The 260322-nt window shown below is 41.8% G+C and overlaps 3 protein-coding genes, 4 long non-coding RNA genes and 2 pseudogenes across 41 annotated transcripts, besides 16 other annotated features; 5 read left to right on the forward strand and 4 right to left on the reverse strand.

The window, feature by feature from the left end:
- Positions 1 to 6733: 6733 nt before the first annotated feature.
- On the reverse strand, positions 6734 to 8113 carry LOC105372902 (uncharacterized). The gene is made up of 2 exons (XR_922552.3): positions 7657 to 8113; positions 6734 to 7496 (listed from the first exon to the last, which is right to left on the reverse strand). It is a non-coding gene; the product is annotated as an uncharacterized LOC105372902 (long non-coding RNA).
- Positions 7106 to 7225: an enhancer, noted in NCBI's record as "active region_2482". NCBI's record gives its function as "activates an Ori minimal core promoter by ATAC-STARR-seq in GM12878 lymphoblastoid cells {active_cell/tissue: GM12878}" and the evidence as "EXISTENCE:reporter gene assay evidence [ECO:0000049][PMID:35858748]".
- Positions 7500 to 8001: an enhancer, noted in NCBI's record as "NANOG-H3K27ac-H3K4me1 hESC enhancer chr1:211431921-211432422 (GRCh37/hg19 assembly coordinates)". NCBI's record gives its function as "activates a minimal SCP1, AML or CMV promoter by ChIP-STARR-seq in naive H9 embryonic stem cells {active_cell/tissue: H9 hESC(naive)}" and the evidence as "EXISTENCE:reporter gene assay evidence [ECO:0000049][PMID:30033119]".
- Positions 7500 to 8495: a biological region, named in NCBI's record as "NANOG-H3K27ac-H3K4me1 hESC enhancer GRCh37_chr1:211431921-211432422".
- Positions 7706 to 8495: a silencer, noted in NCBI's record as "silent region_1782". NCBI's record gives its function as "represses an Ori minimal core promoter by ATAC-STARR-seq in GM12878 lymphoblastoid cells {active_cell/tissue: GM12878}" and the evidence as "EXISTENCE:reporter gene assay evidence [ECO:0000049][PMID:35858748]".
- On the forward strand, positions 8287 to 65306 carry RCOR3 (REST corepressor 3). Of its 26 annotated transcripts, none has more exons than NR_146432.2 (13): positions 8287 to 8650; positions 9029 to 9085; positions 20153 to 20230; positions 23131 to 23183; positions 25178 to 25339; positions 27038 to 27162; positions 28159 to 28237; positions 38099 to 38317; positions 44597 to 44674; positions 53004 to 53061; positions 61276 to 61408; positions 61641 to 61882; positions 62345 to 65306. NR_146432.2 is itself a non-coding variant. In NM_001350069.2 (13 exons), the coding sequence occupies exons 1-13, from the start codon at positions 8482 to 8484 to the stop codon at positions 62687 to 62689; spliced, it is 1758 nt and encodes a 585-aa protein (NP_001336998.1). In that variant the 5' UTR covers positions 8287 to 8481; the 3' UTR covers positions 62690 to 65306. The 26 variants fall into 26 exon arrangements, 19 of the variants coding, with proteins under 19 accessions (NP_001336998.1, NP_001336999.1, XP_047281002.1 ...); NR_146433.2 differs by having other exon boundaries at positions 8287 to 8647; XR_007061956.1 differs by lacking the exon at positions 62345 to 65306 and adding an exon at positions 46731 to 46764 and having other exon boundaries at positions 61641 to 62219.
- Positions 8504 to 9003: an enhancer, noted in NCBI's record as "H3K27ac hESC enhancer chr1:211432925-211433424 (GRCh37/hg19 assembly coordinates)". NCBI's record gives its function as "activates a minimal SCP1, AML or CMV promoter by ChIP-STARR-seq in primed H9 embryonic stem cells {active_cell/tissue: H9 hESC(primed)}" and the evidence as "EXISTENCE:reporter gene assay evidence [ECO:0000049][PMID:30033119]".
- Positions 8566 to 8865: a silencer, noted in NCBI's record as "silent region_1783". NCBI's record gives its function as "represses an Ori minimal core promoter by ATAC-STARR-seq in GM12878 lymphoblastoid cells {active_cell/tissue: GM12878}" and the evidence as "EXISTENCE:reporter gene assay evidence [ECO:0000049][PMID:35858748]".
- Positions 74458 to 74959: an enhancer, noted in NCBI's record as "H3K4me1 hESC enhancer chr1:211498879-211499380 (GRCh37/hg19 assembly coordinates)". NCBI's record gives its function as "activates a minimal SCP1, AML or CMV promoter by ChIP-STARR-seq in naive H9 embryonic stem cells {active_cell/tissue: H9 hESC(naive)}" and the evidence as "EXISTENCE:reporter gene assay evidence [ECO:0000049][PMID:30033119]".
- Positions 75229 to 75618: an enhancer, noted in NCBI's record as "active region_2483". NCBI's record gives its function as "activates an Ori minimal core promoter by ATAC-STARR-seq in GM12878 lymphoblastoid cells {active_cell/tissue: GM12878}" and the evidence as "EXISTENCE:reporter gene assay evidence [ECO:0000049][PMID:35858748]".
- On the forward strand, positions 75556 to 123867 carry TRAF5 (TNF receptor associated factor 5). Of its 9 annotated transcripts, none has more exons than NM_004619.4 (11): positions 75556 to 75594; positions 102160 to 102378; positions 103331 to 103388; positions 105288 to 105389; positions 108833 to 108997; positions 109623 to 109700; positions 110009 to 110083; positions 114297 to 114389; positions 118373 to 118513; positions 120223 to 120391; positions 121049 to 123867. In NM_004619.4, exons 2-11 carry the CDS (start codon positions 102161 to 102163, stop codon positions 121621 to 121623), a joined length of 1674 nt encoding a protein of 557 aa, NP_004610.1. In that variant the 5' UTR covers positions 75556 to 75594; position 102160; the 3' UTR covers positions 121624 to 123867. The 9 variants fall into 9 exon arrangements, with proteins under 9 accessions (NP_004610.1, XP_011508262.1, NP_001306136.1 ...); XM_011509960.4 differs by having other exon boundaries at positions 108800 to 108997; positions 121049 to 122816; NM_001319207.2 differs by lacking the exon at positions 75556 to 75594 and adding an exon at positions 75754 to 75810 and having other exon boundaries at positions 108800 to 108997.
- Positions 75679 to 76048: a silencer, noted in NCBI's record as "silent region_1784". NCBI's record gives its function as "represses an Ori minimal core promoter by ATAC-STARR-seq in GM12878 lymphoblastoid cells {active_cell/tissue: GM12878}" and the evidence as "EXISTENCE:reporter gene assay evidence [ECO:0000049][PMID:35858748]".
- Positions 79182 to 79241: an enhancer, noted in NCBI's record as "active region_2484". NCBI's record gives its function as "activates an Ori minimal core promoter by ATAC-STARR-seq in GM12878 lymphoblastoid cells {active_cell/tissue: GM12878}" and the evidence as "EXISTENCE:reporter gene assay evidence [ECO:0000049][PMID:35858748]".
- Positions 102301 to 102430: a silencer, noted in NCBI's record as "silent region_1785". NCBI's record gives its function as "represses an Ori minimal core promoter by ATAC-STARR-seq in GM12878 lymphoblastoid cells {active_cell/tissue: GM12878}" and the evidence as "EXISTENCE:reporter gene assay evidence [ECO:0000049][PMID:35858748]".
- A 1855-nt stretch (positions 123868 to 125722) lies between the features above and the next one.
- LOC124904504 (uncharacterized) lies at positions 125723 to 131665 on the reverse strand. Its single transcript, XR_007066868.1, has 2 exons — positions 131514 to 131665; positions 125723 to 131319 (listed from the first exon to the last, which is right to left on the reverse strand). It is a non-coding gene; the product is annotated as an uncharacterized LOC124904504 (long non-coding RNA).
- Positions 126371 to 127147: an enhancer, noted in NCBI's record as "NANOG-H3K4me1 hESC enhancer chr1:211550792-211551568 (GRCh37/hg19 assembly coordinates)". NCBI's record gives its function as "activates a minimal SCP1, AML or CMV promoter by ChIP-STARR-seq in primed H9 embryonic stem cells {active_cell/tissue: H9 hESC(primed)}" and the evidence as "EXISTENCE:reporter gene assay evidence [ECO:0000049][PMID:30033119]".
- Positions 131666 to 131675: 10 nt separating the features above from the next.
- LINC00467 (long intergenic non-protein coding RNA 467) lies at positions 131676 to 181456 on the forward strand. Its single transcript, NR_026761.2, has 6 exons — positions 131676 to 131846; positions 140537 to 140618; positions 140748 to 140897; positions 145688 to 145752; positions 175132 to 175204; positions 181240 to 181456. It is a non-coding gene; the product is annotated as a long intergenic non-protein coding RNA 467 (long non-coding RNA).
- On the reverse strand, positions 131747 to 133205 carry LOC107985259 (uncharacterized). The gene is made up of 2 exons (XR_001738447.1): positions 132192 to 133205; positions 131747 to 131875 (listed from the first exon to the last, which is right to left on the reverse strand). It is a non-coding gene; the product is annotated as an uncharacterized LOC107985259 (long non-coding RNA).
- Positions 131789 to 131858: an enhancer, noted in NCBI's record as "active region_2485". NCBI's record gives its function as "activates an Ori minimal core promoter by ATAC-STARR-seq in GM12878 lymphoblastoid cells {active_cell/tissue: GM12878}" and the evidence as "EXISTENCE:reporter gene assay evidence [ECO:0000049][PMID:35858748]".
- Positions 147186 to 147929: an enhancer, noted in NCBI's record as "OCT4-NANOG-H3K27ac hESC enhancer chr1:211571607-211572350 (GRCh37/hg19 assembly coordinates)". NCBI's record gives its function as "activates a minimal SCP1, AML or CMV promoter by ChIP-STARR-seq in naive and primed H9 embryonic stem cells {active_cell/tissue: H9 hESC(naive and primed)}" and the evidence as "EXISTENCE:reporter gene assay evidence [ECO:0000049][PMID:30033119]".
- Positions 149415 to 150156: an enhancer, noted in NCBI's record as "NANOG-H3K27ac hESC enhancer chr1:211573836-211574577 (GRCh37/hg19 assembly coordinates)". NCBI's record gives its function as "activates a minimal SCP1, AML or CMV promoter by ChIP-STARR-seq in naive H9 embryonic stem cells {active_cell/tissue: H9 hESC(naive)}" and the evidence as "EXISTENCE:reporter gene assay evidence [ECO:0000049][PMID:30033119]".
- On the forward strand, positions 165882 to 166855 carry SNX25P1 (sorting nexin 25 pseudogene 1; annotated as a pseudogene).
- Positions 188466 to 188689: a silencer, noted in NCBI's record as "fragment chr1:211612887-211613110 (GRCh37/hg19 assembly coordinates)". NCBI's record gives its function as "represses an EF-1alpha promoter that drives an FKBP-Casp9 reporter gene in an ReSE screen in K562 erythroleukemia cells {active_cell/tissue: K562}" and the evidence as "EXISTENCE:reporter gene assay evidence [ECO:0000049][PMID:32094911]".
- ARPC3P2 (actin related protein 2/3 complex subunit 3 pseudogene 2) lies at positions 191175 to 191924 on the forward strand (annotated as a pseudogene).
- RD3 (RD3 regulator of GUCY2D) lies at positions 225443 to 241083 on the reverse strand. 2 transcript variants are annotated; one of them, NM_001164688.2, is made up of 3 exons: positions 240689 to 241083; positions 230041 to 230347; positions 225443 to 228248 (listed from the first exon to the last, which is right to left on the reverse strand). In NM_001164688.2, exons 2-3 carry the CDS (start codon positions 230334 to 230336, stop codon positions 227957 to 227959), a joined length of 588 nt encoding a protein of 195 aa, NP_001158160.1. In that variant the 5' UTR covers positions 230337 to 230347; positions 240689 to 241083; the 3' UTR covers positions 225443 to 227956. The 2 variants fall into 2 exon arrangements, with proteins under 2 accessions (NP_001158160.1, NP_898882.1); NM_183059.3 differs by having other exon boundaries at positions 230041 to 230350.

Raw genomic sequence — 260322 nt, forward strand, 5'->3', positions numbered from 1 at the left:
GATCAGTCTGGCCAACATGGTGAAACCCCTGTCTCTACTAAAAAAATACAGAAATTAGCCGGGCATGCCAGCTACTCAGAAGGCTGACGCAGCAGAATCACTTGAACCCAGGAGGTGAAGGTTGCAGTGAGCTGAGATTTTATCACTGCACTCCAGACTGGGCAATAAGACTGAAACTCTGTGCAGGCCCCAATTACTTACTCTTTACTCTTTTTTTTTTTTAACATAAAGTTGCAGCTTTAAACATCCATCTGATAACGGGGGGAAACGATAATAGTGGAGAAATAGCATTTGTACTTCAACTTTAAAATGTTAGATATATATGCTGGGCGTGGTGGCTCACACCTTTACACTTTGGGAGGCCAAGGCGAGTGGATCACCTGAGGTCAGGAGTTCGAGACCAGCCTGAACTATGTGGTGAAACCCCATCTCTACTAAAAATACAAAAATTGGCCAGGTGTGGTTGTGTGCTCCTGTAGTCCCAGCTACTTCAGGAGGCTGAGATGGGAGAATTGCTTGAACCTGGGAGGTGGAGGTTGCAGTGAGCCAAGATCGAACCACTGCACTCAGCCTGGGCAACGGAGCAAGATTCCGTCTCAATAAATAAATAAATAAATAAATAAATAAATAAATAAAATGTTAGATATATACATCTTGTTGGCTGTATCTCTATAGTCACTTTGCTTCAAGACACTACGTGTTGTCACGTGCGTGTGTGTGTGTGTGTGTGTGTGTTCCTTTCCTTATCCATATGAGTACTTTTCTGGAGTAGGCTCACATTTTTTGTTCCTATTTCCTTCCTCCACTTCTCAATCCACTGCAGCTTGGCTTTTCAGCCCATTAATCCCAGTAAAATTGCTTTTACCAGAATCATTCATGACCTCTTACTTGCATAAGCATTTAAGTCTTATCTCTCTTGGCCTGGTGACCCTGTTTCTCTTTGCATCTCTCTATACCCCTGGTTTCAGTAAAGCACAGTCTCCTAGTTCTCTTCCTATTTCTCAATTCCTTTTCACTCTCTTTCATGGATTTTTTTTTTTCTTCTTTTACACTCTTTAATATTGGTGTTCCCTTGCTTTTCATTCTCAGCTCATTATACTTTTCATCTTGTATGCTCTTCTTGTGTGACTTAGTTAGGTCTTTCTATGGTCTGAATGTATGTGTTCCCCCAAAATTCATATGTTGGAACTTAGTACCCACTGTGATTGTATTAAGAGGTGGGGCCTTTTGGGAAACTATTAAGGCATGAGTGGGGTTAGTGCCCTTATAAAAGATGTTGAAGGGAACTGCCTTGCCTCTTCTGCCTTGTGAGGACACAGCAACAAGGCAACATCTATGAAGCAGAGAATGCTCCCCAGACACCAAATCTGCTGATTCCCTGATCTTGGACTTGCCAGCCTCCAGAACTGTGAGAAATAAGTTTCTATTGTTTGTAAATGACCCAGTCTAAGGTATTTTGTTATGCAGCCTGAATGGACTAAGACAGGTCTTACAACCTTGGTTAGCTACAACCAATCACTAGCAACTCCTCTCTCTCCAGTGCTGATATTAATTTTATATCCAACTGCATATTGGATATCTCACTATGGAGTACCCAATATATCCAGAAATAAATTCATTCTTTTTTTTTTTTTTTTTGAGACAGAGTTTAGCTCTTGTTACCCAGGCTAGAGTGCAATGGCACCATCTTGGCTCACCGCAACCTCTGCCTCCTGGGTTCAAGTGATTCTCCTGCCTCAGCATCCCAAGTAGCTGGCATTACAGGCATGCACCACCATGCCCAGCTAATTTTGTTTAGTAGAGATGGGGTTTCTCCATGTTGGTCAGGCTGGTCTCGAACTCCCAACCTCAGGTGATCTGTCTGCCTTGGCCTCCCAAAGTGCTGGGATTACAGGCGTGAGCCACTGCACCCGGCGACTCATCCTTCTTGTCCCATAAAATGGCAAGTCTTCAGTATTCATCATCTCAGTTGTTGACACAATCATCTATCCAGACACCCAAGCCAAAATCCTTGTATCAGATTAAATTCATCCCTTCCTTTTGTCTTTCTATATTCAGTTCGTCCCCAGATTTTGCTAATTTTAGCTACTAAATATTTTTATCTGTCCCTGCCTCTAGCCTTGCTACCACTGCTGTAATTTAAGCCTCATCATTTCTTGATTACTTCAATAGTGTCCTTTTTTTTGAGGGTGGGGGTACAAATTCTATTCCATCTAAAATACCAATTGGACCCAATCTCCTGCTTAGATCTCTCTGATCCTGTTTCATTATCTGTAAATTGCCTAACCCTTTCGAATGCTATAAAAGACTTAATGTGATTCAGAACTTGCCTAACTCTGAGTTCACTTCATATTCTAGGAATACAAAACCGTTTTTAGTTGTCTGACATAACATCTTAATTCAATATTCTTTGCCTTTCCCATACTATTTTCTGTATCTGGAATGCTCATATTTTCCTTTATAAATAGTGCTTTTTTTTTGAGATGGAGTCTTGCTCTGTCACCCAGGCTGGAGTGCAGTGGCATGGTCTCAGCTCACTGCAACCTCCACCTCCTGGGTTTAAGTGATTCTCCTGCCTCAGCCTCCTGAGGAGCTGGGACTACAGGTGCGTGCCACCATACCCAGCTAATTTTTGTATTTTTAGTAAAGACAGGGTTTCACCATGTTGGCCAGGATGGTCTGAATCTCCTGACCTCGTGATCCCGCCCGCCTCGGCCTCCCAAAGTGCTGGGATTACTGGTGTGAGCAACCACGACCGGCATAAACAGTGCTTTCTCTATCCTGTTTAAGAAATGTTTGACTACCTGAAATTATAAAAGTGTTATTGTTTTACCTTTTACATTGAGGTCCACAACGTATTTTGATTTTTTTTTTCAGTATGAGTAGGCATCAAGGTTACTTTCTTTCCACATGATATGCATTGCCCCAGCATTACTTATTGACATGTCAAGTTTTCTCCACATTACTACAGTGTCACCTTTACATAAATAAAATGTTCACATAAGCATCTGTTTGGGAACTCTATTCGATCCATTTTTCTATTTTCTATCCTTACGCCAGTACCACAATAATTTTTATAGATGCTTTAGCAGTAATATCTGGGGGTATAAATCCTCCAACTTTGTTCTTTTTCTAGATTGTCTTGGTTGTTCTTGACCTTCCCAATTTCCATATAAATTTTGGAATCAGCTTGCAATTTAATACACACACACACACACACACACACACACACACACACTCACACCCTGCTGGTATTCTAGTAGAGATTAGCCTAAATCTACTAAATCAATTTGGGTAGAGCAGTATCTTTAGGATATCTAGTCTTCCAGGCCGGGCGCCGTGGCTCATGCCTGTAATCCCAGCACTTTGGGAGGCCGAAGCGGGTGGATCATAAGGTCAGGAGTTCGAGACCAGCCTGACCAACATGGTGAAATCCCATCTCTAGGCCGGGTATGACGGCACATGCCTGTAATCCCAGCACTTTGGGAGGCCGAGGCGGGTGGATTACTTGAGGTCAGGAGTTCGACACCAGCCTGGCCAACATGGTGAAACCCTGTCTCTACTAAAAATACAAAAATCAGTCGGGCATGATGGCAGGCACCTGTAATCCCAGCTACTTGGGAGGCTGAGGCAGGAGACTCACTTGAACCCAGGAGGCGGAGGTTACAGTGAGCCAAGATTGTGCCACTGCACTCCAGCCTCGGTGACAGAGCAACACTCTGTCCCAAAAAAAAAAAAAAAAAAAAAAAAAAAAACCATCTCTACTAAAAGTACAAAAATTAGCCGGGCGTGGTGGTGCATGCCTGTAATCCCAGCTACTCAGGAGGCTGAGGCAGGAGAATTGCTTGAACCCAGGAGGCAGAGGTTGCAGTGAGCTGAGATCATGCCACTGCACTCTAGCCTGGGTGACAGAGCAAGACTCAGTCTCAAAAAAAAGAAAAAAAAAAAAAGAGTATCTCGTCTTCCAATCCATGAGTACAGCCATTCATTTGGGTCTTTAATTTTTCTCAATAATATAATTTTCAGTATAGAGTTCTTACACATCTTTCATAAGATTTATTCCTAAGAGTAGTGGGCTGAATCACATCCCCAAAGACATGAGGTGTTAATCCTTGGAACCTATAAGTGTTACCTTATTTGAAAAAAGGGTCTTTGCAGATGTGATTAGGGTAAGGATCTTGAGACAAGGAGATGATCTTGGATTATCCAGGTGGGCCCTAAATATCATCACATTGTCCTTATATAAAAGAGGTAGAGGCTGGAGTGATGTGGCTTCAAGCCAAGAAATGTCAGCAGACATCAGAAACTGGAAAAAGCAAGGAATAGATTCTTACTCAGAGCCTCTGGAGGGAGCACATCTCTGTTGACACCCTGACTTCAGACTTCTGGTCTCCAGAACTGAAAGAATACGTTGTTTTTTTTTTTTTTTTTTTTTTTTTTTTTTGAGACGGAGTCTCGCTCTGTCACCCAGGCTGGAGTGCAGTGGGGCCATCTCAGCTCATTGAAACCTCTGCCTACCAGGTTCAAAGGATTCTCCTGCCTCAGCCTCCTGAGTAGCTGCGACTAGAGACACATGCCACCACGCCTAGCTAATTTTTGTATTTTCAGTAGAGACAGGGTTTCACCATGTTAGCCAGGATGGTCTCCATCTCCTGACCTGGTGATCCGCCCGCCTCAGCCTCCCAAAGTGCTGGGATTACAGGTGTGAGCCACCGCACCTGGCCATAAGTTTGTTTTAAATCACAGAGTTTGTGGTAATTTGTTACAATGGCCATAGGAAACTCAAACACTAGATATTTGAAATTGTTGATGCATTTGTATACCATTTTTAAAAAATTCATTTTCTTTTTTTTTTTTTGAGATGGAGTCTTACTCTGTTTCCCAGGCTGGAGTGCAGTGGCGTGATCTCGGCTCACTGTGAACTCCGCCTCCCAGGTTCAAGCGATTCTCCTGCCTCAGCCTCCCAAGTAACTGGGATTATAGGCGTGCACCACCATGCCTGGCTAATTTTATTTATTTATTTAGAGACAGAGTTTCACTCTTGTTGCCCAGGCTGGAATGCAACAGCATAATCTCAGTTCACTGCAACCTCTGCCTCTCAGGTTCAAGTGATTCTCCTGCCTCAGCCTCCTAAGTAGCTAGGATTACAGGCACCCACCACCACACCTGGATAATTTTTGTATTTTTAGTAGAGACAGGGTTTTACCATGTAGGCCAGGCTGGTCTCGAACTTCTGACCTCAGGTGATACGCCTGCCTCAGCCTCCCAAAGTGGTGGGATTACAGGCATGAGCCACCACGCCTGGCCAAAAACTCATTTTCTAATTGTTTAATGCTAGCACATAAAAATTTAATTGATTTTTATAGCTAACTGTACCCAGCAACTTGCTTAAAATCACTTAATACTAAGTGTGTAGATTATTGTAATTTTATGCATAAAATGATAGACTATCATGCTTTCTCTAGATAACAGGTTTATGTATTTCTTTCCAATCCTTATACATTTTTCCTTGCCTTTATGCATTGCTGGAATCTGTAGTACAATACTGAAGTACATCCTATCTTTTGACTTTATAACTATGAGAAAGTATTCTGTTCCAAATTTAAAATATGCACCTAGTAAAACTTTCAAAAATACAGTAAAAACACCAGCCAAAAAAATAACAGCCTTCTAGTTAAATCCAAAGGCCTTTTCTTAAGCCCTTCTCATGATTCTGCATCAGTGGACACTGTTTATTAACCCTTTTTTTTTTTTTAGTTTTTTTGAGACAGTCTCGCTGTCGCCAGGCTGGAGTGCAGTGGCATGATCTTGGCTCACTGCAATCTCCGCCTCCCGGGTTCAAGCGATTCTCCTGCCTCAGCCTTCTGAGTAGCTGGGATTACAGGAGCCTGCCACCATATCCAGCTAATTATTGTATTTTTAGTAGAGACGGGGTTTCACCATGTCGGCCAGGATGGTCTCGATCTCCTGACCTCATGATCCGCCTACCTCGGCCTCCCAAAGTGCCAGGATTACAGGCGTGGGCCACCGCGCCTGGCCTATCAAGCCATTCTAAAGCATTCTTTCCATGTCCAGCTTCTTCTTTTCCTCTTCTAACCCATTACAGTCAGGCATTTCCAAGATTTCGCCTTAGACCTTTTCTCTTTGTATATTAGTCCTTGTTAGCTATTGGGAAACATTTTAAGGTCCATTATTATTCAGAACCAGGCCAGCTTCAGGTGCTTTCCTTTTCTTCAGGAACAAAACAGAAACCTATTATACTTTCCTGTTTAAAAAATGCCATACTCTCCCCTCGCCCAGGTTCTTCTCCTAACTGTGGAATGCAGTCTTCTCTGCGTCTGCCCTTTTGTGCTGTGCTCGAATGGAATCTTCTCACTTTACTGGTTTTACTAATAAACAGAAGTTACAAAGGTCCCTAAATCTTTCCAACGTTTTGGTTCCTGATCTATATGCAGATTCCCTTCTGCAGGAAACTGCATGGAGTGCCACAACATTGGGTGTTAGAAAGCTGGCTGGCTCAGAGGCCTCAGAGTGAGGAGCATTTGACAGGGTCTAGCTTTTGTGTTACAGGACCAAAGAAGCTGAATCATGTTCATTAGAAACTGCTGCATAAAGACCAACATACCAGTGTATTAATTTGTAATGAAAAATAACGACTGTCAAGGAAAATGGCTATTCATTTCATTTGGCCAGGGCATTCTCTCCTTGTAGGAAAACTATACGGGAATTAAAATAATATTCAGAACTGCATTTATTGAGAAAAGGAACAGAATAAAAGGTCCAGTTTTATGATTCAAATATTTAATGGAATCACATTAAGCTTTAATAGAGAGATGAGACTATCTCTACTACTAGAACCAGATAGTTTTGTACACACACAGGAGACTTTTCACTTCAGAAATATTTACTTCCCAGGGTTTTCTTGGCTCAATTCCTGAGTTAGATATATTATTTCTCTCAGTAAGGTTTGCTCTGGCCAGAGACGTTCATTTCTGGTTTGATCCACTCTGGATTGACCCATAATAGAATTATTACAAGACAGTATTTTCAAGTGTTTGGAGAGTATCTGCTGAACCCCAATACCGCTCAGCATACATCTGCATACTAGAGGCTCACAGTTAAATCCTCACTTATTTCTACTTATTCGTCAGTGGGGGGGAAGAAATCAGAAAAAGAGGAAAAGAAAATCATAAACAGCCCCCAATGCCAGGCAGCCTGGCACGCAGCAGATGCCCTCAAATCTGGTGAAGGAATAAACGCAGTTTCCTACTCCTTTCGCCGAATGCAATTCAGAAAAGCATTACAGAGCACAACTCCTTCCAGGCTGGAAACGCTGCCAGAAAGCAGCTCTCGCTTCACCTCTGCCGGGGGACTCCGCCCTCTCCCCCAGCGCTCCAAGCGGAGACCGCAGGTCAGCAAGAACTGAAAACGCGTCTACTGGGCCAGGTCTCATGTTTATCTTATTTCCCCCTCACTCCACAGCACTCACTCCCCAGCTATTAAAACAGAGAAGAAAAAAAAGGAAAGAAAGATGGTAAGAATAAGACAGTAGGGTTAGGATCGGGGAGAGGGGCTTCAGCAAAAAACAGTTGCATCGCTCAGCCCCGGAAACTCATCCCGTCATCCCCAGACTCTCTCTCGGGAACTGGGCCCTACTTCAGAGATCCAGAAACAAAAATTGTAGCGTCGAGATGGTTAGGGCCGAGTCTACTTCTTTCGCCGGTTGGGCCTCAGAGCCCCAAGGCCGCCCTGCTATACTGCGCGACTGCACCGCGGGCCAGAGCGCGCCCCTAGCTCGAGGCTGCCAGCGGACACCGGGAAACTGAGCGGCCTGCGGGTCCAGACATCTGAGGAACGCCGCGCTCAGGCCCGTGCCTGCAGCCCGGTCCGCAGAGGGGGGGGGCCGCTCCCCCCGGTCGCCCAGTCGGGTCGCGCCGGTCCTTTCTCAGGGTGACCGCGTTCCTTCCGCCCAGAGAGGGCAAAGAGTCCCGCTCCCTCGTGTGCATCTCCCGCCCGCGCTCCGGAGCGCCCCCTAGGAAGAAAGCCCGAGCGGCGGCCACGCCTCGGTGGCGATTTTATTAGCGCTTGGTTGGGGTGGCCCGGCTGCCTGCGAGCGGGGTTTCCCCGCCCCTCCCCCCTTCCCCTCCCCCCAGGCGGCCGGAACCTCCCTGCGGAGCGGAGTGATACCGGCGGCGGCGTAGAGCGCGGTGCGGCCGAGGGGCGCCCGGGACTGCGCGGGGCGGGCGGCGGCGGAGGGAGGAGGGGAGAGAGGCGGGGCCGGGGCGGGTTGTTGTGAGGCGACTGCGCTACTGCCGGAGCGGGGCGGTTATGGCGGCTCCATATTAACAGCCTCCTCCTCCTCCGCCGCCGCCGCCGTCTCCTCCTCCTCCTCCTTTCCCTCCCGCCCGCGCTCTAAGCCATCTCCGCCTTCACCCTGACGCCTGCCTCTTCCCCTCACCTTTCCCCCTCCCCTGTTCTACCATGCCCGGCATGATGGAGAAAGGGCCCGAGTTACTGGGGAAGAACCGATCGGCCAACGGCAGCGCCAAGAGCCCGGCAGGCGGCGGCGGCAGCGGCGCCTCGTCCACCAACGGCGGGCTGCACTACTCAGAGCCCGAGAGCGGCTGCAGCAGCGACGACGAGCACGGTGGTAGCCTCGAACTCCTCCCCGCCAGCCCGCCTGCCCCCCTCCCTCTTCCCCTCCCCCAGCCCCCTCCCCTCGCCGCTCTCCCGCCCTCCCTCCCCTCAGAGCCTGGGCGCTGCGGTAGCCTCGAACTCCCGGTGCAGTGCAGCAGCACCCCCGCGACCCCCCGTCCCTCCGCCCTCGACCAATCCTCCGCCTTTGCCCCCCCCCGCTCCCCGCCCCCAATCCGCTGCCATCTCCCGGAGTGCCCCGAGTTGATATCTTCCCATCCACCCGCCGCTTCTTTCCTCCATCTAGCGATTTTTATTTTTTAAGTGTCTCTTCCTTTTTCTTTCTTTTCTTCTTTTTTATTTTTTATATATATTTTTTGGCATTGCTTTGCAGATGTTGGGATGAGAGTCGGAGCCGAATACCAAGCTCGGATCCCTGAATTTGATCCAGGTAGATATATTTGCTTAAGCAAAATCTCATATCCCCTTTCCTGGGCTTGGTTTGGGGTGGACGGGCTAGGAGTCCGGGCATGGGGCCGGGAGGGGATGCGGGGTTGGGCTGGGCAGGCATCCGTGGCGGGGAGGCTGTCAGGCTTGGCCGGGCTGTGACACTGGGCGTGTGGGCAGATGTGTGCACTGCAAGGTTAACATGGTTCCCTTCGGAGGCCACTTGCCCGCTGGGGGCATCGCCTTCCTAGCCCTTGAGCCTGGGGCAGGGTCGGGGTGAGCAGAGGGAGACGGCCCTTGGCGGAGTCCAGGGTCCGAGGCCGCGGGCTGGAGGAGCAGGCGTGCGGACTGTATGGACGAACCGTGCAAATGTCAATTGCCACCTCGCTCGCCCCGGCGCCGAGGGCCGCGCTCTGTCGGGCGGGTGGCAGAGGCCAGGGCGGCTGTCACCGGCCGGGGAAGCCAAGGGCGAGCCCTGCCGACCTGTGCGCAGCCGGGATTGTCTCTTTTCTTTCTTTTTGGCTAGGTGGTGTAGCTTTGGTCGCGGCAGCTCTGCGGAGTGCAGGAGCCGCGGAGAGAAAGGGGTGGGGGAAGGGGGTGGGGAGACGCCAGCGGCAGGCACACCTCGCTCGCCAGCCAGCTCTGGGAAGTTAGACCACAGGACAGTGGCTGCAGCTGCCAAGGAGACATTTTCTCCCCGACCAGCCAGGTTCCAGCGTCCTCTGCCAACCCAGCTTGCGGGCTCCCTGTCTACTTTTCTCCAAACAGGCTCCCCGGCGGTCACGAGATTTCAGCCTGTGCAGGGATTGGGCGAGAGTTCCGCATATGGAGGCGCCCTTGCTGGAGCCTCTCGGAGTGGAGCGCGTTTCCTTCTCCCCACCCTGCCTGAGACCCTTCTCAGTTAAGGCTTTGGACAGACTTTGAAAGGGACCCACCTTTTTTTTTCCTCCTTACAGTTTGTCAATTTTTGCCCAGTGCCCATAATATTGCGTTTGTGTCAGACATTGGATTTCTATGTTAGATATTAAAGAGCTTACTTGTATTTTCTTGGAGAGAAACAATGTTTAATTATTAGGATACAGAGGCGTGTTTTTTTGTTCCTCCTCTCCCCATTAAGACAATGCAAAATGATATTTACCAACCATTTGGATTTCAGATAGCAGCTCTTCCTCCTGTCCCAAGTGAGGAGGATGAAAAGTAATGAGTCGGGACAGTCTCATTTTTAATAGGTGAAAACAGTGATGCAAGAGTGTTCACTAGATTTGGGTTGCCTTCTAAATGACTGGCTGGGAATACATTTTATTCAAAGACTATCAGTGTGTATACTGATGGGCTTCAAATAATTTTAAATGTTTTATGAAACTAATTTTCTTTATTGATGTTGCTAGTAGGTGAATGGCACTTTCACACCACTCTGCTCCCTTTGGGTTTACTTGACATTTGGAAAGAGCACATTTTGGCTTTAAGAGACTGAATTCACGCCAGGCGCGGTGGCTCACGCCTGTAATCCCAGCACTTTGGGAGGCTGAGGCGGGTGGATCACGAGGTCGGGAGATCAAGACCATCCTGGCTAACACGGTGAAACCCCGTCTCTACTAAAAATACAAAAAATTAGCCGATCGTGGTGGCACGCACCTGTAAACCCAGCTACTCGGGAGGCTGAGGCAGGAGAATCATTGCTTGAACCCGGGAGGCGGAGGTTGCAGTGAGCCGAGATCACGCCATTGCACTCCAGCCTGGGCAACAGAGTGAGACTCCATCTCAAAAAAAAAAAAAAAAAACTGAATTCAATTCCTAACTCCCAACTCTTCTTTTTGTGGTCTGAGCAAGCCACAGGCTTTCCCTGAGCCTCAGTATTCCTAGCTATAAAAACTTTTTTTTTTTTTTTTTTTTTTGAGGTGAAGTCTTACTCTGTCGCCCAGGCTGGAGTGCAGTGGCGTAATCTCGGCTCACTGCAACCTCTGCCTCCCGGGTTCAAGCGATTGTCCTGCCTCAGCCTCCTGAGTAGCTGGGACTACAGGCACACGCCACCATGCCTGGCTAATTTTTGTATTTTTAGTAGAGATGGGGTTTCACTGTGTTGGCCAGGCTGCTCTCGAACTCCTGACCTCGTGATCTGCTGCCTCGACCTCCCAAAGTGTTGGGATTACAGGTATGAGCCATCGCGCCCAGCCTATAAAAACTAATGGAATTCTTGCCAGGATTAAATGATGGGCATATGGCAATTATTCTATAAACATTAAAATTTGTAATTATGAAGAATTATTCTGGATATATTCACACCTTTCTGATTTGGAGCTTTCATTGGGAGTCTGTGTGGTTTTTTTTGGTAGTGATAGTTATTTCCAAATTATACCTCAGCAGCTACAATTATTTTTTAAGTTAATAAACATACCTATATTTTTGCCCCAGTGGGTAGATTTCTGAGTCAATATTTATTTCATAGACAACTATATACAGTTCGATTAGGGGTCTTGTGTTTAAGAGCCAGACTTAATGCTGGAACAAACTTGTACATGCCATAGCATTACATTGGAAAGCATTGATCTGATCATTGGAAAGCATCTTTTTTGTTTCAGGATAAACACTGGAACAAATTTCAAAATTTTGAGAATAATCACTTAAACAGAATAATATTAATGTGATTTTGCATGGCCACTGGTTTTTTTTTTTTTGAAGAAGCTATTTTTATCTTTATTTTTTAAACAACTTTTTTTTTTTATTATTATACTTTAAGTTTTAGGGTATATGTGCACAATGTGCAGGTTAGTTACATATGTATACATGTGCCATGCTGGTGTGCTGCACCCATTAACTCGTCATTTAGCATTAGGTATATCTCCTAATGTTATCCCTCCCCCCTGCCCCCACCCCACAACAGTCCCCAGAGTGTGATGTTCCCCTTCCTGTGTCCGTGTGTTCTCATTGTTCAGTTCCCATCTATGAGTGAGAACATGCGGTGTTTGGTTTTTTGTCCTTGCGATAGTTTACTGAGAATGATGATTTCCAATTTCATCCACGTCCCTACAAAGGACATGAACTCATCATTTTTTATGGCTGCATAGTATTCCATGGTGTATATGTGCCACATTTTCTTAATCCAGTCTATCATTGTTGGACATTTGGGTTGGTTCCAAGTCTTAGCTATTGTTAACCAACTTAATTGACGATAATATTTTGCCTATTTTGAAACCTAAATAGAATATTTGAGGAGGAAAAAAATCACTGAAATGTTACTTTTTTTAAAGTCATTGAAGTCATATTTTCAATTTATTTACTCAGACTAATTGAATTTTATTATTAGAATAAGGATAAACATCACTTTCTGTAAGTTCACTTACTCATTTTCTGCTTAATAGTCTTCTACAGAAGCATGCTAAACCTAAGGACACAATTAAAACTAGCTACCATTTAAACTTAGGAGGGCTTTTCTTATCTGGTAAAAGCTAATCTTATCAATCAAATGTAGATTATTAGTTATTGGGCATTTTTTACAGGGAAATACTGGGCCTCTGTCATTCAACATTATACTGCTGATCTATTTTATTCTTATTTATAAGTGTTGTGCTGTTGTGTGAAGTTTTTCACATCAGTATAATTAGGTGAGAATATAAACATTACCTTGGGAAAAATAATAGATGAAAAGTTTTTTTTGTTTTGTTTTTTTTTTGTTTTTTTTAGGCAGAGTCTTGCTCTGTCCCCCAGGCTGGAGTGCAGTGGTGCGATCTTGGCTCACTGCAACCTCCACCTCCTGGGTTCAAGCAATTCTGCCTCAGCCTCCCAAGTAGCTGGGACTACAGGCACATGCCACCATACCCGGCTAATTTTGTTTTTTGTATTTTTGTAGAGAAAAGGTTTCACCATGTTGGCCGGGCTAGTCTTGAACTCCTGGTCTCAGGTCATCCGCGTGCCTTGGCCTCCCAAAGTGTTGGGATTACACGGTTGAGCCACCACACCCTGCCAAAAAGATATTTATTAATTATGGAAATTGAGAAATGGTTAGCTCCTCTCTCTTCTCTTTCTCATTATCTTTGTTTCCTAAGCCACTCAATCCATCTTTATGGAGATTGTTGACCCATAGCTCTAGAAGTCATTTGGAAGAAAAATTCCTTGGGTGCTGAGACTGTAAAATCTGCTATGTAGAATGTAGAAAAATTGAGAGGATTTTTTACAGAGACTAATTTTATTGGAAAAGGTGATACTGATGATGATAAGAGTTAAGCAGGTAAAGAATGAATTGGCCAGGGGTCATAGCTCATGAGTATAATCCCAGCTCTTTGGGAGGCTGAGGTGAGAGGATCGCTTGAGCCCAGGAGTTTGAGACCAGCCTGGGCAACATAGTGGGACCCTGTCTCCACAAAAAATTCAAAAATTAGCCAAGTGTTGTGGCATACCACATCTGTACTTCCAGCTACTTAGAAGACTGAGGTGGGAGATCACTTGAGTCCAGGAAGTTGAGGCTGCAGTAAGCTATGATGGCGCCACTGTACTATACCCTGGGTGACAAAATAAGACTTGGTCTCAAAAAAAGAAAGAATTATTAAAGTGATTATTTTAGGAAATATGAGAAGAATTGAGATTTATATTGGAATTACTGAAGTTAAGAGATTAGGAACAGTTTACCTTAATTATGGAACCATTGATAATAATGTCTTTACTAACTAGATTTCTGATTATTTTCTTTCCGTTGTTCACTAGATCTTCCCAACGTTTATTTAGTGCCTACTAACTGTACTTACATCATGAGGAACAATTTTTGTGTGTAGAGGCTAATTTTTTATCATATGCCTTTAATCTAATATGGCATAATAACCTTGGATGAACTACCTGACTTCTCTAGGCCTTAGTTTTCTCGTTTGTAAAAGGTTGATGATGTTAAGTATATCACAAGATTAAGTGAAAATTAATGTGTGTAAAGTAGTGGTTTTCAAAATACTTTACTTACATATCCATGAAATAATTTTGAAAAAAGATTCACGTATTTTTAGTCGACATCTGTTATTTGTCACTGAGTTTAAATAGTTGAAAAATATAATCTGTAGTGTATTGAAAATATTAAGTTTGATAATAAAGTCTTTATCTGTATTTTAAATGTATCCAATTAAATATAAATACTACAGTGATGTGATAGTACTAGTTTGTAAAATATGTAGACAAGCTTCTAACATTCTCAAAGTTTACATTGTTCCTTTTTGTCTTTGAAGTCATTTCCATGCATTTTCTCCACAGAATTTTATCATATATAATTTTTTTTGTGCTTTGAAGTGCTTTATTGGGCCCGGCGCGGTGGCTCACGCCTGTAATCCTGGCACTTTGGGAAGCCAAGGCAGGTGGATCCCTTGAGGTCAGGAGTTCAAGACCAGCCTGGCCAACATGGCAAAACCCCATCTCTACTAAAAATACAAAAAATCAGCTGGGCGTGGTAGTGGGCACCTGTAATCCCAGCTACTTGGGAGGCTGAGGCAGGAGAATTGCTTGAACCTGGGAGGCGGAGGTTGGAGTGAGCCGAGATTGCACCATTGCACTCCAGCCTGGCGACAGAGCGAGACTCTGTCTCAAATAAATAAATAAAATAAAATAAAAGTGCTTTATTGATCACCTGTGAGTAAGGTTCTGAGTGTTAAATCTCTTCTGGCTTGAGTTATTACAATTAGTGCATAATTGATTAAAACTCTAGTAGTTATGGTGCCTTGAGTAAAGGAGGGTTTTCCTGACACCCTGTTTGAAACCCTGGAGGGTTTAAAATTTTGGGCCATGTACTCTTGTAAGATTTGGAATACATGAGAGATGGTGCCCTTTTATTTTTTTTAAGTGAGAGAAGGGTATTTGTGAAGAGAGATGATGGAAGTAGAATGAATCTAACCTCTTATCATTTGACCGCAGGTGAGTTTTCAGGCAGATTGTCTTGGGAAAGAGAAAATAGGGAAGTTAAAGTTGTGAAAATTGATTCTCTTAAAATTTTCTCATGCTCATGTACCCTGGGAAAGTCTTTGTTTACCCAAGTTTGAAGTTAGTACATATTAAGTATATAATTTAGAACCTAGTATATATAAATAGTAAAATGTTAAAATATGTTTAGTACAGCTTAATATTCTCAATATTTAAGTTCTTTATATAGTATATTTGTTCCATGATCTTCGTCAAAGTCCTTATTTTTAATGTCTAGATTTTTATTTTTATTGATGTAGAAATCCTAGTTTATCGAATTATATTTTCCTTTCCTAGTTGTTGGTTTTCTCCAGTAGTCTTATAAATGCAAGACTCCAGTTAAAAGATCTAATAATTTCAAAGGGATTAACCTTTAAATGTTTTTACTTAAAACTGAAGACAACTGATTGTTCAACAATTTCATTTTCAGAACTGATAACGCTACTATAGTCTTTTAAAATTATGGTAGCTTGCTATCTAGGTTTTGGTTTGTTTTTTAATCTATTCAGAAGATAAGGTACTTCTAAGGCATGGTTGTTTTGTTGGTGAGTCAGGTTTGAGTCTCAGTACTGTTTCTAAATATCAGATAGTTTTGAGGTATAATCTTAAATATTGTTACTGTTAAAGACAAAATAAACATGGGGTTAATGTCTGTTCAATGTTTTAGTTCATTCTGACTTTTACAATGAAAAAGGTAAAACTTATTGGACACAAAGTGTCCCAAGAGGTAGATAAGTTATTTTTAATAGCACATGTTACTTTCTCCTGTTTTATAGGAAAGGAATCACGTCTGAATTGTGAGAAAAACATAATGGGTCATTTACAGCTATTCAATTTCATTTTCAAGGGGTTGGTGAGAGAGGACATCAGCCGTTTTTGAGATACAGCCCCTTGAGGATTTATTCATTTATTTTGTAGTTGATAAGGTGAGAAGAAGCCTTTTTAGGATAAAGAAGGAAGGAACTTAAGAAAGAACTGTCTTCAATAAGCATATACTAGTAATAATTAAGTCTTAGGTAATGCTTACCATATGCCACGTACTTACATTAATTCATTTAATTTTTGAGCAACTCTGTCAGGTAGGTACTTTCATCATCCATATTTTTAGAGAGAAGGAAAACTGAGGCACAGACAGATTAAATAGATTTATCCAAGGTGACACAGCTACCAAGTAGCAGAGCTGGTATTCAGACTCTGGGAGTTGGGCTTCGTAGTTCATATTCTTAACCATTGCACTGAAATATCCCTTACTTCCTGTATCAGTCATCTCTTGGGCCTAGTTGACACATATATAATTGAAAATAGTAGAGTCCAGTTCAGAGTTAGGGAAGGAAAATTGCGAAATGCTTAATTAGGCATTCTCTGCTATCAGGATTGCTCTATGTATGCTGCTCCTCTATCTACCTGCTCACCGATATTGGAAGAGCTGTTAGTTCCCACAACTTGGATACCAGTTTCTGTCAGATGGGGCCCTTAATTACAATGCTAATAATGTTTTTGAAACTTATTTATTTATTTATTGAGACAGGGTCTTGCTCTGTTGCCCAGGCTGGAGTGCAGTAGTGTGGTCATGGCTCACTGCAGCCTTGAACTCCTGGGCTCAGGCGATCCTCCCACCTCAGCCTCTTGAGTAGTTGGGACTACAGGTGCACACGATCACATCCAGCTAATTTTTTGTGTTTTTAGTAGAGACAAGGTCTTGCTATGTTTCCCAGGCTGGTCTCAAACTCCGGGGCTCAAGCCATCCGCCCTCCTTGGCCTCCCAAAGTGCTGGGATTATAGGTAAGAGCCACTGCACCCAGCCTGTAGCTGTTACCTTTTATGGGGAAAAATTTAAAAAAAGTTTAATATCTCTTTGAGAAGGGACATTTAATGAAGATATTTTAATTCAGACTTTCTGTAAGGCAAGAATGAGATGCAGGGAAATTATGTTTAAATATTTAGCATGATATGCCGTTAAGACTTGGGACTTAATGGAAAACTTTCTTTGTTGCATTTCGTGTTCTATTAAGTAGGATTTAAATGATCTTATTGTCATGACCATTGTGCAGAATAATCAGTTCCATGTTAAAGGATTGAAGTTTAGGATATTCACTTTATATAACATTAGATTTTATGAATTAAGTAAAGGCTTCTGACCAACTTAAATAGGATTTTTGTTTTATTACCATTGAGTGGGTTGGCTATTTTGTGTTTATATTTTTATTTTACAGGGTTAAAACTTAAATATGTATCTTAATATTGAAGTTTTAAAAAGATATATCAAAGTTTCTTTTCTTTCTTTTTTTTTTTTTTTTTTTTTTTTTTTGAGATGGAGTTTCGCTCTTGTTGCCCAGGCTGGAGTGCAATGGTGTGATCTCGGCTCACCGCAACCTCCGCCTCCCAGGTTCAAGTGATTATCCTGCCTCAGCCTCTTGAGTAGCTGGGATTACAGGCATGCGCCACCACACCCGGCTAATTGTATTTTTAATAGAGATGAGGTTTCTCCATGTTGGTCATGCTGGTCTCGAACTCCCGACCTCAGGTGATCCGTCCACCTCGGCCTCTCAAAGTGCTGGGATTATAGACTTGAGCCACAGGGCCTGGCCAGTTTATTTTCATTGAATATAAATTTTTTCATAATGAACCTTAATTTGGCATTTTCCTAAATTCTCAGCTCATGCTTTTGTGTCCTTTTTTATTAAAGATATGACAAAATACAAAAGGCTTTCGAATACTTTGGTAGTGTTTCTTCTTTCAGTTCTCTTTTCTTCTTAATTTTCCTTATAACATACATAGAATTTTAAGATAAATTTATATTTTATAGCAATGTATGATTTTTTAACTAAAATTTGTTGATCAGTAATGATATATGATGCTTCTCTAAAAATAAAAATATTTAATGATATTATATTATTGCCTGATAGATAACTTCTCTAGCTGGAGATTATAGTAGTAGTTCTCTGACCCCTAGAAATGAATGTTCTTCATTCCAAGTATCTTATAACTTTATAAAGGATTACAGTTTAACCTCGGAATTATTTTAATATGTCAGTAATTTTGGAATTCTGGCTATTAATGGTAATTATCGGTACCACATAAAAGTCATTTATGAGCCGGGTGCAGTGGCTAACACCTGTCATCCCAGCACTTTGGGAGGCTGAGGCGGGTGGATCATCTGAGGTTGGGAGTTCGAGACTAGCCTGACCAACATGGAGAAACCTTGTCTCTACTAAAAATACAAAGTTAGCCAAGCATGGTGGCGTGTTCCTGTAATCCCAGCACTTTGGGAGGCTGAGGCAGGCGGATCACGAGGTCAGGAGTTCAAGACCAGCCTGGCCAACATGATGAAACCCTGTCTCTACTAAAAATAACAAAAATTAGCTGGGTGTGGTTGTGCATGCCTGTAATCCCAGCTACTTAGGAGGCTGAGGCAGGAGAATCGCTTGAACCTGAGAGGCAGAGGTTGCAGTGAGCTGAGGTCACGCCATTGCACTCCAGCCTGGGCAACAAGAGTGAAACTTCATCTCAAAAAAAAAAGTGGCAGCAATGCTTCATTTGTTGGTAGTTTTAATGAATTAAATGCAACTAAGAATTAGGTAGACCAGAAAAATATCACTGAATGATTAAAATAATAGAATCTACAGGCACGTAACTTGGCTCTGGCATAGCTATCTCAGGCCTTCATTCATGCTATTGTTTCTTAATTTATATGAAGTTTTAATAGGGCTTGATTTTTCTGACTTTCTAGGCTATAAAATATTAGAAATAAATTAGAGGCTAGGTGTGGTGGCATGCAGCTGTGATCCCAACTACTTGGGAGGCTGAGGCAGTAGGATTGCTCGAGGCCAGTAGTTCAAGACCAGCCTAGGCAGCATAGCAAGACTTCACATGTTTAAAAAGAAAGAAAGAAATTAGAAAATGTTACTATTCTTCCAGGTTAGAAGTAGACTTTCAGATTATATTAAGAAGAAGTTGCGTTAACTTTTTTATCTTGACTTTTTTTTTTTTTTGAGATGGAGCCTGGCTCTGTTACCCAGGCTGGAGTGCAGCTGTGTGACCTCGGCTCACTGGCAACCTCTGCCTCCTGGGTTCAAGCAGTTCTCCTGCGTCAGCCTCCCAAGTAGCTGGATTACAGGTGCGCGCCACCACACCTGGCTAATTTTTGTATTTTTAGTAGAGACGGGATTTCACTATGTAGGCCAGGCTAGTCTTGAACTCGTGACCTCAGGTGATCCGCCTGCCTTAGCCTCCCAAAGTGCTGGGATTACAGGCATGAGCCACCACACCCAGACTTTTATCTTTTTATCTTGACTTTTCTTCTAATGTAGATCACAAACTTTTATAAATATAAGATGTAATAAATGAACTTAATTTAAAAGTGAATAGCTGGCAGACCCTTAGCAAGAAATAAAATTAAATAAAAAGCAGACAAAAGTGTTTAAAAATTACAGCAATCTTGGCCCATTTAGACATGGGGCAAAAAAAAAAAATACCTGAGGCATTCTCTCTCGTTTAAAAGTCTTGAATTTTTAATGATGATCTCTAAGTAATGTATGGAAGTTTAAATCAGATTTATTACCTTCTGTCAAGTAGAGATATGTAATGTACTGAAGAAAGTCTTTTTTAGTTTAAAAGGGATAAACCGGCATTTGCAAAATTTCCTTAGTTTTTATAAGCAAAATATTTACTATATGTAATGTAAATCTGTTTTCCTTCTGTTTTCCTATATTTTCTTTACTTGTCCTCCTTTGCTGCAGGTACTGTACTAAAACAGAAATAAAGCTTACTTTTTTTTTTTTTTTTGAGACGGAGTCTCGCTCTTTCACCCAGGCTGGAGTGCAGTGGCGCATCTCAGCTCACTGCAAGCTCCGCCTCCCGGGTTCACGCCATTCTCTTGCCTCAGCCTCCCTGGTAGCTGGGACTACAGGTGCCTGCCACCAGCCTGGCTAATTTTGTTTTTGTATTTTTAGTAGAGACGGGGTTTCACCATGTTAGCCAGGATGGTCTCGATCTCCTGACCTTGTGATCCGCCTGCCTCGGCCTCCCAAAGTACTGGGATTACAGGCATGAGCCACCGTGCCTGGGCAGCTTACTTTGTTTCTACTTATTTTCAGTGTAAATAAAATCCATCATATTCAAAGTAATTATCTTTTTCCCCCAGGTGCTACAAAGTACACAGATAAAGACAATGGAGGGATGCTTGTATGGTCTCCATATCACAGTATCCCAGATGCCAAATGTAAGTTTTCTGAAGTTGAATGTTAATGTCAGCAGGAGTTTATCAGCCAATTCAAAATATGACTTACGTTTGTTTTTGGGTCTTATAGATTCTCATAAGAAAACAGTTTTGTCTTTGTTTTATTTTTTATTTTTTTATTTTTTTTTTAATGGAGGTTGTTATATTAGAATGTTTTTCCTTTTGGAAGATAGTGGGTTGATCATTCCAATTTGTGTCAGGCCCATGAAGAATGAAAAAACCTAGGATCTGATGGCATTGCTGCTTAAATCCTCAAGCAGGGGAGGGAGTTACTATGTAGACATCTGCCCAGGCTTTTCCTCAGTATATGGAGCGGTAAAGACATGCCTTCAAACTTCAAAGAGCCCACTATCATTACCATTTTAAAGAGGAAAGGGGAAAGAACTGACTTCAGCAGCCATCAGGTCATCTTTGTGCTCTCCATTTCTGGACGGAGACCTTCTGGATCATTGACCATGCACTTCTTGAATCATGGTGTGGCTTTAGACTTCAATGTGATGTAGCGGACCTGATCCTTTGCGGCACATCAGATATAGGAAACGTGCAGGTAACAACACTAAGATACCCACCCCTCCATTCAGTTATCATTTAGTTTATTAAATAACATCAACAACAACAACGACACTGAACAGTTAATTCTAGCAGCTGTAAGATAAACTTGTCTTTTTAGAATATTTACTAACATCTTAAAGGTGTCTGATTTATTTAGTACCATGAAAATTAATGATATCCTATCATGAATAGTAAGTTGAATCATGCTTATTGATGCAATAGAGCTAAAAATTGAAAACTGAGTATGTTTCTGCTTACCTGATAAATCTTTCTATTTAAGAGCTATAAAACACCAGCTAAAGGTCTAGCTGGTAATCTAGAAATTGTGTGCCCTTGAAGCATTCCTAACAGAAAACATGAAATTATTCATCTGGCCTGAGACTGTTTAATGAGAACCTGAAAGAGACTATTGGTTTCCCAGGTTCAATCCTCATTACAGACAAAGGTTTTCATTCACAAACTGAGCATCAGGGTATCATTGAATTTTGCTGGCTTAGTTCTGTTTTACACAATGGTTCATTTCTTAGCAAAGTGGAAAACAAAATTCAGCCAGAGTGTGCTGGTAGTGTAGTGTTCATGCGGAATATTTAAATGAAGGTGTAGTGCAATGGTTTTCAACCCTGGGTGTGCATTGGAATCACTTGGGGAATTTTTTTTTTTAAGTACTTATGTCTAGTCTCTTTCTCAGACCAATTAAGTTAGAGGCTTCAAGGGTGGATCCTGGATGTCTTACTTTTTTTTTTTTTTTTTTTTTTTTTTTGAGACGGAGTCTCGCTCTGTCGCCCAGGCTGGAGTGCAGTGGCGGGATCTCGGCTCACTGCAAGCTCCGCCTCCCGGGTTCACGCCATTCTCCTGCCTCAGCCTCCCAAGTAGCTGGGACTACAGGCGCCCGCCACTACGCCCGGCTAATTTTTTGTATTTTTAGTAGAGACGGGGTTTCACCGTTTTAGCCAGGATGGTCTCGATCTCCTGACCTCGTGATCCGCCCGCCTCGGCCTCCCAAAGTGCTGGGATTACAGGCGTGAGCCACCGCGCCCGGCCTGGATGTCTTACTTTTTAAAAGCTCCCACACTGATTGTAATGCATAGCCAGGTTTGGAAACCACAGGTCAGTTGGTATTGTTCAGCATATATTTAGACCTGTCATGTATTTAAGTGCTTTGGGCTGTAAACAAAATATAATATTTGGGTTTTCTACACAAAAAGCTTACCCTTTGGGGGGAGATTTGATAGCATACATTTAACAATTTTATTCTAATAGCATTATTATAAGAGTGTATTCATATATGAAGACTATACTGACTAATAATCACAGCAAATACTTAAAAAATTCTTAAAATGGACCAGGTGCTGTTCTGGGCATTTTCCATTTATTAACTCATTTAATCATAGGAGGAAGGTACTGTTTTTAACAACTATTTAGAGTGAGGAAACTAAGGTACAGAAAGGTCAAAAGTTACTTGGCCAAAGTCAAAAAAATAGCAATAAGCCGATAATCAAACCCAGGTAGACTAGCTGTTCCAGAATCAGGATTCTTAACCACTGCTTCTCAAAAATATTTCCAAAAAAGTTAATTTATACATACATACACATATATAAATTAATTAGAATCAAGGCAGAGTGATTGATTATATGGAGTTCACATAAAACTGAGTTCTGGTGAATGTGTCAGACTTCTCAGCAATGAGGCCTTGAAATAATAGCCAGTTTATCATCATTGAAACTGCTTATCTAAATAATTCTGTTGGCTTAATTACGTATGGAAGATAAATGAAAGTGGAATACTCAAACATGCTTTGTGTAACAAGCAGGAAGAGCTGAAGAAAATTTAGAGTACTGAAGCATACATAAATGTGTCGTTATTATGTATAGCTGGCAAAACTATAAACTATCCTTTATACATCAATCAAAAATGGAATGGTAAAGGCTTTGGATCAACTCGAAATATGTGAAAGTGTCTTAAACAGCTAAGTCTCCAAATAAAGACTATTAAAAAAGGAATTATCTTAATATTTTATACAACAATTAGATCTATTGGCTACCCATAGATTGGTCTTTTTCTGCATACAAAAATACAGTAATGTCATTGAATTTAGTAAGTATAATGTGTAGTCGTAGAGATAAGTTATACTAAATAAAATTTTAAACCAGGTGAGCATCTGATCTTGCTATGATAAGTCTCTTTTTGTAACATTTCATGGGAGGTGCCTTTGGCTTTTTTTTTTACCCTGGAATATAAATTGTTTTAATTTGCTATGTTAAGAACAAAAGTAGACCTAGGTAAATGAAGTAAATGAGAATAATTAATTATATAACATTATTTCATTGCAGTGGATGAATACATTGCAATTGCAAAGGAAAAGCATGGCTACAATGTGGAACAGGTATGTAGAGAAACACTTCAGTAGTAAGGCTTGTCCCAATATTTACCAAATCTAGATTATCTCATGATAGTTTCTGTCCTAACAGCGTGCATAAGCTTGACCAGCTATTTTATAGATACCACAAAAGTCCTAGCAAAGAGTGACCTTTCAATATTAAGGAGTTTGCTTTTATAAACATTATTCATCTCAAGGGCTTAAATGTTTTTCTTTCAATATATCTGTTTCTTATTCTACTTTGAGTTCTGAAAGTTTCTGGAAGCCTTCAGTATTCCTCTGGCAAATGCTTACCAAAATGAAAAGTTAAGGTTTTGGTGTAATTTGGAGTAAGTGTACATAGATAGAACTTTAAAACAAATCTTTTCTTTATAAAAAATTTTAATGATACAGGTAATTCTCTTTTGACTTTTTGTTCTACAGGATCTAAAAGTTAAACTTTACATTTAAAGGAATATTTAAGACTTTTAAATTTTGAATGAAATCACAAAAGGCTTTTTTTGTTAGGTAACTTCAAAAGGATATATCTATATATAATATATGTCTGTATGTAGAGTTAAGTCTCTTCAAATAAAAATTGTAACAAAATCAAGAAATTATCTCAATATTTTACACTATAATTAGATCTATTGGCTACCCACAGATTGGTCTTTCTCTGCATACAAAATATAGTAATGTCATTGAATTTAGTAAGTATAACATACATAGTTATGGAGATAAGTTATATTAAATAGACTATAATGTATTTATATGATGTTTATTATGTAATACACTCTATTATATATAATATACTATATATAGAGAGACAAATATATGGTACATTACCCTTAGTAATGAGGGAATGGAAATTACAGAATAATGAAATGAAAGAGATCTTAAATCTCATTTCAACTAAGTATTATTTCAACCTTTATCAGAATTAATAGTAAAATAGGTAGATTTGTTTTAAGATAAGTAAGAAAGGTAAATTATCTGTAACCTGGGTTATCAAGAGCTAACTTTATAGTCCAGTTACATGGTAAAGGAATGTTTTTGTGAAATTGAGATGTTTATTTTATATCTATCTAAAGGTAGTTAACTTTTTTGTGGATTTTGAAGCCTTTGATTGCCTATTTTGTTTTTAAGCCTTGTCTTTCTGTTTAATGTTTGAGAAAGTTAATCCTTTAAAATAGGACTATACCTTAATATGTTTGTTTTCCTGTGTATTTTAAAGGACTGTTATCAGAGTACAGAAATTAACAAACTCACTATTTATAAAGTTCCTATATCTCTTGGAAAATAAAAGTTTGTGCCCTAAATGATGCTTAATACCTTATAATAAAGAGAAAGGCCTACTAAAAATAGAAGGGGAAGTTATGGAATTTTTGGAAATTGTCCATTTCAGTCTTTGTTATGATTTGGTAATCAAGTCATTGAAGTTATTTATATGCCTCCTAATAATTCTATTTATATGTTCTGATAATAAGTAAATGTGGTTTAAAAAATTGTTAAAGTTGCAGTGGAGGTACTTTTACTTCTTGGACATGGTTAGCCTGTGATACACTTGTAAAAGATTAAAACTTAAATGTCTCTCTACTAAACCCCAACTGAGCATTTCTGGCTTTGTGGCATCTGATCATTTCATTCAAGTATGGATTTATTGGAAATTTTCCTTTTAGCAAATTTTTTCCTACATATTGACAAATTTTAAAATGTGGGTTAAACTCTTGGTGTGAACCTACAAATCTGCTTTGTAGTCACTCTCCTCAGCTCACTGTTTTTCCTAGATTCTGCAGCAAATATGGTATGTAAGAACATTCACTGTTCTGAGGCCCTGATTTAAAAGAAATAAATAAATGAGGTCTGCTACCTGAGCGCCCCTGATTTAAAGTCCCAAACTGTGAGTCTATCTTCAGTCGAAGTCATAGGCTTAAGATTTTAATCTAATTTGTGTTTAACTTTCTTAAGTGTGATGGAACATAAGTCCATTAAAACCAAAGGGGAATGATTTCTCTTCAAAGGCACTTGGCATGTTGTTCTGGCATAAACATAACATTGAGAAGTCCCTTGCTGATCTCCCTAATTTCACTCCCTTTCCGGATGAGTGGACAGTGGAAGATAAAGTCCTATTTGAACAAGCCTTTAGTTTTCATGGAAAGAGCTTTCACAGGATTCAGCAAATGGTATGGTAATTTTAATCTTACTGTGGTTCATATGTGAATGATATCTTAAGCTACTATTAAACACTTCCTAATTATTAAATACAAAAACATTCTTCAATTTAATTTTAAAAACTATTTGTAAGTAGGTATATTTATATACAATCCTGTTTTCTGCAACCACTCTTACATGACAGTTATGTGCTATTGCATTATAGTAAATTAGCTTTTATTTTGACTTAAATAACATGTAATAATATACATGTAATAAGAGTTATTTCGTATGTTTATTGTTCCAGGAAAAAAAATAATTTCAACTTTATTTTTAAATGTTTCACTCTTTGACACGAGGATTTTTTCCAATTTATATATTTTTGGATATGGAAGCCCTTTTTAAAAAATCCCATATTAGGCCGGGCGCGGTGGCTCACGCCTGTAATCCAGCACTTTGGGAGGCCGAGGCGGGCAGATCATGAGGTCAGGAGATCGAGACCATCCTGGCTAACACAGTGAAACCCCGTCTCTACTAAAAATACAAAAAATTAGCTGGGTGTGGTGGCATGCGCCTGTAGCCCCAGCTACTTGGGAGGCTGAGGCAGAAGAATAGCTTGAACCCGGGAGGCAGAGGTTGCAGTGAACCGAGATTGCACTACTGCATTCCAGCCTGGGCAACAGCGCGAGACTCTGTCTCAAAAAAAAAAACAAAAAAAACAAAAAAACAAAAAAAATATTATTTCAATATTGTCCAGATGGTGCTGCTTTTTTTCTTTCTTTCTTTTTTTTTTAATGGAGAGAAACTGCTCTGTATTTCTAGTTCCTACATTTTTAGTATTGTGTCAAAATAATGTAAATCTGAGAAGTTCCTGCATTAAACGATTTTAACCTGAGTAGATGAAAATTAGATAATATTTGCAAATATATCTAGGTGTCTTCCATAATGGAAGAGAACATTTTTGGTGGGGAAGTTGCATCCTTGTTTGTTACTCTGACAGATCAGTGCATGATCATTAGTCATTTTAATACTCAGAGACTTCATTTGATGGCCAAAGCCTGTTTGCATTATTTACCATTTTAAGACCTGGATTTAAAACAAAGTTATTCAGAAAAATTTGTTAAGAATTGAATAGCTTTTCTTTAAAACATCTTGCTAATTGAAAGAAGCAAGACACAAAAGGTCACATATTGTATGATTCCCTTTATGTAAAATGTCCAGAATAGGCAAATCCATAGAGACAGAAAGTAGATTAGTGGTTGCCAGGGACTGGTGGAAGGGGAGAATAGGGAATGATTGCTAATGGGTACCGGATTTCTTTTTGAGATTATGAAAATGTTCTGGAATTAGATAGAGGTGGTGATTGTACAAGTTAGTGAATTCACCAAAACCACTAATATGTACACTTAAAATAGAGAATTTTATTTTATGTGAATTACATATATTGAATACTAACATGGCTGCGCTGGGAACTTCTGGGGACATTCTCACCAGATTAGTTTGTGACCTCTTCCCCTCCTCTCCCAGAACAAATAGGAATATTCATTCAGAAATGTCAGTGAAATTGATATGGGATACTGACTGTAGTAGTACTTTTTAGCTCTATAATTCATAAAGGTACCCATGAAATATTTTTTTATTATGCCTTTACTAAATAGTAAAGATATCATCAAAATTATTCATTTTGTTTATGAATTAAACTTGCTGATATTAACATGATTTTTTTTAAGCTTCCAGATAAGACAATTGCAAGCCTTGTAAAATATTACTATTCTTGGAAAAAAACTCGCTCTAGGACAAGTTTGATGGATCGCCAGGCTCGTAAACTAGCTAATAGACATAATCAGGGTGACAGGTAGGTTGGTTACCTTCATATAGTTACATTGTTAGGGACACTGCATTGTATTGCTTACATTTCCTAAGGCAGAAAAGTTATCACAACACATTGTAAATATTCCTTATTCTTACATTTATGTTTCTACTCTGACAAGAAGAGCCAAGTGGTTAGAAGTTTTAATATTAAGAGCTCTTTCACCTCTTTTAATTTTAATCACAAATGCTTCCTTTTAGTATTGATATATTTAATACACATATTTAGAATATATTAAAGAATATGTTCTATGAAAAAGGTCTTTTTATAATTACCTGAGTAACTGAAACCCTTATTATTGAGGCTAAATCTTTTGATAGTATAAAATCATTTTGTTTCATTTTTGTCTGTCTTTATTCTCCAATGAAATTTAAGTATTATGTCAATTTGTATGTGTTCCCATTTCCCAAATGATATTTCTTTTTAAATCCCTTTCCCACTGGGTCTCTGTTTTTGAGCTAGAAGTGTTTGCTAAAAGAATTCTGTATACCCAATGAGATAAATGTTTCTGAACACTACAGAAATCTGAATTAAAAGCTCATCTTCCCAAGTACAACTCTTATTCTGTTAAATAATATTTAGTAAAATTATTTAGATATATATATTACAGTTTGATAAGAGCACTAGAATACAATAAAAAGAAGGGAATTGGTTGGGCACAGTGGCTCATGCCTGTAATCCCAGCACTTTGGGAGGCTGAGGCGGGCAGATCACTTGAAGTCAGGTTTAAGACCAGCCTGGCCAACATGGTGAAACCCCGTCTCTACTAAAAATATAAAAATTAGCCAGGCGTGGTGCTGGGCACCTGTAATCCCAGCTACTTGGGAGACTGAGGTGAGAGAATCGCTTGAACCCAGGAGGCAGAGGTTGCAGTGAGCCAAGATCATGCCATTGCACTCCAGCCTGGGCAATAAGAGTGAAACGCTGTCTTAAAAAAAAAAAAAAAGGGAATTAAGTGTACTAATTTTTGTTTCTTCTCAGTGATGATGATGTAGAAGAAACACATCCAATGGATGGGAATGATAGTGATTATGATCCCAAAAAAGAAGCCAAAAAAGAGGTAATGATGATCACTAGAAGTACTTGTGATTGTTCTACAAATCTGCTGAAAAAGAATGAACAGTACTTCGTATTAAGAAAAACTTTTTAATGTAATGCTTTATGAGATAGTAAATTTCAGTGTTAATTAGCAATACAGTCATACCTAGAACCCCAGTTAACCAAGTTGTTGAAAGTTGAAAATACCATTGAAACTGGAAAAAGATCTGAGTTTGTTTAAACTTAGCATTTGCTAGTTATGTGACCTCATTCAGTTTAGTGACTCTCATTCTTCTGAAGAAACCCAATGCCATGGGCCATTCATCACCTTAAGCTCTTTCATCAATGTTATTTAAAAAATTCTCTTCTACTGTAATTTTGTGTTTTACTGATTTTCTTTCTACTGCTAAATATTCTCAAATTCCTTAATTCCTTCATTTTCTCCCCCAAGTCTGCCTTACCTTTGTTTCCCAGAAACGTGGTCCCAATGATCAACTATTCGAATCTCCTTCTTTCCCATTTCCCCATTCCTTTAACTCCCCACTTCCCTTATCCTTCTGCTATACCATCCCTAACCCTGTAACCTCATGATGCTGGATTCGTTGCTATTCACGGTCTAAGAGATGCAGCAGGAGAAAATGATACAATTATGTAAATTGTTGCTACTATGAAAAACAGTTTCCAGTCTCACTGTAGTCCTTAAGTGCCTCAGTTTTTAATCTCTAAGTTCCAGGTTTTTTTCTTAGTAAAATGAAAATAATAGGATTGTTTTGAGAATCAAAGAGGTAATATGTATAAAAGCACTTTTTATAGTACCCAGGACATAGAAATCTTGGATACAAGTTGCTGTTGTTTTATCTGGGCAGCTGTTTTGAACATTCTTCCCTTCCTACACATTGCCTAATACCCCTCCACCCCTAAAAACACTTGGCAGATAACTTCATCCATGTCACAGAGAAAGTGTCAGACAGAAGCTCCCTTAAATTCCAGCCCTTCCTCTAACCTCTGTGCTACCATACTGGCCTTTCCACCGTGGTATATTAGTACTTAGAACATATTACAGTTACTGTATTTTGCCCACTAAGCTGCTAACTCTTTGAAGTCAGGGACTGAGTTATTCATTTGTATCCCCTAACACTTTGCACAGTACCTGGTATATGGCAAATATTCAATAAATGTTGATTCAATAAATCATTGTTGAATGAACAGTCTTGGGCCTTAATATCCCTCTCTCACAGTAAGAAGGATCTTCTTTCTTTTCCTATACAATTTCATTGCTTGTGTGATCCTATCCATCCCTTCGTATCTACTCTTTCTCCACCAGTTATCCTTTGTCTTTCGCATATTTTCAACCTTTCAGTGCAGCCAAAAAGTATGTTCAAGTCTTCCATTTAAAAGCGTTTCTCTGGCCGGGCTCAGTGGCTCACGCCTGTAATCCTGGCACTTCGGGAGGCCAAGGCAGGCAGATCACCTGAGGTCAGGAGTTCAAGACCAGCCTGACCAACATGGAGAAACCCCGTCTCTACTAAAAATACAAAATTAGCCGGGGCGTGGTGGCACATGCCTGTAATCCCAGCTACTCGGGAGGTCGAGGCAGGAGAATTGCTTGAACCCAGGAGGCGGAGGTTGCAGTGAGCTGAGATTCCAACATTGCACTCCAGCCTGGGTAACAAGAGCGAAACTCCATCTCAAAAAAAAAAAAAAAAAGGCATATGTCTTAACCACTCTAGAAAACAAATCATCCTTCTTAGCACTACGTCACTTTTGAGTTTGCTTTAGTCAGGCAGCTTCTGTCCCACCACTTCACTGAAACTGCTGACAGGTTACCAGTAATTTCCTAAATGCCACATCCAGTGATCAGTTGTATTCTGCTTGTGCTTTCTGTATCAAATTACTGACTGCTCCCTTCCTGAAAAGCTGTCTTTGACTTTCGTAATGCCATTCTGATTCCCATCTACCTTTTTAACCATTGTGTCTCAATTTTAGTGGCATCTTTTTCTTACTCTATTCCTTTTATCATTATTCTTTTTAATTCTGTCTCTCAAAAAACTGTGAGATTTGATCTCTCTGTTCTTCTCTGTGTGACTGCCTTCTTCTTAGGTTCTCGTCTCCTCTGAATTATCCTAACAGTTTTCTCTCCGATTATCTCCGTGCCTCCCTTTCCAGGTTCTCCACACCACCCTTTCCAGTCCATTGACTGCCCTGTTGCCAAAGCAATCCTTTGTAAAGTTGCTGATTCACTGCTTGCAATCCTTACATGGTGTCGTCTGTAGGATAAAACACAAACTCTCCAGTTAGGCATTCCTTACCCTTCCCCATTTATTTCAGATTACTAACAGTGTTTTAGATATGTCGTTTAGTTCCCTGGCTTTTGTCCTATGATTATGTTGGTCCCTTTTTTTCTGGAATTCCTTTCTTCCCAAATCTGCCTAGGAAATTCCTCACAACTCTACAAGATGTAGCTTCTCTATGAAATCTTGTGCCTTATCTTGAATTGACAACCTCCTTATTTCTCCTTAAATCTGTTGCAGTACTAATTCTACTGAGTGGTACTTGTTTACTCATAGTTTCCCCTCCCTGCCTTCCTGCGTGGTGAGCTCTTTAAGAGCAAGAATATATTTTAACTATTTTCCACTCCCAGGGACTGATGCATAGTAAGCATTTAGTAAAATTTTAATGAATGAGAATACATGCTATATGCTCTTAATTGTGATATAAACCTGAAAACTTAAGAATTTGCTACCTAGAAAATATATGTATGTATATATGTATGTGTATATATGTATGTATATATATGGAATATATAGTTTTGCCCAACTATGCAAGATGATGCATACTCATTTGGTCTTTTGTTTGCTTATGATCTCATCTTACCAGAAAATAATATGAGGGGAGTATAAGTTAAAAAGTTTTAAGAGGATACTGCAGAGGTGTGGTCCAAGACTAGCACTATGTGTCAGCAGCTTCATTCATTTCTCTGCTCATTCCAAACAATAAGGATACCAGGCAGGGAAAGAAACTACATTATTGCTTTTAATATAGATCTTTGTAGCTGCTTCTGCATGTTGTTAACATATTACATAGAAAGTTTTAATTTTAACTTTTAAAAGTTGTGAACTATTTAAAGAAAAATAATAGATACCAGTGTATCTACCACTGAGCTGAAGAAACAGAAGTCCTGTTTGTGTTTCCTCAATTGGATATTCTTGTTTTTTTTTTTTTTTTGAGAGGGAGTCTCACTCTGTCGCCCAGGCTGGAGTGCAGTGGCACGATCTCGGCTCACTGCAACCTCCACCTGGGCTCAAGCAATTCTCCTGCCTCAGCCTCCCGAGTAGCTGGGACTACAGGCATGCGTCACCATGCCTGGCTAATTTTTGTATTTTTAGTAGAAATGGGGTTTCGCCATGTTGGCTAGGCTGGTCTAGAACTCCTGACCTCAGGTGATCCACCTGCCTCAGCTTCCCAGAGTGCTGGGATTACAGGCGTGAGCCACCGTGCCCGGCCTCAATTGCATAGTCTCACCTTCTCTCTAGAGGGAACCACTATAATGAAATTTCTAAATTATTCACTTCTTTCTTTATAGTTTTATCACATATATATAATCACATATGATGATATGATTATCATTTAGTTTCATTTATTTCATACTTTATTTAATTGGAATCATATTGTATGTATTCTTCAGTACTTGCCTTTTGTTATTATTTTTGCGATTCATTTTTATTGCTATATTATAGTGTTCCATTGTATACATATACTGCAACTTATTCACTCTCCAATTAATAAACTTAATTTCCAGCTTTTTATTACGGACACTGCTGATATGAACATGTTCTGGATACACATGTCTGAGAGTTCCTTTGGTACAATAGTTCTCAGCTAGGTTTAGCACTGACCCCATAGGGGACATTTAGAAATTATGGAGGTGTTTTCATTGTTAACAGTGATTGTGGGGCATTTCAGTTGTCGAGTGGGCAGGAGAAAGGGGTGACAACTATACTGAAGTGCAAAGCACAGATTGTTTCACCAAAATGCCAACAGTGATTTACTGAGTAACAGGGTCCCAGGATTCTTTGGAATGGAGTCACTCTATTTTAGGGAATAGCCACATTAAACTTTCCTAGGTAATGGCATAATTGTTTTCTATAGCTGATATACCTCCACTAGACTGTGAGAATACCCATTGTATACTTCCTTGCCAATGCTTGATCAGACTTTTAAAATGTTCCAAATCTGGCAATATGAGAAGGCATTTCATTGTGTCCTCAGTTTCATTCATCAGGTAACTACTGAGGCTGAATGTTTTTCTATCTGTTTATTAGCTGTTGTTATATGTTTCGTTCGTGGAGGTTTTTGTTTTGTTTTTTTAGAGACAGAATCTTGCTTATTGCCCAAGCTAGTGTGCAGTTGTGTGATCATAGCCACTGCAGCCTCAAACTTCTGGGCTCAAATGATCCGCCTGCTTCATGCTCCCAAGTAGCTGGGATTGCAGACGTGAGCCAGCATGCCTGGCTTGTATTTTTTTTTTTTTTCACCCATTTTTCCACTGCGTATTTGTCTTTTTCTTAAAGACTGAATATAAAAAGTTTTTTCTTATTGAATTCTTTGTATATTCTGGATACGAGTCCTTTGGTTAACAGCAAATATCTTTTGCCAGTTTGTGGTTTGTGTTTTTACTCTCTACAGGGAAGTAAACAGCTATTTCATCAAAAGCATATAAATTTTAAATTTATTATTTATTTATTTTATTTTATTTTATTTATTTATTTATTTTTTTGAGATGGAGTCTCGCTCTGTCGCCCAGGCTGGAGTGCAGTGGCGGGATCTCGGCTCGCTGCAAGCCCTACCTGCCGTGTTCACGCCATTCTCCTACCTCAGCCTCCTGAGTAACTGGGACTACAAGCGCCTGCCACCACGCCTGGCTAATTGTTTTTTTGTTTGTTTGTTTGTTTGTTTTTTGTATTTTTAGTAGAGACGGTGTTTCACTGTGTTAGTCAGGATGGTCTCGATCTCCTGACCTTGTGATGCATCCGCCTCAGCCTCCCAAAGTGCTGGGATTACAGGCGTGAGCCACTGTGCCCGGCCAATTTTAAATTTAAATTCCAGTATTCTTTTACATTTTCTTTTGAAAATTTTAAACTTTTTCTCTTTTTACATTGAAGTCCTTGCTGTAGCAGTAAATAAGTTCATGTTGTGAGGTAGAGATCCTTTATTTATTTATTTATTTATTTATGTATTTATTTAACAGTTGGGGGTCTTGTTTTGTCACCCAGGCTAGTGTGCCAGTGACACAATCATAGCTCACTTCTGGCACAAATTCCTGGGCTCAAGCCATCCTCTTGCCTCCTAAGTAGCTGGGACTACAGGCATGCACCACCACACCCAGCTAATTTTTTAAAAAACTTTTTGTAGAGATGGGGTCTTGCTACATTGTCCAGACTGGTCTTGAGCTTCTGGGCTCAAGTGATCCTCCCACCTTGGCCTCCCAAAGTGCTGGGATAACAGGTGTGAGCCCTACCATGCCTGGCTATTTATTTTTTAATACGGAATTGAATATCTTTTTCAACTGGTCTGCAATACCAGCTTTATTTTATATGAGGCTTACGCATATGCCTGGCTCTCTATTCTGCTTCTGTTGTCAGTTAAATATTCCTTGCTAATCCCACATTTTTTCAATTACTTATAATAAGCCTCATAAGTCTTGATAGTTGCTAGGGTAAGTTCTGCTATTTGGTGGTTCTTCTTAAGGAGTGTGTACCTTGGTTATTCTTGGACCTTTGCTCTTCATAACTTATTTGTATTACTTTTGATTTCCTATATAGTGATTTATATTACCTGAAAATAATAGCTATTTTGTTTCTTTTTAGTCCTTGTATCTTATTTCTTCTCTTGCTGAACTGGTTAGTATCACCAATATAATTTGAATAGAAGATATGATAGGGAACATTTTTCTGATCGTAAAGAGAATCGTTTTTGTTTCAACATCAAGTAGGTTGTTATTAAAGGTTTTTGACTCATTCACATTGCTGGTAGTTGATGCTAGCTGTAGGTTGGAGCAATTCCATTTGGCCTCTCCAATTTGGTGGTCTCTGAGTAATCTAACTTCTTGCCATAATGGCTGGTTTCCTCCAACGTAATCAATCCCGGAAGCACTAAGTGGAAACTACTCAGCTGTTTCTGGCCTAGCCTTGAAAGTTACTCAGAGTCACTTCTCTTGCATTCAGTGGTTATAAGTGAGTTACTAAAGTTGGTTCAGAATCAAGGGGAAGGAATATAGACCCCTGCTTCCCCATGGCAGGAATGTTGAGGAATTTGTTGACATGTTTTAAACCTCCAAGCCCAGAGTATGGAATTTTCATAAATGTTTTCCCATGTGTGCTTAGGGATATTATCTTGGTAACAAGGTTTTATATATGTCCATTAATTTAGGTTTGTCAGTTCTGTAGTTGAAATCCATATTCTTACTGCTTGCCTACTTGATAGCTTGGTTTTTGTTGTCTGCTTATGTGATCAATTATTCTGATCACTCAATTACTGAGAAGTAGTTTTTTATATGTTGAAGTTAGTGTTATTAGGTGCATACAAATTGTTTTATCTTGCTGCTGAATTGAGCCTTTTATCAATATGTAGGGTCTCTTTTATTGGCTTCTGCCTTGAAGATTATTTTATCTGTTATGTTGATAGCTCCACCATTTTTCTTCTGTTAAGTATTTGCCTGGTTTATCTTTATCATTTTACTTTCAACATTTCTGTGTCCTCACATGTTAAGTATGTGTCTTATAAGGAGCATACAGCTGGGCGTATGTATTAATATTTTATCTGAAGAGTTAAGCCCATTTATATTGATCACATTTAGCTGATGTATTTTTGTTCTTTCTTATTTTTACCTTCTATTCAACTTGCTTTTCCTAGTCTTCTTTCCCTTCATTCGTGTCCTATTTTTGGGGATTAAGAATCCATCTCTTACTCAATTTTCTTTCCCTCTGTGTTTGTTTGGGATGTTTCTATATTTCTTTTCTTTTTTTTTTTTTTTGAGACAGTCTCGCTTTGTCACCCAGGCTGGAGTGCAGTGGCGTGATCTCGGCTCACTGCAACCTCCGCTTCCCAGGTTCAAGTGATTCTCCTGCCTCAGCCTCCTGAGTAGCTGGGACTACAGGCGCATGCCACCATGCTCAGCTTATTTTTCGTATTTTTAATAGAGATGGGGTTTCACCGGGTTAGCCAGTATGGTCTCGATCTCCTGACCTCGTGATCCGCCCCCCTCGGCCTCCCAAAATGCTGGGATTACAGGCGTGAGCCACTGTGCCCAGCCGGGATGTTTCTATATTTCTATTCTTATTGTATACTCTGAAAATTTTATCCTGCATATTTAACTTAAAATCTAATATTGATGTCTTTATTGACTTTCTGATTAATAGAAGGCCCTTAGAATGCTTTGACTGCATCCACTACCATCCTGATTTATATACTAGTTTTGTGCACGGTTTGTTACATCTTGGTTTTTTAAATCTCACAAATCAAACATATAGTCCGTTTTGTTTAGATTTACCCACATTTTTAACTTCTATTTTGCCCACCCTTCTTTCCTGAATCTAAGGGCTTTCTTTGAAAATAATTTCCTTTTTCCTGCAGTATATCCTTTAGAAGCCCATTTAGTGAAGACCTGTTGGTCATAAACAGATTTTTTGAGACCTGGGTTTAAAGTGCATTGTTCTAGAGAGGATTTGCATTTGCTTCTGTTATTTGTCTCTAGGCACTACCAATCTAAGACACTTTAAAATCTTGATTTGGGGTTTTTCAGGCAAACAGATCATATAAATTTAGGCCCTAAACCTGCCTGAATGGAGGACTGTGGTTGGGGCACTCTTGGGAGACTTTTTTTTGGTTTCTTTCCACCCAGCCAAGAGTGAGATGGACATGGCTCCCATTAATCACCCCCTCCCTCTGCAGAGCAGGAGTGTTTTTTTCCTACTTCACAAAGTGATGGAGTTCCCCTTTTAGCATTTTGGCTTGTCTCCTGTGCCCTGCACCTGTTGTCCATTGAAGCCTGGCTTTAGGCAAATGACAACTACTGCATACTTGATTCTCCCTCTGGATTCTTGCTTTCTCATCATTTCTGGCCTCGGAAGAATTTCCTCACTTCCCTGCCAGCTCAGAAGTGAATGTTAAAAGACTTTAAAAAATGTTTGATCAGCAATTTTAGTAGTGCCCTACTGGGAGGAGTTTCTCTGAACATCAGATCCGCCATGTGTTGCTTGGAGGTAGCTTCGAGCAATTAAGTGGATTATGCTTCATAATAAATTTTTAGTGGGTGCAGTGGCTTACACTTGTAATCCCAGCACTTTAGGTAGCCGAGGCAGTGGATCACCTGATGTCAGGAGTTGAAGACCAGCCTGCCTATCATGGTGAAACCCCATCTCTACTAAAAATACAAAAATTAGCTGGGCATGGTGGCGGGTGCCTGTAATCCCAGCTACTCCAGAGGCTGAGGCAGGAGAATTGCTTGAGCCCAGGTGGAGATTACAGTGAGCCGAGATCGTGCCACTGCACTCCAGCCTGGGGGACCAAAAAAAAAATTTTTTTTTGTTAACGAATTTTACTAAGAGTTCCTTTTCTAAGAAATTGGAGTATTAGGCCGGGCGTGTTGGCTCATGCCTATAATCCTAGCACTTTGAGAGCCCAAGGTAGGCAGATCACTTGAGTCTAGGAGTTTGAGACCAGCCTGGGCAACATGGTGAGACTCCCGTCTCTACAAAAAAAGAAAAATTAGCCAGGCATAATGGCACACAACTGTAGTCCTGGCTACTCAGGAGGCTGAGGTGGGAGGATCATTTGAGCCCAGGAGGTCAAAAGGCTACAGTAAGCAGTGCTCATGCCACTGCACTTAGCCTGGGTGACAGAGTGAGACCCTGTCTCAAAAAAAAAAAAAATTGGATTATTAAATATATTCATTGAAATAATCTTCAACCTAAAATATATAGTTTCTAGATTATTCTTTCAGAATAACGTGTTTTTATATCATACTTTAAGAACAACTTATAATGAAATAATGCCTAAAACTTCACAGTCATCATTGTTATACTTTTAACTCTTCCGAGACATAAATTTACTTTTATCATATATATTATTTTTTATTTTATTTATATTTTTATTATATTTATTTTATTACATTTTATTTATAAATAAATTTATAAATATTTATAAATTATTTTATAAATATATTTATAATAAATTTATAAATTATAAAATTATTTATAAATATTTTATTTATATTTTATTATATTTATTTTATTTATTATATTTATTATTTATTTTATTTAATCATAGATTTGGAAGTTAGAAATATTTTCAGGGTTAAGATAATTGTGTCCCTTTTAACCTTTAGAGGCGTAGTTTTCTTTCAGCAACTGTAAAGTAAAAATGAAATGTTATCTCTCTTTAACCAGCTGTCTAATCTGCTATTGTCATAATTTCTAAATTGCCCCCTTTTTTCTTTCTAATTTTTATTTTTAGAGGAACTTTGCATTTAATAAGGTGGCTTTTCCCCCCCTTTATTGCTGAGGGAAAATATATCACATCTTGAAGTACATAGGAAAGTTTAGAGTCTTAACTTATTTTTTCACTTATTCCTAGTCCTCTGGGCCTAAAAATCAAACATTTGATTGAGTGGATTAAGCAAGGATATATTATGTTGTATGCTTTTCCTCCCAGTTGGTGAGTGTTATGTGTGTGTGTGTATGGACTTGTACATAATATATAATTGGTTAGAAGTGTTTTTTTATGTGTACTTATTGCAGCAGATACTTCTAATATTAATAGACTGTTTTCACTTTATACATTTGTGAAAACCAAGTGACCTGTTATTCTGCTTTTATTCTCTTAGGGTAATACTGAACAACCTGTCCAAACTAGCAAGATTGGACTTGGAAGAAGAGAGTATCAGAGTTTACAACATCGCCATCATTCTCAGCGTTCTAAGTGCCGTCCACCTAAGGGCATGTATTTAACCCAGGAAGATGTGGTAGCAGTTTCCTGTAGTCCCAATGCAGCCAACACCATCCTGAGGCAACTGGACATGGAGTTGATCTCTCTAAAACGTCAGGTATTTTATAAAAATAATATTTTTAATGATTCTGTGCATTTTGGCTATCCGCTTTTACCTTTTACCTAGGTTGAGCTCAGTTGTTTGCAGATTTTTCTCAGCCATCCACTTATGCAGGTTTCATTTTTTAAAGTTTATCTTAAGTCCAACTTAGAAGATACCTCTGCCTGTTCTAGATTTGAATCCCAGCATTGCTGCCTGTTAGCTCTGTGGTCTTGGGCAAATTAACCTCTGTAAGCTTCAATGTTCTATCTATAAAATCGGGGATAATAATCATTCTTCTCTTGCAGGTTATTGGGAATTATTTGCAGTGATACATGTAGATTGTTTAGTAGTGCTTGGCACATTTTGAGTGCTCAGTGAGTGATGGTTGTTGTCTTCATCATCATCATCATCATTATCAGTAGTAGTACTAGTAGTATTGTAAGGGCAGCATCATCATAATCAGATAGTAGTTAAAAATCAGCATCTAGAGTCAGTGAACCTGTTAAGTTCTAACCCTGGCTATACCATCTCTTCCTGTGTAACCTTAGAGGAGCTCTTTAACTTCTTTCAGCCTCAGTTTTCTCATCTGGAAATGTGGATAATAGTATAGTGGTTGAGAGGAATTAAACAAGATAATATATGGTAAGTGCTTAAAACAGTGCCTGGCGCATATTAAGCTCAGTTATTCGTTGCTATTAGATCTCTGGCCTTTCTTAGTTGTCTTTTCCTATTTTTTGTCTGTTTTGTTATTTTTTTCTTATCCCTTAAATCTAGATATTCTTCTAAATCTGTACTTTCTTGGTCTATATCAACCAACCCTATACCTATGCCAGTGACTTCTGAATCTTATTTCTCAAGCTGTGGCTTTTCTCAAGCTCCTTAGCTATAGTTCCAGCTGCCTGCTAGGTCTTCCCCAAAAGATTTTTTTCTCTGTTTCCTGTCTGTTGAAACATCAGAATCATCTTTTATTCATCCCCTGCTGTTATCCCTTTCCCAACACATGTAAACCAAAGTGGTAACCAAGTTATGTGAGTTTTGTCTCTGAAATTTCCTTTAAATCAATTCCCTCTTTTTTATCTCATCACTACTGCCCATTTAGGCTCTTGCTATCGCTTGCCTGACAATAACTATCTTGTGGATTCTTTTTTTCTCCTCATTTTTTTTATTTTAATTTTTTGTAGAGAAACGTTCTTGCTATGTTACCCAGGCTTGTCTCAAACTCCTGGGCTCAAGCAATCTTCCTGCCTGCCCCTCAAAGTGCTGGGATTATAGGCATGAGCCACCACGCTCGGCCTCTTGTTGATTCTTTCTATTACTTCTCTTTAGCTGGAGGTTACACATTGTTGCCAGTGTTATCTTTTTAAAGCACTGGTCTGATCACTGTCACTCATCTTAAAGCTCTTTGTTAGTTTCTACTTGCCTTTAGCAGGTTACAGTAGAGGTAGACAGGGATTTATAAGAAAATCATGTTAAGAAATTTGAAATTCATCCTGAGTTAGGAAACTGCTGAAGGACTTTAAGGAAAGGTGGACCATGGTCATATTTACATTTTCCAGCTATATCTTTTGCATTTTCTTGTTTGTTTGTTTGGTTTTTTTTTTGCTTTTATAGTTGCTTTAGTGATTACAATATTCATCCTTAGCTTATCACTGCATATTTAGTTAATATTACAGTAGTCCTCCCTTAATCCGTAGTTTCACTTTCCATGGTTTCAGTTACTTGCAGTACAGTACAATAAGATATTTTGAGAAACAGACTATATTCACATAGCTTTTATTACAGTATATTGTTATAATTTTTCTATTTTTAATTAGCTATTGTTATTCTCTATTGTGCCTAATTTATAAACTAAACTTTATCACAGGTATGTATATATAGGGAAAAACAGTACAGGTTGAGCATCCCTAATCTGAAAATCTGAAATGCTCCAAAATTTGAAACTTTTTGAGCACTGACATAATGCTCAAAGGAAATGGTCATTGGAGCATTTTGGATTTTGGGTTTTCGGATTAGGGATGTACAACTGGTATATATTATGCAAATATCCCAAAATCCCCTGAAATTTGAAACACTTCTGGTTCCAAGCATTTTGGATAAGGGAATACTCAACCTGGATATGTTTTGATTTGGTACTATCCACAGTTTCAGGCATCCACTGGGAGTTTTGGACTGTATCCCCTGCGGATATGGGAGGACTACTATATTCTGCTTACAAAATGTAAGAACCTTGCAACAGTATAGTGTGGGATCAAGATTCTCTATCTTAAACATGTTCAGATTTTTCTATTCCTTGGTCCTGGTTATTCACCCAAACTGCTTTTCTGGTTCTCTAACATAGGCCACATTTGCTTCCTCTGCTTTCTTACCAAAACTTATTCTCCAACCCTTTCTAATCTAGCTTCTGCCCCGTATGGTATTCCAGTTCTACTGAAACACCTCTCCGAAGATCATTTATGGGCTGACATGGTGGCTCATGCCTGTAATCCCAACACTTTGGGAGGCCAAGACAGGAACATCACTTGAGGCCAGGAGTTTGACACCAGCCTGAGCAACATAGTGAGACTTCATCTCTATAAAAAAAATTTTAAAAATAGCCAAACGTGGTTGTGTGTATCTGTAGTGTAGTCCTAGCAACACAAGAGAGTCTGAGGAGAGAGGATCGCCTGAGCCTAGGAGTTCAAGGTTTACAGTAGAAAAAAAAAATCACTTATGAACAAGTGGCCAACATCTAATGCTGCCTTCCTGGTTTTTAGCTCCTTTGACTACTCAGTAATGTTTGACACTGTCAGCCATGTCTTTCTTTTTGGAATTTCTTTCACTTGACTTTGTGACTCTCTGGAGTATGTGTGTTTATAGTACATATTTAGAAGGCAGCTATCCTCACCACTATACCACCAACGCATCTCATATTTGGTTAAATGCTTAGCCTTTAGTCAAACTATGAATGCAAGATGCCTAACTTCCAAACCACAGCAATCCTCTTTAGAAAACTTCTAAATCATTTGCTGTAATACTTTAAATGCACTAAAAACATAAAGGAATAAAGTGTACTCAGTCACCTGTATTCATACTTCATTCTCAGTACTACTACTCCTACACTTAGGGACTATTTTTATTGATTTTTTTAGAAGGCACTTTAAGCTTTAACTTCCTAACTTGGTTATTCATTTGATGTGTGACACAGTAAAGGTTTGCACTCATGGGTTTACAAATCCTGTTAACCACTGCTACTTTTATGTCACAAACATCTCATATGCAGTGTTCAAACTGAGTTCTTCCACACTCACCATAGTTATCTGTTCCACGTTTTGTATTTTCTGTCTCAGTGAGTAGTGCCACATACTCTCAATTACTGAAGCCAGTGACCAGTTAGCCTCAATTCCCCCTAATTCTCCACAATCAGGTATTTACAAAGATGTCTTGGCCGGGTGCAGTGGCTCATGCCTGTAATCCCAGCACTTTGGAAGGCCGAGGCAGGTGAATCGCGAGGTTAGGAGTTGAAGACCAGCCTGGCCAACATGGTGAAACCCCGTCTCTACTAAAACTACAAAAATTAGCCAGGCATGGTGGCAGGCTCCTGTAATCCCAGCTACTCAGGAGGCTGAGGCAGGAGAATAGCTTGAATCCGGGCTGCAGAGGTTGCAGTGAGCCGAGATCGCGCCACTGCACTCTAGCCTGGGCGACAGAGTGAGACTCTGTCTCCAAAAATAAATAAATAAATAAATAAATAAATAAATAAGTCTTAATTTTGTTTCCAAGGTATTTCTTTAATCTCTGCATACCACTACCATCCTTCCTTCATTCCTACAGTTTTAATGAAAGTTTTCTTAATTATTTATTATTTCTCACCTGGATTGTTAAATTAATTTCCATCCTCTTTACCCTATTTTCTTCTTCACATTACTACCAGAAGTGTCTTTCTAAAAGGCATATATGGTCATTTTGTTCCCTTGCTTAAAAATCCTTTAGGTTTCCTTCAATCTTTAGGCAAAATTAAAATTCCTCGGTCTGGCCCCAGTCTAACTTCTTGCCTTTTCACCTTAGGGCTTTTCTGTCTTCCTAAGCGTTATTCTGCCTGGAATGCAGTCCCTCCTCCCAAGCTTGTCTGCCAGTTTAATTCTTTAAAACTCAGTTTAGCTGTCCTTTTCTTTGGAACACTTTCCCTAATCTTCCCCACCACCTGTTCATCAACATATATAGAAGCACATTTACTCTCTCATTCTCTCTCTTTCTCTCTCCAAGTCTATGTTAGGTGTTTTAGCGTTTATCATAGGTTTATGTTTACTTATCTCCCCACTAGTCTATGAAATCCTCGAGAATTCAGACTTTACATTTTATCTCTGTATGTCTATCTAACATGGCCAGCTGACTACCCTTGAACCATCCTAGATTTTATGCATTTTAGCTGTGGTTTTAAGATCTCTAGTGAAAATAGTTCATAAATTATAAGTATTTCGTTGTCCACACTAGGGGGGAAAAACAGAGGAAAAAAGTAAACAATCCTAACCCTTAACAGTCTAAATGGAGACTAATAATATTGCTAGTAGAGTAAAAGTTAAAAACTTGGTATAGTTTAAATTCAGGTTGTATCTCCTAGCCTTAGGAAGGTTTCTTAACTTCTCTGTGCCTTATATTCCTCATCTGTAAAACTGTTATAATATAAGTAGAGTCTGTTCTGCTATAACTTTTTTTGAAAATGTGGATTTGTCCTAATGCAGTTAATATACTCTGGAAAAATTTGAGCATAACATGAATTTTTTGTTTGTTTATGTATGATTTTTGTCAGCAAAACAAAATGTACCCAGCTGAACTGAGCGCACACACATCTCAAACATGTAGCAGCTACCTCAATTCACTGTATGTTATGAACCATACATATATGGTGTTAAAACTTTTCATCTGATTTCAAGTAACCCTCCTACCACTTGCATAATAATTCACAAACTACAACCATTTTGACTCCCACTTCCATAAGCAACCTTCAGGTTTTTTTTCAAGGTAAAGTACTGTCTTTGTTGTAGCATTTATGGATTAAAAACAAATCATTTAGATTGTGTAAAACTGTGTTGCCATTTTTATTAGGTTCCTGTCTTATGTGTCATTGAAGTTTTTTAATGTTGTGTCCCAACCTCTTTTACCCTACAAGCCCTGTGGTTTTTATTATGAATTTTGCATAGCACACACTGACTTTTCTTTCTTTCTTTCTTTTTTTTTTTTTTTTTTTTTGAGACGGAGTCTCGCTGTGTCGCCCAGGCTGGAGTGCAGCGGCGCGATCTCAGCTCACTGCAAGCTCCACCTCCTGGGTTCACGCCATTCTGCTGCCTCAGCCTCCTGAGTAGCTGGGACTACAGGCGTCCGCCACCACGCCCGGCTAATTTTTTGTATTTTTAGTAGAGACGGGGTTTCACCATGTTAGCCAGGATGGTCTTGATCTCCTGACCTCGTGATCCGCCTGCCTTGGCCTCCGAAAGTGCTGGGATTACAGGCGTGAGCCACCGCACCCAGCCTTTTTTTAAGACAGGGTCTTGCTTTGTCGCCTAGGCTAGAGTGCATTGGCATAATCACAGCTCACTGTAACCTTGAACTCCTGGGCTTGAGCAATCCTCCCACCTCAGCCTCCTGAATAACTAGGACTACAGGTTCATGCCACCATGACCAGCTAATTTTTTTTTTTTTTTTTTTTTTTCATAGAGACAGGTTCTCACTATATTACCAGGGTGGTCTCAGACTCCTGGCCTCCAAAAACACTAGGATTTTAGGCATGAGCTACTGTACCTGGCTAGTTCAGTGACTTTTAATGTATTTATCATGTTATAGCAGAACTGATTGTACTTACCTCACAGAGTGGTTTTGAGAATTAAGTGATTTATTACATATAAAGGACTGAGAATGATGTTTTATATATAATAAATATCTAATAAATGTTAGCTACCATCATCATTACTATTGGAAAAATTCTTATTTAGTCAAAACACTATGGTAATGAGAAAAATTGGTGGAATTTAATTCCTATGTATGCCAGTTGTCTTTGGTTATAAAAGTTGTTGCTAAAAGATATTCAAAACCATGATATTCAAAGATATTCAGAGTGTTTTAGTCTGTTAGATGTTTAATTAGTTCATACATGTATAAGTTGAATTAGTGGCATGTCATACCCCAAGTGTGATTAGTATGACTATTCTCCTAAAATAAAATTTAAGAGGGGTTTGGAATATATTCTTTTCACTTAATTGAGTACTCACAAATTTACCTAAGTACGCGATCTGATTCACATTTGGGGTTATTTTGTTGAAGGTTCAGAATGCTAAGCAAGTAAACAGTGCACTTAAACAGAAAATGGAAGGTGGAATTGAAGAATTCAAACCTCCTGAGGTATGTTATTGAAGGATACATGTGATTAAGTATAGTGAAAACTTGTTTTTTCAGTTATCTAGTGCCCAAGTACTATTTTGGTCACATGCATCATTAATACTTTGAAGGTTTCATAATATGGATAATTTATTATGTCTCTTTTTATTTAGATGATCTTATGAGGCTTGGTTAATCATTTTGTATTTAAGTTAAATTATTTATTTCCTGCCCTTAGAAATTCATAGCAAGCCAACAATTAGGGAAAATAGTAGTAGGAACAGTGTATGTGAAACTAGAAGCTCATTGACGAGCAAGCTAGTGTATTTCTGGGTCTACAGCAATGTTTGCTGAAAGCCCTTTCCTGCTTGTGTGAATTGGTAACACGGCAAGAAAAATATCATGAAAACAAGCTAGATTATTTTAACGAATTTTTATTTTAATTTAAGATAATTGTCTTTGGCTCAGCTTCCACTTATGATTTTAGTATGTGGACTTACATTCTTGTACTTACAAAAACAAGGTATAGATTGACCATTTTCTCAAGTCTTCTATTTCAGTTGAAACCTAAATATGTTTTTGATACCTGTGGTAATTATAGGGGTACTTAACATTCCCTTAAGGTCCAATCAGGTCTTTTTCTAGGAGCTTCTATTATATCTTTTTTCTCTCTTTAACATTTCCTTATTATGCTTCATATCCTGGATTTGCCTTTCTGTGTTTGTGATAATCAAATAATCTTATTTGTTCTTATTGGGACTTTTTTTCCCCAGAAGGGGAAAAGAACTTGGTTGACTGAAACATCTACAGATGAAATTTATGTGAGGGGCTATGGGGAGGCAGAACAGTAGTACTTCAGAAATTATGTACCATATGCCATCTTAGTCATCAGTGTCTTTCAGAAAGGAAGACTTATGAAAAAAGTTGTTTTTCACTGTTTTGAATAATCTCTTTCAAGAAGGTTAGGTTATGGAAAAGAGTGAAAAATAATACAAAGACTGATATCTCATTCCTTGACCACAGGTAGACTGACAAACATTCTAGTAACAATTATTTAAGGATAATATAATACCAAAAATTACTATTTTATTTTGTTATATTATTGCAACAAAAATTATTTTAATTTTGTATTATGCACTAAAATGCATGAAAGCAAACAATTTTAACTGTCTATAATTTTGTAATCTAAAATGTAAATAAAATACCGCAGATATTAAAAACATTATGGGAATAGCAGGAAGAACTTGATACTAGTAAGTGTGAAAAATAAAACATTGAAATTCCTAGGAAAATGTGTCTTATCAAAATTGCCTGAAAAAGAAAGAAAAGCTGAATAATTAGTAATCATTAAATAAAACGAAAGAATAATTAACATTTTTCTCTCACAAGAAAACTCCAGGCCCAGACAGTTTTACAGAAAACATTTACTAAGTTTTCAAGAAAAGGATAATTCTAATCTCATATTTTCCATAAAATTATAGGACAGTCTCACTCATTAACTTTATATAAAGAAAGATGTTAAAGTCCAGTAGCATTTTATAGCTTCCCTATGTGCTATCTCATTTGATTTTTATGTAAATCCATACAGATAGGTGAACCAGATACTATTATTTTACATGAGGAAACTGGAAATCAGGGAGGTTAACCAACTTGTTCAAGGTGACAGAACTAGTAAATAATGAAACTCTGGCTATAGCTCATCTTTTCAGAGTCCTGATTGGACTTCTATATTAGTATATGTCATGTTGCCTCTTACATTTGGAAGTTTTTATGTAATAGCAAAATTGTATATTACATTTCCACATTTTAATGCAGCTATTGGGTGAGAAGTTATCAGATATTTATTGTAATTTTTGATTTATTATAAAAATAATGATCAAAATAAAATAACCAAAATGTTAACACTCCACCATCCATATACTGAAGTTTGGATATTACTTTGGGTTGATTTATTGAACTTATATGATATGAAAAATGTATATATGTTGTATCATCTAGAGAGTCCTCAGGATATACTTATATTTGTCATATTGTTCTTACTGCTTTGGAGAGGAAGGCAACTTGAATAGATGTGTTTCAGATTAACAAGTACAGTAAAGAACTTGAAGAATCAGGTAATCTATCTCCTTACCTTTAGTTTAAACCATATCTAATCAAAGAATGTTAATAAGCTTTGGAATAATTACAATAAGCCATCAAGTGAAGTAACTCTACTAAAAGTAAGCTGTTAGTAAAGTGCTTTACTTATTAATTTGGTTGTATTTCTTATTTTCATTTAGGGAAAAATGGGTTGAAGAAAGTCCATTCACTTCCACAAGTATTTATTGATTAACTGTTTCATATGAGGCACTGTGTTAGGCCCGGTGAGAAGTGTGTGGGAAGGGGGAACACAAAGATGTGGACAAGATGATGTGATTTTTCCACCTGCTTTTTAAAAAAAAAGAACTTGCAGTCTAGATGTTATAAGACAAACTGATCAAAGTTGTATGATAGATTTATAAGCAAAGTATACAGGGAAACAAGTGGGCATTATTCATTCTGGCAAGGACAGTTAGAGAAGACTTCTTAGAGGGGGAATACTGCAGCTGAGGTTTGAAGGATAAGAGGGATTTTTTTGCACATACAGAAAGGACCATAGAGGTCATTCCAGGCAGAGGGAATAATAGCAATGGTTTAGTGTTGAACAGTACATTCAAAAATATAAATCTAGTAGGGGAAAATTAAAAGCACTTTTAAAAATGAGTCAACAGGTATTCCCTGAGCACTTATTATGTGCTCATTATTGTGCTAATTAATAGCTATTGAGGATTCCATGGAAATGTAAAACAGTCTTTTCTCAAAAAGCATATTGTCTACTTAGGAAGGCAAACTTGGATGCAGAGAAGGAATGAACATGGTATATGAGAGATGTTAGCAGGGTTGAGTAGGGGCATCTTTGTGATAGACATCAGTGGGCAGGGTCAGAGTATAAAGTCCTTGTGAAAGCCAGAAAGAGGGCCAGGCGTGGTGGCTCATGCCTGTAATCCCAGTATTTTGGGAGGCCGAGGCGGGCGGATCACGAGGTCAGGAGATCGAGACCATCCTGGCTAACACAGTGAAACCCTGTCTCTACTAAAAATACAAAAAAATTAGCCAGGCGTGGTGGCGGGCACCTGTAGTCCCAGCTACTCGGGAGGCTGAGGCAGGAGAGTGGCGTGAACCCGGGAAGTGGAGCTTGCAGTGAGCTGAGATCGCGCCACTGCACTCCAGCCTGGGTGACAGAGTGAGACTCCGTCTCAAAAAAAAAAAGAAAAGAAAGCCAGAAAGAGAAGTTTGTCTTTTAAATTAAGTCAAATGGAAAGACCCTTTAGTTTCTTTAGTACAGAAGGATGTAAAGAAAATTTTTAATTTTAGAAAAGTTATGACATTATTATACAGGATAAATTAGAACAGGGAAACTTGATAGCTGCTAAAATATTAAGCATGTAAGTCGTCAATGATAAAGGGGTATCAGTAGGGTTGGGTATTAGTTATAGGAATGGAAGCAAGTAGTAAACCCAAAGAACATTGCAAGGTAGAAAATTAATATGTCTCCTTGAAAGTATGTGAGAGTGTTGAGGGTGTCGCTGGCATGTCTTCTGCTTTGATTTGTTTTGGATGGAGGTAAATGGGTAGGTGGAGGAAAGATTGATGAATCCAGAAGGAAGAATAAGTGTAACTGAAAAAAGAGTGCTTTTTGAAGCTGTAAATTCCCCATCTATAGTTGTTTTCCTGCAAAGGTAGACGACATCCTTTCATTATGGATGTTGGGTGGAATTTTCAGCATCGAGTAGAAGATTTAATTTGGTGACATTTTCCATCTCTTTCAACTCAGAGATAGTATGAATCTACCACTCACGAAAATGGGAAAGATGTGAAAACAATTTAGCGGGGAAAGGATGGAGTGAAAATGCCGAATTCACTAAGCGTGTCATAGATCGTTCTAGAAGGCTTTTTGGTACCTTTCATATTATTATATATTAGATTGTCTTATTTTATATTATTATGTTATTTTTAAATCAACAGCATTTCAGATAGGTGTTTTTGTAGAAGAATATACTCTGTGATACCATGTAGCTAACTACAGCTACCACGCAGTTTTAGATTCCTAGATATATTCTAGTTCTTTCTTTAATCTTTACCAAAGTTTCTCAGGTTTAAAAGACAATATTAAAATCAATAACTTATGTGAGTCCTGTATATTTAAAATTTTTGACCCTATTTTTTCTTCACTCTTCCCCCTCTTCTGCTTCCACTTGTCACACACTGTTTAATCCTATACAGTTTCAACCGTCCCCTCTGCATTTTTCTTTTTCTTTCTTTCTTTTTTTTTTTTTTTTTTGAGACACTCTCACTCCCATCACCCATGCTGGAGTGCAGTGGCATGATCTCGGCTCTCTGCAACCTCCATCTCCTGGGCTCAGGTGACTCTCCCACCTCAGCCTCCTGAGTAGCTGGGACCACAGGCACACCACCACACCTGGCAAATTTTTTGTAATTTTAGTAGAGACGGGATCTTGCTATGTTGCCCAGGCTGGTCTCAAACTCCTGGGCTCAAGTGATCCACCTGCCTCGGCCTCCCAAAGTGCTAGGATTACAGGTGTGAGCCACCACGTTCAGCCCCTTCTGCATTTTTCCACGGAGCTGCCTCTTATAAAGGTTAGCATTGGCACTGATGACCACATTCCACAACTTTTAACTTCTGATTCCCCTTGCCTTTTTCTGAACCCTTGATATAGATGACTACCCTTCTTTTTCTTCCTTTAACTTTTGAGAGGTTATGTTCTCTTTTATAACTCTTCTTCTGTTCCCTGGTTTGTCTTCTATACATGTAGGCATTCTCCAAGTTGTTCTCAAAATTCATTTCCCCTGTCTTGGATGCACAATCTCATTATTTTACTGTGTTAAAGTCATATCATATGTTCATTTAAATTACACAAATTTATCCAGACATTCAGTCAAATAAAAGAGAGAAAGAATATTTAGCAATAGCAAGTGCAGTAGTGCTGGCAATTCTGCTTACACTCCGTTTATTGAATGTATGCCCCACAATGAGCAGTAGTGAGCTGAGAATTGAGAATCCACTATTTCTTTAGTCAGTCTTAGTTTCTGCATGCCTTCTGTGTGTCTCTTTGAACTGAGGGAGACTCTAGTGTGTATGCGTGCGTGCGTGTGTGTGTGTGTAAAACACTACCCTAAATTCAAGCCAACAGCTTCATCTGTGGTTTAACCGAAAAACTAGTGGTCCACTCCAATGCTGGAGGAATACCTGGCTGTGTGGGTGTGTTGACAGACTGTGTGCCTGTCTCTGGCTACCTTTTTAAAGACATTTCAAGAGTAATCTTGAAAAAAAAATTTAAAAAATAATTATAGGCCAATTTTAGACCTGAGTAAGATATGACTCCATTGTTTTTTCTTATAAAAATTTTCCAGAGTCTTCAAAATTGTGTTTAAATAAATGAATCTGATTTTAGCCTCAAGTGGAACCTGAACTCCACCTGAATGTCGAATACCTCATTCTCATTGTATCCCAAATTAAATTAAATCTTAACCTCACCTTCCCACATCTCCCACATCAGCATTTCTTGATTTCTCAGGTTCTTAACAGCATTGTCCCTCTCCCAGCTTTCCAGGATTAAAGTCTTATTTTAGTTATGATCACACCTCTGACCCCTTGCCCCCCAAAACAAAACACAACTATTGCTTATTAAATTTTGTGTGAACTTATCAACCTTGATTTTTACTACCCTTCCAAAAGTGGATGGCCCTTATCGTATTTTAATTTAGTTAAATATCACCAACTTTCCAGGCTATCACTTCTTACTGACACAAATCCCGTTTTCCCTTACATGTGGATTGCCTTCCCATTATTTGCCTTTCAGAAGCTTTTCCTATTCTAAAACCATCTCAGTCTCCAACCTTTCCTTGTTCTGTTTCCCCACTTAAATCATTGTGACTTTTTCTCCCGTCTTGAAATTCCCCTGTATACTCTGTACTTTTTAACTTTAAAGTTATTTGTATTCATTCATCTTCTGATTTGTAAGCTTTCTGAAGTTTAGATGAAAAAAAATTTTCATAATGCATGTTTTCTTTCATTTTGTTACCTTTTCATTAATGATACCTTTCCCTCCAGTTTCTTTCAGATTTAATAAACATGAATTGATCAACTTTTATTTGCTTAGGCAGTGTGCCAGATGCCTTTTTAGATATAGTCTAAATATATCCTCATATTTAGTTATATTTAATCCTTAGAGCAACCTACAACATAGTTACTGCAAGTTGTGTGTACAGAAGATCCTCGATATCCAACTGGTCATTAATCCATGTAATGCATGGAGAAGCAAAAATTGCCAAACAAGAACACTGACTAATAAACCAATCATTTATAAAATTAGGCTCTACTCACCAACTCTTCCTAATTAGCTGTAGCTGTTATCTGTCCCATTCACTACATCATTATCCTTCTCTGTCACTCTCTTGCTAATACAATGCAAATACAACACAAACCAAAATGAAATTGCGTACTTTGCAAAAGATGAGAAACTTCATGAAGTCTGTTAAACTGCAAGAGAATGACATTAGTCACCTACAGAATTGACAGATGAGTATCCAGCAGAATTAACCATTAAAGAAAAAAGTGATCACTCACAGGCAAGCACTTCACAAAAGAATAATTTGAGAACAAAGTATTAAGAGAGGCCCTTGAGAAAATTATTTCAATAAGCCTTTAAAACAAAAAATGACCCATTTTATGATCATGTAAATTTCAAAGCCAAAGGATGTTGCACCATTGTATAGTCAGAAAAGATACGCCAAAAAATAAAGTGTATTAAACACGTCATTAACTATTTTTAAAAAAACTAATTTCTACAGGTTTTAGTTTCACATTTCAGATTGAACTGCAATCAACCTTTTATTTTCTTACCATTTACTATAAAATATTTTGACCTGTTTTAAATTGATTTCAGTACCAGTTATCCTTGGGTACCAAGGGCCTTTTTTATCCACCTTCCACAGCCAAGGTAGCATCAGATTGCCTGTGCATGAACTCAGTGTGAACTTCCTTAGTGTAAAGTTAGGGTCTCAATTAACAATATATATCCCTTCTGAATAGAGTTCCTCCTCCATTCTTGTTACTTCCCTTTTGGGGGAACATATGTTTACCTAATTTTTCCTATCTCCTTTTTCTTTTTTAACTTTTTTAGATTTGTTGTGCTCTTTTATTACTGTTTCTTTATGTCTCTCATAGTTTTTGTCCTATTCTCCCCTTTCTCTTTTCCTTTTTACTGTTTTTCCTTTGCCTTATCACCAGGTTCCTAACCTTGAGGCGTATCCACTGTCTACTACCTTGCCTGCCCTGCTGTCCCTTTTTAATCTCCTCATCTGGAATACAGTGGTTCGTTTTAGGTTTTTCTCTCCTTAATTCTAACTCCGTTTTTTTACTTTTTCATTTCTCCTCTAACAAATTTTTTTTAACTTTGGGTTTTTGTTTCATTCTTCATTCTGAGTACTTGCACCTCCTTACTTTTGGTGAGAAAGCTGGTGTTACCTAGAACCTCTGTGTGCTATAGAAACTCTTATTGCTAAGACCATAAGTGAGGTAAGACCTAAACGCCCCTTCTCAAAGGAAGCCCTCTTTCTGTTTTGCCCAACATGCCTCGGTATTACACCAAGCCACTTTATCTTGGCAGTTCCTTCTGCAAACCCCTGCATGCTGGTGTAGTTATTTCTGTCCATCTACTGTCAAAGGTCCTTGATTTACCACTCAGTGGGTATACACTAATGAAGTCTGATTAGATATTTGCTGTTGTAATATTACCATACTGAAAATCCTAAATTTAGGATTTTTGTGGGGAGAAATATTGGGGGTGTCTGGAGAAAAAAATATTCTTACCAGGATCACTTTCTGCTTCAGAAATTTTAAGAAATATTTTGGCTGGGCGCGGTGGCTCACGCCTGTAATCCCAGCACTTTGGGAGGCCGAGACAGGCAGATCACAAGGTCAGGAGATGGAGACCATCCTGGCTAACACAGTGAAACCCCGTTGGGAAATGGGAAACTAATAGACTTTCTCATGTTTTGATATCTCTAATTAGAGCATAAATGCGAATGTTGTTCCTTCTTGCAAATTGGTACATTTCCCTTTCATTATCTTTCTGCATGGGTAAAAGGTAACTCAGAATATATATTTTTAATCTTTCTAAAAATGGAATCTTCATGAATCAGAGTTGTAGTAATCTCATGTCTGTGATTTGATGAAAATTTAAAAAAATAAGCGCTTTGGAAAATGTCTGTCTTCATATCCTCATTAGGAAACTTCTCTTTAATTTTGTAGTCAAATCAGAAAATTAATGCCCGTTGGACCACAGAGGAGCAGCTTCTAGCAGTGCAAGGTATATTAAAGATAAGCAGTTATTGTTGTTAATAATTATTTAATTTGTCATGAAAGGTGACTACTCTAGTTCTTCCCTTCCTTTAGAAATTGATCAAGAAAGGGCTCTTGTGTTTATCACAAAGTCCTGGTGACCAGGAATTCTGTGTTGTATTTGTGGATGTGACATACTCAAGTCTATGTGCATTTTGAGTCCTGAACAGCACGTAATGCATTCTCAGCACTAAATAATTGATGGTGATAATTAAGCATGAAAAAGTCACATGGGCTCTCTGTGCTTCTCCTTTGGTATTCCTGCAGTTGGGTTCGTTCTTACTATATATCATTCATTAATAACTCATAGTTAAAAGCATCAATAAACTATAGATGTTTCTGATTTCTCTACTCTGCAAAATAGTGTTTATCTGATAAATGTCAGGATTGAAAATATTAACTATATGTTTAACTTTCAGTGTTTCATACTTCCCTTAAGAGATGTACCACTGAATGCTTAGAAACCTGATTTTAAATAGGTATATTTTTTAAAGGAGACTTAAGAGCGATATCAAAAAATCACATTCAGCATTTTCAATGCACTATTTCTAAGAATGTTTTGTTGAATTATATGGTAGAAGACTTTTTGTATTATGAATACCCATGGGCAAATTGGAAGCATAAACTTGGATTTTCTCATGTTTAAATGACTTAAAGACAAGTTGTATATTTTTATTCATTGTTACAGATTTGTTTCCTCTTCATGATAAATTTATGTGCAGGTCTGATTGTACAGTTTAAAGTTTGGTCTACATTTTGTTTCTTCCTGGCTGAGCACCTCTGTGTTGAGTGCTAATAGCTTTTTTTTTTAATCTAGGTTAACTACTGTGAGATAGTGGGGCCCCAATGAAACATATAAGCATACCTTTTAAAATGTTGCCAAATAGTCTTCAGAGAACATACTTAATACAAAAATGCTGTGCAGACATCATTCCGATTGATCGACTGATGGATGACTCCGCAGTTTGGATTAGAGAGAGTAAGAATTAGCCAGCCAGCATGATTTGAAAATGTCACAGGAGGGTGCCAGCAGGATGATGTCAGCCCTTGCTTTGGCCTATGCAGCATAGCACAGTCATTTCATAAAGAATTGATACTATGACACAGGGTGCTGGATGTGCATTGGGCACATCTGTAATTATAGAACTGAGTTTCTGAATGAGTCAAAACAAGGTTTAGTTAGTTCATAATGTTCAAAAATAGCTGTTTTTAAATTAGACTCTGCTAATTTAAATTATTGTTTAAAAAATTAGCATTTTCAGTGGCTGCTTTATATTCCTTTAGAGCAATGGCCTACATGTTTAATATAGTCATTTTGAATAGGCATTGCTTTTTATTCATGTAAAGTCTGTATTTCCCTCTATCTTAGTAGCCTGGTAAAAACTGAACCCTGATTTCCAGTATTCAGTTGTTTAAAGATTAGTATATTAACTCTGTATTTTTAAGAAATTTTCCCAGTGAAAGAATTTTCTGAAAAGAATGTCATAGGAAAATCTAGGCTAATACTTCTCTACACAGCACTCAGTATTTGTTATTGCTCTACAGAGTAATTTAAGTTATAGAGTCCATTGAATCTTGTGGCTGGGTTGGATATTACCCAAAGCTGCATTCAAAGGAAGAGCAGTGGTAATATCTAAATATATAGTTTGAACTATATATGTGGACATAACTTACAAATATTAAAATAAAAGGAGTAGTCATATATATAACCAAACATTTCCTCTGTACTGAGGTATATTCAGTATTATACTATGTACATTTAAAAAGTAACCCTGTAAGTTACACTAATGCAGGAGTTTGTATGGAAGTATTGCATGTTCGCAGGATTTCAGAGGCACTTTCTTAATAATGTGTTAATGGTGTTAATGTCTGTTTTATTTATTCTTTGGATTTTTTTGTTTTCATTTTTGGGTTTTTGTTGTTGTTACATAAAATAAAACTATATAAGGCTATTTGTGCCCTATATAAAATAGCTATTTTAAAGAGAATTTTAAAGTGTCATATTGTCTTATGTGCCCATGCATTTATATAGTGGTCAGAAGTGTGTCTTATAAATAGTATAATCATGTAGTAACGTCCCCTGTACCTGAGTTTCAGTGCAGTTAAGGGGCGTAATTGCAGGGTCTTTTAATACACAGTTTACTATCTACAAGTACTTACCTTAGCAGGCAATTGTTTTTGTTTTTTCTTTTTTTAAAAAAAAAAGTATGGTAAACCTTCATACTTTAGTTTTACAAAGTAATAATAAACTGTTTTGATATTAACATGTTTTAATTTGTATAGCACTTTATATTCAAGACATTTTACACATATATTTCTGATTTGACACTTATTTGTTAAATGCTTTATTTTATCTGGCTCATAGTAGAAGACTATTACAGTGACCTGCAGAAAAAAATATTGACTCTGGGCAACTAGTGAGATTTACAACTTTACTATTAAATAAGCTTTTTTATTACAACTCTTTTGAAACCAAACATATTGAGATCATTTCCTTTCGTAGGGCTTAAATATGTATTTCCCACCTTATTTTCCTGTTCCATCTACTCATATTGTTGTTAACTAAATGTTAACCATTTAAATAAGTTTCCCTTCTTTCTCTCTTAATCAGAAGAGAGGGGAACCATGCTCAGATCAAATAGGAATGTCTGTTTACACTTTTGTAATCAGTCACTTTATTATGTTAATTCTAGTTCTACCTATGTTGTAATTTTAATAGAATTCTTCAAGACTCTCCAGGTAGGGTATCATTAATACTGCTAATTTAATCCTCTTAAAATATTTGCCAGGAAAGGTATTTCTACAGTTTTTATCATGTGTTCCAACCCTAAGTATCTAAATTTTTATTATGACCAAATTTTATTATGACCAATAATGATCTTTCCATATTTGTGTTAATGATAAAATATTCCTGTTTGTAGCTTATACATATATACATATTTTTTCTAACCTATAATGCTTTTAGAAGTTATCCTAAAATCCAACTTGATATTCATATGATAAACAGAATTCAGAAATTAAGAATTTTTAAAGGGGCTGGGTGTGGTGGCTCACGCCTGTAATCCTAGCACTTTGGGAGGCTGAGGTAGGTGGATCACTTGAGGCCAGGAGTTCAAGACCAGCCTGGCAACATGGTGAAACCCCATCTTCACTGAAAATACAAAAAATTAGCCAGGTATGGTGGTGCACACGTGTAGTCCCAGCTGCTTGGGAGGCTGAGGCAGGAGAATTGCTTGAACCTGGGAGGTGGAGGTTGCAGTGAGCCAAGATGGCACTCCAGCCTGGGCAGCAGAGCGAGACTCTGACTCAAAAAAAAAAGAATTTAAAAGAATTTAAAAAGGAATTTAAAAGAATTTAAAAAGGAATTAGATTATTCTAGGTGTATCTTTTTTCCTTGTAAAATGGAATGATGGTTAGCTGTTTTCAAAAAACAAGACATTTAAATTATAGTACAAAACACCTTTTTAAAGTGTGTAGAGGCTAGAAGCATGGTATACAGTATTTGCATTTTAATTATAAGCCACCTCTTAAATATATTCATTTCCTAGTCATTACTGCTTAAAAAAAAATGCTTCCCAACTAAAATTTATGCTACTTTAGGATAAACAAAATTTTTTCCGATTGTATAAAGATGTCAACTTTAGTTATTTTTTATATAATTATTTTTTATATTTAGTTATTTTTTATAATTACTACCTTTTAATATAAAACAGAAAATGACAGAACTATGTTCAGGTGGCTTATGCTTATAGTAAAAGTTACCTTTTCTTGTAGTTCATTCACCTTTTTAAGATAAATGAAGTTGCAAGTCTAGAAATTGTCTTCTCTCTTGTACTAACAAAAAGATAGAAGGGTTTGTAAAGGAGAAAAAGTAGATTTGGCAGTTGATTAAAAATAAAAGGATGGTAACATAGTACATGAATGATCAAAAGGAAGTGGAACAAGGAGATGCATATCTTTTCATCTGAAAAGCACCCTTTTGCTTTAGGGATTATTTTTCTATTATAACAGACACCATAAGAACGGAGGTTCAAAAGTATAATTGTCAGCCCTCTGATACACTTACATTAAATAATTAATGATTCAAAATTTCCAGCATTTTTGTAATGGAATGTAACTTATAATGTGATTTTGACTTTTAGCCCCTTCCATGTATACATCAGTCACTGTTCTGCTGCTATTGCTACCTTTTCTACCTCTTAATATGGAATTCTTGAAGAGATTTACAGGAAGTGGAAAGAAATACACGCTCCCAAATGGCTTGAGTTTAAAACATATGTCTTAATGATAGAAAAGAATCATATCCCTGGAGTTTCTAGATGTTATTGTATTCCTATTATTTCAAAAATATATTTTTGAAAAATTAATGTTTCCCAGTTAAACTAAGTACATGTTCACTTTAAGAAATTTTGCTGTGAAAGCCAGAAAAAAAATCCTCTGAAATTTCACTACCCATAAGCAGCTTACCATGTTTCGTCTTTTGGATGTGTTTTTTTTTTTGTTTTTTTTTTGTTTTTTTTTTTTTTTGTGTAGTCCAAAATCAATTTTTTTTTTTTTGAGACAGAGTCTCACTTTGTCACCAAGGCTGGAGCACAGTGTCAGTATCTCGGCTCACTGCAACCTCCACCTCCTGGGTTTAAGTGATTCTTGTGCCTCATCCTCCTGAATAGCTGGGACTACAGGCATTCACCACCACACCCAGCTAATTTTTGTATTTTTAGTAGAAACTGGGTTTTACCATTTTGGCCAGGCTGGTCTCGAACTCCTGACTTCAAGTGGTCTGTCTGCCTTGGCCTTCTAAAGTGTTGGGATTACAGGCATGAGCCACCATGCCTGGCCCCAAAATCAAATTTTAAAAAATTGTTTTAAACATACCAAAGGTAGCTATCCATGCTATCCTTTCTAGCTAAACATAAAAAAAAAAAAAAAAAAAAGATTCAGATTCCATTTTCACAGTTGGGAAATACCACATAAATTCTCCTGAAGTTACCACAATCTTACTAGCCAAAGATTAAAACAAAAAAATTGTATGGACAGACTCCACTAATTCAGAATGTCTGATAATTCAGATAATGGCTATGCTAAAGTCTCTACTGCTAATAAAAATATCTTTAGCAAGTTAAAAGTGTTAACAAGAAATGTTTAAAAAAGATGTTTTTGTGTTGGGTAATATAGATTCCTGGTTGGAATATGTGGGCTTTCATAAAATGTAATGATAACAGAATATCCTAATGACTTATATTTTTATGTTAATTCCCAAATAAAACTTTACATATTAAAGATTATAAGATATCATCTGCCAGCATAGAAAGCCAAGTTGTTTCATTGTAACTTTCAAATGAAATTTAGAAATTTGACTGAAAACAATTTTTTTCTTCCTGGGAAACTTACTATTTGCCTGTTTATTCCACCAACCTTTGAAAACGACCTCTTTTCCTAGAAGTGAGACTTTAACAACTATGGTTCAAGCATACCTTTTACATCTTCAGGAAGAGAGATTGACTTAATCATATTTAACTCCCTTCCTGAGAAAGTAATCAGATTTTATCAACTATGAAAAAATAATGGAGTGCCCTTCCCCCAGGGACAGACTGAAACTCGGGTAGCTCTGATGCCGTAAGTTGTTAAAGTTAGTTGCTGCTTATCACTACCACCTGCTAGTTGTTTCAGACGCCTCACTGGAGATTCTTTTAAAGGAGCAGTCTCATTGAGTCAGTTGGGGTTTCACTAGAGTTTGCTTAGATGCTAGCAACAGTATAGAGCTTAAGAGTTCCATCTTCTAACCAAAGTGCTCTTGAGCCATGCTGTTCTGAGTGTGAAGGTGATGAAGAATTCAGCCATATATATCTAATACCTCCTGTGGTTTAGGGAAGAACAATAGAATGAGGCTTTATAGGGAAGAAAAATCATATTTCCTTATTTCCTAAGCACTTCCTGTGTACTCAGCATTGTAGTAATGCTAGTGCTGCTTTGTATTTTCTAGGACAGTACTTTCCAACCTTTTTCACATCATGGTACACAGAGAAAATTATGAAATTTGTCACAACACACTAGGGCAAGCAGATGAAGCTGCTCTTGTCCAAATGAGACTGCCAAGGAGCTCTAGCTATTCCAGACCCTGTCCAGCCATCCTTCAGGATGAGGGGATTAGAACAAATGTGGATGAGAACAGGATGAGAACAAATGTGCCTAGATATTTGTTGGAATATCTAGGTTGGAATATCTGAGGTTGGAATCCTCAGCCAAACTACAGAAGTCTACAGTGTGGTCTGAGCTTTAAGAGTTTAGACTGGCATACATGAGTTAATTATAAGCATATTATAGTTAATTATAAGCATACCTGGGTGAGTTAGAAAAAGTTGTTGACATTGAACATCTCTAGAAACACTAAAGCTCTTACAGGAAGTAGTTTTGAGTTTAAGGTGTATAATTTTACAAATGTAACAATATTGATGACAAGGTAAAGTCCATTGAACAAGGGAAAATTAAGAAGTGGAAGATCAAAAGGAGTATAGTCAGAAGAAGGGGCACTTATTTAATGGAATCAGACTTGGGGACAACTTAGAGTTTTGGAATATATTTTGCAAAATAAGTGTTCTGAGGTTTATAATATCTTTAGACTTGGAGTCAGAGTTAGTTTTAATGTGACTTCTTCCTAGGAATACAGTCTAATCCTAGACTTATTTAAGGTTTTCACTTCTAAACTCGTGTATTCAGTAGGTTTGGCCATTGCTAGAATGTAAATTAAGCGTCCCTTATGAAAATTAGTAACTGATAGAACACTATATTTGGTTTCTAATTAGTAGTTATTCTTCACTGCAGCAAACTCAAATTTAGAATTTAGAAATGGCACAGAGACTCACCCTTATAAGAGTTGCTATTTTCTAAAATGTAAAAGTAGTAGAGAAGTACTTGAATATATAACAGTAACTCCTGTGAAATAACCTTGGATTTTTATTACCAAATAAACTCTCAGTGGAATCTAGTCACTATTAGAATTTATACTTAACTGTGAAGTTCAAACTGGAAATCAACCTCATGGGTTTAAAGGGAGTATAAATTCATTTATGCTGATAAAACATTATAAACGATGTCTATCATTGTTACTTTATTGTCATGTACATGTATTTTCCTTTGAGAACACAGCAAATGAGCATAGCTTACAAACCCAAAACTCTACCTTAAAAATGGGATATAATTAGAGGATAATAATGTCAGACCTCCTGTCCAGAATGCTCTTAAAGGAATTCCCCTTAGAGTCAAGCCCAGCTAGTTTAATGTAGTCAGAAATGCTTATTTCCAAATTCTCAATTTAAAATAAAGCAGAATTTAAAAGTGGGATTGTTACATCATGATAGTGCTTTAGGGTAATTGAGTATTTCATATTAATTGGTATTGGTAAGAATAGCATTTCTGCTGGGTATTAACATATCCATATATTATTCTCTCATCTGTGATCATATACATGTTATTAATTTAAGCCCCCATATTTTTGTCTCCTTTCTCATCTCTTTCATTAGTGAGTTACTGTTTTCTGGTATTTTTAAAAGCAGTTATCAAATTATAAAAATTTTCAGCAACTTTTCTATTTTGAGCTAAGTGCATCTCCTTCTAGAATGAGTCTGTGAACTTCTTTTAGAATTCCCTTAAGAGGAAATTATTATCTATTTAAAATTCTATAGTATAGTTAACAGTCTCAACTTCTTAAATCAATTATTACCCTTTATTATAATGAAACTTCCTTAGTGTAAAGTTAGGTTCTCAATTAACAATAAATATCTCTTCTTAAGTTTAAGGTAGTGATGATGAGCACAAGTGCTCTTCAGGTAGTCATTACTGTTACCTTATTCTTTAAGCTATCATCTTTCATCCATTCAGTCTTTAAAACTACTAGATGAGTTAAAATCCAACTGACTCTGAAAAAAAATCTTCTCTTTTTTCAAAATCCACCAACTTGTGATGATTCTCCTGCTTTTCATGTTTAAGTTCTTATCTAATTTCAATTTGTTGGTACCCTGGTGCTATAGGCAAGTATTCATGTTGAAGTTAGTATTAAGACCAAAATTATAATGCTTTTCTTAATGGGGGAACCCTAAGGCTACTCACTCAGTCCATTGAGGGGATAAGAGAGATGGCTCATTCCCATCCAGTTTTGTTTACAAACGATGTTGCTCAAATTTAGGTGACTGGCTACTAGGGAAATAAATGAATGTGGAATTGAGGATGGAACAAAGAATTCAATGCTTTACAATAAATGGACTGTATTTGAGAGTTCAAGAGAGGATTGGAGAAAATAACTGAGTATGTAAAAAATGGTAAGTTTCTGATTGTTCAGTTGAAGGCAAGTGGCTGGCTCGATGAAATGACATAACTGATAGTTTTCATCTGTGACCCTGATATCTTAGCCTCTATCTCAGAATTGAGAAATGAGCAGAGTTTATCAGAAAGGAATTTCATTGCTGGTATCTTTTGTGTGTGCATGATGTATAGTACACACAGCTCTCCTTATTGATCCTTCACAGGTGTATTATTTACTTTGCCTTCCAGGTGTCCGCAAATATGGTAAAGATTTTCAAGCTATTGCAGATGTAATTGGCAACAAGACTGTTGGCCAAGTGAAGAACTTCTTTGTAAACTACAGGCGTCGGTTTAACTTAGAGGAGGTATTGCAGGAGTGGGAAGCAGAACAAGGAACCCAGGCTTCTAATGGTGATGCTTCTACTTTAGGGGAGGAGACAAAAAGTGCTTCTAATGTGCCATCAGGGAAGAGCACTGATGAAGAAGAGGAGGTGTGTTTGTGTATGGAATTTGAGCTAATATGAGTTGAGGAATCACCATTTTGTGTGGTATTCTGTAAGGTTAATTTGTCAAGAGGACTAGCTAAATTGAGCATGAAAGGTTGACAATACACTTCTTCAGTGGTGCATCTCTCGTGACTCTTAAGTCATAATGACATGCTAAGTTCTGATTCTAGAAGAATGGAGAGTGTATTGTTCTTTCATAGTCTTATTTTTATTTTCAGTGTTAAGCTGTTTACAAATAAAGATGCCTGTTTGGTAGCCTCATTGGTTTTTGGTTTTTGGTTTTGTTTTGTTTAAAATAAAAGAAGCTTGTGCTTCCAATAAACACTGGTGTTATGTTTTTGTTTTGTTTTGATTTGTTTTGTTTTTCCTGTGACAGCCCAAACTATATTGTATTAAGTTCATTAGGACTTACATCTCATACGTGTATTTTTGTTTCCTCACCTCTAGGCACAGACCCCACAGGCTCCTCGGACACTGGGTCCATCACCTCCTGCCCCATCATCCACTCCAACACCAACAGCCCCTATTGCCACTCTGAACCAGCCTCCACCACTTCTTCGTCCAACACTGCCTGCTGCCCCGGCTCTTCACCGGCAGCCTCCTCCACTCCAGCAGCAGGCTCGGTTCATCCAGCCCCGGCCAACTTTAAATCAGCCTCCACCACCTCTTATTCGCCCTGCTAATTCCATGCCACCCCGTCTAAACCCAAGACCGGTGTTGTCCACGGTTGGTGGTCAACAGCCACCATCACTTATTGGAATTCAGACAGATTCACAGTCCTCACTGCACTAAAAATTAAATTGGACACAGCTGCAGTAACTTTTCACCCCATCATTATACCAGTGCTCATCTGACTGATGAAAAAGAGGAAAGAATAATCATTTCTAGATACTGAGGCTGCGAACTAGTTCTGTGGCAGTGGACTAGCATAAGTGGATGTCTAAGAAATTTTTCAGTTCACTAGACTAAAATGTTTTACAACAAAAAGCCTCCAGTTAGCCTCCTTTCTAGAGTATATGTTCAGCAATGTTGATCTCATAAAAGGAAAAACAAAAGATTTAAGTATTCTATATACCAAGTTTTTGTTTTGTTTTTACTGTATTTATTTTATTGAGGTTCTTTATATTCCTGCCTCTTCATAGTCAAGGCTCTTAGTACAGGAATATTGACTTAGGAATTGTGAAAACTCCTTAAGTTTCTTAAGTTAAGGATGTTTGGCTTTTTTCTTTAATTTTTTAAAAACCATTTTCCTATGTTAGGAGTGCAAGAATAGCCAGCATTTCCGATTTTGACATATGTTCATTTTATGCATATTTAAGAAATTATAGCTGCATATCCCTTCTTTCAAAAAATGTTGCTTTTTTTTTTAAAGGAATTTTAATATATTCCTTTAAAAGAAAGCAATTTAATCAATTGCAAAGCAATTATATAAAACCACAAAGAATGTACTGAACCTACTAACCCTTTAACATACAGTTTAGGGTCCTAGCGCAGAGTCCTTGTTTAAAGGTCATTGACTCATCATCTGTCAGTAATGAGAGGATTGGAAGAATAATTTTGCATACAAATGAGGACTTAATTTGTTGAAATATAATCTCTTTAAGTTCCTTGAAAATGGAGTTGGTTTTTTTTGTTTCTAAATGCTATCTGCTTTTAACTAGTAGTTGCCTACATCTGGGGACTTCAGAGAAGAATTATATTTTGTTAGTTAAGTAGACACAGTGGTTATGGAAGCATTTCTTTACAGTACCCTTTACATGTTTGGTTTCTGAACTTAAAATTGCCCTCATACTTAATAATATGGTCTGCATTTAATATGAAAGGTGTTTTATTGATAAATCTATTGTACTATTTGGATACATTTGTGTATTCCTTGCAGCCAACCTGTATTCGTGGGATTGGTGTAGGGTTAAATCATCAACATTATTTCATAAAATAAGAATTTGTTCTGTGTTATCTAAAGATGTATCAGTATATTGTCACAGTTGTGCTGTTAACTAAAAATGCTGAGACCCCTTTTTATAGAAAAACAAAAAGACATCAAGTCTTCTTAATTCAACCCATAATCATTAAGTACTTAACAAAGAATATTTTACAAGTGATAGTATTTCAACAATGTGTAATTAATATTTTTGATACAGTGATTTCATATTGGAATCATTATTTGTGCAAAGGGACAGACAGATCACTTAGATTGCTATACTAGTGGACATAGGCTACATGTTTGCACATTCACATTCTTATCACGTGTAGAATACTTCACAAAATAGTCAACATCTAAGGCCCTAATTTATGTTTTGAAAGATCATGTGTTCCCAAAGTATTCCCTATTGTTGGCTCCACAGCCTTAAAGTGCTATAGATTTAAATTCATTGATTAGTTTTAATTTTTAATTTTAGACTGTGTATTTCCATAAATACCCTACGTACTGGCATATTTGAAACTCTTTTTCCAGGTTAGGTCCTTTTCTTTCTCATTGAATCATCTTAAATAGTTCTTGGCCCTGAATTTAGCTGATTTAAAATTCTTAATATTCAAGAATTTATACTTATTTTTTCCTTAAAAGCCACAGGGGACAGTTAAATATCTTAAAATATCTAAAACATTTTTTAAAGCACTTAGATTGTCTTACGTATGTGCATACTATACCTTTACAGCGTTTATTGTCTTGTCTCTTGTCAGTAGACCTTCAGTACACAGTATGTGGGATATGTCAGTCAAGTTGGTCAGCACCAGCATCTGTCCAGCTGTTCAGTATATTGTGATTCATTAAAAAATCTCTTCTATCCCAGACATGGGCCAAGGTGCTGTATCTGAGGGATGTGCTGTAATTTGATTTACATGCATTAGAGCACACAGTAGAAAAACTTTAGCTTCATTAGTAATATGACACATGTATATAGTGAGATGTCTTTATTGTGTGCTTTGCATATTTTGTAAATATTTTGCACGTCATTATTTTTCTTTTTTGTTTAAGCAGTGTTTGGCCTGGAAGAGTGATATGCTTGCTGCTTAATCAAAGGATTAAAGATTTAAAGATGTCTATGTCTTCTATTTTTATATAATTTCATGTTCTATGAGGAATTTAGTACCTCTTCACTGTGAAATTCGAAATAATGATTTTTATAAAAGCAAAACTAGAAATCTTTTAATGACAATTTTCATTAATTTCAGGGTTATCATTTTTGAGAAATCTACACCAAAGTGGTTTTTTAAAATTACATAACTAAAAATAAACCACACTGTGGATACATCTTATAAAACTAATGGAAACAATGTTTTTCTATATGATTTAATTCTAGTGTAATATGGATGAGGTAAGAGTAAGTTATGATCAAACTTTTTATGTTCTTAATAAGCTTGCAATTGAGTAAAATAGAATATAAAATAAAGGTGAAATAATATAAAATTTTGTCTTAATGTAGGCCTACATTCTTTTTAGGAATAGATGTAGAGAGCAAGCCAAGAACGTGACTATCATTTTTAAGAATATTAAAAATTGCAAGTACAGTCATGCCCTTAACAACGGGGATATGGTCTGAGAAAGGTGCTGTTAGGTGATTCTTTTGTGCTGTGAATCAGATTGTACTTGTACCAACATTGGTGGCAAAGTCTACTACACACCTAGGCTATATGGTATAGCCTTTGCTCCTAGGCAACAGTCCTATGCTGTACAGTAATATACTGTACTGAATATCATAGGCAGTTATAACACAGTGGTAATATCTGTGTATCTAAACATAGAAAAGGTATAGTAAAAATACAATATTTTATATATTTATTTTTTGAGACAGGTTCTCACTCTGTCGCACAGGCTGGAGTGCAGTGGCGGGATCTTGGCTCAGCAACCTTTGCCTCCCAGGCTCAAGCAGTTCTCCTGTCTCAGCCTCCTGAGTGTCTGGGATTACAGGCGCCCGCCACCACACCTGGCTAAGTTTTGTATTTTTTAGTAGAGATGGGGTTCCACCGTGTTGGTCGGGCTGATCTTGAAGTCCTGGTCTCAGGTGATCCACCTGTCTTGGCCTCCCAAAGTGCTGGGATTACAGGTATGAGCCACTGCTTCCTGCTGATGTTATAATTTTAAAGAACATCAGTGTATTTGCAGTCACTGACCGAAATATTGTGTGGTGCATGACTGTACTTGGGTTAAAGTACCTAGTTTAGTTATTAAGTATGTTGTATTAATTTTATGTTCCCTCCTGTTATCAAAAGGTTATTTATGAACATTAATAACTGCTAACTAGTTAACACTGGGGTGTCAGGATCTCCTCAAAAAGAATAGTAATCTGACTTCGAACTCTAAGAAGAATCTATCTTTCTCTTTGTGCATGCCCAAAATAAATGACAAATACATTCTTATTAGAGGACACACAAGAAAAAAAGTGTTTTTAAATTTAGCCATTCATTATAGATTACATCGTTTATAAGAAAATAACAGAATAAATGAATACGGAAAGAACCCAAGAATCAAGTTTGAGAAACCATTCCATATTAGAAAATGCCTACAAGAAACTTTTGACATCTGATTTATGGTAGTACCTGAACTGTTTTCACCTAGGAAAGAGTAGGTCATGTGTAACTCCCCACAACTTCTTTATCATAACTGCCTTAGGGAAGGAATGTTCTGCAGCAGTATATTAGTGACAATGGAGTTTGAGAATTAAACATGACAAGGAATGCTCCTAGATGTGTGAGTTTGTGTCTAAAGGGCCATGTGGCTTTATCTGCCCTTTTTTGCTCTCCTAAGTCTATATAGCTAAGGGAGAAACAGTGAAGATCAGAAGTTAATATTGGGTTGAGATGTTTGCCAATTGTCATTACTTGGTTTAAAGTAGACAATTGTTTATTAATAAACGGAACAGTCTTTACAATGCAGTAATCTAAACTTTAGAATCCTAAAGCAGGAATCTGGGTGAGCAGGGTCTCTAAGGAAAAAATGCTGGTGATGTGAAGTGGAGAGATCTAAGAACAGTCTTCACAATGTAAATGAGGTCAAAGTTGATGTCACAGAATGCTTCATATGTTTCCTTCCCTTGGACTATTTTAAGAAAGGTGAAATTTTTATTCTGTACAATTTAATCTTATTTGTAAGGTACAGTTACCAATAACTAAGAAGATGCTGAATAATACCACAACACAAGGTATCTCTTGAGGGATCTGTCTAGTTTACTACCTGGAACAGCTTTCTTATTTGACAGGATTTGGCTTGAAGAGGCCTTTAATCCAAAGACCATTTTGTTGATATCCTGCCTCTTCATCTTTTCCAAAAGAGTTTGAAAATAATCAGAATCATTGAGGGCTTGTGGCCTATATTTGCAAAATAATTGCCCACCAACCTTTAACACAATGAGTTTTCCAACTCCACTAAGCAAGTTACTTAATCTCTGTGAGCCTCATTTTCCTCATTTGGGGAGGAATATATAAACTGGGGCATATAGTACCTGCCCAATGTATGTTAGAGGTTTTTACATGTCTACTTATACCATACCCTTCTTAATAAGGGAAATGTATTGTGACTTTTTTTTTTTTTTTTGGACAGAGTCTCGTTCTGTCACCCAGGCTGGAGTGCAATGGCGCAATCTCAGCTCATTTTTTTAAAAAAATTAAAGTGCAGTGCAAAAATGAGAGATTAATTTCAGTTCAAGATGACAGACTGGACATAGTCTTTTACTTTTCTTACCCATAATCTCCCCCTGCCAGTCTTACTGAAATGACAAGAAATAGAAAAACCAAAATAACCCTTAGCAGTGCTAGGAAGCCAGAGGAGGAGCTACCAGCAGATGGGGATACATTTATGACAAAAGCCAGCAGAATTAAGGAACCTCTAATGTGACAAAGAGCTGAAGCCAGCCTTTTGCTAACAGCCAGCAAAGAACTCAGGCCTTCAGTTCAACAACCTGCCAGGAACTGAATCCTGCCAACATCCATGTGCACTTGAAAATGGATCCTTCCCCAGTTGGGTCTTGAGATGACCAGAACCCAGCTAACAGCTTGATTGCAGCCTATGACTTGAATAACACACCTTTACCTAGTTGAAATGTGGGATCATTCTACCCAACAGCAGAATAAACATTGTTTCCATGTGCACATGAAATATTGCTCAATATCAGCACTACTGACATTTTAGGTTAGATAATTCTTTTTTGTGCATTTAGAATGTTGAACAGCATCCTCAGCCTCTACCCACCAGATACCAGTAGAACCCCCTTCCCCAGTTTGAGAATCAAAAATGTCTCCAGACATGGTCAAATGTCCCATAAGGAGCAAAATCACCTCCAGTTGAGAATCATTGCAATATATCATATTAATAAAATAAAGGAAAAAAGCCATATGATTATGTTGATAGACACAGAAAAGATATTTGACAAAATCCAACACCTATTCATGATTAAAACTTAGAAAACTAGGAATGCTTCCCCTCAGGATGGAAATCAAGGCAAGGATGTCTGCACTCACAACTCTATTCAGTGGTTTACTGAAGGTTATAGCCAGTGCAATAGGCAAGAAAAAAGTATAGAGATTGGAAAGGAAAAACTAAAATTGTTTTTATGTGCAGATGACATGAAATTGTATGTAAAAAATCCCAAGAAACCTGCAAAAACTAGAATAGTAAGCAAGCTTAAGAAAATCAGAGGATACAAGATCAATGTACAATCAATTGTATTTTCATATAATGGCAACAAGTGATCTGAGAATGGAATTAAGAAAATTTTATTCATGATAGTATCAAAAAATAGGAATAAACAAAAATGTGCAAGACTTGTCCATGAAAAACTATATTGCTGAGAGAAATAAGACCTAAATAACTAACTGTTCATGGATTGGAAGATTGATATTGTTAAAATGGCATTTCTCCTCAAACTGATTTATAGATTCAATCTAATTCTTATAAAAATCCTAGCAGGCTTATTTTGCACAGACTGGCAAACTGATTTTGAAATTTATATGGTAATGCAAAGGACCTAGAACAGGGGCCAGTAAACTTTTTCTATAAATAGCCAAATAGTAAATATATTAGGCTTTGTGGTCCACAAACTGTTGCAACTCCTGGCCTCTACCATTTTAGTTCAAAAACAGCCAGAGAAAATACATAAATGGACAGATATAGCTATGTGTCAATAAAACTTTATTTACAAAAACAGGCAGCAACTCCTAACTTAAAATAGACAAAACAATTTTGAAGAAGAACAAAATTGGGTGATTGGCACTAACTGATTTCCATATTTGTTATAAAGATGCAATAATCAAGATTGTAATATTGGTGTAATGATGGACATATAGATCAATGGAACAAAATAGAGTCCAGAAATAGACTCATCCATATGTGATCAACTAATTTTCAATGAAAGTGTCAGTGTAATTCAATGGCAGAAGTGATAGAATATCTGCATGCAAAAAAAAAAACCTCCAATAAACCTTGATCCTTCCCTCACATCATGCATAAAAATAAACATGAGATGGAACACAGACCTAAATATAAGAACAAAAATGGCCGAGCATGGCGGCTCACACCTGTAATCCCAGCACTTTGGAAGCCCGAGGTGGGCGGATCACCTCAGGTTGGAAGTTTGAGACCAGCCTGGCCAATATGGTGAAACCCTGTCTCTACTAAAAATACAAAAATTAGCCGGGTGTGTGGGGCACGCCTGTAATCCCAGGTACTCGGGAGGCTGACGCAGGAGAATTACTTGAACCCAGGAGGTGGAGGTTGCAGTGAGCCAAGATCGCGCCACTGTACTCCAGCATGGGTGGGACAGGGTGAGACTCTGTCTCCAAAAAAAAAAAAAAAACCAAAACAAACAAACAAAAAAGAACAAAAATATAACTTTCTAGAAAAAAAAAACGAGAAAATATATCACTGAAGCATGATCCATAATAGAAAAAATTGATAAATTATATTTCATCAAAATTAAAAATGTTCCTTTTCAAAAGACACAAGAAAATGAAAAGGTTAGCCATCGGTCAGGAGAAAATATTTGCCAAACATATGTCTGATCAAAGATTTGTATCCAGAATATATAACAAACTCTTCCAATTCAAATATAAGCGCTCTTTCAAATCAATAATAGAACAAAAAGAGCGGGGTGGTGGAAGATTTGGATAGACATTTGCCGAAGAAGATATGCAAATGGAAAAAAAGATGATCACATCATTAGTCATAAAGGAAATGCAAAGTAAAACCACAATGAGCTACCTGTAACACCCACTAGAATAGCTAATATTAAAAAGACTGACAATACCAAGTGTTGTCAGGGATGTGAAGAAACCGGAACCCTCTTACATGGATGGTAGAAATGTAATATGACACAACTACTTTGGAAACCTATTTGGCAACATCTAAAAGACTAAATGTACACTTACAATACAACCCATTAATTTTACTCCTAGGCATCTACCTAAAGAGAAATGAAAATGTATGTGCACACAAAAACTTCTATTCAAATGTTCACAGCAGCATTATTTATAATTGTAAAAACTAGAAATAATCCAAATGTCTATCAGCTGGGGAATAAACAAAATGGTCTATCAATACAATTTTTCTATTATGGATCATGCTTTGGTGATATATTTTCAGGTGTATTTTTCTAGAAATTTATAGTTTTGTTCTTATATTTAGATCTTATGCTCCATCTGGTTAATTTTTATGCATGGTATGAGGTAGTCAACAATAAGAAAGAAAACACTAATGACTTATGCACCAACATGGATCAATGACAAAAGTATTTTCCTACTTGACACAAACTGCTACGTATTTATTCATATTAATTTTCTTTTTTTTTTTTTTTAGATGGAGTTTTGCTCTTATTGCCTAGGCTGGAGTGCAATGGTGTCATCTCGGCTCACCACAACCTCCACCTCCTGCGTTCAAGCGATAATCCTGCCTCAGCCACCAGAGTAGCTGAGATTACGGGTGCCTGCCACCACACCCAGCTACTTTTTTGTATTTTTAGTAGAGACAGGGTTTCACCATGTTGGCCAGGCTGGTCTTGAACTCCTGACCTTGTGATCCACCTGCCTCAACCTCCCAAAGTGCTGGAATTACAGGCGTGAGCCACAGCGCCTGGCCTTATTCATATTAATTTTCAAAAAATGCAAAGTTATAGCGACAAAGGAGATCTCTTGCCTGAGGCCAGGGCTGGGGGTGTGGATTGACTGCAAATGGACACGGGGAGATGGATTTGTTCTAAAATTTCATTGTGGTTATGGCTGCACATCTGTATACATTTACTAAAATTCATCAATTGGGTGAATCTTATGTTATTAAAAGTACATCAGTAAAGTTGTTTAAACAAGGAAGAAGAAGTATGGAACTGGAAGGGCTGTACAAAACCTGTATCACAATGAGAGGCCCTCATTTGTGCCAACAGAAAGTAGCATGGGATTTCAGAGGATAGAAGTGGCAAGGTCATGGAATACTGAGGTGTGATTAGAGTCAAAGACCCTTGAACTTTGTGTTTTTTCCTAGGATGGGCCCTTCCTGAGCTTATGCCTTTCTTTCTAATGCTTCTGTCCTGTTTTCTGTGAAATGGAAGATGTGACTAACCAGGGTTCCAAGATCATTGCTTGAAATCTCAGCATATAGAGTAAGCACCATTCTCAAAAATAAATACCAAATAAATGGTCTTCCTTGTTACCAACCTATTAAAAAATCCAAGACCAAACTGTGCCAATCAAACCTATTATCTTACTTCATGATTCCTAAGGCTAAACAATAACTTTTAAATCTATATTGTAATGGCTTCTGGTGATTATGCAGAATTAATATGTTAAAATGTTTTCCTAGCAGTGATAGGAATTGCATGTGTGAATCTTATTAAAGAAACTGTCAAAGAGGACAGAATTCATACTTAGCCAGGTGTACAATGAAGACAGGAGGTCTAATGTAAAAACAATAAAAATCTCATTTCTCCAGCCAAGGCTGACCATCAGACAATTAAACCATGAACAGGAATAAAGAAGGGTGTGTTTATGTATCAAGCAGGGGATCCCCTGGAATAAATACATAATATATGGCCATAGGAACAGTACAGGTCTGCTTTTTTCAACTGGTGCTGACCCTATAACACAGTAAATAACAATAGAGTAAAACAAGGTAGAACAAAAGAAACATGGTTTTTTCTTAAGCTCCTAAGTTAAAGGTGCAGCTGCTGAATGCACATACACAGGTTCTTTTGCAAAGGGAGGCTTAAAAAAATTTACATCGGTCCCTGCCCCATCCCAGTACTCCCCGCCTCTCTTCTTGTGGTGGTCAGCACACTGACAGGCAGAGCTGAGCTAAAGGTTATTTGATGGAAGCAGAGGGATCAGTCATTCATATATTGTCTCAATACAACACCTACTTAGTGAGCAAGCTGAGTATTCTCTGTGCACAAGACCCTGAGATCTGCATTTTGCCTGGAAGTGGTTTGCTGCTACAGTATATCACATTTTCCATGTGTGGTTCTGTTTACAGACAAAGACTTTCCATTGTAACTTGCAATGGAGTCAAAGTCGCAATCTATGGCCCAAGGAGAGGATTTTCCCTCCTTATCTGATCTCACTGATCTCTAGGTGATGGGAAGTATGAACTTTTGCCCTGCAAGCTAACTCACTACATTGATCAGTCTCGTCACAGAGGAGCAGCCTGAGGAAGATAATGCATCCATCTACTATTCCAGTAGGCGGCGTCCTCACCTCTCCATCAGCACCATCTTTACATTGGCAGCCAGGGCTGCAGTCTCTCACCCTAATTTATACAGCAAATTAAACAGCTGAAATCCATGTCTTCGGGCGTCTGGGGCAATCTTACGGTGTCTAGAAGCAACAGATAAAAGGGTTAGTGCTTTTCTTCTGCATAAAACTGTAGTGTATAGTTCAGCCCTGGTCTTATTTTGTAGCTGAATTTAGTTTGAAGGTTGGATTCTCTTCAATGTTAGATATAATGTTGAACTTAATGCTGAATATTTTCAAAACACTAAAAGTACTAAAATTTGTCTTTAAGTTGTTTTGTTTGAATTCACATCAGTCATTTATTTGAGGGGTAGGGTATAGTGGCTAGGAGTACCAGAACCAGACTTCCCAGAATTCAAATTCTGCCTCTCTCAAACTAAGAATTTTGTGATTCTGGGCAAATTGCTCAATAGATAAGATTTTCCATCTATAAAATGGAGTTGATTATTAAATGAGTTAATATAAAAAACACTGAGCACAGTACCTGGTATATAAAACGTAATAGGCCGGGCACAGAGGCTCATGCCTATAATCCCAGCACTTTGGTAGGCCGAGGTGGGTGGATCACTTGGGATCAGGAATCTGAGACCAGCCTGGCCAACATGGCGAAATTCCATCTCTACTAAAAATACAAAAATTAGCTAGGTGTGGTGGTGCACGCCTATAGTCCCAGCTACTCGGGAGGCTGAGGTGGGAGAATTGTTTAAACCCAGGACGTGGAGGTTGCAGTGAGCCAAGATCACGCCACTGCACTCTATCCTGGGTGACAGAGCGAGATTCCATCTAAAAAAAAAAAAAAGAAACCTTAATAAACGTTAGTTATCACTTGAAGGTATTTAATGTTTTTTTATATGTGCATTTATGTACATACAGGATTCAAATTCCGCTTTATGATCAACAGGGAATTGGGACTATGTTACTGACTTCTGACTAATACCCGTCTAAAATTCCTTTACCCTTTCCACTTAGACGCAGCCCTCGAGTTATGCGGCCCCCATTTCCCACCACAATAAAGATCCACCTCTCTATCCCAGGTTTTATTCCATCATATTTAAGGCTTGGATGTAATTTTTGGAACAATTGACTGCTTTATTTAGTTGGTGGGGAGAGGAGTAGGAGAGAGAAGCAAATTACAGTCAATGACAGGACCAGGGATTCTGAGCATACCTGCATGTATGCATACTAGACACTGATGTTCCAGCCAGTGAAAGGAGATATAACTTCTAAAAAACAGTATCAACTTTATTATGCTTGGAAGTAATGAGAAGAGAGGCAAGAAGCAGGCAATGGTAAGAGAAAGCGGGTGGGACGTAGTGGCTTGCACATTTAATCCCAGCACTTTGGGAGGTCGAGGTGGGAGGATCGCTTAAACCCAGGAGTTTGAGACCAGCCTGGGCAACATAGTAAGTCTCCATCTCTTCAAAAAAAAAAAAAAAAAAAAAGGAGCTGGGGGAGGTGGGCGTAGTGGTGTGTGCCTGTAGTCCCAGCTACTCTGGGGGCTGAAGCGGCAGAATTACTTGAGCCCAGGAGATCCAGCCTGCAGTGAGCTGTGATCATGCCCCTGCACTCCAGCCTGGGTGACAGAGTGAGAACCTCTCTCAAAAAATACACACCCACAAAAAGAGAGGGAAAGTATAGTGTATGGCAGAACAGGAAGGAGAACTTGGGTTCACTAAGCACCTACTCTGTGTTAGGCGTACAGGAGTGCCATCTCATTTAATTCTCATGAGAAGATTATGAGACAGATCTACAGTCCCAAAGCAACACCCACCAGTGCCTCTCCCCCACGGAGCGGTTCATCTAACTCACCAACCAAAAAAGGTTTGGATCTGGATTTCTGGCTCTTTGGAGAAATAAGAGATCAGGTAACAATAGGCTGGCACTGGGTGGTGGCTGCTCCACTAGATCCTCCACCTGCTCTTTAGTGCACCAGCGCCTCCCTCCTTTCTCCATGACCACAACCTCTGCCTCCCTCCTGTATGTTTCCTGCCGAGCTCCTGTGCACATCTGAGTTTTTGACTCCCAAGGTGTGTATTATTCTCCCCTTTTATTGACGAGGACGGTAACTGAAACTCAGAGCAGTTAAGTACTTTTCCCACGGTGGCCTAACTGAAAGTAAAGGATCTAGATAGAATTGGAATTTTGGTCCATTTCATTTATATAGAATGTATTGCCCTTGGAGAGAATATATTGTAAGAAAGAGCCCGTATCTAAGAGTGCGCAGGCCAAGCGCGGTGGCTCACGCCTGTTGGGAGGGCAAGGCAGGCGGATCACAAGGTCAAGAGATGAGACCAGCCTGACCAACATGGTGAAACCCCGTCTCTACTAAAAGTACAAAAATTAGCCCGGCGTGGTGGCACATGCTTGTAATCCCAGCTACTCGGGAGGCTGAGGCAGGAGAATTGCTTGAACCTGGGAGGCCAGGGTTGCAGTGAGCCGAGATCGCGTCACCGCACTCCAGCCTGGCGTGAGAGCGAGACTCCGTCTCAAAAAATAAAATAAAATAAAAAATACGTATAGAGAGAGAGAGAGGGAGAGAGACAGGCAGACAGCAGACCTGGATTCAAGTTCCAGCTGCAGAGCTTGCTGAGCGTGTCTAACCTTGGGTACGTCACTCCACGTTGCTGCTCTGGCCCTCAGACAGCTCATCTGTAAAATGGGGATGACCAGGCCTACTTCACCAGCTTGTTTTGAGGACCACAGGAGATGTTTGGGAAGCCAACCGGGGAGCTCTACAACTCTCAGAGATTGCTGGTGTTAGGCCAACAGCAAGAGGAGGGCTGGCAAATTTGTGCTACCCTGAAGGAAAGTCCAGGAAGGACTGATTTGAGCCAGATCTCAAGCAAGGCCTTGAGCAAATGGGTCAACACAGGAGAGGACGGGCTGAGCCTTGTTGTGCCTGACGGAAGAGCAAGACGGCCACAATTCAGACGCACGTGAGGGAAATCAGATGACTGGACTTGTAGATACTAACGGTTCTGAAGCGGGTAGGTTAGCTTTCCAACCGCCTGGATGACGGTCTCAGCCTCCTCCCGACCCCTTCCTGCGCGTCCGCTCTTCCCCTGCGCCCGCCCGCGCCCCTCCGCCCGCGCCCCGGCCCCGCCCCAGGCCTCGCCTCCGCTTCGCCGCCGCCGCCGGCCGCAGCCAGGAGCAGCAGCCGCGCCTGCAGACCGGCCTCGCGGAGCCCGCGCGCCGAGCCCCACGTGAGTCCGGCGGGTCGCCGCCCTGGGCACCCTCGCGACGGAAGGGCCGGGGTGGGGACACCGACGAGCGCTTTTCATCTCGTCCCAGTTACTTTGAAACCGAAAGCGCCTGCTGGCGTCCGGCCGGTCCCCGACCGGCGGGGAGGGCGCGAGGCGGCGGCTGGGCCGGGGGAGGCGGAGGGGCCCGGGCTTGCGGGAGACCGGCGGGGCAGGTGACCGCCGACGGCCCGGGGACAGCGGGAGCGGTGCGGAGCGGGTTTCTTAGCCGGGGAGAGGTGTGGCGAGGGCGGAGACTGGGGGTCCAAAGCTGGGGAGCTGGTCCAGAGGGCGGCTGTGGACCGGAGGGGCCAGGTTCCGTCGGGGTGCACTGGCGGGGAGGACTTTCAGGCACGTCCCGCACATCCGCACTGCAAACCAGGCCCTGGCCCCCTTCCGCACCCGAAGGCACCCTCTCCACCTTTGCAGGGCTTTCCAATCAAAGCAACTCCAGAATGAAACTTCAGGATTGCAAGGAATGGAAGCCTCTACCAGCTGTTCGTTTGCGCGTCTTCCTTTAGAAAGCAGCTACCCCCCTCCCCCAGAAGGCGAGCTCTAAGGAACCTTGACGCAAACCAAAGCTCCGAGAGGTGGAAGGAGTTGCCCAGAGGCACCCAGAGAATTCGCAGATTCTGAGTTCTCCGTACCAGATGGTCTCCACTTTGTTCCTGTTCTGCAGGGTCTTGGTGGTTCTGAGAATTTTCGGGGCCACGCTCTTGCTGCGGGTCCCACTGGGCCACTCTGGCTGGCCGACTTTCTCTGCTCATTCGGCCTCCTTCTGCTAAGTTTCCATATTTGGGTATTTCAGATTTACTTTCATGAGAACTCAGTTATCTCGCTGTGGCAGGCAGAGCTGCCTCAGGCGAGCATTGAGGTTGGTGAAACCAGGCGAGGCTCCCTGCCAGGGCTGCCCCTGCAGCCCCCACCCTCCATAGCCTTGGGCTCTGACCCACCTCCTGTGAGGATAGGCATCTGGTAACCAGTTTAATTCTGTAAATATTTATTGGGCAGGTGCTGTGTGAGAACTGGGCTGGGGCCAGTGGAATATGGTTATTTCCTCCAGAGATACTTGCATTTTAAAAGGGCTCTGGAAGACCTGAGATGCAAAGAAATTAGTTGAACCATTTCTGGAAATAGAACAGTTTTGGGTGTGTGCGAGATAATTTTAGGCAGCAAAAGGCTGGGCTAGGAACTCTCAAATCCCAGTGCAGCTGCTCTGCCTTATGTACTCACAAAGCTGAAAACAGGGGTGTTAATGTAATTGATGGTTTGGGTGGAAACACTTCCATCCCTAACTCTAATTTGAACTAGAAAGACAGAAATTGCTGCAGGAACGATGGATGTAAGATGGAAGTGGAAAACGCCTAGCTTCTGTAAAGGTTTTTGATTTTGTTACAGTTACTGTTTTTGTTGTAACTCTATGGAATGGATCACCTCTCAGATCCCTGGCTCCTGGACAGAGGCAGGAGAAAGTGTCTGAGCCAGCATCTGGAACATGGGAAGTGATGGAGAAGGCGACTTCTCCCACGGCCTCTGGGCTGAGAGGCCTGTTGTGACGGGCAGGGTAGGATGGTGGTATTTCCCTCTGTCAGCAGCAAGCCCGCTGGACTTGGGTAGTAGGGCGATGGAAAGAGTGTGGAAAAGAGCTGCCGTCCACTGAACGTCCTGACGATAGGGACTGGGATGTTTCAGTGGGGATGATTTGCACAGTCGGGGAGCTAGATGCCTCAGAGTCAGTCTTGTTAGGCTTGCAGTGGGAAAGGCACCTCAGTACTTAGACAAACCTCCTCTGATTAGCTCAGCTTTACTGGGGAGGACCTTGAAGGAAAAATAATTATTTGTTTGTAAAGCTCGTTCCTTTGCAAAGCATTTTCTCTTTGTTCTTGTCGTTTTGTTCTCATTTCGTCCTCCATGACGCCCTCATGAGTTAGAGCAGGCTTATTCTCTACATCTCTCAGATTGTGAGGGTGAAGCACTGAGGCGGTAAATAGCTCCCTGAGCTCCACTGCTGGACCAGGATCAGAGCATTGAGGTGTCTTGTTCCCCTGCTCCAGGCCCCTCACCCTGGCTTCTCAGAGAGCCATATCTGCCCACCTCTTCCTCCGTCTGAGGGGTCAGCAAGGGGACCCAGATTCTGATAATGCCTCTGTGGTCTGTCCCCAGCAACATGGAGCAAGTTCTGCTGGAGACTCTGGCCTAACCACCACAAGAACAGACATCCACTCTGTTAGCTCTGCCTAGCCAGGCAAACTCCGGGCAAGACCCTTGTCTGTTTTCATGTGTGTCTTGGAACCTGGCATAGAGTAGGCCTAAACAGATGTTTGCTGAATCGAATTGAATTCATTCAGGGTACGTCTCCCTTGGGGTCTGAGCTGCCAGGAACAAGTGCTGGGTAGGCTTGGCAGAGAGAGGTTGAGCTCCCAGCAGGACTTGCTTAAATCCAGAAATTAGAATAACACTGTACAGCTTACGAGAAGCCCATCTCATCTGATTAACTTCTCACTACCTCCTCAGGAGAAGGGAGAGGCACATGCTATTCCTTCCACTTTACCTGGTTGCAAGCTGAGGCTCAGAAGTGATTTGAAAGACCTCACAGCATGTAGGGATGGGGCAGGACCTAATCCCAAGTCTTCTTTCTCCAATTCCTGTGTTTTTCCCATAGTATCTTAATTAAAGGAAGCCAGGATTCTGGGCAGGAGGAGGATGAGAGAACCAGCGAGACAGTCATCAAAAGCTGCCTGACACCTTTGTCACTGATCAGGGGTCAGTGTCTGACTCAGTCTCTGAAGAGCTTTTTTCTGCCCAGGTTGTGGCTTTTTCTGGGATTCTGGATAGGAGTTCTAGCTCCAGCAGAGGTGTAGCAAGTGAGTATCTGTGTGTGTTGGGGCAGAGGAGAACACGCTGCAGGGCAGAGGGAGTCCTCAGAGCTGGCAGGCCTCTGCTGCTGCTGCCGCTGCCACCACCCAGGAGTGGGCCAGCATGAATTTGTTGCCTTGCCCAGAGGAAAGCTTTATTTGAAGGATCACTCAGCAGCCTTGACCCATATGGCCTCCAGCAAGTCCTATCTTGTGAGAAAGTGGCTTGGAGGACCAGGCAGGAGATAAAAGTGAAAGTACTCATTAGTCCTGACAGAGGAACTCAGTCTGTTTACAGTGACAGTGGTGAGCACATTTTGCATATTTGTACCTGGAGGCAGGTGGTGGTGCATGCTTGGATCGTGCTGTAGCAAAAGCAGTATACATGCAAATGGTCTGTACACTGTGCAGTATCCGTGTGATGTGCAGGTCTTAGAGACCCAGTATTAAGTGACAGAGCCCAGTGAGTGCCCTCCCAGGATATCTCACTTACTTTCAGCAGAGCCCCATGTCTCATTTCTTGACACCACAGGCTCCATCAACTTCCCTCCTTACCAATTCAGAACATTCCTGAATTTTTTTCCATGGCTTTTTTTTTTTTTCTCTCAAGGAGAAAGTGCTCTCCTCCAGAACAAGGCGAGAGTACCTTTTCCACGTACACTCCCAAGTCAGCTCTCTCCTCCTCCCTCTGAGGCAGGTTCCCTCCCTGCCTCCCTCCCACAGACTTCTTCCCTCCCCCACAAGCTGAGTTTTCTGTTAGTAAGAAGACTCCATGTTTCCCCAGTCCCTCTTCTCTTTCTTTCACTGACAAGCTTCTGTAAAGAGTGGACAGCTCTTGCACTCGCTCCTCACTCGGCACCGTGCACCTGCTGCGCTGCTCTGATTGTCCTGTGTAGGTTTCCAGGACCTGGTACTCCTCAGTCACCAGCCCATACCAGCCCACGCTGCAGCTATTACTTATCTCCTTGGAGGTTGCTACACCGTCCCCACCAGCATTCCCTTCCTTGACCTCCAGCTTCTTATCCTCCTCTGTCCTGCAAGTGCAGGTATGGGGCCAAGGCTGGGTCCTCAGGTTGGATTTCAATTCTCTGTGCTTCTCTCCTTGAGCCCTTGGCCATTCCCAAGACTTAAACCAACACTTTTAAGGAAAGGCTGATCAAATTTCCATCCCTCACCCAGTTATCTTCTTGGCCACTATGATTTGCAATATTCAGAATCTTCACCATGATGTTTCAGAAGCACCTTAGACATTTGTCCGAGGCCGCCTCTTTCTCTCTGTTCTCTCTGTTGCAGAAATCGCTGCTGTTCCTCAGTCACCTTTATCCTGTCCCCCTCAGCCAGTCCTGATCTGTCTATTCCCAGTTCAGGGCCACAGGGACTCTTTCCTGGGCAACCTTAATTAAGCATTGACTCATTTTCCTGCCCCAGGTCCATCTGTATTCAATTTTCCTTTTCATGCTGCTGCAGAGGGGCCTCTTTAATACATAGCCTAGTCAAAACCTTCTACTTTCAATGATGGTGTAGTAGAAACAGTGTGGACTTCAGAATCTGGTGGGCCTGGGTTCATATCTGGGTTTATGATTTGCTGGTTGTAGTTATATAATCTGAGCAAGTTGCCCAACTTCCATAGTGTCTGTATTCCCACTGGTAAATAGAAATAGTAATGTGTGCCACTTGGGGTTGCTGGAAAGATTAAATGAGTCAATATATACACAGAGCCTGGAGTCTGGCAGATATTCAGTAAAACTGGTTTTCTCCTTCCATGTGGTTAATAGCCATAGAGCATTGTGGGGTTTCTGGGGAGCTGGAAACTGCATGCCTAGCCTAAAGGCATTCAAATTTAAATTAAAAACCAGCAGAAGAATTGCTGTGTGTCAGAGCAGGCCATCTTTTTTTTTTTTTGAGATGGAGTTTCACTCTTGTTGCCCAGGCTGTAGTGCAGTGGCACAGTCTCAGCTCACTGCAACCTCTGCCTCGCGGGTTCAAGTAATTCTCCTGCCTCAGCCTCCCAAGTAGCTGGGATTACAGGCATCCGCCACCACGGCCGGCTAATTTTTTGTATTTTTAGTAGAGATGGGGTTTCACCATGTTGGGCAGGCTGGTCTCAAACTCCTGACCTCAGGTGATCTGCCTGCCTTGGCCTCCCAAAGTGCTGGGATTACAGGTGTGAGCCACTGCACCTGGGCGAGTAGACCATCATTGAAACTAGCCTATTGCTGCCACTTTGCCATCTCTGGACCAGGTAGACCTCAGGGGCCAGGGTAGGGAAGCTGGGCTGGGACAGGGTATGGTGGGATAAGCTGGGATGAGTTCTTGGCAGGCAGAGGGGCCAGGCAGCCTCAGAGGCTGGGGCCCCATGGACCAGGTTTCAAGGGCAGGAGTCTAGTTTTCAGGACTTGTGGGCAGAGCAGGCGGCAGCTTTGGAGGAAGAATAGTGCTTGGCAGAGAGCCAACACAGGAAAAAATAAAACAGATTTGGAAAACAAAAATACAAGCTCTGGCTTGATAGCCAGGAGCAGACCAGTTACTTTAGCCAGATCCAATGTGAAGGCACAGCAGGATAAGGTTGACCTGATGCAAAGCCACCACCCAGAGCCCTTTCTGTTCTCCTGTACTAAGGCGTATGGCTTAGAACAGCCAGGCTGTGTTCTAAGGCTTCTGTTAGGGAGACCCTTGACCCTGGAGGATGGAGGGAGGTGGGTGGGGCTAAGCTAAGCGGCAGCCATGAAGGTCCCTCTTCTGTCTTCATGATTTTAGGATTTCTGAGGTAGAGGCTGGGTTGATATCTATGATGCAACCTAGGAAAACTTACCATGCCTCCCTGTTAAAGGCAGAATAATTTAATATAAAGCAAAGGCTTACATGCTCAGCAGATGCAGAATGAAAGAAGTGATTAAAACATTGGGTGGAGTTATTCCAGGAATAACCCACTAGGGAGTGAGGGGGTAGATAGGAGAAATGGAGGGGGAATATTGGACTTGAGCAAAGATGTTTTAAAAAGATGAAGAACATTTTAGTCACCCTTAATGAATGGGAAGTAGATTATTTGGGAGCAGACTGATTTCCTTATGTTAAGGTGTTTTATTTCAAAAGTCAGTACTTTGGGATGTTGCCTCAAATTATCTGTATCATTCCCACAGACCTCCCTTAGAGATATTTATTGCCATGTATTAGCTGTGGACAGCCAGAGGCTAAGTTCTTTCCCCACCTCTTTGATACTAACAGTTCCCATAGGGCCTATGTATGACTAAGTGGTTCACTTTCACTTCACTTACACTGGATCTTCCTAACAAGTGGACCTCTCTAGCCCTCATCTCTTCTACCTCGTAACAGAAGTGCTAGATTTTCTCATTAATTCTGTTCAAGCCTTGTTAAATAGCTCTAGGCCCTTCTTTTTTTTGTTTTGTTTTGTTTTGTTTTATTTTTGAGACGGAGTCTTGCTCTGTTGCCCAGGCTGGAGGGCAGTGGCGCCAACTCGGCTCACTGCAACCTCCGCCTCCCGGGTTCAAGCGATTCTCCTGCCTCAGCTTCTGGAGTAGCTAGGATTACAGGCGCCTGCCACCATGCCTGGCTATGTTTTGTATTTTTAGTAGAAACGGGATTTCACCATGCTGGCCAGGCTGGTCTTGAACTCCCAACCTCAGGCGATCCACTCCCCCCCCACTCCCCACTAGGCCTCCCAAAGTGCTGGGATTACAGGCGTGAGCCACGGTGCCCAGTCTTGTTTTGTTTTTTGAGATAGGGCCTTGCTCTGTCGTTCAGGCTGGAGTGCAGTGGTGCAATCTCGGGTCACTGCAACCTCCGCCTCCTGGGTTCAAGCGAGTCTGTCACCTCAGCCCCCCGAGTAGCTGAGATTACAGGCACCCACCAGCAGGCCTGGCTAATTTTTGTATTTTTAGTAGAGATGGGGTTTCACCACGTTAGCCAGGCTGGTCTCAACTCCTGGCTTCAAGTGATCTGCCCGTCTTGGCCTCCCAAAGTGCTAGGATTACAGGTATAAGCCACCGTACCCGGCCTAAGGAAAGGTGTAGGTCTTTCTACACCTGACTTGCCTATGCCTACCTTTTCTTACATCATTTCTCCTGCCTAGAATGCCTCCTGTTCAAAACCATTAATCCATACCCCTGCCACTCTTTTCAAAACAAATTCAAAATTCATCTCTTGTTAGGCTTCTTTGTTGGGGGTCCCCAAGACCATTCCCAGGTTCAGTGATTTGCTAGGAGAACTTACAGGATTCAGCATCCAGCAGATGGTCATACTCACAGCTATGATTCATTTCAGCAAAAGAATACAAAGCAAAATGAACAAAGGGAAAAGGCTTATGGGGCAAAGTCCAGGGGAGACCAGGTGCAAGCCTCCAAGAGTCTTGGAAAAGACTCTGCAAAGGACTGCCGAGGGGGAATCACACAGGATGTGCTGAATTTCTCCAGCAGTGCATTGTGACAGCAGGTGTGAAGCACTGTCTACCAGGGAAGCCCATTAGAGACTCAGTGCCCAAGGTTTTTACTAAGGGCTGGTCATGTAGATACCTTCATCTAGCACATGTCAGAATTCCAGCCTCCAGAAGAAAAACAGGTGTTCCACATAAAACACATTGGCTGGGCGCGGTGGCTCATGCCTGTAATCCCAGCACTTTGGGAGACCGAGGCGGGCTGATCACAAGGTCAGGAGATTGAGACCATCCTGGCTAACACGGTGAAACTCCGTCTTTACTAAAAATACAAAAAATTAGCCGGGCTTGGTGGCACGCACCTGTAGTCCCAGCTACTTGGGAGGCTGAGGCAGGAGAATCACTTGAACCCAGGAGGCGGAGGTTGCAGTGAGCCGAGATCGCACCACTGCACTCCAGCCTGGGGGACAGAGTGAGACCCCGTCTCAAAACAAAACAAACAAACAAAACAAAACACATTGTTTACCTAGATGGTTTAAGCACAGTGAGCCGCTCTTAGCAGTTCAGGTGGTGGGAGCCTTACTGAAATCCATGTTCCAGACACCAGCCAGGGGCCATCCTTGCGAGGAGAACTTTCTAGAGATAGCAGTATTAGGCTTGCTGTGTTAACTTGTTTCTGCATAGCTTTCCTTCATAATCTCATCTGTCCTGTCCTCCCAGTGCCTAACTATAGTTATGTTGTAGAGAAAATTGCCCTAGACAAAGAACCAGAAGACCTGGGTTTCAGCCCAGCATGGCCTCCTACTGCTGTGTGGCCCTTTGAACCCCTCAAACTCCATTTTCCTCATTGGGAAAAGAGGAATTGTAATTCTTGCTTGTAGGTCTCAATGGTGACTAAAGACCAAAGGAAATGATATAGTTGGTCATTCCTTCCATCCCCCATAATCGAGCACCTCCTTTATCTAAGGCAGTGAGTGAGCTGTGGTGAGTAAGACGTGAGTGTGACATGGTGGCTTTGACAGCAGACAAGCCTGAATCCCTACCCAGAGTTACCAGCTGTGGTACCTCAAACACCTTGTGTCATCCCCTCAGCTTTGGGTTCCCGATCTGTAAAATATGAAGATGAATAATACAATGAGGGTCTGCAAACGTGGGCTGCTGTGTGAATTAAGTGGGACAACCTATGTACATCTCCTGCAGTATCTAGAACATTATGGCACCCCAAGTGGCAACTGTTAATTGACTCAGATATTTGAGTGCTTGCTCTGCGTCTGCACCTTGAAAAATATAAGACACAATTCCAGCACTGCTTTCTTCGTGCTGGGGAAGACTATTATTGAACAGATAATTAATTACATAAACAATTATTTACATTCCCGGCAAGTGCTGTTAAGGAGAAGTACAGGTGGTTAAAGGGCATGTCATAAGTGGGGGGGACCCTAACTTGATGGAGGAGGCACACAGAGGCATGGCTGCATATGTGAGGCTTCATCTGGGCTTGTATGTGTTTAGCTCAGCAAGAGGTGGGGAGAGAGGAAAAGATGTTTCCGGAAGAGACAACAGCTTGAGGAAAGGGAGACCCAGCCTTAGGGTGAAGGCTGTAAGGGGGAAAGGTTCTCTGTTCATATGAGGAGTGGCAAAAAGACCAGGAATCCAGGAGAGGTGGAGGACAGGTGGGGAGATTGGCCTAATTCAGAGGTCACCTCTGCCGCCACCCTGGCAGGGAAGGGGCAGAGCAGGGGCCCCATGCAGGGAGATTTGCAGGTGTGGTGGCAGGAAGTAGAGGTGGTCTGGTCTGATGATCTCTGTTTTTTTTTGCTGTGCAGTAAGGAAGTAGAGTTTCCTGGTGAGACTGGAGGGAGTGGTCAAGGTTTGTGGAGGAGAGAAAGGTTTAAAATCAACATTGAACAGAGTGAGCTGAGAAGGAACAGCTGGCTTTGTGCTATGTTATTGTGTTGGCATGATGAAGTCTCTGGAAAAGGACTCTGGCAAATGGGATTTTAGATCTCTAGCACCTTGTACAATGCCTGGCACCTAAATGAGGGCCCCATAAATGTTGATTGCATTGAATTATTGGCTGGCTACCTATATACATTTTTCTCAGCATTTCCCCTTTCTCAGGTGCCTGCTACCCTTGGGCTAAAGCTTCCCACTTGGCACCTCACCCAGAGGCTAGCTCACATTAGTGTGTCAGAGGGAGCGCTGCTCAGGCTTTACTCTTCCGGTCCTAGTTGGCTACACTGTCCCCTCACCCCTTACAGTGACTCCCCAACTCCTACCCCAGGTCAGCCATCATGAGCCAGCCTTGCACTCTCCAGCTGGGACTGGTAGAATTTCAGGACTTACAAACAGGTGAAATGAAAAGGTTTAGGCAGTGAGAAGCGTGCTTAGCAGGAGAGAGGCTGCTCTGCTTGCTGGAGAATAGCTGTTACAGTCATTCTGTAAGTATTTACTAAGCACCTGTCATGTGCACTGTTTTGTTTGTCTGTTTGTTTTTGTTCTGTTTTGAGACGGAGTCTTGCTCTGTCATCCAGGCTGGAGTGCAGTGGTGTGATCTTGGCTCACTGTAACCTCCACCTCCCTGGTTCAAGTGATTCTTATGCCTCAGCCTCCTGAGTAGCTGAGATTACAGGCGTATGCCACCATGCCCAGCTAATTTTTGTCTTTTTGGTAGAGACGGGTTTCACCATGTCGGCCAGGCTGGTGTCAAACTCCAGACCTCAACTGATCCGCTCACCTCGGCCTTCCAAAGTGCCGGGATTAAAGGCGTGAGCCGCTGCACCTGGCCAGACCTCAACTGATCCGCTCGCCTCGGCCTTCCAAAGTGCCGGGATTAAAGGCGTGAGCCGCTGCACCTGGCCACGTGCACTGTTTTATGTGTTGGGACTTCAGTACCCAAAGAAACAATCCTTGCTGTGCTGGAGCTTATATTCTATTCTGATAGGGGAAGACAGAGAGCAAAGACATGAACAAGTAATATGTTAGGCAGTAATAAGTGCATTGGAGAAAAATGCAGTAGAAGGTGGGTCTGCCAGGGATGTTGCATTTTCCATGTAGGGTGGTCAGCAAAGGCCTCCCTTGTGAGATAACATTTGAGCAGGTTCCTAAGGTGAAGGAACAAGCCCTTCAGATATCAGGGTGAAGAGTATTCCAGGCAGGGGAAAAGCAAGCAGAAGCCTCTTCTGCTGTTCAAGAAGACGCAAGGCAGTGTTGCCAGAGTGAGTAGACAAGGGGGAAGGCACTAGGAAGTAAGGACACAGAGAATGGAGAGGCAGAGAAACGAAGGGCCCTGACCTCTAAGGACACTGGCTTCTACCCCGAGTGCAATGGGGCCATTGGAGCAGAGGAGCAGCAGAGACAGCTTCTGTTTTTAAAAGCATCACTCTGGCTGCTGGGTTGTGAATGGGCTGTAAAGGAGCAAGGCAGAGCAAGAGACCAGCTAGGAGACTGATGCAATAACCACTGGGGAGATGATGGCAGCTTAGGCCAGAGTGATTATGCTGACAGTGGCGAGGAGGAGAGGGGGGATATGTTGGGAAGGAAGATCCCATGGGCTTTGGTGTTGTGAGATGGAGAGTAAGAGAGGAGCCAAGGATCACTCCAAAGTTTTTGGTCCAAGTGACGCTGTGATTGGTGGTACCATTTCACTGAGATGGAGGAAGGCTATGGGAGGAGCAGGTTGGGTGGGGATTTGATGTGTTAAGTTTGTGATGCCTATTAAATGTGGAGGCATAGACTAAACAGTGGAGTGTGTCTGGGGCTCAGGGGAGAGGTCCAGATTGCAGATAGAAATCAGGGCATTGTCAGTCATAGCTGGTAAGGCCAGGAGCTGGGACGTGCTCACCCAGAGAATGAGTGCAGATAGAAGAGAGCAGGTCCAGCACCAGCCCGAAGCTCCAAGAGATAAGAGAAGGTGACCTGGAAGCTGCCACGATGATCTGACTGGTGCTCCTCACACTGTCATGAGCTGTAGAATCTAGCCTGGGAATTTGCTAGAAAATCAGATTCTAGTTGCTACTGAGAGATCATGATACTGAAGTGTATTAATCAGGGAAGGCTAAACTATTATAACAAATGGGTCCCCCTTCCTCTGGGGTAAGGTGTCCAAGCTAGCATTTTCATCATGTTCTAGAACAGATTCTTAGCAGAGCATCTGGGGCCCTGACTGCTCAGAGAGCTGCTGCTATAGTTTTGTGCATATGCATACGCATATCCCTACCTTGACTGAAAACTTCCTGGGGACAGGAGCTGTCTGGTAACCCACTCTCCTCCACTCCCATAATACAATAGGGCGCAGACTTTGCATGTGACCGGCACTGAATAAAGCTGGCTAGGAGGGCAGGGTGGAAATGCATGGTGATTAAGTGCTTATTTATGTGCCAGGAATTGTGTGATAATAATTTACGTGGATTAATTCATTTAATCTTAACTCCAAGCCTTTGTAGCAGGTACTATTATTGTCTTTTTTTTTGAGACAAGAGTCTCACTCTGTTGTCCAGGCTGGAGTGCAGTGGTGCAGTCTTGGCTCACTGCAGCCCCCACCTCCTGGGTTCAAGCGATTCTCCTGCCTCAGCCTCCCAGGTAGCTGGGATTACAGATGTGTGCCACCATGCCCAGGTAATTTTTATATTTTTAGTAGAGACAGGGTTTCACCATGTTGCCCAGGTTGGTCTCGAACTCCTGAGCTCAGACAATCCGCCTGCCTTGGCCTCCCATATTGTCCCATATTCTAGATGAGGAAGGGGTGACACAGGTAAGTGAATGGCAGAAGGGTTTGAACCCCAGCAGTCTGGCCCCAGAGCTGGTCTCTAACCAGTAAGCGGTACTGCCTGCCATCAAGCCCTCCTGTTTGGTGTTGGCTGCAATGGGGTACATTTTCTCCCAGCTGTGACAGAGTGTAGAGCACTGGCTTCGGAGTCAGAAAGTCTATATTCAAATCCCTGTGCCCACGCACTAGCTGTGTGATTTGGGGAAAGTTGTTTAACAACTTGAGGCCTCGGACTGTTCATTGGGAATATGATGATGATAGCAGTATTGCCACAGGGTTAGTGTGGAACTGTGTATGGTATTATATGTAAAAGTGCAGGCTGGAAATTACTAGTACATGTCAGGTTTTAGTTTTATTGGTATCATCATTATCTTGAGAAACCAAACTGTGGATCTCCTAGGACTAACCAGAAGAGCTGCCAGAGGCCTGCGGATTGCAGCAAATCCAACAGGCCCTGCTTCAACCAGAACAGGTATTCTGTATACTCTTACTTACTGATGTTTCTGCATGAAACTCGGTTTGGTAAGTTTCACTGTGAAACAGTGAAACCCTTGGGTAGCTGATCCCTTAAGTCCTTCCAGAGCTGACAGGCTCAGTTGTGGGGTGGGGGAATCCACTCCCCCAGTTCTACCTACTTCTCTTGGACCTCCTCTCTGGGCTCCCTACCTGCTCTCCCTCTTCTGTTGCCCTGATCAGGCCCTTGAGTCCCAACAGCCTGAGGGCTGCATTTTTTAAACCAGACTCTAGGATGCCTGCCTGTATGTGGGCAGGGCACCTGGGGTGTGCCTGGGGTGTGTCTGGGGTAGCCCTCCGCCAGGAAGCGTCTCTCGTCTGCTTCCTCTGTGGACTGGGCCAGAGCTGGCCTTGCTGTCAGGCGGGAGGGAATTGCCCTGTGTGCCTCTCACAACATGTACCCCAGCCACAGTCCTCCCAGCTCTGGGTAGTAGGCAGCTGGCAGTATGTCACACATCTGAGGTCAGCTTTGGAAATATAAACTTACACAAAGTCAGCTGTGGATGAGCATTTGTGGGAAGGTGGGGCACCGCTAGAATGATGTTGACCTTTGGTAGCTAAAAGTCACCAAAAGGTCATGCCACGGTTTCTAAATACTCATTGGCATTTCTGTTCTGTAGCCCGTCTAGGGTGGTCTCAGGTTTCTCCCCTTTCTTCAGAGTACCCTGAGGCCATGGAGGGTGGGGCTGGGCAAAGCCTGGGCTCAGTCCTCATTTGAAAATATTCCTGAATTCCAAGCTAAATCTAAACAGTTGTCTGTTGGCTGTGCATCCAAGCTCGAGGGGCCCCTGGAGCCTCATTCACTTTACGAGTGTTTGTGCTCTTTGTACTTGTTTTTGTTTTTGTTTTTTGAGATGGAGTCTTGCTCTGTCACCCAGGCTGGAGTGCAGTGGCACAATCCCGGCTCACTGCAACTTCCGCCTCTTGGGTTCAAGTGATTCTCCTGCCTCAGCCTCCCGAGTAGCTGGGATTACAGGTGTGCACCACCACGCCCAGCTTTTTGTATTTTTAGTAGAGATGGGGTTTCGCCATGTTGGCCAGGCTGCTCTTGAACTCCTGACCTCAGGTGATCCACCCACCTCGGCCTCCCAAAGTGCAGGAATTATAGGTGTGAGCTGTTGGGAAAAAGCTGAGTGTTGGGAGGGAAACTGAGGCAGGGCTTGCATAATGTCTTCGGGAATATGTCTAGACTTTCTGGCTCCTTGCTTCTAGCCCTCCTAGGCTCCTATTCCCATTATCTCAAGTAGCAGAACATGTTCCATATAAATGCTAAACCATCACAGCTGTAAATCATGTGCTTAATGCAACGTGTCCTTTTGACCTCCACATTCTTACCACCTGTTTCTCTGTTGGATTACCAATAAGTAGCGTGGGCTCCCAGAGCTGGCGGTCTTCGCAGCCTCCACAATCGCGATGGCCCTCTGGTGTCCCACCTTTATCTCTCAAACTGTCTTTTTCTCAGTCCTTTGACTCTGCTGGACTTTGTCACCCCCACGACCTGGTGCTGGGTCTGATCACCCCAACAGTGAGCCACCGCGCCTGGCCTCTTTGTACCTTCTTTGTAAGCAAGGAGGATGGTCAGGAAGGGGGAAGGGGGAGAGAAGTGTGAGTCTGAGATGACAGCCCCATAGCTCCATGCAGTGGGCACACCCACCCCCATTTGGGAATGTAGTTGAGGTGGCAGTAGGTAGCCTTTCCAATGAGGAGAAGCCTTTCCAATGAGGAGAAGTTCTTGAGCTGAGTCAAGAACAAAGGGCAGAAGGCTGACCTAGCTTTGGGGAACCCTGCAGGAGTGGAATGCTGACAAGGAGCCACCAAGAGGTGTGGTTCAGAGCTGGGAGGAGAACCAACAAACACAGAACCCTAGGGCCAAGGGATCAGGGAGTTTCAAGAAGGAAGTGCCAAATGTCACATAAAGGGCAGGAGGGCAGTGATTTAGGAGAGACTAGTCAGCAAATGTGATGATGTGATTACAGTTTAGATCATCAAACTAACATAATATGCTTTCCCAGGCTGTATATGGCCTCATATACCACATGCCCAGATGATTTGGGCCTGCCGACTTATTCCAGGTAGAGTACAGATAAGCTTGGGAGGGCCAGGGAGGCTTCAGAGAGGCACTGATGGGATCTGATAAAGGACACAGGTCTGTGGGTGCCACCTGGAAGGTGTGTTTCCATCGGGCATTGCTCTGGAGCTGGGAATGGGAAGGAGAGAGGGGAGAAAGAGGTTGATGGGGCATTGCCGGGCTGAGGATGGAGAATGGGCCAGAGCTCCAGGGGGTGGGGAATTTGGGCCCATGTGCTGCATTTTTGTTTCCTCATCAGTGTCTGCCTATGGTAGGTTCCCAGCAAAGAAATGATTTACAAAAAGTGACTGAATCAATAAATGTTTAGCGCGAGATAGTCCAGTGTAACCATGAATTCAAAATTGGGTGAAATGAGAAGGCAAATAGCATGTCAGGCAGTCAGGTTATCTCAGAGTGGGGGACATTGATGGAGAGACTCAGGGGCAAGTGCTTATTAATAATAGCCCTTATGACACCTCTGTGTACTACCACTATAAGTTCTTCATGCATAGAGGGGTCAGCAAACTTCTTCTGTAAAGAACCAGGTAGTAACTGTGTATTTGAGGCCTTGTGGGCCATATGGTCTGTGGGGCAACTGCTCAGCTCCTCTGTGGTAGCACATAAACAACCATAGACAATATGTAAATGAATGAACATGGCTGTGTTCTAATAAAACTTTATTTACAAAACATGTGATGGGCCAACCCCTGATGTATATAGTATTGACGTATTTAATCTTAAGAAGTTCTATGTGGTAACTACTGTTATTATCACCATTTTATTTTGTTTTTTGATATATTTTTCTTTTTTTTGAATTGTGATAAGTCCTACTTTTTTATTTTTATGGGTGTGTATTAGGTGTATATTGGCTACATGAGATATTTTGATATGGGCATACAATGCATAATAATCACATCAGGGTAAATGGGGTATCCATTATCTCAAGCATGTATCATTTCTTTGTGTTACAATCATCCCAATTCTTTTAGTTATTTTTAAATGTACAATAAATTATTGTTGACTATAGTCACCCTGTTATCAAATACTAGATTGTATTCTATACGATTATTCTGACTATATTTTTGTACTCATTAATCATCCCCACTTCCTCTACCCAACACTTCCCCCACCCCACAACTACCCTTCCCAGCCTCTAGTAACCATCCTTCTACTCTCTGTCTCCATAAGTTCAATTGTTTTAATTTTTAGCTCCCACAAACAAGAACATGTGAAGCTTGTCTTTCTGTGCCTGGCTTATTTCACTTAACATAATGTCCTCTAGTTCCATCTATGTTGTTGCAAGTGATAGGATCTTGTTCTTTTCTATGACTGAATATTGTGTATAGGTACCACATGTTCTGTATCCATTCATCTGTTGATAGATGCTTAGGTTGCTTCCAGATCTTGGTTCTTCAGTGTTGCAGTAAACATGAGAGGGCAGATGTGTCTTCAATATTCTGATTTCCTTTCTTTTGAATATATACCTAGCAGTGGGATTGCTGGATCATATGTAGTTCTGTGTTTAGTTTTCTGAGGAACCTCCATACCGTTCTTCATAGTGGCTGTACTAATTTACATTCCTACCAACAGTGTATGAGGGTTCCCTTTACTCCATGTCCTGTCCAGCATTTCATTATCATCGTTTTACAGATGAGGAAACGGAGAAACATAGCGACTAAGTAATTTGCCTGAGGTCACGTGGCTATGAAGGGGTATGGGCAGGATATGAATCCAGGCAAGTCTACTCCAGAGTTCATGCTGGTAATTGTCATGCCATGCTGACTCTTGGAACCTTGGAGGGGCAGGGAGGAACCCCAGCTCTTCATCCCCTGAGGGCCTCCACCACTACCTGGCAGTAGGAGCTCACTAGGCCTCCATTTCCTCATTTTAAAAAAAGGGGAATAATGATAATATATATATCATATCATATATCACCCTGTCTCCTACGCTGGAGTGCAGTTGTGCCATCATAGCTCACTGTAGCCTTGACCTCCTGGGCTCAAGCAATCCTCCCACCTCAGCCTCCGGAATGGCTGGGATTACAGGTTTGAGCCACCACACCTGGCTGAGGGGTTAAAATGAGCTAATGCATATAATTAGCTGTCTCTGTGCTTGGACATAGCCTCAGTACTTGTAATCCTAACCCATATCTGACTCCAGCCTTAGGCTCCATTCACTTCTTTTAATACCCTTCTCTTGCCCTCTGCCTCAATCGGAACTCTCCTAGATTGTCTTCACGGCCCTTTCTCACTGTGGCCTCACAGTGACTCGGAGTTTCCACACTGATTATTGAGTCATCTGAGTTATTGGGTACTCTGGCCTGGGGACTAATGGGAGCTCGAGGAACTGTCCCTAGGTAGCAGTGGGGACTGTTACAGAGCTGGAGCCAAGGATGGGGGCTTCCTAGTGGAGAACAAGGCTTCCTAGTGGAGAAAGCTGCTGTGTGGGAAGATCAGTAGAGCTTTCTTTGTTATTTTTTCCTCTTGGTCTGGTTTCTGAGAGCAAATCTAAAGGTCTCCTGGATACCTTAAAAGTACCACCTGGAGTCAGGTAGACTCTACATGGTTCTGAGGAGAAGAGTTCCACTAAAGGCATCTCTGTAAGTGGGACTGACTTGAGGCAGCAGCAGCTTTCGTCAGGCCAGCATGGGTGTGCAGCCTGGAGGGTTGGGGGAAGAGGGATGCCCTTCAGCCTTTGCACTCCCATCTACTCACTGTCAGTGCTTGCTGTACCGCCAGGAGAATGGGGAACCAGAGGTTTCCTGACAACTTGGAGAGAAGTCACAGTTCTCTTTAAAGTAATTAAAATTATACTCACATCATTGTTTGTCCTGTTCCCAAGACAACTTCCTTCTGTGAAGACATAAGGAAAAGCAAAGAAAACATACCCTTATCTCTGCCTCTAAGACATCAAAGCCAGTCATCCTGGGGCAAGAACAGTGCGTCGGTGGACTGTGGTCACATGTTGTCTGGTTGTCGTGGTGTCACCTGGTCTCTGCATGAGCTCCCAGCCACATTAGGTGTAATGGAAAATGGCCTTATTGGTTCTCCCTTTCTCCAAGGCCTTCGTCTTTGACCTGCCTGGTTAAAGGGGTTTCTTCTTCAGTTTTTGAGGGAAGGCCTCTTTAGGCCATCACAGACAGAAGCTTTGGAAAAACTGTGAGACCATTTCAGTTCTCCTTTGTGCCAGGAGGATAGCCTAACAGATAAAGTGCTTTCTCCTCCTTCGTTTTCCTTTCCTTTTTTAAGTTAAGGTCTTTCTCTGTCGCCCAGGGTGGAGTGCAGTGGCGTGAACAATGAACACGGCTCACTGCAGCCTCGACCTCCCAGGCCCAAGCGATCCTCCTGCCACAGCCCCCCAAGTCGCTGGGACTACAGGCGTGCACCACCACACCCTGCTAATTTTATTTATTTATTTATTTAGAGACATAATTTTGCTCTTGTTGCCCAGTCTGGAGTGCAATGGTACAATCTCGGCTCACCGCAGCCTCCTGGGTTCAAACGATTCTCCTGCCTTAGCCTCCCAAGTAGCTGGGATTACAGGCATGCGCCACCATGCCCAGCTAATTTGTATTCTTAGTAGAGACAGGATTTCTCCATGTTGGTCAGGCTGGTCTTGAACTCCCGACCTCAGGTGATCTACCCACCTCGGCCTCCCAGAGTGCTGGGATTACAAGCATGAGCCACTGCACCTGGCCAACTAATTTTTGTATTTTTTGTAGAGATGGGGTTTTGCCATGTTGCCCAGGCTGGTCTCATACTCCTGAGCTCAAGCAATCTTCCTGCCTCGGCCTCTCAAAGTGTTGGGATTACAGGCTTGAGCCACTGTGCCAGCCCTGCGCTCCCCCCCCCTCCTTTTTTTTTGCTTCCTGGTAGTAACTGTTCTTCCTGGAAGAGCAGAATCACAGGATTCAACGCCAGCCATGACCTTGAGAGAGAACTGCCGATCCTAGCAGGAGAGCATCTGGAACCCACCGAGGGCATGGATTCCAGAGACCCGTTGGGTCACTGCATCTTGGGATTGAACATTTTAACTTTTCTTTATCACCAGCCACAGTCTCTCCTCTTTAAGCCCAGGACCCATTGGTGGGCCTTGGGTGGGTTTGGGGAATAACATATTTGTATCCTTCCCATGCTGCTCAAGTGGGTATTAGGCAGTTGACCAACACTGCCAGCAAGACCTGAGCAGAGCTGAGAAATGGACAGTTTGCCTTCTGGCAGCCTGTCCACAGAGAGAGGGGCCATCTGGTGTCATTAGAGCCATGGAGGAGCACCAGTCACTGTTGAGATGCTGCCCAGCACCCAGGGATCGGGGAGAGATCCCCTGGCTTGCCCCTCTTCCCACTCTTCCCATCCCAGTGCCTCTCATTGGCTGAACCTAACCAGAAGCCAGGGAGCCTGGAAAACAGTTTGCGGCATCAAATTTCACCCTACCTCATGCTGCAGAGCTAAGCAGAGCAAGAGTAGGGGGTGGATCTGGGCAAACAGGCAAATGACTGGCATGTTCCCTTAATTCCACTTCAGCTACAGTTAATTGCTAACCATTCTAGAACTTTTGTGATAGCAGGAAATTCTTTAACCTCCTTCATCTAGAAAATGCCTCCTCTTTCTTCAAGACCAGCTGAGATGATTTCTTCTCTGTGAAATCAGCACAGACACCTCAGAAATTGTTAGCTACCCCTCACCTAGGCTGTACCAGTTCTTTGTCGAAATCTCTGTTTGTGGTACTTGCCAGTGGGATATTGTAATTGATCATTTTTGTGCCTTATTTCTTCTGTCCTTGGAGGGACTCAAGGGCAGATGCAACGTCACAGCCTCTGCATTCTCAGGACCTAACCCAGGATCAGTGCAGGGATGTGCAGATGAGTGGGCTGTGGGGTGTCCTGCTCACGGTTTCATGGATGGTGAGTGGCAGAGCAGAGACAGAGGTCTCTGGTCCTGTGCCCTTTTCACTCTGGGATTTTATCTGTAGTAATCAGTAATTCCCCAAGAATCAGAACTTGAAAACCCTGAAGACAAATTTTGTGGACTTATGTCTTATGCACTATAACATAATATATTTAAAAATTCCCCAGTTTTTCAAATCTTCATTAATCCAAACTGGATGTTGGCAGGGGTATGGAGGTGGTATGGATAGACAGAGCAGGATCTACCTTTCTTTGTTAAACCTTAAACTCTGCAAAATACATATCTTTTTTGTTATAACTGAAGGCTAAGCTCACGTTGCTTCAGAATGTGAGAATATTTGTCATATGTTCTCCAGAAATGAATCCGTAGAGATACGTAAGTAAAGAATGTAAATGGTGGCATCCACAGCTTTCCTTTGGAATTCCTAAAAAATTCTCATGGAAAAGATGCATCAATTTATGAAACAAGAAGATGGCATTTCAAAGAAACTCAACAAGAGTTCTTAGGGAATAGATGGGATGTGACTTTCTTTTGTCTCTTTTGGCTTGAGTTAACAACTCTTCAGTAGGAGTACCACACTGTACATCCCATTGATGGCAAGAATACGAATGCCATTGACTGCAGAAAGGTGATATATAAGCTCTATTTTTAGCAGTTTTGATATGTTTTTTTTTTCCTGACTTGCAAGAACTGAGCTGCTTTGTTGTTCCTGTTACGTAAGCTGTTATACACAGAGGGGAAAGATTTTAATAAAATGGAGTGCTTACTCATTTCCACTAAATAGCTGCCTGGGAATGACAGAATACCAGCTGAAAGTATCTAATTAATTAGATAAATATATTTGTTAGGTAAAGAAGCATAGCCTTTCTAGTTCTGCTGTTGGGCTCTCTCATGTCAGTGAACAAAGTGGGTCCAGGCTTGAGGAAGCTTCAGAAGGAGACGGATCCTGCCCTGGGAGGCATCACAGCTCTGTTTATATACTAGAACCTCACCCAGAAAGACACCTCAAGTCCACATCTCATGGCCGAACATAAATGCTTATTTTTCTACAATGTGTTATGAGATTAAAAACCCAATTTCATAAAAACAAATAGTGGACAAGACAATAACCGATTAGAGAGTGAACAAGGTCAGTGAATGACTTAGGCCTGTTGAATAGGTCTGGGAAATACACACATGGATGGGGAGAGGAAGGATGGGGCATTCAGTCCTCTGCTGGCTGTTCAGCAGGAGCAAGGAGACTGTGAGAGTCACATGTGCTGTGTCTGCCAGGACAAAGCTGACAAGACATGGGCCCACACAGCCATCTAATAGAGCAGTGGTTTCCAAAGTGTGCTTCAAGGGCCCCTGGGGTGCTGGAGCAGCTCTTACTAGGAAGTCACTTAATGGACTCTTACTTCAGGTGAGTTCAGGTAAGAGCCAATTGTGTGCATCTCTTTCCCAGTTCCAGTTCAGTGACCTTTTTCATTGTTACCTTGAAATTAGCCATAGTGGAAGTGTTTAACCACAGAAATCGGCAAATGCTACAAGCTGGAGCTTTCCCCCAGTTGAGCAGATTATTAAATGTTTACTAGCACAGCACTGCTTGGGGCTCCCTGACACACTTTCAGGGGATCTGCATGGTCAAAACTATTTTCATAATAGTACTGACATCGTTTGCCATTTGTACTCTCCTTTTACAAATGCACAGAGATGTTTCCCTGAAGCTAAATGATATATGATATGCAACAGACTGAATGTAGGAGCAGACATGAGAATCCAGCTATCTTCTATTAAGCAACACATTAAAGAGATGTGCAAACATGTAAAATGGTGGCACTCTTCTCACTAATTCTTTTGTTTTGGAAAATGGTTATTTTTCATAAAAATATTTGTATTAACATATAATTGGCTTATTATCTTGAAGTAAATACTTTTAAAATTCCTCAATTTGACTCTCAAGTATGGTAAATATGAATAGATATAATTTGCGTAAACAAAAACTCTTAGGGGTCCTCCATTAAAAAAAGACAAGATTTTCTTTTAGAGCAGTTTTAGGTTCACAGCAAAATTGAATGGAAGTCTGTTTATCCATTCTTTCTTTCACGGATTGTGCCCTTGGTGTTGTACCTAAAAAGTCATTGTCAAACTCAAGATCCTCTAGATTTTATCCTGTGTTATCTAGTAGGAGTTTTATAGTTTTGCATTTTACATTCATGTCTGTGATCCATTCTGAGTTAATTTTTGTGAAGGGTGTCAGGTCTGTGTCTAGCTTCATTTTCTGTTGTAGATGTCCAGTTGTCCCAGCACCATTTGTTGAAAAGATTATCTTTGCATCATTGTTTTGCCTTTGGCCTTTTGCCAAGGGTCAGTTGACTATATTTATGTGGATCTATTTCTGGGCTCTTTATTCTCTATATTCTTTATAATCAAGTATAATAAGTTTTGAAGTTGGGTAGTGTCCATCCTATGGATCTTTGGCTCCTCAAGTTTTAAGAGTGTTATCTTAGACCAGGTGCTGTGGCTCATACCTATAGTAATCCCATTGCTTTGGGAGGCTGAGCTGAAAGGATTGCTTGTGGCCAGGAGTTCAAGACCAGGCTGGGCAACATAGTGAGACTCTGTCTCTAAAAAAAAAAAAAAAAAAAAAAAATTAGCCAGGCGTGGTGGCACGCACCTGTAGTCCTAACTACTGGGGAGGTTTAGGTGGAAGGATCACTTGAGCCCAGGAGTTGGAGGTTACAGTGAGCCATGGTTACACCACTGCACTCCAGCCTGGGCTACAGAGTGAGACCCTGTCTCTGAAAAGAAAGAAAAAACAAGAGTGTTATCTTAGTCTGTTTGTGTTGCCATCACAAAATACCTCAGACTGGGTAATTTATAAAGAACAAAAATGTATTTCTCACAGTTCTGAAGGCTGAGAAGTCCACAATCAAGACACCAGCAGATTCCGTGTCTGGTGAGGGCTCACTTTCTGCTCCCAAGATGGCAGCTTATTGCTGCATCCTCCAGAGATGAACACTGTCCTTACATGGGGAAAGTTGGAAGGGCAAAATAACCTAGCTAGTTCCTTTGAGCCCATTTTAAGGTCACTGGTCCCATCCGTGGATACAAAGCCCTCATGACTTAATCACCTCCTAAAGGTCCCACCTCTTAATACTATCACACTGGACCTTAGGTTTCAATATACGAATTTTGGGGGGGACACATACATTCAAATCATAGGGGGTCCAGAGACCGAAAAGTTGGAGAACTACTGTTGTAGCAAAAGATGGACATACACACAGATGAGTGCCATAGATTCTTGTGTTAGGGAGAGTGCAGAGTGTAGTGGAGGGAACCTGAACTGAGTTTTGTACATCCTACTGCCTTATTCTGGGGACTGAATGAGCCTGTTGCTTTAGGATACATCTCTGAGAGTCCAAATTTAGATACTGTGTGACAGACTTGGGCCTGGCCTCAGAAGAGAATCTCAGAAGGACATAGAATATGACATCAGGGCACAGGATGCGAAGTGCCAACCTCCGCAGGAATGAGGGAACACAAGGCAGAGCAGGGCAGTTTGAAAGTGGTTCTTCCAGTTCTCTGAGAGAAAGGTGGGGCTTGGTTATTAGGGCTGTGCATGTAAATAAAATGTTTTGCCTCTTCATCTTCAGAATTAAAACTTTTGTTAAATCCCAAGAGTCAACCATGTTACAGGAGGGAACATTTGTATCTTATACTGCTTACCTACCACCCTTGAAGTTTTGCAGGAAACACTAGGGAAAAGGTGGAGCTTTGGTCTCAAACCCCAGGCTTTTTTTTTTTTCTTTCTTTTTTTTTTTTGAGACAGGGTCTCTCGCCCTGTCACCCGGGCTGGAGTGCAGTGGCATAATCATGACTCGCTGTGGCCTCCACCTCCCAGGCTCAAGTGATCCCCCCCTGCCTCAGCCTCCCAGGTAGCTTGTGCGAAGGCCCTGTGGCATAGAGTGTGGTGTATTAGAAGAACAAAAACAAAAACAAAAACAAAAACAAAAACCCTGTGTGGCTGGAGTACGGAAAGCCAGGAAAGAGAGGTCCAGGATGGTGCTGTACTGGGGAGGATACAGTCTTGAGCCTGCTTAGCATTGTGGACTTTCTCTCAGAACCTGGGAAGCCACTAAAAGATGAAGGGAGATAACCTAACATTGTACTTGACATTTTGAAAGTCTCATCCTGGCTATAGTATGGAGAGTAGATTGGAGAAGAAAGCAATTAATGAACTCATATTTAGTTCAGGTGAGAAATGATGTGGCTTGGTACTTGTCTTAGCTTGGGCTGCTATAAGAAAGCACCATAGACTAGGTAGCTTATAAACAACAGAGGTTTCTGACAGTTCTGGAAGCTGAAAGCCCAATATCAGCGTGCCAGTGTGGTTGGGTTCTGATGAGGTCCCTCTTCCGGGCTGCAGACTTAACTGCTGTATCATCACATGGCAGCAAGAGGGCCAGGGACCTCTCTGGCCTCTTTAGAGAGGAGGTCTCGCCATGTTGCCTGGGCTAGACTCGAACTCCTAGGTTCAAGCCATCTTCCCACCTCAGCCTCCTGAGTAGCTGGGACTACAGGTGTGCACCACCATTCCCTGCTCTCTCTGTCTCTGGCCTCTTCTTTTTTTTTTTTTTTTTTTGAGACGGAGTCTTGCTCTGACACTGGAGTGCAGTGGCGCCATCTCAGCTCACTGCAATCTCTGCCTCCTGGGTTCACGCCATTCTCCTGCCTCAGCCTCCCAAGTAGCTGGGACTACAGGCACCTGCCACCACGCCTGGCTAATTTTTTGTATTTTTAGTAGAGACGGGGTTTCACCGCGTTAGCCAGGATGGTCTCTATCTCCTGACCTCATGATCCGCCTGCCTCAGCCTCCTAAAGTGCTGGGATTATAGGCATGAGCCACTGCGTCCAGCCTTCTCTGGCCTCTTCTTATAAGGGCACTAATCCCATTCATGAGGGCTCCACTCTCATGACTTCATTACCTGCCAAATGCCCACCTCCTAATACTGTCACATGGGGGGTTAGAATTTCCACATATAAATTTTGGGAGGAATACAAACATTCGATCTACCGCAATGGCAGTGATAGATACTGTGAGTAATATATTTGTGTGCAAGGAGTCATTGCCAAACTCAAGATCATCTAGATTTTATCCTATGTTATCTAGTAGGAGTTTTATAGCTTTGCATTTTATGTTTATGTCTGTGATCCATTCTGAGTTCATTTTTGTGAAGGGTGTCAGGTCTGTGTCTAGCTTCGTTTTCTGATGTGATGTCCAGTTGTCCCAGCACCATTTGTTGAAAAGACTTATCTTTGCATAATTGTTTTGCCCTTTCTCCTTTGTCAAAGGTCAGTTGACTGTATTTATGTGGGTCTATTTCTGGGTTGTCTATTCTGTTCCCTGGATCTATTTGTCTGTTCTTTTGATAGTACTACACTGTCTTGATTACTGTAGCTTTATAATAAGTTTTGAAGTTGAGTAGTGTTAGTCCTCCAGCTTTGTTCTTCTCCTTCAATATTGTGTTGCTGTGTTGGGTCCTTGGCTCCACAGGTTTTAACAGTGTTATCTTAGGCCAGGTGTGGTGGCTTACCCAGTACTTTGGGAGGCTGAGCCACAAAGATCACTTGTGTCCAGGAGTTCAAGACCAGGCTGGGCAGCATAGTGAGACCCTGTCTGTGGTAGTCCGTTTTCATGCTGCTGATAAAGACATACCCAAGACTGGGCAATTTATAAAAAAGAGAGGTTTAATGGACTTACAGTTCCATGTGGCTGCAGACGCCTCACAATCATGGCAGAAGGCAAGGAGGAGCAAGTCACGTCTTACATGGATGGCAGTAGGCAAAATGAGAGAGAGCTTGTGCAGGGAAACTCCACCTTATAAAGCCATCAGATCTCATGAGACTTATTCACATGAGAACAGCACAGGAAAGACCATGATTATATTACCTCCCACTGGGTCCCTCCCACAATATGTGGGAATTCAAGAGGAGACTTGGGTGGGGACACAGCCAAACCATGTCACTGTCTCTAAAAAAAAAAAAAAAAAAAAGTTTTTTTTTTTTTTTAATTGGCCTGGTGTGGTGGTGTGTGCCTGTAGTGCCTGTAGTCCCAGCTACTGGGGAGGGATCAGTTGAGCCCAGGAATTGGAGATTACAGTGAGCCATGATCACACCACTGGCCTCCAGCCTGGGCTACAGAGTGAGACCTTGTCTCTGAAAAAAAGAAAAAAAGTATTAGTCTGTTTGTGCTGACGTAACAAAATACCTCAGACTGGGTAGTTTATAAAGAACAGAAATTTATTTCTCATAGTTCTGGAGGCTGGGAAGTCCAAGTTCAAGACACCAGCATGTTCAATGTCTGGTAAACGCTTGCTCTGTGCTTCCAAGATGGTGAGAAATATATTTGTCTGCTTCTAAAAATTTTAACAAAACCTGTGTTTCCATTCTCTCATTGAGTGGAAGAAAAATTCCTAACAGTTTACTTATAATGTAATTAACACACCTGGCTATATTTTGTCCAAGCATATGGCCAAACTGACAGGGTAATTTAGCACCCTGTAAAAGACTGATGGACAAAGAACTGAATCTCGTAGAATCTTGCTAGAAGTCATCTGGTCCAGCCTCTAACCTGAGCACCCCAAAGACATTGCACCTTTGCCGGAGCCCCCTAGTGGCAGGAGGTTGTCACTGTTGTTTCAGAGTCACAACAGAATGACCATGTGAATGATGTACACTAATTATGAGACAAATAACCAAAGCATCTGATGGCTGTGGTTGTTTCAGTGTTTGCACACTTAATTTTCCCTCTCCTCCCCTGACCTCTGCAGAATGGCTTATTCAGAAGAGCATAAAGGTATGCCCTGTGGTTTCATCCGCCAGAATTCCGGCAACTCCATTTCCTTGGACTTTGAGCCCAGTATAGAGTACCAGTTTGTGGAGCGGTTGGAAGAGCGCTACAAATGTGCCTTCTGCCACTCGGTGCTTCACAACCCCCACCAGACAGGATGTGGGCACCGCTTCTGCCAGCACTGCATCCTGTCCCTGAGGTGAGTGGGCAGGGCCTGCAACTCTGGCCATGGCAGTCCTAGCATCCAGGTGGCAACTGTGGCCACTCAACTGTTTTCATGGGTTTTGGAGTTGTTTTACTTGGCCACAGAACCATGACTGTAAGGAAGGACTCTCCCAGATCCCCTCTGTGAGGGCCTGAAGAATAATCATTTTTTGGTCACTAATTTACAGATATTTACCTTTTCTTAAAATTCAGACTGTACCTGCTTTGCATGGGACAGCAGACCTAGACACACACTCCATCATGGGAGCTGGCTGTGGAGAAGGGCTTGAATCTCACAATGTCTGTGTTGTAGTCACCCCAATCTTCCCTTGCCTTGAGGCAGAGGTGCTGTGGCACCTAGAAGGGACCTTGCTGCCATGGATGCTGTCCACTCCTGGGCAGCTGTAAGACCTGGGTCATACTGTGTTGAGGGAGGATACCAGGAGAGATGTGGAAGCAGGTACACTTTGGGGGGTTATATAGGAAGCAAGGCAGTCATTTTACCCTGCCAAGCTTTGAAAGGGGGTTATTACAGCACATCCTCATTCCCTCATGTGTTTGTGCCTTCAGCACCTGTGTGTTCTGTGCTGTCATGCTGAAGAGCTACAATGTGGAACAGGACCCCATGTCTGCCCTCTAGAATGTCCCAGTCTAGAGGAGACAAATGTGGCACAGCGTGATAAACAAAGGACAGGGGGCATTCAGCTCTGTCCAGGGACTCACTGACTGCATCCCAGAGGTTGCATGAAGTTTTTCAGGCAAACTGAAAGAACAGGAAGGTGCTGAAGGAGGGGTACAGGAGGCCCCTTCTGGGTAGAGGGAACAGCATGTGCAGACAGGGACCAGCCTGCCCAGGGCTAGAGCATGGCTGGAGCCCTGGGGCTGGTCTTGGAAATGCTGTTGAGGTAAACAACTAACTCTGGCTCCATTTTAATTTTTTTCTCCAGAGAATTAAACACAGTGCCAATCTGCCCTGTAGATAAAGAGGTCATCAAATCTCAGGAGGTAAGAAAGTCACTGCTTTTGTCTAGCAGCTCTCAGGGTGATGGAGAAGAAGTCAGTGAATTGGACATTGAGATAGGAGCAGGAGAGTGGTCGAGGGAGACCTTCCTTGGAGTCCATATTCTTCTGCTGTGGGGTCACATCAGACCCTACTCGTAGCCCTGTTTGAGAGGCTTGTTTGGGTCTTTATTGACCACACCCCTCCTCCACCCCAAGTCTCCTCTCCTGCTTCTTCCTCATCCCCTTCCTACACTGGCTCCAGCTAATATATTTCATTATGGTTTTGATTTGCATTTTCCTGTTGGCTAATGAAGTTGAGCATTTTTTCATGTGCTTATTGGCTATTTGTACATCTTCTTTGTTAAAAATGCCTATTTAGTTCCTTTGCTCATTTTAAAAAATTGAGTTATTTACCTTTTATTGTTGAATTATAAGAGTTATTTATAGCCTGTAATCCTAGCACTTTGGGAGGCTGAGGCAGGCAGATCACATGAGGCCAGGAGTTTGAGACCAGCTTGACCAACATGGCGAAACCCTGTCTCTACTAAAAATACAGAAATTAGCTAGGTGTGGTGGTGCATGTCTGTAATCCCAGCTACTTGGGAGGCCGAGGCACAAGAATCGCTTGAACCTGGGAGGTGGGGGTTGCAGTGAGCTGAGATCATGCCACTGCACTCCAGCCTGGGTGACAGAGCAAGACTCTGTCTCAAAAAAAAAAAAAGTTCTTTATATATTCTGGATATAAATCTCTTAGCAGACATTTGGCTGCTAAGATTTGCAAATATTTTTCTTCCATTCTGTGGGTTGTCTTTTCCCTTTCTTGATCGTGTGTTTGAAGCACAAAAAATTTTCATTTTGATGAACTCTAATTCATCTATTTCTTTTTTCTTTTTTTGGTTGCTTGTTCTTTTTTGGTGTTGTATCTAAGAAACGATTGTCTGTTCCATTGTCATGAAGACTTTCTCCCTTAAAACTCCTCTTTAAGTTCAGTTTTCTTCCTTTAAGATTCTGTTGCAGGATGTTCAAGCAGAAGCTTTCCTTGAGCCTCTAGTCTGCTGTACACGCATCTTCTCTATACTCCTTATGAGGTGTTTTGCAAATACCTACAACACGGCTGTGCTGCATTTAGTGTCTGTCTGACCTACTATCCAGGGGTTGGCATACTACAGTCTTGGGACAAATCCAGCCTGCTACCTGTTTTTGTATGGCCTGTAAGCTAAGAAATTCTTTTTATGTAATGGTGGGTGCATAGAAACCCTCATATTTTTGCAACTTCTTGTGAGTCTTAAACTACTTCAAAATAAAAATTCATTTTAAATAATCCAAAGAAGAAAGTTTGGTGACATGTGAAATTCAAATTTCAGTGTTCATAAATAGTGTTTTATTGGAATGTAGCTGTGCCCATTCATTTAAGTATTGTGTATGGAAAAGTTGAAATGTGGCAACAGAGATGATCGTGATGTGGACTATCTGACCCCTTACAGAGAATGTTTGCCGACTCCTGGTTTGCGCTAAAATAGCAAGCCAGCACAGCCTCAGTGACACTGTCTGATAAGTAATACATTTACCCTGGGACAGGAAGCTGAAAGCATCACCCTTGGCCAAGCTTCACCTCCTGACCTTTAAGAATGTGGGGTCAGGTTCACCATGAGTTTCACCTAGTTGCAGCCTGGTGCGCAGGGCATTGTTACCTGGCTTGTATGTTTAATGGTTTGTCAAAAGCATGTATCTGAGACAGCCTTTTCTTTCAGTGTGGTGTAAGTGTGATATTTCCATTCCAGCTGATGTCTGGAAGTTTCCACCTGCCTTCTGAGATACACTCGAAGACCAAATTAGTAATAGCTTAATTCACATTGCTGTAAAACTTTGAAGTGTGTGAGACCTATTATGTTTATCTTTTAGGTTTTTAAAGACAATTGTTGCAAAAGAGAAGTCCTCAACTTATATGTATATTGCAGCAATGCTCCTGGATGTAATGCCAAGGTTATTCTGGGCCGGTACCAGGTTGGTATTACTCATGAACGATATCTGCTTTTGCCATTTTTCCAGGAATGTGTGTTGAACCCCTTTATGTGACAGTTACTGAGCTAAGCATGGTACAGGGATTCAGTGAATTGCCCTCAAGGATTCCCAGTCTAGCAATACAGGTGGCTACAGTGCTGTAGCCCACCTACGGCTGAGGTGTGAGTGAAGAGGTTCGTCCTGTATGGAGCGCATGGAGGACATCTTGTATCCACTAGACCTTAATTGTGTGGTAGGGATCATTGAGCCAAAAGAGAGGGCGTGGGACATGCTGGACAAAACAAACACTCAAGAATATGCCATTTTGGGGGAACTGTGTGGGACCCAGGGCATGACTACAGAAAGACACAATTGTGAGGTCCTTCCCCAAAAGCATTTGCTCTCTCACTTGGTGCTGTCGTAGGTGTTTCCCAGCAACTGTGGGACCTGGCCTCATGGGGTTTATGATCTAACGGAGATCACTCAGACCAGGACAGAGACAGGCTGTGGGTTAAAGGTGAAGCATTGATAGGAGAGACAAACCAACAAGGTGTAGGGGAAATGTGAGTGAAGGGGAATTGATGCCTTTCAAATGAAGTGACCCCAGCTGCTCTTCCTTCCAGCTAGGGAAGGTGGTTAAAGGGGAAGCTGGAAGTGTGGCGCTGCCTGGCAGGCCCATGTCAAGTTTGATCACACTGCAAGTGAACATGACTCAGGCTTCTCTAACTTCTAGGGAATTGCTGAGAGGCTGCTGAAATTTCTCCCGCACACCCACACATTTTGGAACACATATTTCAGATGATTCAGTCTTTTCTCTATCACACCTCCAAATCCCTCAGGGACTGAGCTTATAAATGTGTAAATGATTTCCTTGTTAATCCAGGAATTTATTTGGAGGTTCATAGAACTTTTGTTATGTTTTCATGTGTCTTTTGCCCCTTGTTTTGAATAGTCGAGTCCTAGAGCAAGGCCTTTTTTCCAACTTTGTTGTCACTAAGCCTAAAAAGTAAGTGAGGCTCAAATGGACCATTGAACAGCTTTAGTGACCAAAACTGGCTTATGGAGAGCAGGGCCTGGGTTCTCTCCACCTGTTTCTTTTATATTTCCCCTCATTCCTTGTTTCCCACCCACCCACTTCTATGGTAAGGTGTAGAATCTTACAGGTAGCAGAGTTTTGATGAATGTTGACTGTTTGGGTGAGAGTTGAGGAGTAATATCAACCAATTTTGGAGAAGAGATGGATTCCAACTGTGATCACCATATGATTCTTACTACCAGAGGTGAAGGAGAATAGCTGCATTTGTTTATCTCACTGTCAAAAAACTGTTTGCTTTTTCTTCTGAGAAGGGATCAGCAAACTCTCTTAAGAGTCAAACAATAATAATAATAATCATCATCATAATCATAAAAGAGCCAGATAGTAACTATTTTAGGCTTTGCAGGCCATACAGTCTCTGTCACAATTACTCAGCTCTCCCATTTTAGAGGCAAAGCAGCTATAGACAATATGTGAAGGAATAGGTGTGGCTCCTCTCCAATAAAACTTTAATTATAAAAACAAGTAGCAGGCCAGATTTGGCCTGTGAGTCTTAGCTTGCCAATTTTGTCTTAAAGGACCCTCAGGGGGACAAGTTCTCTAACATTTTGTTAACTTGCCAGCATCACAATAACTGCAGTGATTCAAAGGTTTTCACTGAGATATGCCTGCTTTTAAACCTCTAGAATGTTGGCCAGGCGTGGTGGTTCATGCCTGTAATACCAGCACTTTGGGAGGCCGAGGTGGGCAGATTACTGGAGATCAGGAGTTTGAGACCAGCCTGGCCAATGTGGCAAAACCCTGTCTTTACTAATAATACAAAAATTAGCCGGGCATGGTAGCTGGTGTCTGTAATCCCAGCTACTTGGGAGGCTGAGGCAGGAGAATCGCTTGAAACCTGGGAGGCGGAGGTTGCAGTGAGCCAAGATTGCGCCACTGCACTTCAGCCTGGGTGACGGTGCGAGACTCTGTCTAAAAAAAAAAAAAAACAAAAAAAAACCTAGAATGTCCAGCCTGGCCAACATGGTGAAACCCTGTCTCTACTAAAAATACAAAAATTAGCTGGGTGTGGTGCACACCTGTAATCCCAGCTAATCTGGAGGCTGAGGCACAAGAAGCTCTTCAACCCAGGAGGTGGAGGTTGCAGTGAACGGAGATTGCGCCACTTCACTCCAGCTTGGGTGACAGAGAGAGACCCTGACTCAAAAATAAAATTAAAAAAAATAAAATAGAATGTGAAGAACCCTGGAATGAACACTGTCCATGTAATCATTCTCTAATATTAAATAATATTAAATAGTATATATAGTTATATATTACATATAATATATTAAATACTATAATATATTGTTTATAATAAATACATTATTGACATGTAAATAAATGTTTATTTTTAATAATAAATAACAGAATATTTAAAATAACTTTTAAAATAAAATTAGAGAATATTTAAAATAAAATTTAAATAACTTATTATTTGTGTTACCTAGGCTGGAGCGCAGTGGCACAATCATAGCTCACTGCAGCCTCAAACTTCTGGACTCAACTGATCCTCCCACCTCAGCCTCCTGTGTAGTTGGGACCATAGGTGTACACCGCAACACTTGGCTAATTAAAAAAAAAAAATTGTGGAGACAAGGTATTGGGGTCTCACTGTGTTGCCCAGGCTGGACTTGAGTCCTGGCCTTAAGTGATCCTCCCATCTCAGCCTCCCAAATTTCTGGGATTACAAGCATGAGCCACCACACGTGGCCAATAAAGTATTATTAATGGTTAAAAATATTTCCTGACTTTACCAGTCTGACCATTCCTAGCTTCTCTTGGGCTTGCACACCTATATTTCCTCTGCCTCCTTTTCTTTATCATTTCTGGAATAGCTTACTGTCCCTTCTTTTCATCTTCTTAATCCTTTCCCTTTCTTCCTTGAGTTAGGATATGCCCTTCTCTCCTTTTTTCCTTTTCCTGTGTCCTTTTACCATCTGCTATGCAGAGACCCATACCTGATGCTGGAGGTTGGGATGAAGAGTCCACAAAAGAAATAAAAATGTCCTTGAAGAACTGGTAAATTAAGGAAAATATCCAAGAACTAACCTGAGAATATGAGCACATTATTAGATCATCTAAAACAAACTTGGTGTACTTCCCTCTTCACCTATCTTCCCCTGTCCTCTGAATTTCCCCCAGCCAAGACTGGCTTTCCCATCTCTGGTACAAGCAGCCCTCCCCATGCCCTCTCCTCAGCAGAGACAGTGGGCAGCATCCCCTGAGAGCCTACCCTCTGCCTTGCCCTGTGCAAGCCTTTCTGCCCAGCTGCCCACCCTGTTCTCTCTCCCTCCCTAGGCCTTCCAGCTGACTTCTTTCCTACCACCCTGGTCAGCAGGTCCCACTGGCCTGTTGTTATCTGTTGCAGGATCACCTTCAGCAGTGCTTATTTCAACCTGTGCAGTGTTCTAATGAGAAGTGCCGGGAGCCAGTCCTACGGAAAGACCTGAAAGAGCATTTGAGTGCATCCTGTCAGTTTCGAAAGGAAAAATGCCTTTATTGCAAAAAGGATGTGGTAGTCATCAATCTACAGGTGAAAAACAACACATACAACAGTCATCTTTATGGAGCTAAATTATGCCTGAGTGGTCACAGTGAATCAGGTGGAATGCCAGAAGAACATTCCTGCATTTATTTTTGTACAGAATTAGGTCTAAAGAATTTGCTTTTTGGAGAGAAGTTCTGTGAAAAGCTTAAAACCTTCTTGTTGGTAGCACTCCATTTATTATTGGCAAAAATATTATTTGAACACATGCTGTGTATGTGTAATGAATGCTGGGTGCTGAGTCACAAGGAGGTGACAATAATGTCTACTCTCTGAATTCTGCAGTGTAGCTGGGGAGGCAGGATGCAGGCATAAAAAGAAAGCATGGGTACCTTTTACATGTCCCGAAGGAGCTATGCTGGCAGTTCCCCAATCTACCTTCTTTGAATCCTGTGTTCTATGACTTTCTTTTGGAATAATTGGAAAATTTAATATTTTAATTAAGTTCATTTACACCTAGAAAGTGGACATCTTTAATCCTTTTTTGGAATTAGGCAATAACTTCCTGTAGAGAGTAAGCCACGTGACATATAATCCCCAAAGAGACACAGGTGTAATCACTGTGAGGCCATGAAAGACAACCCTTTGTTTTATTGCACTTTCTCTATTTCAGAATCATGAGGAAAACTTGTGTCCTGAATACCCAGTATTTTGTCCCAACAATTGTGCGAAGATTATTCTAAAAACTGAGGTAACTGCAAATAATCCTCTCTGTAGATTTTATGGAAGATAACGTTTTAGTAATCATTGTGGTCTGTGTTTGATACAGTCCCAAAGATAAGGGCCCAGGGCTTAAATTACACGCATGACCATGACGTATCTGTCTTCCCTTCTCTTTTTCCTGCGAACTCTCTTCAACTTTCATCATAGCTCTTTCTTGCCAGGCCTCTCTCCTTCTCCTGGTCCTTGCCTTCTTCCCAAGCCACTCTTGGCTCCCTGATTGCTGCAGTTGGAGAATAAGTGATGAATTTCTATAGCTTGTGACTATCCATTTCGTAGGTAGATGAACACCTGGCTGTATGTCCTGAAGCTGAGCAAGACTGTCCTTTTAAGCACTATGGCTGTGCTGTAACGGTATGGAATGACTTTTTGTTTCTGCCTATACATTCTACTGTATAATTCACTTGGCAAGTTCAGTTTACTCTCTGTTCCATCGAGGATGGAGAAAGACATACAGTTCTGAGAAATTTAAGGCTAATTATTTTAGAGTTCTCCAGAGAAACAGAACCAATGGGATATATACATATATAGAGAGATTTATTTTAAGAAGTTGGCTCTTGCAGTTGTGGGGGCTAGCAAGTCCAAAATCTGCAGGGCAGCTCAGCAATCTGGAAACTCTGGCTGGAGTTTCTATGCTGCAGTCTTGAGGAGAAGCATTTTTTTCTTCAGGAAACCTTAGTGTTTGCTCTGAAGGCCTTCAAATGATTGGATGAGGCCCACCACACTATGGAGGGTAATCTGCTTACTTCAAGTCTACCAATTGTTTTCATCACATCTGCAAAATACCTTCACAGCAACATATAGACTTGTTTTGAGCAAACAATTGGGCACCATAGCCTAGCCAGGTTGACACATAAAATTAACCATCACAATAATTATTCGGGTTTTTTTTTTTTTTTTTTTTTTTTGAGACAGAGTCTTGCTCTGTCACAGGCTGGAGTGCAGTGGCATGATCTCGGCTCAATGCAACCTCTGCATCCTGGGTTCAAGCAATTCTCCTGCCTCGGCCTCCTGAGTAGCTGGGATTTCAGGCACCCGCCATCATGCCTGGCTAATTTTTGTATTTTTAGTAGAGACAGGGTTTCACCATGTTGGCCAGGCTGGTCTTGAACTTCAGACCTCAGGCGATGCGCCTGCCTCGGCCTCCCAAAGTGCTGGGATTACAGCACCGTGCCTGGCCCACAGTAATTATTTCTAATTTTGATTCCATTGCCTCCACCTGGTTTGGGAACCTTCTGGGGTTACTCCTCTCATGATTACAAATCCTGGTTTTATGGTGATATACTCTTGTATATCACCAAGTATACTGAAACAAAATGGACTTAAAATCGTGTTTTAATATGTATGTTATTACCTTTTAAATACTTTAAAATAATAATGAATTACACAAAATAAAAATAAAATTTGATTTCTACTTCAGTCTTTTTAATAGATTCCAGGTGGAGCAAAGTTTTAGGCATTAAAATATGTCATGCTCTGTATTATTCTGTATTTTCTGTAAATCTAAAATTATTCCAAAATAAGAAGTTAACTTCAGAAATCATGAAAATACTAGAAGGAAAAATGAGTGAATTTTTTTATTCTTAAAGAGGCTGGTGCGATGGCTTATGCCTGTAATCCCAGCATTTTGGGAGGCTGAGGTGGGTGGATCATTTGAAGTCAGGAGTTCGAGAGCAGCCTGGCCAACATGGTGAAACCCCGCCTCTACTAAAAATACAAAAGTTAGCTGGGTGTGGTGGTGCACGCCTGTAATCCCAGCTACTTGGGAGGCTGAGGTATGAGAATCCCTTGAACCCGGGAGGCCAAGGTTGCAGTGAGCCAAGGTCGCGCCACTGCACTCCAGCCTGGGCAATAGAGTGAGACTGTCTCAAAATAAACAAACGAAAAAACCCCCCCAACAACAACAAAAGCCCTTTCTTAAATGACTAACACAAAACCAGAAGCCATAATTTTGATAAATTTGTAAATATTTAAAACTTCTGTATGATTTTAAAAAATACCATAAAGTCAAATAGCAAACAGTGAACTGGAGGGAAAAGTTTGCAACATATGATCAGACAAAAAAAAGGGGGGGGCTATTTTCCTTAATATACAAAGAAACCTTACATGTTAATAACCTACTCAACTTAATGGAAAAATAGGCAAAGAAATATAGTATATGGGCAGTTCCAGAAAAAAATTCATTTGGCTGATAAATGTAAGAAAAGATGCTCAGTTTCACTCCTAAATAAATATACATTATAACAAGAAATATACTTTAATATCATCAAATTGACAAAGATTAAAACATCTTATGATATCTCACTTTTTTTAGGGCAATTTGGTTATCTCTATGAAAATAAAAAATGAATCCACACATTGACCCTGCATTTCTGCTAGGATTTATGTTACAGATATCCTTTCTTAAGTTATACAGTGATTTCACATACACAAAGACACACAAAGATGTTTATTCTACTATTGTTTGTATAGCAAAAAAACCCCACAACCCAAAGCTAAAAACAACCTGTAAGTCTATCATTAAAACACCAACTATATAATTATGTATTCATATTTTAGAATACTATGTAGCTGATAAAAATGAGATATATGTAAAAAATTAAATATAGTATGTTCTCATTTGTGTTAAAAATGTGTATATCCTTACTGACACTCTGGTAAAACTAGGAAAGTGGGTGTGGAGATGGACAGAAGAGGCCTTTTACTTTTTATTCTTCATCTTATGTTGTTTGACATAAGCACATATTTCTTTTATTTTAAAAACCATTTGAAAAAATGTATATTCTGAGAAGGATTTAAAAAAAAATCAGCGAAGAGTCTATAAATTTGTCACATATCAAACCAGAGGTTGTCTTGGCTGCAAAAAGAATAGGGTTTACCTTTCTTGTGCATGAGCACAATTGTCCAGCTTGGGCAACATATTGAAACCCTGTCTCTACCAAAAAATACAAAAATCAGCCAGGTGTGGTGGCGCACCCTGTAGTCCCAGCTCCTTGGGAGGCTGAGGTGGGAGAATCCCTTGAGCCAGGGAGGCAGAGATTGCAGTGAGCCAAGGTCATGCCATTGTACTCCAGCCTGGGCAACAGAGTGAGACCCTGTCTCAAAAAAAAAAAAAAAAAAAAAAGCAGAATTGCTTTCTAGCTCTAAAAATGATCTTTACAGTCAGGCCCAAATCTCCAGTTGGTTTGTATTCTAGAACTTGCCTCAGCACCAGAGCTTGGGATGGCTGGGGGAGTTATTCTCCGGAACCTTATTTAGGACAGCCTGTCACCAAAGAAGCCAACCCTAACCCGAATGAAAATTGATGATAAATATTTAGTTAAACTGCATGGATCACCTTGAACACCTAACAAACATTTGCTTTTACTGTAATATAGGCAGTCTACAAAAAAAAATATTTTAATGATTAGGGAAAAAGCAACCATTTCTTCTTGCAAATGTAGTCTATGGTTTTGAGGGCAACAAATTTGTATGGGCTGAAATTAAAATCAGGTGGCATTCCTCCTGCCCATGGCAGCCAGTCCGTGATTGGAGGCAGCATGGAAATGTGCTTGACAGGAGGAAGAACTAGCGTTGACTTAAAACTGATTTGAAGAGGCCAGGCGCTGTGGCTCATGCCTGTAATCCCAGCACTTTGGGAGGCCAAGGCAGGTAGATCATGAGGTCAGGAGTTCGAGACCAGCCTGAGCAATATGGTGAAACCCCCGTCTCTACTAAAAATACAAAAATTAGCCAGGCATGGTGGCATGTGCCTGTAATCCCAGCTACTCGGGAGGCTGAGGCAGGAGAATCACTTGAACCCAGGAGGTGGAGGTTGCAGTGAGCCAAGGTTGTGCCACCATACTCCAGCCTGGGCGACAGAGCAAGACTCCATCTCAAAAAACAAACAAACAAACAAACAAAACTGATTTGAAGATAACCCTCAAAGGAGATAGGTTTTATATGGGAATAGTTGAGAGATGATAATAACTACGCTTAACCCATAGTCATATACTCCCAGGGCAAGGAAGAAAATCAGCACTGAGAATTTTGATATTGGCCTGATTCTCTGTCTCATGGATATTGTAGAATCCTAAAGCTGGGGCCAGGTATGGTGGCTCAAACCTGTAATCCCAGCACTTTGGGAGGCCAAGGTAGGCAGATCACTTGAGGTCAGGAGTTCGAGACCAGCCTGGCCAACATGGTGAAACTCTGTCTCTACTAAAAATACAAAAATTAGCTGAGTGTGGTGGTGCACACCTGTAATCCCAGCTACTCGGGAGGTTGGGGCACAAGAATCGCTTGAACCCGAGAGGCAGAGTCTGCAGTGAGCCAAGATCATACCACTGTACTCCAGCCTGGGCAACAGAGCAGGCTGTCTCAAAAAAAAAACAAACAAAAACAAACTAAAGCTGGAAAAGGGACCCACTGGAGTCATTTTTCCTGCAACCCACCTAGAGACTGGTGCGTGTTTAAACTATTAAAGTAAGCAAAGTTGTTAAGATTCTATTTTAGCAGAATATCCTACCACCTCTTTCATTTTTGGAGCCTCTCAGCAACCTGACTTATTTTTCTCTTCATATTGAAGGATAAACGGAGGAACCTGCAGCAACATGAGCATTCAGCCTTACGGGAGCACATGCGTTTGGTTTTAGAAAAGAATGTCCAATTAGAAGAACAGGTAAATCTTCAAAGGTTCAAATAAAAAGTGAGGCAACAGAATTGCTGGGATTTACCTGCTCTATGCTGGTATTTTTCTATTCTCCCCTGTTTCAGTATAAGTCAATTAGAGGTAGATGTTTTTCTATTAAGTGGCCAAACAGGCTCATAGGATTATAGAACATTAGAATTGGAAGGTGCCCTTAGGATCCTTGGGTCCATCCTCCTCATTCAACAGATAAAATAACTGAACTCTGAGAAATTTTTATATGTTTTAATCGTAAGTAGCATAATTCAATCTCAAAATCCATGTCCTCTGATTCTAAGTCCAGTACTCCCCATGGTATACCATAACTGCCTCTCAATAGCCTGTCTACACACCTTTTGGTTAATATCTGACACTTAGCAATTTGATGTTTCAGTTAAATTAATATTACTGTGAAACAACAGTTGACTATTCTAAGCACTATGGGTTTTATAAATTTTGTGATAAGTCTAAACTGCCTTTGCAGAAGCTTTGCAACCCAATAAATGCATACATACACACTTATTTCACTGAGTTGTGATTATCAAGGGAAATTATATGCAAATGCCTGCCATAGTGCCTGTGGCATTCCTATTAACCTCAATAAATGCTGATTCTATTGAGCAATTTTTAGGAAAGTTAATTATTTTGTTAGAACATCTCAGAAAATCAGACTTTTCAAGCCCAGGTAGGGAAGAAAACCATCCATTTTCAGAAAAGGAGCTGATGTTTACTACTGCAGATGATTTTTTGATGTCTGATTTTCTATTAAAGTAGGTGTGTGAGTTCCAGGGTCAGATTCTGGAGAAAATTAGGAAGACTGATTAAACAGTAACTTTGGTAGAAGGCATGCTCCCTAGTAACCGTTCCCAAGTTTTTTCTGTATCAGTTGCCTCATTCATCCATCTTTTCATTCAAGAAACACCTACTGTATGTCAGGTACAATGTTTGCTGCTAGGGACACTGAGCCAAGGAAGATGTAGCCTCTACCCTTGAAGAACTAACATAAATGTAAACAGGTAAGTTGTCATGCCTTGTAGGACATGCTGTAACTCAGTCTGGGGTACAGAGACTGCAGCAGTTTATTCTAGGGGAGTTGGGGAAGACTTTCAAGGTAAGACATCCAAGCTGCCTCTTGAAGTAGGAAAGATTCATCAGTTAAAATGTTGTGGAAGAAGGACATCCAAAAGGGAGAGCTTGCACTGAAGCAGGGAGGCATAAGAAATCCTGATGAGTCAAGGAAATGGGGTTTTAGGATGAATGGACTTCTGAGTGTGAGATAGAGAAAGGCTAGAGACTGGTGTGTTGGATCCAGATTGCAGTGGCCTTCCGTGTAGCCTAAGAAGTTTTGAACACTGCATTCAATTATTTTTTTATCATTTATACTCTGCCTTGTTTCAGAAAGGTTTTAAGGGCCAGAAGTTTGAACTAATGTTTTTTTCAATAATAGGGAGCTAATGGAGGTTTCTTAATTGGAAAACACTTGGTCAGCTAATTGTTTGTTTGTTTGTTTGTTTGTTTGTTTGTTGAGATAGGGTCTGGCCCTGTCACCCAGGCTGGAGTACACTGGTACGATCTGGACTGTCTGTAATCTCTGCCTCCTAGGCTCAAGAGATTCTCCTACCTCAGCCTCTTGAGTAGCTGGGACTATAGGTGTGCACCACCACACTCGGCTAATTTTTGTATTTTTTTTGTAGAGACAGGGTTTTGCCATGTTGTCCAGGCTGGTCTCATGAGCTCAAGCCATCTGCCTGCCTCAGCCGCCCAAAGCGGTTTGTTTGTTTTTCTTTTTTAAAGCAAGACAGTTGGTAATAGCATGGCAATTGATAAGAGTGAAGGCTCTGGAGCCAGAATGCTTGGGTTTGCAGCCAGGCTGCACACTAGCCATATGAGTTTGGACAAACTACCTCATTTCTGTCATCCCCAGTTTCCTCATTTGTAAATGGGGTTGTGGTGATGGTAAAAAGGGATAATATAGTTAAGCTAGTAGTACAATGCCTAACACATAATAAGTACTTCAATAGTAGGTGGAAGCAAGATGCTGGAGGTGGTGGTGGTGATGGTGAAGGCTCAACCAAGTCCATGTCAGTGGACTGGAAAGAGAGAGAGTATCAAGAGGCCTTCTGAGGTTGTAAATGACATGCAGAAAGCTGAGTAGGGAGGGGACATGGTAATGATATTAACCAAGATGGGCACTACAAAACTGGAGCATGTTAGAGGTGAGGGTGCAGAGAGAGACAAGGAGTTTGCTTTTGGTCAGGCAGGTAGGTGGAAGTCAGCTCTAGGGGTCTAAATAAAGGATTCCAGGGCCAGAGATCAAATGATTGTCTCAGCCATTTGTGCATTCATTCATAAAATATGTATCAAATGCCCTCTCTGTGCCAGGCACTGTCCTAGGCTCTAAGGATAAAGAAATAAATGAGATGTAGTCTCAAGATACAATTTAATGGAGAAGACCAAAACAACAACAAAAAGCAAGTTATAAGCATGATAATGATGATTTATACACTAGAATATGGACAGGGTATCATGGAACTTGAGAGGTGGTCTCGGCGGGTGGTGCAAGTAAGGAAATATTTCCAAGAGGATGTACCCATGAGTGGAGGCTTAAAAAGTGGTAGTTTTTAGATGAAGAGAGAGGTGTCTGAGAGGGCAGAGCCTGACAAAATAGGAGTTGTGTGGTCTTGCTGGGCAGGATGCATGTGGAATGTGAATGGGTTTGAGGCTGAAAGTGTAGCCAGGGGCAGGTCACGTAGGGCCCAGTGTCACCTGTAAAAGCAAGCCACTAGAAATGTTTATGCAGGGAAGGCTCAAGACCAGATTTGTCTCTTAATATTATTCTGGTCACAGTAAGGAGTACAAATTGAAGGAGAACAAGACTAAAGCCAGGGAGAGCATTCATGCTGTTCATTCATTTAACAAATATTTATTAAGCACCTACTGGTACCAGGCACCAGTCCAGTTGCTGGGGTCATAGTGGACTGTGAGGTTCATGGCAGTTCCAGCTCCCATGGAACTTATGTTCTGGTGTGTGCTGGGGGTAGAATGGGTAGAGCAGGACCAGTTAGAAAGCTGCTGTTGCAGCCCAAGAGAGAAATAATGAAGACTGAAACTAGTGCTGAAATGAGAAATGGATTTAAGTCTTTTTGTTTCTGTTGTCATGTTAAAAGTTAAAATTGGCAACTGTTGCAGATTGAATGGATATGGGAATAAGAGAAGAGCTGTCTAGGATCAGCTTTAGGTATCTGTTTCTTTCAAGTAGATTATAAAATCTGTCAATATGCTACCCACGCATTTTGCCTATCACTTGCTGGCTTGTATGCTGGATGGGTTACTTAAACTCTCTACCTCTGTTTCCTCATCTGAAAAATGAGTCTAATATTCGTGCAACTCATAGGGTTCTTTGAGGCATACAAGAGCTAATGAATATAAGGGTATGATAGACAGTCAGCAAGTTTTTGTCATTATTACTTTTGCTACTGTGCATGTAACATTTAATGTGGTATGGTGATCAGTACTCTTTGGTGGTAGTTTTATTTTGTTTTAAGAGACAAGGTGTCACTATGTTGCCCAGGCTAGACTCAATCTCCTGGACTCAAGTGATCCTCCCCATCAGCTTCCCAGGTACCTGAGATTACAGGGGCCTGGCTTCTGTGGTTGCTTAATAAGTCCATGTTGAATGAATGAAGAGAACCAGTTCAGTAAATTCAGTCAGGTGATGTCTGTCATTAGGTGAACCATCATAGTAGGTTAGGTATAGAAAAGGCTGATGAGAAATTCTGTAGATGTGGCTTTTTGGAACCACCTGTGAATATCTTCCTATAATTATGTAGGAATCTACCCTGTAAATATTTTCCTAGAAATAAATATGTAGATTTTTTCCTAGAAATACTTTCTTAGCTGCAAGTGCATGCATATTTTAACTATATGCATGCAGTTATATTCAGTGACTTTATTTTTCCTCACGTTCCTGTTATTAGATTTCTGACTTACACAAGAGCCTAGAACAGAAAGAAAGTAAAATCCAGCAGCTAGCAGAAACTATAAAGAAACTTGAAAAGGAGTTCAAGCAGTTTGCACAGTTGTTTGGCAAAAATGGAAGCTTCCTCCCAAACATCCAGGTAAGAAATGGCCTTTGCGTTGAAAGCCAAGATTTGGCTTTCAATTGCAGTGAGAGTTTTTCTTTTAACTTCTTAAATAGAAATAATTTAAAATATACAGAAAAGCTGTAAGAATAAGATGGTGCAAAGAACACTTGTATAACCTCCACCCTGATTCACTCATGGCCAACATTTTGTCCCGTTTGCTTCATCATTCATGCTCCCCTCCACTGCTCCTCCCCCGACGTGTATGTGTGTGTGTGTGTGCGTGTGCATGTGTGTGCACGTGCTCTCTCTAAACCATTTGCGAGTACGCTGCGTATATTATGGCCCTTTACCTCTACATATTAATACTTCAGTATGTATTTCCTAAGAATAAAGATCTTCTTTTACACAACCCCAGTACGTTTAGCAATATCAGTAACTTTAACATTGATACAATGCTTCTATATAATTTATAGCAATTAGGGTTTTAATTAATGTTGGGCCATATTAATCACTTGATTGCAGATTCATTGAGAGCATCTGTAGTTCTGCATTTTGTGGTCAACAAGTGAAACTATTAATTTCCTTGGGAAGAAAATGCTTTAAACATCACTAAAATATAGCAAAAATAATACTTTGTAAATTATGAACATTAAATAACCATAAATGAATTCTGATGAATAATGTCTTTATCATGATTATAAAATTTATAGTGAAAAAGATTTCAAGACATGTGGTGTAGGCAATATATTTGAAATTTAAGTTATCCCAGAAAATCTAGGCCCTATAATTTCCATACTTGGCCAGCACATTATACATTAAACACACACACACACACACACACACACACACACACCCTTCATATACATACAATGTATATGTATGTGAAATATATATAAAGTATATATGCACATGTGTATATACATTAATATGCACAGATGCTCCTTGACTTACAATGGAGTTATGTCCTGATAAACCCATTAAGTTGAAAATATCGTAAGTCAAAAATGTGTTTGATACACCTAACCTATTAAACATCATAGCTTAGCCTAGCATACCTTAAACATGCTCAGAACACTTACATTAGCCTACAGTTGGGCAGTCATCTAACACAAAGCCTATTTTGTAATAAAGTATTGAATTCCACATGTAATTTATCAAATACTGAAAGTGAAAAACAAAATGGGTACTTTGAGTAGCCATACCTTATATTGTACACACATAGGAAAAGGGAGGAGTAGTTTTATTTAGTCTCTTCCACCTGAGAGAGCAGTCAAAAGTTTAGGCCGTACTCAGGGCCTTCTGCACCACCTGTAGAGCTCAGGCCAGAACAGGTGGGCGTATTCCATTTCATTCTCCACCTTCTAGCAGAGCAGGAGTGAATCAGGAGATTGGCTTCTAAGAAGAGAAAGAAGTGATAGGGCAAGAGGAGAAACAACATGAAAATAAATATATAAAGATAGGTTGGAGAACCAAGCAGAGGGAAACAGAGGGAGGATAAAAATCAGATAAAGAAAAGTTCAAACATTTAGAACAGGAGCTGTGGTAGGAGAGGAGGAGGAGGAAGATAATTAGGTGGCTCATCTCTCTGTGATCCTCATTGAATTTTATTTTCTGGGCTTGTATTTTTCATTCTGTTAATTGATTAAATGTGATATGTTTGAATTGAAAAAAATTTTAATCTCAATGAATTGCTAAAATATTAACTAATTTTTTAAACATGATTATCCATTTTGTAATGAAAGGTTTTTGCCAGTCACATTGACAAGTCAGCTTGGCTAGAAGCTCAAGTGCATCAATTATTACAAATGGTTAACCAGCAACAAAATAAATTTGACCTGAGACCTTTGATGGAAGCAGTTGATACAGTGAAACAGAAAATTACCCTGCTAGAAAACAATGATCAAAGATTAGGTATGTCTGATATTTTATTTCTCTTTTGGTGACTCATTTGTCTGCATGTGTTCATGAAACAACCAAACACCTGGCCAAATAGAGAGTCACATCTGTCCAGGATAAACAATGGCTGAATCTGCTATTTGTGAAAGAGAATGGTAAGATTCTGGCCACTCAGGCAAAAATGAGGGAGGGCCACAAGGGGGGTTGAGGGACTGGGCTAGGAAATTCCAAGACTGGAAACAGGCCAGCAAATTCCAAGAAAGGGATTGATGACTTTAAAGAAGAATGAAAAATAATGAGAAGACTCAGGGAGAGATGTGATGGGATCATTGTTTTAGGTATGGAAAAATATTAAAGGGTTTGGCCATTTAAAAGCATTCTAGTTAGAAAAGTTTGGGGCTCAGCATGCTGATTCACGCTAGTTGAATGCTCAGTGTGTCTTCTCTACACTTCAGTGAGTTTAAGAGTACACATCTAGGTTTCCTTGGAGGCACTGTGCCAAGACATGATATTCCCTGAGTTAATATTACTACAACAAATGAATTCAGCTCATCTTTAGGATGGCAGGATTTTGTTGATTCTCTTTCAGGTAACAAAATTCCACTTTGGGAAAATTTTAAAGATAACTTTTAGGCCTATGGAATCTTTTTTTTTTTTTTTTCTTATTTGCAGCCGTTTTAGAAGAGGAAACTAACAAACATGATACCCACATTAATATTCATAAAGCACAGCTGAGTAAAAATGAAGAGCGATTTAAACTGCTGGAGGGTACTTGCTATAATGGAAAGCTCATTTGGAAGGTGACAGATTACAAGATGAAGAAGAGAGAGGCGGTGGATGGGCACACAGTGTCCATCTTCAGCCAGTCCTTCTACACCAGCCGCTGTGGCTACCGGCTCTGTGCTAGAGCATACCTGAATGGGGATGGGTCAGGGAGGGGGTCACACCTGTCCCTATACTTTGTGGTCATGCGAGGAGAGTTTGACTCACTGTTGCAGTGGCCATTCAGGCAGAGGGTGACCCTGATGCTTCTGGACCAGAGTGGCAAAAAGAACATTATGGAGACCTTCAAACCTGACCCCAATAGCAGCAGCTTTAAAAGACCTGATGGGGAGATGAACATTGCATCTGGCTGTCCCCGCTTTGTGGCTCATTCTGTTTTGGAGAATGCCAAGAACGCCTACATTAAAGATGACACTCTGTTCTTGAAAGTGGCCGTGGACTTAACTGACCTGGAGGATCTCTAGTCACTGTTATGGGGTGATAAGAGGACTTCTTGGGGCCAGAACTGTGGAGGAGAGCACATTTGATTATCATATTGACCTGGATTTAGACTCAAAGCACATTTGTATTTGCCTTTTTCCTTAACGTTTGAAGTCAGTTTAAAACTTCTGAAGTGCTGTCTTTTTACATTTTACTCTGTCCCAGTTTGAAACTTAAAACTCTTAGAATATTCTCTTATTATTTATATTTTTATATTTCTTGAAAGATGGTAAGTTTCTTGAAGTTTTTGGGGCGTTTCTCTTTTACTGGTGCTTAGCGCAGTGTCTCGGGCACTCTAAATATTGAGTGTTATGGAGGACACAGAGGTAGCAGAATCCCAGTTGAAAATGTTTTGATATTTTATTGTTTGGCCTATTGATTCTAGACCTGGCCTTAAGTCTGCAAAAGCCATCTTTATAAGGTAGGCTGTTCCAGTTAAGTAGTGGGTGATGTAGTTACAAAGATAATATGCTCAGTTTGGACCTTTTTTTCAGTTAAATGCTAAATATATGAAAATTACTATACCTCTAAGTATTTTCATGAAATTCACCAGCAGTTTGCAAGCACAGTTTTGCAAGGCTGCATAAGAACTGGTGAATGGGGTAAGCATTTTCATTCTTCCTGCTGAAGTAAAGCAGAAAGTACTGCATAGTATATGAGATATAGCCAGCTAGCTAAAGTTCAGATTTTGTTAGGTTCAACCCTATGAAAAAAACTATTTTCATAGGTCAAAAATGGTAAAAAATTAGCAGTTTCATAAGATTCAACCAAATAAATATATATATACACACACACATACATATACACCTATATATGTGTGTATACAAACAGTTCGAATGTATTTTGGTGACAGTAATAAATCAATGTGAGGATGGATAGAATTTAGTATATGATAGAGAAAATGTCATAAATGGATAAAAGGAATTTACAACTTGAGGAGAAAACCTTTACAATTTCCTATGGGTGTCAGAAGTACTCTCAGCGAAAACTGATGGCTAAAACAGTATCTACTATTCTCTGATAACTTTTTTTTTGAGACAGAGTTTCATTGTCACCCAGGCTGGAGTACAGTGGCATGATCTCAGCTCACTGCAAACTCTGCCTCCCGAATTCAAGTGATTCTCCTGCCTCAGCCTCCTGAGTAGCTGGGATTACAGGCGCCCGTCACCACACCCAGGTAATTTTTGTATTTTTAGTAGAGACGGAGTTTTGCCATGTTGGCCAAGCTGATCTCAAACTCCTGACCTCAAGTGATCTGCCCGCCTCGGCCTCCCAAAGTGCTGAGATTACAGGCATGACCCACCGCGTCAAGCCTCTGACAACTATTGAATTTGTAAGCTGCTATGCAAATGGGCATTTATATAAACTTGTGATGTTTCTTGTCAGAATTCTGAGTACTCTGTGAAGAACAGAAATGATCATATTCTTATGCATCTATCTGTATGGGTCTGAAGGTGTATATACAAACTGAGATGAGTCCTTATGACTCTTGATAAGCCTGAGTTTAACAACAACAAAAATGCCAAGTTGTCCTGAGCCCTTCTGCGTTGTTATGCCACTTCCCTACTGCTCATATGCACGCTGGCTCCCCTGGGCACGCAAGGATGAGTATGGGCCATGGGCCCCTGTAGAGCTGCTTACCTGGTGATGACCATGCACCTTACAATTTCTGAACAGTTAACCCTATAGAAGCATGCTTTATATGAGTGTCTTCTGGGAAGAGGAACCTTCTTAATCTCTTCTGTGGGATTTTCAAAATGCTAAAGACTCACACTGCAGCAATCATCCCAGATGATTAAATTCAAAGAAATAGGTTCACAACAGGAATATACTGAAGAACTAGAGTGTCACTGCTGGTGAACTGTGGCACGGTTGCTCAACACATCACCTCGGACAAATTCAGGAAGCATTTCTTTAGCCCACAAGTCCAGACCCAGGTGCTCTGTATGTTTGTTTTTAATATTCATCATATCCAAGTTCACTCTGTCTTCCTGAGCAGTGGAAGATCATATTGCTGTAACTTCTTTTAAGTAGTTGATGTGGAAAACATTTTAAAGTGAATTTGTCAAAATGCTGGTTTTGTGTTTTATCCAACTTTTGTGCATATATATAAAGTATGTCATGGCATGGTTTGCTTAGGAGTTCAGAGTTCCTTCATCATCGAAATAGTGATTAAGTGATCCCAGAACAAGGAATACTAGAGTAAAAAGCACCTCTTTTTCACAAAACGAGTTGTGATTTTTGTTTTAAACAAGGTGGATCCATGTAAACTATTTTTCCTTTTTTTATGAACAGGACAGTAATTTTTCTTCTGTATCAATAAGATTTAAATTTTTATTTCCATTTTGGGTTAATTTTGGTTCCTGATGAAAAGATAACAATACACTAAGCATAAAGGGGAAGTTAATAAGTTACAGAAGGATTATAGTGGGGGTGTGTGTGTTAATAATGCTTATTAACAAGTCTGAAATCTGACTCCTGATTTCCACATTTGGTATTTTCAGAGAAAACAAGAGATAGTCACAGCCAGGATCAATTCACAGTGCCAGTCCTGAATACAATAGGACAGTGAAGTACAAACCCTTTGTGTGGTCCCTGGATAATCAGTCCACGCTACTGACTACCTCTTTTCTCTTAGAAAGCAGTTGGAGACATACGTCTCAATCTTATATAAGAATTCTGAGCTGGAGATAAAGGTTTGATGGAGGCACAGTAGGGGTCCCAGGTGGTGAAATCACACAGGAATAACACATTCTATGGGAAGAGGAAGACGAGCCTGTAAAGCATTTGGAGAAGGAATGATCAGAGGTAAGAGAAACACCAAGGAAGGTGGGAAGAGAAAAGAATGTCAACAGGGCCAAATGCCAGCCTCGGAACAGCAGCCACTCCCAGAGCACTCCCACAGCCCTTCTGAACACACTCTCACCCCCATGCTGCTCTCTCCTCAAGTCTGTATCTCTGACCCTGGCCTTTGCCATAAGCTGATCTGAGTACCTGCTGAACATCTAAATTCAGGAATCCCATAGGGACTTTAAGAACCACTTCACCATACGGAACTGGAAATCTTCCTACCTTCCCCACTACTGCCAACCTATTACTCCTCAATTTTTTCTACCTAAATGACATCATTGTCCGAGCCAAAAGTTTGGACACTATTTTAGATTCCTCCCTCATCTTCCCTATCCAGTAACCCACCCTGCACTGCCAATTTGATCTCCAAATAATTTCTTTAAAAGTATTCCTACTACTTACCCCTCCTCAGTACTACTGTCCTGTTTCAGGCCTACATTATTTTTTAACTTACAACTATTCTTCCTATTTTTAGTTGTGCCTCTTTGAAATCCAACCTCTACAGTGTCACCTGATGATCCGTCTCAAATGAAAATCTGAATATGACTCCCACCCCACCCACACTGTGGCTTCATAGCCCATAGGAAAAAGCCCAGCCTCATGGAGTGCCATACAAGGCCCTCCATGCCACTTGTACCTTTCCGGCCTCACCTCCTGACATTTCTACTTTGCATTTAGCAACACCACCCCAAGCTATCTGATATTTGTCTGAGCTTGTGCTATATGTCTATCTGGAATACTCTTTTTTTTGAGATAGGGTCTTACTCTGTCACCCAGGCTGCAGTCCAGTGGCGCAATTACAGCTCACTGCAGCCTTGACCTCCCTGGGTTCAGGTGATCCTTCCACCTCTGCCTCCCAAGTAGATGGGACTACAGGCATGCAACACCATGCCCGGCTAATTTTTTTGTATTTTCTGTAGAGATGGAGTTTCACCGTGTTGCCCAGGCTGGTCTTAAACTTCCAGGCTCGTGACCTGCCCACCTCAGCCTCCCAAAGAGCTATGATTACAGGCGTGAGCCACCATGCCTGGCCTGAATACTCTTCTCTATCCTTACCTTCTTTGCCTGGATAATTCTTGCCCTTCAAGATTCTGCTTTGGCCTCACCTCTGGGATGCCTTCCTAAACTATCCTTTAATCTGTAACCCTACTCCCACACTTCACCCTTAGTAACTGCCCATCAGGTTCATTTTGCCCACTGCCCAAATAGAGCCGATTTATCAAGACAAAGGAATTGTAACAGAGAAAGAGTTTAATTCACACAGCTGGTTGTACAGGAGACTGCCGTTTTATTATTGCTCAGATCAGTCTCCCTGAAAATTCGGAGACTGGGGTTTTTAAGGATAATCTCATGGATGGGGGGCAGGTAGTGGGGAGTGCTGACTGGTCCCCCAGGAATGGGGAGTCAAAGCTGTCCTCTTGTGCTGAGTCAGTTCCTGAGTGGAAGCCACAAGACCATCAGTCTGGGTGGGAGCAGCTGATCCATCCAGGGAGGGGTCTGAAAATACCTTGAGCACCAATCGTAGGTTTTATAATAGTGATGTTATCCCTAGGAGCAATTGGGGAGGCTTAGAATCTTGTGGCCTCTAGCTGCATGACTCCTAAACTATAATTTCTAATGTTGTGGCTCATTTGTTAGTCCTACAAAGTCTGGTCCCCAGGCAGGAAGGGGGTTTGTTCTGAGATAGGACTGTTGTCATCTTTGTTTCAAAGTAAAACTAAGTTCCTCCCAAAGTTAGTTCCGCCTACACTCAGGAATGCACAAGAACAGCTTGGGGGTTAGAAGTGAGATGGAGTTGGCTAGGTCAGATCTCTTTCACTGTCATAATTGGCTGTCATAATTTCTGCAAAGGTGGTTTCACCTTCACTATGTCAAGAATCCTTGCTCTGTGCTGTATACTTCTTTTCCCATACCTCAATTGCTCGACTTTTCTTTTTCCAGAAAACAAATGTTGACTACATATTTGTCAGATTGTGGGAGTTACAAATAGAACAGATATTGTCCCTGTCCTCCTCAGACTTCTAATCTGTAGGTCAATCAGAAGTGGTACAGAAAACTGATCAGTGTGTAAATCTTCCCCAGCCTCCAGGCTGATAAAGACTTTGCCTCTCCACTTCTCTCCCCAGTGTCCTAAGAAAGTGTACCTCTCAGACCTGTTCTGGATGTTTGTGATGCAAAATAAGAGAACAGGCAGAAAAGCATTTGAAAGGTGAGCTCTAAGGGAAAGGTTTATGGAGAGTAGCTAAACAGATCCACATAAGGATTGGGGAGAATTAAAGAAGAGAGAGGAGGGAATTTGAAACTATGGAAACACTGCAAAAGCAGCCATGGAAATAAGAAAAAACAAAACAAAACAACAAACAGAAACTACGGGAACTGCTGGGAACTGTGACTTGGAGCCTTTTTTATTCTTTTTTCTTTCAAGAGGCCCATGCTAAAGACTAAAATACATTTTAAAATTATTTTTGGCTGTTTGAAATATACTTATTTGAAACTCCACGCATAGACTCTATGGCCCCAGAATTTATAAGACATTTGAACAAATTAAGTACATAACAATACAAGTTGTGACAAGTGCCTTGAAGAAAATGACAGAGTACAGGAAAAGACTGATGGGGCTGCTGTGGGGAAAATGTACTGGGGTTGTCAGAGAAGGCCTTAATGCTGAGGTAACACATTATCTCATGTTCATGTGACATGTTTTCTGAATACCCAGCACTTTTCAACACGCTTATAAAGTCTGAGGCATTTCCTATGAGAAAACTTGCCTCCTTGACCCCCTTTGTAGCACAGCAATGTGACCTAGGCCCCACCAAGCAGGCATAGCCAATGCAAAATTTCAACTTGAAAGTGAGCAAGACAGGCTGGGCACAGTGGCTCGCGCCTGTAATCCCAGCACTTTGGGAGGCTGAGGAGGGTGGATCACAAGGTCAGGAGTTCGAGACCAGCCTGGCCAACAGGTGAAACCTCGTCTCTACTAAAAATACAAAAATTAGCCGGGCGTGGTGGCGGGCACCTGTAGTCCCAGCTACTCGGGAGGCTGAGGCAGGAGAATTGCTTGAACCTGGGAGGCAGAGGTTGCAGTGAGCTGAGATCATGCCACTGCACTCCAGCCTGGGTGACAGAGTGAGACTCCATCTCCAAAAAAAAAAAAAAAAAAAAGTGAGCAAGATGAAGAAGGAAACATGCCTAACTCTGGCTACCAGTGGGGACCGCCAGTGTTTGTGGAAGTTGCAGTTTTGGTGTCAATGGTGGCAGCAGCAATGGATTCTCACTAGATCGTCTAGTGTGTTTGGGTACCGTTGTTTCCATATTTGGCCTCTGGCTCTCCTAGAGATTCTGTGAGCTACATGATTTTTTAAAAGTCCTTTTCTTTCTCAACCAGAGTGGATTCCGTTGCTTGTAACTAACTGCCTGACCTAATCAAGCTGAGATCTGAAAGATGAGTCAGTCGTGGGAAGAGCTGTCAGGGTGGATCAGTAATCTGAGCAGAGGGCACTGAAGAGTGTTGGCTCAAGGAACTGAGAAGAGGATAGTGTGGTGGGAATTTGGTAGAAATCAGGAGAATGATAGTTGATGAGGTTAGAGAGGGAGGCACAGGGTTTAGAACCTGAGGGCTCAGGCCATGGTGAGAAGTTTATGGTTTATGTAAAGTATAATGAAAGTTAACATATGATGGGCAGAGGATGCATGATCTGATTAATGTTTTGCCTCTTAATGTGGAGCACAGATTAGAAGGGGGACAAGAGAGAACATGGGAAGAGTATTAAGGTTAAATCGTATTGAAATTGCATTTCATGTCTGTTCCCTTATGAGACCACTGAAGCCGAGAACCATGTCTAATTCAAAAGTGCACAGCAGGTGCTCAGTGTATTAAAATGAATGAATACACTAATGCACTGAATTTTTGTAACAACTCTGATAGGCAAGTCTTCTGCCCATTCCATAGATGAAAAATCTGGTAAAGAGATCCAAGCATTAGGCACTGTCCTAAGAATGTTACATATATTAACATATTAATCTTAGAACAACCTCATGAGGTATATGCTGTATTATCCCCACTTTACAGATGAAACAACTGAGGCACAGAGAGTTTATGTAATAAGCTCTAGGTTACTCAGCTAATAAGTGGTAGTGCTAGGATCTGAATCCAGGCAGTCTGGCCTCACAGGCTCCACTCTTAACCACTACACAGACTGCCTCATATGGATACTGATGAATTCTAAACACACACACACACATATATATAAAGATACACCTTTAAATGAGTTAGAAGAGTAACTACTATTCATAGAATAAAAATCAAATATAACTTTCAAACCACTAAAGCGGGAAAAAAACTGGAAAAAAAGACTGTCAAACCAAAGGCAGTAAAGAGAACAGGAAGCATGATACATAGAAAAAAATGAGTGAGATATATCTATGAATAAGTTAAGTGTTAGTATTAACAGGGAGAAATCTCAAATGAGGGGGACATGTACATGCTTTTAAAAAACATACCGAAAACAAAATAGAGTTAATAACTGCATTAGCTTTATAGTCAGAGAAACTCTTGCACACGTGTACCAGGAAACATGTACAAGAAAATTTACTGTCAGCAGTTGGTAACAGCAAAAAAAAAACCAAACAACAAAACAAAAAAACTGGGGCAAAAAAATAACCTGTGTTGGCATGGAATGGAGCAACAGCAGCTCTCCTACATTGCTGATGGAGGGTAAGTTAGTACAACCACTGGAGAACAATTTGGCAATATCAAAGTTGAACTGTGCAAACCCTTCCACCTTGCAATTCCATTTCTAGACATTATCCTAAGGAAATTCTTACCATATGTCTAAGAAGCTGTGTGCAAGAACTAACTCATGTTATAATGACAGAAATCAGGAATCATGAAATTGCTAGCAACTGGAGAATGGATAAATGGTGGTACAATTATACAATGGAATACTATTCAGCAGTTAAAATAAAACTAGAACTACAGGAATCATCCTGGATAAATTTTACATACATAATTATAGGTGGCAAAAGTAAGTGACATGCATATCATTTATATTAGGTTTAAAAAGCATAAAACAGTACTTTATGCTACTTAACATCGCTACATGTATTTGGAGCATACATAAAAGCTTTCATGGGAATGACAGATACCAAATTCAATGAAGTAGTTAATTTCAGAGAGGAAGAGAGGGAGAATGAGATTGCAGGCAGTTTCACAAGGAGCTCTAACTGAATGTTAAAATCTGAAGCAAATAAGAGAAAATGTTAAAATGGGATAAAGCTAGATGGTTGGTATACAAGTGTTCATTATATTATTTTCTGTAACTGTACATTCTGGTAATATTTCATATTAAACATTTTAAAGGAAAGTTAAGCTTCCAAGATTCTATAAAAAGAACAAAATAAACCCAAAGAGATAAGAAGAAATTAATGAAGGCATACATTAATGAAAGAGAAATTACTTTTAAGACAGATTTTATCTATAAAACCAAAAGCTGGTTTGATAAATATGATCAAGAAAAAGACTCCAATACAATATATAAGAATATATATATAAGAATATATAAGAATGGTTGAGAACAATATGAGATTTTTTTAAATGTTAGAAAATATAGCTGAAATACTTTTTTTTTAAAGATGGAGTCTCGCTCTGTCCCCCAGGCTGGAGTGCAGTAGCAAAATCTCAGCTCACTGCAAGCTCCGCCTCCCGGGTTCAAGCCATTCTCCTGCTTCAGCCTCCTGAGTAGCTGGGACTACAGGCGCCCGCCACCATGCCCGGCTAATTTTTCATTGTCGTATTTTTAGTAGAGACGGAGTTTCACCGTGTTAGCCAGGATGGTCTCGATCTCCTGACCTCGTGATCCGCCCTCCTCGGCCTCCCAATGTGCTGGGATCACAGGCGTGAGTCACCGCACCCGGCCAATACTTTTCTAGAAAAAACTAATTTTCTCAAGAAGCAAAAGAAAAAATTCTAGGTATCAATAACGATGGACGCTATATAAAAAACAAAACTATCCATTAAGATGGCACCACACCCAGAAGGCTTTAAAGATGAGTTCTTCAAAACCTAAGAAATGTATCATTCACACATGCTATGTCTATTCCAGGTCATACAAAAATAAGTTAACCTGTCTGACTCCTAGCACAACCTGATACCAAAACTAGACAAGGACAGCAAAAGAAAACCATAAGCCAATCTAACTTAGGTGCATACATGAAAATCCAAAATTAACTACACAGCAAATTGCATCCAGCAATATATTGAAAAAATAAGATACCAGGATTCTAAGTTTGGCTCACCATTAGAAAATCTATTATTGTAGTTATTTTATTGTAGAGTAATGGAAAAAAGGCCATACAATCATCTCAAAGACTGATACTGAAAATACTTGGTAAAACTTAGTCATTTGCTGATTAAAAAAAAAACCGATATGGTAAACTACGAAAAGAACATAATTTGCCTATACACCCACACACACACACACCATAAACCTGCAGAAGATATCTTGAATGAAACCTAAGATGCAATCCAAAATAACTCCTGGTAAGAAATAAGTACCTCCGGCTACTATTCAGTGTTGCACTGGATTCTTGGGAAAAGCCAAAATTGTTCTTTACAGATAAATTCTTACCTACAAATCAAAGAGGACTGCCTGTCAAATTTTTAGAATACGAACGTTTAGTGAAGTGTCCAGATAGATCAACAATCAAAAGCCATTCTTATACAAGGATACTAATGGATTAATAGTCTATTAGTAAAAACAAACTACAATAACAAAAATAGCTATGAAAAAATGTTAAATGCGCACAACACCAAGCGAACTGCAACGCTTTACCTGAAAAACAAAGGGAGAACTGAATTAATTTAAAAAAATAGCCACATTGCTGGACGGGAATTCTCAATATTGTACTAGTATCCAATCTCGGCAAATCTACAAAAATATGGAATCCCAAACAAATCCCTGGAAATCTTTGCCATTTGGGCGCCAATCTACTAAAGAAATCGGCCCCAGGGTGTGAGGTTTCTCACATGTGCGTGAAAACGCTTCGAGAGGGGTGCAGCCGCGGACACAAAAACCGTGGCTTGAGTCCCCGCGCCCCTCCCCTCCCCTCCCCTCCCTCCCTCCAGTCCAGCAGCTCTTGCCTAAGGCTCCCGCGACCGGAAGAGTCGCTTCCGCTCCCGCCCCGCTCTGTGGCGTAGGCCGGACATTTCTAGTCGACTGTTGCGCGTGCGCGCGCTGTGACGTTCCCTACGCGGTCGGGCGTTGGGTTTCGCGGCGCTCGCCGCACTGGTTGTTCAGCACCTTCGGTCCGGTTGAGGTTGTCAAGTCGGACCAAACAGGTTGTTTCTCTGCAGTTTCCAGTAAGTGACCGTTCCAGCCGGGGCTGTGGCTAGAGTGTGAAGGCAAACCGGTAGAAGCCGCGCCGCCATTTTCTTCCCACCTCACTCTTTCCTCAATCTCCCTTCGGTCACTCCGAGGGGACTGTTGGTAGCCCCCCTCTGCCCGGTCCCCCGCTAATGAGGCCGCTCCCAAGCTCTGAGTTTCCCCAAAAGATGTGTCCTTTGTCATGAAAGCTCTCGTAGTATTTAAGTGCTAATACTCGACGGCCGCCGACTTCTCAGATGCACCCTGGAGGGTGTGCTCTTGGCCTGACACTTATTAGCCCTTCCGCTTCCTACAGTTGTGATGGGCCCTCAGATACTCACCAGGAAAATGTGATGCCCGCACCACCACTTCTTACTCCAACTTTCTTTGTAATTATGTCCTCTGTTTCAGAATCCTACTGCCGCGGAACAAAAATGTACCAAGGACCATTCCACTTAACGTCCCTCCCTTCCTTCTCAAACCCTTAAGAGTGCCTTAAGAGTAAGGTACTGACCTAAGTGCTTTACATGCATTTTATTTAATCTTCCCACGCAGTCCTTAAGTAGGCAGACATGAGAAAATTGAGGCACAGAAAAGTTTAATAATTTGCTCAAGGCAACATAGGTTGGATGTGGTAGGGCTGAAATTTGGATTTATTGTGTAGCTTACTCAATCTGGTGTTGTTATCATTCATTCCTTTCTCTTTCCCAAATACTGAGTATTCCTTTTTTTCTTAGTTGCTTCTACAGAGGAATTTTTTTCCTTAATGCTGTTTAGAGGGTTCTTCTTGAGAAATTTGGGTTCTGTCTGAAAACCCTTTTCTCAGAGCTCTCCTTACACAGACGCTTAAGTGTTGTTTTTCCAAATCTAAGCTCTAAACTTAATAATATTTTGCATATCCAAAATGTGCTCATGCTTCCTTAAAAAAGTACCCCTAAACCAGTACCCACCAACCAGCCCCCTTCCTCTACCTCAATATGACAATGGTTATCACTATTCTCAGCAAACATTTGGGCAGCTAGCTTATGTAAGACAATAAAGGTAATTGGGGTTTTGAAGAACTCTGAGGTTTAGTTCCGACCTGAAGGAGAAACATGAAAAGGCCTTCATAAAAAGGCCACATAAAATAGCAGATAAATCCCATCTCAGTTGCACAGAATACAAATTGTATAAGAGCAACTTTGGACAAATCAGGTAAAAGTGCTAGATGTGTTTACTCATCTGTAAAATGTTAAGGTTAGGCTAGGTCACTAAAATATTATAAATCTAATTTCAGAGAGAGGAGTGATAACTCTGTACTCACTATTGAGGGAGGTGGAGGCTGTAGTTTGTTTTTAGTGTTTTTTTTTGTTTTTTTGTTTGTTTGTTTTTGAGACAGGGTCTCACTCTGTCGCCCAGGCTGGAGTGCAGTGGCGTGATCAGAGCTCACTGCAGCCTCCACCTCAGCCTCCTGAGTATCTGGGACTACAGGTGTGCACCACCATGCCCGGCTAATTTTTGTATTTTTTGTAGAGACAGGGTCTCACTATGTTGCCCAGGCTGGTCTTGAACTCCTGGCTTCAAGCAGTCCTCCCACCTTGGCCTCCCAAAGTGCTGGGATTACAGGTATGAGCCACTGCACCCCACCTGTAGTGTGTTCTCGATACAGAGACAAGGTTGAAGGATTCAGAGTACAATTTTCTCATTTTGAATATCTGATAAAATCTGTAGACCCTCCATCAACAGAGGATTGGGTAAAGAAAATGTGGTGGTGTGTGTGTGTGTGTGTGTGTGTGTGTGTATGCCATGGAATACTATTTAGCCATTAAAAAGTCATGTTTTTTCAGCAACATGGATAGAACTGGAAGCCATTATCCTAACCGAAATAACTCAGAAAGCCAAATATCACATGTTCTCACTTAAAGCAGGAGCTGAGAAGTGATGGGTACACGTACATATAGACACTGCAGACTACAAAAGGTGGGAGGATGGGAGGGGGGTGAGGGTTGAAAAGTTACATACTGGGAACAATGCTCACAATTTTGGTAATGGGTACACTAAAAGCCCAGGCTTCACCACTGTGCAATATGTACATCTAAGAATTCTGCACTCGTACCCTCTAAATATATAAAAATTATGTTTTTCTGAGACAGTCTTGCTTTGTCACCCAGGCTGGTGCAATCTTGGCTCACTGCAACATCTGCCTCCTGGGTTCAAGTGATTCTCATGCTTCAGCCTCCCGAGTAGCTGGGACTATAGGTGTGCACCATCACACCTGACTAATTTTTGTAACTTTAGTAGATATGGGTTTTGCTACGTTGGCCTGGGTGGTCTCAAACTCCTGGCCTAAGCAATCAACCCACCCCGGCCTTCCCAAGTGCTAGGATTATAGGTGTGAGCCATGAGACCCAGCCTAAAAATAAATTTTTTAAAAAAGCTGTAGATCTTGCTCTGGAAATAAAATTCACATCCATACAACATTTTATGCTTAATTTTAGGAGATTTGTTGACTACTCCTTCTCAAATTTAAATGTTAAAAACCCTTGATTTAGGGAAAAAGTATTATTCAGAACACCAGAACTAAGCCAGATGTGGAAGGCCTTTATCTTGTGGGCAGTGTTGAACCATTTGAGGTCTAAAAAGATAAATCTGGTAGCAGTATGAAAAATGCATGACAGTGGGAAAAAGCAACGAGACTAGTTAAGTGGCAGGGGAATCATTTAGGTAGGAGACTGTGCCAAGCAGTATTGGGAATGAAGAGAAATCAGAAGAAGTATTGACAAGGACAAATCAAATATCTGACTGGATATGGAATTGAAAGAGGAAATCAATGATAACAAGGTTCGAGGATCAGTTATGCTGCAGGTCTACCTTGTCTTCAGTATTTTATTGAAGTCATTCCTATAACATCTGTGCTAGTGCTTGCTTCAGTAGCACATATACTAAAATTGGAATGATACAGAGAAGATCAGCAAATAAAAATTTAAGTACAAATTTAAAAAAGAAACAAACATACGTGCTCTAAGAGCACTCCCAACCCAACAGACATTAAAAAGGATGAGGTAATACACGAACACCTCTGTACTTATAAATTTGATAATGTGAGAGAAATGGGCCACTATCAAAATTACCAAAACTCACCCAGGACAAAATAGGTAAATGAAATAGTCCTATAAGTATTAAAGAAATAGAATTTGTGAGAAAAACGAACAAACAAAACGACAACCAAAAAACAAACCCTGGCAAGAGTCTTCTTGCCAGGAAGAAAAAAAAAGAATAATAACTTTAAAAAAAAAGAAAGCTCCAGGCCGAGATAATTTCACTGGCAAATTTCACCAAACATTCAAGGATGAAAAAATAACAGTTCTCTTACAAGCTCTTTGGATCGTAGAAAAGGAAGAAACACTTAACTCATTTTATGAAGGCAGCATTTTCTGGATACCAAAACCAGATAAAGACAATACAAAAAACAAATCTAAAAGTTAAAATCCCTCATGAACAAAGATACAACTTCCTCAAAAAATAATAGCAAATTGAATTCAGCAGTATATTAGAAAAATAGTACATTGTGACGAAGTCTCATCCCAGGAATTCAATATTTGAACATCATATAATCCTCCATATTAACAGACTAAATAAGAAAAACTACATGATGCTATTAATAGATGCAGAAAAACACTTAAGAAGATTCAGCATTCATTCATTATTCTTAAAACTCAGCAAACAAGTAATAGAAGAGAACCTAATAAAAGTCATCGACAAAACCCATAGCTATTGTTATATTTAATGGTGAAAGACTGAATGCTCTCTACCCTCCAAGATTGGGAACTAGGCAAGGATGTCTCTTCCACTACTGTTTAATATTTTACTGGAAATCCTAGCAATTATAGTAAGTCAAGAAAATGGGAGAAAAAGCATTCTGATTGGAAAAGAAGAAATAAAATTATATTTGCAGATGACAATTATATAGTAAGTCTCAAGAAGTCTATTTAAAAAGCTGGTAGAGCTAACAAATTTAGCAGGTTACAGGATACAAGCTTAACATACATAATCCTATTTCTACACTAACAATGAACCGTTGGAAACTGACCCACTCTCCTCCCTCACAAATGAAATACTTAGGCAGAAATCTAACAAAGTATGTGTGGGATTTGGAAACTGACCCAATCTCCTCCCTCACAAATGAAATACTTAGGTAGAAATCTAACAAAGTATGTGTGGGATTTGGAAACTGACCCACTCTCTTCCCTCAGAAGTGAAATACTCTGGTATAAATCTAACAAAGTATGTGTGGGATTTGGAAACTGACCCACTGTCCTCCCTCACAAGTGAAATACTCTGGTATAAATCTAACAAAGTGTGTGCGGGATTTGTGTGCTAAAAACTACAAAATGCTGATGAAAGAAGACCCATAGTGTTCATGGATTGGAAAATTCAGTATAGTTAAAATGTCAGTTCTCCCTAAATAGATCCATGAATTTGATTACAGTCAAAGTCCAAGCAAGATTTTTGTAGGCATAGGTTACTTGATTGTAAAGTTGATAAGGAAAGGTAAAGGAACTAAATTAGCAAAAGAGTTTTTAGAACGAAGAGCAGAGCTGAAGGATTCACATGACCTGATTTTAAAACCTAAAATTCTTTTTTTTTTTTTTTTTTTTTTTTTGAGATGGAGTCTCGCTCTGTCCCCCAGGCTGGAGTGCAGTGGCAGGATCTTGGCTCACTGCAAGCTCCGCCTTCTGGGTTCACACCATTCTCCTGCCTCAGCCTCCTGAGTAGCTGGGACTACAGGCACCTGCCACCATGCCTGCCTAATTTTTTGTATTTTTAGTAGAGACGGGGTTTCACTGTGTTAGCCAGGATGGTCTCCATCTCCTGACCTCGTGATCTGCCCGCCTCGGCCTCCCAAAGTGCTGGGATTACAGGCATGAGCCACGGCGCCCAGCCTAAAACCTAAAATTCTTTAGGAAAACATAGAAGAAAATGTTTGTGACATTGGGTTAGGCAAAGAATTATTAGGTAACAACAAAAGCAGTATCTATGAAGAAAAAGATCAATTGAATTTCATCAAAAAATATTTTGCTATATAAAGGGTACCGTAAAGAGAATGAAAGACAAACCATGTTAGGAGAAAATATTTGCAAATCACATACTTGACCAAAGGCTTTTATATCCAGAATATATAAAGAATTTCCAAAACCTAACAAGAAACCAAATAACCCAATTAAAAAAATAGGCAAAAAGTTGGACACTTCGCCAGTGATATACAGCTAGCAAATAAGCACGTGAAAATACGTTCAACATCATTAATCATTAGGGAAATGCAAATTAAAACCAGGAGGTAATATTAAACAGTTACCAGAATGGATAGAATTAAAAAATAATACCAAGTCCTGACAAGGATGTGGAGCAACTAGAACATTCATGCATTACTACAGCCACTTTGGTGAACAGTTGTGCAGTTTCTTAGGAAGTTAAGCATACACTTACTATGTAACCCTGCAATTCCACTTTTGTGTGTTTATCCTAGGGAAATAAAAATTTACGTTAACACAAAAATCTGTAAATGAATGTTTATAGCAGCATTATTTATAATTGCCCAAAATGTCCTAAAAGGTTGTTTCAACATTTGAAAATTAATCAGTGTAATCTACCATATTAGCAGACTAAACAAGAAGAACTACATGAACTAAATGTCCCTAAGTGAGTGAATGTGGATAAACACAGTGTGGTACATCTTCACAATGGAATGGGACTGGGTAAAAAGGAACAAACACTGATATATGCAGTAGCTTCGATGAATCTCAGGTGTGTTATATTAAGTGAAGGAAACCAATATCAAATGGTTAAATACTTATGATTTCATTTATATGACATTCTGGAAAAAGTAAAACTAAACGGACAGTGAACAGATAGATGAGTGGTTGCCCAGGGTTAAAGGTGGGGAGAGGGTCTCACTACCAGGGAGTAGCATGAGGAAATTCTTTGGGTATTGGAATTGTTCTGTATCCTGTTAATGGTGGTTACAAGTATCTATGTGTGTGTTAAAACTCTTAATACTGTACACACGTGAATTTTACTGTATATAAATTTCAGTAAATTTTACTGAAAAATTTTTTAAGAAAAAAACCAATAGTCTAGAATCTCATTTTAAAAACTCACCCCGACCTCAGTAATTCCTCCAACCACTATGCCATTTTTCTGCTTTCATGGTAAAATATAGTTTATTGTCTTTTATTTCCTCACTTCCCAATTCACTCTTTTTAAAAAACTTTTAAAAACATTTAGCAACATAATATGTGCACATGATTAAAAGATCAAATTGCATGTAAGAGTTGATAATGAAAAGCAATAGTCTCCATCCCACCTGCTTTCTCCTCTTTCTGGATCCACATCCCTAGAGACAAACACCGTAAACATTTTTTATGTTTAGTTATTTTGGTGATTGTTTCTGCATTTCTAAATAGTATGCCCATACTGTTTTTTCTCAGTCAAATTTATTTATTGTCCTCTGAGTTTCTGCTGTGATAGATGAGGGCTCATCTCAATTTTAACAGCCTCTGCTCCTGCTGGCTGCTTTCTCCACAGATTTCATAAAGTGTTTTTATTTTCTCTTTTGTTTACTCTTGTAGACTTAAGCAATTAATATATATAAGCACATATTTCTTGTTCTATCACTATCACAAGTTTTATCACTCTCTCTTGATTTCATAGGATATTAGCATTCCTTTCCCGCTACCTTTTCTTTTTCTTCTCCACCTTTCGTGTCCTGACAGCTCTGCCTTTACATTTATAGCATTATAATTGGATAAGTTAACTTTTGTTCTATAACTGTTATGAACACTTCAGTGTTTTCCTCTGTAAATTGGATTCACATGTTAAAAACCAATGAAAATAGTTAGGCTCAGTGGCTCACATCTGTAATCTGAACACTTTGGGAGACTTAGGAAGGAGGATCGCTTGAGCCCTGGAGTTTGGAGCTGTCATAAGCTATGATTGCACCACTGCATTTCAGCTTGGGCAGCAAAGCAACACCCTGCCTAAATAAATAAATAAGGTAAAAATAAATAAAATGAAAAAATAAAAACTCAAAATAACATTTTATTGTGACTTTATAAATATTATTCATTGCAAGTCTCAGGAATGTGCCTAGGTTATATTTCTCTTGAAGTCCATGGTTTTTAGCGAAATGTTGCTAGTATTCTTGATAACAACTTTGTTAGAACCCATTGATATTTTGTTCTTATTTGGAACTATTGCTCTTGAGTCCTTTGAACAGCTTTATCCTGAGATTTTTTTTTCCTTTGAACCCCTGCAGTTTTCCACACTTTTATACTCCTCACCTTTTACTTTCTTTGTTTATTGCTTAACCATAATTTTCATATGACTAGGAAGGAAGTCTGGCATCTTGGATGAGAATTCCCACTTACTCTTTGTGTGCTTGGAGGAGATTTATTTACTTTTAAATTTTTGTCAAAATAATATTTATTCATTTTAAAAACCAAAAAATACTACAGTACTCCATCTAACTTGCCATAGGCAGCTTCCTTCAATTCTTTTAGCTCTTTCTCTAGATACATATTTTAAAATAATATATTTATAGTAATGTTTCCTAATTTAGACAATATCCACCTTAGACATTATCTTTTGACTTTCAGTTACGAAAGATGAGTATTTAGTACTCCATTTGTGCTGTTTTCCTTTTGTGGTATCATTCAGCCTTGTGGCTTCAAACATTGTACTGAAGATTCTCAGACTTATTACTGTGAGTGCCTTTTCTCTATTCAAATAATCTTTGTTGTCAACATGAAGTAAATAACATATTTACTTAGTCTCTAGGCATCTACTAAATTGCTATTTAGGTATACCTTGAAAAGAAACTTCTGGGCCGGGCATGATGGCTCACGCCTGTAATCCCAGCACTTTGGTAGGCCAAGGCGGGCAGATCGTTTGAGGTCAGGAGTTCCAGACCAGCCTACCCAACATGGTGAAACCCTGTCTCTACTAAAAATGCAAAAAAAAATGAGCCAGGCGTGGTGGTGGGCGCTTGTAATCCCAGCTACTCAGGAGGCTGAGGCACAAGAATCACTTGAACCCAGGAGGCAGAGGTTGCAGTGAGCCGAGATTGCGCAACTGCGCTCCAGCCTGGTTGACAGAGTGAGACTCTGTCTCAAAAAGAAAAACTTTATGATTTTCTGTTCTGTATTTTAGTGGAATATTATTCCAAACATATTCCTTCCTTAGTGTTGGCATATCTCAGTTAATGGTATTGTTGTCTACCCAATTGGTCATGCCAACATTCTAGAAGTTATCCTTATTTCTTTCTTTCCTTCATAGCCAGTCCACCAGTAATTCCTGGTGATTCTGATTCTTGAATTGAGCCTCTTCTTTCTGTCTCTATTACTACTACTCTAGTCCATTTGTTCTCAGTAGAATTGTGGTTCTCAACAGTGGTTGCCCCCCAAGGGACAGTTGTTAATGTCTGGAGCCATTTTGGGTCGTCACACATAAAGGTGCTATTGGCATCTAGTGGGTAGAGGCCAGAAATGTGGCTCAACAGCCTAAAATCCATAGGAAAGCCCTTCACAACAAAGAATAATCCAGCCCAAAATGTTAGTGCTGAGGTTGTTATCATTTTCATTTTCTTTGTCCCCAGAAATATTTTGCATTTTAAATTCTCTAATAATGTGTCAATATTTTGGTTTTATAGACATGGCAGGGAGGTTTAATAGACATGGATAAGAAGTCCACTCACAGAAATCCTGAAGATGCCAGGGCTGGCAAATATGAAGGTAGGAGTTTATGCTTGCTTTAAGGCCTTTTGAGTAATTTAAGATACATTTTATGAATTAATGTGTATGTTTCTCATATGTTGCTAATATTTGGGAAAGTAATTGTGTTCCATTTTATATCTCTTTAAGGTAAACACAAACGAAAGAAAAGAAGAAAGCAAAACCAAAACCAGCACCGATCCCGACATAGATCAGTGACGTCTTTTTCTTCAGATGATCCTATGTTTCCTTCTTCCTCATCATCGTCTTCAGGAAGCCAGACAGATTCAAGTATTGAAGGTATGTTTATCATCCTGTTAAGGTTTCATATTTATAAGTTAGGTGATTTAGAAAAAAAATACTAAACATGTTATAATTTTTGTTTATTCAACTAATATTTATTGAGCATACTCACTATGTACCAGACATAATGGTAAACATGCCATGGTCCCTTCAGACAAGGAACTTTTATTATATTAAGCAATATTAGGAATGATAGAGGAGTTAAAAAGAATAAAAAAGAAAATATATTAGGCAATAAAACAAGCAAATACTTCATTACAATGCAGGTGAGTGCTATTACTTCACCTGCATATGTCATGGGGACAAGGAAGGGCTTTGAAGAGGAAATGATTATCTAAACTGAGAGGTGGAGGATGAATAGGCATTTTCAAGCAAAGGCAAGGAAGTGAAATTACGGAATATTTATTATAGGCTAAAGAAATTGCATGTGCTAACCACTATTAACATTTGGGTTCCTAATTCAAGTAATATGTCCCAGCTGCAAAGGGAGCTGGGGAAGCAAGATTGGCTTCTTCAGCACTGATGGTGAAAGGCATGTGGACAAATATTCACTGAACATAGGAGGCGGAATCAGATACTAGGCAATCAAAATATAACAAATGTTCTCCACACTCAACCCTAGACAAGATCAGTTGACTGGCTCACTTTAAATTACTCCTTTGTCTCACCTACCTTTACTCTCTCAATGTTTGTAAGTTGTGTTGTAATTAGTTTTTCTATCGGCTAATTTGGTATTAATAAGTAGCATACTTGTAACTCTGCTTCTTGTTCCATCAATTGTAGTCAATTATTTTATTCTGTCTTACATAAGTTAAATATATTGGTATATCTATCCTTTCCTCCATTTTTTTCTCCCCATTGTCTTCTTTTAGGTTTTCAGTAGTTAATATCTACAACAAGAATTGTCTTTCTTTTTTCGTTCATAGATTCACTTTAAATCTTTAAGACCAATAATTAGCATTTAAATCACTATCATTATATAAATAGTGTTACTACAGTGCCAAGTCATATGCAAGAATTGCATTTCCATTTCATGGATCTAATGTTATGATTGCTAGGACTCTCAAAGGAGAATGTTTTAGTCACAGCATCAAGTACATCATTTATATTCTATCAGTTGCTTAAAACCGTGCTGTATCTTAGTTTTTGCTTCGTATTCGAACCATCACTTTCTCATAGTTTTTGTTTTTCTTAGAGTTTCTAGTTCTCCCTCTTGTTTTTATTGTTGACAAAAAGATCATATAACTGCCATAATGAAAAGATTTTCCATCCTTTTAATTATACTATTCCTTAGAGTTCATTTCTTTTCTCTGGAGATGTTCTTGCCTGCCTAGTGTAGTCTAGACCATTTTCTACCCTCAAGGCCTGCTATATCTCTTATCCTAGGATCTCCCCTCGCTGGTCTTCTGGGTTGGATCCATTGTTTTCTTAGATTCATGTCTTCCTGTCTCTTAGTGTTCTGCCTTGACTGTTAGAGTACACTGTCAAATAACTTTTTACAAAATGTTGTCTGGGAAGTAAATTTTCTGAGTCTTGGCATATCTCAAAATGTCATTATTCTACCCTCCCACTAATTGATAATTTCAAAATGATTCTTCCCAAACCCAGTTTCCAGAAGCAGGCATTTCAAACTCTTTTAGCAGTCTGTTTTGATACCTATCTCTGATAGATATGATTCCATAATTTGTTTATGTAATCATTTCTACATTTTTCAGTTTTAGGCTCTATGGATGATTAGAATTTAGCTTTTAATTTTTTTATTTTTATTTATTTATTTTTTTTGAGACGGAGTTTCGCTCTGTCACCCAGGCTGGAGTGCAGTGGCGCAATCTTGGCTCACTGCAAGCTCCGCCTCCCAGGTTCACGCCATTCTCCTGCCTCAGCCTCCCGAGTAGCTGGGACTACAGGTGCCCGCGACCACGCCTGGCAAATTTTTTGTGTTTTTAGTAGAGATGGAGTTTCACCATGTTAGCCAGGATGTTCTCAATCCTTGTGATCCGCCCGCCTCGGCCTCCCAAAGTGCTGGGATTACAGGCGTGAGCCACCGCGCCCGGCCGAATTTAGCTACTTTTTAAACCACTATTTCTCCCTACATTTACTTTCTTCCCCCCATCCACCTAAATAGGATTTCATTATTATAACTTTGATAATTTAATACTTTAATTGTTATGGCTATGTAGATGCTATGCTGTTCACAGCTGAACCATATAATGGTTCCTTTCTAGCACAACTTGTTTATTCCTTACAGTTAATTATTATTATTATTATTATTATTTTATTTTATTTATTTATTTTTTGAGATGGAGTCTTGCTCTGTTGCCTAGGCTGGTGTGCAGTGGTGCGATCTTGGCTCACTGCAGCCTCTGCCTCCCAGGTTCAAGTGATTCTCCTGCCTCAGCCTCCTGAGTAGCTGGGATTACAGGGGTGTGCCACCACACCTGGCTAATTTTTTCTATTTTTAGTAGAGATAGGATCTCACTATGTTAGCCAGGATGGTCTCGATCTCCTGACTTCATGATCTGCTTGCCTTGGCCTCCCAAAGTGCTGGGATTACAGGCATGAACCACCGCACCTAGTCAATAAAATTTGTTTAGTTTTCTGTGTTTGTGATGTGTTGTAGTATAAATTACCTTTGAAAAGGTTCAGACACATCAGGTATTCAGTTAATTTCATTTCGGGATTCTCTCCTAGATCCATTTAACATACTCCATTTGGACTTACTGTTCTCAAGGCCTGTTAAGCAACTGTGATATTAAGTTCTTTTGTCTTCATTCTGGATATATCCTTTACCTCTCTTTTGGGTTTGGTCGCCCATTTTCTGGATCATATTGTTTCTTCCTCCTTTATTTTCCCCTTATTTTACTGGATAACCTATAACTTTCAGGAAAAAGATGAGCAGCTAATTCCTATTCAGTTTGTAGTTATGGGTTTATACTATTACATAAATTTCTTTTATTGACTTCTGCTTCCAGTAACACAGACCCTCTGTAGAATACCCAGGAGGGATAGGAATGAATCAGAGGTAAGTGGAGCCTTACTGGAATTGTAATCTCATCTCTGCCTAGTCCCCGGTTGGGTTTCGATCATCATCCGTCATTCTGTTTGCCTAGTGGAGGATAAATAATCTTGAGAGATGGATAGCATCATCTAGAATCTCTAGAATTTTTTAATACAGCATACATAACTTTTAATAAAAAAAATTACTAGATATGCCTACATGACTGAAAAACAAGAGAAAAAAATAGTAACAGCCCTACAGGTAATCCAGATGTTGAGTTAGCTGGCAATGAAGTTTAAATAGTTATGATTAATATATTTAAGAAAATAGAGATTTATCAACTGTAAGAAAGAATCAGGTATAAATCCTGGAATAAAAAATTCATTATCTAAAATTAACAATTTAGATAGATTTTTTCAGTAGATTAGACACACACACAAAAAGAATTAGTAAACTAGAAGTCACATCAGGAGGGAAAAAAAAGAAAGATACAGAAGAAAATGTTAGAGACATGTGAGACACAGTAATGAGATCTAACATTGTAATTGGAATCAAAGAAGGAAAGAAAAACAAATGAGGAAGAAGCAATATATAAAGAGAATAATGCTTAAAAGTTTCCCAGAAACCGATGAAAGACATCAACTAAAGATTCAAGAAACTGACATCCCCAAGCTGGATAATACAAAAATCACATCGGTAACTTTTGCTTCTAGTCAGGAAAATGGTTGTCTTTTGTAGAACGGAGTAGTTAATGTGGTGGCAAATTAACATTCTCCTTTTCCATGTTCTTTTTCTTTTTTTTTTTCTTCTTTTTTTTTTTTTTTTTTAATTTTGAGACAGTCTCGCTCTGTTGCCCAGGCTGGAGTGCAGTGGCACAATCTCAGCTTACTGCAACCTCCGCCTCCCAGGTTCAAGTGATTTTCCTGCTTCAGCCTCTTCAGTAGCTGAGATTACAAGTGTCCACCACCATGCATGGCTAATTTTTGTATTTTTAGTAAAGATGAGGTTTCGCCATGTTCCCCAGGCTGATCTCAAACTCCTGACCTCAAGTGATCCACTTGCCTCGGCCTCCCAAAGTGCTGGGATTACAGACATGAGCCACCACACCCGTCCTCCTTTTCCATTTTCTAATTAAAATAATTCATTTTTTATATTTTCCAATAGACTGCTTAATAGTTGCATTCACATAGTTTCTGCTAATAACACCTTATACTCCCTAGATTAACTAGAGGTTGCATTCTGGTGGACCTAGGAGAGTATTGTATTTTAGATGGGTTCCTAAATGCCATATATTTATACTGGGATACAACTATAATTAAACTTTTTTCTTTTTTCTTCTTTTTTTCGAGACAGTGCCTCACTCTGTCACCCAAGCTGGAGTGCAGTAGCATGATCTTGGCTCGCTGCAGCCTTGACCTGCTGGGCTCAAGTGATCCTCTCACCTCAGCCTGCTGAGTAGCTGGGACTACAGGTGCACTCCACCATGCCTGGCTCATTTTTGTACTTTTGGTAGGGGCATGGTTTTGCGATGTTGCCCAGGCTGGTGTCAAACTCCTGAGCTCAAGTGATCTGCCTGCTTCGGCCTCCCAAAATGCTGGAATTACAGATGTGCACCACCATGCCTGGCAAATTAAACAGTTTTATCTGCTATTTGTATCTTGTAAGATTCTTCCAACAAGCATAATAAAGTTGATTAAAATATCAATTATTTTAATCCTTCAAATTCTTTAATCAGTAAAATAATTTTTAATGTTAGAGCTGAAACTTCCAAATCTTTTTAAACTTTTAGATGCTGCCAAGGGAAAAATTAAGAAGAAGAGAAGAGAGAAAACAAATAAATGGGAAAAAAGAAAGGTTAGTAATTGTGAGTAATATAAGAATAAGATTTGGCTATTAGAGGATATTGTACGTATTAATTAAGAAACAGAATCTATAAGGAATTTGAAGAGATAAAAGTCAAAGATTGGTTAACATGGTAGTTAACATGGTGCTAAGCTTATAGTGTCCTTTGCTGCTTTTCAAATACTTCTCAGAAAACTATGCAGACGGGTAAAACCTTATAATTACAATTCTTTAGATTCTTTTTAATTTTGGTGTTAACATAGTTATAAAATAGCCTATGTGCTTTGAAATAAATGCAAGTAATAGAGACATAAATTAAATGAAAGGTAAAATAGCTACACTCTTTTCTCTTTATTTAATTTCCCTATGGGTATCACTCAAGTATTTGCTGTACAACCTTAGATTTTTCCTCTGTGCACATGGAAATAAATAAAATAAATATAAATAAATATGTATAGTTTTATGTACTATATAATACACATATAATTTTATGCTAACAAAAATAGTCTATCAATTTGCTTCTCTAAATTTATTTCATATAATAGTTTATGAACTATGTGTAACATATATAAAACAGACAATAGTAAAGCATCATGAACCTATTTAACTAGAACATTACCAATTATGATTATCTTTCAGTATTTTTCTTCCTCCTTCTATTCACTTGCCTTCGCATTAAAAGTAATATCCTAAATTTTGTGTTGCTCCTTCTCATGCCTTTTGAAAATCACTTTATTACAAATGGATGTATGTTGAAATATTATTTTGTTTAGCTTATTTGGTTTGGGGTTTTATAAGAATAATATATTTTCTGCAGTTTTCTCTAGCTACTTTTTCACACAATATTTTGTTTTTATGATGTATTCATATTTTTGTGTAGCTGTAGTTCATTAATTTTCTCTGCCATATAATACTCTATTGTGTGAATAAAGCACAATTTATCCATTGTCCTGTGGATGGACATTTACGATGTTTCTAATTTTTTTCCTTGTATTTAAAAAAAGATTTTGTGAGTACCCAGTAGGTGAGTGTATTTATGGGATATATGAGATATTTTGATACAGGCATGCAATGCATAATAATCCTATCAGGGTAAATGGGGTATCCATCACCTCAAGCTTTTATCCTTTCTTTGTGTTACAAACAATTCACTTACACTCTTTTAGTTATTTTATTTTATTTTTTATTCTTATTTATTTTTATTTGTTTGAGACAGAGTCTTGTCCTGTTGCTCAGGCTGGAGTGCAATGATGCGACCTCGGCTCACTGCAACCTCTGCCTCCCGGATTCAAGCAATTCTCCTGCCACAGCCTCCTAAGTAGCTAGGACTACACGCATGCACCACCACACCTGGCTAATTTTTGTATTTTTAGTAGGGACGGGGTTTCACCTGGTTGGCCAGGCTGGTCTCGAACTCCTGACCTCATGTGATCCGTCCACTTCAGCGTCCCAAAGTGCTGGGATTACAGGCATGAGCCACCGTGCCCTGCCTCTTTTAGTTATTTTTAAATGTACAATAAATTGTTGTTGACTGTAATCACCCTGTTGTGCTATAAAATACGAAATCTTATACATTCTAGCTATATTTTTATACTCATTAATCATCCTCCTTTCCCCACCTTCAACTACCCTTCTAAGCCTCTGGTAACGATCGTTCTGGTATCACCATGAGTTTATTTGTTTTCATTTTTAGCTCCCACAAATAGGTGACAACATGTGAATTTTGTCTTTCTGTGCCTGGCTTTTGTCACTTAACAATGACCTCCATTTCCATCCCTTGTTGCAAGTGACAGCATCTCATTTTTTTTTTTTTTTTGGCTGAATAGTGCTCCGTTGTGTATTTGTACCACATTCATCTGTTGATGGACGTTTAGATTGCTTCCAGATCTTGGCTATTGTTGCTGAATTCTTTTTCTCAGCATGGAACGTCCCTGAGAAAGAGAATGCACGCCTAGGGGTAGGTCTCTGAACTGGCCCCCCCGGGGCGTACCTGTCTCTTATGGTTGAGACTGCAGGGACGAAATAAACTCCAGTCTCCCATAGCGCTCCCAGGCTTATTAGGAAGAGGAAATTCCCACCTAATAAATTTTGGTCACACCGGTTGATCTCAAAACCCTGTCTCCTGATAAGATGTTATCAATGACAGTGGTGCCCAAAACTTCATTAGCAATTTTAATTTCGCCTCGGTCCTGTGGTCCTGTGATCTCGCCCTGCCTCCACTTGCCTTGTGATATTCTATTACCCTGTTAAGTACTTGATGTCTGTCACCCACACCTATTCGTATACTCCCTCCCCTTTTGAAACTCCCTAATAAAAACTTGCTGGTTATTGTGGCTTGTGGGGCATCATGGATCCTAACAACGTGTGATGTCTCCCCCGGACGCCCAGCTTTAAAATTTCTCTTTTGTACTCTGTCCCTTTATTTCTCAAGCCAGCCGACGCTTAGGAAAATAGAAAAGAACCTACATGATTATCGGGGCAGGTCCCCCGATATCTGGCGCCCACGTGGTCTTTCTTTTTTCCTAAGTGCATGAGGGAACCCGATTCCCTTTGGTAGGTGCGGTGAAACATCAATCGGCTTGGTCCACAGATAAGCGTGTTCAACTCCCCGACGAGTGGTGAGTAATCTGTGTAAGGTCTGGGTTAACTATGGGTCATTTGTAATCTAAGAAACTCCTGTTAAAACAGGTAACCATGAAAAATATGATCACTCTATTCAGGACAGTAGAAAAATACTGTTCTTGGTTTCCTGAAAAAGGAACCGTGTATATAAAATTGTGTCATTTTGTTATCACTCTATTCAGGGCAGTACAAAAATACTGTCCTTGGTTTCCTGAAAAAGGAACCGTGTATATAAAATTGTGTGATTGTGTTCGTAAAGCATTCCGAAAACTGGTCTCGGCAGGGTATTATGTTCCCATCACTGTTTGGGGTGCTTGGGCCTTGGTGCATGCCATCTTAGTGGCTTGCCAATCTCGTGACCCCCTGCAGTTGCCGCAGTTTTCTGCCTTTTCCTCAGTTTCTCTGCCTTTTTCTCAACCTTCCTCTACCACATGGCCTTCGTTCAGACTCTCCCTTCAGCTACTCCTCCCCTACCTAATGATTCTGAAAATTCGATGTCTAACTCTGGTAACTTTGGCTTAAAGTTACCCCCTACTTTTCTTACTTCTTCTCACGAAAAGCCAGTACTTCAAACTCCTGCGGCTGCGACTCACACAGCCCGGTGCCATAGATATGCTAATTCTTCTCTCTTCAAACCTCCAGCATCAACTAATGGCTCTGGGACCAAACTACAATTTACCTATCATTCTCCAGGCCCTCCCCCATCCACTACAGCCCCTCACCCTCCTGTCGTTTCAGTTCCTCAACCGGTCTGCATCGATACGCGCCGCTGAATCTTACCTTTTTAAAAACAATTTAAGGATGCTTGTACTCAGTATGGTCCTACTTTTCCTTATGTTCAAATGGTATTGCAAACTTTTTGTACTGAGGTCGCTTTGCTTCCTTTAGACTGTGACCTTTTGGCAAAAAGCTGTTCTAACTCCATCTCAGCCTGGTGGTCAGAGGAGGCCTGTTTTCAGGCTCAGCTAAATCGGAGTAATGACATTCTAGTTACTCAGGCTCAGCTCACAGGCTCCAATAGTTTCTCTGATACTTATGCCCAATTAAACTTTGATACTTTTACCACAAAACAAGTAACAAAGGTGTGTATGAGAGCTTAGGATAGATTACACTCCCCAGGCCAAGCTCCTGTTTCTTTTACTGCTGTTAAACAAGCTCAATTGCTTTCACTACCTAATATCGTTTTAAACGAAGGAGATAAGACATGTGGCCCTGGGATGGGCTCCGGAAGTGAAAAGGCCGCTTATTGGGTTAATGTAATTTCTAAACAACGGCCCACCTACACCATACACATTAAAGGAAAAAAGTTTGAGGGCCTAGTGGATACTGGTGCTGATGTTTCTGTTATTTCCTCTAGTTTATGGCCTTCCTCTTGGCTTAAACATCCCACAACATCACAACATGTGAATTTTGTCTTTCTGTGCCTGGCTTTTGTCACTTAACTATGACCTCCATTTCCATCCCTTGTTGCAAGTGACAGCATCTCATTTTTTTTTTTTTTTGGCTGAATAATGCTCCGTTGTGTATTTGTACCACATTCATCTGTTGATGGACGTTTAGATTGCTTCCAGATCTTGGCTATTGTGAATAATGCTGCAGTAAACACCAGAGTGCAGATATCTCTTTGACATACTGATTTCCTTTCTTTTGGGTCTATACCTAGGAATGAGATTGTTGGATCTTATGGTAGCTCTCTTCTTAGTTTTTTGAGGAACTTCCAAACTGTTCTCCATAGTGGTTATACTAATTTATATTCCTGCCAACAGTGTATGAGGGTTCCCCTTTCTCAGCATCCTTCTCAGCATTTGTTATTGCCTGTCTTTTGGATAAAACCGATTTTACCTAGGGTGAGATGATATCTCATTATAGTTTTGATTTGCATTTCTTTGATAATCAGTGATGTTGAGCACCTTTTCATATGCCTGTTTGCCATTTGTGTGTCTTCTTTTGGGAAATGTCTATTCAGACCTTTTGCCCATTTAAAAATAGGATTATTAGATTTTTTCCTATAGAGTTGTTTGAGCTTGTTTTATATTCAAGGGTTATCAATCCCTTGTCAGAAGGATAGTTTGAAGGAATTTTCTCCCATTCTGTGGGTTGTCTCTTCATTTTGTTAATTGTTTCCTTTGCAGTGCAGAAGCTTTTTAACTTCATATGATCCCATTTGTACATTTGTGTTTCAGTTGCCTGTGCTCGTAGGGTATTACTCAAGAAATCGTTGACCAGTCCAATGTCCTAGAGAGTTTCTCCTAATGTTTTCTTGTAGTAGTTTTATAGTTTTTGGTCATAAATTTAAGTCTTTAATACATTTTGATTTGATTTTTGTATCTGGCAAGAGATGGAGGTCTAGTTTCATTCTTCTACATATGGATATCCAATTTTCCCAGCACCATTTATTGAAGAGAATGTCTTTTCCCCAATATATCCTTTTGGTACCTTTGTCAAAAATGAGTTCACTGTAGATGTACGTGTTTGTTTCTGGGTTCTCTATTCTGTTCCATTGGTCTGTGTGTCTGTTTTTATGCCAGTACCATGCTGTTTGGGTTACTGTAGCTTTGTAGTATAATTTGAAGTCAAGTAATGTGATTCCTCCAGTTTTTTTCTTTTTGCTCAGGATAGCTTTGGCTATTCTGGGTCTTTTCTTGTTCTGTATAAATTTTAGGACTTTTTTTCCAATTTGGTATTTTCATAGGGATTGCATTAAATCTGTAGACTGCTTTAGAGAGTATGGATATTTTAACAATATTGATTCTTCCAATCCATGAACATGGACTATTTTTTCTTTTTTGTGGTCTTTTTAATTTCTTACATCAATGTTTTATTCTTTTCATTGTAAAGATCTTTCACTGTTTTTTTTTTATACTTTAAGTTCTAGGGTACATGTACACAACGTGCAGGTTTGTATACATGTATGTATGTATACATGTGCCATGTTGGTGTGCTGCACCTATTAACTCCTCATTTACATTAGTTATATCTCCTAATGCTATCCCTCCCCCCTCCCCCAACCCCACGACAGGCCCCAGTGTGTGATGTTCCCCACCCTGTGTCCAAGTATTCTTATTGTTCAGTTCCCACCTATGAGTGAGAACATGCGGTGTTTGGTTTTCTGTCTTTGCGATAGTTTGCTCAGAATGATGGTTTCCAGCTTCATCCATGTCCCTGCAAAGGACATGAGCTCATCCTTTTTTGTGGATGCATGGTATTCCATGGTTTATATGTGCCACATTTTCTTAATCCAGTCTATTATTGAAGGACTTTTAGGTTGGTTCCAAGTCTTTGCTATTGTGAATAGTGCTGCAGTAAACATACGTGTGAGTGTGTCTTTATAGCAGCATGATTTATAATCCTTTGGGTGTATACCCAGTAATGGGATCGCTGGGTCAAATGGTATTTCTAGTTCTAGATCCTTGAGGAATGGCCACATTGTCTTCCACAATGGTCGAACTAGTTTACAGTCCCACCAACAGTGTAAAAGTGTTCCTATTTCTCCACATCCTCTCCAGCACCTGTTGTTTCCTGACTTTTTAATGATCGCCATTCTAACTGGTGTGAGATGGTATCTCATTGTGGTTTCGATCTGCATTTCTCTGATGGCCAATGATGGATGAGCATTTTTTCATGTGTCTGTTGGCTCCATAAATGTCTTCTTTTGCAAAGTGTCTGTTCATATCCTTCACTCACTTTTTGATGGGGTTGTTTGATTTTTTTCTTGTAAATTTGGTTAAGTTCTTTGTAGATTCTGGATATTAGCCCTTTGTCAGATGGGTAGATTATAAAAATTTTCTCCCATTCTGTAGGTTGCCTGTTCACTCTGATGGTAGTTTCTTTTGCTGTGCAGAAACTCTTTAGTTTAATTAGATCCCATTTGTCAGTTTTGGCTTTTGTTTCCATTGCTTTTGGTGTTTTAGACATGAAGTCCTTGCCCATGCCTATGTCCTGAATGGTATTGCCTAGGTTTTCTTCTAGGGTTTTTATGGTTTTAGGTCTAACGTTTAAGTCTTTAATCCATCTTGAATTAATTTTTGTATAAGGTGTAAGGAAGGGATCCAGTTTCAGCTTTCTACATATGGCTAACCAGTTTTCCCAGCACCATTTATTAAATAGGGAATCCTTTCCTCATTGCTTGTTTTTGTCAGGTTTGTCAAAGATCAGATGGTTGTAGATGTGTGGTATTATTTCTGAGGGCTCTTTTCTGTTCCATTGGTCTATATCTCTGTTTTGCTACATGTACCATGCTGTTTTGGTTACTGTAAGCCTTGCACTATAGTTTGAAGTCAGGTAGCATGATGCTTCCAGCTTTGTTCTTTTGGCTTAGGATTGTCTTGGCAATGTGGGCTCTTTTTTGGTTCCATATGAACTTTAAAGTAGTTTTTTCCAATTCTGTGAAGAAAGTCATTGGTAGCTTGATAGGGACGGCATTGGATCTATAAATTACCTTGGGCAGTGTGGCCATTTTCATGATATTGATTCTTCCTATCCATGAGCATGGAATGTTCTTCCATTTGTTTGTGTCCTCTTTTATTTCGTTGAGCAGTGGTTTGTAGTTCTCCTTGAAGAGGTCCTTCACATCCCTTGTAAGTTGGATTCCTAGGTATTTTATTCTCTTTGTAGCAATTGTGAATGGGAGTTCACTCATGATTTGGCTCTCTGTCTGTTATTGGTGTATAAGAATGCTTGTGATTTTTGCACATTGATTTTGTATCCTGAGACTTTGCTGAAGTTGCTTATCAGCTTAAGGAGATTTTGGGCTGAGATGATGGGGTTTTCTAAAAATACAATCATGTCATCTGCAAACAGGGACAATTTGACTTCCTCTTTTCCTAATTGAATACCCTTTATTTCCTTCTCCTGCCTGATTGCCCTGGCCAGAACTTCCAACACTATGTTGAATAGGAGTGGTGAGGGAGGGCATCCCTGTCTTGTGCCAGTTTTCAAAGGGAATGCTTCCAGTTTTTGCCCATTCAGTATGATATTGGCTGTGGGTTTGTCATAAATAGCTCTTTTTATTTTGAGATATGTCCCATCAATACCTAATTTATTGAGAGTTTTTAGCATGAAGGGTTGTTGAATTTTGTCAAAGGCCTTTTCTGCATCTATTGAGATAATCATGTGGTTTTTGTCTTTGGTTCTGTTTATATGCAGGATTACGTTTATTGATTTGAGTTTGTTGAACCAGCCTTGCATCCCAGGGATGAAGCCCACTTGATCATGGTGGATAAGCTTTTTGATGTGCTGCTGGATTCGGTTTGCCAGTATTTTATTGAAGATTGTTGCATTGATATTCATCAGGGATATTGGTCTAAAATTCTCTTTTTGTTGTGTCTCTGCCAGGCTTTGGTATCAGGATGATGCTGGCCTCATAAAATGAGTTAGGGAGGATTCCCTCTTTTTCTGTTGATTGGAATAGTTTCAGAAGGAATGGTACCAGCTCCTCCTTGTACCTCTGGTAGGATTTGGCTGTCAATCCATCTGGTCCTGGATTTTTTTTGGTTGGTGGGCTATTAATTATTGCCTCAATTTCAGAGTCTGTTATTGGTCTATTCAGGGATTCAACTTCTTCCTGGTTTAGTCTTGGGAAGGTGTATGTGTCAAGGAATTTATCCATTTCTTCTAGATTTTCTAGTTTATTTGCGTAGAGATGTTTATAGTACTCTCTGATGGTAGTTTGTATTTCTGTGGGATCGGTGGTGATATCCCCTTTGTCATTTTTTATTGCGTCTATTTGATTCTTCTCTCTTTTCTTCTTTATTAGTCTTGCTAGCGGTCTATCAATTTTGTTGATCTTTTCAAAAAACCAGCTCCTGGATTCATTGATTTTTTGAAGGGTTTTTTGTGTCTCTATCTCCTTCTGTTACACTCTGATGTTAGTTATTTCTTGCCTTCTGCTAGCTTTTGAACGTGTTTGCTTTTGCTTCTCTAGTTCTTTCAATTGTGATGTTAGGGTGTCAATTTTAGATCTTTTCTGCTTTCTCTTGTGGGCATTTAGTGCTATAAATTTCCCTCTACACACTGCTTTGAATGTGTCCCAGAGATTCTGGTACGTTGTGTCTTTGTTCTCATTGGTTTCAAAGAACATCTTTATTTCTGCCTTCATTTCGTTATGTACCCAGTAGTCATTCAGGAGCAGGTTGTTCAGTTTCCATGTTGTTGAGCAGTTTTGAGTGAGTTTCTTAATCCTGAGTTCTAGTTTGATTGCACTGTGGTCTGAGAGACAGTTTGTTATAATTTCTGTTCTTTTACATTTGCTGAGGAGTGCTTTACTTCCAACTGTGTGGTCAATTTTGGAATAAGTGTGATGTGGTGCTGAGAAGAATGTATATTCTGTTAATTTGGGGTGGTGAGTTCTGTAGATGTCTATTACGTCCGCTTGGTGCAGAGCTGAGTTCAATTCCTGGATATCCTTGTTAACTTTCTGTCTCGTTGATCTGTCTAATGTTGACAGTGGGGTGTTAAAGCCTCCCATTATTATTATGTGGGAGTCTAACTCTCTTTGAAGGTCTCTAAGGACTTGCTTTGTGAATCTGGGTGCTCCTGTATTGGGTGCGTATGTATTTAGGATAGTTAGCTCTTCTTGTTGAATTGATCCCTTTACCATTATGTAATGGCCTTCTTTGTCTCTTTTGATCTTTGTTGGTTTAAAGTCTGTTTTATCAGAGACTAGGATTGCAATCCCTGCCTTTTTTTGTTTTCCATTTGCTTAGTAGATCTTCCTCCATCCCTTTATTTTGAGCCTGTGTGTGTCTCTGCACGTGAGATGGGTTTCCTGAATACAGCACACTGATGGGTCTTGACTCTTTATCCAATTTGCCAGTCTGTGCCTTTTAATTGGAGCATTTAGCCCATTTACATTTAAAGTTAGTATTGTTATGTGTGAATTTGATCCTGTCATTATGATGTTAGCTGGTTATTTTGCTCGTTAGTTGATGCAGTTCCTTCCTAGCATCGATGGTCTTTAAAACATGGCATGTTTTTGCAGTGGCTGGTATTGGTCATTCCTTTCCATGTTTAGTGCCTCCTTCAGGAGCTCTTTTAGGGCAGGCCTGGTGGTGACAAAATCTCTCAGCATTTGCTTGTCTGTAAAGTATTTTATTTCTCCTTCACTTATGAAGCTTAGTTTGGCTGGATATGAAATTCTGGGTTAAAAATTCTTTTCTTTAAGAATGTTGAATATTTGCTCCCACTCTCTTCTGGCTTGTCGAGTTTCTGCTGAGAGATGAGCTGTTAGTCTGATGGGCTTCCCTTTGTGGGTAACCGGACCTTTCTCTCTGGCTGCCCTTAACATTTTTTCCTTCATTTCAACTTTGGTGAATCTGACAATTATGTGTCTTGGAGTTGCTTTTCTCGAGGAGTATCTTTGTGGCGTTCTCTGTATTTCCTGAATTTGAATGTTGGCCTGCCTTGCTAGATTGGGGAAGTTCTCCTGGATAATATCCTGAAGAGTGCTTTCCAACTTGGTTCCATTCTCCCCGTCACTTTCAGGTACACCAATTAGACGTAGATTTGGTCTTTTCACATAGTCCCATATTTCTTGGAGGCTTTGTTCGTTTCTTTTTATTCTTTTTTCTCTAAACTTCTCTTCATGCTTCATTTCATTCATTTCACGCTGATACCCTTTCTTCCAGTTGATTGCATCAGTTACTGAGGCTTGTGCATTTGTCACGTAGTTCTCGTGCCGTGGTTTTCAGCTCCATCAGGTACTTTAAGGACTTCTCTCCATTGATTATTCTAGTTATCCATTTGTCTAAGTTTTTTTCAAAGTTTTTAACTTCTTTGCCATTGGTTTGAACTTCCTCCTTTAGCTCGGAGTAGTTTGATCTTCTGAAAACTTCTTCTCTCAACTTGTCAAAGTCATTCTCCATCCAGCTTTGTTCCGTTGCTGGTGAGGAGCTGCGTTCCATTGGAGAAGGAGAGAGGCTCTGATTTTTAGAGTTTCCGGTTTTTCTGCTCTGTTTTATCCCCATCTTTGTGGTTTTATCTAGCTTTGGTCTTTGATGATGGTGACGTACAGATGGGGTTTTGGTGTGGATGTCCTTTCTGTTTGTTAGTTTTCCTTCTAACAGTCAGGACCCTCAGCTGCAGATCTGTTGGAGTTTACTGGAGGTCCACTCCAGACCCTGTTTGCCTGGGTGTCAGCAGCGGTGGCTGCAGAACAGCGGATATTAGTGAACCGCAAATGCTGCTGCCTGATTGTTCCTCTGGAAGTTTTGTCTCAGAGGAGTACCCAGCCGTGCGAGGTGTCAGTCCGCCCCTACTGGGGGGTGCCTCCCAGTTAGGCTACTCAGGGGTCAGGGACCCTCTTGAGGAGGCAGTCTGCCCGTTCTCAGATCTCAAACTATGTGCTGGGAGAGCCACTACTCTCTTCAAAGCTGTCAGACAGGGACATTCAAGTCTGCAGAGGTTATTTCGTCTTTTGTTTGTCTGTGCCCTGCCCCCAGAGGTGGAGCCTTCAGAGGCAGGCAGGCTTCCTTGAGCTGTGGTGGGCTCCACCCAGTTTGAGCTTCCTGGAGGCTTTGTTTACCTACTCAAGCTTGAGCAATGGCGGGCGCCCCTCCCCCAGCCTCGCTGCCTCCTTGCAGTTTGATCTCAGACTGCTGTGCTAGCAATGAGTGAGGCTCCGTGGGCATAGGACCCTCCAAGCCAGGTGTGGGATATAATCTCCTGGTGTGCCGTTTGTGAAGCCCATTGGAAAAGCACAGTATTAGGGTGGGAGTGACCCGATATTCCAGGTGCCATTTGTCCCCCCTTTCTTTGACTAGGAAAGGGAATTCCCTGACCCCTTGAACTTCCCGGGTTAGGTGATGCCTCGCCCTGCTTCGGCTCAAGCTCAGTGCACTGAACCCACTGTCCTGCACCAACTGTCCAGCACTCCCCTGTGAGATGAACCTCGTACCTCAGTTGGAAATGCAGAAATCACCTGTCTTCTGTGTCGCTCACGCTGGGAGCTGTAGACTGGAGCTGTTCCTATTCCAATAAAATTGTTCTTTAATCAACACAATTGATAAACCTTTAGCTATTCTGAGCAAGGGAAAAATATAGAGAAAAGACACAAATACCAAAGTTAAGAGTAAAAGATAGGACATCACTACCGACTCTATGGAAGTTAAAAGTATTATAAGGGAATATTATGAATGACTTTATGTCAACAAATTAGACAACTTAAATGGCCAAATTACTAGAAAGATGCAAATTAACGAAACTGATTCAAGAAGAAGGGGAAAATATCAATAGGACAATAATAAATGAAGAAAAGTAATGTGACTAAAATGAATTGGTAATTAGAAATCTTTTCAAAAGGGAAAACCCAGGCCTGGATGGCTTCTTTTAAGGAAGAAAGATTACCAATCCTACAGTATTTTTGGGCGGAAATAAAAAGGAAACAATTTGTAACACATTTTATGAGACCAATATTACTCAGATATCAAAACCAGGCGAACACATCACAAGGAAGGAAAATTGCAGACAAGTATTCTTCATGAACATGTATACAGAATTCCTTAATGAAATATTAGGTAACAGAATCCAGCAACATTTGAGAAGGATTAGGCAACAGAATGAGACCATGCCAATAAAAAAATAAAGAGAAGAAGTCTGGGCATGGTAGCTCACTCCTGTAATCCTAGCACTTTGGGAGGCCGAGGCAGGCAGATTGCTTGAGACCAGGAATTCGAGACCAGCCTGAGCAACATGGTAAAACCCCATCTCTACTAAAAATACAAAAATTAGCTGGGTGTGGTTGTGCATGCCTGTAATCCCAGCTTCTTGGGAGGCAGAGGCACTAGAATTGCTTAAACCTGGGAGGCGGAAGTTGCAGTGAGCCAAGATCTCGTGTTGCTGCACTCCAGCCTGGGCAACAGAGTAAGACTCTGCCTCAAAAAAAAAGAAAAAAGAAAATGATTATATACCATATTCCAGGAGTACGAGGATGGTTTAGTACTCCAAAATCAATTAATGTAATATGCCACTTTAATAACGGAAAACCACGTCGTCATCCTAGTAGACACATAAAATATGTTTGATGAAATGTAACTTTCATTAATGATAAAATTCTCAACACACTAGGCATGGAAGAGAACTTCCTAAATTTCATAAAGAGTATCTACAAAAGACCCACAGCCAACATTATGCTTAATGGTGAAAGACAATGTTTTCTCACACTTCAGTGTGTACTTGAAATTCTAGCTAGGGCAGTAAGGCAAGAAAAATTAAGTTATATTGGAAAGAAAATAACTAAAACTTTATTTGCAGACATAGAAAATCCTAAGTAAGCTGAATAAATTACTAGCACTAATAAACAAGTTTAGCAAGATCACTATTCAGAAATCATATCTATATATGTTAGTAATACTCACCTAAACCAAAATTATAAAAACAATTCCAAGACCAGAAGTGGTGGCTTATGCCTGTAATCCCAGCACTTTGGGAGACTAAGGTGGATGAATTCTGAGGTCAGAATTTCAAGACCAGCCTGGCCAACGTGGCGAAACCCTGTCTCTACTAAAAGTACAAAAATTAGCCAGGTGTGGTGGTGCACACCTGTAATCTCAGCTACTCAGGTGGCTGAGGCACGAGAACTGCTTGAACCCAGGAGGTGGAGGTAGAAGTGAGCCGAGATCGTGCCACTGCACTCCAGCCTGGGTGATAGAGTGATACTCTGTATCAAAAAATAAATAAAAATAAAAATAATTCCATTCCCAGTAGTGTCAGAAAGAATAAAATACATAGCAATAAACTTAGCAAAATAAGTGCAAAATGTGTACACTTCTGAAAGAAACTAAAGATCTAAGTTAAGTTGAGAGATACTCCATGTTCATGTATATTGTTAAGTATATTGTTAAGATAGCAATTTTATCCTAATTAATCTATAGATTCAATGCCCTCCCTACTAAAATCACATCAGGCTTAAAAAAAAATAAATTGACAGGCTGATTCTAAAATGTATATGGAATTCAAAAGTCTTAAAATAGTCAATGCAATTTGGAAAAAGAACAAAGATTAAGGACTTACACTACCCAGTTTTAAAACTTATGAAGCAACAGTAATCACAGCAATGTGCTGTTGGCTTAAGGATAGATAACAGACTAACGAAACAGAATTGGAAGTCCAGGATAAAACCCTTACATTTATGGTCAGTTGACTTTTGACAAAAGCGTCAAGATAATTCAATGGGGGAAATGATAATTTTTTCAACAGATGGTGCTGGGACAATTATACATCCATATGCAAAAAAAATTTGTTATCTCATGCCATGTGCAAAATTTAACTCTAAATGGATCATAGACTTACATATAAGAGCTAAATAAAGTTTCTAGAAAGTGGCAAGGAGAAAATTTTTGTGACTTTGGGTTAGACAGGTATTTCTTGGATATGACAACAAAAACATGATCCACAAGAGAACGGAATTAATAGATTGAACTTCATCAAAATAGAAAAAATTCTGCTCTTCAAAAGGCACCATTAAGTGGAATTAAAAGACAAGTCATAGACTGGGAAAAATATTTGCAAATCTTATATGTAATAGAGGACTTTTATCTGAATATATAAAGAACTCTTATAATTTGATAGTAAGATAATCCAGTTTTTTAAATGGGATAAAAAACATTTAAAAATTAGTATTTATTATGTTTTAACTAAAGAACAGTTTTCTTTATACAATGGCTTATATATACATGAAAAGATGCTTCATAGCATTAGCCTTTAGAGAAATGCAAATTAAAACCACAATGAGATGTCACTACACACCCACTACAATAATACAATAAAAAAGATTGCCAATACCAAGTGTTGGTGAGGGTGAGGAAGAATCAGAACCCTCATACATTGCTCGTGGGAACATAAAATGATACAGTCACTTTGAAAAACAGTTTGGCCATTTCTTAAACAGTTAAAAATATACCTGCAGTTTTATTTCTACATATCCACCCCTATACCCCCAAAACATATGTCTACACAAAGGCTTATTGTGAATGTTCATAGGAGCATTATATGTAATAGGCAAAAACTGGAAACAGTTCAGATGTCTATCAGCTGGTGAGTAGATAACCACAATATGGTATATACATGTAATGGAATATCATTCAGCAATAAAACATAGGCTACTGATACATGCTGCAGATGGATGAACCTTAAAAACATCATATGAAGTGAAAGAAGTCAGACACAAAAGACTAGTATTGTTTGATTCCATTTGTATAAAATTTTTAGGATAGGCAAATCTGTGGAGCCCAGTGATGACCTGGGCTTGAGTCTGTGAGGTGTCAAAGTGGGGACTTGTTGCATATGGGCAGAGAGAACTTTTCTTCTTCTTCTTCTTTTTTTCTTTTTTGAGATGGCCTCACTCTGTCGCCCAGGCTGGAGTGCAGTGGCGCAATCACAGCACACTGCAATCTCAACCTCCTGGGCTCAAGCAGTCCTCCCACCTCAACCTCCCATATCTGGTACCACAGGCATTTGCCACCACACCCAGCTAATTTTTGTATTTTTTGTAGAGACAAGGTTCCACCATGTTGCCTAGGCTGGTCTCAAACTCCTGGGCTCAAGCGATCTGCCTGCCTCAGCCCTCCACATTGCTGAGATTAATGATGTGAGCCACTGCACCCGGCCTAGAAGGGAACTTTTTATGCTGATGGAAATGTTCTGAAACTGGATTGCAGTAATGGTTGCACAACTCTGAATTTTACTAAAAAATCATTGAATACTTAGGGTAAATTTTATTATATACATACTATGCCTCCACAAAAGTATAAAAAAGAAGACACATCGAATACTAATAAAATAAATATAACAAAATACAGTAATTAAAATGTAAAATAACAGAATTTTTCTTACTAGTATCAGTATAGTGATTCTTAAATTATTTTTATTGTAAGATTGAGCAAATGAATAAACGTGAAGTGGTTGAAAAAACCAGGGTTTTCACTGTGGAAGAAGAAAGACACAAATACAGAATGGAGGAAGACAAAGAAGAACCTGTGGGACTTGATCGAGATTTGAAATTAATCAATTTAAACTTAGGATTTCTAGAATATTTCCTACCTCTGTAGCTGAAAGGGTCTAGAAATAGTGGTACCCTAATAGCAATGAAGACACCTAGTGTTCAGTTCATGGTTTCTAAATACCATTCTCTACTAAAAGGAGCTAGTACTCCTTGGTTACTCCTTGGTAAAATGGCTGGCTCTAAGGCTAAGTCAAGAAAGTGAACACAGAGAAAAATAATAATTTTGTAGTGGTGGAGAAGCCTTGTAGACATTACTGAATCAAGTGATCAAAATTAGCATTATCAATAATGAGACAAATCAAAATTGTGTGACTCCTGTTGGGATGCATTGAGAAGAACACAGCATCACTGATGTGATATTCCTGCCAAAGATGTTGTCCTAGTTCAGAGTGCTATAACAAATTACCATGGGCTGGGTGGCTTAAACAACATACTTTTATTTCTCACACTTCTGGAGGCTGAAAATGCAAGATCAGGGTGCCAGGGTGATTCTGTTCTTTGTGAATGCCCTTTTCCTGGTTTACAGAAGGTGGTTTTCTTGCTGTCTCAAATGACAGAAAGAGAGCTAGCTATTCTTTTTATAAGGACACTAACCTCTTTCATGAGGGCTCCACCCTCATGACCTAATTACCTTGCAAAGCTGCCACCTCCAGGCCAGGTGCCATGGCTCACACCTGTAATCCCAGCAGTTTGGGAGGCCAAGGCGGGCAGATCACTTGAGGTCAGGAGTTCAAGACCAGTCTGGCCAACATGGTGAAACCCCATCTCTAATAAAAATACAAAAATTAGCCGGGTGTAATCCCAGCTACTCAGGAGGCTGAGGCAGGAGAATGGCTTGAACCCAGGAGGTGGAGGTTGTGGTGAGCTCAGATTGCATCACTGCACTCCAGCCTGGGCGGCAGAGTGAGACTCCATCTCAAAAAAAAAAAAAAAAGCCACGTCCAAATAGCATCATATTGGATTAGAGTTTCAGTGTATGAATTTTGGGAGGTGACACAGAAAATTCATTCCATTGCAGATCCATAACCTAAATCTAATAATGAGAAATCATTATACATGCCTAAATTGAGAGACATTCTACAAAACAACTGGTCTGTAATCTTCAAAACTGTCATCATTAAAGTCAAGGTAAAACTGAAGAACTGTTCCAGATTGAAGGAGATTAAAGAGACATGCCATTTAAATGCAGTGCCTGATTCTGACCTGAGTCCTTTAGCTATAAAGGACATCAATCTTTTATCTATAAAGGACTTGGAAAAACTTGGATGCTGTTTGAAAATTAGATGATAGTAATGTATTAGTGTGAATTTCCTGATTTTGACCTCAGATTGTGGTTACATAGGAGAATGTCCTTGTTTGTTGGATGACAACTTACTGGAAATACTGTATTTGCAACTTTTCTGTAAGTTTTAGATTGGGGAAATACTAAAAGCATTCCTGTTACAGTCAAAAACAAGAAAAGGACATCTGCTATCTCTTGTTTTGAAGATACCAGCAAATTCAATTAAACAAAAATGCCCAGCCACATCAATTAGGCAAGAGAAAGAAATAAAGGACATCCATATTGGAAAGGAAGAAGTCAAGTTATCCTTGTTTGCAAACAACATGATCTTAAATTTAGAAAAGCCCAAAGACTCCACCAAAAACTCTTAGAACCGACAAATGAATTTAGTAAAATCATAGGACACAAAATCAGCATGCAAAAATCAGGAGTGTTTCTATATGCTAACAGCAATCAGCCTGAAAAAGAAATAAATCAATCTCATTTACAATAGCTACAAAAAATAAAATACCTAGGAATAAATGTAACTAAAGAACAAAGAAGTAAAATATCTCTACAAAGAAAACTATAAGACACCAATGAAAGAAATTAAAGGTGACAAAAAAAAATGAAAGATATCCCATGCTCTGGAATGGAAGAATTAATATTGTTTGAATGTCTGTACTACCCAGAGTGAGTTATAGACTCAATGTAATCCCTATCACAGTACCGGTGATATTTTTCACAGAAATAGAAAAAAAAAAATCCTGAAATTCATATGAATAGCTAAATGATCCTGAGCAAAAAGAAAAAAGAAGGAGGCATCACACTACCTGATTTCAAATTATACTATAAAGCTATAGTAACCAAAACAGTATGGTACTGTAAAAACACACACACAGACCAATGGAACGGAATAGAGAACTCAAGAAGAAATCCATGTACTTCTAGCCAACTCATTTTCAACAACGGTAACAAGAACATCCAATGGGAAAAAGGTAGTCTCTTTAATAAATGATACTGGGGCTGGGCATAGTGGCTCATACCTGTAATTTCAGCACTTTGGGAAGCCAAGGCAAGAGGATTGTTTGAGGCCTGGAGTTCAAGACCAGCCTGGGAAACATAGTGAGACCCCCATCTCTACAAAAAATTAAATATTAGCTGGGCATGGTGGTGTGTGCTTCTGGTCCCAGATACTTGGGAGGCTGAGGTGGAAGGATCACTTGAGCTTAGGAGTTTGAGGCTACAGTGAGCGGTGCGTGTCCCTCTGTACTTCAGCCTGGGCAACAGAGTGGGACCATTCTTAAAAAATAAAAATAAGTAAATAAATCGTGCTGGGAGAACTGGATATCCATGTGCAGAAGAATGAAACTAGATCCCCATCTTTTACCATATAAAAAAATCACCTTAGCTGGGCACGGTGGCTCATACCTGTAATCCCAGCACTTTGAGAGGCTGAGGTGGGCAGATCACAAGGTCAGGAGTTCAAGACCAGCCTGGCCAACATGGGGAAATCCTGTCTCTACTAAAAATACAAAAATCAGCCTGGCGTGGTGGCGGGTGCCTGTAATCCCAGCTGTGCAGGAGGCTGAGGTTGCAGTGAGCCAAGATCGTGCCATTGCACTCCAGCCTGGGTGACAAGAGCAAGACTCCATCTCAAAACAAACAAACAAAAATAGCCACAATATATAAGGAACTCAATAGCAAAAACCAAATAATCCAATTTTTAAAATGAGTGAAAGACCTGAATAAATATTTCTCAAAAGAAGGTACACAGATGGTCAACAGATATTTGAAGAAAAATGCCCAACATCACTAATCATCAAGGAAATGCAAATCAAAACCACAATGAAATACTATCTCACCCCAATTAGGATGGCTATTGCCAAAAGACAAAAAATAACATATGCTGGTAGAATGCAGAGAAAGGGGAACTCACCTACACTGTGGGAATGTAAAGTAGTACCTCCATGATGAAAAACAGTATGGAGGTTCCTCAAAAAATTAAAAATAAAACTACCATATGATCCAGCAATTTCACTGTTGGGTATATATTTAAAAGAAAGAAAATTGTAACATCAAAGAGATATCTGCAATCGGTGTTCCTATGTTTATTGCCTCACTATTCACAAATAGCCAAGGTATGGCATCATCTTAAGTGTCAATCAACGGATGAGTGGATAAAGAAAATGTGGTTATGTACATAGTGGAATATTATTTAGCTATAAAAAAGAATGAAGTCATGTTATTTGCAGCAATGTGATTTGGAACTGGAGGTCATTATATTAAGTGAAATAAGCCAGGCACAGAAAGACAAATATCACATTGTTCTCTCACATGTGGGAGCTAATAAATTGGATCTCATGGAGGTAGAGAGTAGAATCATGGCTATGAGAGGCAGGGAGGGGAAGAGTAGAGGGCAGGATGAAGAGAAGCTGGTTAAGGAGTACAAAAATACAGTTAAAAGGAATAAGTTCTGGTGTTAGTAGTACAGTAGAGAAATTACAGTTAACAATAATGTAGTTCATATCTTAAAACAGCTAGAAGAGTAGAATTGTAATATTCCCAACACAAAGAAAAGATAAATTCTTAGGCTGGCCAGGCTTCAGTCACAACACGGTGGGGCTCCCTGGCTGCGCCCGGCCCGGCAGCTACGGGCCCAGCGCCTGTTGGCGGCGCTGAGGGGTCGCCGAGAGGGGCCCGGCGGCGTCTGCGGGGGCCGCTCCCTCCGTGGGCCGCGGGCGAGGCAGGAGCGCGGGCTCCCCCTGCCTCCGGAGCGCCGGCGGGGGACGGCGGGGCAGGAGATGTGCCTGTCCTTAGCGGCCCAGGAAGCAGCATGCACCCCGATGCGACCGACAGTGGCGGCGCCGGCCTCAGCCCCGCGCGGGCCGCAGGCGCCGGCGGCCGTCCTGTCTCGGGCTTCAGGGGCGAGCGGCGGCCAGAGTCCCCGGGGGACGCCGAGGCAGCAGCGGCGGCGCCGGGGGCCCCGGGCGGCCGGAGCTGGTGGAAGCCCGTGGCGGTGGCCGCACTTGCCACCGTGGCCCTCTCCTTCCTGGGGCCCGGCAGCGGGGAGGCGGCGGGGGCCGCGGGGCTGAGCTCCGTCCTGCTCAGGCTCAGCCTGTACCTGAGCTGCGCTGCGGCCACCTTCCTGCTGGGGACCCTGTTCGCCCTCGTCTGCCGGAGCCCGCGCGCCCCGCCGCCCGACTTTGCCGCCGCCTGGAGCCGGCTGGCCGCGACCTCAGCCGCCCGCCGCCCTCCTGGGAGTCCTGTGTATGGAAACTCACATGAGTCAGCTCAGTTTAGAAGGGTAGTAATTTCTCATAATATGGATAAAGTTCTGAAAGAAGTGTTCGACTACAGTTACAGAGATTGCATTCTGTCCTGGTATGGAAACCTCAGCAGAGATGAGGGACAACTTTACCATGTGCTCTTGGAAGACTTTTGGGAAATTGCCAGACAGCTGCACCACAGACTGAGTCACGTGGATGTGGTTAAAGTTGTCTGCAATGATGTTGTGAGGACTTTACTCACTCATTTCTGTGACCTGAAAGGTGCTAATGCCAGACATGAACAGCCAAGACCTTTTGTGTTGCACGTATGCTTGAGGAACTCAGATGATGAAGTAAGATTTCTACAAACGTGTTCTCGGGTTCTGGTGTTTTGTCTCCTCCCCTCAAAGGATGTGCAGTCTCTCAGTTTACCTATAATGCTTGCAGAAATTCTCACAACAAAAGTCCTGAAGCCGGTAGTGGAGTTACTGAGTAATCCAGATTACATTAACCAAATGCTGCTTGCCCAGCTGGAGTACAGAGAGCAGATGAATGAACATCACAAGAGAGCCTACACCTATAGCCCCTCTTATGAGGACTTCATCAAGCTCATTAACAGCAACTCTGATGTGGAGTTCTTGAAGCAACTAAGGTCTGTTGAAGGAACGGTAGAGAAGAGTGGTAGAAGATGTGTGCTGGTCGTTTTCAACAACTGACTTTTGGGCAAGGTATCAAATTGTAGTGGAAATAATCCAAGCGACTACAATTAGCAGCTTTCCCCAACTGAAGAGGCACAAAGGTAAAGAAACTGCGGCAATGAGGGCTAGGAACATGAAGAGGTACATCAACCAACTGACTGTGGCAAAGAAGCAGTGTGAGAAGAGAATCCGAATCCTGGGAGGCCCTGCCTATGACCAGCAAGAGGTTGGGGCCGTGGATGAGGGGGAAGGGCCTCAAAGCCAGAAGGTAGAACTTTATAGTTTCTTGTTCTGACCCTACCAAGTTTATTATAAATGCTGATAGAACTACATATAAAGACTTTCAACTTAAAAAAAAAAAGAAAAATTTTTGAGGTGATAGATATCCGCTTACCCTGACTTGATAATTATAGATCGTATACATGTATCAAAATATCACATTGTGCATCTACTGATTTGGCAAATAAGCTAATAAAGAAATTTAAAAAGAAACAAAATATCACATATAGTCCCAAAATATGTATAACTATGAAATATCAATTAAAAATATTAAAACTAAATTGAGATATACATTGAAAAGGAGGAATGAAGTTACTATAATTATTAGGATGTGTGTTCTTACACCTAGACAACTCCAGAGAATCAGTTGAAAGTGTATTTCTTTAAAAATTATGGGGGGAGGGTGGAACAAAAAGGCAGAACATAGAGGAATTTGAGGACAATAAAACTATTTTATGTGATAATTGTGATGGTTAATAGTGTCAACTTGACTGGATTAAAGGATGCAAAGTATTGATCTTGGCTGTGTCTGTGAGGGTATTGCCAAAGGAGGTTAACATTTGAGTCAGTGGGCTGTGAAAGATAGACCCACTCTTAATCTGGGTGGGCGCAATCTAATCAGCTGCCAGCAAGGCCAGAATGAAAAGCAGGCACAAGAATGTGAAAAGACTAGACTGACTTAGCCTCCCAGTCTACATCTTTCTCCCATGCTGAATGCTTCCTGCCCTCGAACATTGGAGTCCAACTTCTTCAGTTTTGGGACTCAGACTGGTTTCCTTGCTCCTCAGCTTGCAGATGGGCTATTGTGGGACCTTGTGATCATGTGAGTTAATACTCCTTAGTAATACAACATATACATATGTATATATAAAATAGTATATCCTATTAGTTCTGTCCCTCTAGAGAACCCTAATACAATAATAGAATGGTAGATATATGTCATTCATTATACACTTGTCAAAACCCATAAAATTTACCACTCCAAGAATGAACTGTAATGTAAATTGTGGACTTTGGGTGATGATCATCTGTTAATGCAGGGTCATCGATTATAACATATTCCATTCTCACGCTGGATGTTGATAGTGAGGGAGGCTGTGCATGTATGTGGGCAGGAAGTATATAGGAACTCTGCACTTTCTGCTGTGTGTATTTTGCTGTGAATCTAAAACTTCTCTAAAAAGTAAAGTTTATTTAAAAACTAATAGAATTCAGTTAGATTTCTGTGTGAAAATGTGAATTTGGAAATCAATAATCTTTACATATATTGATACCAGTTAGATTTTATGGAAAAAAATCCTATTTACAGTGGAAATTTTTAAAAGATACATAGGAATAAATTTGAGAAATATGCAAGTTATTATGAATAAAACATTTAAATACTATAATGATACGTGAAATAAATGAAAAGGCATACCATGTTCTTGGACAGGAATACTCTATATCATAAAGAGATCAACTATTTTTAGGTTAAATTTTAATGGCATTTAAATCCACCTTAAAATAAACCACAACATTTTTAGAGTAGAACTGGACAAGATTATTCTAAAGTTCTAGTTAAAAAAAAAAGCAAGAATAGATTGTTCTAATAAGGGGGAGAACTAGCCATACCAGATATTGAAAAATATGAAAAATACAAAGTTAAAATATTGAGGTATTGACACATGGCTACATGGACAGATCAGTGAAATAGCTCAGGGGAAAAAAGCAATACATACAAAATTTGGCATATAAAGTCACCTCAAATCAGTAGGGAAAAGTTGACATATTTAAAAAATAATGTTGAGACAACCAGCTATCTGCAGAAAAATTAAAGCTGAATTCATGCCTCAGCTTTATATTAGGATAGATTCCAGATGGATCAAAGATTTACATGCAAAGAAATGAAACCATAAAAGAATTGAAGAAACCATTGGAAAGTTTTGAAATCTTAATCAGAGATGATTAAGAAATATATATAGAAAGGCTTTCTATATATGTCACAAAGTCCCCAAACCCTGAGATAAACATTGATAGATTGAATACATATGTATCCGAAGCCCAAAGACTCAGCAGTCATACTGCTAGGTATATACTCCAGAGAAACTCATGCATTTTTATATCAGTGTACCTGTACAAGAATGTTCCTGGCAGTGTTGTTCATAATTGTCAAAAAATAGAAGAAACCCAAATATCTATTAACAATAGAAAAGACAGATAAATTATAGTGTAGGTGTGTAGTAAAGAATTTCATCTTGCCCTAAGAGAAGTCTAGCCCTTGCCCTTGACTTCTGGGAATTAATCTGTAAGCCCGATGGTCTCTAAACCCAATGTCATGCTTGATAGGAGTACACTTTGAGCACCCTCTAATTTGAAAATCTGAAATACTTCAAAATCCAAAATTTTTGAACACCAGTATGACACCACAAGTGGAATATTTCACACCTGAGATTGGTTGCAGTCAAAACACAGGGATATGACACAGTTTATTCAGCAAACCCAAGGAAATAAAGACTCCCCCTCCAGCCTACTTTAGCTGCAGTATATCTTTTTTCCAGATTCCCCCATGCAAGCATGTCCACAAAAGACAATAAAATGACATGTGTGCAGGCCACACACACCAAATGGCAGGTTCCCCACAGTGCCCCACATGGGGCCAAGACCTACGTGCATGACTCACTCTGGTTTTGTTTTGTTTTGCTTATTCTCTGTGGTGTAAAGATACTGTTACAAATGCCAAAAAGGCCTGCAGATACCCTTATGGGTAATAGTAATAAGAAAAATGAAGCATTTGTGTTTATATATAACAGAGAAAGTCAAGCGGCTGGAGAAACTGGACAGTGGTGTAAATGTGAAATGTCTTACAAAAGAATAGGGTGTTGGGATCATTATATATATGACCTGAAGAAACAGAAACATGAACTGTTGAAGTTCTATGTTGAAAGGATAAAGAGAAGTCAGTGAGAAAAAAGAAAAAAAAAAAAAAACTGCATAAAGCTGAAAATGGAAGTCTCAATTGTGTATTGAAAGAGTGGATCTGCCAGCATTGCAGTTAGTGGTTTGCTGGTCATGAAACAAAGATGTATAATAATGAACTGAAAATTGAAGGGAACTGTGAATGTTCAACAGGTAATTGCAGAAATGTTCAAGAAGACATGGCATTAAACTTTTAAAGATTTGTGGTGATAAAACATCTCCATGAAGCAGTGGAGAAATTTATTGGTGAGTTTGCCAAAATCATTGCTGATGAAATCTGATGCCAGAGCAAGTCTGTAATGTAGATGAAATATCACTGTTTTGGCACTATTGCCCTGGAAAGACAGTGACTACAGCTGATGACACAGCCCCTATAGAATTAAGGATGTCAAAGACAGGATAACTGCTGATATGGGCTAATGCAGTAAGCACACATTAAGTGTAAACTTGCTGTGATAGGCAAAAGCTGTGTCGTTGCTGCTTTCAGTAGGTGAATTTCTTTTATGTCCATCGTTATGCTAACAAAATAGCTTGAATCACCAGGAACATCTTTTCTGATAGGTTTCACAAAAATTGTATACTAGTGGCTCAGGCTGATAGCACAGAAGCTGCACTGGGTGATGACTACAAGATTTTTAAAAATTCCTTGACAACTGTTCTGCTTATACTCTAGCTGAAGTTCTCATAAAAAATAATGTTTATGTCATGTACTTTCCCCTGAATGTGACTATTAATTCAGCCATGTGACAAGTGTGTCCTTAGATCAATGAAGAGTAAATATAAAAACGTTTTCTTGAATTGCATGCAACAGCAGTGAACAGGGGCATGGCCGTGGAAGGATTTTCAGGAGTTTAGGATGAGGTTTACCATCTATGCTGTTGCCAGCACTTGGAGCACAGTGATTAAAGACAAATTTGTGCATGCTTGGCACAACCTCTGGCCTGCGACTGTGTTCAGTGATGATGAACAAGATGGTGACTTTGAAGAGTTCCATATGTCAAATGAGAAAAAATGATGTCTGGCCTGCTTATATATGAAAGAAAATACTCCTTCAGAGTCCTGAAAGCTAGAAAATGGGTACTGAAGTTTTTAACATTGATAATGAGACTCCAGTTGTTCATTCATTGACCAGGGATGAAATAGCTGAAATGGTTCTGAGTCAAGGTGATCATGAAAATGGTGACAATGAAGATGAATATTGTTAACACTGTAGAAAAAGTACCTAAAGACAACATGATTGTCTAGGCCTGTTTGTGTTGCTATAAAGGAGTGCCTGAGGCTGGTTAATTTATAAAGAAAAGAAGTTTACTTTGGCCTGGCGCAGTGGCTCACACCTGTAATCCCAGTACTTCAGGAGGCTGAGGCAGAAGGATTGCTTGAGCCCAGGAGTTTGAGAATGGCTTGGGCAATGTAGCAAGAACCGCGTCTCTACAAAAATTTTAATAATTAGCCAGGCCTGGTGGCACATGCCTATAGTCTCAGCTACTCAGGAGGCTGAAGCAGGAGGATCTCTTGTGGTCAGAAGTTCAAGGCTGTAGTGAGCTATGATTGTGCCACTGCACTCAGCCTGGGCAACAGAGTGAGACCCTGTCTCTAAAAAAAAAAGAAAAGAGGTTTATTTGGTTTATGGTTCTGCAGGCTGCACAAGAATGGCGCCAGTATCTGCTTCTGGCAAGAGACTGAGGCTGCTTCCACTCATGGCAGAAGGTGAAGGGGCGCCTGCAACTGCAGATCTCATGGTGAGAGAGAAGGCAAGAGAGAGAGGAAGAGGTACCAGGCTCTTTCAACAACCAGTTCTAGGTGAACTGTTGTGGGAACTAATAGAGTTAGAACTCACTCATTACTGAGAGAATGGCACCAAGACATTCATGAAGGATCTGCCCCCATGATCCAAACACCCCATTAGGCCCCACTTCCAACATTGGGGATCAGATTTCAACATGAGGTTTGGAGAGTCAAATATCCAAACGATAGCAATGGTGAAAATGTGTGCTGGGCTTATTGAAGGAATAGAACAGTGTACATTTATAAAAGAACAAGAAATCATCACAGTTTATAATGTCTAAGAGAGAGTTCTAAATCAAAAGCATTGTTAATGAGGCAGATGACTCTGGAGGAAACATTTTAAAAAGCCATCCAGCAGAAAGCCTTCTTATCCTTAGAAGACCCACTTCTTGGTCTCTCACCTGCTTCTGATAACTTAGAAAAATGGTGTATAGTAACCTTTTAATCAAAACACAGCATGATAGGTGGGGACTGAAAGCCTGCCATTGTTTGTTGTTGCTGTTGTTTCACAGCTGATACAGGTATTCTGGTGGTGCTACTGTGCTGCTTAGTTACCCTGAATGCATTATTTTTTCACTGTATTACTGGTATGTCATATTTTTTGCTGTTACGTACTTTTGTGTGAATAAGTATAGGAAAAGGATTCCTTATCAGTAGCAAATAAATAAATTCAGAGTCAGGAATGATGGTGATGCCCATCAACCACAGATTACCCACATGGGTAGTGGTTGAGGTAGTGACACCTTTGTTTTCTGGTGGTATGATGCATGCAAATTTTATTTTATGCACAAAATTATTAAAAATTATTGCATAGGTCAGGCACGATGGATTATGCCTGTAATCCCAGCACTTTGGGAAGCCGAGGCAGGTGGACCTTTTGAGGTCAGGAGTTCTAGACCAGCCTGGCCAACATGGTGAAACCTCATCTCTACCAAAAATACAAAAATTAGCCAGGCATGGTAGTACGCGCCTATAATCCCAGCTACTCTGGAGGCTGAGGCACAAGAATCTCTTGAATCCGGGAGGCAGAGGTTGCAGTGAGCCAAGATCGTGCCACTGCACTCCAGTGTGGGTGACAGAGCAAGACTCTGTCTCAAAAAATTATTGGCTGGGTGTGGTGGCTGACACCTGTAATCCCAGCACTTTGGGAGGCCAAGGTGGGTGGATCACAGGAGTTTGAGACCAGCGTGGCCAACATGGTGAAATCTTGTCTCTGCTAAAAATACAAAAATTAGCTGGGCGTGGTGGAGCGTGCCTATAATCCCAGCTACTTGGGAGGCTAAGGCCACAAGAATTGCTTCAACCTAGGTGGTGGAGGTTGCAGCGAGCCGAGATCCCACCACTGCACTCCAGCCTGGGTAGTAGAGCGAGACTCTGTCTCAAAAAAAAAAAAAAAATTATTGTATAAAATTATCTTCTGGCTATGTGTTTAAGGTATATGTGAAATATAAACTAAGTTTATTAATTAATTTATTTGTTTTGAGACAGGATCTGTCTCTGTCACCCAGGCTGAAGTGTAGTGATGCAATCCTAGTTCACTGCAGCCTTGAACTACTGGGCTCAGTTGATCCTCCCACCTCAGCTTCCTGAGTAGCTGGAACCACAGGTGCATGCTACTGCACCTGGCTAATTTTTAATTTTTTTTTTCTAGAGACATGATCTCTCTATGTTGCACAGGCTGGTCTCAAACTCCTGGCCTCAAGGGATCCTCCTGCCTCAGCATCCTGAGTAGCTGGGATTACAGGCATGAGCCACTGCGACCAGCCTTGAATTTTGTTTTTAGAACTTGGGTCCTATCCTTAAGATATCTCATTCTGTATATGTGAATATTCCAAAATCACAAAATATTTAAGATTAGAAATACTTCTGGTCCCAGGAATTTTGGATAAAGAATACTCAACTTGTATCTTTGTTTGCCTGGAGGCCTTGGGTGATGTGATTTACGATAGGGCTGGCCACACCAGATAGTCTAAAAATGTGATTTAGGATGGGGAAAAAATCAATTTTAAAAGGTCTTACAACCCAGTAGACAAATGTGCAGAAGATATGACCAGACAGCTCACAAAAGGAAGATATAAATGCCTCTTAAATTTATTTAAAGATGCCCAAACTTACTCGTGGTAACAAAAATGAAGATTTTAATTAAACATGTCATTTTTCACCTATCTAATTAGTTAAAAGATTCAAAAGTTTGTTATCACATCATGTGATAACATGGGGAACAAGGTTCGGGGAAGTGTAGGTCCTTTCTGCTGATGGGAAAGAACATTGATTCAGCGTCAGTGGAGGGCAGTATGACAATATCTATTAAAATTAGGAATATATATAATCCAGAGTCCTCAATTACACTTCTAGTAATTTATTCACACACCTTTAAAACCACCTTTACAGGTTATTTGTAGCAATATTGTATGTAAAAGATTGGAAACAACATAAATGTCCATCTGCAGTAGGCTGATTAAATTCTGGAATCTCTATACAGTGGAATATATTGCAATCAAAAAATACTAAGTAATCCTTTGCTTACTGATTAGGAATGGCCTTCAAGTTATAGCCACACAGGATGGTGTGTAAAAATATGTTACCATTTATGGAAGTAGTGGTGTTGAAGGGAAGAACATATATATTTAGTTGCCTATAAATGCATACAAGTATCTTTGGAAAGATATGCAAAAAAATTGTAAGATTTCTTGTTATCTTTGGGAAATATTATGGTCTAAATGTGTTTCTCCAAAATTCATATGCTGAAATTCTAATCCCCCAATGATATATTAGATGGTGGGGACTTTGGGAGGTAATTAGATTTAGATGAGATCATGAGATTAGATACCCCATGATGGGATTAGTGCTCTTATAACAAGAAGAAGAGGCCAGGCGTGGTGGCTCACCCTTGTAATTCCAGCACTTTGGCAGGCTGAGGCAGGCAGATCACTTGAGGTCAGGAGTTCGAGACCAGCCTGGCCAACATAGTAAAACCCCGACCCTACTAAAAATACAAAAATTGACGGAGCGTGGTAGTGCACACCTGTAATCCCAGCTACTTGGGAGGCTGAGGCAGGAAAATTGATTGAACCCAGGAGATGGAGGTTGCGGTGAGCCGAGATTGTACTACTGCACTCCAGCTTGGGTGAAAGAGTGAGACTCCGTCTCAAGAAAAAAAAAAATTAAGAAGACGACGAGATATTAGAGCTTCCTCTCTCAACTCTGTGGGAATACCATGATAAGAGGTAGTCTGGAGACCAGGAAGTGGGCCCTAACCAGACATTGAATCTGATGACAACCTAATCTTGGGCTTCCAAATTTCTAGAACTGTGAGAAATGTCTGTTGTTTAAGCCACCCACCTGTGGCATTTTGTTATAACAACCGTAAGTGTCTTAAGGGAAAATTTAGATGGCTGGTTGACAGGTGGAAAGGAGATGTTTTGCTATTTAAATTTTGGGCCATGAATATAATCACTACTAAAAAATAAGGTCTGTGTCTTTTTTTATTGAAGCAATCATTAATATGTTTTCTTTTGTTTTAAGGACAAAATATGAAACACCAAGAAAAAGAGAAGGAAAAAAAGGAGGAAACAACCACATATGTCACCTTTCCAAGGTATCATGTGTTTCATGTTTAAGAAATTTATTTTGCAGTACTTTTGGTAGTCGGTTTACTTTTTTTTTTTTTTTTTTTTTGAGATAGGGTCTCACTCTGTCGCCCAGGCTAAAGTACAGTGACACGATCACAGCTCACTGCAGCCTCGACCTCCCTGGGCTCAGGCAATTCTCCCACCTCAGCCTCCTGATTAGCTGGGACTACAGGTGTGTGCCATCACATCTGGCTATTTTTTGTAGACGTGGGGGTTTGCCGTGTTGCTCAGGCTGGTCTCGAACTGGGCTCAAGAAATCCTCCTGCCTCGGCCTCCCAAAGTGCTGGGATTAGAGGCATGAGCCATCACACCCAGCCTGGTTTACAAATCACAGTGTACGACATGTTAAGGAAAATATTATGCGTATAATTTTTCTTGTTGGTTATATAAACTGCATACTTTAAAATTTAGATATATATTGTCATCTCTTAAATATATCAAGAATAGTAGCAATCCCACATATTTCAAAGCATTAAAAATTGCCAATTGGATTTTATCTCTGTACCCTGAGATGACATTCAGTGAACAGGTGTCTCTTTCAAAGTTTATTTTTGAAAATATGTATTAACATAGCATAGTTTCATATAGTGTTCTTGAAGTCACATGATATAATTAAAATACAGAATTACAATATCCTTAGAAAAAACATTTATTGAAAATAACAAATGGGCCAGGCATGGTGGCCTGTAATCCCACCACTTTGAGAGGCCAAGCCGGGAGCACTGCTTGAGGCAAGGAGTTCAGATCAGCCTGGACAGCATACTGAGACTCCATCTCTATAAAAAAATTTTTAAATTAGCCAGGTGTGATGGTATGCATCTATAGTTCTAGCTACTCAGGAGACTGGAGTGAGAGGATAGTTTGGGCCCAGGAGTTCGAAGTTACAGTGAACTGTGATCACACCACTGCACTCAGAGTGAGACCCTGTCTCACAACAAAAAAAATTTTTTTTTTTTTGAGACGGAGTCTTGCTCTGTTGCATAGGCTGGAGTGCAGTGGCATGATCTCTGCTCACTGCAACCTCTGCCTCCCAGGTTCAAGTGATTCTCCTGTCTCAGGCTCCCGAGTAGCTGGGACTACAAGTGCATGCCACCATGCCTGGCTAATTTTTGCATTTTTAGTAGAGATGGGGTTTCACCACATTGGTCAGGCTGATCTCAAACTCCTGACCTCAGGTGATCCACCTGCCTTGGCCTCCCAAAATGCTGGGATTACAGGCATGAGCAACTGCGACTTGCCAAAAAAAAAATTTTTTTTAAGTAAAAATGTCCTGTGACTCTCAAATATGATCAAAATGACAAAGTTGGTTTTCATCTTGTATGGAATATTTAGGATACTATCTGCCCTAACAAATCAGGTGCTTTACAAATACATTTAGAAATTGCTTTAACTTGACTTGGTGTGCTGGCTTACACCTGTAATCCTAACGTGGTGGCAGACACCTGTAATCCCAGCTGTTCGGGAGGTTGAGGCAGGAGAATGGCTTGAACCCAGGAGGTGGAGGTTGCAGTGAGCCGAGATCGTGCCATTGCACTCCAGCCTGGGCACCAACAGCAAAACTCCATCTCAAAAAAGAAAAAAAATTACTTTAACTTGCTTAATATGGTATCTGAACTTGAACACTTCATGTCTGTATTTGTGACTATGCTTCTTATTTTATATTTATTCACGCTTTTTTTTCTATGGACTCCAAGAAGGCAGAAGCTAATAGAAAATAAATACTTCCCTAAGGGTACAATTCCATGGGTGCCCAGAGCAATTATTAATCTGTTTCAGATTGGTAGATCATGTAGTCCTCCCCAAAGGAGATGGCGGTATTTGAATCAAATCTTAAAGGATGAGTAAATTTTACTAGGCAGAAAAAAGGGTAAAGAGCATTCCAGGCTGAGGGAAAAGCATTAGCAAAGGTAAAGAGGAACAAAAGTTCATTTTGGATCAGGATATTTGCAGTTGAAACTGGAACATAAGATGAGAAGTGGCATGTAGTAAGAAATTAGACCAAAGTAGTAGTTTGGAACTAGTTTGGATTTTACTCTGTAGGCATTGGGAACATTTGAACATCTTAAAACAGAAATGACATTTTCTAACCTTTGTTCTAGGAATATAATTCAATATCAGAATGATTTGGAAGGAAAAAACCTACAGGAAGCTATTGTAGCCTAGTGAGGAAGATAAATATTAATACAGCCAATTTATAGATCAGACTAAAGACAATGATTGGGGCATTGAAAAGAACAGATAGAAGAAATATTGCAAAGGTAAAATCTGTATGACCTAGTAACTGGATATAGAAAGTCTGGAAGACATAGTTTTATAGAAATGCATTGTTTTAATGGGATAAATCTTATTAAAGGATCATCCTAAATGGTTTTTTAATACTGTGCACAAAGTTCCCAAATTTAAAGCATACAAATTTTGGAAATTAAAAGTTTTGCAAAATGGATGATTCCTTTAAAATAAGTATAATAAAGATTGATGGACTTCAGGCAGACTTGGCAGGATACAAGTTTTCATACTCAGTAGAGGACTCTTGTAAGTCATAGGTACCCTATAGTGTTATAATATCAACCCACCTTGGTGTGATTGGTGTCCTTATTTGCCACATAATCAACTAGTCAAATTGTAGAAGAGGAATAATCTGGTTAATAAATAATTAAACCTTATCAGATTCTAAAATTAATATTTGACAGATAAAGGATTTAAATATACTTAACTTTATAAATACCATCAGATATTTTTCCTAGGAAAAAGGTAATATGGTTGTTGCTGATGGTATTTATAAAGTTAAGTATAGTTAACACTTCAACAACATGGTTTGAACTTCAGGAGTCCACTTACATGTAAATTTATTTCAACCAAATGTGGATTGACAATACAGTATTTGTGGGATGCAAAACCTGCATATACTGAGGGCCAACTTTTTGTCAGCTGGTTCCACAAGGCTAACTGTGAGACTTGAGTATGCGTGAATTTTGGTATATGTGGAGGTCCTGGAACCAAACTTCCATGTCGACTGAGGCACAACCGTATCTCAAAATAAACATTGCATTGTGTTTTTACAGTTCTTCTATACTCTATAAAAACATTTCATTTGTGTTTAGTACACACTTGAACTAAAATTTCTAAGTAATTCCTACATTGCAAATGTTTGTTTTGTAGTAAATTGGAGGTAAATAGAGTCATTTGCTTGGAAAATTTTCTTGGAGGCCACAAATCCAGTGTCTAATGCAAGCAATGTCTAATGCAAGCATTCTGTCATAAACTGTTTCATTAGGATGGGGCACTCTACTATATAATTGATAGGCTGGGATTTGCCACCCAACTGACCAACTATTACAAGGATTTGGATAATTATAAATTACTTTTCTTCCTTTAAAATCTCCAGCACAGGCTGGGCCCAGTGGCACACGCCTGTAATCCCATCACTTTAGGAGGCTGAGGTGGGTGGATCACTTGAGGTCAGGAGTTCAAGACCAGCCTGGCTAACATGGTGAAACCCTGTCTCTACTAAAAATACAGAAATTACTGGGTATGGTGGTGCATGCTTGTAATTCCAGCTACTCGGGAGGCTGAGGCGTGAGAATCGCTTGAACCTGGGAGGTGGAGGTTGCAGTGAGTCTAGATGGCACCACTGCCATCCTGGGCAGCCTAGGTGACAGAGCAAGACTCCATCTCAGAAAAAAAAAAGAAAGAAAGAAAATCTCCAGCATATAACAATTGTGGATAATGTCAGGGCTGAATCAGTGGATGTCATCTAATAATAATAATAATAATAATAATAATAATAATAATAATAATAAAGCTTTTAATTTCTCAGTGCTTAGTATTGACCTGCTTCTTCTCCAGAATTCTTCATATTAGTAGATTTACAACCCAAGCCTGATCTGGGGATCATTCTTGATTATTCTCTCTCACCATTCCCCTGCCATTACTACCACACATGCATTTTTAGTGACAGTTATTATAGGTTTGGTCTCTTGAAAGCTCTTGTTTTTCTTTTTAGCTTACAAAGACTAAAAAGTGAATCTTCAAATTCCCAGCCTCCCTTACAGCTAGTAATAGCCATTTAGCACAATTTCTGGCCCCAGTGATACAAGGTAAAATTCTTGTAATCTTAGAAACATTATTCTTTTTTTTGAGACGGAGTCTTGTTCTGTCACCCAGGCTGGAATGCAATGGCACGATAGTGGCTCACTGTGACCTCTGCTGCCTGAGTTCAAGCGATTCTCCTGCCTCAGCCTCCCAAGTAGCTGGGATTACAGGCACCTGCCACAATGCCCAGCTAATTTTTGTATTTTTAGTAGAGACGGGGTTTCACCATCTTGGCCAGGCTGGTCTTGAACTCCTGACCTCCTGATCCACCTGCCCTCTGCCTCCCAAAGTGCAGGGATTACAGGCATGAACCACTGCATAGAAACATAATTCTAAGATGAGAGTTAAATAGGTTCAAATTAGAATACAATAGATTGGGGGCATGTGCCCAAGTTTCATTTAACTCAGTGAGGGAACCAGTAGGATGAAAAAGTTAGTTGAAATGATAATATTAAAGACTTGGTTATTGTTTTTTATAATGAATGGGGGAAAAAGGAATGCTGAGATAAGATTGCTAAATTAGATACAAAACTAGTCAGTTCTATAGGGCAATGAAAGTATAATCTTTAAAATTACCCTTTCTACTGGTCAGAAAAGAGAATTGTCACACTTCATCCATTTTATTTGTTAGCCTCTAGCTATAAAATTGTTTGTTATGTAGATATGTGAGCTCCAAGCCATAGTGAATACAGTGTGCAACAAAATTACTTTCCCTGGAGAATTAGATGACTGTTAGGCAGCCTTTTTAAACAGTGCCCTAACATGACATTAAAAGGTCATGCAGCTATCGCTTAACCTTATTTCCAAGTTTTGAATGTTCTCCTTGATAGCTGCAATAATGAATAACTCTGAACTTTACTCAGAGTTAAAGCTTTTTCCCTTCCTAGCATTAGTCTGGCTACCTGCAATGGCAGAGAGCTCTTCTTTCCTCTTGCACTAGACCAGAATAAAGGGGTACAAAAACAAAACCTCCCTTCACTCTCTGCCAAGCTGTGGTTGGGGTCTAGCAATCTAGGCAGCAGAATTAACAGCAGAATTAACAGCAGGATGGCATCAGATACTACTGGATAATGTTAACTATGCTGAAGAACAAATATGCTTATATGCTAAATACCAGACTGTAATGTTGTGGTGATTTCTGGGAAAAAGGAAAACTATAATAAAGTGAGAATAAATAAAATGAAAAAAATTTTTAAGAGAAAAAAGGATAAAGATACAATAGGAATTAACATTTAATATGTGCAAAGTATTGTATCCCATTATAAACTGTTGTACCTCCCTAAAATATGTGGCCAGTTGTACAATCTAAGATAACTCTAAAATATTACTTGGTAATTGGAATTGGATTTTATTTTTGTGAATTAAAAACTCACTAATGAGCCTCACCCTCACAAAATTTCCACAAAACTAAGTACTTGGTTGATTTGAAATAATTTAAGGTTAAAAGTTGCTAAACATTCCAACCTTCAAAATAAGTATTCAAAATTTGCAAATCCAAGAAATTTACTGTCAGTTATTTTCATTTCCACTCAGTCTTTATAAATCCTTGTTTGTGTTTTTTCCACATAGAATAACCTCTTACCATTTGAAATTTAGATTGTTATAGTTGAAGTTTATTTTTCTCCCCATTTTTTAGGCCACAGGAAATGGAGTCTGAAATAAAGCCACTGTATCTAAAACATTTATTTAATGGTAAAACTTGATGATTAATAGTATTATTAGCGTTTTAAAGACTATATGTTTAGAGTTTGAAGTAAAGCTCCAGTGTTAATTTAACTTACTTTTCAAGGCTTAACGTGTTCTCATCTAAAAACAATGATGTCCAAAATTTCTGTTTTCTACTGTAAGTATTATGTATAATAAAATAGGTAGTAAATCTATTCTAATGTGTTCTACTTATTGTCTGCAGAGGGACTGAAACTGGGCTGACCCTTTTGATTTCCAAGCTCAGCGTTTTGGTGTAAGGCGGCCAAAGAAGGATGCGGAGCCCAGCACTGTGAAGCCTACAAAAACATTGATGCGCTGGCTTGGGGATTTGAATTTGAACATCTTTCACACTAAGTTCAGACTCATGAAACCAATCTTCAGATGCTCTGTAAACCACATAATAAAGAGTTTGGAAATTATATTTTGTTTTTGAAGGCCCACGTGCAAAACTTGAGAGCCTCAAGTCCAAGCCAGTTGTGGCAATTCTAGCCTACTTTTTTTTTATATTCAAGTGTGTTGTAGGGAAGGAGGAGAATAAGTCTGCTTTCTTGAATATTATGCCTAATTAATTACGTATAAAATACTTTTACCAAAGTTCTATGCAAGGTAGAAGACTTACAGATGGCATGAAAAAGATAAAGTCTTTTCCATGTTTTTTTTTTTTTTTTTTTTTTTTTTTGAGACAGAGTTTCACTCTGGTCGCCCAGGCTGGAGTGCAGTGGGCCAGTGTCGCCTCACGGCAACCTCCGCCTCCCAGGTTCAAGTGCTTCTCCTGCCTCAGCCTCCTGAGTATCTGGGACTACAGGTCCATGCCACCACACCCAGCTGATTTTGTATTTCTAGTAGAGACATGGTTTCGCTATTTTGTCCAGGCTGCTCTCGAACTCCTGACCTCAGGTTATCTGTTCCCCACGGCATCCCAAAGTGCTGGGATTACAGGCGTGAACTACCGTGCTTGGCCTCTGTGTACTTCTTTTTTGTTGTTATTGTTTTTGAGATGGAGTTTCACTCTTGTCATACAGGCTGGAGTGCAGTGGCGCCATCTCAGCTCACTGCAACCTCTGTCTCCTGGGTTCAAGCGATTCTCATGCCTCAGCCTCCCAAGTAGCTGGGATTACAGGTGTGCACCACCACGCCCAGCTAATTTTTGTATTTTTAGTAAAGACAGGGTTTCACCATGTTGGCCAGGCTGGTCTCGAACTCCTAACCTCAGGTGATCTACCCACTTCAGTCTCCCAAAGCGCTGGGATTACAGGTGTGAGCCACCGTACCTGGCCCATGTACTTCTTACTTAGTTTTTCTTCCCGCGTCTTATGTTTACATTTGCAATTATGTCTTCTTCTTTCAACAAATATTACAGGTTTTCATAATCTCAAATATTTGTTTTTAGAGCATGATGTAATGTTCCTTTGCATTAGGTACACTGATTGTGGGTTTCCAACAAAAAGTTTTCAGGTCTAAAAATGATCACATCATGCAGTATACCCAGGAATCAAACCTGCACATCTATCCCCTAAGTCTAAAAATGAAAGTTGAAAAAAATAAAAATTATATAAGAAAAAAATTATCACAGTGTTTTATAAAATAAGAAAGCAGACCACGCGTGGTGACTGAGGCTTGTAATCCCAGCACTTTAGGAGGCCAAGGCAGGCGGATTGCTTTAGCTCAGGAGTTTGAGGCCAGCCTGGCCGAAATGGTGAAACTCTGTCTCTACAAACACACACACACACACACGGTGAAACTCTGTCTCTACAAACACACACACACACACACACACACACACACAAATTTAGCCAGGCATGGTGGCACATGCCTGTAGTCCCAGCTACTCGGGAGGCTGAGGTGGGAGGATTGCTTGAGCTTGGGAGGCAGAGGCTGCGGTGAGCGAAGATCACACCACTGCACTCCAGCCTGGGCGCCAGAGCAAGACTCTGTCTACAAAAAACAACAAACAGAAACAGCAATTTGCCAGGTAAGCCTTTTATGTTGCCTTTGATAGTTTTATAGATCCTTGGGATTTTTGCTCACTTAGGTTTATGATTGAATGTGTATCCCATCTAACTGTGTACTTGATATTTGCTTTTAAAACAAACTCCTGTTAGAAGTAAATGTTGAAAGAGAGGGCTAGGTTGTTTTTTTTATATTCATTCAGTCATTGATTCATTTATTTATTTATTCAGGGTCTTGGCTGTGTTACCTAGGCTGGAGTGTGAGAGTATGATCATGGCTCACTGCAGCCTAGACCTCTTGGATTCAAATGATGCTCCCACTTCAGCCTCCCAAGTAGCTGGGACCACAGGTGCACACCACCATGTCCAGCTAATTTTTAGATTTTTTTGTAGAGACATGGTCTTTCTGTGTTGCCCCGGCTGGTCTCGTACTCCTGGCTTCAAGCAATGGCCCCACCTTGGCCTCCCAAAATGAAGATTACAAGTGTGAGCCACTGTGCCTAATTGATTTTTTTATTGGAAATTTTGATACTGTTACGTTGTCACTGAGGCAGACAACTTAAAAATAATCTTGAGTATCATTCTGTGCCGATGTTAGAATTTAATATGCTGTTCGTAGGCCAGGCTCAGTAGCTCACGCCTGTAATCTCAGCACTTTGGGACGCCAAAAGCAGGAGGATCTCTTGAGCCCCCAGGAGTTTGAGACAAGCCTGGGCAGCATAAAGAGACCCCCATCTCTAAAAAAAAAAAAATAGAAAAATTAGCCAGACATGATGATGCCAACCTGTAGTCCTGGCTACTTGGGAAGCTGAGGTAGGAGGATCGCTTGAGCCCAGGAATTTGAGGCTGCAGTGAACTATGATTACACCACTGTACTCCAGCCAGGGTGACAGAGCAAGACCCTATCTCTAAAACTATTTTTAAAAATAAAACAATATGTTGTTCATATTATCCTAATGTAGTGTTTTACTGAATAGAATTCCTTAAAGGATTCTTTTCCCCAAGGATATTAACTCAAGGTAAATTATAATAGGATTGCAGATAAATTAAGCATCTTTATCTTTGATTACAGAGATATTTAGCATATGACTATAGATAATTTCCCCTTCATATTTTCTTGGGCTTCTAGTATTTATGTATCAAGAAAATTATTTCCTTATGTTTGAAATGGTGACATTTCTGAAATGTACCAGCAGAGGATACAGGGATTTTTGTTTGTTTTTCATTTTCTTATTTACTGAAGAAATAAAGGCATTTTAGTTTATAAATGGACTGTTTCTTTTTTCCAGGAAAACTAATATTCATAATTATGGGAAAACCGTGGTCTCTTCAAAAGGGCATAATAAAATGTAGATATTAGACATTATTTCAAATCGTTTTTTGTTATTTGTAGATTAATTAAAACAGTAACCATACCTCTGGAAGACAGAATAACAGAAGTAGTTTGACTAAATGGAGTTTGAAGTAGTGCATTACTTCTCTGGATTTGTTCTTAATTTCAAGCTTGTATTTATCCATATGAATAGTACTTTTGATGGATCAAATTATGAATAAAACTCTCACTTTCGAGAGGTATAATGCTTTCTGGGATAAAAGTTAAATCTACTGAAAGAATCATGTAAACAAAATCAAAAGCAAGAGGTAATTTAATGGAGAAGAATTTTAAAAAGATTTAAAATATGTTCTGGTGGAAAACACTGTGGACCACAGTAAGGAGACCTGCGTTCTCATGCCAATTTGTTCCTCCCAAGCTGTTTTCCTCTCCATTTTCTTCATCAGCTGAGCTTCCTGATACCAGGAAGCTGATGAAGCTTAAGCTTCAGGGCCCCTGCCAAGGCCCTGGGAGGGTCCCTAGCATGGGGCTTACATGGTCATATGCTTTTGTAACACCAAGGTGCAGGGCCAGAGGTCTTACCACAATGTGAATCTGTCCTAGGTTGCCTGGCATTGGAAGTTAAATGGGTATTAGAGGAGAAACAGGGTTTGAAATGTATAGAGCTGGCCGGGCGCAGTGGCTCATGCCTGTAAACCCAGCACTTTGGGAGGCAGAGGCAGGCAGATCACTTGAGGTCAGCAATTCAAGACCAGCCTGGCCAACATGGTGAAACCCTGTCTCTACTAAAAATACAAAAATTAGCCAGGCATGGTGGTGTGCGCCTGTAGTCCTGGCTACTTGGGAAGCTGAGATAGGAGAATTGCTTGAACCTGAGAGGTGGAGGTTGCAGTGAGCCGAGATCATGCCACTGCCCTGCAGCCTGGGTGACAGAGTGAGACCCTGTCTCAAAAAAAAAAAAAAAAAAGTAAAAGTACCTAGTAGAACGTAATCTGTAGAAAATGTCAAATAATCAGATACGAAAAATTGGAAAAATTGTTAGCAGAGGATTTGGGTCTCATCAATACCTAGCACAACCCTGCAGCAGTAATACAAATAGTGTACCTACATAGCTGTGTAAAGACATACTTGTGAATTTTGTATCCTATAATTAAAAAAAAATTATCAACTATGCCAGAGGAAGGACTGAATTTATATATATATAAAAAAAGATATTACAAAGTCATACAGTGAAGTGACAAAGAGTATGCATCCAAAAAAGTTGGAAAAAATAATATATAGATATGTCAAGCAGTTAATAAAAATAGAATGTTATTTTTCTGGATTTTGTTATATTTCTGCTGTGTCAAGTAAAATTTATAATTTGTAATTTCTGTTACCATTGCACATAAATATTCACATTTAAAAGTACCTGACTTTGGCTGGGCGCGGTGGCTCACGCCTGTAATCCCAGCACTTTGGGAGGCTGAGGCGGGTGGATCACGAGGTCAGGAGATGGAGACCATCCTGGCTAACACAGTGAAACCCCGTCTCTACTAAAAATACAAAAAAATTAGCCGGGCGTTGTGGCGGCTGCCTGTAGTCCCAGCTACTTGGGAGGCTGAGGCAGGAGAATGGCGTGAACCCAAGAGGCAGAGCTTGCAGTGAGCCAAGATTGCGCCACTGCACTCCAGCCTGGGCGACAGAACGAGACTCCGTCTCAAAAAAAAAAAAAAAAAAGTACCTGACTTTGTATTCTTTTTTCTTAGTGGGTCCTTCAAATTGTATAAGCTTTAGGCCCCACAAAACCTAGTATTACCCAGCTTGTTGTATAATGAAGAGGTTAAATTATATTCAGGGATTAAAATGAAGTAAGAAGTCATGAAAATGATTTCATTCCTGAAATATCAATATAGATAATTCCATCATGTTTGGGTGAAATATCTATAAAACTAACACACTTTTAATAATTCTGACTTTCTGCTGTGATAATTCCAGTGGGTTGTTATGCTAACAGTCTCTCTTTTCTATGCCTCATCAAAGACCTCTTCTAAAGGAGGGGATAAAGGAGGGAGAAAACCCTATCCTTTCACGTGGAAAAGTCGTATTACCCCCTAAGCTTTAGTTTCTTCCTCTAAAAAATAAAGTTAGAAACCTCTCCCTGAGATCTGAAATATCACGGTTGAATTTCTGATGTTCCTGGATCCAAATGCCTAGTTTTTAGTTAAAGATAAAACTCAAATTGATAATATTTCCTTGTTAGCATAGGTACAAATTCTATGGAGACATTGATTAAAATACAAGACTAGCCAGGTAAAGCGGCTCATGGTTGTAATCCTAGCTCTTTGGGAGGCTGAGGTGGGAGGGTCACTTGAGGCCAGGAGTTCATGACAAGCCCGGGCAACATAGTGCAACCCTGTCTCTACAAAAATAAAATTTAAAAATTAGCTGGGCATAGTGGCACACACCTGTAGTCCGAGCTACTGGGGAGGCTGAGGCAGTAGGATCACTTGATCCCAGGAGTTTGAGGCAGCAGTGAGTGACCCATGATCATGCCATTGCACTCCAGCCTGGATGACAGTCAGATCCTGTCTCTAAAAAAATAATAAAGGCCAGGTGTGGTGGCTCATGCCTGTAATCCTAGCACTTTGGGAGGCCAAGGCAAGCAGATCAACTGAGGTCAGGAGTTCAAGAGCAGCCTGGCCAACATGGTGAAACCCCATCTCTACTAAAAATACAAAAATTAGCCGGATGTGGTGGCAGGCGCTTGTAATCCCAGCTACCTGGGAGGCTGAGGCAGGAGATTCACTGGAACCCGGGAGGCGGAGGCTGCAGTGAGCCGATATTGAGCCACTGCATTCCAGCCTGAACAACAGAGTGAGACTCTTGTCTCTAAATAAATAAATAAAACTACAAAACTAAATTACTGTATTCTTCAACTAATGGGACACAATATTCTTTTTTTTCTTTTTTGAGACAGAGTCTCACTCTGTCGCCCAGGCTGGAGTGCAGTGGCATGATCTCAGCTCACTGCAACCTCCACTTCCAGGGTTCAAGCTATTCTCCTGCCTCAGCCTCCAAAGTAGCTGGGATTACAGGCACGTGCCAACACGCCTGGCTAATTTTTGTATTCTTAGTAGAGATGGGGTTTCACCGTGTTGGCCAGGCTGGTCTTGAACTCCTGGCTTCGAACTCCTGGCCTCAAGTGATCCACCTGCCTCTGCCTCCCAAAGTGCTGGGATTACAGGCGTGAGCCACTGCGCCCAGCCAGGACACAATACTCTTGCATAAAGAAACGAAACTCTGGACAGTTCCGTTGTCGTGGGCTTTCTTATTTTCCTGCTTTGGCAATTGCTAACCAGAAAACTAGAAACCAACACAGAAAGAGGAGAAAGAGTATTTGGAGTGTCTGTATGAGTGTAAAATGTGATTGGGATTGTGGAAATACATAGATGGAGAGTTACTTATACTCCCAACCCCTCTGTATTCCAGGATGTTCACATATATGTCATGGACTAGGAAATTGGCTGCTGTGGTCTAAATGTACCCCCCAAAATTCATATATTGAAACATAATTGCCAATATGCTACAATTAAGAGGTGGGGTCTTTAGAAAGTAATTAAGTCATGAGGGCAGAGCTCTTATGAATGGGATTAATGACCTTACAAAAGGTGCAAGGAAGCTGCTTGTTCCTTTTCACTCTTTCTACCATGTTAATATGCACCAAGAAAGCACCATTTTGGAAGCAGGGAGTGACGCTGAACCTGCTGGCGCTGATCTTGGATTTTCCAACCTCCAGAACTGTGAGAAATAAATTTCTGTTGTTTATAAATTACCCACTCTAAGATATTTTGTTATAGTAGCAGGAATGGACTGAGACACTGGCATATTCCATAATTTGTAGATTTTATATTTTTATTGCATACAAATTGTGCTATAAATATAAATACATTATAGAAGTGACCATTTTAAAAAGACATCCCATATATTAGATTTTAAAATGCTTTGTGTGGAATTTTACAAAAAGTATAGTGAAGCACTCTTTACCTCTCAAGTATGTCACTGATAAGGGTTTATTGATATTATCATCTCTATTTTATTTATTTTGAGACAGAGTCTTGCTTTGTTGCTCAGGCTGGAGTGCAGTGGTGTGATCTCAGCTCACCACAACATCGCCTCCTGGGTTCAAGCGATTCTCCTGCCTCAGCCACCCGGTTAGCTGGGACTACAGGCACGCACCACTATGCCCAGCTAAATTTTTTGTATTTTTAGTAGAGATGGGGTTTCACCATGTTGGCCAGGCTGGTCTTGAACTCCAGGCCTCAAAGGCACCTCCTGGGTTGAAGTGATTCTTCTCCCTCAGCCTCCCAAGTAGCTGGGAGGCCACCACACCCGGCTAATTTTTGTATTTTTAGTAGAGACAGGGTTTTGCCATGCTGGCCAGACTGGTCTCGAACTCCTGGCCTCAAGTGATCTGCCTGCCTTGGCCGCCCAAAGTGTGAACCACTGCGCCCAGCTAGTGCTTCTCAAAATTCAATGTAAATATTAATCATCTAGTGTGGGGGTTCCCACTCCCTGGGGCACAGATTGGTACTGGTCTGTGGCCTGTTAGGAACCTGGCTGCACAGCAGGAGGTGACCAGCGGGCAAGTGAGTGAAGATTCATCTACATTTACAGCCACTCCCCATCACTCTCATTACAGCCTGAGCTCTGCCTCTTGTCACATCATCAGCAGCATTAGATTCTCATAGAAGCGCGAATCCTATTGCAAACTGTTCATGTGAGGGATCTAGGTTACATGCTCCTTATGAGAATCTAATGCCTGATGATCTGTCACTGACTCCCATCACCCCCAGATGGGACTGCCTAGTTGCAGGAAAACAATATCAGCGCTTCCACTGATTCTACATTATGGTGAGTCGTATAATTAATTATTTCATTATATATTACAATGTAATAATAATAGAAGTAAAGTGCACTGGCCAGACATGGTGGCTCACACCTATAATCCCAGTACTTTGGGAGGCCGAGGCAGGTGGATCATTTGAGACCAGGAGTTTGAGACCTGCCTTGACCAACATGACGAAACCCCATCTTTACTAAAAAATACAAAAATCAGCTGGGTGTGGTGGCACATGCCTGTAGTCCCAGCTACTCTGGAGGCTGAGGCATGAGAATCTCTCAAACTCAGGAGGCAGTGGTTGCAGTGAGCCAAGATTGCACAACTGCACCCCAGCCTGGGCAACAGAGCGAGACTGCCTCAAAAAAAAAAAAAAAAAAGTGCACAATAAATACAATGCACTTGAATCATCCCAAAACCATCACCATCCCCTGCCAGTCCATGGAAAAAATATCCTCCATGAAACCAGTCCTTGGTGCCAAAATGGTTGCGAACCGCTGATCTACGGGATCTTGTTAAATGCAGATTCTTATTTAATAGATCTCAAAATGAGGCTCATGATTCTGCATTTCTAGCAGGCTACCAGATAACGTTTATGGTGGTCTGACAACTACCCTTTGAGTAGCAAGAATCTAGACTACAGCAGTGATTCCAAAGTTACCAAAGCATTTGGGAAACAGAATAAACAGAGATTTTAGTTCCCCACTCCAACCCATTAAAACCAGAATCTCAGTTTCTGAGGCCCTGGAAATATGTATTTTTTAATGCTTTTCAACTGGTTCCAATGATCAATCGGTATTTTCAGACTTTAGGTCCTGACCTATTTAGTTTTTAATGAAATCAATGATTTAGACTGTGACCAGAAATTTTAAAAGATAAGCAATAGAGTAGAAAATATCAATGTGCACTTCACATAAGAATAAGTATTATTTCATGAAATCAGGCTGGGCGTGGTGGCTCATGCCTGTAATCCCTGCACTTTGGGAGGCTGAGGCAGGTGGATCACTTGAGGTCAGGAGTTTGAAAACAGCCTGACCAACATGGTGAAACCCCGCCTCTACTAAAAATACAAAATTAGCTGGGCGTGGTGGTGCACACCTGTAATCCCAGCTATTTGGGGGGCTGAGGCAGGAGAATTGCTTGAACCCGGGAGGCAGAGGTTGCAGTGAGCTGGAATCGCATCATTGCACTCCAGTCTGTGCAACAAGAGCGAAACTCCATCTCAGAAAAAAAAAAAGCATTATTTCATGAAATCTTTGCCTCAGTTATATATCCATGTAATATGTATGTGCTAGGTCACAATGTAAAATGCATTTCTATGGATCACAAAAAATGTTTGGAAAATTCCAACTATTTGGTGTTATTATATTAATAGTTCTCATTCCATCTACCCTCTGACACTTTATACTCTTTTTTTGTTTTTTTGTTTGTTTTGTTTTGTTGTTTGTTTTGTTTTGTTTTGTTTTTTTTGCGATGGAGCCTTGCTCTGTCGCCCAGGCTGGAGTGCAGTGGCATGATCTTGGCTCACTGCAAGCTCCGCCTCCTGGGTTCACACCATTCTCCTGCGTCAGCCTCCTGAGTAGCTGGGACTACAGGCGCCCGCCACCACACCCGGCTAATTTTTTGTAATTTTAGTAGAGGTGGGGTTTCACCGTGTTAGCCAGGATGGTCTCTATCTCCTGACCTCGTGATCCACCCACCTCAGCCTCCCAAAGTGCTGGGATTACAGGCATGAGCCAGCACGCCCAGCCGACACTTTATACTCTTAAAATTTATTAAGAAGCCCAAAGAGCTGCTGTTTATCTGAATAGTGTCTATCAACATCTACTGTATTATGAGCTATGATGGCACCATTGCGCTACAGTCTGGGTGACAGAGACTCTGTCTCAAAAAAAGGTTTAATTTCTGTTTTAGAAATTAAAATTGAAATTAAGAAATATAATTCATTACTAATTCGTTTAACGTAACAATTAGAGGAAACCCGGGTGCCACCAAGATGCCGGCTTACCACTCTTCTCTCATGGATCCTGACAACAAACTCATTGGAAACATGGCATTCTTATCTATCAAAAGTCAATTCAAAGGACCTGCCCCTAGAGAGACAAAAGATAGAGATATTGTGGATGAAGCCATTTATTACTTCAAGGCCAATGTCTTCTTCAAAAACTATGAAATTAAGAATGAAGCTGACAGGACCTTGATATATATACCTCTCTACATTTCTGAGTGTCTGAAGAAACTCCAAAAGTGTAATTCCAGAAGCCAAGGTGAGAAAGAAATGTATACACAGGGAATCAATAATTTTCCTGTTCCTGAAGAGCCTAGTTTTCCACTTAATGCAATTTATGCCAAACCTGCAAACAGGAAGATGAAGTGATGAGAGCCTGTTTACAACAGCTAAGGCAAGAGACTGGACTGAGACTTTGTGAGCAAGTTTTCAACCCTCAGAATGATCAACCCAGCACGTGGTGGACTTGCTTTGTGAAGAGACAGTTCATGAACAAGAGTCTTTCAGGACCTGGACAGTGAAGGGAGCCCAGGCAGCCACCATCTCCAGAGCCCTGAGCAGCATTTTCCAGCAAGATGTACACAATCTTTTGCCTTTATTTCATAAAGTTTTATACAGAAGAGAGAAGACCAGAAAAGCATGTCTTTACTTGAAAAACTCTTGATCAAGAATTCGGGTGGGAGCAAAGAAAGTGGGTTATCAAGGGTTATTTGAAATTTTCTGTAGTATTAAGCTGGCACTTAATAAGAATAATAATAAAGAAATTTCTAACATTCAAAAAAATAACAATTAGAAACTCATATATTAGCATAAATAATACACATGTTTATGAAATAATAATTAGGCCAGGTGTGGTGGCTCACACCTGTAATCTCAACATTTTGGGAGGGCAAAGTGTGCAGATTGCTTTAGTTTTGAGACCAGCCTAGGCAACGTGGTGAAACCCCATCTCTACTAAAAATTAGACAGTCATGGTAGCACGTGCCTGTAGTCCCAGCTACCTGGGAGGCTAAGATGGGAGGATCACCTGAGCCTAGGAGATCGAGGCTGCAGTGAACCATGATCGTACCACTGCACTCCATCCAGCCTGGGACACAGAGTGAGACCCTGTCTTAAAAACAACAACAGCAACAAAACAAACAGTAGCTTTGTTTTAACACTTTTCAAATCTAATGTCTGGAGTGGTACAAACACCCTAAGGTGTTACCAGTGAGTTTTGTGAGTGCAGGAAAATCTGTGCCTTGCTTCTAGCCAAAAGAATATGGCAAAAGGGATGATACAGTGACTCCCATAATCATATTATGTTATATAAGACTCTATCATAGCTGACTGGAGGGAGATTTCCCTGCTGGCTTTGAAGAAATAAGTGGCCATGTTGTGAGAGGACCACGTGGCAAGGACTTGTGGATGACCTCTGGTTGCTTAGAGCAGTCCTTAGCCAACAGCTAGCCATTAAATAAGGCCTTCAGTGCTACAAGACACTGAATTCTGCCTACAACCAGCGAGCTTGGATAAGGATCTGAGCCTTAGATGAGATTGCAGCCCTGGCCAACTCCTTGATTTTAGCATTGTGAGACCCTGAGAAAAAACCCTGAGGAGCTCGTCTGAACCTAGACTCCCAACCCATGGAAAACTGATATAATAAGTGAGTGTTGTCTTAAGCTGCTAAAGTGATAATTTGTACACAGTAATAGAAAACTGATATATATGGCTTCTTACATTGGCTTCTGCATTCAACTATTGCAACATGTTGTTTTAATTGAAGTACATAAAGAAAATCCAGCCTCACACAGATCAGTTATGTAGCTGGAAAAGGGAAGGTTGTATTTTAGTGGCTTTTTACGATTATCATGAATAGTCTTCTTTGCACTACATCAAAACTCAACTGGTTGTAGTTTCTTAAATGTTAGTTGGAAAAATGTCCAAATTGGAAAGAAAAGTAAAATTATCTCTGCTGACAGATGACATGATCTTATATTTAGAAAACCATGAAGATTCCACAAAATTGTTAGCACAAAGTCAGCAAAAAGGCAGGATACAAAATCAACACTCAAAAAATCACTGGTGTTTCTATACAATAACAATGAACAATCTGAAAAGGAAATTAAGAAAATTCCATTTACAATAGCATTGAAAAGAATAAGATACTTAGGAATTAACCAAGAAGGTACAAGATTTGTAGATTGAGAACTGTAAGTATTGCTGCGAGAAATTAAAGAGGACACACATAAAAGAAAAGCCACCCCATGTTCATGGATTGGAAGACTTAATACTGTTAAGATGTCAGTACTACCCAAAGTACTCTACAGATTCAATACAATCTTTATTGAAATTCCAATGACATTTTTTTGCAGAAATGTGGAAATCCATGCTAAAATTCACATGGAATATCAAGAGACCGCAAATTGCCAAAACAATCCTGGAAAAGAATAATAAAGTTAGCAAGACTCACTTTTTGATTTCAAAACTTATTACAAAGCTACAGTAATCAAAACAGTATAGTGCTGGTGTAAAATACTATATAGCCCAATGGAATAGAATAGAGAGTCCTGAAACAAACACATATATGGTCAAGTAATTTTCAACAAGGGTGCCAAGATCACTCAGTGGGGAAAGGGCAGTCTTTTCAACAAATAGTGCTGAGAAAACTGGATATCCACATGCAAAAGAATGAAGTTAGACCCTTACACAACACCATACACAAAAATTAACTAATGGATCAAAGACCTAAACATAAGAGATTAGACTATGCAATTCTTAGAAGAAAACATAGGGGGAAATCTTCATGACATTGGATTTGGCAATGAATTCTTGAATATGACCCCAAAAGCACAGGCTACAATTGTGAAAAACAAACAAATCGAACTTCAAAATTTAAACTTTTGTGCATTAAAGAACACTATCAACAGGTAAAAATGTAACCCACAGAATAAGGAGAAAATATTTGTAAGTCACATATCCTCAAAAGGGATAAATATCCAGAATATAGCATAAAGAACTCCTAACATTCAACAACAAAAACAAAAAACCCAAATTTAAAAATTGTCTAAAGACTTCGATAGACATTTTTACAAAAAAGACATACAGTTGACCAATAAGCTCATGAAAAGATGCACATCACTAATAATTAAGAAAATGCAAATGAAAAACCATGAAAACTAAAAAAACTACGATGAGATATATCTTTGTACACAGCCATTAGAATGACTATTATCAAAACAATTTTTAAAAAAATGTTGAGGATGTGGAGAAATTGAAATTCTGCTGCATTCTTGGTAGGAATGTATAATAAAATGGTGCAACCACCGTGGAAAACATGATGGTTCCTTAAAAAGTTAGGCTGGGCACGGTGGCTCATGCCTGTAATCCCAGCAATTTTTGGGAGGCCGAGGCGGGCGGATCACCTGAGGTCAGGAGTTCGACACCAGCCTGGCAACATGATGAAACCTCGTCTCTACTAAAAATACAAAAATTAGCTGGGCATGGTGGCACACGCTTGTAATACCAGCTATTCGGAAGGCTGAGGCAAGAGAATTGCTTGAACCCAGGAAGTGGAGGTTGCAGTGAGCTGAGATTGCGCCCCTGCACTCTAGCGTGGGTGACAGAGTAAGACTCTGTCTCAAAACAAAACAAAACAAAAAACATAGAACTTCCATATGATTTAGCAAGTTCACTGCTAGGTATATACCCAGAATAATTGAAAACAGACTCAGATACCTGCACATCAGTGTTCATACCAGCATTATTCACAATAGCCAAAGGTGAAAACTATTCAAATATCCACAGATGAATGGATAAACAAAATGTGGTATACGCATACAATGGAAAATTATTCAGTCATAAAAAGGAATGAAATTCTGATACATGCTACAATATGGATGAATCTTGAAAACATTATGCTAAGTGAAATAATCCAGACACAAAGGACAAATGTAGTATTCCATCTATATAAGGTACCTAGAATGCATATAGAAGGAAAGTATAATACAAGTTACCAGGGACTCAGGGGAGGGTAATGGGACGTTGTTTAATAGGTAGAGTTTCTCTTTGGAATGATGAAAAAGCTTTGGAAATGGACAGTGGTGATGGTTTAATCACCAATATGAATATACTTAATGCCACTGTACTGTACACTTAAAATAATTAAAATGGTAGATTTTAAGTTAGGTATATTTTACAATTTTTTTTAAATTGCCCGCAATTCAGAGGTAGAAAAAGAAGTTAGTTGCAAAAAGAAGTTAGGTGGAATCTGAAATTATATCAATGATTTTCATACTTTGTTACATTAAAATTCACTGGACTATCTTGCACTATAATTGGCTCTTTTACCCATGCATGATTTTGTAACATCATGCATTGGACAATCTGAAAAATACTGGTCTGCTGAGTTATACAGATCTTCCAAAAATTAACTCATTTAATTATACACCATAAAAATTGTATACCAGTATCACTACCAGTATTTTCAGAAAAGTCATTAAGTATTGGAAAAATGTCAAACTCATGATGTAAGAAGAAGGAAATGAGAGTTACGGATGTGTTTTCCAAAATTATTTTTTCCTTGAGTTTTATCATTGGCAACAAATACAGTCAGATGTTTTTCTTGAAATGATAAGCTCATTTCATTCATTTTAGAGAAAATCTCTGCCAAATACTCATCTGGATAACCATATTTCTCTGTCAGTTTTTCTTTCAAATAAAAATGGTGGTCTCTGAGAAAAACAGCTATTTCAGCTTGCAACTCAATCAGTTTGAGTAGTTTTCCTTGAGAAACCACTGTACTTTGGCATGCAGATGTACTTTACACACACTTCCCATTTTGTCACACAGAATATTACAAAGATGTATACTCAAGGTTTGAGATTTAATAAAATTATTACTTTTTACTGCCTCACCAAGAGTATTTTTCTTGAGAGGCAGAGCAAGATGGCAGAATAGAAGGCTTCACCAATCATCTCCACCACAAGGAGCCCAATTTTACAACTGTCTACACAGAAAAGAACACCGTCATAAGAACCAAAAATCAGGTGAACACTCATAGTACCTGGTTTTAACTCCATATCGCTGAAAGAGGCACTGAAAAGATAGAAAAAACAGTCCCAAATTGCCAACACCACCCCTTCCCCACCCCTGGCAGCAGTGGCATGGTGCGGAGAGCTGCTCTGGTCACTGGGGGAAGGAGAACACAGCAATTGTGAGGCTGTGAACTCAGTGCTGTCCTGGTAGAGCAGAAAGGAAAACTGGACCAGACTCAGTGACACCTGCCCATGGAGGGAACATTTAAACCAGCCCTAGCCAAAGGGGAATCACAGATCACAGTGGTTGGAACTTGAGTTCCTGCAAACCTCACCACTGAGGGCTACAGTGCTCTGCGTCTCCAAGTAAACTTGAAAGACAGTGTAAGCCATAAGGACTGCAACTCTTAGGCGTGTCCTAGTGCCGAACTGGGCCCAGAGACAGTGGACTGGGGGGCCATGCAACCTACTGAGACACCAGCTAGGGCAGCTAAGGGAGGGCTGGCATTATCCATCCCCTAGTCCCACGCTGCACAACTCACACTCCACAAGGAACCCCGTCCTTCTGCTTGAGAAGAGGAGAGGGAAGAGTGGGCAGGACTTTGTCTTGCATCTTGGATATACCAGCTCAGCCACAGCAGGATAGGGCACCGGTCAGAGTCATGAGGCCCCTGATGCAGGCCCTAGCTCCTAGGCATCATTTCTAGACACACCTTGGTCCAAAAGGAAATCTGCTGCCTTGAAGGAAATAACCCAGTCCTTGCAGCATTCATCATTTTCTAATGAAGAGCCCTTGGCCCCTGAATAACCAGCAGCGATACCCAGGTACTGCACTGAGGGCCTTGGTGAGCCTCTGAGACTTGCTGGCTTCAGGGGAGACTCAGCATATTACCAGCTGTGATGGCTATGAGGCAAAACTCCTTCTGCTTGAGAAAAGCAGAGGGAAAAATAAAAGGGTCTTTGTTTTGCACCCTAGGAACCAGCATGGCCACAGGGGATAGAGCATCAAGTGGACTCATGGAAACCCTAATTCTAGGACTTGACTCTTGGATGGTATTTCTGGACATGCCGTGGGCCAGAGGGGAGCCCACTGCCATAAAGGGTGAGTCCCAGGCCAGGCCGCATTCACCACAAGCTGACTTAAGAGCCTTTGGTCTTTAAGAGAACATCAGACATAGTCCAGCAGTACGCTTCATGACCCAGGGTGGTGGTGGCTACAGGGTGATGCTCCTTTGCCTTTGGAGAGGAGGGAAGAGTGGGAAGGACTCTGTCTTGTGATTTGAGTGCCAGCTCAGCCACAGTACAATATAACGCCAGGTAGACTTCTAAGATTTTCGACTCTAGTCCCTGACTCTTGGTTGGCACCTCTGGACTCATCCAGGGCCTGCAGGACCTTGCTGCCCCAAAGGAAAGGAGACAGGCCTGGCTGGCTTTGCCACCTGCTGATTGTACAGCCCCAGGGCCTTGAGAGAACATAGGCACTAGCCAGGGAGTGGTTACAGCTGACCTTGGGCAAGACCAAGTGCTGTGCTGGCTTCAGGTCAGCAGTCATAGTGGTGGTGCAGTCATGGTGTTGGTGGCCACAGGGATGCTTGTGTCACTCCATGCCCAGCTTTAGGTGGCTCAGAACAAAGAGAAATACTCTGGGATAAAGTAAAGGAAGAGAACAAGAGTCTCTCCTGGTAATCCAGAGAAGTCTCCCAGATCTTGTCCAAGACCATCATGAGTCTTCAAGAACCACAGCATTACTGGCCTTGGGGTGCTCCCTAAAGCAGATACAGCTTAGATCACAACACCTAGGTCCTTTCAAATATCTGGAACGCCTTCCCAAGAAGGATAGATACAAATAAGCCCAGGCAGTGAAGACTACAGTAAATAATTCTTCAATGCCCAGACACTGAAGAACATCTACTAGCATTATCACCATCTAGGAAAACATGACCTCACCAAATGAACTAAATAAGGTACCAGGTACCAATCCTGGAGAAAGAGATATGTGACCTTTCAGATGGATAATTTAAAATAGCTGTGTTGAGGAAACTCTAAGAAATTTAAGATAACAGAAGGAATTCAGAATTCTATCAGATAAATTTTAAAAAGAGACTAAAATAATTTTTTAAAATCAAGCAGAAATTCTTGAGCTGAAAAATGCAGTTGGCAGCCAAGCAAGATGGCTCACGCCTGTGATCCCAGCACTTTGGGAGGCCAAGGTGGGCAGATCACCTGAGGTCAGGAGTTCGAGACCAGCCTGGCCAAGATGGTGAAACCCCGTCTCTACTAAAAAACAAAAATTAGCTGGATGTGGTGGCAGGCACCTGTAATCCCAGCTACTTGGGAGGCTGAGGCAGGAGAATAGCTTGAACCCGGGAGACGGAGGTTGCAGTGAGCCAAGGTCACGCCATTGCACTCCTGCCTGGGTAACAACGGCGAAACTCTGGCTGAAAAAAAAAATGCAGTTGGCATACTGAAAAATTCATCAGAGCCCTTTAGCAGCATTGATCAAGCAGAAGAAAGAATTAGTGAGCTGGAAGACAGTTTATTTGAAAATACACAGAAGAGACAAAAGAAAAAATAAAAACGCACCTACAGGATCTAGCAAATAGCTTAAAAAGGGCAAATCTAAGTGTTATTGGCCTTAAAGAGGAAGTAGAGAAGAGATAGGGGTAGAAAGTTTATTCAAAAGGGATAATAACAGAGAACTCCCCAAACCTAGAGAAAGATATCAGTATCCAAGTACAAGAAGGTTATAGAACATCAAGCAGATTTAACCCAAAGAATGCCATCTCAAGGCATTTAATAATCAAACTCCCAAAGGTCAAAGATAAAGAAAGGACCCTAAAAGCATCAAGAGAAAAGAAACAGATAATATACATTGGAGTGCCAATACATTTAGCAGCAGATTTTTCAGTGGCCAGGAAAGAATGTCATGACATATTTGAAGTGATGAAGGAAAAAATCTTTTACCCTAGAATAGTATATTCAGCAAAAACATTCTTCAAGCATGAAGGAGAAATAAAGACTTTCCCAGACAAACAAAAGCTGAGGGATTTCATCAACACCACACCTGTTCTACAACAAATGCTAAAGGGAGTACTTCATTCAGGACATTAATGAGCAATAAGTGATCACCCAAAGGTACAAAACTCACTGTTAATAGTACACAGAATATTATTATGCTGTAACTGTGGTGTGTAAACTACTCATCCTAAGTAGAAAGACTAAATGATGAACCAGGCTGGGTGCAGTCGGTGGCTCACACCTGTAATCCCAGCACTTTGGAAGGCTGAGGTGGGTGGATCACTTGAGGTCGGGAGTTCAAGACCAGCCTGGCCAACATGGCAAAACCCCATCTCTATAAAAAATACAAAAGTTAGTTGGGCGTGGTGCCGGGCACCTGTAATTCCTGCTACTCAGAAAGATGAGGCAGGAGAATCACTTGAACATGGGAGGTGGAGGCTGCAGTGAGCAGAGATTGCACCACTGCACTCCAGCCTGGGCAACAGAGTGAGACCCATTCTCAAAAAAAAAAAAAAAAAAAAGATGAGCCAATCAAAAATAACTGCAACAACTTTTCAAGACATAGTTGGTAAAATAAGATAAAAATAGAGACAATAAAAAGTTAAAAAGCAAGGGGATGAAGTTAAGGCATAGAGTTTTTATTCACTTTCTTTTTGATTGTTTCTTTATGCAAACGGTGTTAACTTGTTATCAGGTTAAAATGATGGATCATAAGATAGTATCAGCAAGCCTCATGGTAACCTCAAACCAAAAAACATACAATAGAGACACAAAAAATAAAAAGCAAGAAACTAAATCATATCACCAAAGAAAATCATCATAACTAAAGGAAGACAAGAAGGAAAAAAGAAATATTGACTAGCCTTAAAAAGAGAAAAATAAAAAAGAAGGAAGAAAAAAACACAAAACAACCAGAAAACAAATAACAAAATGGCAGGAGTAAGTCCTTACTTATCAATAATAATATTAAATGTAAATGGACTAAACTCTCAAGTCAAAGGCGTAGAGTGGCAGAATAGATGAATAAACAAGACCCATTGATTTATTTCTATAAGAAACACACTTCACCTATAAAGACCCACATAAACTGAAAATAAAGGGATGGAAAAAGATATTCCATGCCAATGGAAACCAAAAAAGAGCAGGAGTTGGTATACTTACATCAAACAAATAAATTTCAAGACCAAAACTATAAGAAGAGGCAAAGAAAGTCTCTATATAATGATAAAGGGGTCAATTCAGCAAGAGAATATAACAATTTTAAATATATATGCACCCAACACTGGATCACCCACATATATAAAGCAAATATTATTGGAGCTAAAGAGAGAGATAGGCCTTGATATGATAATAGCTGGAGACTTCAGGACCCCACTTTCAGCATTGGACAGATCTTCCAGACAGAAAATCAACAAAGAAACATCAGACTTAATCTACACTGTAGACCAAATGGATCTAATAGATATTTACAGAACATTTCATCCAACAGCTGCAGAATACACATACTTTTCCTCAACACATGATTATTCTCAAGGATAGACCATATGTTAGGTTATGAAACAAGTCTTAAAACATTCAAAAAAATTTAAGCATCTTCTCTGACCACAATGGAATAAAACTAGAAATTAATAACATGAGGAATCTTGGAAACTATGCAAATATATGGAAATTAAACAATATCCTCCTGAATGACCAGTGGGTCAATGAAGAAATTTAGAAGGAAATTGAAAAGCTTCTTGAAACAAATGATTATGGAAACACACATACCAAAACATAGGATACAGCAAAAGCAGTACTAAGAGGGAATTTATAGCTACAAGTGCCTACATCAAAAAAGAGGAAGACTTTCTCTTTCTTTCTTTCTTTCTTTCTTTCTTTCTTTCTTTCTTTCTCTTTCTTTCTTTCTTTCTCTTTCTTTCTTTCTTTCTTTCTTTCCTTTCTTTTCTTCTTTTCTTTCTTTCTCTCTCTTTTTTTCCTTTCTTTTCTTCTTTTCTTTCTTTCTTTCTTTTCTTTTCTTTTTTTTTTTTGAGACAGAGTCTCACTCTGTCACCTGTCACCCAGGCTGGAGTGCAATGGCACAATCACAGCTCACTGCAGCTGAGACCTTCCAGGCTCAGGTGATCCTCCCACTTCAGGCCCCTCAAGGAGCTGGGACTACAGGTGTGTGCCATCACACCTGGCTAATTTTTTGTAGAGATAGGGCTTTGCCATGTTTCCAAGGCTGGTCTCAAACTCCTGAGCTCAAGTGACCTGCCCACCTCGGCCTCCCAAAGTGCTAGGATTACATGTGTGAGCCACCCAGCACTTTGGGAAAACTTCAAATAAACAATCTGGCAATGCATCTTAAAGAACCAGAAGGTGGCAGGGGGTGAGGGAGGCTAAGAAAATAAAAAAAGAACTAGAAGAGCAAGAGCAAACCAAACCTAAAATTAGTAGAAGAAAAGAAATAATAAAGATCAGAGCAGAAAGAAATAAAATTGCAATAAACCCAAAAGATCAATGAAACAAAATATTGTTGTTTTGAAAAGTTAAACCAGGCTGGGCACGGTGGCTCATGCCTGTAATCCCAGTACTTTGAGAGACCGAGGCGGGTGGATCACCTGAGGTCAGGAGTTTGAGACCAGCCTGGCCAACATGGTGAAACCCTGTCTCTACTAAAAATACAAAAAAAACTAGCTGGGCATGGTGTCAGGTGCCTGTAATCCCAGCTACTCAGGAGGCTGAGGCAGGAGAATCGTTTGAACCCAGGAAGCGGAAGTTGCAGTGAGCCGAGATCGAGACTTAGTCTCAGGAAAAAAAAAAAAGAAAAGTTAAACCAAATTGACAAACCTTTAACCAGATTACCTAAGAAGAAAGCAGAGAAGATACAAATAAAATCAGAAACAAAAAAGGAGACATTACAACTGATATTGCAAAAATTCAAAAGATCATTAATGACTTACTATGAATAACCAAATGGCAATAAATTGGAAAATCTAGAAGACAGAGACAAATTCCTAGACAAATACAACCTACCAAGATTGAACCAGGAAGAAATCCAAAACCTGAACAGACCAATAATAAGTAAGAAAATCGGGTGGGTTCCAAGATGGCTGAATAGGAACAGCTCCAGTCTACAGCTCCCAGTGTGAGTGACGCAGAAGACGGGTGATTTCTGCATTTCCAACTGAGGTACCAGGTTCATCTCACTGGGGCTTGTCAGACAGTGGGGGCAGGACAGTCGGTGCAGCCCACTGAGCATGAACCAAAGCATGCTCGGTCAGGTCAAAGCACAAGGGGTCAGGGAATTCCCTTTCCTAGCCAAGGGAAGTGGCGATGGATGGCACCTGGAAAATCAGGTCACTCCCACCCTAATATTGTGCTTTTCCAATGGTCTTAGCAAACTGCACACCAGGAGATTATATCCCACACCTGGCTCAGAGGGTCCTATGCCCATGGAGCCTCACTCATTGCTGGCACAGCAGTCTGAGATTGAACTGCAAGGCCACAGTGAGGCTGGGGGAGGGGCGCCCGCCATTGCTGAGGCTTGAGTAGGTAAACAAAGCGGCCAGGAAGCTGGAACTGGGTGAGGCCCACCACAGCTCAAGGAGGCCTGCCTGCCTCTATAGACTGCACCTCTGAGGGCAGGGCATAGCCAAACAAAAGGCAGCAGAAACCTCTGCAGACTTAAATGTCCCTGTCTGACAGCTTTGAAGTGAGTAGTGGCTCTCCCAGCACGGAGTTTGAGATCTGAGAAAAGACAGACTGCCCCCTCAAGTGGGTCCCTGACCCCAGAGTAGCCCAACTGGGAGGCACCCTCCAGTAGGGGCAGAGTGACACCTCACACAGCTGGGTACCCCTCAGAGACAAAGCTTCCAGAGGAATGATCAGGCAGCAACATTTGCTGTTCAGCAACATTCGCTGTTCTGCAGCCTCCGCTGCTGATACCCAGGCAAACAGGGTCTGGAGTGGACCTCCAGCAAACTCCAACAGACCTGCAGCTGAGGGTCCTGACTGTTAGAAGGAAAACTAACAAACAGAAAGGACATCCACACCAAAACCCCATCTGTAAGTCACCAAAAGACCAAAGGTAGATAAAAACCACAAAGACGGGGAAAAAACAGAGCAGAAAAGCTGAAAATTCTAAAAATCAGAGTGCTTCTCTCCCTCCAAAGGAATGCAGCTCCTCGCCAGCAATGGAACAAAGCTGGATGGAGAATGACTTTGACGAGTTGAGAGAAGAAGGCTTCAGAAGATCAAACTTCTCTGAGCTAAAGGAGGAAGTTTGAACCCATCGCAAAGAACATAAAAACCTTGAAAAAAGATTAGACGAATGGCTAACTAGAATAACCAATGTAGAGAAGTCCTTAAATGACCTGATGGAGCTGAAAAATATGGCACGAGAACTACGTGACGAATGCACAAGCTTCAGTAGCCGATTTGATCAACTGGAAGAAAGGGTATCAGTGATTGAAGATCAAATGAGTGAAACGAAGCAAGAAGAGAAGTTTAGAGAAAAAAGGATACAAAGAAACGAACAAAGCCTCCAAGAAATATGGGACTATGTGAAAAGACCAAATCTACATCTGATTGGTGTACCTGAAAGTGATGGGATGAATGGAACCAAGTTGGAAAACACTCTGCAGGATATTATCCAGGAGAACTTCCCCAATCTAGCAAGGCAGGCCAACATTCAAATTCAGGAAATACAGAGAACACCACAAAGATACTCTTCGAGAAAAGCAACTCCAAGACACATAATTGTCAGATTCACCAAAGTTGAAATGAAGGAAAAAATGTTAAGGGCAGCCAGAGGGAAAGGTTGGGTTACCCACAAAGGGAAGCCCATCAGACTAACAGCAGATCTCTTGGCAAAAACTCTACAAGCAAGAAGAGAGTGGGGGCCAATATTCAACATTCTTAAAGGAAAGAATTTTCAACCCAGAATTTCGTATCCAGCCAAACTAAGCTTCATAAGTGAAGGAGAAATAAAATCATTTACAGACAAACAAATGCTGAGAGATTTTGTCACCACCAGGCCTGCCCTACAAGAGCTCCTGAAGGAAGCACTAAACATGGAAAGGAACAACCAGTACCAGCCACTGCAAAAACATGCCAAATTGTAAAGACCATTGATGCTAGGAAGAAACTGCATCAACTAACAAGCAAAATAACCAGCTAACATCATACTGATAGGATCAAATTCACACATAACAATATTAACCTTAAATGTAAATGGGCTAAATGCTCCAATTAAAAGACACAGACTGGCAAATTGGATAGAGTCAAGACCCATCAGTGTGCTGTATTCAGGAGACCCATCTCACGTGCAGAGACACATACAGGCTCAAAATAAAGGGATGGAGGAAGATCTACTAAGGAAATGGAAAACAAAAAAAGGCAGGGGTTGCAATCCTAGTCTCTGATAAAACAGACTTTAAACCAACAAAGATCAAAAGAGACAAAGGAGGCCATTACATAATGGTAAAGGGCTCAATTCAACAAGAAGAGCTAACTATCCTAAATATACATGCACCCAATACAGGAGCCCCCAGATTCATGAAGCAGGTCCTTAGAGACATACAAAGAGACTTAGACTCCCACACAATAATAATGGTAGACTTTAACACCCCACAGTCAACATTAGACAGATCAGTGAGACAGAAAGTTAACAAGGATACCCAGGAATTGAACTCAACTCTGCACCAAGCAGACCTAATAGACATCTACAGAACTCTCCACCCCAAATCAACAGAATATGCATTCTTCTCAGCACCACATCACACTTATTCCAAAACTGACCACATAGTTGGAAGTAAAGTGCTCCTCAGCAAATGTAAAAGAACAGAAATTATAACAAACTGTCTCTCAGACCACAGTGCAATCAAACTAGAACTCAGGATTAAGAAACTCACTCAAAACTGCTCAACTACATGGAAACTGAACAAGCTGCTCCTGAATGACTACTGGGTACATAACGAAATGAAGGCAGAAATAAAGATGTTCTTTGAATCCAATGAGACCAAAGACACAACATATCAGAATCTCTGGGACACATTTAAAGCAGTGTGTAGAGGGAAATTTATAGCACTAAATGCCCACAAGAGAAAGCAGGAAAGATCTAAAATTGATACCCTAACATCACAATTAAAAGGACGAGAGAAGCAAGAGCAAACACATTCAAAAGCTAGCAGAAGGCAAGAAATAACTAAGATCAGAGCAGAACTGAAGGAAATAGAGACACAAAAAACCCTTCAAAAAATCAATGAATCCAGGAGCTGGTTTTTTGAAAAGATCAACAAAACTGATAGACCGCTAGCAAGACTAATAAAGAAGAAAAGAGAGAAGAATCAAATAGATGCAATAAAAAATGATAAATGGGATATCACCACCAATCCCACAGAAATACAAACTACCACCAGAGAATACTATAAACACCTCTATGCAAATAAACTAGAAAATCTAGAAGAAATGGATAAATTCCTGGACACATACACTCACCCAAGACTAAACCAGGAAGAAGTTGAATCCCTCAATACACCAATAACAGGCTCTGAAATTGAGGCACTAATTAATAGCCTACCAACCAAGATGGAGTCACAGTTGAATTCTTACAGAGGTACAAGGAGGAGCTGGTACTATTCCTTCTGAAACTTCTCCAATCAATAGAAAAAGAGGGAATCCTCCCTAACTCATTTTATGAGGCCAGCATCATCCTGATACCAAAGCCTGACAGAGACACACACAAAAAAGAGAATTTTGGACCAACATCCCTGATGAACATTGACGCAAAAATCCTCAATAAAATACTGGCAAGCTGAATCCAGCAGCACATCAAAAAGCTTATCCACCATGATCAAGTGGGCTTCATCCCTGGGATGCAAGGCTGGTTGAACATACATAAATCAATAAACGTAATCCAGCATATAAACAGAACCAGTGACAAAAACCACATGATTATCTCAATAGATGCAGAAAAGGCCTTTGACAAAATTCAACAGCCCTTCATGCTAAAAACTCTCAATAAATTAGGTATTGATGGGACGTATCTCAAAATAATAAGAGCTATCTATGACAAACCCACAGCCAATATCATACTGAATGGGCAAAAACTAGAAGCATTCCCTTTGAAAACTGGCACAACACAGGGATGCCCTCTCTCACCACTCCTATTCAACATAGTGTTTGAAGTTCTGGCCAGGGCAATCAGGCAGGAGAAAGAAATAAAGGGTATTCAATTAGGAAAAGAGGAAGTCAAATTGTCCCTGTTTGCCGATGACATGATTGTATATTTAGAAAACCCCAACGTCTCAGCCCCAAATCTCATTAAGCTGATAAGCAACTTCAGCAAAGTCTCAGGATACAAAATCAATGTGCAAAAATCACAAGCATTCTTATACACCAATAACAGACAAACAGAGAGCCAAATCATGAGTGAACTCCCATTCACAATTGCTTTGAAGAGAATAAAATACCTAGGAATCCAACTTTACAAGGGATGTGAAGGACCTCTTCAAGGAGAACTACAAACCACTGCTCAATGAAATAAAAGAGGACACAAACAAATGGAAGAACATTCCATGCTCATGGGTAGGAAGAATCAATATCATGAAAATGGCCATACTGCCCAAGGTAATTTATAGATTCAATGCCATCCCCATCAAGCTACCAATGACTTTCTTCACAGAATTGGAAAAAACTACTTTAAAGTTCATATGGAACCAAAAAAGGGCCTGCATTGCCAAGACAATCCTAAGCCAAAAGAACAAAGCTGGAGGCACCACACTACCTGACTTCAAACTATACTACAAGGTATAGTAACCAAAACAGCATGGTACTGGTACCAAAACAGAGATATAGACCAATGGAACAGACCAGAGCCCTCAGAAATAATACCACACATCTACAGCCATCTGATCTTTGACAAACCTGACAAAAACAAGCAATGGGGAAAGGATTCCCTATTTAATAAATAGTGCTGGGAAAACTGGCTAGCCATATGTAGAAAGCTGAAACTGGATCCCTTCCTTACACCTTATACAAACATTAATTCAAGATGGATTAAAGACTTAAACGTTAGACCTAAAACCATAAAAACCCTAGAAGAAAACCTAGGCAATACCATTCAGGACATAGGCATGGGCAAGGACTTCATGACTAAAACACCAAAAGCAATGGCAACAAAAGCCAAAATTGACAAATGGGATCTAATTAAACTAAAGAGCTTATGCACAGCAAAAGGAACTACCATCAGAGTGAACAGGCAACCTACAGAATGGTAGAAAATTTTTGCAATCTACTCTTCTGACAAAGGGCTAATATCCAGAATCTACAAAGAACTCAAACAAATTTACAAGAAAAAAACAAACAATCCCATCAAAAAGTGGGCGAAGGAGATGCACAGACACTTCTCAAATGAAGACATTTATGCAGCCAACAGACACATGAAAAAATGCTCATCATCACTGGCCATCAGAGAAATACAAATCAAAACCACAATGAGATACCATCTCACACCAGTTAGAATGGCGATCATTAAAAAGTCAGGAATCAACAGGTGCTAGAGAGGATGTGGAGAAATAGGAGCACTTTTACACTGTTGGTGGAACTATAAACTAGTTCAGCCATTGTGGAAGATAGTGTGGCGATTCCTTAAGGATCTAGAACTAGAAATACCATTTGACCCAGCAATCCCATTACTGGGTATATACCCAAAGGATTATAAATCATGCTGCTATAAAGACACATGCACACGTATGTTTATTGCAGCACTATTCACAATAGCAAAGACTTGGAACCAACTCAAATGTCCAACAATGATAGACTGGATTAAGAAAATGTGGCACATATACACCATGGAATACTATGCAGCCATAAAAAAGGATGAGTTCATGTCCTTTGTAGGGACATGGATGAATCTGGAAACCATTATTCTCAGCAAACTATCGCAAGGACAAAAAACCAAACACTGCATGTTCTCACTCATAAGTGGGAATTGAACAATGAGAACCTTGGACACAGGAAGGGGAACATCACACACTGGGGCCTGTCATGGGGTGGGGGGAGTCGGGATGGATAGCATTAGGAGATATACCTAATGTAAATGATGAGTTAATGGGTGCAGCACACCAACATGACACATATATACATATGTAACAAACTTGCACGTTGTGCACATGTACCCTAGAACTTAACGTATAATAATAATAATAATAATAAAAGAAAATCAAAGCTGTAATTAAACGTCTCTCAATAAAGAAATGCCCAGGACTTGATGGTTCACTGCTGAATTTTACCAAACATTTAAAGAACTAATACTAATCCTACTGAAACTATTCTGAAAAATAGAGGATAAAGTAATATTTCTCAACATATTCTATAAGGCCAGTATTACCCTGATACCCACACCAGATAAAGACACATCAGAAAAAGAAAACTACAGGCCAATATCTCTGAAGAATATTGATGCAAAATTCCTCAACAAAATAGTAGTAAACTGAATTCAACAATACATTAGAAAGATCATTCATCGGATTCTCCTGCCTCAGCCTGCGGAGTGCCTGCAATTGCAGGCGCGTGCCGCCACACCTGACTGGTTTTCGTATTTTTTTGGTGGAGACGGGGTTTCGCTGTGTTGGCGGGGCGGGTCTCCAGCTCCTAACCGCGAGTGATCCGCCGGCCTCAGCCTCCCGAGGTGCCGGGATTGCAGACGGAGTCTGGTTCACTCAGTGCTCAGTGGCGCCCAGGCTGGAGTGCAGTGGCGTGGTCTCGGCTCGCTACAACCTCCACCTCCCAGCCGCCTGCCTTGGCCTCCCAAAGTGCCGAGATTGCAGCCTCTGCCCGGCCGCCACCCCGTCTGGGAAGTGAGGAGCGTCTCTGCCTGGCCACCCATCGTCTGGGATGTGAGGAGCCCCTCTGCCTGGCTGCCCAGTCTGGAAGGTGGGGAGCGTCTCTGCCCAGCCACCATCCCATCTGGGAAGTGGGGAGCGCCTCTTCCCAGCCGCCCTCACATCTGGGAAGTGAGGAGCGTCTCTGCCCGGCCGCCCATTGTCTGGGATGTGGGGAGCGCCTCTGCCCCGCCGCCCCGTCTGGGATGTGGGGAGCGCCTCTGCCCGGCCGCCACCCCGTCTGGGAGGTGAGGAGCGTCTCTGCCCGGCCGCCCCGTCTGAGAGGTGAGGAGACCCTCCGCCCGGCAGCCGCCCCGTATGAGAGGTGAGGAGCCCCTCCGCCCGGCAGCCGCCCCATCTGGGAAGTGAGGAGCATCTCCGCCCGGCAGCCACCCCGTCTGGGAAGTGGGGAGCATCTCCGCCCGGCAGCCACCCCGTCCGGGAGGGAGGTGGGGGGGGTCAGCCCCCCGCCCGGCCAGCCGCCCCGTCCGGGAGGGAGGTGGGGGGGTCAGCCCCCCGCCCGGCCAGCCGCCCCGTCCGGGAGGGAGGTGGGGGGGTCAGCCCCCCGCCCGGCCAGCCGCCCCGTCCAGAAGGTGAGGGGCGCCTCTGCCCGGCCGCCCCTACTGGGAAGTGAGGAACCCCTCTGCCCGGCCAGTCGCCCCGTCTGGGAGGGAGGTGGGGGGGTCAGCCCCCCGCCCGGCCAGCAGCCCCGTCCGGGAGGTGAGGGGTGCCTCTGCCCGGCCGCCCCTGCTGGGAGGTGAGGAGCCCCTCTGCCCGGCTGCCACCCCGTCTGGGAGGTGTGCCCAACAGCTCATTGAGAGCGGGCCAGGATGACAATGGCGGCTTTGTGGAGTGGAGGGGGGGGAAGGGTGGGGAAAAGATTGAGGAATCGGATGGTTGCCGTGTCTGTGTAGAGGGAGGTAGACATGGGAGACTTTTCATTTTGTTCTGTACTGAGAAAAATTCTTCTGCCTTGGGATCCTGTTGATCTGTGACTTTACCCCCGACCCTGTGCTCTCTGAAACATGTGCTGTGTCCACTCAGAGTTAAATGGATTAAGGGCGGTGCAAGATGTGCTTTGTTAAACAGATGCTTGAAGGCAGCATGCTCATTAAGAGTCATCACCACTCCCTAATCTCAAGTACCCAGGGACACAAACGCTGCGGAAGGCCGCAGGGTCCTCTGCCTAGGAAAACCAGAGACCTTTGTTCACTTGTTTATCTGCTGACCTTCCCTCCACTATTGTCCTTTGACCCTGCCAAATCCCCCTCCGTGAGAAACACCCAAGAATGATCAATAAAAAAATAAATAAATAAATAAATAAATAAAAGAAAGATCATTCATCATGACCAAGTGGGATTTATCCCAGGGATGCAACGATGGTTCAACATATGCAAATCAATCAATGTGATACATCATATCAGCAGAATGAAGGATACAAACCATATGATCATTTCAATTGATGCTGAAAAAGCTTTCGATAAAATTTAACATCCTTAATGATAAAAGCCCTCAAAAAACTGGGGATACAAGGAACATAACATAACAAAAGTCATATACTACAGACTCACAGCTAGTATCATACTGAACGGGGAAACACTGAAAGCCTTTCCTGTAAGACCTAGAACATGACAAGGATGTTTGCTGTCACCGCTGTTAGTCAACATTGTACTGGAAGTCCTAGCTGGAACAATCAGACAAGGGAAAAAAAATAAAGGGCATCCAAATTGGAAAAAAAGAAGTCAAATTATCCTTGTTTGCAGATGATATCTCTTATATGTGGAAAAACCTAGACTCCACTAAAAAACTATTGGAAGTGTTAAATAAATTCAATAAAGCTGCAGGATACAAAACCAACATACAAAAATCAGTAGCATTTCTATATGCCAACAGTGAACAGTGTGAAAAAGAAATTAAAAAGTGATCCCATTTACAATAGCCACACATAAAATTAAATACCTAGCAATTACCCAAAGAAGTGAAAGATCTCTGTAATGAAAACTATAAAACACTGATGAAAGAAATTGAAGAGAACACCAAAAAAATGGAAAAATATTCCATGTTCATAGATTGGAAGAATAAATATTGTTAAAATGTTTATACTACCCAAAGGATGCAATGCAATCCCTATTAAAATACCAACGACATTCTTCACAGAAATAGAAAAAAAATCCTAAAATTCATATGGAATCACGAAAGACCCAGAATAGCCAAAACTATCCTGAGCAAAAAGAACAAAACTAGAGGAATCATATTACCTGACTTCAAATTATACTACAGAGCTATAGAAAACAAAACAGCATGGTGCTGGCATAAAAAGAGACACCTAGACCAATGGAACAGAATAGAGAACCCAGAAACAAATGTACACACCTACACATTTTTGACAAAGGTATCAAGAACATACACTGGGGAAAAGACAATCTCTTCAATAAATGGTGCTGGGAAAATTGGATATCCATATGCAGAAGAATGAAACTAGACCCCCCCTATCTCTCACCATATATAAATATCAAATCAAAATGGATTAAGCACTTAAATTTAAGACCTCAAACTATGAAACTACTACAAGAAAACATTGGGGAAAATCTCTAGGACATTGGTCTGGGCAAAATTTTCTTGAGCAATACTCCATAAGCATAGTCAACAAAAGCAAAAATGAATAAATGGGATCACATCAAGTTAAAAAGCTTCTGCACAGCAAAGGATACAATCAACAAAGTGAAAACTCACAGCATGGGAGAAAATATTTGCAAACTATCCATCTGACAAGGGATTAATAACTAAAATATATAATGAGCTCAACAACTATATAGGAAAAAATCATAACAACCCGACTGAAAAATGGACAAAAGGTCTTAATAGACATTTCTCAAAAGAAGACATACAGGCCAAGCATGGTGGCTCATGCCTGCAATCCCAGCACTTAGGAAGGCCAAGGCAGGCAGATCATTTGAGGCCAGGAGTTCAAGACAAGCCTGGCCAACATGGCGAAACCCCATCTCTACTAAAAATATAAAAATTAGCCGGCTGTGGTGGCGCATGCCTCTAGTCCCAGCTACTCGGGAAGCTGAGGCAGGAGAATCGCTTGAGCCTGGGAGGCGGAAGTTGCAATGAGCCGAGAGCATGCCACTGCACTCCATCCTGGGTGACAGATTGACTGTCAAAAAACAAAAACAAAAAAATACATACTAATGGCAAAGAGGCATTTGAAAGTGTGCTCAACATCACTGATCATCAGAGAAATGCAAATCAAACTACAGTGAGGCTGAGCGTGGTGGCTCATGCCTGTAATCCCAGAACTTTGGGAGGCCGAGACAGGCAGCTTGCTTGAGCTCAGGAGTTTGAGACAAGTCTGGGCAACATGGCGAACCCCACCATCTTCCCATCTCTACTAAAAATACAAAAAGCAGCTGGGTGTGGTGGATGTACCTGTAGTCTCAGTTACTTGGTGGAAGGATGACTTGAGCCCAGGAGGCAGAGGCTGCAATGAGCCATGATCGTGCCACTGCACTCCCGCCTGGGTGACAGAACCAGACCCTTTTTCAAAAAAAAAAAGAAAAGAAAAAATAACTACAATGAGATGTTATCTCATCTCAGTTAAAATGGCTTATATCCAAAAGACAGGGATTAACAAATGCTAGTGAGGATGTGGAGAAAAGGGAACACTTGTACACTGTTGGTGGGAATGTAAATTAGTATAACCACTATGGGGAACAGTTTGAAGATCCCTCAAAAAGCTAAAAATTGAACTACCATATGATCTCAGCAATCTTAATGCTAGGTATATATCCAAAAGAAAGGAAATCAGTATATCGAAGAGATATCTGCACTCCTATGTTTGTTGCAGCACTGTTTACAATACCTAAGATTTGGAAGCAACCTAAGTGTTCATCAACAGATGAATGGATAAAAAAAATATGGTACATATTCACAATGGAGTACTATTCAGCCATAAAAAGAATGAGATGCAGTCATTTGCAACCATATTGATGGAACTGGAAATCATTATGCTAAGCGAAATAAGCCAGGCACAGGAAGACAACATTGCATGTTCTCACTTATTTGTGGGATCTAAAAATAAAAACAATTGAACTCATGGACATGGAGAGCAAAAGGATGGTTACAAGAGGCTGGGAAGGGTAGTGGTCGGTGGAAGTGGGGATGGTTAATGGGTACAAAAACATAGAATGAATAAGACCTACTGTTTGATAGCACAACAGGGTGACTATAGTCAATAATAACTTAATTGTACATTTTAAAATAATTTAAAGGGTGTAATAGGAGGATTGTTTGTGACTCAGAGGATAAATGCTTGAGGGGATAAACACCCCATTCTCTGTGATATGCTTATTTCACATTACATGCTTGTATCAAAACATATCATGTACCCCATAAATATATATACCTATTATGTACCCACAAAAATTAAAAATAATTTTTTTAAAAAAGAGTATTGTCTTGAAACTTGCTTTTCTTTTTTTGCTTGTTGTTGTTTTTGCTGCAAGTGTTTGGCATTGAAGAGTACAATGACTATTAGTACAGTTTGGCATCACTGCCTTGATTCATGCTAAGGTGTCAGCAGAAAATTGCTGGTCAGTAAAAACAACGTTGCTTGTGCATTATCAGTGCCATTGTCAAGACAATGAGAAAGCAAAATGACATATTACTATGAAAATAGTTTTTCTCTCTCAGACCCCTTGAAAGGGTGTTAGGACCCTAGAAGTCCACAGGCCACACTTTTGAACATAGCTGCTCTACATGAACCTCCATTGCTCCTCTACCCCAGAACTACTGCCTACGTCCCTAAAAAACTTTCCAAACCAACCAACATATTGTGTTCCTCAGATTAACATCTAACATGGTACTAGCAGCAAATATTCTGCTTCTACCTCCTGTAAATCAGTCATTTTTCTAAAGCATAGGTCTCTCTTCCCTTTGCTTCAAAATCTCCAAACAGGTCCAAGTATATATAACAATTTAGAAGATGAAGATTGCATTTTAAATCAATAGGGAAAGCATAGATTATTAAATAAATAGTGTGAGGACAATTGGGTAAACATTGGGAAAAATTATATTACCTTCCAGTATATATCAAAACAAGTCTAAATGATTATTGATTTAATTACTAAAAATTAAACCATAGATAAGTTGGGAATAAAGATAATATGTATCTGAGTACAGGATGGGAAGTCTTAAACACATAAATCCATGCATATCTGGTCAATTGATATTTGACAAAGGTGCCAAGAACACACAATGGAGAAAGAATAATTTCTTCAATAAATGATGGGAACACTGGATGTCCACATGTAGAAGAATGAAATTAGGCCCTTATCTCATAGCATATAAAAAAATAAACTAAAGATGGATTAAAGACCTCAATATTTGCAAATGATACATCCAATAAGGGGTTAATATCCAAAATATATAAGGAACTCAAACAACTTAGTAGAAAGAAAACAACCCAATTAACAAATGGAGAGAAAAATTAGCTGAGTGTGGTGGCATACACCTCTAGTTTCAGCTACTTGGGAGGCTGAGGTAGAAGGATCATTTGAGCCCAGGAGGTCAAGGCTGCAGTGAGCCATGATCGTGCCACTGCACTCCAGCCTGGGCAACAGAGTGAGATCCTGTCTCAAAAAAAATAAAAATAAAAAATGTACCAAAGACCTGAATAGACACTTCTCAAAAGAAGACATACCAACCGATATGACCAACAGATATATGAAAATGGCCAACAGAGATATGAAAAAATGCTCAGTGTCTTTAATCATCAGGAGAATGCAAATTAAAACTACACTGAGACATCACCTAACACCTGTTAGAATGACTACTATAAAAAAGATCAAAGATAAAAAGTTTTGGTAAGAATGTGAAGAAAGGAGAACCTATGTACATTCTTGGTGGGAATAGAAATTGGTACAGCCATTACGGCAAACAGTCGGAAAGTTCCTCAAAAAATTGAAAATAGAACTACCATGTGATCCAGCAATCCCACTTCTGGATATACATCTTTAAAAAAATGAAATCAGTATGTTTGTACTACCATGTTCATTGCATCAGCCAAGATGTAAAATCAACCTAAGTGTCCACCAACAGATGAATGAATAAAGAAAAAAATACATATCACATTATACAGATGCACACATACATACATATACAATGGAATACTATTCAGCCTTATAAAGAAGGAAATCCTGTCATTTGGATAAATTTGGAGATGGATAAACCAGAACCTGGAGGACATTATACCAAATGAAATAGACCAGGCCCAAAAAAACAAATTCTGCATGATCTCACTTGTATACAGAATCTTAAAAAGAACTGAGAGAGAGAGGGAGAGAATGGTTGCCAGGGATTGGAAGAGAGGGGAGGAGGAGATGGGGAAATGTTGATCAGAGGGTGATATGGTTTGGCTGTGTCCCCACCTAAATCTCAACTTGAATTGTATCTTCCAGAATTCCCACGTGTTGTGGGAGGGACCCAAGGGGAGGTAATTGAATCATGGGGGCCGATCTTTCCCATGCTATTTTCATGATAGTAAATAAGTCTCACAAGATCTGATGGTTTTATCAGGGGTTTCCACTTTTGCTTCTTCCTCATGTTCTCTTGCTGCTGCCATGTAAGAAGTGCCTTTCACCTCCCGCCATGATTCTGAGTCCTCCCCAGCCATGTGGAACTGTAAGTCCAATTACACCTCTTTTTATTCCCGGTCTCAGGTATGTCTTTATCAGCAGCATAAAAACAGACTAATAGAGAGGGTATAAAGTTTCAGTTGGACAGAATGAATAAGTTCTGGAGATGTACTGTACAGCATGGTGACTGTACTTAATAATGCATGGTATACTTGAAAACTGCTAAGAGAGTAGATCTTAAATGTTCTCACCACACACAAAAAATAAGTATGTCAGGTGATGAATATGTTAATTGGCTTAATTTAATCATTTCACAATTAAACATATATTAAAACATCTCATCGTGTACTATAAATATATACAATTTTTGTTAACTACACATTATTGAAGCTGAAAAAAAAACTTTGAAACTGGAAACTAATGGAATAATTGAATTTTTTTTTTTTGAGACAGAGTCTCCTTCTGTCACCCAGGTTGGAGTTCAGTGGCCCAATCTTGGCTCACTGCAACCTCTGCCTCTGGGGTTCAAGCGATTCTCCTGCCTCAGCCTCCCAAGTAGCTGGGATTACAGGCATCCGCCACCACGCCTGGCTAACTTTTTAATTTTTTTTTTTAGTAGAGACGGGGTTTTACCATGTTGGCTAGGCTGGTCTCAAACTCCTGACCTCAAGTGACCCGCCTGCCTCAGCCTCCCAAAGTTCTGGGATTACAGGTGTGACCCACCACGCCCAGCTTATAATTGATAATTTTTTAAAAGCACTGTAAAATATTAAAAGAACCCAGTGCTTTGGGAGGCCAAGGCAGGACAACATAGCAAGACCCTGTCTCTACCAAAAGTTTAAAATTTTAAAAAAATTTACTGGGTGTGGTGGTGCATGCCTGTAGTCCCAGCTACTTAGGAGGCTGAGGCAGCATGGTCACTTGAACCCAGGAGTTTGAGGCCGCAGTGAGGTAGGATCACACACTGTTCTCCAGCCTGCGTAACAGAGCAAGACCCTGTCTTGATTAAGAAAGAAAAAAACTTTAAAAATTAAAAGGTAAATTGAAACTGGAAAAAAAAGTCACAATATATATAATAGACCAAAATTTAATGTTTTTAATATTTGCAGTCTGTGATAGTTTGGATGTTTGTTTACTCCAACCCTCATGTTGAAATTTGATCTCCAAAGCTAAAGGTGGGGCCCAATGGGAGATGTTTGGGTCATGCAGGTAGCCCCTCATGAATAGATTAATGTCCTCCCTTGGGAGTGAGTCAGTTCTCACTCTTTGAGTTCCTGAGAAAGCTAGTTGTTAAAAAGAGCCTGGCCTCTGTCCTCCCTTCTCTTGCTTTCTGTCTTGCCATGTGATTTCTGCACACACAGGCTCCCCTTTGCCTTCCATCATGAGAGGAAACAACCTGAGCCCCTCACTAGATGCAGATGCCAGGTCTTGAACTTTCCGGTCATCAGAATCATGAGCCAAATAAACCTTTTTATCTTTAGAAATTACCCAGTGTCTGGTGCTCCTACATAGCAACACAAAAGGTCCTAAGACAAAACCCTAACAGATTAATTAGAGAAAGAGATAGCCAAAATATTTGACTAGGTAATTCACATGATAATGCAAATTGCCAGTACATGTCCCTTTTCATGTTCAATCTTTCTTGTAATGAAATAAATGTAATTAAAATAACATTTTTATCCTACCAAACTAGCAAAGAGAGAAAAAAAACAATATTGCTGAGGGATCAGCTACCCCAATTCCCTGCTGGAGTCTGATTCCCCTCCCAAAAAAGTAGGCTGACTATAGTGACTTGCTTGATTAATAGGACAAAGCAAAAATGATGTCTTAAAACATCCATAGCCAGCTTTTAACAAGCCTGTAGCTTCTGCCTGGACCGTTTGTTCTTGGCACACTCTCTGTCCTTCAGAACCCAGCCACCATGTGTGAAAAGCCCAAGTCACATGGAGTGGGCAAATGGCCGGGAGGAAACATCTGCTTCCTATGTGGGTCAAGTTAGGGTAGCATCCTCAGCTAAAGAAGTGTGTGTTCTTTCTTAGACGTGTTAGTCATTCAGGGTAAATGGACCTGAAATATCTCAGGAGGCAGTCAAGCCACATGTATTATCCATTCTCAGGCTGTCTGGGTTGTTAGTGGTGGTTTGTCTATATCAACTGGTCCACAAAAGACAAAAATGACAGCCAACAGAATAACAGAGAATGACACCTAAGAAAATAGAAAAGAGGAAGAAAAAATGAATTATACTTCTCTTTTGGAGCTCTCCTGTGAGAACAAAGCGGGGATTGATATTTTTCTGGGGACCAACTGATTGTGGCCATCAAAATTCTGAGTCCTGAGAGGCATACATTTTTGGCTATTCAGCATTAGGCAGTAAGTTATCCTAAGTAAAAACGTCTCCAGGAAAAGAGAAGAGAAATCAAACACTGTGCTTTTGGTAGCTGTGGATTTGCTAAGTTGTTCCTAGAGCAGCATCATGTTGCAAAAGAAGCAGTTTTCTAGGAATCAAGAGAACTAAGTTCAAGTTACTGCCAGAGAGGCAGAGAGGCCTCTACAGCTGATGAGAAATGGGTTTAAATTCTGGCTATGCCTGCTACTCTCTTTACAACTTTGAAAAGTCAGCCATCTAAACCTCTGCTTCTGTACCTGTAAAATGGAGATAAAAATACCTGCCTCACCATGTTGTTTGTGAGGATAAAATGAGATAATGCACGCACCATGCTCAGCATGTGCCTTACTCACATAGTAAGTGTCCCAAAATGGTGGGTCATTTTCTTGCTACTCTTGCCAGTGATTTCCTGTTTGATGGTGGGCAAATTGCTTAGCTCCTGGCTACACTGGAAAGGATGTTGCTTTCTCATCTACCTCCCAGAGTTAGTGTGGAGGTCAAATGAGAAAATGAACTGAAGGAAAGCAATGTGATGTGGTGGTAGGTGGGAGGCATCCAAGCTAAGCCTCAGGAAACAGAGGCTACACCATGGGGACAGGTCACTGAGGACCCAGAGGCAAGTGAGCAAGTGGAAAATAAGAGCACACACATAACACAGCAAGAAGCCTTTGAACACCCTTCTGGTTCCAGGAGCTTTATATGCCTTGATATCAGTTAATTTCCACAACCACAGTGTCGTGCAAATATTGTTACTCAAATGAGAAAACTGAGACTCAGCAAAGTTAAGTAGCTGTGCCAAGGTCACACTGTTTGTAGATGTCACAGCAGGTGCTCCATGTCTGCAGCTGAGAGAGGATGTGACGGCGCAAGTCTCTTGTCCTGCCAAAGGCTATCCTGGGCAAACCTGCAAAGGGAGGCTGCTTCCGGCTGGAGAAGAATGGTGCACTCAGAGCGCACTCTGCTCCGGTACAGGCGCTGATCCATGGGGATCCCACAGCCAGCACAATGGACTCTCTGGCTGAGCCGCCCGTGACCACCAGGGGGCCTTCACGGGACCTCTGCAAATAAGAACAAACTTGATTCCCAGGACCGGCTCGCATCTGAAGATGGCTTTAAGCCCAACGGTCAAACATGTCACTTTTACCTGTTCTGAGGACAAGGGCAGCACCTGCACCCTCCCACTCACCTTTACTAGCTCCAGCTGCCTCCCTCCCAGTTCTACCACTTGGCACAAGAAGCAGGAAAGAGTTCCCTACAACCCACTCCCAGACAGCTATTTCTACCTGCTGGATTACAACTTTCTCATTTTCTCTCTCTCTCTTCTTCTCTCTCTCTCACCCCTTATGAATAGTGTCCATAACAGACACCAGATAATTTTCATCCTATGTAATTGTATTCTTGCAGGTTTATAAAAAAAGCTCAGATCTTATCACCCTCTCCATTTTCTAGTTGCTATAAAATGGTATTTGCAGCACTCTTGACAAGATACATTTTGGCCAGGCATGGTGGCTCACACCTGTAATCCCAGCATTTTGGAAGACTGAGGTGGGTAGATCACCTGAGGTCAGGAGTTCGAGACCAGCCTGGCCAATATGGTGAAACCCTGTTTCTACTAAAAATACAAAAATTAGCTGGGCATGGTGGTATTTTATTTGTAAAAAAAAAAATATGAAAATAGCCTGCAACCCCAGCTATTTGGGAGGCTGAGTCAGGAGAATTGCTTAAACTGGAAGGAAGAGGTTGCAATGAGCCAAGATCGTGCCACTGCACTCCACTCCAGGCTGGGCAACAGAGCGAGACTCTGTCTAAAAAAAAAAAAAAGATACATCTCATCTTCAAGCATTTCCTGAATGCTGCTAAGGAGATGATAAACATCGATCACAGCTGATAAACATCTATGTGATAAACTACTTTGCAACCATCTATCTCTAACATAAGATCACATAACCATTGTAATAGGTCCAAAGCGCATTAATCTATTGAAATGAAATCATTTGTGCATGTGTTAGAGTTAAATAGATTCAGTTGTGCCAACAGAGAATTTCCTGATTTCCCCAGAAAGAATAATCTAAAACCATAGTTTTCAGCCTTGGCTGCACAATGGAACCACCTAGAAAACTTTAGAAAAACTGATGCCTGAGTCCCATCCCAAGTTTCTGATTTAACTGGCCTGAGATGTGGCCTGGGTGCCAGATAATCTAATGTGCAGCCAAGCTTGAGAACCACAGATCTAAAAGATGAGGGAAATTGGGCTCAAGGGCAATGATTAAAGAGCCAGGTCTGGACACTCCAGAGGAAGGAAGGTGAAAAGTGCTCTTCAGTGTGTTCAATCGACTTTCAGTTACCCATACTAATTGAAGAGAAGACTGTCACAGACAACTGTAAGATCTTAAACTTGAAAGTTCTTTTATAGTTGGGAAAGCATTTGATCTTATTTAAACCTCACCACAAGCCTGGGCAGTAGAAAGGTATCTATGCTTCTCTAATAGATAAGGAACAGGAGCCTCAAGAGAGTGAATGATTTGCAAAGATGTAAGTGGCAGAATAATTTCACCAGAACTATAATCCAGAATGTTCAATAGCCTCAAAATTCAAACAATTTTATCTAGACCGTTAAATTCCTTTTGTTCCCCTGAGTAAGAGCAAAATCTGCTCATGGGTTAAAAAACCAAGCCAACCAACCAACCAAACAACAACAAAAACAGGAAACTTTTTAAGATAAGATGGAGTGGCAGAGAAAAAACAAAAAAAACAAAACGAAAAGTTTCTCAGAAAGCAATAATAGTGAGCTGACTTCACAGTAGGGACAATGAGTGACTGTCATTTCTTCCTGTATATATCTACACCTGGGCAGAAGGTTGATATGGCCACGGACAGTTAGACAAAAAAACTTTCTCATTTTCCCACCCATGAGACCTTCAGTTGGAACCTTATTTGTCGTCTTTGAAGCAAGAATAAAAGTAGGATGGAAGCTTCTGCGAATTACCTTGATATGAGATTAAAGGTAATTTTAAGGTCTTTGGAAGAACTGAGATGATATTACAACAGTCATTTTAATATTAAGCTATTCAGATTTTCAAAGAGTACATCTTTTGACCCTTTGAGATTTTGGGTTGCTCTCTTAGGCAGAGCTTTGGGAGCTGATTTCAGGGTCGGCAGGGGCATCTCATATATTTTCCCATCCACTTTCTTGTAGCAACAACACCCCCCTTTCACTTCATGTGGTCTTAGTGGGGCTGTGATCTGGTGCCCTAGGTTCCCAGAAGGGCACATGATCCAGGCTAGGTCACTCTTAGTACCTCATTCCCCAGCAATAGTAACTGGTCCAATGGTGGTAGACATCCCAAGTAGGGGCAATCAAGGTGTATGTTGGTTACAGGTCAGTTACTCCAATATCTGCAGAGATAAACTTCAAATCTCAGTGGTTTAACAAATAGAAGTATATTTGTAATTCACATAAGAAGTCCAATATGGCCTTCCATGTGGTCATTCAGGGACCCAGGCCCCTTTCATCTTGTGACTACCCTCTCTTCTTGGGTCTCAGAGTCCTCTCCATTCAGCCAGCAAATGGGGAAAGAGAACAGAGAATCACTTTTGGAAGGTTTTTAATGGGCCAAACTGGAATGGAGGCTTTCATATCTGCTCACATCCTATTGGCCAAACTTGGTCACATGGCTACTGCCAAGGAAAGGGAGGCTGGAAATGCCATGTAATTGTGAGTTCAGCAGAACGAAAAGCAGGTTTGGTGACTAACTCGCCAGGCTCTGCCACAAGGTCTTCCTCTGGGATTAGTATATGGGTGTTGGGAGTGCTAAACTGGGGACACATCAGCCTGAACTACCAGCAGCCATCTTTTCTAGTTGCAGGGAGGGATGTGATCACACTAAAGAGGGGATTAAGAGTCAACCACTGGCCGGGCACGGTGGCTCACGCCTGTAATCCCAGCACTTTGGGAGGCCGAGGCGGGCAGATCATGAGGTCAGGAGATCGAGACCATCCTGGCTAACACGGTGAAACCCCGTCTCCACTAAAAATACAAAAAATTAGCCGGGCGTGGTGGCGGGTGCCTGTAGTCTCAGCTACTCGGAAGGCTGAGGCAGGAGAATGGCATGAACCCAGGAGGCGGAGCTTGTAGTGAGCTGAGATCGCGCCACTGCACTGCAGCCTGGGCGACAGAGGAAGACTTGGAGTCTCAAAAAAAAAAAAAAAGAGTCAACCACCACACAGAAGAAGACAGAGCTAAGAGATGGAAAAAAAGAAGGAGAAGGGGAGGAAGAGAAAAGAGACTGAGAGAAGGAGGAAAAGAGGAGGAGGAGAGAGAGCACATTCCATTGCGCTCAGGTTTGGTCAGTAACAACCCTGAACTTCCCGATTATGGGTGCCATCAGGACCAGCTACATAAGGGCAAAATTAAATTTGGAGACCTTTGTTAAAAAATCATTAATAATTTCAAGACAGCAAGAGTCTTATCTGGCTGGAAGGCTTATGGGTAACCACACCTCTGCCCCATTTCCTTTATAATTATTACCCATGGTGTTGTTCAGTAAATATTTGATGAGTAAAGGAATACATTCTTAGGTTTTTGACTACTGTCTGAGTGACATATCTTGAGTTACACAAACTGAAATGAGACATGAGCACCATAGTGCCTCAAAGAATGTATAATCTAATGAATGATACAGATGTATCATAATTGCCTCAGTGTTCACTCCTCTCTTCACTCTGCCTCTGTCCTAGGTAAGCTCTCTATGTTGGTGTCCCTATTCACCTATCTGTTAAGTGCATTTGTAAAGTACCTACTGTGTGCCCAGAAGATGGGGACACAGAAGTAAAAGACCTACTTCCTGCACTTAAGGATTTCACAAACTACTGGAGGCGGGGGAACAGCAAAGTGAGAGGAAGAAGCGACAGCAAAAGCATGTGCATTGACATCACTTTGTGATAAGTACAGTGATAGAGTAGTTGGGGACTGTTCCAAGAACACAGAAAGATCTATAATGCTGACAGCATGTGGAAGGAACTCTGGCTTCCAGTTCTAGGCAGCCACATAATGCCCAATCTGAAACAAAACATAATGCACCTCAATCCCTGGTCAAGATCAAGTGAGATGACATGAGTGAAAGCACTTTGTAAACTGTAAAGGGTCATTAAAATGTTAATAAAAGAGTTTCTTGATGACAAAGCCTTTTCTGTCCACAGCAATATTATTGGGCTGGCTTATTTGGATAAAGTACACATTTCCCCTGTTCCTTTTACAGTTTGGAGACTTTTTTTTTTTCCCTAGTGGCTTGATTTCTTTTCTACTAAGGAGAGGTTAACTTCAACTGTATCCCCCTTTGCCTTGGATTCTAGAGAGGCCTATGGCCCTGAGCAGGTGCCAGAAGTGGCTTCGAAGCAGTTAGCTGCAGTGCTCAGTTCACATAGAGAGGAACAGCTTGTTCCTGGAATGTAATTTTCCCTGAACCAAATCCTAGCTGAGTTGGGAGACTGAGCTGGAAAACTTCCAAGTTTTACTGCCGAGCTTTAAGAATATTGTGTTTGTTTCAACAAGGGAATTGTAACTAGAATGCAATACAATAAAATGTTTTAGAAAACACTTCCCAACCTCTATTGGCTTGTGAACACCTTTTACGGTTATATAAAAACTTGCACATTTTTAGAAACTTAAATTATTATTTTTGCCTTGAATATGATAAAGAAATAATTTTTGTTTTTGTCTTTAGCACCTTAATATTATAATGCTAATTTGATGCAATATGTAATAATATTTGTAAAGGGAAATAGATGTCAATTTCCCCTTTTAACAAATGAGTCAAGGTAATAAATCAAAATAATTTTCTAAAAATAATTTGTCTATGAATAAATTTTGAAGTAACATTGTGTTTTTTTGGGAGACCATATGAATATTAAGACATAGACTGAAATTTAACTATGTGATGAACAATGGCATCAAAAATAGACAAACTTTTTTCATTATCTGCTATTGGAATTCTTCAGATTTCCCCTGAGTTATTTTGATAAATGTTAGTGTTTTGTTTCTAAATGGCAAGAAAAAGGGAGAAGGTTTTAGGTTGCTATTTGCAAGCATGTCCTAGTAAATAAAACATATGATGTGACAAGTATTTTCATCAAATGAAAAGTCGGGTTAGATATATTGTCACTATCAATTTTTTTTTTTTGGGACAAAGTCTGGCTCTGTCGCCCAGTTGAAGTGCAGTGGTACCATCTCAGCTCACTGCAACCTCCACCTCCCAGGTTCAAGCGATTCTCCTGCCTCAGCCTCCTAAGTAGCTGGGATTACAGGCATGTGTCTCCATGCCCAGATAATTTTTGTATTTTTAGTAGAGATGCGGTTTCACCATATTGGCCAGGCTGGTCTTGAACTCCTGACTTCACGTGATCTGCCCCCCCACCCCGCCATGGCCTCCGAAAGTGCTGGGATTACAGGTGTGAGCCACCATGCCCAGGCCACTACCAATTTTTAACATTACGTTTCAAAGTATGAAGGAATCTTGGTTCCGACTATGGAAGAATTTTAATCAAATAACATAACGAGGATCTGAGTAAAGCGTATCATTAGGCTAATTTGCAGAATTTTTATCATTTGTGTTCAGTCACTAACTTATTGCATGTTAACATGAGTGTTCCGTAAGCACTCTATCTTTAAGCAATGCTTCATTATGGAATTACATAATACTATATGACCACTGTAAAACAAACTGCAAATAAAATATAATAAAATAACAACAACAAAAAAATAAACTGCAATTTTCTTGTCAATGTGTGGGACTTGATTAGATCCTTGTTCAAAGGAATAAACGGCAAGAATCATTTCTTGGGAACAGGGAAATGTGAATATGGACAGGGCATTAGGTAATATTAAAGAATCACTGTTAATTTTGTTAGGAGTGATAATGGTAGTATAGTTATATAGGAAGAAGTTTTTATTCCTATGTAGTGCATACTGAAGTATTCAGGGGTGAATTGTCACAACACCTTGGGATTTATCTTAAAATACTCCACACACAAAAATAAAGACAATATGGCCAAATGTTAGTAACTATTAAACTTTCATGGTAGGTATATGGGGCTTCTTAAACTTCTCCCTCTACATTTTTGTGTTTGAAGATTTTCATAAGTTAAAAAAAAAAATGTAGTCACCAAGTAGTACAAGCCTCCCACCCACGCCCTCTAGTGGCTAGTGGTATTGAGCTGGGTGCAAACAGGCTGGCTGTGGTAGTCTTGAACACACTCAACCCATCCCCTCCAAAATAACACCAGCCACTCATCAGATACTTACAAGGACACTCTCAAACTTTTTGTTCTTTTATTTGTGGTTATTGAGGTTTCAATAATAGTAATGGAAGCAGACCTCATTAGTCCCTTTAACAACCTGAATCCAGAGGAACAACTTCTGGACCCTCATGAATTTGAGAGCCACCAGCTGGGGATAGCCTGTAGTAGTCTGAGGAGTGTCTAAGGAGGGTGGTGGATTCTGTCCACATGCCTGCGGCTCGAAGGGAAGGTTTTCATTGGCAGCCAGTTACTTAAACTTAAGAAAGAACACCACATTGAAAGCCTAAGGTCTTCCTTCTCTTTGGGGAGAATAGGTACATGTAAGGTGATAGGGAAGGAGAAAAATAGACATTCTCTTATCCAGCCTCCTTTGAATCTCCCTCCAGGTTAACTACTTCCTCTAAAACATTTGCTGACCCACATCCAGGGCACCCGGAAAGCCCACAATGTGGAGGCCTTTTTCTAATCCTCCCCCAACACTTTTGCCCCTACCAGCTGAGCAGTCTGCTTACCAAGGGTCACTTCTGCTTGTTCCAAAACTCTTTTACGCCAGTTGTTCTTATTGTTATGATTAAAGTGCAAACCAAGAAAACTTAAGTGTAGAACTCCCACCAGACAAAACATATAGGTCACAAAAAAGCACAGCTTGGACCCACATCAAAAGTTTGGCAGCCAGGCACAGTGGCTCATGTCTGTAATCCCAGCACTTTGGGAGGCCAAGGCGAGTGGATCACGAGGTCAGGAGTTCAAGACCATTCTGGGCAACATAGTGAAACCCCATCTCTAATAAAAATACAAAAATTAGCTGGGGTGATGGCACGTGCCTGTAGTCCCAGCTACTTAGGAGGCTGAGGCAGAAGAATCACTTGAACCCGGGAGGCAAAGGTTGTGGTGAGCCGAGATCACGCCACTGCACTGCAGCCTGGGTAACAGAGTGAGACTCAGTCTCAAAAAAAAAAAAAAAAGTTTGGCAACCAAGTGAACTTTTTATGTCTTCAAATAAAATACGTAAGATGTTTAAGATGTATATTTTAAGTGATTCTCAACTTCTACCAATTACATTAATAAGCCAATCAACTCTTTCATCTTGATAGTGTTGGATCAGAGGTTTTCCACCATCCTATGATTCTCTGTCCAGATTCAAGTGAAAATCCAAAAAAACTTCAAAAGGGAAGTTCAAAACCAAATCATTCAAAAAAACTTTTTTCCACTGAGGGAATACACACTTTTCCCCCCTGTTGATTATATCTCCTCCGGGTATTTTATTTAGGCTACTATTAAGGTCCACTTGCATTTTCTGCATGTGTGCTGGTAGTTGAGGGTAGACACTTCCCCACCCATCCCCCTTACACCCCACTTCAACCCCAGAGTGTGTGGGAAGGCCTCCTGGCCTTCCAGATTTTCCATGGGTGATCCACACATTGGGTAATCCACATGCCCATCATCAAGGCCTAACCATGTTAGAAAAGGGAAGGACAATGAAGCTGCAGGAAGCTCTTCTAGAACATTTCACTCAGCTGCCTCAAGGTCAGTCAGGGGTTTGGGCATCACTTTCTGGAGAAAGCCAGAGAGCAGGTGTGACCAGCTGCAGAAAGCGGAACCCTGGAATTGAGAAACCTGGGCTCTTTAGGGCAGCATCTGAAGTCCTTGGAGCTGAGCCTCTGGAAGAAGCTGTTAGGGACTGGCCACAGCCCATGCGATGACATTGTGGCGTGGGGTAATGAGTAACCTACCTCCACCCCTAGCTACACTTCTTGGAGAGCAGCTTAGATTCTCATCCCACTGCCAAGGTAAGAGATGGATCAGGCCACAGGTAGGTAGAGATGTAGCCTTTGGACCTGTCCCTTCATAGCCCAGGATTCCAAACTCAGGAACAGACACTATTCATGCAGGAACAATCTCACTGTTCATGAGGAGCTGGCTGCAGTTAAAGGCAGAAGAAGTGTCCCTCTCTGAGCCTCAAGTTCCACATTTACTAGCTGAAGAGAGTGGATCTAAATGTCTCTCTGGTCCCTTCCAGCTGTGCCTGCCTATGAGGCTGTGTGTGACCCACCTGCAGTGGTGAGCTCAGCCAGTCACTAGCAAGAAGGCATACCAGCCAACAGGTCCCTTCTCATTGGGGATGGGGGTAGGGGGGTGAATGGGACATCCCTGAAATTGGGGTGAGAACCTAGGTCTTGCCAAAAGGCAGGGCAACTGTCCCCTTTTAGACAGAACCAGGAGATGAGGATGGGGCAATGGTCTGTCTTCCAAAACCTTGAATCTGCCAGTTAGGGAAGGGGCTGCTCCTGCAGACTAGCGCAGGAGAGGGAGAGGGCGGTGCCGCTCTACGACCTAACTCAGCTTTGTGGCCAGAGGAAGAGGATGGGGCAGGGAGTCGCTTCATTTTATAGCAGCGTCTTGGGATGGGGCCGCCTCTTGGGTCTCCTCGTCAGGCCTAGGTGGGGAGGTTCCAGGGCCCGGCGCTCCGGTCACCGGCCTATCATTCCCCCTGCAGAAGGCTCCGCTTCTGGGCAGGGAAGCGGCCGGGGTCAGTCGGCTTTGGGCGCCCGGAATTCGGGCATGCTCCAGGACCGCAGTGGCGGCGGTGTGTCCCGCTCCACGTCCTCGGAGATGGTCCTGATGTCGCTGGCGAAGGGCGAGATGCGCGCGCGGGTCTTGAAGGTGGCCAGGCTGCCGCGGGGCCGCAGGCTCCACTGGCGCGTCAGCTTGTGGGCCTCCTCTTCCTGCTTCATCCTCTCCAGGACCTCCTGCAGCACCGAGCGGAAGAGCTGGGACACCTCCTGCACCTCGGGCTCCTGCTCCGCCAGCAGCTGCCGGAACCTGGGCGGGAGGGGAGGGCGCTGGGGACATTCACCCACAACAGCGGGTCTGGCACCCCGGGCGTCTAACCCCGAGGGGCTGCCCGTGCATCCTCATGGCCAATTAGTCCACTCTACTCTGCTCCTGAAGCGAATCAGGAACCACCCCACGCTGCTACTGCTTCAACCAATCCTGCGTTCAAATCCCAGCTCTGCCACTTCTGGCCTCAGTTGGCCTCAGCCTCCTCGTCTGTAATCTGAGATGACAGCTGCCTTTGTGTGAGCTATAATGAACTAAGATATGTAAAGATCCTGACACTTACCTAAGGTTGTTGATGACGAAGCATTAAGGGGAGCCCTTTGCCGTGGCAGCCTTCTGGCTAAGCCTCTCCTGTCTCTTCTCCACCCACTGGCCAGCATGATCTTTCTGAAACCTATATCTGATTATGTCACTGCCCCTGTGATATTCCTTCCAGGTGAGCTGTTTGCCATGCACAGGGGTCCCCTGATACTTCCCTGGAAGACCCTGCACATCAGCTGGGAAGAATCACTTGTGGCCCCGACATGTCCCAGCTTCTCCCAAGGCCCTGTGTTTTCCCAAGCTGTTTACTCTGCCTAGGCTATCTTTGCTTAGAGCTCACAAGTTAATGTTAGCAAGTCTATTTAATACCAGGTTTCCTCCACCAGATTGAGAGTCAGGACTTCCCAGCAGTGACATGAGACCGGAAATGAGACAGGACAATCATGACCTGTGTGTACCCAGCCTTCCCCCTCACTTTTGAGGCTTGATTTGCCAGCCCAGATTCCCTTTTCAGCAGCTCCACCCCATGACCCACCCCCGTCCCCAGGTGCTTCTGGAATAGATACACTTTGGAGGCTTCCACAGTACAGAATCAGAGCTGGGGGAGAGTAAGGTTCTCCATCTGGAGGAAGAAAGGGGAGGGATGGTAAAAGCTCTGCAAAAACCAAGGAGTGTGGACGGGGCTGAAGAAGGTGAAAGGGGCTGAAGGAGAGGAGCTTTTGAAGGGAATTTCAAAGAAAAAGGTGTATAATAAATGCATATGTTGGTTAAAGGGATGGGTGAGGGAAGATTTTGGGAGACTAACAGGAGTTTTAAGATGTTTTATTGTGGATTTATATTCCTTTACAAAGAGAAATGTAGACAAAGAACTTGAGTTATTTTGAAATTACTCGATGCTTCCTTGACATCAGCACCAATCCTTCTGAGACAGGACCATGTGGTCACAGCTTCAGTAAGTCAGTAAGGTTACATTTATATTCAAGGAACATTGTTGTACCCAAGCTCTAAATGTGCAGTGCCCCAGGGTTTTGTTTGAACCCTTCCTACACACACACACACACACACACACACACACACTCACCTGTGGTCAGACTAGCATGAAAGCTAACATAAGCTAAGATAATTAAGAATCTGACTTTGGAGAAATGTCTGGAAAACTTCTCCGAGAAGGTAATATTGAAGATAAACTGACAAGAGAAAAGAAGCCAGGTAAGTTAAAATCCAGGACAATAACAATCTGGGCAGGAAGAAGAGAAAACTCAAAAGTATTGTGTTCTCTTGAATCAAAACTCACGCGCCTCCAGGAGCTGCCTCCTGCCTCCCGCTGGACCCCTAACCCTAGTCCAGCGTTTCATGGTCTCTTTCAGACTCCTTTTCCCCTCTTGCTCCTTCTAACAGATAACTAGGTCATCCAGGCTCCCTGACTCTAGTCCTGGTGGCCTCAGGCCCCTGCCACTGCAGCCACCTTTCCTGGAGCCTGCAGCCCAGCAAGGGTCCCCATCCCAGTGCTCACCTGAGGATAGCAGGCCCACAATAGGATGGGTGGATCTTAACGCAGACATCTTCCAGCTGCAACCGCTCAATGGGGCTGAGGTCATAGGTGGACCGGGGTGTGCTGGCCAGCCAGCTGTAGTCCACACCGGTGCAGACCTTTCTGACCGCATTGCTGCGCTCCCGCTGCTGCCTCTCAGCCTCTCGCATCTGCCCCGTCAGCTCCATCATAAGCGTCTCCAGCACCATCTCAGCAGGGCTCCTGGTGGACAGCCGGGATGGGGCCTCGTTCCACCGAAGCCATGAGATGAGAGACATAGCCCCTGGCCCTGCTGAGACAGGACAGATGTGCATCTTTCCTGGGCCCCTCTGTTAGTCAGAGTGGGGAACCTGGGAACCCAAGGGGGAGAGAGGAGAGCTGGGACCCAGGAGAGAAGACCTGCTCTGCCCTAACAGTTGAGTGGCCTCAAGTAGGTGGCTTAATTTCCCTGAGCAATCATTTCTAATTCTGTAAGACAAGATAGGGCTGTTGTGAGAAGCAGTTGTGAATAAACTTTGTACACTGTAAACATCACATAAAAGTAAGAGACTCTTGTGATTATGATCCTTAAAGCATCCCCAGGATTGTGCCCAGAGAAAGGGCCTCCTGAATCCTCACTAACTCCCAACAAAGCTGGAAACACATGGACTATGGCTGAGCACAAGCTTTCCCTATGACTTAAGGGGAACACACACACACACACTCAGAACAGATACATCCTATGTCAGTCTACCAGGAAAACACCCTCAGCTTCTAAATGCCTCCAGCCTATTGACGAAAGACACTTAGAACTCTATGGGGTTGGCCAGCCATGGTGGTTCACACCTGCAATCCCAATACTTTGGGAGGCCAAGATGGGCAGATCACCTGAGGTTGGGAGATCAAGACAAGCCTGACCAACATGGAGAAACCCTGTCTCTACTAAAAATACAAAATTAGCCAGATGTGGTGGTGCATGCCTGTAATCCCAGCTACTCGGGAGGCTGAGGCAGGAGAATTGCCTGAACCCGGGAGGTGGAGGTTGGGGTGAGCCAAGATCACACCATTGCACTCCAGCCTGGGCAAAAAGAGCAAAACTCCGTTTAAAAAAAAAACTGTATGGATTAACATTAACCTGAAAAAAACCAACTTACCCACCATTCATTCATTCAGCATTAATCAAGCACTGTGTACACATCTGTGGAGGGACATAAACACGAAAGGATGATGCCAGGATCCTGCTCTCCAGGAGAGGCAAGATTTGTTGAGTAAACGCTGCAACATCAATGGAGAGAGGGAACTCTGCTGGTGAAGCATAGAGTCAGCACTGATGTGGGAGGGGAAGGTGTGACCCTAGATGGTGAAAAGTGCCAGAGTGGGCTGAGAGGTGAGTGCGGGCTTCAGACACATGGGCTGATGGAGAAGGGGTCCCAGGTGGAGGGAGGATCCAGCCATAGAACAAGGTGAGACAGGTGGAGGTCTGACAGCAGCGAGCCTAACTCATCATGGAGCCCCCACACAGGCCTGCTAAATACAAATTTAGTGAAGGACAGACCGAGTAGATGAATGAACGAATGAATGAATGGGTGAATGAGCTACTCCATGACCTGTCAGATGTGGTCTGTGCTTCTGACAACAGTGAAGGGAAATGACATTCCCGAGCTAAAGCCTGAAGTGGGTCTTCGAGGGGTCTCACTTCATCTTTCTGCACCTTTCTCCCTCCAAGCCGTTCCCCCTTCCATGCACCAATGATCCCATTTCTGCTTAGACCCTCCATACGCAGAGAAAAGAGGTCAGATGAACTCAGTCTCAACAGCATGGTGATGAAGGAGGTGTCACCTCCAGAGGACACATGCATTTTTAGGCCACCCTCCCATCACCCTGCACCCCAGTGCTTAATGCAGAGAAATGAATTGTTAAGGTAAATAATCAGACACAAAGGAGAATATTATGATGGGGTAGCAGCAGCCTTCTGGAAGGCCACAGCTAAATCTCTACTTACCGATGGAGACTTGAATGACCAACTCCTTTAGCAACCAACAGAATTAAGAAATCTGAAAACAGGCCAGGCATGATGGCTCATGCCTGTGATTCCAGCACTTTGGGAGGCCGAGGAGGGCAGCTCACTTGAAGCCAGGAGTTTGAGACCATCCTGGCCAACATGGTGAAACCCCATCTCTACTAAGAATACAAAAATTAGCTGGGCATGGTGGCACATGCCTGTAGTCCCAGCTACTCAGGAGGCTGAGGCAGGAGAATTGCTTGAACTGGGGAGGCGGAGTGAGCTGAGATGGTGCCACTGCATTCCAGCCTGGGTGACAGAGCGAGACTCCAACTCAAAAAAAAAAAAAAAGAAATCTGAGAACTTTCATTCTCCACGCAACCTAAGCCTATCACCAATGGAGGCTTCAGATTACACAGCTGACCGCTTCCTGGGAGAGTGGGACGAAAGGACGAACCATTAGACCCTACTCCTGGGGTCAGTAGCAGCTAGGACGTTTACTTCTTAGCCCTTACCTGCTTTATGTGCCCAGAATAAAGAGGTTGGGTAGTACTGTGTGTACTGGGGGGTGGGAGTGCAGGGGTGGGGGTGTCATGGCCAGAGAGCCATGAGCATCAGGAGCCTCGCCTAAGGCTAAAGGATTCCATCAGTTCAGGCACAAGGACTGTAACTGTAACTGAATGTGTCACTTTCCCTGGAGTGTTTGTATTTTTAAAAGTCTATGGGTTAGATTGATGCTTAGCACCAAAAGAGTGAATGGTGTAGCCACTGAAGAGCACTGCGAGCATGCGGAGTCACTGTTCCTGCAAGGGCTACTGAATGTGCTGGGCTACTGCACAGCTCCATGCCTTTGTCATGTTCCTCCCTCTGCCTGAAATGCCCGCCCATTCTACATGGAGACCAGGTCTAGGGTCAGCACCCTCGGAAGCTTTTCTTGACCTTCCCATCTCCGAGGTAGATGTGGCCACTCTCTACCTTGTCCCCTGACTGCACTCTGCACAGGTGCTTTTCAGAGCTCAGGAGCACTTTACGGAACGTGACTGCCTACCTCCCCTGACCCCGGGTGTGGTATGTGGTCAGGGCCTGTGCCTTATTCACCTTTCCATCCCTGGGGCTGGACATGTAGTCAGTAGGCACTTAATAAATAGCAAACAAATGAATGAATGAATGCCCGAACAAAGGAACGAATAAATGATGGAGAAGCTATAACAGTTGGATCAAGGAACAAGCCCCACAGACCTGACCTGACCTGATCCTGAACAAGAAGGCATTTTCCAAAGCTCCTTAGGGAGCTTTTTTTTCTTCTTAATCTGGGTTTGAATTTGAGCTGAAAGAAGAGAGCAAGAGAGTGGCTTGGCAGCAGAGGGTTCTCCTGTGGCCGGGAGAAATGTGAGAGAAGAAATGGAAGACACTGAAGAAAACTTTTGCCTCCAGGGCAAATTGACTGCAGAATATCCATGCCACAGCCACATAAGCTAACAAACTATTAAATAAAGTATGTTCCGTTTCCTCCCTTGTGAACTATACCTTCCTAACAACATGGAGGGTGAGATTCAGACAGCATTCTTGGACTCCTCAGAGTTCTTCTCTGACACATGGAGGTGGGTTGGGACTGCTCTCGGCCCTCAGCCTGCCTCCCTCTCTTCCCACCTCCGCTTCATCCCACATGGTAAGGGGCCTTGCAAACACGTGTGGGGACACCCCAGCTTTCACCTCCAAGGCCCAGCCACACCCCTGCAACCAGCCACCTCTGTGCCACCCTCTGACTTAGGGTTGCTCGCTGGCAGTGCTGTCTGCCCTGCTCAGTGGCCCCTTCTGTGGGGAAGTGGGCGGGCGACTGTCTGGCAGGGAATTCTGATTTCAGTCCCTAAGCCTGACCTCGAAGGGAAGTGCCCACAGGGTGGCATGTCTCCTGGACCCCCAGACACTTCACCTCAAGGCAGAGTAAGGCCAGAAGCAAGCCCGAGTACAGTCTGGGGTGCAGCCTGTATGGGGTCCTGCTTCCCTGGGCTTAAGGCTCCCGACCTGAGCTGGCCGCTAGAGAAGGTGCTTTGTGACCCACCTCCCCCATCTCCAGATGGCAGGGGCTGAGTGGAGTGATCCCACCTGAGTCCTGAATTTTGTGGGCTCTAAGCCTCTTTGGCCCAGGTGTAGGGTCTCAACAGGGGAGGAGGGTGTTCTGAGTCATCTCCTCCCCATCCCCTCACTTCCCGCAACTCTGGCCAGGACTGGAGGCTTTGGCAGAAACAAGATTTCTGCTGGTGCTATTTCTGTCCCCAGTGCCAGCTGCTCCCCCAGAAGGCTCTTCAGTGGGTCCGATTAAGTTCTTAAGGGCAAAGGAGGGAGGGAGAGACAGAGGGAGGAAGAACAGAGACAGAGAGGCAGGAGGGCAGGCTAGACAGACTCCAGAGGGGGCTGCCTTATCCCAGGGTATCCCCAGAACCTGAACCTCGGCTGAGACTGGGAAGGACGTGGTGCCTGGGGGAGGTCTGTTAAACAACAGAAAGAGTGACCTTTGGTGAGTGTCTGGCACAATTTTCTACACTGCCTGGCTCCAGATTCACCACCGTGGCAGAGCCAACTCCTCAGTGTAAGCCCCAAGGCCCCCGCACTTGGCTCACCACCTGGCGAGTGGCAGCGCCATGGTGACCTCAGAGTCTTCCCATGATGAATGGTTCCCACTCAGTCAAAGGCACTTACAACCTGCCTCAAACACATGAACACTGATTGAATCCTTGTTTTAAAAAATTAGGATAGGCCAGGCACGATGGCTCATGCCTGTAATCCCAGCACTTTGGGAGGCTTGAGTTCAGGAGTTCGAGACCAGCCTGGGCAACATGGTGAAACTCCGTCTCTACCAAAAATATAAAAAATTAGCTGGGCGTTGTGGCATGCGCCTGTAGTTCCAACTACTCAGGAGGCTGAGGTGGGAGGATAACTTGAGCTAACTTGAGCCTGGGAGGTAGCGGTTGCAGTGAGTTGAGATCGCGCCACTGCACTCCAGCCTGGGTGACAGAGTGAGACCCCATCTCAAAAAAAAAAAAAAGGAGATACCCTTTATCAAGTTAGGAAAGATCCCCTTCTTTATATTTAAAAGAAAAAAAGGCTGGGTGTGGTGGCTCACACCTATAATCCCAGCACTTTGGGAGGCCAAGGTGGGTGGATCACCTGAGGTCACGAGTTCGAGACCAGCCTGGGCAACACAGTGAAACCCCGTCTCTACTAAAAATACAAACATTAGCTGGGCATGGTGGCGGGCACCTGTAATTCCAGCTAGTCGGGAGGTGGAAGAATCGATTGAACCTGGGAGGCAGAGGTTGCAGTGAGCTGAGATCGTGCCATTGCACTCCAGCCTGGGCAACAAAGAGAGACTCCGACTCAAACAAAAAAAAATTAGGATAACTGAGGAAATCTGAATATGAGCTGGATGTTAGAAAATAATCCATGGGGCTGGGCACGGTGGCTCACATCTGTCATCTCAGCACTTTGGGAGGCCGGTGCAAGTGGATCACCTGAGGTCAGGAGTTCGAGACCAGCCTGGCCAACATGGTGAAATCCCGTCTCTACTAATAATACAAAAATTAGCCAGGCATGCATGCCTGTAATCCCGGCTACTTGGGAGGCTAAGGCAGGAGAATGGCTTGAACCCGGGAGGCAGAGGTTGCAGTGAGCCGAGATTGCACCATTGCACTCCAGCCTGGGTGACAAGAGCGAAACTCTGTCTCCAAAAAAGAAAAGAAAAAAAGAAAACTATCTGTGGAATATTGGCCAATAGCTCAATCTTAGGAGGTGCTGAAGTGTTTATGGGTGTCTACAATATCTTACATTCAAATAGTTCAGAAAACATTACATAAATATGTATACACACACCCCATAAACAGGATGTTGGGGCTCAGAAACCAATATCCTAAGATATGGCATTTGGACATGCTGAGCTGAAGAAGCCTCGTGGTCTCTCTGGCCCTCCCCACGGCCACCGTCTCTTCCAAAGCCTTTGTCTGCCTAAGATCCAGATCCACCAAAGGGAACAATGGTTTTTTTCTTCCCCTTTCTTAAGACCGAGAATGAGCCCCCACCTGAACAGACCCTCTCCCAGGATAATGTACAAGTTCATTTCTGATCCCTGCCCCGTTCATTCTCCCTAGTAATCCTCTCACCAGAACTGCTGTTCTCCCCCTCCCATAACCTGCTTTGCCAGGATGATATATAAGCTTCCGAACCACAGTGTGGGGTGAGCAGTTCCTCTGTGATTCTCCCCATGTACGCGTTTGTGATAAATGTGTACGCCTTTTCTCTAATTAATCAGCCTTTCTTGAGTTGATTTTTAAGTGAACCTTCATAGGGCCAAGCCCTTGGCCCCTACAAGAGCAAATATGGCAAAATATTAGCAATTGTTGTATCTGGGGGATATTGATAGATATTTATCACACTTTTCTGCATGTTTATGCATATTCAAGTTTAAAAGTTGGGAAAGCTCTACCTCAAAACTCACTTGTGCAGGAAGCCTTCCTGATTCACTCTACCTGATGGCCTGCGTTGTTCCTCGGGACCCCTGCCTGCAGTCCCTATTCTGCTCATTTCTGCTGCTGTGTCTTTCTTCACCCACGAGCCTGGGCATCGAGGCCTTGCACAGTGGCGTGTGCGGGGAGGGCCTAGGGCCTGGAGACTGAGGCGCAGGGCTGAGTTCTCATCCACTCACTCGCTCAGCAGACACAGGAGGAGTGTGTGACCTGCCTGTCGCTGTGCTAGGTGCTGGGACTCCCTCAAGGAGTGTACACTCAAGAGAGGGGGGAAAACAAGCAGACAAGCAATTGCGATGCCACCAAAGGCACAGCTCTCCTGAGTGGAAAGGGACTCCTGGGCCTCGGCTGTGTAAGCAGTGCAGGGTGTGCCCAGGAAGTGCCTGCCCCTGTTCTCTGCATAACCGCTACTGCTCATTAACCAGCGAGGCCTTGGTTTCTGCATTTATAAAATGGTGTTCAGACACCAGCTCAGCCCACTCCACAGGGCTTCTCTGAGACTCGGGCAGGAGACAATATGTGAAAACATTCAGTAAACTATACAAATCCTGTGCAGTGATCAGGGGTTGTAATTCTTATGAGACACAATCAGGTGGCTAAAAAGTTCACCTGGAGGCCGGGAGCGGTGGCTCACGACTATAATCCCAGCACTTTGGGAGGCCAAGGCAGGCAGATCACTTGAGGCCAGGAATTTGAGACCAGCCTGGCCAATATGGTGAAACCCCATCTCTACTAAAAATACAAAAATTAGCCAGGTGTGGTTGCAGATGCCTGTAATCCCAGCTACTCAGGAGGCTGAGGCATGAGAATTGCTTGAACCCGGGAGGTGGAGGCTGCAGTGAGCCAAGATGGTGCCACTGCACTCCAGCCTAGGCGACAGAACAAGACTCTGTCAAAAAAAAAAAAAAAAACCCACCTGGAAAGAGGTCTTGAAGGCTCTATAGAGAGGAGACAGATGACCAAATGCAATGATGACACAAAACAAGAAGAAAAGAAATGAAAGCCAGCTAGGAACATGGGCTGGGCCCTGCTTGTTAAGACCCCTATCCATCTTGGGGTCCTTAGTAAGAATCTTTGGGCTGCGTTTCCCTCTTTTGTCTGGGAGCCGGGGTGGGGACAGAGTTGCTGCTGTCCATTGACACATACATGCCTTCCGTTCCCTCTCCCCATATTCCCTCCGTGGAGTCTGGGGCCTGGGGTCCAGTACCATCCCCACTCTCACCCCCACTCACCACCTCCACTGCTTTTGACCTCAGATGCATGCTGGGTGGCCTGGCTGCACCCCCACTCCGCCTCTACTTGATCACCAGCTCAGGTGGAGCAGGCTGGGCTTGGGGAGACAGTGCAGCCTTCAGCAGATAAAACCTGAATTCAGTTCCTACGCCCTTCCCCTCCCGTGTATGCTGCCTTTGTCCAAGTCACCTTCATGGCCCCAAGCCTCAGTTTCCCCAATCTATAAGGGAATAATAAAGGTACCTATTTCAAGTTACTGTGAAAATCAAATGAGATTATGTCTTTGTAAATGTTTTATTTTTATAAACTAACAATAAGCTGATTCACCTAGATCAGTGGCTACCATTGTCGCTTAGTACAGATTCTTACCCTTGGGTCCTAGGGAAAATTCAGGGATTTATGAACTTGGGTGGGGAAAAAAGTCATCTTTATTTCCACTAACCTTTAACTGAAATGTGGTATTTCTTTAGTTATGAATGAGGGTCATAGACCACAGTAATATCAGTAGCCCCATGGCTTTATCTCCAGCAGAAACCACAGATTTTTCACAAAATGCTTTAAAGTTGTTATTCTTGAATTATCTGGTATGCTCATCACTACTATGAAATTGTGGCATTTATTAGACTTGCTACTAGGTTTTATTATTTCACATGTTGATAGGGAAGCACACATATTATTATATCATAAATCATTTTTTCTTTCTTTTTTTTTTTTTTGATAGCTGCATTTCAATAGAGCTTGTTTCCTTTGTACCCCAGTGAATTTACTTTTATGCATTTAGAAGCATTTTTCTAGGAACGTGTCCACAGGCTTCACAGACTCCCAAAGGGGGCACAAAAATAAAGGATCCCCTGGCTTGGTGCAAGCTTGACCCCAACTTTGTTCCTGGCCTTCCCCAGCCCTGGCTTCTGGTCACCGTGTTGGGAGAGCTGAGCCTCCCTGTTTCAAGAGAAGGCCCAGGTGGTGAGGCCTCAGGTTTACAGAGCAGAGTGGATGATGGGGAAGCCCTCGCACGTTCTGTCTCTGCCTTTTGGTGTCACTCACCCACGCCCGTTATCTTCCATTCTCTGATCTTCTCTTTCCTCTTTCCTTTCTCCTTCATTACCCCTTCCACCCCCACACTCTCAGAGCCTTCCTTTCAGCCTATTTTTGAACATCCCTGAGGATAATGTCTTTTCTGTGGCTCCTGGGAGGCGCCACTACCAGCTGTGGCTCGTTAGCTGTGCTGGAAAAACTCTCGCGTTGTGCCTCAAGGGCAAGAGGAGTCTCTGGTTCCACTTGGCACTCAGAGGGGGACCAGGGATGTCTCAATGGTGGGAACAATGGGGAGTGTGACCTTGGAGCTGGAAGCAGGGCTCTGACCCCCTGCAGGAGGGATGAGAGTGCCCTCACCTCTAGTGAGAACTGAGGCCCTGCGCCGGCCCCAGCCAAACAGTGAGGGCGTGCAGACCTTGCCCAGGAAGGCCAATTTCTCAGTGCAAAGGGAGCCATGGCCAGGGAACCCGGCCCGGGTCCTCCACCTCTGAAGCTGAGCTAGGCATCTGCAGGCCAGGGTGAGGGGCTGCCCTGTGTGACCCGCCGGACCCAGGCATAGAGCAGCACCTGAGTCAGGCTGTCCCAGAGCACTGGCAGCTTCACTGCAGGGGCAGGCTGGCTCTGCTGACGCCAGACGCTCAGTCTGGGCAGAGACTTCTCAGTGGGGGCAGAGAGTAGGTGCTTCTCTGGCTAATCTGCCTCCCAGCTCTGTGTTTGATAAGGCCCAAGTCCAACTTTACAGATTGCAAATTGACCTTATTTCTCTTTGGCATCACAGAAAAACAACCTATAATCCACCAAGCCAGATATGAGCGGGCCTGACCTGTGGATCCTCTGCCCACCTGACAGACATCTGCTCATTTGTCGGGAACCCCTCAAGAGACAACTCCTCCCTGCAGCCGGCCCCTCACTTCCCCCCACCCATGGAGCACTGATCCCAGCCACCAGGGCCTGACACAAGGGCCCATCACCATGGCATCTAGCAAACACGTTTCTCACGCTTTGGGTTGTATTTATCTCTTCCCCACCTAGCTATGAATTCTGCAAGGGCGAGAGGAATGTGGGTTGAATCTGCTGCACATGGTAGCACTTGATAAGCGGTTCCTGAATGAATGAGTGAATGGCAGCCAGTCCTTCCCATTCTGAGGCAGAGGTGCAGCCAGGAGAGGGCGTGTACACAGGTCTGACTGACCACAGTGGGAGGGGACTGACCCTCATCCCTTGGTCGCAGCTGGACTTTCCTTCTAGGCCCGATCTCCCTGGCGCCCCACCCTGCACCCATCTGCCTGGGCCCACTCTCCTGGGCATGTTATCAGGGATGCACAGACTGCTCCATGTTCGAGGGGACTGAGGCACATCCATCACCCTCGTGCCCTGGGTGCTGCTGCATCCCCAGAGCCTGACTCTGTGCCTTGGACTTAGTAGATGCTCGAATCACAGTTCGCAAACCCATGCAAGAGTCTCTGATTTGGGTTTCGCTTTCCTTCCCCCTGCCTGTGTCCACTCTATAAAGGCAGAAAGGAACCTGCTGGAGCTGGGTCCTCCCCGAGAGGCTTGCAGTTCCAGAACAGGCAAAAACAATGGCTTCCCACAGGTTTACAAAACAAGGAGCAGGCTATAGCCCCGAGGAAGCTGCAGGACCCTCATCGGTTCCAACTCCTGTGGAACTGATGAGGACTAAAGGGGCCTTCCTGTGGCCATCTGGGTCCCGGAGGTGGGCGGCTTTCTAGGCTCCCCAGCCTGCCACACCCCTTGAGGCCACCCCACCCAGCTTCAAGCCTCAGCCCTAACTTCCAAAGGTGCAGCTGTGCCAGGGTGCGGGTGGGGAAGACACTGTCTCCTGGGGAGACCTCCATCTTACCTCTGAGGTCAGCCTCTGCTCAGGTGCAGCGTCACAGCAGGGGGCCTGCGTTCTGCTTCCCAGTCTGGGAGAAGAGAGTGTCTGGATATTTTCAGGAAAAAAAAAGAAAGTTGAGCAGCCACAGCAGGGCAGGGCAGTCTACATCCTCAAGTCTCCCTCAGCTTCTCTGCTGCTGCCGGCTGGCCTCAAATTTTGCCTCTCTTTGGTTCTCTGAGAAGTTTTACCAAGAGAAGAGACAGGAGGAGAGATCCAGCCTGGACTATTGTTTGTGGGGTGTGTAGGTGTGTGTGTGTGTGTGTGTGTGTGTGTGTGTGTGTGTGTGTGTATGCGTGTATGTATCCCGCGAGGCTGGAGCCACAGCTTCCCTGATGAACCATGGAGGCGGGCCAGCTCCTGAGCTGCGGTTGCCCTGGAGACCCACCTAAGCCTCTTTGCCTGGAGCAGCATTATCTGTAGAGGGAGTGGCTGATCTGACACAAAAGCCTGAGGCGACCCAGGCCCAGGCAGTGAGGGAGCACTTGTGTCCAGATGGCATTCTGTCCGCTTCCTCCTCCAGCCGGTGCTCAGTGTGGCACAAACTGGGCAAGACCATTCTCACCCAACCCTCTGCTGAGCCCTAGGTGTACCTGCTGTTGGCAAATGTTTCCAGCTGCCTGGTGGGTGGCTCCTGGATGGAGATCCCCTCTTTCTATCAGCTCCCTCCTACAGGGAAGGGGTGATTCTGGGTGCTGAGGACAGGGACCTGTGAAGATACATCTCCGCCTTTGCCCCACCACATCCCTTGCCTGTCTTCCTCTCTGCTTATCTAAATTATTTCCTTCCCTCAAGGCAAGCTCAAGAGCAGACAGTTCTGACTTTCAGAAGGAGGGGCTGTCCAGGGAGAAGAGGAACATGGAACAGAAAGCATTGACGTTGAGGTATTTGAGATAACATTTGGGGATAGCAGAAGCATCCTGTTGCTGTTCTGCAGCATCCCACACTCATGTCTGGGCCTCCTTCCTGTCTCTGCTCTCTGGTCACGCTGTCACTTGTAGACTGTTCTGCCTAGAAGCCATGTGTGGGCCAGCTTGCACCTAACAGACATTAGGTAGCACTAAAACAGATGCACACTGCCCTGTGAGGGGCATGGGAATACTGTAATGGGCATGAAGCTGCATTATAATAGATCTTAGGTAATCCTGTGCTGGGTGATAGCGTGACTTTTGCACACATCTGGTTTTGATTGTGTTGGAAATAAAGCAGAAAGTACAACCAAGAATAAATTAAACAATGGCTGATGAAATGGACTCAGGTTGCCCACCTGCCTGCCTGCATGATTTCGTCCCTGGGTGATTTGTCACTTCGTGCTTGCTCTGTGGCTGGTTCCACTCAGCTGGTTCCATCCGCCTTCCCTCTTCATCCATCAAGCAGGCAAGATTCTTGAGTCAGGAGTTGGATCATATACTTCTCTTGACCAGTTCACAGCACGACAGCCCCAAAGATTGAGTGGGTCACTTGGGGATGGAAGATCCCCACATTTGAGGGAGCTGAAGCTGACTTCCTCTGACCCACAGTTCCCAGGCGGCCTCCACCTCAGGGCCAGCTAAGGCCAGAGTCACCCAAAGCAGGTAACTGGGAGTCCCCACCTCTGAGCACCCCACCACTATCCTGGCACTTTCCCAAGGGGCGTGGCTTGGAGGTCCAAGGGCAGAAATTCCCAGGCATTTCCACACTGTAGGGAAGGGAGCAGGGGGATGACAAGACTTTACCTTCCCTTTAGGAAAGTTGCTGGAGGCAATGAGGAGAGGAGGGCATGGACTAAGTCACATGCTCATCTGTGCAGCACGTATTTCTAAAGCACCATTCTACAGGGGCACCAAGCTAGGAGCTGGCTGAGCCTGGCTCTCCTCTCTGCACACATCCCAGCCAAGCCTGTGTGTGCTGGATTGCTGGATCAGATGAGGAGGAGGTGGAAGTCTGGCAGGCAGGTGGGGAGCAGGGACAGCATTAGGGCCCAGAGTTAAAGACTTTTATCTCCAAGTAGTACAACCTTGGGTCTGCTACTGACCATTCTGTGTTTGAATAAAAACAATTCATCCCTTTTCTATAGCCATGCTTTTGTATTAATATCTCCCCTTCTAATGCACACACAATGAATGTAAATGAGATCATAGAGGCCAATGTCTTGAGCCATCAGAAAGATTTTGTCGCAGCAGCTGCCAGATGAGCTTCAGGACTCCTGACCCTGGGATGCCAGGGAACAAGCACACAGACGACTTATAGCAGTCTCCCTGGCAGACGCAGCTGGCCCCTCTCCTGCATTTTTCAAATGGTGCCTGTGATTAGAAGAGGGAGGCACTCCCTAACCCACGACCCTCCCTGACAGCTGCCTTGATACCGTAACTCACAGGCCTTGGTGGGTGTGTTGACTCCTCATTTATTCTGATTTGTTCACCTGTGGAGGATTTGTGATTATCCTTGCTGAGTGTGAATTTGCTCTGGGGAGAAAAGGTGGCGGTTGTTTTTCTCTTGTTTGGCGTGGATGGAAGTTGCTGAAGCATAGATATTCAGCAACCATCAAATGCAGAAACACCGGTGGGGCCCGCAACATTGCCTCATAGATGGCATTTGATTAATAAATTGGAAATGTGGAGTTATGAGGCGATTACATGCAAGGCTGGATTAAAATCCGCATGGAGATTAGAGATAAGCCCCGGCTCTGCGTGTGTGTGTGTGTGTGTGTGTGTGTGTGTGCACGCGCGCGCTCCGTTCTCTCCTCCCTGGAGTCTTTCCAGGCTATTTCAAACCATTTCTAACCACTCAGTCATGCGTTGGGTTTTCCAAATCCTGCAGAAGGTCTGTGTAGCCCTAATCCCAAAGAAGTTGAATTAAATGGACAGAATATTCATAGGTACAGACCAGATTTGCAGTTACTTAGACCTCTTCTCTCTGGGCATCCCTCTTTCTATTCCTGTGGTCACATTTCCTCTCCAGGTGCTACGGACTGAATGTTGTGTCCTCCCCAAAATTCAATCTTGAATCTCCCAAGGTGATGGTTAGGAGGTGGGACCTTTCGGATGTGATTAGGTCGTAAGAGGGGAGCCCTCAGGAATGAGATTACTGCCCTTGTGAAATGGTCTCAGGGAGCTTTTTGGCCCTTCTACCACGTGAGGACACTGTGAGAAGATGCCTCCATCAACTAGGAAGTGGGCTTTCAGCAGACACTGAATCTACTGGCACCTTGATCTTGGACTTCCCAGCCTCCAGAGCTGTGAGAAATAAATTTCTGTCATTTATAAGTCACCAGTTTATGGTATTCTGTAATAGAAGCCTGAATGGACTCAGACATCAGGTACAGGAAGCAATGTGTCTGACGGCAGGAAAAATGAGAATGCTCCCTTCCCTGCCAGCTAGCTGGGAATGAGGCATAAAGCACTTCTCATTCATTCATTCATTCACCAAGCATTTATTGGCTATATACTCTGTCTAGACTGCACCTTGACACTCCATTTCCATAGACTTCACTGACCACAGCTTCTTCTTCTTCTTTTTTTTTTTTTTGAGACAGAGTTTTGCTCTTGTTGCCCAGGCTGGAGTGCAATGGTGCGATCTTGGCTCACCACAATCTCCACTTCCCAGGTTCAAGCAATTCTCCTGCCTCAGCCTCCCGAGTAGCTGGGAGTATAGGCATGTACCACTACGCCTGGCTAATTTTGTATTTTTAGTAGAGATGGGGTTTCTCCATGTTGAGGCTGGTCTCGAACTCCTGACCTCAGGTGATCCACCCGCCTCAGCTTCCCAAAGTGCTGGGATTACAGGGGTGAGCCGCTGCGCCCGGCTACAGCTTTTCAGTTCTGCCCTGTAGTCTGATGGACTAATGTGAGGGCCTGTGGCAGAAACAGCTAGCTGTCCACCAAGAGTCACATTTCTCCTCCAGAGTACATGAACATGTAGTAGACATGTTCCTAGGAAGCAGCTGTCCAGCTGGGGACTTCATTCCCCATCCCTCCTCCCATCTAGGTGGGGCCGTGTGATGATAGGGTGTAGATGGAAGGGACATGAGTCACTTCAAGGTGTGGCAGGTAGACACCCCTGTGCAACTGTCCACCTTCCACCTTTCCCCTTTGCTGATCGTCAGCCAGGACTCTGAGGCCCTCGGGGTGGGGGAGACACAGTTTTGAAGGCGTTTAGGTCCCTCAATCACTTCATGAAAAGCTGCTCACCCATCATTCATGTTGAACTCTAATGTGTGCAAAAAATCATATGCTTGTTGGGTCAAAGCACTGAGTTGGGGTTTCTCTGTAATAGCAGTTGGCACCACCCAGCTCACAAAAAACCCTGTGAAAAGGGGTGGGTGTGGAAGTGCTGCCCTTTCCTAGGTTCCTGGACATCAGGGCTCTTCCTGACATGTTCGCCGCTGGTTTTTTCACCATCACCTTAAAGACATTACTTCATCCCCTGTTGTCTCATGCCCCTGTGCATGGTGCCCACTCTACCCAGAGTCCCCTCCTACCTGGGGAAGTTAACTTACCCCTCAAAGTTTAGCTTCATGGTAACCGCTTTGTGAATTATCCTCTGTCTGCTGCTCCCTCCTCTCCACTCTGAAGCCTCATTCTTTTTTTTTTTTTTTTTTTCTTTTGAGATGGAGTTTTGCTCTTGTTGCCCAGGCTGGAGTGCAATGACACGATCTTGGCTCACTGCAACCTCTGCCTCCTGGGTTCAAGCAATTCTCCTGCCTCAGCCTCCCAAGTAGCTGGGATTACAGGCGTGTGCCACCACACCCAGCTAATTTTTGTATTTTTAGTAGAGCCAAGGTTTCACCATGTTGGCCAAACTGGTCTCGAACTCCTGACCTCAGGTGATCCACCCACCTTGGCGTCCCAAAGTGCTGGGATTACAGGTGTGAGCCACTGTGCCCGGCCTGAAGCCTCATTCTTCCTTCTGTACACACAGTTGATCCTCATTACCTACCAAAGTACTGGCAAATTTGCCTACTCACTAAAATTTATTTGTAATCCAAAAGTCAATACTCATAGAACTTTTTTTTTTTTTGATGCAGAGTCTTGTTCTGTTGCCCAGGCTGGATGGAGTGCAGTGCTGTGCTCTCAGCTCACTGCAACCTCTGCCTCCCAGGTTCAAGCGATTCTCCCACCTCAGCCTCCCAAGTAGCTGGAATTACAGGCTTGTGCCACCACACCCGGCTACTTTTTTTTTTTTTTTTTTTTTTGAGATGAAGTCTCGCTCTGTCGCCCAGGCTGGAGTGCAGTGGCGAGATCTCGGCTCACTGCAAGCTCCACTTCCCAGGTTCATGCCATTCTCCTGCCTCAGCCTCCCAAGTAGCTGGGACTACAGGCACCCGCCACTACACCCAGCTAATTTTTTTGTATTTTTTTAGTAGAGATGGGGTTTCACCATATTAGCCAGGATGGTATCAATCTCCTGACCTTGTGATCCGCCTGCCTTGGCCTTCCAAAGTGCTGGGATTACAGGCGTGAGCCACCACACCCAGACTAATTTTTGTGTTTTTTAGTAGAGACAGGATTTCACCGTGTTAGCCAGGATGGTATCAATCTCCTGACCTGGTGATCCGCCCGCCTAGGCCTTCCAAAGTGCTGGAATTACAGGCGTGTGCCACCATGCCCGGCCTAATTTTTGTGTTTTTTAGTGGAGACAGGGTTTCACTGTGTTGGCCACGCTGGTCTCGAACTCCTGAGCTCAAGTGATCCCCTGCCTCAGCCTCCCAAAGTGCTGAGATTACAGGTGTGAGCCACTGCACCTGGCCTACTCATAGTATTAGATTGCTGTAAGAGTAATTGCGGTTTTTCCCATTAAAAGTAATTACTTTTGCGCCAACCTAATACTTTTGTGGTCATTCTAGACATGTAGAAAAATGTTAGTGACCTGATGGACTTGTTCCCTGCTGAGCTTGAACAAGGCACGCTCTGCCTTCTTGTTTCAGCTCTCATGATCTTAAGTGTCCTTTTCACAGTCTATTTAGTGCCCACTTTTCATACTTTGTGCTTTTTATTTGTGATTTTGATATCGAAAATGGCCCCAAAAGTAGTGCTGAAGGGCCTTCTAGTGTTCCTAAGTGCAAGGAGGCAGTGACACGCTTTACTACATGAGTTAGATCAGCTTCCTTCAGGCCTGACTTAGCACTGCTGGCGGTGAGTTCAGTGCTAATGAATCAACAATATAGAGTAAATAAGGTGTCTTTCAATAGAAATGCACATAAAACAAGGTTATGTATTGGTCAGCTGACAAAAATGTCATGACCAGAGGCTTCAGGAACCTCATCCAGGACGAGGACTGAACTTCACCCTGTATTTCCCCTAGGAGCAATGGTTCAGTGTTTGCTAATTCACAACTTTATAGATAATAACTACTGTGAATAACAAGAATTGGCTGTGCTTCACACCATTTCCTGAGCATTTAATCAGCATCCCTGCAGAAGAAGAGCTCCCCAAGGTCAAGGAGATCAAGCCCCAGCACACGGTAAAAGCTAAGTTCGTGTTTGCTGTACCCACAGAGAACGCATTAGCCAGAGTGACTGGGCTTGGTCTCTGTGTTAAACAAATGCCGTGGACTTGCTCCCCACTCTCCTGAACCTGAAAGAGCCCCAAGAGACGTAATGTCACAGGCTCAAGGACCACAGACAACAGATGTAAGGAAGGCAGGAATGGACTGTGGGGTGCCGAGGTCACCCAGAAGTCCAAGGATGCACATTCCAGGGGAGGTGAGGAGGACATGTCACTATTAGAGGGCGGTGGAGAGCCTGGGTATTCTCCATCCAGCTCCAAGCAGTGGAGGCATAAGACAGTCAGAACCTCCCTTCTGCTCAACCTGGAAGTGCTTCTGGAACAAGGTAGAATAATGGGAAATCAATGGGAAGAGGGAGTCAGCCATGCGGTGTTGCATTAGAGCCAAGAAAACCTGAAGTGGCACAAGCTGCACTGGGCCCTTTTGGGAGGGCTGATGAGGCTGTAGAGGGGATGTGCTGGGGCCTGGGAAGGAAAGAGATGCTATTCGTGGATAATGTGGTAGAAGGAGTGACTCTGTGGAATTAAACACACACATGGCTCAGGTGAACCTGGATGTCACATGTGGATCTTAACAGATTCTCACATCAGTTCCCAAAGAAGAAGGCTGGTGAGTCCAGAGCAATGAAGCAGCCTGGCAGAGTCCATCTCCTGGCTACCAGAAGCCACCTGGACTTGGTGTGGAGAATGAAGGAGAGAGGGGAATTATCAGGAAATTCTGACTCTGGCAGCTGAGTTGATGGCAGTGAGAAGTGGCGTCCAGGACTGGGACTGAGCCCCACGGTGGTGAGACATGGCGTCCAGGAGGAGGACTGAGCCAATGGTGATGAGACATGGCGTCCAGGAGGAGGACTAAGCCCATGGCAGTGAGACACAGCGTCCAGGAGGAAGACTGAGCCAGTGGTGGTGAGACGTGGTGTCCAGGAGGAGGACTGAACCCATGGCAGTGAGATACTGCGTCCAGGAGAAGTAGATTGGAGGGGAAGCAGAGTGTGTCTTTGGCTTGGTGGAGGTGGAGGAGGAGACTTCATGGCTCCAGGGAGGAGAGGCTCCTGGACCAGCTCCATATGCAGAAGAAAGGGTTTGGCTAAAGCACACACCTGGAGGCCATCGAGGTGGTGTTCCGATCCCTGGGCCCTGGCCAAATTCCAGACTCTGTTAAACAAGGAGCATGTGAGCATTTAAGAAAGGATGTGGAGATCATGTGGCATTAGCAGATGTTCACTGTCAACAGGTCAGGGGAAGCCACCCCCAAAGATGCCATGAGAAAGCATGGCCAGGGACAGTTGCAATGCCTCTGTGCCCTCATCACATCCCCTCATCCCTCCTCTGCCTACAGGGCAGCTCTGGCAGGCCGTTCTGTTTGAGATCAGGGGTTCCTGTAATTGATAGCATCCCAGCTCAAGCTCACAGCCACCTTTTCACTCTCTGCCCTCTGAGGCCAGGGAAGCCCACTGGGCCCATGTGCAAGTGTGGTCCTGAAGTGTAAGTGGTTCATGTCACCAGGACAATCTTCATTTGGGAGACAGGAACCAGAAGATACATACTCCACACTCCTGTCCACCACATGGACAGTTCTGGAAGGCTGCCGTTACAGTTCTTGAGAGGTGCCACACAATCAGACACTGTGGCTGTGTTGCTCCCATCAGTGACCTTGATAACACACCCTATGATGACTTTCCTCCTTCCTGTCTCACTCTCCTTGCACTCTCGTTTCTGCTTCCTGGACTGCCTCCCAAGTCCTGGAAGCTATACCCAAGTCCTTGTTCCAGCATCTGCTTCTGGGAAAAGCAGAGAGGAAATATGAAGAATATAGGGAGCCAAGCACCGTGGCTCATGCCTGTAATCCTGGCACTTTGAGAGGCCAAGGTGGGCAGATCACCTGAGGTCAGGAGTTTGAGACCAGCCTGGCAAACATGGTGAAACCCCATCCCTACAAAAAATACAAAGATCAGCTGGGTGTTGCAGTGCACACCTGTAATCCCAGCTACTCCGGGAGGCTGAGGCAGGAGAATCATTTGAACCCAGGAAGTGGAGGAAGTTGCAGTGAGCCGAGATAGCATCACTGCTCACTGCAATCTAACTTGGGCAACAGAGCAAGACTGTCAAAAAAAAAAAAAAAAAGAATACAGAGTGATCTGCGATGTTAAATGCCAAGAGGTCCAGTAGAATGATGGCCCAGGAAGGGGCATTTGCAACAGGGAAGGGGGTGCAGGTTACTGGAGACACTGCCACTGGAGCTCGGAAGTGGGCCCAGTACTCCCAGGGCTACCCTACTGAGGACATAGAGTCTGCTCTTGCTTGTGTGATTCTTTACACAAGTGCAGCACCTCCATCATTCTCCAGGGAGTATTCCTAAACCAGAAGGTGCTGAAAGCTTTAGAGAAGAGCTGAACAGAGAGGTGTTCACTGCACCTGCACAGCATGGTAAACTCCAGCAATTACCCTTGGACGCTGACTCTCTCCACAGTCTCTCCCTCCAGCCATCACCAGGTTCCCCCTTTACTGACACCCCTTCCCTGTGGCTCCTGCCCCCCTACTCCTGGATCTCCCTTCTCCACACAGCCAGCGACCTCTCTCAGCAGCCACCTCTCTGAGGGCTGGGCTCGGATGTGAATGATGTTGAGACGTGAGCCACAGCGGTGAGGCCCAAGGTCCTCAGTTCCCCTGTCCTCTATGGGGTTCCCACATCAGTAACCTGCTTCCTCCCACAGCGCCTTTCTATAGAGAAGACAGGCCAGGGACAAGAGTCTGGTTGCTCTAACGTGATCCTTCCCCAGAAGTCAGAGGGGAGACCTTGCTGCTGGCACGAGGAGGACTGAACAATTCTTTGTGGAAGCTTTTCCCCCAGCGTGTTCTCTGATAGACCCATAAGCAGCTGGAATCCTACCCCCTAGGAACTCTGAGTGCTCTGTTTTTCATTCACCACATCCAGCCTCCCTGCACACTAGCCCCATATTCATTTCCTCAACAAAGGTTTACTAGGCATGTACTTAGTGCCAGCCCCAGGGCCTGGCACCAAGGGTGGAGCTGGAGAGGGAAGGCCCACCTGTGACTGCATGGGGCTCCCAGCCAGAGGAGGAGGACAGGCTGTGTGCAGTAGGGCTGGGAGCTGTGCAGAAACCCAGAGATGCCCCTGGAAGGTGGCCCCTGCCTCCTGGCTCCCACTCCCTCACCATACACCCCGTTCTTTCATCCCTGGGTGCTCTACTAAGAATCCTGAAACAGTAGAGCAATGGGGAGCTTCGATACCCTTTACTCCCACACCTGCTGAGATCACGGACTCAGAAGAGGCTAGCAACTTGCTCATTTAGCACAGCAAGTGAGTAACAAAGCCAGGACAATAGCCTATGTTCTTTTTGTTCCAAACCATTGCCCTGCCCACTGCTGACCTTGTGGCATCAGCAAATCAGATAGAAGCCTCTGGGCCCATATAGTCTATGCCTCACTCATGAACACCAAACACATCTCATTTTCTGTGCTCGACAAGGGTAAGCACTTTTATCTGGAGGAGATGATGAGGTAGACTGTGTGTGTGTGTGTGTGTGTGTGTGTGTTCATCTGCGTGCGCATTTTGGGTGGAATTCCGTGTTATTTCTCTTCTCACAGTCCTGGAAGGCTGCTTAAAGAGGAAGCATTTTGGCAGTCTTCTAAATGACAGCTTGTTCTTGGGGGGCTGAGCAAGGGGGGACCCCAGGGGATGTGAGTGGGATGTCACTGCATGTCCCCGAGGCTGGGCACCTCCCTGTGTAAGACCCCATGCTGGCTGCTGGAAATTGCCAGAAGGCAGCGGCAGGTTCTCCAGGGTTCCTTTCACCAGTGTCCTTAGCTCTTTTCCTGGAAGATAAATTGAAGGCATCTTAACTTCTTTCTGCTTGCCAAACAACCTGTCAAGGAGGAAGAAAGAACAGAACCATCTGCTTAACCGGTGGTGACCCATGCTTCTCTCTGGGGCAAGAGGCTTCTTTCACTTCTGGGCCAAAGCTAAGTGCTTGTGAAAGCTGCCAGATGCTTGGTGTTCTGCGGTGGGCAGGTCTGTGCAAACCTACCCCCAAAGACCCAGGAAAGAGGCCTACAAATCCAGTTTCTCAGGAAGAAACGTTTATTTTATTAGGGACTTACAAACAGAAGCCACGTTGCAGGCAGCGTTGAGAGGAACAGTGGATCCCTGCACCATTATCCCCCAAAACCAGGACTTATCTACTGTAGGGAAGAAATGTGTAGGACAATTGAAGTTGACCCCTCAGGGAAAGGCAAGAATGCTATGTGAGTCTGCCTAAGGGCAGGATTCATGGTCAAGGTTGCTTTGACCTAAGGGCAGGATTTAAGGTAACAGCAGATGAAGTAGAAATCTTAGAGTCATTCCTGGAACAGGGGTTAATCAGAAGTCAAGATAGCATGTCAGCTTCCAAGATGGAGCTGATTTAGCCTCCACATGGAGTCGCTGGAAACCTCATGGGGAGGAAACCAGAAACAGAAATGGAAAAACTAGATTTTGTCCAACAATGGAGGAACCACGTAGAAAGTACAGTGCATCAATATCCCAGACTATGCAGCCACGAGACAATACTTGTGACAAAACTGGCTTCTAGCTTCCCATCCTGTGAAAAACAGCAGAACCCCCATGGTGCACCCACTGTATGCAGGTGGACAGAGCCAGGGAGGAAAGGGTCACAGAAGAAAACATTTTTGTCATGGTGGAATTAACTTATTACCCCAGGTGGAAAAATGACTGCATGTGTGCTGGGATCCTTTTCAAATGTTCAAATTATTTTTTTTTTTAAATCCAGAGTATAATATAAAAAGGACTCTGCAAGGAATAGAGGAGTTTATTCATTTACCTTCTAGCTGGCAGCTTCCCCACTTCCAGAGTTCGCCTATTTTCTTGACATATATGAAGCTCAGAGAAAATCAGTTTCTTTTGAACTTGTACGTTTCTTCAAAGGGTAGAGCAATTTGAACTCCCTGCCTATTGTGGTTTTCTTAACAAGCCAAAAAGGACACAACACATAATGCTTAAATCTGCAAGTACAAAAGCCTCTTCTTGGATTTAAAGTTGGGAAACATCTCCTGGGGAAAGTGTAACTATTAACGCAAAGTATTTGGTATTCACTGTACTGGAGGAGAAAAAGTTCTATACAACCATACTTCTGGAACCTGACCTATCTGTTTAATTACTTCACCAAAGAAGTGTTTAACCCTCTGCAAATCCAACTTCGTAATTTATCAGTCCAGTCGCTGTGCCTATGAGGAAACATAAATTGCAATCATCTTGCATTTGCACAGCAGCCACCAACTTACAGAGCACTTTCACATCTTTTGGTCCATTTCATTCACGAACACTCATCTTCCCGCCCCAGAGCCCAGTGAGGAGGGCAGGGTAAATTCCTGTGGTGCTGGAGCTGTGAATAACTAATCTAATCTGTGGAACACAGCTCCTGCCCTCTCCTGGCTTACCCTCTGAGTTCAGGAAGCCTCAGGAACTGTTTGCTCCTTGATATCTGGGAAGTGTTGCACAGAGCAGTTCTCACCCTTGTGGGAGCCTGGCGTAGAGGCAGAAGGCCTTACAGATACAGAGTGGGGCTCTTCGGAGACCCACCTCTTTGAGTTCAAATCTAGATTTAGCATATGTTTGCCGTGTGATTCTAGGTTTGTGTCCCAACTTCTCTGAACCTCAGCTATAATTTGGAGGTAATAATACCTTCCTTTGTAGGGTTGTTGTGAGCATTAAAGGAGATAAGTCTGGGAAGCATCTTGTCCAGTGCCCTGCTCAGAATATCCCCTAAATAAGCAGCAGCTAGGTGCAGTTTTGGGTACCCCAGAATTAGTTCTTCGTGTGGCTGCATTGGGATGCTCAGGGGCAGAACCCATAGCCTCTGTCTTCTTAGTCCTAACAAAAGCTACCCCAACAGTTTAGACCTTACCTCTAGGAGAGGCAGCAGGAAGAACGGCTCCCTCAGTCCCTCTCTATCCCTTTCCCCAGGATCTGCATGGGATCTCAGAACAAGGTCCCCCTGGAGGAGAGCCAGACCTGTCCCCCAGGCAGGCTTCTGGCTGTGGAGAGAGGCTGAGTCAAGGTCCCCACCACCCACCAAACCCCCAGACCAAGCTCTGAGGCCTCGGACAGTGTACATCCAGAAAGAGGCTTTGCTCTCTGGCTGGAGAAATGTTGTGTTGTTGTTGTTGTTGTTTGTTTGCTTAAGACAGAGTCTTGCTCTATCATCCAGGCTGGAGTGCAGTGGTGCGATCTCAGCTCACTGCAACCTCCACCTACTGGGCTCAAGTAACTCTCATGTCTCAGCCTCCCGAGTAGCTGGGATTACAGGCACGCACAACCATACACGGCTAATTTTTGTATTTTTAGTAGAGACAGGGTTTCGCCATATTGGCCAGTCTGGTCTGGAACTCCTGGTCCCAAGTGATCCACCCACCTCGACCTCCCAAAGTGCTGGGATTATAGGCGTGAGCCACCACGCCCGACCTGAAATGCTATTTTAAGGGTCCAATCTGGGTGCGCTGTGAGAAATGGGGCAGGAGAGGCTAGGACATATCCCCAGTATCCTCTCGAATATTGGGGAGCTATTCACCCTGGCTCTTTTTTTTTTTTTTTTTTTTGAGATGGAGTCTCGCTCTTTCACCCAGACCGGAGTGCAGTGGCGCTATCTTGGCTCACTGCAAGCTCTGCCTCCCGGGTGCACACCATTCTCCTGCCTCAGCCTCCCAAGTAGCTGGGACTACAGGCGCCCGCCACCATGCCTGGCTAATTTTTTGTATTTTTAGTAGAGACGGGGTTTCACCGTGTTAGCCAGGATGGTCTCAATCTCCTGACCTCCTGATCCGCCCGTCTCGGCCTCCCAAAGTGCTGGGATTACAGGCGTGAGCCACCGTGCCCAGCCTACCGAATGTTTAATATGCTTCCACTGTTGTCCACCCAGGCTCTTATTTGCTTGTGCAAGCCCAGCAATGTGGGGACATAAATGTAGGGACACAGAGTGAAGCTGGCGGCCACTTCCTGGGCTGTTTGGCCAGCATAGCTTTGAAGGTTTCTATTTTGAATGCCCTTGGGATGCTGTCTCTGCTTTGTCCCCTCCTTATCTTCTCATACCTACTACTTCACACATCTAGGAGCCTTGTGGCTCCTGAAGGTGAGTCTACAACCTCTCCACAGACACTCATGTCATTTACATAGGTGCTCGGTTTCTCTAATGGGAAGAGAGAGGAAAGGGCCAAATTCTTTCTGAGACCCTCTGCAAGGCCACTGGCACACACCAACCCATTTAGCTCTCACAGTAACCCCATGCTGGTGTTCTTACTATCCTTATTTTGTCAAGGAGGAAACTGAAGTTCAGGGAGTCATTGTTGGATATATTGGAGCTAAAACTGGCAGATCCTAAAGGCCAGGTCCTTGGTGTAACACCAGGGACCCGGAGCCATCACCTGTGAATCTGGTGCAGGTAGACAGACATCCCCAGGGGCTGATGGAACAGAGGAGAAAGCCTTGTTCTTATGGAGTTTGGACCTGTGGCCAGGGCTCCATTTACATTCCTTTTGAGAAATGGAGCCATCCTTTGGCACACACCCACCCCCATGCACCCTGACCTGGAGCCCTGTTGTCCACAGAACTGCCCAGTGGGCACCTGAGTCAACCAAGAATGGACTCTGGGGGACAGCACCCCCCTCACATCAGGATCCTATTGGTGCTTCACCTCCTACATCCATAGCTCTTCCTTGATCATAGCTCACTGGAGCAAACTCAACCACCCCCAGCTCCTGTGTTTGAGGGCCTGGGGGCAGAGCAGGGTCAATTGCACTGCTCAGATTGATCTGTTGACCCCTGAGACTCTTACCTGTTTATGTGGAAGTCAGGTGTCACGGAGCACACCTGAGGGAGAGCCTATCGCTGCTGTTCAGAAGGCTCAGCTGTGCGTCTCTTGCCTGGCCCTCAGTCCCCAAAGGCACCTGAGCTGGTAAACATGGCAACAGAAGTCACCTGCCCTCATTACCTGGCCCCATTTTCCACTCAAACATCTCTTCCTCACCAGCCAAACAGATACAAAGATGCTCAAGCTTTGGGCTCCAGCTGGGAGACCAGGTTATTCTACATATCACGTGCAACAGCCCCTCTGACCCTCAGGATCCACTGAGGCCTCACTGCACAAGGGCCTGGCAGGGACCCACAAACCCTCCCTCACTTCTTTAGGGTCCTGAAATTGGTGGTATTAAATTATTCTAGTTTATAATCCACCTTCTTCCAAAAAACTCCCTGATGCCTAATAGGCATTATGATACATTAATGAAAGTACTGGCTACTCTGAACGCACTGCCTATGGGCTAGTTCTGCTCTCCAAGGAACAATCAAATAAAAAATGTTTTTAAAAGTATTTACTTACATTTAAAAATATGTGTAATACAAGATCAAATTAAATTTTTTTTAAATGGATGTGGCCAGGTGCGGTGGCTTACACCTGTAATGTCAGCACTTTGGGAGGCCGAGGTAGGCAGACCACTTGAGGTCAGGAGTTCGAGACCAGCCTGGCCAACATGGTGAAACCCCATCTCTACTGAAAATATAAAAATTAGGCCAGACGCGGTGGCTCACACCTGTAATCCCAGCACTTTGGGAGGCCGAGGTGGGCACATCACGAGGTCAGGAGATTGAGACCATCCTGACTAACACGGTGAAACCCCGTCTCTACTAAAAATGCAAAAAAATTAGCCAGGCGTGGTGGCAGGCGCCTGTAGTCCCAGCAACTCTAGAGGCTGAGGCAGGAGAATGGCGTGAACCCGGGAGGCGGAGCTTGCAGTGAGCCGAGATCGTGCCACTGCACTCCAGCCTGGGTGACACAGCGAGACTCCGTCTCAAAAAAAAAAAAAAAAAAAAAAAAAAAAAAAATTAGCTGGGCATGGTGGTGAATGCCTGTAATCCCAGCTACTTGGGAGGTTGAGGCAAGAGAAATGCTTGAACCTGGGAAGCAGAGATTGCAGTGAGCTGAGATAGCGCCACTGCACTCCAACCTAGGTGACAGAGCAAGACTCCATCTCAAAAAAACAAAACAAAATAAAATAAAATAAAATAAAAGGATGTTAAGGGCCCAGACTGAGGTCTTGAAATGCCATTTATTCCTAAAAGTCATGACAGTTTTTTGGGGAAGAGACTGACTTCAGGTATGGGCAGAAATGTACAAGGCAAACCTGGAACATCATCTATTACATAGCAAGGAAACCATCAAAGACTTCTAGGGTCTACAGATCAGATGATAATGCTGAATCACTGTTGATTTTTTAACTTGGAAGATTGCGTTGTGTATGGTCTTGCAGGAGAGTGCCCTTCTTTTGGGGAGAAGTACACACTTGAGTATTTAAGGGCTATGAGGTATTTTGTCTTCACCTTGCTCTCAAATCATTCAGAAAAAGACTAATGACAATGGGATATATATAGAAATAGAGTGTGGGTAGGAACCATGACTTGCTTCTAACCAACAGAATATGGCAAAGGTAATAGATTGTCACTCCTTTAATTACATTGTTATATAAGATTCCATCTTGCTAGCCAGCTTGCTCTAGAGACTCTCCTTGCTGGTTCGATGAAGTAGCCAGTCATGTTGGGGAGACATACATAGCAAGGATCTGTGGAAAGCCTCCCAAAAATGTAGACAGCCTCTAGGAGCTGATGGTGACCTTCAGCCTCCAGCCAGCAAGAACCAGGACCCTCAGTCTATAACCTCAAATAAATGAATTCTGCTAACAACCCAAGTGAGCTTCGAAGCAGATGCTTCCCCAGTATAGCTTCCAGATGAGAGCACCTCCCAGCTGACACCTTGATGTTAGCTTTGTGAGATTCAAAGGAGAGGACCCAGTTAAGCTGTGTCTAGACTGTTGACCACAGAAACCATTAGATAATGACATGTGTAGTTTTGTTTGTTTGTTTTTGAGACGGAGTTTTGCTCTTTTTGCCCAGGCTGGAGTGTAATGGTGCAATCTCGGCTCACTGCAACCTCCACCTCCTGGGTTCAAGTGATTCTCCTGCCTCAGCCTCCTGAGTTGCTGGGATTACAGGCGCCCAACACCACACCTGGCTAATTTTGTATTTTTAGTAGAGACGGGGTTTCACCATGTTGAACCAGGCTGGTCTCAAACTCCTGATCTCAGGTGATACGCTTACCTTAGCCTCCCAAAGTGCTGAGATTACAGACATGAGCCACTGCACCTGGCCACATGTGTAGTTTTAAGCTGCTAAGTCTGTGATACTCTTGTTATGCAACAACAGAGTACTAACACAGTTGGGGACATTCATTATTTAGTTGCAGGCTACAGGGCAGGGAAAGCAGCACACCCCTCTACTCCATCCTCACCCCAACACACGTACTCCCAGCTGAGCAGATGCTGAGGGCATGGCTTGGACCCAGGGACTGTGGGAGAAGAGAAGACACTCTTGTCTCTTCAAGCCCCACTTTCCCCAGGAGCCTGCCCCATCTGCCACAGTCTTTCTAGAAAAAGAAAGTACAATTGTTCCTTGTTGGGCAGGAAGATGCTGGGGGCTGCCTGGAGACGAGCCAGGCTAGAGCTGACAGTAGGTCTGTGACATAGGTCAGCTCACTCCCTCCTCCTGACTGGGCCACCCACTCATAACTTTCCTGGGCAAATTGGGGCCTAGTTCCAAGAGGAGGGATTATAGGGTTGGAGCCAGGAAATGTACAGAATCATCCCCAAAGCAGGAGGAGGTGAAGGGCAAGGAGGATGAGAAAGGAGTTTGCTTTATTTTTGGAAGGCAGGGAGAGGGGACCCCTCGGAGGCCCCCTGGCTGCTGGCTCTCCTGTAGGCTCTGCCCAGCCTCACTGGTCTCTTCTTGTCCCTGGGATGTGCCAACACCAGTTCCATCTTGGGGCTGGTGGAAAGTATTGAAATTAATGAAAGTATTGTCTATTCTTGGCCAGGTGCGGTGGCTCACGCCTGTAATCCCAATACTTTGGGAGGCCGAGGGGGGCAGATCACAAGGTCAAGAGATTGAGACCATCCTGGCCAACATGGTGAAACCCCATCTCTACTAAAAATACAAAAATTAGCTGGGTGTGGTGGTGCACGTCTGTAGTCCCAGCTACTTGGGAGGCTGAGGCAGGAGAATCGCTTGAAGCTGGGAGGCGGAGGTTACAATGAGCCGAGATTGTGCCACTGCATTCCAGCCTGAGCGACAGAGCGACTCTGTCTCAAAAAAAAAAAAGTATTGTCTATTCTTGACACATTGCCTATGGGCTTCCCTTCTTGTTGTGCCTGTAGCCTGGGCACTCTTCCTCCAGACCTGCCCAATGCGGCCTCAGTCTCTCTGCTCAAAAAACAGAGAAAAAGCCACTTCCTCAGAGAGGCATCCTCTGACTCCCCCAACTTAGGTATCCATCTGCTGCCCCCATATCCCTATGATGTTTTATTTTCTTCATAACTCCAGCATCTGAAGTTGCTATTTATTTATTCGTTTTTATTTATTTTTTCGAGACAGAGTCTTGCTCTGTCGCCCAGGCTAGAGTGCAGTGGCTTGATCTCAGCTCACTGCAACTTCCACCTCCAGGGTGCAAGCGATTCTCCTGCCTAAACCTCCTGAGTAGCTGGGACTACAGGTTCATACTACCTTGCCTGGCTAATTTTTGTATTTTTAGTAGAGGTGGGGTTTTACCATGTTGGCCAGGCTGGTCTCAAACTCCTGACCTCAAATGATCCACCCACCTCGGCCTCCCAAAGTGCTGGGATTACAGTGTGAGCCACGACGCCCGGCCTGAATTTGCTATTTATTTTTGTGTTTATTATCTCTATTTATTATATTTGTCTCTATTTGCACTAGAATGCAAACTTGAGCAGTATGTGTCTTACAATTGTTTTCTGAGCACTTATCGCAGTGCCTGGCCCTCAGCAAGCCCCCAGTAACTGTTTGTTGAATTAATGAGTTCTCAGTTGGTGCCATCCTGCTTCTAGGTGCTTCTCCTGTGTCACGGCAACTCACCAGAAGCACAACAATGACCCATAGGGTCACCTATCAGCCCCACCCATCAGCTCAGGATAATATTACAGGCTCAGAACCCAACTGCTGTGCTTCAAAACCCAGTTCTCCTTCCTAGCTGTGAAACCTTGCACAAGTCCTTTAACCTTTCTACGTCTTAAACCACATCTGTAAACCACAACAATAATAAAAATACCTACCTTGTAGGCTACTATGAGAATTAAAGGAGATTTGCACAACATGCTTAGTACCCAACATTCAATAAATTCAATATATATGAAATTTTTTTTTTTAAGATGGAGTTTTGCTCTGTTGCCCAGGCTGGAGTATAGTGGCATGATCTCAGCTCACTGCAACCTCTGTCCCAGGGGTCCAAGTGATTCTCCTGCCTCAGCCTCCCGAGTAGCTGGGATAACATGTGCCCACCACCATGTCTGGCTAATTTTTGTATTTTTGGTAGAGATGCGGTTTCACCATGTTGGCCAGGCTGCTCTCGAATTCCTGTCTTCAAGTGATCCACCCACCTCAGCCTCCCAAAGTGCTGGGATTACAAGTGTGAGCCACCGTGCCTGGCCTCTCTTATTATCTTTTTATATTCAACTTTATCCACAGGGATGCCCTTTTTCATTTCTGATATTGGCTGTTAGATATTAGACAGTTTTTTCTTGATCAAAATCAACAGAGGTTTGACATTTTTCCTGGTTTCTTCAAGGACTACTTTCCAGCTTTGTTTAGCTTCTCTTGTATTTCCCACAGGTCCTTTTTAATCAAAGCATAATTTACACATAATAAAATGCACAGATTTTTAAGTGTACAGTTCTCTCAGTTATAATAATTATATACACTGTATAACCAACATGTTTGTATTTTTAGTGGAGACGGGGTTTCACCATGCTGGCCAGGCTGGTCTCGAACTCTTGACCTCAGGGGACCTACCCGCCTCGGCCTGCCAAAGTGCTGGAATCACAGGCGTGAGTCACCATGCCAGGCCTCAATACATTGTTGTTGTTGTTTTTTTAATTTCAAATATGTTTTTTAAAAATAATTTCAAATTAAAAGTGGCAAAAATAGTAAAAGAACTCCCATATCTTTTTCATTCAGATTCCCCAGCTGTTACATTTCATTTGCAC

This window comes from Homo sapiens, chromosome 1 (assembly GCF_000001405.40).
Source record: "Homo sapiens chromosome 1, GRCh38.p14 Primary Assembly".
NCBI lineage: Eukaryota > Metazoa > Chordata > Mammalia > Primates > Hominidae > Homo > Homo sapiens.

Coding starts and splice junctions, on each gene's coding strand:
- RCOR3 (NM_001350069.2), top strand. CDS start 8,482: ATGCCCGGCATGATGGAGAAAGGGCCCGAGTTACTGGGGAAGAACCGA. Junction 16,792..20,152: donor CCAAAGTGCTGGGATTATAG/GTAAGAGCCACT, acceptor TTTTTCCCCCAG/GTGCTACAAAGTACACAGAT. Junction 23,184..25,177: donor ATGGCTACAATGTGGAACAG/GTATGTAGAGAA, acceptor TTCTCTTCAAAG/GCACTTGGCATGTTGTTCTG.
- TRAF5 (XM_011509960.4), top strand. CDS start 102,161: ATGGCTTATTCAGAAGAGCATAAAGGTATGCCCTGTGGTTTCATCCGC. Junction 118,514..120,222: donor GCTTCCTCCCAAACATCCAG/GTAAGAAATGGC, acceptor TTGTAATGAAAG/GTTTTTGCCAGTCACATTGA. Junction 120,392..121,048: donor AAACAATGATCAAAGATTAG/GTATGTCTGATA, acceptor TCTTATTTGCAG/CCGTTTTAGAAGAGGAAACT.
- RD3 (NM_001164688.2), bottom strand. CDS start 230,336: ATGTCTCTCATCTCATGGCTTCGGTGGAACGAGGCCCCATCCCGGCTG. Junction 228,249..230,040: donor TGTGGGCCTGCTATCCTCAG/GTGAGCACTGGG, acceptor CCTCCCGCCCAG/GTTCCGGCAGCTGCTGGCGG.